This window comes from Pipra filicauda, unplaced genomic scaffold (genome assembly GCF_003945595.2).
Source record: "Pipra filicauda isolate LSUMZ 115617 unplaced genomic scaffold, ASM394559v2 scaffold306_size1276767_pilon, whole genome shotgun sequence".
Taxonomy (NCBI): Eukaryota; Metazoa; Chordata; class Aves; order Passeriformes; family Pipridae; genus Pipra; species Pipra filicauda.
Genome location: NW_024104428.1, coordinates 242,665 through 492,214, shown reverse-complemented (window position 1 = coordinate 492,214; position 249,550 = coordinate 242,665). Strand labels below are relative to the sequence as shown.

General features: G+C 40.5%; 1 protein-coding gene across 1 annotated transcript; it reads right to left on the bottom strand.

Moving 5' to 3' along the window:
- Positions 1 to 18,594: 18,594 nt before the first annotated feature.
- Positions 18,595 to 127,617, bottom strand: HTR1F (5-hydroxytryptamine receptor 1F). The gene is made up of 3 exons (XM_027719196.2): positions 127,347 to 127,617; positions 78,885 to 78,985; positions 18,595 to 22,918 (listed from the first exon to the last, which is right to left on the bottom strand). Exon 3 carries the CDS (start codon positions 22,878 to 22,880, stop codon positions 21,780 to 21,782), a length of 1,101 nt encoding a protein of 366 aa, XP_027574997.1. The 5' UTR covers positions 22,881 to 22,918; positions 78,885 to 78,985; positions 127,347 to 127,617; the 3' UTR covers positions 18,595 to 21,779.
- Between the last annotated feature and the right edge of the window lie 121,933 nt (positions 127,618 to 249,550).

Genomic DNA, 249,550 nt, shown 5'->3' with positions numbered 1-249,550 from the left:
AAAGGCTGGGAGCATGACACTGCTGTTTCAGATTGACTATTTAGTGAAATGCACAGTTGACTGAATGTCACTTGAGCTTTTTAGCACCAGATGTGATTATAGATGAAAATGCTCCTGTTTATTGTGTGGATTTTCACTCACAATGTTCATAGGGCAGTCTTTGTAATAATGATGATGTCTGCTTTCTGATTAATCTAGCAACAATTTATCTTCTGGAAACAGCAGGTGTTGTGATGCCACTGAACAGTTCTTTATTCTCTTTCTCTTCACTGAATATGGAAAAAAAAGGTGACAAATAGTTATGTTTAGAGCCTCATAAATTGGAATGTAACTTCAGAATATGAACAATATTTGTTTAAAATTTCACATTTCAACAGCAGGATTGAAATGAAGAAAGTAAACAATTTTACTACAGACTTTGGAAATGGGGCAAATATCCGGAGGGTATTTTCCAGTTCAGTGAAAGCTCGGTTTCCTAAGTTGGAAATTGTAATTCTTGGTCTACGCTTCTTGACATCAGTTTGTCATAGCTTTTCTTCTCTGATGAGAAGATAATGCTTTCCTTGGTTCTCCTCTAATAGCTGTAACACCTGTGATATCTTTGTGACTTGCTCTTTCTGACTTTGTGAAATCTTTGATGTTGATGATAACTTTCCTCAGCTACTTGACTTGGTATCCACAATCTGTATGTCCCTGTCATGTGCTGGAGGAAGTGAAGAGCTCATGATTTAACCCAGTGGGACTTATATTACATTTCCTATCACTTCTCTGTCATGGAATAGTTCGTGTTTTTACTCTTAATGGTGCTTCTTTAGGCAATATCCATTTTTCTTTTCTATTTTTCCTTAAAAGTTGTCTCCCCAGACCTCTCATGCACTGGTTTTCTCAGTTTATTGATTTTTATCTTCTCCAAGTCTTTTTTTTATCCAGTTCTTTTTCCTTCTCTTTTTGGCATCAAACGCAATTTTATTCTTCATTCAGTTGCCTTATTTCATTGTTTTGGGGTTGGATTTTTTTTGTGTGTGTGTGTGTAACTTCTCCTTAGAAACATATTTATTCCAGGTCTCCTTCACTTTTTTTTTTTTTTTAACCAACAAGTAATGGAAAATTAATCACTCTTTGCTATAAGCCTCTTCTGTGCTTCACAAATCTAAGCTCACCTACAAAATCCAAATGCAAATTATGCAGCATTTTATTTGTTGTTGGGTGACACCCATCTTACAGAACCATGGAATTGTTAAGGTTGAAAAAGACTTCTAAGACCATCAGGTCCAACTGCTAACCCAGCGCTATCGTGTTCACCGTGTCCCCAAGTGCCACATTTACATGGATTATGAGCATATTCAGGGATGGTGATTCCAGCACTTCCCTGGGCAGCCTGTTCCAACGCTTGACCGCCCTCTCAGTGAAGGAATTTTTCCTGAATATCTAATGTAAAACTCCCCTGGTGCAACTTCAGGCCATTGCCTCTTGGTGTTGGCGCTTTGGATATGGGGTGAGAATATTGTAAGGGACTGTAATGCCTTGCAAACAAGATTCAAAATCTCAGGAGTTATCAGCTGAAGTAGCAACTCCTCTGAGAATTCAGTGGCCCTTGGCTTGAACACTGACTTCTCCTTGAGAGGTGCTCTGTCAGTGCTGCACAGAGGGACACACTCCTCTGCTCTGTTCCTGGGTGCCATGGGATGTGCTACAGGACAGGATTAGCAATCAGTGTCTGCAGATTTAGGGTTGTGCAGTACCCTCCGAGTCACAGTCAGGTTATTTCCTTGTAACTGAGCCTTTCTTTCCATGTGTTTTAAGTCACAAAATTGTATAGATACTCCTCGTCCTTGCTTTAGCTGAGTGTGTATCAGTAGCGCCTCAGCTGAGCAGGAATTCCACATTATTTTTGAGAAGACATCAGGATAGGAAGATACCTGGACTTCAAAAATATTTACAACTTTTACCTATTACTGAAACTTTTAGAAAGAAACAAAGCTTAAAAGAATGAGAAAGTGTATTGGGCTTACATGGCAAATTTTGGTAGTGGGAGAGCTGAAGTGGTGGCTTCTGTGAGAAGGACAGCACCCCATGGAAAGGACCCATGCTGGAATGGTTCATGAAGGGCTGCAGCCTGTGAGAAGGCCCCACACTGGAGCAGTTTGTGAAGGACTGTATCCCATGGAAAGGAACTCACTGGAGCAGGAGGGCAGAGTGAAGAAGGAGCAGCAGAGATGAAGTGTTACAAACTGACTCCCGTTCCCCATCTCCCTCACTGCTGGGGGAGCAGGGGTAAATCTGGGAAGAAGAGGGAGTGGGGGCAAGGTTGTTTTTAATTTTGTTTTTATTTCTCACGATCCTACTCTGTTATTAATTGGTAATAAATAAAATCATTTAACCTTGTCAAGTCTGCTTTACCCATTCCACTGACTGGTGAGTGATCACCCCACTTATCTTGACCTGTGAGCTTTTCCATCATATTTTCTCCCCCTGTGCTGCTGAGGAGGGGGAGTGAGAGAGCGTCTGGCTGGGCAGGTGGCTGCCAGCCAAGGTCAACACACCACGCAAGGCTTAGTCACTAGCAGAGCTATAATAGGAAAGAGGATGCTGTAAACATCAGATTCTAAACTATTAAGGCATTTTATGCTGATGTTACATCTCTGGGTCTTCTGGCTTTAATCTTACCACTGCGTACTGAGCTCTGAAAATTTCATTTCCACTCATTCTGTTCTCTCAGCTGTCAATAAGTACTGCTGAGCAAACAAAGGTAAGTGCTTTTTGGATTGATTTTTGTCTCGCTTCTGCCACAGCCCAACAGAGTTTATATCGTCATGGCATAATGTTTGTATCTAGTTGTGCTTATATTTTAGATTTCCATGAGTACATCTGAAAAATAAACCATGGACAACCCCCCTGAGATCCTTTTGGTGTTGGATTTATGATTTCTGAAGAATACAACCCCTTCTTCTGTGCAAAACAAGAGGCCACATGCAGAACAACACCCTTAATACATAAATGTCTTGTTGTACTCCCTTCATCTCTTGTGTGAGAGGAGTGTTGTGTGGAAAAAACAGATGAGTGAGCCAACTACTGAAGAGCTCTGGCCTGGCTCCTTGCCTTTTTCTTCAACTTGCTTGAAATATTCAAATCAGGAAGATTAAAATCAAACACCACCAGTCAGTCTGTTGTTAGGGCTGCCTTCTTAATCAGGCAACTTAGTACCTGCAAAGCTATGATACTTTCAGGAGCTCTGCCTGCTCCCAGGTCTGAATATCTACCAGCTGCACTTAGTATCACATTCTTTATCATTGTCACTCTTGTGTAATCAACAGTGGCTGCCAATTTCATGGTGCTATAGATAGCAAAAATAAAAACGAACACACACACACAAACATCTTGGATGCCTGTGTACATTGCTCTGCGTGTGTGTGAAGCTGTGAATATATACAGGAAAAATTATGTGGGATTTTTGCTTGAGAAATTAATTTCTTAATAATTTCCCATCAACAGAACATCTCATTATATATAAATGTTGTGAAAGACCTTATAAGATAGATAGACACATGAGGGATAAAATGAAAAGTTGCTGTGGAAACCATAACCTGAAATAAATCTTTCTTTTGTGCACTCAAAATCCCAGTCTTTGTCTTCTATTAGAATATTGTTTGCATATCATTTCTCCATTTTAGAAAGAATCTGAATTGCTGATATACAAATGGAAATCCCATCTTGATTGTGACTGTAAAGTGCACCTCAGACTAATGGGATTTTTTTTTTCCTTTCCTGTGAGTATTTTAAGCCTCTCCCTTGTCCTGGTATCAGTCTGGTGTAAGGCAGAAAAACATGTAATCCTCCCTGGTGGTCAGTACTGCCCGTCTAAGACCAGTTGCAGCAGTTTGGACCTGATGGTGTTATTGCCTTCACTGGAGCTAATTTGATGTAGGAAACAGCTTGGGGTAGGGCATAGAGGAGAGAATAAGAAAGACTAAAGAAGATGCTAAGGCACGGAGGGAATGTTTTTCTAAACACAAAGCATTCTTTAGCTCTCAGCTGCAGCTGTCATCATCCCTCTGTAGCACATTCTTAGAAAAACACATTTCAAACAGGGGCTGTCAGATGAGCAAAAAGCGACTCGAGCTCCGTGTGTACCAACCGCTTCGGAACCGAGGGGCTGGATCGCACCGAGGCGTCCGTGTTGTATCCCCGGGACTCCTCTGTGGCTGTTGTTTCCTGCAGTCATCTGTTGGCAGATGCATTCACACCGTGTTAGCCCGGGTCAGGAACGTGCTTTTCAAAAGAAACTCCCCCACGGTCCCTGCTTTCTGTGCTGGGTTCGTACTGCCGAGCAGCCTCGGAGCACACGGCAAACGCTGCAGCTTTTCTTGGGGAGCTGAAGCAGAATATACACCTCAGGGGTTCACCTAATGCTCTCCTAGGCTGCTAACGGGCAGTCAGTTCACAGGATCAGGCTGGAACTACCCTAAAATAAAGTCTCCCCCCAACCCATGCTGTGCTCTGTCGAATCACTCCTGCTGAGCTGCACAGCTGACGAGATAAACTTAGCTTTTGTTAAACAAGCTCTTCCTGCAGTGTGATTTTTTTTTTAATCTGTTTTATATGCAAGAAATAACTTGAGCATCAGCTCCAAGAAGGCGCTGGAAAATGCCAATTTGCAGCGCTCACGTATTGAAGATGTCTCTTAATGATTACACAAAGGGTGTGCATGGAAAAAATGGGGCCAAATATTGAGTGCGCTCCTGTTACGTGATCCTTGGTCCAGCAAAAATCATTAGAGACTGATTCCTCTGGTGACCTGCTAAAACTGGATTGCTTGGCAAGAAAGTACGGGAACTGTGGTTGCATGAGGGCATTATTAGTGACTAAGCCTCATGTTTTCTTCACAAATGCTGAAGCACCACAAGAAAGGATGTAAGATCAATCTGCACAATTATGTGCAAATGCATGAGTCCCATTTCACTTTTTCAGTAGTTATATATATATATTTTATATATATATATATTTATATATATATATATAAAGCTGGCACAGAATTTCTACTGTTATTGCACAACAGCTTGCATTTAAAAAGCCATTGTGCTTAAGTGCAAACTGAGAATTAACATATTTGGAAGGAAAAATAAAAAGGAGGAGGCGTGTGTCAAAAAAACCCCCAGCCAAATCCAAATGCTTATAATACATCTACTAGATGCAGTCCAGGACCTGGAGTTCACCCTCAGAATACATTTAGATACAGACACTACCTGGTGGGCAGGCAATTATTTTCCCCTTCCAGTTCTAGTGCCACCAATGCAGAGTTCAGCCCAGTAGAATTTGATTGAATTTGCTCTGAACTAGCACTTTCATGACTCTGTGCTGTGTTATGCCCCTACCCCTGGCCATGGCAGGGGGGTTGGAACTAGATGATCTTCAAGGTCCCCTTCCAACTTGAAGCATTCTGTGATTTCATGATTTGAATAAGGAGCTGGCTGTGAAATAACCTATCCCAGGCATTGTGAAACCCATCTTTCTTTTAGGAATACAGGGGTGACATCCTGGCAATGGCTTGAGAATGTTTTAACTTTCTGTAATATTTTACAGGATGATTCAGAATGGTAATACTAGACAAGAACATTTTTATTTTGAAGACAAAGATTAGGTGATTATTTACAAGCTTCACCTCAATTTATTTAAGAAGGCTTATGGACTCATTTGATTCATCTCTTAATAGCCACTGATAAACCTGCCCCCCATAACGACTTCAATCTCTGTTAACCACTTTTTTTGTGTGTGTTTTTAATCTCTAAAATTACCTGCAGCGATGAGTTATGTGAAAAAATACTTGTGCTATACGAAGAAACTAAATGGCCTGAAATGAAAACAAAGAAATGAAAAGGCAAACAGGGTGGTTTGGGGGTTCTCCTGCTGTGGCTATTGTTTTCCTACAGGGAGGCCCCAGAATAGAGGACAGTGATTTCAGCAGAGTGAGCGATGGAAGAAATGAAGAGGCTTCCAGAGATATTACAGCCTGGATGCAGAAGGTGTAGGATGCATACTGGAAGCTTTTCATGTATGAAGTGTCTACACCTTGTGGCCAGGCATGTAGACAGGGGCAGTGTGGTAAAATGATAATGGAGAAGGCAATGATGTAGTGGAAAAGAGGACACGTGGATCTTCTTCATCACAGCACCTGGAAGTGAAATGCTGAGAGCAGGAGGCATTACTGTGGTGAAGCTGAAGAAAACAATCAACAAGTAACAAGGGAAGCAGAAGTGGCAAAGATGATCAAAGCACCTCACTCCAAAGGAGAGGCAAAAGTCAAAGGGCTAGTGGTGCAAGGCTTCAAGGGGGAAAAAAGAGCAACATAGAGAATTATTAAATCTTAAAGAAAAAAAGCAAAATAGCAAGCTAGTCAGGTTAGTTGGACAGACAGGGAATACTAGGTCATTTGTTGAGGTTGCCAGTGCCATCACTATCAACAGAGCTGGTGGCAGAGGGCACCCCAAAGCGCTGGGATCTGTCCCAGGGAGATGTGGGGGGTGATGCTGCCCCTTCTACCTGCCTTTCCTTGGCCCCTGACTGCCTTATCAGGATCATGAGAGCAGTAGTGCTTAGCTCACAAAGATCCTTCTGTGTGTGTTGGCTGACAACTAACTGATTTACACTTCACAGTCACGTGTGTGTTCCTCTCTTGCCTGACTAGAGGTGCCCAAACAAACTGACCCAAGGGAGAAGCTGTAACAGCATGTGCCCAGGGTGAAGGAGAGTAGGGAGAAGACCTCACCTGCCCCCAAAAGAGCACATCTAGAAATGTGAACAATGCTGGCTGAGGAAAAATTAGTTAGGTTGTACTAGTGAGTGGGAGGATCATGGACTGCATCTCTGAGGAAGGACTTGGGACAGGGTGTCGAGGCTGAAAAAGTTCCTGAAGGTCATAGGAAGGATCAGCAGTGGATTTTTCACTGTTAAGACAAGTGTCAGTGCCTGAAGTGATACAAAAATAACTGTGAAAGTGATATTCAAGAAAGACTATGTTCAGGTGAGCTTGGTGAAATACTTCCAGTCTTTGAAAGGAAGTGTCAAAGACAGAAAAGTTATTGCAGATCAGTACAGTCAGTACAAGGATTGTGGTTAGAAGGAAAAGCCATGCAAAGGGGACTCATCTGAGGGTGGATAGTGCTGAAGACAGAGCTTCCTAGGATCACATTTAACAAGCTTATGAGATTTAAACTAAGAAATGAGTAAAATGCTTTGGGAGAGTAGTGAAATCCTTACAGCCATTTTTAGAAGAAAAGGAGGAGGGCAAAAAGGGAGCAATACTGCTGCCAACTGTAGTGAAGCGGGCATTATCAAGAGTCAAATTATTTACTCTGGTATGGCTTGAAAGTATGTGATCAATAGGGGACAACAGACATGCCCATGTGTTCATACCAAGCAAGTGAATTGAAGGTGATGTGCAGAGCAAGGAGCTGAATATGACAGTGACTGCACTGAGGTGGAGGAGCAGCAGTGATTATTACATGACAAGAGCAATCATGTTGGAAATGCGCTGCACAGAAATGATAGAATAACAATTTAAAGGTACTGGAGGAGTAGAAACATATTTTAAAGGTGTTAAGAAAAAAAATGTGACGTGGATAACGCAGACTAGTTTTGATCAAAATTGTTCCAGGGAAAGATGTCAAAGGAGGCCCTTCTGGGATAGTCTGGGGAGTTGAATTTGGATATGAATAAAGAATTATTGAATGCTGTTAGAGAGAGAAATACTCCAGAGATTTGTATCACAGGAAATTTTCTTAGTCATTGAGACTGAACACCATTAGCAATCACACACCATGGGTGTTTAAACAGAAGATCTGTTTAACTCCACAGTCAATGAACCAGAGGGGGATATGACTTAAAATTTTGTTTCTGTGACTAACATTAAAATCTTAGAGGAGATAGTTGAAGGAAAAAGCATTGAGGGAGCAAGTGAGGTTGATTTACTTGATATCTGACCTGGAACATGGGTCTGTGACAGATATTCTTAGTTTAAAAAGGGAAAATCATGCACAGCTGAAAGGGACTAAATGATGAAGAATTGGACCAAGAAGCTCAAGGTTTACTTTTAAATGAAGCTGGGAATTTCTTTATGTTAAAGACGTAAAGGCGTTGGAGACTTGTCTTCTAAACCAAAGGAAACAACAGCCCTACAGCTCTGGAATTAAGGGTAGATTCTCTTGAAATGGACCCTCCAAGGATGGGGAAACATGGTTGCCCTGCAAAAAGACCTGCCTTAAGGATCAAGGAGCTCAGGGAGAAAAAGAGAATTGCCAACAGCTGTTCAATAGCACAGCTGGCTTTGCCAAACACCTTTAAATGCTGAGCAGTGAGCTCTCCAGGGTTAGTGTGAGCAGAACAGCTGTGGTGAGAACAGTGCTCTGCTCTAAAGCCCTCATCACATCCCTGTAGTTTGGGAGTTCCTCTGAGGTTGGTGTTTGGAGACATGCACACTCTGTAAGTAGAAAATGTGTGTGTGTGTGTAAGAATCACAACAGAGAAACAAACATTTGGAGGTGGGTTTTTTTGGTTTGTGTTGTTTTCTTTTTTGTTTGTTTGTTGGTTTGGGTTTTTTTTTTTGTTTTGTTTTTAACAATGGGAGAATTGTGGTCCAATTTTGCTTTCAGTACCTGGCAAGGTGGGCTAGAACAGGCTTATGTGTTTGCCCAGGCACCCACATGGCCTGTGGTCTCTGTCTGAAGCAGAAAAGGGTCAGTCTGAGCAGTGAAAAGATTCGAGAAGTAAAGCCATCAAAATCTTTTAGTGCAAAGTCTTAGGAAATTTTAATTATTAGTCTCGTCACTAGCTAAAACAAATTCCCATCAAAGGTGCTTGGACAGAGATGGAAACTAATTAATCTGTTTTGATGCCAGGCAGACATTCAAGATGAGTCCCATAGTCTTTTTTTTTTTTTTGCCTCTTCCTTGGGGATGGAGGGGATAGATGGACACAGCAAAGATGCCTAAGGATGAGGTGTCCCTCCTCAAATCCAGTGGTGGCTGTATCTGGATCAGAAAGCTGCTGACTGTGATAATATGGTAAGGGACAGCTGTCATATATGTGGCTCTGCTTGACCCATGTTTGTGCTGTCACTCAGATGATCGTCTGGTTTATTCCTAGTTTGTTTTTTGTCTTTTTCTTTTTAATCCCTGTTTGCTTGGGAGCACTCTTTAGCCTTTTAGAGACAAGGTAATATTTGTATTTCTTCACTTCACTGGTTTGTGCTCAGAAAAACTCTAGGTGCTTGACTTTGCTCTTTTGACTTTGCTCACTCGCAAATGTGCAAATGGAAAAAAACCCCACAAATTTGTGGGCAGTAACTCTGCAAATAGAAGGTGTGGATCAGATTCTGGCTGCCTTGTGGTCTGTGAAGCCTCTCTGGGTACAGCAGTGGGCCACCTGTGAAGAAGTGGGTTGTATGCACTGATGTGAGAGGAGAGAAGATCATGACGATGGGTTTAGAGCAAGGAAATTACCATGATGTGTGCTACACAGTATGAGAGGAGGAAATAGAAATACACCTCTAAAAGACCACGAGGAAATGGTAGCAGAGATGTTGGTCTTTTGCTGGATTAGTAAAGGATTATTTTGTATCTGCATTTTGGGTAACTTAGCAATGCTTTAAATGTATGTACAGCCAGACCAAAAAATGCATTGCTGAGGGAAGTGGTACCCACCATGCCTCTGCCTGGCAACAAAAGCCAGAGTCATCTGGAGCATATTCATGCTGACCTGCTCTGTGTTGTTTCCACAGCATGATGCCAAGCAAATGGCAAGCTGTACTAATTGGTCAGCAGGGGATTTCCTTGTACAAAAATGGCCCTCAGAAGGCTCAGAAGTGACCATACTTTAATGCAGCTTAATGACAGCAGTCTATACAGCAAGAAATGTTTGTATTTAAGTGGAAGTACTAAAGGGATACAGGCCTGCCAGCTTCCCTGGCTGTATTTGTGGGCTGGCCTTTCCCTGCCCTGTGGGCCAGCACGTTCCTGCATTGTCCTTCTGCAGTTGCAGGCAGAGGGGACATCAGCTCAGTTGAACAGAGAGAAAGAGAGGGTGTTCTCCCTAGGTTCTGGATTGTGGATTTCACTCCTTTTGGTTGTGCTTCAAGCTTGGCTCACCATCAGTCTTCATATCCTCTACCAGGGCCTGGGGAAGTTCCTTTCCTTATCTGTTTTTGGTCATTAATTTTCTTCATTTTATCTTAGGGCGTTTGACAGATACCTTGTGTAAGGTAGTGAAGATAGCTCACTTTGTGACCTCCAGCAATGTTGATGACAACATTTAAACTTCCCTGCTACAGTAACGAAACTCCTGTGGTACCATTCGAGCGGGGAGACCTCCTACACCAGAACATTTGTCTGGAATTGCCACTCAGTGACAGAGAGAAATAGAGACAGGAGATCCAGGGAAGGAGTTTACTTCATCCTTGCTTATTACATGGTGAACTTCTGCAGGCAGAAGTAGTCCCTGTGGTATTTCTGTGTCCAATAGGTGTTGAATATTGTGAGACTACTATCTGGCAAGAAATCCTACCCACGCTTTCCTGGGCAACTGAATAGGAGGATGTGGTTTGCACCACCTTATGACCACGCTAAATGTAGAGTTACTGTTTGTACAGCTCCCTAAACAACCTGAAAATGTGAGATCTCTACTATTTAAAACTAGCTTGTCTTCGGGGTGTCTGAATACTTGCAATTACCAGAGTCCTACATCCTTCATAGCAATATCTTCCACAGCAGATGGGAATGAGATGGGATCATATTGCTACTGTGTATTCCCTTGGAAAAGCAGGATACATAACTCTTAAGTGACCTCACAATTCTTATTGAAGATGTGAATTGATTTTTGATATTTGGTTTGAATTTTTGTTTCTTTTTTCCCTTAGAATTCAAAAACCTTGGAAGGAAATCTCTAGGCCCAGTGATTTTTTTTTCTTTTTCTTTTTTTTTTTTTCCTCTTTATGACAGTGAAAGAAAGCATATAGGATAGCAAAAAAGAAGAGATGTTGACAAGCACAAGAATCAGAAAATCTGTCATAACTTTCCTCTCTGTTTTGCAAAACATCTCAAGTGGTTCCTGTGCTGCCTATATTAAAAAAAAAAAAATAAATCAGGCTGCAAGTGAATTGCACACACAGTTCCAGATTCACTTTTCCACAACAGGAATGACATTGGACAGCTGACAGGGACCAACTGAAGCACTTGGATGTAAATCAATGGTTAGGCAATGCAAGAGAGACAATTTCTTAGCATGAAAAAATGCCAGGGGAATTAGAGTCCTTTCAGCTCCCAAGTGCTTCCCTTGCTCAGAAAAAAAACTGGCATCATGAATCCCTTATATTCGGGTCTGAAAAGGATCATTTGTGACACTTTTGCTCTGTGCTTGTGTACAGGCCTATATGTGTTTCTCTTTCTGCTTGTTCTGGTCTCAGTTAAGACTTCAAAACTCTATTCAGTACCTGGAGTTTGCATTGATGTTACAACCCAATCATACCTCAGATGCTCCCAAAGTTTTTTTTGTTTTTATTGTTATAGCTTTTTTTTTTTTTTTTTTGTTCTTTCAAAGCTGGCTGGGTGACTTCCTACAAGTTCTTGGATTTCTCATATGGGAACTTCTTCAGTCCATTTGTGATCTTGTTACAGGAACATAGCAAAGACATCTATTAATTTTGACTCTTTCTCCTTCTTGCCTCTATGTTCTTACTGTGTTCTAAGCCTTTCTTCATTTCCATCCTTCTCCATCTGCCTCTCCCTGTTGAGACCAGTCATTTGAAGCTGTTGCTGTCTGAGTTTCAGGCAGTTAGATAATATTTATTGATGAGTACACCTGAACTGTAATCATACCTCCACTGCTACAGTCAGCTCTGAACTGGGTGCTCCAAATGCAGTCCAGTAAAGAGGCAAGGCAAGGGTTTGAGTTCCTGGGATGCTGCAAGTGTGTCTGTCTTGCTCACAGCTCTGTGAACCTGGGTGGTTTGTAACCTGCTACCCAGTGTGCAACCAAATCCAGATGTGCCGCCCGTAAAGTTTAACAGAAAATGTATGAAGACAGTAAGACTTAAACTATTCACATTTCAACATAATTTTTCTTTCCTGGAATGAGATTCCAGCCATTGATCAGTCATTTTGGAGCACAGTTCTCCACTGCCCTGTGCCTTGCTTTGTCCTTTACACCAGTGCAGCATGAGAGGGGCTACAGCTTTTGGAAATAAGGGTGTTTTGGCCACTTTACACAGTACTATGCAGTAGCAAAAGGTGGTGAAGAGCAACTGCAAACAAAACCTCTAGTCTGGTAACTGCAAACAAGTCCAGATTAAAAATAGCTATTATAATTAATGTTGTTACTTTAAATAGAGGGTTGAGTGGCTGTTTCCTTAGTGGTTAATATTGCTCATGACTCCTTAGAATTTAATCCTGAAAAAAAAAAAAAACCACACCAAGAAAGAAACATCTTCTCTAGAAACTTTTACCTGTCACTGAGGCCTGTATTATCAGGCATCATTGGCTCCCCTGGTCTGTGGTGATTTATAATTTTTTTCCACCTAACAATGTACACTTTCAAACTGCATAGGTGTCTCTGCACACCATTTTAAATGACAGTCCTTTCTGACCTTTGCGTGGAAAGTTGCACAAACGTTGCTGAACTCTCTGGACTTGTCAACGTTAATTGAAATGCCCTGGAGTCTCATTCAGCTAACAATGGTACCTGAACTACTTCAATCTTGAAGCAACCATGAGGGGCAGCAAATGTCATGTTCCATTCTCCTTTGTAGGAAGCCTCCTCTGCTGCTGGAGGCTGCTTGTCCTAGGAGCCTCATGCTGCAGAACTGATCATTAACCCAAAGGAAAGTTGTACCACAACTCTGTTCCCTTCTCCCACTGACTCAGCCTTCAACCTGCGATGTTCTTGGTGCCTCTCTTGGGTTATCATCCTAGTAATGACCCCTTAACCAACTTCTGACTGAAACTTTCCTGTCACATATGTGGGTCAGAGTGTACCTGTTTCACTGTTTCTAAATCACCGGGCACGGTGGGGCATCAGCCACAGAATCACTGGCTGGTTGAGGAAGGCGATTGTCACACTCTGCTCTGCGCTGGTGCAGCCTGATGTGAGTCCTGTGTGTGGTTTTGGGTGTCACAATATAAATAAGAAGGATATAAAGCTATTAGAGAGTGCCCAAAGGAGAACTTATGAAGATGATGAAGGGTCTAGAGGGGAAGCCATATGAGGAGCAGCTGAGGTAACTTTGTTCAGCCTGGAGGAGACTGAGGAGAGACCTCATTGCAGTCTACAGCTTCCTCATAAAAGAAGCAGAGGGACAACCACTGATCTCTCCCTTGGCGAGTGACTGGACCTAAGGGAATGGGGAGGTTTTTGTTGGATATCAGGAAAAAGTGCTTCACTTGGATGGTGGCTGGGCACTGGGACAGGCTCCCCAGGGCAGTGGTCACAACACCAAGCCTAGCGGAGTTCAAGAAGCGTTTGGACAACGTTCCCGGGCACACGATGTGATGCTCCGAGCTCCCGGAGGCCGCTAGAGGGACCCGCCCGCCCGGGGAACGGCTCCGCTCCCGGCGAGCGGCCGCGACCCAACCCCCGGCCCAAAAAACCCCGACCCCGCAGCGGGTCTGCAGCGGCACGAGTGGCCTGGGACGGCGAGAACAACCCAAAAATCGCCTCCCGTTTCTCCTGTTTGCAACCCGCTGCTTGTGTACTCGCGATTGCTCGCCCGCAGCCCGGGGCTGAGGCGAAGATGCTCTGCCCCGTGAGAGCGCGGCGCTCGCCGACAGCCCGCTCCGCTCCTTCCTCCTTCTCCCCGGCACCCCTTTCATCTGTGCTGTGTTTCTCTCTCTCTCTGTGCCTTAATCAATAATCCGTCACTCCTCTTTTGATTTATCCTCGTGCAGCCAAGGATGAGTGAGCACAGGGCAGGTTGTCATTTCGTAGCCTTCCTCGTTCCCCTGGAGGATCTTTTAACGAGAACTTTTTTTTGCCCGGTTACACGAAATAAGTCAAACTTTCTACTGAAGTAACTCTGATCCTTTGCTCACCGTGTGCAGTGTGGTGTGGGTGAGAACAGTCAGAGTGTGGAGAAGGGTGAGAAGAAGGGGTGGTTCAGAGATTAGATTTATTTTCTGTTAAATCTAGACTGTTTCCTTCTATTTTACGTCTTGTTCACGGGTTTAGAGCTTGGAGGGGGTTTCAGTTGCTTTTTGTTATTCTTCTCCAGTCAAACAGAAGTGAGGAGCAGTGGAGTAAATTGGTTGAGAAGCACTTTCACGCTATGCTCAGTCAGATGGAGAGGCAGGCGAAGGCCAGGCTGGCAGGGGCTGGGGAGGATTGACATCCATCGGGGTATTCAACAAGGAGAAGCAGGAAACATTGTTGTGGTTTGACTGTATAACTTGTATTTGTGAAAAGCAAGCTAAGCATATACCCCTGCCATGTCTAAAGCAGGGGACAAAATCTCCATTCATACTCCATGTACTTAAGGTGGCTTTTGAGAGGGCAAAAGGGCATCATTGGGATATAGATAAGATTTTAAAAGGTGTCCTTTCATACTAGCAATTTTTTTTTCTCTACTGCTTGGAGCCTTTAAAATCTCAGTACTTGCAGTTCCCCAGTCTCACTGGCTGTGTATGCTGGGTGCTGACCAGTATTGTCACACTAATCTTCAAGAAGGATCATGTGTGCTCAGCTACACAGTGCTGTACTGACCCTGTGTGGGATGGAGGTGGCAAAACAACCTCCTCCCCATCTCTCAGCTTCTGGGAGGTGCCAGGCAGCTTCGAAGTGAACTGGCACTTTTGTTAGTTGGATCTGAGCCGTGATGAGTTCAAGCAAGTTTACTTCAAGGCTGCCTGACTCCATAAGGAGAAAACTGCTCAGTCTTTGTCATTCCTTCTTCTCCTTTTCCTTCCCCTTTCCTGATTTTGCCTTGCTCCACAGCTCTAATTGTCACCCCTCAAACTGTAGTGCATGATTCCTTGTGCAGTTCAACAAAGGGATGCTCAAAATCCTGCACCCGGGGAGGAACAACCCCGTGCACTAGTATATGCTGGGGGTTAACAAGCTGAAAAGCAACTTGGCAAGAAAGAACCTGGAGTCAGACTTGTGGGCAGAAAGCTAAACAGGAATCACACCATGAGCTTATGGTAAAGAAGGACACTTGTGTTCTGGCCTGCACAGGGAGGAGTGTGACGAGCAGGTCAAGGGAGGTGAACCTTCCTCTCTGCTCAGCACTGGTGAGGCCACACCTGGAGTGCTGGGTACAATTCTGGTCTCTTTGGTACAGGAGAAACATGGACATACTGGAAAGAGTCCAGGGAGGGGCCACTAATAAATTGAAGGGGATGGAGCAACACCTCTGCGAGGGAAGGCTGAGAGACCTGGCGCTGTTCAGAAGAAGAGAAGGCAAAACTTATCTCTGTGATAAATACCTGAAGCGAGGGTGCAGAGAAGATGTAGGCAGGCTCTGTTCAGTGGAGCCCAGTGACAGGACAAGAGGCAACAGGCCTGAAACATGGGAGGCTCTGTCTGAATGTGAGGAACATTCTTACTGTGAGGGTGGCTGAGTGCTGGCACAGGCTGCTCAGAGTTGGTGGAGTCCTTGCTGGGGGATATCAAAAAGCCACCTGAACATGGCCCTGGACAGTCTTCTCTAGGTGACCCTACTTGAGCAGGGGGATTGGACAAGATGAACTCCAGAGGTTCCTGCCAACCTCAACGTTTTTGTGATTCTGTGATTCCTGCACTAGTTTTGAAAACACCCTTTGTTTTCTTGTTTTGTATGCTGAATGGTACCCCAGGACCTCAGTCTGAGGTGTTGGCTGCCTACTTCCCTGGAGTTTTGGTTTTCTAACTGTAAAAGTGAGATAAGACTTCCTATCTACCTCAGATAATTAGTTGGTTAATATTTCTCCCATACTTCAAAAACAAGAAGAGAGAAATACTTGTCAAAATGCAAAAGGCCATCAACTAATGAGGTTAGAAACACTCAAATGGTAATATAACTTACCTTTATGCGTGTGAAAAATGAAATCATGCTTACCTGTTATAGATACATCTTTCTTGGAAAACTGTTTTGGGTTCAAAACAACAGCAGTTTGTTGGCTGTCAGAGTAGATACGGAAGAAAAATTCACAACATGAAAACCCTTAACTTGAATTTTTATCATCTTAATTTCCATATACCCAAGCTGATTGATCCCCTCAAGCTTCAAGAGATTAACTTTATGAAGACAGGGAATGCAAGCCCTTTACTGACCAGCATAGAGCTGTTGAGGTAGTTGCTAAATATGCTAGAAGCACCGAAAGAGCCCATCTCAGTTAGGACAGACAGTAAGCTGCAGGAGCTGATACTAAGGGAACATGAATATCTGTTTAAACTCCTCTTGGCAGGGAAGAGGGGCCAGATGCTGAACTGCCCCTTGTTTTGTTAGTGGTTAGTACTGACTAAATTTGGTGCTGGTGGCATTTTCTTTGAAGGGATCTCTTTTTGCATCCCCTGGGGGAGCGCTGCTGCTCTGCCTTGAGCCCACCTGGTCATCAGCCAGTTCAGGCTGCCTCCTGGCTACCTCCAAAGTAATAGATGGATGTGCAAGGTTTTGACTATTTTTGCTGTGGATAAAGGCACAGCTTTGCTCCTGCTGATTCTTGGTGTGTGTTTGTGGAGCAACTGCCTTCTAGTGACTGCCAGCCTAGGAACGACTGGAGTGCAAACTGGCTGATTTCTTATTTCATGGCTGTGGACTATTTTATGCAGCTTTGTACTGTGAAATATGGGAAACCAGGCTTAGCCAAGAGTGAGTTGCTTAGCAGACGCTTGCTGTCATACAAATTAGCCACAGCTTTTGCATCCTGGAGTGCTGCCAGCACAGAGATAGCTATTGCATTAGATGTCTGCTACCAGTCATGATCTAAACTGAAAGTGAGATGATTAATCACTCTACCAGCATTATCTTAGCAGGTAGTGCTTTTTGTGGTGTTAAACGTGTTTCTCATCTTTAAACCCAAACCATAAAATACTTCTGAGTTTCAAATCAATGAATGTACAGGAAGAACAGGAAGAGGTTTAATTTAGTGAGGGGAAATATCATGCATGTGTAGGAGGCTATCTTGCTTTAGAATTGAAAGAGAGGCTTATTTTACTAGTGCCACCCATCTAATATGTAGCAATGAATACCTTCAAAACTATATTTTAAATAAATGTGTGCCTGTATCATATATATGATATGTGTTATACCCCTATATTATAAATAAGTGTGGATACAATCGATTTGAGCTACTAGTGGACAAAAAGTAGTAGCATCTGATGAGCAGCATCTTTGACTTTGACACTGCCCCAACCAGGATTTTTAATACACAGTTGTACTAACGTAGTTTGACTAATAAAACACAGTATTTTTTCCTTGCCTAAAAAATATTCCCCTGTGAAATTTTCCTGAGTGGCAGAGTTCTTACTTAAAGAGGTATCAGGAATTTTTGGTAATAAAAATTGGTAATTTTTAGCAGATCAGCTGCTGTTGGTACTGCCCCTGTACTGCAGCAGTGCTTTTTGCAGGAGGAATACAAGACCCACCAGCCGATGCCATTTGCTGCTCACTTGGGTGCTGGAGAGTTGCAGTTCTTGTTTCTAGGTGAGACAAGTGTTACGTTTATGCTTAATCTTCACAGGGCTGCTACAAGGGTTTCCTTTCACTTTCCTGCAGTGATTAGTGATTTAGTGTGCAGAGGTTCAAAAAAGCCCTTTCTTGCAGTGGCTGCAGCGGCGACTTTTCTGTTTCCCTTCTGCAAGGGAATCTGAAATGGGAAAGGCCAAGTAGTAATGTGTACTTGCCTAGAAATAATGTGCTGAGTTTGTAACTACTGGAGAAAATAGTTTGGCACAGAGCTATTTCCGTGTACCTCCCTAGCAGCAAGAACAATTAGGCACCAGCTGAAGACAGTGACTGCCAAAAGCGCATTTGGATGAGGTGGGTGTTCCTGGGTGGTACAGTCATGCGTTAACAAGTGCGACTGCATCACTAAAACAATGTATTTTTGTATCCCCAAGCTCTTTGTAGGGATATGCCATCCTCACGAGGGAAGGGCACCAATAAAGCATCTGGCAGGGAGGGAAGGCGTAGAAATGAGGACAGGATAATGAGGTATATCTAACTGCTTGCTGTTAGCAAAAACCATCCACCTGAACGGGGTATCGTGTTCACAGCCGCTTCAGGAATCATTCTGTCTGAAAGCTGAAGTGGGAGTGGGTCAGCTGCTTCAAATCCAGTTCTCTGGGGGTTGGAAAAAATCTAAAGTGATAGGTGGATGTGTGGGCAGCAAACAGCAGTGGGGAGGGCAGCTGCAGCAGGGATAGGGATCCAGGAAGCTTTGTGCAAACTCTGGAGGAGATGTAAACCCTTTCCCCGAAAAACACACGCAGAGTCTTCTGATAGAGACAGGAAACCAGACATATTTTTTTGCTGTTTGCTGAGACTGAACTCTCCCAGGGCACAAAAAAAAATCTTAGCTCCAGTGCACAAAACCTTGCTCCTTGAATCTTGTGCTAAGGTCCAGGGGATGCCTGTTTACTTCATAGGCAGGGGAAGCAGCATCTTGCAGGAATCTTAACCTTTATGCACTTTGAAAGAGGAACTCGTGTTTTTTTTCTGAACACATCACATGCATGGGTAAATGCTAGAGATGAAATGATACTGTGTGGTGGTGTGTGAGAAAGTGTTTGGCACAGTGGATTCTGTCAGGGAGCGAGTGATGAGTCGCAGTCAGACACCAAGAAATGATGGTCCGCAAGCCGCAAGTGCTTTTAATAAAGTAACTGCCCACTCGTTTCATTGCATTTCTTGTAGTTGCCTCTTCCACCACTGGGTGTTGAAGGGTGAGCAGGTACAGCTCAGTCAAAACCATACAAAAGAAACCACCCTGCATCTTGAGAAATGTTCAGCATCTTAATTAGGTTCAGAGTAGAATACTGTTAACAGTGCATAAATGACAGCTATTTTCTGTTTATCTACATATGGTTCCATTCTTTGAGTTTTATCCATTATTATTTAAATGAGTATTTTAAGTATCTCTTCTCCTAAAAAGCAGCCCTGTGTTTTTTCTTCCAATTTGATTTCACAAGATATTGTCAAACATCTTACGTGTGAGAGGACAAACAATATACTCCATACTCCAGCAGTCACAAAGGGAGAAGCAGGGGAGAGGAATAGATGCCTCCCGATAAAAAATATTATGAGTCAGTACTCAGGAAACATGGGAAACAGATCTTCAATATTAAATGTTGCAGTGGGGTTTTCTTTGCTGCCTCCTGCTAATCTGCTAATCCTTTTAGAAAGCTAGATTTCATGGCTCTTTCTGGAGACAGCAGAGCACAGCTGATGTTTAAAGCAATTTCTTTTCTTTCAGCATAATGCAGCCATTGCTGAGGTCACAGGGGCTGTGCTCTGGCTGCAATGGTAGTGAAGTGCACTAAGCTTGCACTGAGCAGGAGCCAATTCCATTCTGTAGCATCCTAGTATCCTCAAAATTTAGCTGTGCCACTGCTGTGCTAGAGCTACATAATATGACAAATGCGCTTTCCATTAGATTCCTGGCTGCGTTAAAACCAATGCTAAAGCAAATGCACCATTTCTAGTAGTTCTGAATAGCATTTCATTTGGACCCTGATGTGAAAGCAGAATACAGTAAATTGCAAGTGACAGAAACAAATTAGTTCAATATCTCAAGTTTCAAACCTCGTCATCTTGCAAGAAACTCTTCTGACAGTTGTTGTGTCAGCTGGTAGCCAGTGAGCAAAATACAAAAATTATTGAACTCCAGAGTTTGTAATACAAGGAGGGAGAGGGGGAGAGAGAAACAACAGTGATGGCCTTTTTTTTTTTTTCTGGTGTCTGGGTTTTCTTGTTTAATGCAAACCACCGAAAGTCTCCTGGAAGAACAAACTGCAAAGACCAGTAACACCTTTCCCAAACTAAGGGTGAGCATAGTAGTCTCATGTCTCAGTTTTTTTGTGATGTTCCTAAGCTGCTGGCCTAGGTGCCAAATTGTAGTAGGACATTGCTGCTGCTGACAGCCAGGTTTGCAGTTCATGTAAGGAGCCTCAGGTCCCTGTTCCTGTGAGGCAGCACTGAATGTCTGGCAATGAATTTGAAGCCGAACTCTCAGTGACAGAGCCTGAATGTGCTTGTCCTGAAAAGTGCAAAACCTGTCCCTGGGTTCTGATGTGGCTCTTAGTGACTCAGCTGCATGCAGGGGCAAATGCTCCCTGCTCTGTTAGTACCCTTAGCTGTCAGCAAGCCTGCACTGTGGCTTGGCATCTAGAGCATGCCAAGCAGAATTGGCCAAGGTGCCATCTTTGAGGCCTTAGAAGAAATGTATTCATTGATGTTGCCTTTGACTGGACAAGCTGTCCAGGGCTGTGCCTACAAGGCCCTTTTAGCTATTCTGGGACTGGGGATATGGACTAGATGCTCTGGGGGAAAGAGGGGTTTAGAGCTGCCTGCCAGTGTGTGTCCCACAGGATCCTCTGCCCACGTATGCCCTGCATACTGAGGCCACTCCATCTACCCCGGCTGCAGAAATTGATGCACAACCTTTTCCAGAGAGCCTTGGTGCTTTCTCACGTGCTTGGGAAGAGGGTGCACAGCTCTGGTGCTTGAGGCAGTCAAGGAAAGACTTAGGGCACACTCAGCTTCTGAGGATGGAAGGCTGAACTTGCTGTGCCAGAGCTGTCAGCCCCAGTTCTCCATTAGGTGAAGAAGCCACCCTCCAGCAGCAGCAGCAGCGCTCTGAGGGCCCTGGAACGAATGGCGTGTTTGGGTTTGGTGCTGCAAGTCGCAGGTTCTGCGCTTGGCCGGGTGTGCGAGGTAGGGATGAGGACACGAAGAAAGAAGTGTCTCATGCTTCTCTCCCTTCTAATGTCTCCATAAGGAGGACCAGCTGCTCTTTACGAGCTTTTTTTCTCCCCAGTTCCCATGGGAGTGGCGTCTCAGAGCACCGGGCACGATGTGTACCCAGCTCACTGGAGGTGCCCCAGGTATTTGGCTGTTTCCCCTGGGGCTCTGTCCGTGTCTGCTGGGGGTGTGCAGTGGCAGAGGGTTCACAACACTGGTTTGCTGTGAACCTGACAACCCATGGAAGCACACTGCCTGCTGCTGGGGTGCTGTGGGGGCATAACACGGGGAAGACCTTCATCTATGGGAGAAGGCAGGGCTGCAGCTGCACTCAGCTAATCAACAGAGGATGATGCTAGATATATTTAAAGCTACTACCCTTTGCTGGGAATGGCTTGGCTCTATGCTGCAGGCCTGTGACATACTGATAAAATCATGTTGTGATTCCATGGTGTATTTTCTATCCTATATTAGTAGGGTTTAAAAGCTGTGTGTTATTTTTACCTAAAATTTCATTGATGCTTGAGGGTTACTTTTTAAAAAAAATTGTCTACTTCAAGTGTGTATTTCCTTCATATTTAAGGTAATACCTTATGTTTCAAGTTAGGCAGCTGTGCAAATCCCAGCTGGATCAGAGCCACAATATGCTACCTCTTTTCTAGAGCAAAACCGATCCCAGATGATCCATCTCTTTTAAAAGTTGGGCAATTTATGCTCCCAATACTACTTATACAAAAGAAGTCATAATGTAAATGCAGAGTCTTGGTGCTTTTCCTTAAATACAACAACCATCATCTCAGTTATATAAATTTATACAGGTTAAAAAACAATGAGTATGTTCTTCTTATACGAACAAAAGCTCTTAAAAGTATTGCCTACACCGCACAAGCTTCTGGAAGGCTTTCTTGAAATCTTCATTAAAGATTGTGTAGATTAAAGGGTTAATAAGGGAATTTATATATCCCAGCCATGCTAGGAAATTAGACATGTCTTCTGAGATGTGACATCTTTCACAGGTATTAACAACTACTTCTTTTACAAAAAAAGGGAGCCAGCAGATCACAAACGCCCCCAGGATCAGACCCAGCGTAGTTGCTGCCTTTCGCTCCCTTGTGCTAGAGATTCTCTGTTTTTTCCAGGACTTCTCATGCTTAGATTCAGACCTGGGGCTTCGCAGGGTGACATTGATTTTATCAGAGTTCACCAGGGGATCTGATGTCTTCTCTGCCGTGCTGGGCATTGAAGCTGATTTGGTGCTTCTTTCACCCGCGTCCAAAAGGACTTGTCCATTCACCCCTTCCTCCCTCACGATCCGACTGACGCTCCTCCTGTGAAATGTCTTTGCCGCCTTGTATATCTTGTAATAGAGGATCAGAATCAAGGCCAGGGGGATATAGAAGGCGCCAAACGTGGAGTAAATGGTGGAGACTATGTGGTCGTGCTTGATGATGCACTCGTCGTCCCTGCTGGCCGTCTGGTGCCGCCAAAACAAGGGCGGCATGGAGATAAAAATGGATATGATCCACACCACTGCTATCATGATGGCAGCGTGCTTAGGTGTCCTTTTCCGTGCGTATTCCACAGCATCCGTGATCGCTCTGTACCGGTCCAGAGCAATGGCAGAGAGATGCAGGATGGAACACGTGCAGCACGTGATGTCCACGCTCAGCCAAATGTCACACACCACCTGCCCCATGATCCAGGTCTCCTTTACAATGTAGACAATGCTGAAGGGCATCACCAGGACTGCCACAAGGAAATCTGTCACTGCAAGAGAGCAGATTAGATAGTTGGCCGGGTGGTGGAGCTTCCTTGTCACAATTATTGCAGTCATCACGAGAGAATTGATGGCCGTTGTCATCAGAGCAAGCACAGACAGGGTAATGGAAATGAGAATCTTGGATGTCACCCATTTGAACGGTTCTGATGTACTGTTTTGATCAGTTGAGTTTATTAAATCCATGTTCCCTTTTAAAGGTGATCTTTACCCGTAGCTGTTACCTGTTGGAAAAGTAAAAACGTTCAGAAAGTGCATCCTTAATCTGCAAGATCTCTTGAATTTTTTCATCTTAAAAGACTGTTGGCCCCCAACCTTACAAGAATTTCAGACTTATCATTAGAAATTATTCTGTCTCCAAACAGATTTTCCTGGCTAGCACTATGTGGGATGCTCTGCTTTTAGGCTTGTACTGTTCACTCCACTAAGCAATGTAACAACTGTCAAAAACATTAATCCAGCAGGCATAATGCTTATTTTCTCTATGTAAACTTCTTTTTCCCCCTATCAGTACGTGAGTCATTCCTTATGTATAGATAAGCATGGGCTTTCTAAACTGGGTCATAGTTTTCAAGAGAAAACAGAAACGTGAAACGTTGCAGTATGAATAGAAGAAAAAAAAATTGCAGGTCGGAAGTGTCATTTTAGAGTTTCCTCTTCCTCAGCTCTAAAATGAAACAGCTAAACATATTCTAAAGCTTCAGACTGTTAACTCATTGTCTAACTGAAATATTATCCATAGGTTTGTCTTGAGAGCATCTTTACTTTTCCTCAAGTTTTGCTATTCTGTGGCTGCTGCTGAAGAAAACTGCAAAATACTTGGGTGCCAGTTGTTCTCCTAACTATTCTTACTATGGAAACAGCTTAAAGCCTCTTATGGCTCTGCTGGAAGAAAAAAAGCAGGGAAATAGTGATGAAATAAGTTCTTGACTATGTTCTGGGAATGAGCACCCTACTTTCTTACCAAGAAGATTTTCTGAGCACTCTCTGGACAGCAGCTGAATTAGGAGTTTCCACCTTTTACTGTGAGTACAAGCTCCACTCTAAAGAGGATCAGATTTCATCCTCTTGTGAGTTCTGACCTGCAGTTTCTCGAGTGAGTGAGATCTACCTGATGAATCCCTAAGCAAGAGTTTGCTCTGACAGATTTTGGAGTGTAGTGAGTGACTTGCACTTGTGTTGCCTTGGATGCCACACGTATGGAAATACGTGAAATAAGTGAATAATTTTTTTAGGAAGAATGGGTCTCATTAATATGACTAAAACATTTTGATATTGTGCCAGAGTGGCTGGAAAGGCATCTCATATACTGTTTAAAACCTTAGACCCAGCTCACTAATTTGGTTTGATATTCTAACCTGATCAATGCTTAATACACTATTGACCTACTCAAAAAAGTTTTTAGCACTGCTTGTCCAACATTTCATTGAATGGAAGCACAAGGAGAGGAAATGTTATTTCATGTGCTGATGTTCACAAATGCTGAGCAGATTCTTGTCCTGTACATGAACTGATTACAATGTGAGTGCTCTTTCTGTGTTCCTTATTCTGAACTTGAAATATACTTTACACATGTAAAAATAGACCCTTCATCATGTCAGTGTCACCTTAAAACCTGAATCCACAATAATTGCTAGTTTGCAGGTATTTTTGTCTATAGTCAGTTGCCTTCTAGAGGAAGAATAGGTATAGATACAGTATTACCTGGTGAATGTTCCACCTCTGCTAAACAAATCATCTTTTTCGAGCTTGTGTAAACACATGGGAAAAAAAGTTTACTGGAAAAACCAAGACATCTGTTGATATCCAGTAGTTGATCACACAGTTACTCATTACGGTTAATTACCTTATAAATTTCCAACTCTTTGGATATTAGTCCTTAATTGCAAGCAAGAAAAAGCAATTTAGAGATAATGAAAGCTGATTAATGGCTTTTGAAGGATTATTCAGTTTGAGACCGTGGAGTAAGGAAAATAGCATGGGTAGGTTTGTAAAACTGCTGTGTAGGAATAAGTAAGTTTCCTTAGTGCTGCTGTGATTTGGAGGCCCTTTATAAGAACACAGTGACAGAAAAGTGCTTATTTGCCAAGTGCAGTGATTATGCTCCTCTGTGTGGCTTTAAGATTATCAGCTGGTGTGCTCAGCTTTCATTCAGGCTGCTGGCATGGCACAACAGGGGCATTGGAGACTCTCACACCGAGTTTTTCGTGGACTACTGGGAGATGGATAATTATGCTGGGGTCTCCTGTTCATGGGACACAACCTGTTCTTTATGGTATCCGTCCGGACAGAATGTTCTCCTGCTCCTGTGTGGAGAGTTAAGAGCCTCTGCTGTGCCAGCAGGTGTCCAGGGTGGTCCTCATGGGCTGCTGCAAACACCAGAGTGTGGCTCCATCCAAGGGAGACAGCAGTAACCATACTGATCTGCCCTCCATGGAAGTGCCTCCTTTTGAGGTTAAAGGGCCACTCAGTGGGCTGTGCTGCCAGTCACAAAATTTGGTGGCTTTCCCTGTTCAGGTGGGATGGGGATCTTCTAACTGGTGGCAACCCATTAGAAACTCTAGTGTTGGAAACATCCGTGCAAATTTATTGGGTGATCACTAACTAAAAAGATTGTTTTATAAATGTGTGGAGTTGACATGCTGACAGCATTTAAGGACTCCTGCCTCTCTCTCTCTCTCTTTTTATCACATCCAAGATGAACTAATTCTGGATTTTCTCTTGCTCAGTTGAACTCATTTCAGTCAGTTGCCATCACTGGCTTCTGCCCTCAGTAAGCAACTGACCCACTTACTGACTAGGAGTGTGAAGGATAATCCTGTCAACACTGCACTGAATTAGGAGTTAGGAAAGCTGGCTTCTGCCCCGGGGCTGTAGGCTTTCCTTGTCAATTCTGGAGCAAATTCGTTATGGTGCTTCTGTTAATTCTCTGTAAAATAGCTGCAAGAGTACTTCCCTGGTACTCCGTGTATTTGTATTGCTTTCTCTTTTATGCACTTATTGCAGGGAAGATCTAATCTCAGGTCATACCCAAGGTGCTGTGGGCATCCTGGCATAGCTACACACTGTGTTTCCAACTTGGACTTTGCTGTTATTCCTGTGAGACCACCAAGCTCCTGCCTCACAGAGCAGGCACAGTCCCTCTGCCTTGCAGTGTGGTGTCTCCTTATGGCCACACACCTGACATAAGACTTTTTCTAAATAAAGCATGGAAGACTTGGAGCTCTCTTCTCTGAGCATTGAATTTACTTTGGTGAATGAAAACAAACTTGCAGCCATGCTGAACTGGAGAGAAATCTGTATTTCAACAAGTATAGAATGGGTTTAGCAGTGACTATTTTCAGCATGCAACTATTTTCAAAAGAATTATTACAGTCCAGATGTTTTAAAGGCTACTTTTGTGGAACTGGCAACTCAGTGCCCCACTTGAAGGACTAAGCTGAATCTATCTTTGAGTTATCTAAGATAACTCAAATTCCCTGGGAGTTGTTCTTGATGCAGTTGTAAGTGTTGTCTTTTTCTATTACCTTTTCAGTATGCAGCTGTTGTTGGAAAACTTTGGAAAGACTTGAAACTTCAATTGCATTATACTGTCCTGAATTTAAGATTGGTGAAAAAAACATCTTGTACTTTATTTTTGCTATTTATTTATTATTATTTATGGTTGCTGAACAAGAGCTCTGTAAACAAAGGAAGATAGCATGTCTATTCTCTTGGATACATGAACATTATTATTTTTGGGGAATAAGCCACTTCTACAAATCTCCTTTCCTTCCCTTCCAGATATGGCATGTTAGGGTGACCAGAATATAAGTACTTTTTGTCTTTAAATGCACATATATATCATCCTACTGATCTTGTTTAGAAGGCATGGTGCAGCCTTATCACGAAAGTAAACACTGAATTTGTCTGGTGGCCACTCAAAGAAAACGGATGTTGTTGGTCCTCCTCAGTTCTGCCTGAGCATGTGTGTGTGTTATTAAGCCCATAACCACTCATTTGTGTCTGAGATTTACAAAACAGTAATAAGATTACTCCTGTTCAATAGCATTAGTGCGTCCTTTCACCTTTGGAAAACAGTACTACTCTCCCTTTTAGTAAACCTGAAAAACAACGCGAAATGCTGACAGCTGGAAAAACGTGGCTGGGAATGCCTTTGAGAAGGGCATTCATCAGCCTGCTGTTTGGGATTCTGAATTTAGACCGAATTTTGGGGCCTGTTTTTATTTTTTTTGTCTTTGGTTGGTTTGTTTGTTGTTTTGTGGTTTTTTTTGTTTGTTTTTTGTTTTAGTATTGCTTTAAGCATTGGCAGGGGGAAAACTTGCCCATTAGGGTTTAAGTACTGCTTTTGAATAAGTTTTCAGAGTGCACTGCGAGGGGTGGGAGGTGGTGTTTTCTTGCTTTTTTTCATGGGTGTTCATTAGCAAAATCAGTCTTAATTAAAAAACAGTAACAGCACTCAGACAGCAAAATGGGCCACTGATTGAACCAAGGGTATTTAAACTGCTACAGGCAGCAATAACAGCCTTTGTGCATTAAGTAAACACAAAGCTGTGTCAGGGGCACAGACACATCCTGCTCTGCTTGTTTTCAGCCATCCTGTTTTTATCACCTGTTTCTGTATGGGCTAATCAGATCCCCACTGAAGGTAAGACTAAAATAACCATAGAAAGATTAAGTAGCTCTAAGTATCAGTCTTGCCTGGGAGCTGAAATTTCTTCTGAAGCTTTTATAAGCTTGTAAAAATCCTTCCTGATGTGACTGTGTGTCTTTAGATACTAACCATGTGATGTACTAATGACAAGTAGCTTAGTAATGATCCATCATATTAAATATGAGGAGAGGGAAATATTACTCCTTTGGATTAAACAAATCTGTTTAAGAAGGATGAGCTTGTACTTGGATCTGATAGGGGATGCACTTGGGGCTTGAACCCTAGTGCCCCAGCAGATGGAGCAGGAGTAGAGGGACATTTTCACTTGGTTCTTAGAGTCCTGTCCTTAAATTCTTTCCTCCCAATAACTCTTGCTAAGGCTCCTAAAGCTACAGTGCATCCCCCTGGGACAAGGCAGGGATAACTAGAAGGTTTGTGAGAGAAGTTACTTGCCAGCCCAAGGCTGCTGCAGCAAACTTGCCTTTCCTGGAACGCAAAGTAGCTGTCTGTCAGCAGATTGAAGCGCGAAGCAGAAATTACAAGGTTGCCAACTTTCCTTACCCCGTGTGCATTTCTGCATGCTTAAAACCCATTTTTTTCTCCTCGTCTGCCTCCACCCTGTATCTGCAATTTAACTAGGAAGCTGAGTTCTTTCCAGTTCTTAACCTGTCAGCAAATATTTGCGTATGCATTGGATTCCCTGTTTGGGTGGTACTGTCTCAATCCATGGGACTGAGCACCTTCTGGACCTGAAGTGTGTTGGTAGCTGGAAGAATATCTCAAAAACTGTTTAGGTTTTGCCGTATGAGTCTCTACAGTCTGGAGTTATTTATAACCTCCACTTGTAAAAGGTCACAACAGACCCATTTCTGGAAACAGAGACCACAATTATAAAATCATGAATGCATCAGTTGAACTAATACGAACTAAAGATAATGTGGAGTTCTGCCTCCCAGGCACCCCTTGGGAGAAGCACGGGCAAATAAACAAACTTTGCAGCATGCCCTCAGTATCAGTATAACACAGGAAGGAAACAAATCAGAGAGTCCTGGAGAACAGGAACCTCCAGGTCTGAGCACAGGCGCTCTGATTTCATGCAGAATGGCAAAGGCAAGTCTGTTTCTGTGCCTTGAATGCAAGGCACAGAAGTTGCGTAGTAAACCTGTATTTGATGCTTTTCTTAGCTGTGTTACAGTCTTAAAAGTCCTTCTGTTGGTAAAACTATGTGCTGCAGTACATTTTGTGTCAGGCACAACAAAGATTATGCTTTCTTTAATTTTCTGGATGTCTCTTTAAATTGTTTCAGCCAACAGAAATAATCCGAAGTGGCTAAAATGACAAAGCCTGTTAGACTTAGCCCTGAAAGTTACCACCCCATATGTCTGCTCTGTCGTGTTATTGCTCCTGGAACCAAATCAACAGGAGGTAGGTAGTGCTTCCACTGAAACAGCTGAAATGCAAAGTCTGAAGGCTTTCCTGAGCTGCCAGGGAAGGTGAGTGAACTTGCCCTCTGCCACTGGGTGCTGAGAAGAGAGATGCAAGCAGCAACTCCGTCAGGACCAGAATGAAGGCAGAATTCTCTGGCAAAGGGGCAGAGTGAAGCACTGAAATAGCTCTGTCCTCATCTCCCTGGTGTAACTAACTCATCTTCATGCTTCCTACTGTATGAACTGCAACGTGCTGGCTGCGACTGCTCTGACACGTCTCCCTCCAGGAGCCTTTGATCCTTGCTTCTTTACTCCACGAGCATTACCAAGTGCTCTGTGTTCTCCAGTCTGCAAAATACCAGACTCTTCAAGCCCAAACATGACAATCCCACAGAACAGGGATTCCTGTGCCTCTGTCACAGGGGGACAGCTCCTTGACTCTGGGACCTGGATAGGTGGGCCGAGACCAATGGTATGAGGTTCAACAAGACCAAGTGCTGGGTCCTACACTTTGGCCACAACAACCTCATGCAACACTACAGGCTGGGAGCAGAGTGGCTGGAAAGCTGCCTGGTGGAAAAGGACCTGGGGGTGCTAGTTGACAGTAACTGAACATGAGCCAGCATGTGCCAAGTTGGCCAAGAAGGCCAATGGCATCCTGGCCTGGATCAGCAATAGTATGGCCAGCTGGATCAGGGCAGTGATTGTCCCTCTGTACTCAGCACTGGTGAGGCCACACCTCAAGTGCTGTGTCCAGTTCCCTCACTCCAGGAAACACATCAAGGTGCTGGAGCGTGTCCAGAGAAGGGCAGTGGAGCTGGGGAAGGGTCTGGAGCCACAAGTCTGGCGAGGAGCAGCTGAGGGAGCTGGGGATGTTTAGCCTGGAGAAGGGGAGGCTCAGGGGAGACCTCATCACTCTCTACAACTCTTGGAAAGGAGGGTGTAGCCAGGTGGGGGTCGGTCTCTTCTTCCAAGCAACTCGCGATAGGACAACAGGACATAGTACTTAGCTGTGCCAAGAGAGGTTTAGTTGTACATTAGGAAGAATTTCTTCAGAGAAAGGGTGACTAGGTGTTGGAATGGGCTGCCCAGGGAGGTGGTAGAGTCCCAGTCCCTGGAGGTGTCTTAGGAAAGACTGGCCGTGGCACTCAGTGCCATGGTCTGGTTAACCCGGTGGTGTTTGGTCACAGGTTGGATTTGATGATCTCAGAGGTCTTTTCCAACCTAACTGATCCTGTGACTTCAAACATGTCACTGCAGTTCCTGAGGAGGTACCACTTGAGCTGGCTTTAAACTCAGTCAGGTAACCATGAGCAGAGTGCTCAACAAAACCTTCTTGGGAAGCAGGGTTGCTGCATAGGTGGGGTTAGTCTGTGGTGCATTCCTTGATGCCCTTGTCATCTCTACTCGCCTCTGTTGGACTGCAGTGTAGTCACATGCTCTTGCCAAGCCTGCCTGGAGGATACTTCCCCTTCTTATTGTCACCACATCTGTAGCAACCACTGCGTTTGCTTACATGGAAGAATCATGTTCAGAGAGTAATTCTGCATTCCTTGCTGCTTCCGGTGCTGAAGTTAAGGGTTTGGTTTTCTGTCTCCTTTTGAAAAATTAGTCACTTGTCTGCGTTTGCTCTTTATTTCATGTCCCTCTGCCATCTGTTTTAATCTAGCTGAGAGGGATAGGAGGGAGGCAAGCCAGCATCTCAGCCAGCCCTCTGGGAGGGTGGAAGGAGGAAGCTGCAAGAACAGCACAGTGCACGGGATGACAGACTTGCTTATATAGAACAGCAGGCATGCCTCCCAAATTCAGATTCAGTTCCTGTGTGGCCAGAGAGGGAATGTGTTATGATTTGATGATTTTGGCTGGAGAAAGGGAAAACTTCATTTCCCTGTTCACAGTTCTCCTGAGGAGATAGCACTGATTTGTTTCTATAATTCATTAGATAAGAGGATTCAGCTTCCTGTCTTATTTGAGGTCGGTCTGAATCCTTAGTCCAGACAACTCTGGATAACAGTGGCCTGGAGAGTTCCCTCTTATCTTGTATATGCTGTGGAAGAGCCCCAGAGGACCAGGCTCTGGACAACAGAGCCCATGGGAGCTGCTTCCTGCCATCACTTCTATTGCTGGTGTTTGGAGCTGTTCAAAAAAATATCTGCGAGAAGTAAAGCAGTATCTGGGTACCCCATAGCCTAGTATGAGCTCTGCACTGAGCAAAACAGTACCTTCATGATGGCAAGTATTCTATACAGACAGACAAAATCCCATGTAACTGTGGCCAACACCCTGTCCTTGGAGGCACATGTCCCCCTGGATGGGTGCTCGGGGCCTGAATCTGAACCCTCCATATCATAAGTGGGCCACTCACTTCCTATACCTACTCTTTGGCATCTATCCTTTGTTCAGTTTGGATCTAACAGCCTGAAATGTTCCATTCAACCACAAATTTTCTGCATTAGGAAAAGATGTTTAAAATTTTTACTTTTGTTCTGTTGAAGAAAAAGCAAGGTTTTTGTTTGCTTTTATTTGGATTGGCAATGAATCAAAGAAGTGACTGTTCACCCATCTGTGTATATAATCTGCACAAGTAGTTTCACACTATGCAGGAATGGCTTTGCTTTCATGATTATAAACTAAATTTGTATAGGGGGTTAAAAATGCACAATGGTTTTTCTTGCATTTCAAAACACTGCCTTTTCAGGTAAGGGCTTAAAAACAGTGGGAACCAGAGAGCAGTGCTGGAGCAAGGAGGCTGAGAGGCAGTTTTACTTCCTTTTGAACAGTCATAAAATGCAGCCTTGTTTCTCCCACTTCCCCCTCATCCTTATGCTTTGAGGCCATGTGTTTTTTGCCAGGCCTCTGAAAACCTGTGTGTGGAGCTGTAAGTCACAAACCTTTTTCACTGATACACCTACTTCTTAAACTCTCTTGCAAGGGGGAGGTCAACTTCAGTAACAAAACAATTGTTATTTTCAAATATGTGCCTGGAAAAGATCTCTATTTCAATCTACAACATAAGGAAACATAATTTTCAAACTATCACCTTGTCCAGCAACAGGATATTACAGTTTTTTTGCTGTGTGCTTACCAGGGCAGCTTTGAGGGAGAACTGAACTCAGAAGAGTTTGCTGGAAGAGGCGTGAAGGCAACGTTTCACTGCTCCTCCTCTGCAATAGGGGTTCTGTGTGACACAAGAACAAGTCTGTGGCTGATCATTTACAACTTGGAGAGATGGCAAAATTGGCATAATCTGCAATCTCATCTCTGCCTAGTTTTTGGAGACTGATGGTTTTTTAGATAGTATTTATCTTACTGCATACTTCCCAGAGTCTTTCTCTGTATTCTTTTCACTGTGTCATTTGTCTTTATTCTCATCCTCACCTGATCATCCTGTAGACTGAAGAATAACCCTATCAGATGGTAAACTCTGCACTGGGATTGCATTAAACAGCAGTTCTCTAACATTTTCATTTTCAGGATTAACTGAGACAATTCAGGCTATTTCCTCTGAAAAATGTGCAAATAGCCCTGGCCAAGAAGTACTTAAGCAAAACAAACAACACAGTCTTTAAAATTGATGGGTTTGGAAGAGGGATGAACATTAGGAGCATCAGCCTTTTAGAGGAAGTAGAAGTCAAAATGGCTTTTTCCAATCTCCTTGGGAAAGACAGAGAGGAAAGGATCTACATGCCTCCAGAAAAGTAGGAAGAACTTGTAGAAAGCTTTCTTAAAGTAAAGCATCCATGGGAGAGGATTTTGTTGTGAATGAATGTTTGTTTTTTATTTCCTTCAGACAATGCTTTTCTGTCAGAGGATGCCAGGCTGCCTTGCCTTTATGACTTCCACCAGTGAACAATGGTGGCTCCAGGGAGAGTTCTAGAGAGAGATCTTTCCAAAACTCAGATATTGTGCCTTCAGACTTAGTCTATACTAAACAAGACATGTTTTCTGCTGTACTGTTCATGGATTGCCACAGTGCTGGTAGTAGAACACACAGAGCTATTCCTGTATGTACTTTCTCCTGCATGGAGACAGAGCATTAACGTTGGCAGGTAACTGGTCAGACTCTCCACGGGCACCACAGGCTACCTAGGAAGATCTCACTGGCTACTTTCATGTGCTTTTCCACTTGTGTAGTGTCATTTTTGTTTGTTTGTTTGATTGATTTTTATTATTTTTAGGGATTTAAATCCTGGCATTGACACAACTGAATATTTTAGCCAGAAGAGTTATGTTCACTCCGTGAATTGGCTTAAGTGCTAGTGGCAAAAACCCCATTTTCTTCCAGGCCTGTATAAACCATCTGTGTCTTGAGATCTCGGTTGCAGCTATGCTGGCAAAACTTCTCTAGTGCAGATTGGGCTTTAGCTTTCCTCCTTTTCACAGTTTCAGACTGCTCTGCAGCTCTTGAGCATGCCTTTCTCTCTGCTTCAGTTTCTTACTGCATTGCAACATGATCCCCTGTAAAAGTACCAGTATTTGGAATAATACTGGAGAGAATTTGAGGCAGTGGAATGCCTAGGAAGGAAGGATGCTGGAGTACCCCCTGTATTGCACTTGCATGTGTCTATATCCTACAGTGCTGCTGAATATTGTTGAACTTATACAAATACAGCAATTTCTTTGAAGAACCGGGATGCACCAAATAGCACATCTGTGTGGTGTGGTGGGAGTCAGTGTCGTGGGATTTCTGAGTTTTCTGCCATGCTTCCTTGGATCAGTGTGTGCCTGCTGCAGTGGGGATGAGAGGGAGGTGAACCGGAGCAGCTGCCACCAGCCCAGACCAGCAGCTGGTCTGGAAATCACTTGGGCAGAGTTAGGACAGGGAGCCCAGTGAAATCCCTCAAGATCTCAGGGATCTCATTTTGGCAGAGGATGACAGTCTCTGTGGTCTGCTGGCACCACAGCTTGCTGAATAATTCCTGGTAACATTTAGCCTTGGGTATATTTTTAGGGGTACAAAACTTTCAAGAAAGCTGGTAGCAGCAGGACGGTGTGAAAAGTGTCCAAACAGAGAAACAAGGATTTATCTTTCTTAGGAAGCTTCCCAGATCTGTCAGGTCTCCCGTTGCAGAGGCTGTGATTGCTAAATCAGCTCTTAAGCTCTCTTAACGCTTTGTGAACTCATTTTCATTCCTGATAGGAAAATAACAGACTGTCACACACCACGTTTTTCCTTTGCATAATTCCGACGTAGTTGTGACACTTGACACACAGCACAGATGACTGTGAATGGCTTCTTAAAATTTAAACAGATGATTCAGAATTAATTATGAAAAACAACCTTATTGTTGTCCCAGGAATTCGGTACAGAGAGTCATTGTCTAACTAGTTTACCTAGTTTCCGTGGATCCCTAAAACTTCTCATTCATAAAACAGCTAAAGGATCTTGAATGATAATCCTAAGAAACTATTTCCATACAAAATTTCAAAGATTTTTACTGTTGCTGATTTTTTTTTTCCCCTTTGAGAATCTATCAATGTTGGCTTTCTAAGACCTTTTTTTTTAAAACGTAACTTTGTGATTATGAAAGCCTTCAGCACTGTAGAGAGGTTTAGGTACAACTTTATCCCAGGAATTTCTTGTAGGCAGCACTTCAGCTCTTGGTTTCCTGAGTAAGAAAATCATATGCAGTTTCAAAAGAGAATTGAGCATAGCTAACTTTTAGATTTAGATTATAATGCTGATTTCTCCTTAAGCTGTATGCTGAGAAAATAAAATTTGTCTTTTTATATGATAAGGATGTTTCTTTGTCATCTTGGTGCGTACTTGCAACATACTTCAATATATTTCATAATGACTGTTTAAAAAAAGCTGTTTGACAGCACTTGAACGTGGCAACACATAATATTAATTTGGTGGTGAAGAGAAGCATTAAACAGGCTCTGTCTAATTGCCCAAATCTGCAGAAGGCACATTGGTGCTCTGAATGGCTTTTGGAGAGTTTAGAAACCCTGCAGTATATTCTCAGCACTTTCTATGGCCCCTGGAGTTTCTGAGAGAGATAAAGATTATGAGAATGTGCTTTCACATAATAACCCGGTAAAAAGCAAGAGTAAAGGACAGAGGCAAATGGTTAAAGTGCTTTAACCATTAAGATTTTCAGAGACTGGAAGAGGCCTGGAAAAATCAAAGGTGAGCCAATGCTCCTGTATGATCTGGCTTGTTTGGTGTGTATGGGAGCAACGTTGTGCTTAGCACTGATGGAAATGCTGAATTCCTTTCCCTGGATTGCTTACAACCCAACTGTCACACTGGGAAGCTGGAGGATTTCCCTGTGCACTATAGTAGGAGAAGCTATTTTTTTCTACCAGGAGATTGAAGTTATAATTTGGTCTTTTCCAAAGCTGTCTCCTAAAATGCCAATTTTAACCCCTGAAGCTGCTGAAACCTATGGAAAAAGGCTTCTGACATTTAACACCAATATACTCTTGACAAGTAATGAGAACTAGAGCATAGGGTCTCATGTATGCCCTTGTGTAGGTACATGTGTACATATTGCATCATATTTTCCCCCATCATTTCTATATTTTCTATTTGAAGAAGTCATTATTGAAAACTACATTTCCTTAGTGTTCAAAATGCATCTTTGCTCTTTGAAGCTGAAGAATCTTATAATGTTAACTCTTCTGGAAAGCAGCAATGAACAGATTCAGGCATGTCTCTACATCTGTATAATCCCTTGGGTTTCTTTTTTTCATTTCAATTTTCCCCATTTTTAGCCACTGTGTGATGTAATTATACCCTGCGATTCTTTTGGCTCTTTGTTTCTTGATTCACAATATTTAGGATGCAACTAGGTCATATGTATCAAACATCCCCCCTTGGAAGCTCTATCTGTTTGTATGCTTTTAACTCTGGGATTTCAGGTTGAAAAGTTCCAACACCATTAGCTGCAGTTGCCAGGTCTGCTGTTACCTGACCTCTACTGCAACATTATTATCCTTTCTGATAATTCAAATGGATTGTTTTAGACCCAGGCAAGCAATCACAATACTTTCCACTTGCAAAGAATTTATTCCAGTTGCTTTGTGTTCTCTGTTTCTGATAAGGCCACCTAATGAAAAAAACAGAAATCATTAGGAGCTAATTTAGACCATGCAACAAACTTTATCCTAAAATCTTAGAATCTGTTGTGTGGAAAATAACATTGTATTAAGATTGCCTTTCCACTTTTTCTTTTGATTACTCCAGCATGACCTGGTTTGACCACAATATTGACTGTCAGTATTCTCAATTCACTAGAAAGTATGCAGCACTGCATGGAAGAAGACCACAAAGACATAACCATTTATTCATCAACTAACCTAAATCCAAATTGAAATTTTAATTGAAAAAAAAACCAACCCAAAACCTATAACAAACAGCACAGGAGCTTTCAGAAAACTTGTGATTTGAGGTAGTGCTGTAGGAAGGAAAAATGTTCAAATGCACTGAAGTCCTTTCTTCCTTATTATTTTCAGCTAGTACTGGGGAAAATGCTGCAGACCTTTAAATACCACGAAGGTTTCTTATATCTCAGTTGGAGCTAAGATATAATGTGGAAAGCAAGTACAGAAGAACACTGAAGAAACAAGCAAAACAAAACCAATCCTGGCAATAAACCCAACCAAACAAAACCCGACCAAAAACCACCACAACAAAACAACCCCCCCAAAATAAAATTTGACTACTCCTTATAATTGCCAAATATGGCACAGGATCATTAGATTAACCTTTTGTTATGATGAAAAGCATTGTGGCAAGATGCTTTTCAGCTGTATTTAATGGGATCAGTAGGTTTATGCTCCTTATTAGGTTGAAATGGATAAAGATTTTAATTTAGATAAGAGGGTACCTGACATGGTCTGTTGCTGTGGTTTTTTTTCATTTTGTTTTTTTTTTTTTTTTTTTCTAATATAACTGCTGCTTTTATGTTGGCTTCTGACTTCTGTGATGATTAAGAGATAATTACTTTTCCTGCAGTGACAGTGTTGAAGTTGGATGGCAAGAAGGAATTATGCTCCTTGTGTGGATGTTGCTCCTAGAGCAGCAGGAATGATGGAGCTGGTGTTCATGAGGGTAATGCTGGACGAAAGCAGCTGCCTCTGCCCAACACACTGAGCTCAGCTGCGCTTTCTGCTGTTCTGCCTTTGCCTGATTTAGAGAACCATGTCAAAGTGTGACTCTTCAGGCTCATGAAACACATGAATCTGTTTAAATGCTGGAGATGGTTGTTCAGTTAGTTTTGGTTCAAGTATCAACTTCTCTTTTGGGAAGGTCCCTGTTGGATGCCAGAGCAGGGCAATGCAAATCAAGCAAGCGTGTGGGACCTTCACAGCCATTTAATTGCATCAAAGGTTGCTCAGGTGCCGTGGTGCAGAGTGCCAGCAGCGACCCCCAGAAAGTCATGCTGCAGAAGAAGTCAGAAATAACAATGCTCATTGTTTACAGATGTTAGCATGGGCAAATGCTTGCACGTTGCTAGAGGTAGCTTTTTTAAAGACAAGTGATTATTAGAAGTTTGGCTCTCTGAAGCAAGCTTGCAGTGAAAAGCTGAAGCCTCAGGGAACTGCTGTTAGCAGCGCTGTGTTGGGGGACACAGCAGGTCCTTCTTTCTTCTTCTCTCATCCCCTCCTGTTCGGATAATGAAATGCAACGAAAAGGGGGTTTGTTCATCAGACATATCAGATGCTTTGAACACAGCCCTTTATCCCCAGACATTTCCTTACAGCTAGAAAAACAGATGCACTCCAACCAGGGCCCTTGCCCTGTGCCACTGACAGTATCATACAGGTTTTTCTATGCCCGGCTGAACACTTGCCAGATCAAGCTTAGGCTCTGTAAACCTTAACAGGCTTTAAGATAAGAACTGTTTGACTGTTACTTAATAATGTGTTTTTTCCCCACCCTAATGTAATCAAGAATCTTTTACTGCTGTGACAGTTGTTACAGAATATCCAGGAGGAGAATATTGATCAGTCTACAAGAAACTGGTGTCTTAGGGGCTCTTCTTTGGCTCACATGTAAGAGTAGAGAAGAGGTACTCGTGACCTTTTATTCAACTGCTGTGAGTGTTTCCTTGTTTTTGTGTGGGTGAGAAGCATGCCTGAGAAGGAAGCTGGGCTGCATTGTGCTCACAGAAGTCTGCAGTGCAATTGTTGAGAAGAGACATCCCTTTAGGAAACTGGTAGCAGGAGGCTCTTGATTTGCTTGACCCTGTGGTACGACAAAGTTATTTTCCACTCTGAAACTGAAGCGAGTATTTGGATTTTCGACTGCAACTGTGCGTGCTGCTTTCATCTTATAAGAACAATAATAATAACAGCGGTTATTTCTTCAGGCTGCTTCATCTGCTTGTGTTGTTCGTACTGGCTGCATTGCAGGATGCTGAGAAAAATGGTGTTATAGATTGCAATGGCTTATATGTGGGGATAGGTCTTTTTAATATTCTCAGTTTGCCACGGATGGCGATTACTGCACTTGCACTTTGAAAGCAGTTATGTAAAAGCAGCAAAAGGTGTGTCGTAGGAAAGGCAATTGACTTTGAAAAGTTTTCATAAGCTGTGTTATTAAGTATTTATCTGTGAGGTCTCAGAGCAGGTAGTCTAAAAAGTAACTGCCTTTAAGAATGTCACAAATGTTGCTTGGGACCCCTGGGAGAGCGTATTTGGATCATTTATCTATCAAAACAAGAGACTGATGAGCACAGGAACTTTCTTCCGACTAGAGTAAAAATGTCAGTCTGAGCAATTCTTGATGCTTCAAGCTTTTGCTTTTCATTTAGGAGTCTGCTGCCGTTTGACCAGAACATTAAAGGCATGTCCAAATCGTGTGCCCTGTTCAATCAGGACATTTTTCTTCCTATATGTATCCTAATGGACAGATTCTAGAGAATTAATTACCAACTCAGCTAGCAGGGGGTGAGGAATCCACATGCCTTCTTCTGGACCTAGTTTTGTGTGGTTAGAAATTACGTTTTATTGGCTATAAAGAAGCTTTTAGTGCTAATAGTATAATCATAATAGGAGAGTTATTTGAAAAGACAACAACCAAGACTGCCTATATTTATTAGCTTTAGCCAAAAGGCATTGATTCAACTACTTGCTTTTCCTAAAGCTCTGTTTATGATCAGAGAAAAGCTCATAAAGGTCTCCTGTTCTCCATGAAACAGGACAAAGAACCTCATGTGCCAGTTGCTTGAGAAAACTTTTTAACATCTAGGCCACATTCTGCAAATCTTTAAAGAACATTTCATCTTGCTTAAATATTTAAATCACATGAGTCTCAGCCTTAAGAAATAAGTTATTCTTAAGTATCTAAAATTGTACTGATTTAAAAGAATTAAGTATAATTTAATAGTATTTCCTTTATCCTACTATATTGCAAAAAGTGTGTCAGGGACTATATTTATCTGTTCAATTGTATTTTCAATTTTTAGGCTTGAAGGTGCCCCTGTTCCTTTAGGCATTGCTGCAATCTTCCTACCTGTACACATGGAGTTAATGAAATAAACCTTCTCTATAAAGGAGATGTAGACCTTCTTCCAGTACATAAAATTATGAAAGTAATAACGAATGACAAAGGGAAATTTACATACATATAACTTAAATTACCCATTTTATTGCCAACAATACATGACACTTAAATTGGTTGTGGTTTGTTTTTTTTTTTTTTTTTAAGTAACTATTCACATGTTTGGTAATATTGGCAATGGAGTGTCTATGATTAGGGAGAGAAGTTGAATATTTCCTTGTTCCCCATTTTCTTCCTCGTATCTTAGAAGCACAGACACATTGGTGAAATTAAGGATGAGTTTTTTGCCTTTTGCTTTAGCTGCAAAGCAATGTAAGAAATGGATGACTTAGTGCCCCGGGAGTTGGAGAGGAAGTACTTTCCTTTTGCTCTAGTGGCAGAAGTGTCTTGAGGGAAAAGTCAGGCTCAGTTCTCTGTTCCATACAGCTTTTAGAATATTTTTCTGTGCAATTTGACCAAATGCTCCCGTTTGGCTGCCTTTCCCAACCCACACCAGTTGGCAGCAGCCAGGTGGTTGCATTTCCCCTTCCAATCTCTCTGCACAGTCTGCAAGCAGGCTGAGCAATGAGCACTGTCCATTAGTTCTGCAGCAGAGAACCCAGCAGCAAATCGTTCCTGATGCACCTCCTGGGCAGGAGATTTGCTTTTCAGGTCCAGTGCTTCTGATCTGCAAGGTAGAAATCCAGCCCAAGTGCACTGAGAGGTTAGGAGTTAGCTAACCTTGTTTGAACTTCTTAAAGACTTTTTTTTGATGAGGAAAGTAAAATGTGAGCCTTGTGAGTCTAAGGGAGAATACTGAAAACACTAGGTGATTTATTAAGCCCGGAGAACTGTGTGGAAATGTAATGGGCATCTAGGATGCTAAAAAGCTAGTTAATGGTAAGCCAGTTGTCCCAAGAATGACATACTGGTTTTAGTGGTACTTTGCATCTAATATTTTTTTTTTTTTTATCTTGAAGCAATTATGATTTCACCCAAGTGTGGAACTGTAGATGAGTTTTTGAAGGTGCAAGCAAGAGTCAGGGTGCAATTACTTTATGTAATTGCCATCTGTTCTGGCAGTTGGAAAATGCCTGCTCTCCTAAAGCACCGGTGCTTGGGAGCCTTGATGGATGTGCAGGGGTGAGTTGAAATCAAATGCTGGACCTGTTAATCGATCCATTACAATCACCCTGCCGAAAGGTGTTTCCTCCCAGGAGATGCCATCTAAGTGCTTTAAACTTCTAATACCGTGGATTCAGACGTGGCAAATCAAAACCTTCATCGTGACTTGTGTTAGGCTGCAGTAATTTTCTTACTTGCTAGCCAACGAGAGAACAGACTATAAGTAACTTTAAGACAATTTAGCTGGTCAGCAGCTGTAAACTTCTCTGCAAGTAAAGCCAGAGGAAAAATTCTTTGCCTAAGTACTCCTTGATGTGTTTCAGGATGATAAGACAAAAGGAGGTCCTTGGGTTTTCTTGTAGCCAAGGCAGAGGTACAGGTTGAAGGTCTCTTACATAAAAAAGATGTAGATCAAGGATGTATCCATGAAGAATAATTTTTGTAGTATTTCTCTTCGAGTCCTATTTTCTCTAGTAAGAAAATTAATTTTTCCACAAACTAGAGTTTGGCTTAAAAGAACTGTGCTTCAGAAGTCCACACTCTCCTCCCTTTCAAGTGAACTTGGTGCTTAACTTGAAAGTTGATCCCTTTTCCATTTCAGATGGCTGAAGTGTGACACACATTTGATTTCAGTGCTGTTGGCAAGAGGTATTGTTTGAAAGCAGTGGGACCAGAAAAGAGCCTTTCTGCCAAGGATGGCAGGTGACCCAACGCCAGATGAGGCATCACTAGTGTTGTTCTGGGGCAGATTATCATTGGCACATGCTTGCATATGGGCCACAAAGGGAGCTGGCATTATCCTCAGTGCACTTGGCACCTCAGGAAGCAAACTATGCACATGAAGTTCAGGAAGGAGAGTTGGAGCAATCTGTGTGGTTGGTAGGCTGTCTTAAAGCACATTCAATATTGTCATCTTCCTCTCTTAGGCTGAGCTTTATCTCTGTGCTTTACACTGAGTAAGCTTTTCTTTCTTGGCAGAAGCTAGATGAAGGATTAAAAGTAACAGATTTTTTTTTCTGTGGGAGTAAGCTCCTGATAGTGGGGAAAGGTTCAGAGTTAATGTTCATTGTTACACAATGGTACCTTTCTCGAGTGTATGGACAAAATAAAACCTAACTGGGTCTGTCTTTGAACTAATGACACTAGATACAATGGACTTGGGAAGTGGGAAAGTCAGCTGGTTCCCAAAGCAACCTCTCTGTGTTCCCTCTGGGAAACTGCCACTTAAAAAGCTGGAGAGAAATGGCCCCAGCAGACACCCATGTTATAAATCCCAAAGGGGCAAGCTTCAGGTGGCACCCTATCTCCTGGTCTGTACTGGTCAAAAGGATTAAATGTAATCACTCAGGAGGTGGGTGGGAGTGACAGCTGCCTCTTGCACCTCCAGCATGGCTGGAGGTGATGTTTGTCTTCCCATTGCCTCTTCATCTGTCAACTGTGACTCAAAAGCCCCATGGGGAAGCTCTGAGAAGCTTTGCTCACAGGAGGGCCTTCTGCTGTGTTCAAAATTAAAAAAGTACCACGCTGGAGCGTTAGAGAGCAAGCTGGAAGTAAATTAAGACAAATCAATTAGCTACAAGTGCTATTCAGAGAGTGTTTTGGATTGAAATAGGCAACTAAGAGCATGAAGTGTTCTGTCAAATTACTAAACATACGGGTGAAAAATGGAGTAAGTCCATTTTAGTACACATGTTCAGCCATGTTAATTAGAGCAAACCGATGATTCCCTTCAGCTGGGAAATGTTAAGTCTGTACACTCAAAAGAAGAGCAGCTCTTCAGAAGGTAAACTCTCTGGCATGTTATTGTGTACAGGTTCCCCTCATGACTGTGTAAGATTTCACTACCCATGTGTTGTGCTCTGCGTTGGGAGCATTGGGGGAAAATAACATTCTAAAGTACAAATGGTGGAATTTAATTCACTACATGCAGCCATCTAATCCTTAATTGTCCCCCTATGCAGGGAATCATCTCTAGGGCACAGCTATTCTTGTCCTGATGTAGTTGTTTCAGTTGAGTCAGATGAATTTTGCCTGGAGGAGCTTATTTCTCCCCACCGATTATAAAGGGAGCCTAAGAAGACTAACTCAGATATAGAAGTCTGCAGTGTGGACCTTTTGGAGCTAAAGGAAATGAATCCTGCCTGAGATATTTCTAATGAAAAGCTGACAGCTTTCTGAGCAGAACATTTATCATGTCCACAGGGGTGTTACACAGTGGTCCAAAAGCCATGGGAATGTGAGAGCTGCAGTGGTTCATCAGTGAGGATAACCAACATGTAAGGATGCTTGTAGTAATGTCAACATTGAGATCACTTCTCTTGGGGAATTATCTCATAGGGGTTCACCAGCTGTCCTTACATCCTTGTAAAAGGGAACTCGGTGGAGAAGCAGTAGGGAACTTGGGCTTCATCTCATTTTAGCCTGTGTAACTCTTTGCTTATTAGATAGGTGCTTTCCTGTAATAGTTTTGGCACTAAAGCTTTCCTTTTTCCTTCTTTCTTCTCATTGGAAAATATTATATGGTGCCACTCAGATTTTATCCTATGGGTAATCATCAGTTTCTCATACATGAGAATATGGAAACATCAAATGTAGGTAATGGCCCAATTTATGGAACTAAAGAGCTTTTAGTGAGTCTGCAACAATATAATTAAAATCTCAAAGAATTGTTATATTTTTAAAACGTAACATGGATATTGGGATGTGTTCAGGGCCTGTGTTTAACACAGCAGAAGCTGGTGGTTTTCCTATATTAAACTGTAGAAGCATTTCTAACTTCAAGGACATGGAATTGCAAGCTGCTAAATATCTATTTTTTTAAAAACCAATATGTGCCTCACTAAAGACAATGAATTGTGACTGCCATCTCATCTTGTGCAAAGAACAATAAGTCTTAGAAGGCAGAAGCTTTAAAGATTGGTAGCTTAATTAGAAAGTGCCCTAATGAAAAGTCTCAGCATTTTAATAAATTTCCTCCAGGATGAAAGAAGTTTTCTCTCACAGGAAATTGCAGCAGATGTGTGAATATCTGGGATCACTGGGGAGACCTTGGCATTTGAAGGAGAGAACTTTAAATGTGAAGCATTTGCTTGTAGTTTTGAAGTACGTGTCTGTGTGCAAACACTGTATGTGTATATAACATTGTAGAATGTGTATAAACACACGCGTACACACACAAAGAACCCCAAACCAAAGCAGACACCCCAAAAGAAAGGAATAGGCACCTCCCCTGGTAGCACTGGGTGGGAGGGGAAGTGGGGCATAGGGTGGTAGCAGAAGTTGTAGGGGTTTATGAGGAAACGGCGTAGCCTGAAAGGGACACCTGGCGCCAAAGATGGAACTCCTGCTGCCAGGGCTGCATCAAAAATCTCCTACCTCCTGCATTGGCTGGTGGGACTTGTGAGAGTTCAGTGCATACCGTGGGCCCTTGACAAAGCAAAAGCTGGCAGAGATGGAGGGGAGTGATGAATCTCCTCCCAGCAGCTGTTCTGTGGTCCTCTTGGACACCGTGGCTTGGTGTTCCCAGCTCACGTATTCCAGTCTGCCCCGGGCTGGGTGAGGTGCAGCAGGGAGGCACCTGTTCCTCCTGCACTGCAGGCAGCACCCCCTCCTCCCACAATTCCCAGGACAGCGTTTCATGTCGGGAAGTAATAACGAGGCAGGCTCAGAGTTACCCTCACCCTGAGAGTTTTGGTTACCTCACTCTCCCCCTACTGACGCTATTTGGAGTCATTTCCAATAACTCTCACATCCTTCCTCCTAAGTGATTCACGAATTACTTGGAAAAGCTCCTTTGGGCCATTATTTTAAAATGGCAGCTCTGAAGTGATGCCACCATAGGAAGCTGGTACACAGTGTCTTCCACTCTCTTTATGACCTGGCTGATCTAATATGCTGGTGCTGGCAGTAGGCTTCAAGGGATTTTGCTACTAAATCTGTATTTGAAGTCATGTTTGTTGTTAGAAGTTTCTGTAATTGAACAATTATGGAAAGCTACTTTTGGCAATGCATGCTGCTAGACTGGCTTCCCGGTCGTTTCAGATCACTTAAGACCAATTTTCTTAAATCAGTGTAAAATTTATTAAGTCAAACAATGTTTTGCATAAGTTTATCCCTCAGTTCAGCCAGAAATATTTTATAACTTTCTCTGCAGGAAATGTCCAATTGACTTGTTTAAGGCTTCTTGCCAGATTCAAGATTGCATTAACTCTTTTACCAGAGTAGCGGGGGATTGTTGAAGAAACACCTGCTTCAGAAAGGCTTATCAAATTTTTACCCCCCCGTCATCAGATTAGTGTTTTCTTGCTCATTCAGTTGTGCTGCCTGAGAATTTACTGCAGTTTTCTGGCACGTTCCTTTGACCTGGAGACTGGGATTTAAAGGTTACAACTACTGGGCTAATAGGAAGCATTGTTTCCGTAGGAAAGGCATAAATATTTCCTGCATCATAGCAGTTTTGATAAGCCTGGCAAGCAAAAGACTTCTCTCCATTATCAAGTAGTGCAGTGAATGCTTCTATTTGATAAGAGTCCTCAAACTGCTGCTTCAAACATCTTCAAGCCCCTCCGTTGCAATGATGGCACTGAGTATGGGGAAGGAGAACTTTGGGAGTTACTGTGCAGTTATTCTGTGTTTAGAAAGGATGGCTGGCAGGGATGTCTGAGACTTGTGCATCCAGAAACAGAGGAAGTTTCCCATTTTACAGTATCACTGTCCACCCCACTGTACCTGAGGACTGGCCTCCGTTTGGCCTTCCTCAAACTGATTAGTTCATTCAAGATGCTCCCAGAGTTGCCTGCCCTCAGGAGCCAACAATTAAGTGGGTGATCTCAAACAATGTCTGGGTTGTCATGCTAATTCTCCTTAGCTCATATATATATTTATATAAATATATGAGAATATATTTATATATATTTAAAAAAACCCTCGTCATATTAATTTTCTGTGAATTCCCTGCTGATTTTGAAAGTTACAGGATGATGAAGGTCCTCTCCAGACCTTGTTTTCCTTGGAGAACAGTCCAAGTCTTTAGAATCCCATCTGGGATATTACAGTGCAGCAGAGATGAGCAACAATTTCTGCAATAATCATTTCAGTTCTGCAATAATGACATTAGTTCATTAATAGAATATCAATTCTCTCTTTTGAATCATATAAAACTCATTTGTACAAGAAAGCTGATTAGCATAATGCTGGAGCATGAAGCAGTAACAGCACAACAATAAATGTTTTATGCATGTTCTTAATAATGCCTTTTTGTAAAAAATATATACCTATTTTTAGAGCAGCAATTACAAGACTCACTCCTTTAATTTTTGTGGGAAGTGCTAAAATATAAACAATTTCATTGATAAAATGATATAACCTTGCATACAGCTGATGCTAAATGGTTGGGGAAAGGGAGATTATTTGAAAGATCTTGTGTGTGTATATATAAAGTGATCCTTAAGGACAAATAAGGAGAGAAATTTGCTAAGCAAGCATGTTTCACTTGGCTTGATGATTTTATTTAATTTGCTGGACTAATGGTTTAGGCGATCCATTAGGTATCTAATGGAAATGTTTAAAACAACTATTTTTAAATGACATTATCAGTAATAGGCCAAATGAGTCAAGTACAAATACAGTATGCAAAGCTGATAATAGAGTTCATGTGCTAATTGATTATAGGCACATTTTCTGTAGCTGGAGTGCATTTGTTGAAGACTGAGAGTTCCCATCCTGACTGCAGAGAGTTGTAGTAGCAGGATGAGATGTATATGGGCCCACTTGCAATACACAAGTGCTGATTCTGCATCTTGAAAAAGTCAGCGTGCTTAGGGCTGAGAAGAAATTTTACCTGGGAAGGACTATCAATTTCTGCTCAACCTCATTTTGTTCCAGACTCCTCTCACTGATGATTTAGGGTGGCTGGGACAGGGAAGCAAGCGAGGAAAAGCAAATCCCATCCCAGTGAATGTTTATGTTTAGAGCAGGTCAGTGCAGTATTTCTCAATCTGAGCCCACTCACACTATTCAGAACTTGAACAAAAGGAAAGGGAAAAAAGGTAGAACTTGCTCATTCTTTGAAGGATTTGCAGAAGTTCCTTAACAGAAGAAATTACGTATTTTGTGTTTTGAACGAAGCATAAAGAAATGTGGGGGTTGTGACTGACAGGTTTCAGTCTTGAAAAAGTTTGAACATCTTTCAAAAAAGACCTTGAAGGTAAAAATAGTTGAATCATGCTGTTTGCCTGCCTTTTCCATGAGAGCCAGTTTGAGGTGCAGAATGAGTCGTAGCTGTTTATTGTCCTTTTCAAAGGGGAACCACGTATACGCATGTAACACTTTAAACACTTTTCTCTCTCCAGGGATAATAAGGTGGTCATTTTGGGAAGTAAAGAGACTTTTTCAGATCTCTTCCTTCTTCAGAGAACTACTTTACTCATTAAAAATAACCATCAACGTTTCTTCCTCAGAAAATGTGAGCAGCTTTGCTCTGTGTTCAGATCATGGCAGTCTCAGCAAGCAGAGAGGTGCAAATGTGGAAGCCTGAAGGATGAAGGCCAGTCTCCCAGTGGATGCTCCTGTTGTGTATTTCTTCTCCAGCCCCTCTTACTTGTCAGAGTGCAGATCTCATACAGCAGTTTCTTCTATGTTATATGAGATGCATTAAAGAGAAGCGTTTAGAAGATCCGAGCCAACGAGAACGATGCCCTTTCTGCAGGTCTCCGGGGTAAAAGCATGATTCAGAAATGGGCAAACTGCTTATGGCACCACAGAGCAGGCTCAGGTCTCCTCTGAAGCGTGGGAGAAAGTGTGACTAACGCTGCCTTCAGGCTGAAGGGGAGGAACTGAGCTGGACTGGGTAGGCAGAGCACCACTGGGCTGCATCTGTCAGGGCAGGGGCGACACAGCAGCTGTGCTGGGATGAGCCACAGAATTCCTGCCTCCACACAGCTGGCGGTAGCACTTGCCCTGGCCACGGTGACCATGTTGGCTTCTGGCAGAGATAAGCTGGACATCCCTGGCAGCCTGGTGCCCTAGGGAAATGGGAATACTTAAAGTTGTGCCTTGCTGTGGGTGTGTAGGAGAGGGAGGAATAATAACGCAGATCTCTTGGCAGCTTTAGTGACCAGACGGCCAAGCAGCCAACAAAGTCCATGGAGCTCAACTGAGAAGTGTTACCTTCCTATCTTGGCCATAAAGAGTTGGGTGAACGGAAGGATAAGATACTACTGAGGAAATGGAAAATGTAGAAGGTGATGAGTGCCTCTTGTTCATCTATCTTCTGAAATGTGATGAGACAGTTGCCATAGCAATGCTATTCTCTGCTTGATACAATGGGTACCAGTTCCAGGAAGCCACTGACAGTTGTCACAAACACCTTTACATAAATTTAAATATCTCAGAGTAACGTAAGGGAAAGTATGTCCCTGTGTCTTCTTATGGAAGATCAGATCCTTTTACTAGAAGGGGAATACGACTGAGCTCTGCATCAGCTGCTACATATGGTCTTCAAAGTGAATTAAACTGCAGTTTGGTTTAGTTTTCCAGAAAAAAATTAACTTCCATTTAAGACTGTTTTGATAGATCAGATTTTGCAACAGCTATTTTGATTTATACTACCAGACTATAAAGTTGCACAAATAAATTTGTTTCAGAAGACAGTTTTGGCTGTTTGAAACAATGTACCCTCTGAGAATGAAATGCTCAGTAAGAAACAGTTTTCAGCTGTAAATAGTCTAGGATATTCAAACCACCATGAATACATTTAGTAAGTGTACTATGAAAGGTCAGTTAGCAAGAAAAAGGCTTCTTAATTCTTATTGTGGCCAATAGTTCATTATCCCAGTTGTGTGCTCCGGTATGGCAGGAGGTAATAGCAGAATGACTTCTACCAAGCAGCCTATTGAAACAACATTTAAGAAAATGAAGGCTCTGAAAGTATTTTTCAGATGAAAGAGGCAATTCATGGATACATTAGTACCTCATGCTATTTATAAAATTTTGGCAGTCAGGCATTATGCTTATATAAATTTGTTTCTTTTATTCTGAGATGAAAGGATATGAAAATTAAATTATGTGAACAAATCCCTTTATGGAAGACTAGATTCCGCTGCAAATGAAGAATAGGGCCAATATTTTTTTCATTTGTTGGTTTGTTTGCTTGTTTGTTTGTTTTTAATTATTTATTTTGTTTAGTTTAGTTTTGTTTTGTTTTTTTTCCTCAGATCTTTCTAGAATGGAACAGTATCCTTAAACAGCTTTAAAGTCTTTTAAAAACTGGACTGACTTAAAAAAAAAAAAAAAAGTCGAGAGACTTGTTGGTAGTAGTAATTCATTGTGAAATTTATCTGTCCAGGTGAATGCGTTATGTACCCTACAGATGGAGTGCTTACTAAAGAATCGCAGTTGGAGGAGTCTTAATTTGCTTCCTCTGTCCTGCCCTTTTAGTCTAAAAGAACTTTTCTGGCCCATCATGCCTTAAAAATTGAGAGTAGGGTAGCTGCTGGCTAGTATATTAATTAATGGCAAGACTAAGTCTATGTGAGAGCCTAGTTCAGAGATTGTGTTCCCTTTTCCTTTCCATGGAGTGTGCTCAACACTGTAAATTACCAAAATATCCAGTGCTGCTCTGATGGGGAAGAATGAGCTTAACAGCAAGGCAGCACCCAACTCCCCCCTCAGGGCACAGCAATCTAACACTTGACTTGCTCCAAGGCCTCTATGGATCCAGCAGGTGAGCATCACAACCTTTATCTCAGACTCTATGCCTTCTGTGTGTCCTGCCTGGCAGGGTTTCAATTCAGTCCTGCTCTGCTCTACCTGTTTATTAATTCTTATTGTGCAGCAAGGGTGCAAGGAAAATCTGCTCAAGTCCTAAGGGGAGCAAGGAGAATAGTTAATGATTCCTCTGTGCTGGAATTGCCTGAGCAGTTCCCTGTGGGGAAGAGATGCTGTACTGGGAACCCTGAGGATGTGGGGGTCCCAAACCGACTGCCATCAGCCACAGCATGGGACCTGGCAGGATTCGAGGTGCAGATCTGTGGTTGAGGGCTGTGGTCCTGCCCTCTGAAGGGATACCATTGCTCAGCACTTTGTGCCTTGGAGAACTTGCCAAGAAGTTGTTCATTATAGAACAAACTTAATTTGGCACTATTGATTGCCAGAAGCCTAAAGCCACCCTGAGGTTTAAGTACTCTGTTTCTTGCAGTTAGTGAAAACAAATATGTGTTGTCTGCTAAGAGCACCTTGTACTTGTTCAGTATTAGATCTAGCTGGCTTTGTTCTTTAGTGCTTTTATTCATCATTATATAAGAAATTGCAAACCTATTTTCTCAACATCAATACTGATCCTGTCCTTACTTTTCAACCTCTGATTTGCCAAATATGGTTAATCTTGCCAGGACTCAATTGCTTGATAGAACCAGATTGTCTATCCGGAATGGCCTACTGTGAGACTCTTGAATTTGAGGGCTCTTTGAGCTCCAACTTAATTTACATGATGCTGCGAACATCTTGAAAGTATGCATTTCAGTTTGTAAACAGTGTGCTCTGATAGATGGCAATCTATTGTCAGTGACCTTGTACCTTCTTTCTGCTTCTCTGCTTTCACAATGAGAGACAGGACAGATTTTACTCATACTGTGTGTGACAGATGCCTCTTTTCTCTTTAACAACATACATTCTGTTCCATTTTGTTGAAATGGATAAAACTACTACCCCTTGGTGTGTGGATCTGGCAGTAGTACTGCCCACCCATGGACAAAATAAATGCATATTAAAGAATGGCTAACAGTTTTTACTTCCATTTTACTTTCTATTATATTATCTTAAAGCCCTTTTACAACTGTAAATATCAGAGGGTTTCATATTATTATACCTGGTTCTTTTGAAAAAGAAGAGAAAATAAAGGGAGGCTACATGGCTTGTCCTACCTCCCCAGGGGAAAAGGATGGGAAAGAGCACAGAACAAACCTCTAGAACTCTTTTGCCTCAGCTGCACTTTGCTTATCCCCTTATTATCCTCTTTGCTCTCAGTGCTACTGAGCCAAGCACAAAATCCACCTTCGAAAAGAGAGGAGGAGAGCAGGTGGGTATGCTGACATGTTCAATGACTCCAACTGGGGAAACAGTCTTTTCAACTTGTCCCTTTCGCAGTTTGGCCCTTCCCTTTGTCTGGCAGCACTAGCTATGCCTGCTTTTAGTTAGAAGGTAAGGTCTTGTGGCTGTGCAATGTGGCTTTTTATGTGCACACCTGCAGTGTTGAGGAAGGAACAGTGCAACCTCTGTTGGAAGTGTGCCATCCCAGTGTGAGGCTGTCTCATTTGTGTTGCTCCCCTTAGGAACCTTTACAAAAAACAAGGATTTTGCTAAAGAGGTCCTGAAAGCATCTTCCTTCTTCCTGCAATCCACAGCCTGTACTATGGAACTCCATAGGGATCCCTCCCTTCCCATGCTATCCTAAATATTGAAACTTGAACCTGCTGGGACAGATTTTCTCCCATTATGTGCTTGAATCTTTTCCTCTTGTGGTGATTTCTTCCCTCCCTAGAGGGAGCAGCAGTAAATCTGGAGCAGATTTACAACTTTCTGTCAGCCAGGGACAGCCAGATACACCCAAACCACTGTAATCTCCTGTAAAACAGGGCAAGGTAATCTATTGAATCTTGTAAAGAACATATCTGTCTTCTCTTCAAGAAGACAAAATCTTTTGGCCTGTAAAACCTTTGGTAAGGGAGAATAAAAAGCAGTAGAAAACTGCTCAGTCTCTCTGTTTCAAATTTGCTGGTAAGTCTGTCAGATTTTTTTTTTTTTTTTAAATAGATCACTTATCTTAATATCTCTGCCTCTAAGTCACTGGTATTGAAAATATCCTAAACAACACTTACAAAATGTTTTGAGATTTCTTATTCCCAGCTCATTAAATATTATTTTGCTCTCTGACCACCTACATATCCAGTAAGAAACTTCTCTGCTGGGAATACCACAGGTGGTGCAGAGTGCAGGGCACAGTCCCTGTAGCGGATGTGTCTAGCTCTCAATTTGCAGAGACTGATACCCTCAAAAACCTCAGCTGAGAATCAAGTGGAGTATCACTGCAATGTCCTGGTGATGGGTTTGAAAGGCTCTGTTACCAGCCTGGTTACAGCAAGTGCATCACCATTAAAAATTAAATTGCTTGAGTCAAAACTGAAAGCATCAAATAAATATTAGTTCTGCTTCAAGATTACCTGACGAGTGCTGGGGTTTGACATTTTTATTTATTAAAAACCTTAACAAAACAACCAAATCAAATATCTCCCCTTTCCTTCTCAGCCAGTTCCCTGGCTGCTTTTGGTTTTGCTGTAGCTCAAGACCCAAAGCCATGCAGGCTGCAGTGAAAAATGTCACTGATATCACCTGAAGATAATTACTGTTTTCAGTGCTGCTTGGAGCATTTAATTTCATGTTCAATACAAGTGAAACAAACTGCTTTCACAAAATAACTTAGCAGTTTCTTTCCTCTGTGTTTCCATGAAGGAAACCTCCATCTCTTTTTCTGGATTATCTGCTCACTTAAAAGAATACTTTTGCCCTGGCTAGAAGACCCTATGAGGACTGCCCTGACTTAAGGGAATACTGAGTGGGAGACTCTAACAGAAATGAATTAGAGATTCTTTACTTTTAAATATTAGAAGGTAACAGAATGGAGGTTTCTTGAAACTAATCTCTTTTTTAATCTGTGAATCCACAGATGAGGTGTTTTAATGATATTCATTAAATTCGTGATACTCTTGATAATGAGTGATTATTTGTACTTTATCATTAAAGGTACAGCATGGCAACTTGCTGTGTGGATTTATGATCTGCCTTGCTAAAGGACAAGCCCCAAAGGGGCTACATTTCAATGCATTTGAAGAAAAGGAAAGGGACAGCTGGATGTGCAACCTTTCAGTACCTTTTTGTTTCCAAGTGCAGTTCCCTGAGTAATTAGCCATGTGACCCCTGTAGCTGCAGTGATTACTCTTAGCCCAAGTTTACCATCTCCTTATGCTGGGTCAGCAGCGATTGCAGGCATCTAAAGAGGAACTGTGGGGTGCAGTGTCTAGCTCCAGAATATTGTTTCAACCTCAAAATATTCTTTTAAAATGGCAACTTTTGACTCTGTATGGCAGTTCTTGTAAAATTGTAGAGAGTAATGGTAAAGTTGTGACAAAGCCTGAAAGGTAAGAAAGCTGAAGTGATAAGCAGGCATATAACTTAGAAAATTGTCTCCTTTCTCCTTTGGTGTCATAACAACTCTTTCTTCTGGCAGAAAAGAATCACGAGAGACTGGCAGATATGAGTCTTCCAGCTTGCAAAATGTTTCTAGCACCACTTGAGCTTCATCTTCTATCTGCTGCAAGACCTGGAGCCCAGACTATCTGTGGCTCATCCTCATTTCACAGGCAGAGAAGGCACAAGAAGGGAAAAGAGAACTGACCTGAGCTTTGTCATAGGCAGGGTGGGGTAAAGGCTGAATTCTACTTTAGGTTATGACAAGACTGAAGCTGAACTTTTCGTCACTTTAAGATTGTTAGTTTGGGTTCATGGGCAACAGCTGGTCTGACAGTTCAGTGGTTTATTTACCCTGCACTGGTCTCGTGTTGTGTGTGCTCTGCTGACCTATGGCTGGGCTTCTGCTCTTGCACAAAGGGCCATATTTCTGCAAAATTATCATCACACAACACCTACCTGCTGCTCAGGTTTACTGTGCAGTTAGTAAATTCACAGCTACATGGTAGAATTCTATTAACACTTAGGTCTTTGCAATGCCCTCGGTAGTTTATCACCAATAAGCAGAAATATAGCCATGTAATTCCATAAGGGCCAGTTAGGCCTTTCAGAAATAACACCAGTGGCTGTGCTTGTAGATCAAGTGTAGGATCTAGGTCACATTTCTGGATAAAATGGATTGTTGCTTGCCGTAGGGTATAAAAATTCACAGCTGAAGGGATCCTGTTGTGGGAGACTTTGCCTCCCTGGTGGAGTGGGTTGGTTATAGCTAGAATTTCATTATCTGTATTGGCATATGTTTCCTAAGTCAGAAAAACTATTTGCATATAAAACAATCATGCCTCCCACTTGACATTTACAGCAGAGACATTCAGAGAGAAGAAAAGAGAATTCTCCTAATTTTTACTACCAGTTGCTCATGGTGATATCTTTAGCTACAGGCTTGTCTTGTTAATTGATTGAATTATTTAAGGTGTTGATTTATTTACTGAGAGCAAAATTAGTATTTTTGTCTCTGACAGCTTTAGGGCTTGGAAGAATAGTCAAAGTCTTTTTAATTGATTCTTCAGCGTACTAACTAAAAATGTATTTCCTGTGTACTAGGTAAAAACAGATGGAGAAATCTGATTCCTTTCTTCTGAAGTGCTTACTTCATAGTCACTGGATGCTTCTCTAAGCAGCACTTTTTGTTCTTTTTCCCTAAGTAGTCTCCCAATCAAAGATCAGGATTTTACTACAGCTGCAGATGAGTCTCACGAAATGATTCAGAAAGGTGTGTGTTGTTCTGTATGTTGACACACGTAAACCAGAATTCCACTATACACATTTTGTGGACGTTTCCTCACTGTTTACAATGTTTGTCTGCATTTTCGACGTGAGAAACGTCGACGTTGGCTCAGCAGCAAAGCCCTTTAGGCTTCGAGTGCCGCTGCTTCCTGTGCAGTACAGCCCCCTTGCTTGCCTGCCCCAGTAAAACAGAAATGTGTGAGCTGCCTTTCTCACCTGGGAGCCCTTTTCCTCTCCAAAGTGAGCACAACCACGTACTTCTCGATAGCGCGTTGCAGAGGCGCCCGGTCGCTTGTGATTTATCCTTTCTTCCACAAGAAACCTCGCTGCTGAGTCCTTTAACTGGGGGTTAATCTTTCTGTCTTTTACTCCTTGAGTTGCTGCCAATCAACTGTTATTCACAAAACAAGTTCCTGGGTGATGGTGGCAGTCCCATAAGTCGCTGCTCAGTTTCTGCCCTACCTCACAGAGTCTACTGGTGTAAATTCAAGTATGTATGGCCAGTCCTTTCTAATTTGGTCAGTACAGACCAATTTTATTGCTGTATTACTGCCCATACTGGCATATCAAGCAAGCAACCAGTGTTACTTCATTTACCCTGAGCAGCTATACAGGACAGGAGTTACTCTGCTGTGATCTCCTGAGAGGTTATTCAGAACTGTTCTCTACCCTGCAGTGCTTAAAAACAGGAACACTGCTGCTGAGATCCACCCCAGGAGAATGTAATCCTGGGGGAGAGGGGGGCTCTGAATTCCAGAAATGAAGCTTGATCATTTCAAAGATGCTATGAAGCAATGAGCTTTAGCAGTGTTTGTATGGAATGGCCTTTATAACTCATTCCTTTCTGTGCCTCTGAAGCTGTTGCAGTACTGCTGATAAAATCTTCACACCACACTAGTCCCAAGAGAGAGGTAGTAGCAAGGACAGGGATATATATTATTTAATCTGTGGTTTGCATCATGCTTCAGTCAATCTCTTGTTATGACATAGATGGTTAGTGTTGTGTTAGTCACAAAGCAGTTCTGTTCAGATAAACCTTGGCAATTTTGGATATTTAGCACAATGAATACCATGTAAGCTGCTTGAACCTCCAAAACTTTCTGAATAACACGCTCTTTTTGGGACATCAAATATTGTAATTTGTGCTTCAAGCTAAGTCAAATAGCTTGAAATACCTTCTCTTACTGTTTTGCAACATTCCTGGATCTGATGTTATTCAAGAAATGCAGAAATGAAAAAAAAAAACCCACCACAAATGTGGGAGAGGACTGTGCTAAATAAACTTTGGAATACGTGTTAAAAAAAACTCAACCCCCCCCCCCAATTTTTTATTTATTTATTTATTTTTAATTCTGGGCACATATTCAAATTGCTTTACTACTAACTGTGGCATTTTCATCTCCCATAGCGGACAGGCAGCACTGGTTAAAATCTGCTCTCATTTAAATTAGGTACTCCACTACTGAAAATGATTTAAAAAAAAAATACTCTTTGAGACCTACAGTTACCAGTCACATGATGTCTAGGTCTATTTTGCTAACCATCCCCATGCTTAGTTTGCTCCCCAGCCTGCAATAATCAACTAGAAATTTACTGCTGCCATTAACTTGCTTATTGTCTAGAGACTCTTAGTGCAGCTGATGAATACCTGCACTCTGTGCCACATTATTTTCAGAGGCTTTCTTTCTCCCATTGTAAGGTGTGAGGCTGATCCTACAGATGCTTACTTTGAAGCATTGTTTGTGATACTAATGGGTTACGTGAAATAGGAAAGACAACAGCAAACTTTTCTTTCTAACTTACACAACCCATAGAAAAACCAAAGAGATTTGAAGCTTTTTTTTGCTCCTTCAGGTTCAGAAATAGAGGTTCTTTCCTTTCAGGACAAGGTTTGTGAATGTCATCCTTTGTTTTATTGCCTGCCACTCTCAAAAGCAGTTTGCCTCTGTGGTCTTTAACTTCCCTACAAGTAGTTGCATTGTATCATCCCTTCTTTAGTCTGATGGATCATCCATTCCTTGAAGACCAAGTGACTCCTGTTCTTCAGCCTCTCCTCACAGGACATGTGCCCTGGGCCCCGACCATCCCAGCAAATGGACTCTCTTCAGTTTCTCCACATCCATCTTGATCTTATCCTTCATCCCAAAAGTGAATGAAGTACTGCAAGTGTGGCCTCATCAGTGCTGACTAGAGTGGGATAATAACCTCTCAATCTGCTGGACATGCTTATTTTAATGTGGACACTTGCACCGTTTGTGGCAAGAGTGGTTTGTATTAATCTGGCCCCCACGGTAACCTCAGGACCTTTTTGGGAGGACTAACATGAGCCCATTTGGTTTCCAGCCTTTGCAGAGACTCAGGATTATTCTTCCCTGAGTGCATGGATTTGCATTTGTCTGTGTTAACTTCATGATGTTTGTTTGCTCAGTTCTCAGACTCATGGCCAAGTCCCTTTGGATTTAAGCTCTATCTTCTGTCGTGTCAGATTCTTCTAATCTAGTATCCTAGAGGATACAAAAACTCACAGGCAAGTTTCTACTCTGATTTATTCTCCTGGGGGAGATTTCTCTCTCCATTAACTATAGAGGGAACCACAGTAGACTTGTTCCCTAAGTTGTGGTTGGCTTTTGAGTGTCTTCAGCTCTAGTTTTCAGGAGTTAGAACAGTGGGAGATAGAGAGACTACTACTGTGTTTTCATCCTGCTGTGCAGTGCCAAACCTGAAAGGAACAAAAGCTTCTTTTTTGTTTGCTGTGATGTTCTTCTGCTTTGTATCTATTTTGCCTTCCAAATACTGTGTTTCATCTTTGATGGTTATGGAACCCATTAAGTTGAGAACAGTCTTATGACCAAATCAGCTCCACAGACCGTTACTCTCATTATGGAACCTTAACTTAATGTTCAGGCTGTCAGTACATTATTAATTGTTTGGTATAAAATGTTGGCTTGTCTTAGTGCCTTTTTTGTTCTCTAAAAGTTCCAGTATTTGTAAATAGAGCAACTTATGACCAGTTAACCAACAGTGTGGTTTTATCGTTACCCTTCCTGTTAATGTCATATTAACTACAGAAACTTCTCAATTTTTCTCATAGTTTAGTTATACCTCCCACTTCAATATTTTAGACAATAAAATCCCATGTTTTTGCTCATATTCTTTATTTTTGTAGTCTCTCAGTGGTTATCTGTCTTCTGCTATTTAACTTCTGCAGTGGATTTCAGCCTTTTTTTTATCCCCCCCCAGCCAATTTGTAGACTACTAAAAATCTTTTGGTAGAAATGTTGGGTCCCCATGTGATAACTGATGTCCTGTACTAGTAATGTGGTTGGTTTGCTTTTAGCCTCCCTAATTGTTTTGGGTGGACCTCTTAGGAGTTGTTGATATGAAGGCTTACAGACCCCAGGATGAAAACAACCATTTTGTTTTACGGGATGGGAAAACAGAAAAGGAATATTCTTAGGCTGTTGCTTACAGTAGAGAAAGCAGCACAGGGTAAGTATATGGGATACATATGCTGACTATTATTGCCTACAGGATTCACAGCAAAACACGTATTTGACTCCCTTTGTTCGCTGAGGGATGAAGGTCTATTAAGCAAAAAGTGTTTCCGAGAAACCACAAAAATCTTTCACTTTTACAGAGCTCTTCAAGGGAAACTTACAAAATGAAACCAAAATACTTTATTCTGTCCTTTCTCCTGCAAAGTGAACACATCCTATCTTAACCCAGCTTTGGGCTAGGTTAAAGGGACTGTGTTTTGACAGGACAAGAGGTGTCCTACTAAGGACAGCAAGAAGGTACTAGGCTGATGAGTGACTGGCTTGCTCTCTCTCAGCAGTAGTGATTTCTCTTTTAAGCCACTAACCATCCTGGATGCAGCCATATGAAAAGCCCACTGCTGAGGGGGAGTGAGTGTGACATTCTCTTCAGTGGAACTCGGAGCTAAATTAGCACAAGTCCTCCTCCCCCATTTCTTCCTTCATGGATTGCAGTGCTGTGGCTGTGCTAATGAGGCACCAGCCCTGTACAGTACATCTTTCTGGTACCAAAGTTCAACTGAAGTTTGGTAAGGCTGTCTGAAAATGTTTAGTTGTCTGCAATTGTATAACTAAAAAAAAAAATTGTTTCATTCATTCTTTCCCTTCTTGGTGGTAGCATTAAAAAAATTATCCATTTTATGTAAAGGGATGTTAAGGGCTTGCACCTTTGTTGTCTTTCACCCTGTTTGAGCCATGGATGAGTTTACCCACAACAGAGCACATCTCTGGTGGTGTTAGTGGTAACCAGCTTTCATGGATATGGTGGTTTGCTGTATTCACAGCAAGTGAGCTTACAGACAATAACCCTGAAAGTTTCTTGCATTATTCCCCATAGTGAAATGTGTTGTGTGTATAAAAAATGACCAGAACAGTGGTTCACAAAGTGGTCTCTGGAATGGTAGTGGTTGGAGGGCTGGGCAGCACTCTGCTCTTCAGCTAAAATGAGTGTCTGCTTCATGTTGCTTTGCAAAGGAAGCCACCTTTGTTTTTATCAGTGTTTTCTCTTTCAACTCCAAGATCCTGATTTTGACTGGGACTGGGGCTAGTCAATAAGCAGGAAAGTGCAGGAAATTCCTGCATGGACAATTATGAAAAAATATGCCTAGAGAAAGTGCTTGTTCCTAACTGCCATAAGTTGCAGGTTGGTTGATGGTTGAAGGATGAATAATTACATTCCTTTTTAAATGACACACTTTAGAAGTGGTGTGGTTATTCCCTTTTTTAGTCAGTCACATGTCCTGAACCAGCAATGTGTCTTAGTTCTTTTTAAACTTGGATGATACTTTGAAATAAATAAAATTAGCACATGCTTCCACACTGTTCTCAAACAGAACTTCTTTCCAGCGTCCAGGCCCTAATTTTTTTTTTAAAAAGCAGTTATTTCTAGATCATTTCATGCACTCAGAGTTCCTGTATGCATTTAGCCGATGTGCTTCACGGTCCTGGTTAAAACAGCTGGGACCAGTTCATCACTGTATGGGTGTAACCCAAAACTGTGTATTCTATAGCCTTCCATGCCATTTCCCAGAAATTGTTATCAATAGACCATTTACACCATCTGCCCATAGAGCCTGACTCCTCAGGCTATAAACTTGGTGTTTAAGAGGCCTGTGAGATAGGAGGATACTCTTGTCCTCATACCCTTTGTGGAACTCCCCGCCCTGAGGGAAGTACTTGGCATTCCTGCCTGAACTGGAGGATATATAATCTTGGAGTCTTAGGACTTTTTTAACCACTCATGGGATCCAGAGGAAGACTGCAGACCACCACCCTTGACCAGACTGCACCAGCACTCTCACCAACAGGTTTTTCCCTCTCCCTTTCCTTTGGACTCAGGGGGCCCAACGAACACCACTTCATTCATGCCCCAGAGTGCTGGGTTACACATTTGGGTTTTGTGGGTTAAAACCCATTGTTTGTCTGTATAATCATACTTATTGTATTATTTTATTAAATTGTTATTCTGATTTATAATCTCTCTTTTGAGCTGGGTTCATTTCCCCTGCCGGTTTACTTTTAAACCAGCACAGCACATCACCCAAAACTGAGAGTGGCCATGATATGGGTCATGCTGAAACCAATACCTGTGCTCTGAGATGTGTTGCCTCTGCCCCCCAGCCCTGTGCCTTATCCATGATCCAGCCACTGACACCAGAGCGTGCCCAGGGCAGATTAACCACACTGGATTTCAGTGATGAAGCTGATAGAAGAGCAGCAGCAGAGGAGTGCACTGAGGGGAGCAATTTTGAAGTGCTTAATTACAGAGTGCCTGAAGAAGGCTGGGCTCTTCCTGGAGTACAGATCAAGTGCCTCTGGTGGGATTAGGCCACTTTGGCTACTTGTGTCAAGTCCCTTTCAGATGTGCTTGTGCTTTGATTCCTCCCACTCCCCCCCAGGACTGTAATTAAGAAGTTACTGCCTCCCGAGTGTGCAATTATGTTCTCTGAAACCCAATAACAAGCCCTTAGTCTGAAATGTCCCTTTGCATTCTGCATTAGCATTCTTCTGATAGCTAGCTAATACTTCTGCTTTGGTGAACTGCAGAGCATGTCTTGTCCCCAGACAATTTGTTGAATGTGAGGATTGCCAGAGAGAGGATCAAAAAGAAGACATGAAGCAGGTAAAACACAGATAAGCATGTAAGTGTGCTTGATAAGTAATTTTTGAATAAAAGCTTGTCTAAAAGGCTGAGTATTTGTTGAGTTTGCCAGAAATGAGCAATGATAGACTTCCAAGGACTGCAAGTTTGGGTTTTGCAGTTTGCTTATATTTTTTTAACCTCTCTTAAAAATGGTGATTCTAAATAAAAGACGTTGGGGAAAAAAACCCTATCCAAACAGCCAGAGTCTCTGTGCTGTTGACAAAAACAAAATTCAAAGAGTTGTTACCCCTTAAAGCCATTTATTTACACTAGCCAAACAGTTATGTCAGTCCCAATTTTAAGCTTCTGTGAAGGCAAAACTTGCTCTGTGAAAGCTGCATATGCAAGGCAGGAACATAATCTACTTGAAAAGTGGTTCTGAACAGTAATCTTGACTGTCTCACCACGCCAATGCTACTGTTGCATCTGACAAATAGTTATGTTTCTCTTGTTTAAGGCTCTCCAGCAATAGAAATAAACAATTCCTGGGCACCATATCCCAACGCAGTCACAGAATTTTGAGCTAAGCCTTCCTTGTTGCTTTCATGCTGGGCTCTGAGTGGGTATGGAGACCATTTTATTCCCTCCCTCACTGCACCAGCCTCTAGGCTTTCAAATGTGCTTCCTCCCTGCTTCCCTTGTTTAGACTAAAGAAGTTAGTCTGGTTCTAATACTTTGATATTTCTTCTTAGGCTACTTTTTCTAGTTCTTCGAATTTTTTCCTTGTTCTTTCCTGGGTGCTTTTAAACACATTCCTGACCCTCCTAAAGTGCTCAAAAAAGTAGAGTGGTCAGGGTGATGCCTTATTAGTGCCGAGCTGAGCAGAAATATTATTTTTTTAATGCTTTGTTATATCTCTGTTTTATGTATTACAGTATAATATTATCTTTTATTTATTTTTTTTTTCTTCTCCAACAACGTGGCATTGTTGTGACTCATGTCCAGCTTGTGATCCCTGAAATCCTTCTCTGCAGAGTCCCTTGAAGCCCTGCTTTATACAGGGGATTATTCCTAACTAAATGTGGTGGTTTGAAGCTCACTAAGGGCAATGGCCATCTCTTTTTAGATGGGCTATTTCTTCAGTTTGTCACAGATGTCCTTATTTTAGGGACGAGCTGTCAGAGTTGGGCCACAACCCCTAGAACACATTTTACCAGAGAAAGTCAATTGTCTGTGCTTGGACTATTTTTCCAGAAGAGGTCTGGCAGCTCAGGAGATACTAAAATCATAGACCTCCAGGGAAGGTTAAAAATAAAAAGAAAATTAGGAATATTCTAAGGAAAACAGAGAACAGAGAGTATATAGTTTCAAAAGTCAAATTCATTGCCTAATGTCTTTAAGTAGTAACTTTTCTCGGTTCTACAAGTCATGGCAAGTTTCAAATAAGTTGAGTGCAGTTAGGTTGGTTCCACACAAGGATTAGGATTAATGGGGGAAAAAAGCAAAAAGTAAACTATCCAAAAAGTTAAGGAAACACTTAACAAAAGTTTGTTTAGTAGATGATTCTACTAAATTGTGACTTAGCTAATGGACATAAGGTATCAAATGCAGTGCTAGAAAATGTACAATACCATCTTCACCTCCTTCACTTCCAAAATTACTTTCCTAATTGCTGCTGCTCTCTGCCAGCAGCTTAGTACAGGCTGTTGTCCTGTATGAACTCTGAAGTCACTTGTACCAACCAACCTGGAAATATGCAGAAGTACTGCAGTTATTTCAGCTGCTTTGAGCAGGGAAAAGTGATATATGCATAATATTCTACATTACTGTTCCTTCAAAATGTGTTTGTCCGGAGCATTGGTTGGTAAAAGCACTGGGAGCAAGACATGAAAATAACGGCATTATCTGGACTGCAGAGTACTGCCTTCCAAAGGTTGCCTTCCAAACATAAGATGAACGTTAATATTAGCCTACAAACTTTTTTTTGGGGTATCTCTTCAGGTCTGCTACCTGTAGCACCAGTCAACAGCAGTGTTTGAGAGGAACGGATGACCTGTCATTGCAAACAGCATAATTACTTGAGTCTGCTTGTCTCTGAATAGAACAGGGAGCACTAAAATGTTTGTGCCAGTAGTCTGGATATTCCTCAGTTAATTACAAACATTGGGTCAAACTGGCATCCCTATTACTCTACATGCAATAGAATACACTGTTTTCCTTCTGCATCCTGTTAGTTTTCATGGGGATTTCTGTTCCCTACAAAATATTTCTGTTAGTGTTGATAACAGCTCCATTTAACTGCAGTGTCCCTGTATGGACGAAAAAGAATCTAGATTTGTGTAACAGAAGGTAAAAAAAATCTAATTTAGGCAAGTATTTTAAAGTGTTGATGAATATATTGAAAAATCATCCCACACCTAAAATGACAAATGCTTCTATAGGACATATCAGCACTCTGCTGTCATAATGCAATATGTTGTATGACATTATTGAACCTCTAGGTTTGCTAGAGAAGAGTGAAAAGAGAAACAGAATTGCTACTTCATACCTTAGAGATGAATGTAATAATCATGAAATTCATTCAGGTGGTGATGCCTAAAGCCATCCAGGTGGCAATGCCTAAAACTATCCACATATTTTCCAGTGTAAATGTGATTTTTGACTTCCTGTAGCTTTGCAAAAAAAAAAAAATAAAAAAATTGTCATGCTGGTTTTGTGCCTTGGGATGAATTGGCGTGGGTTGTATCTGGGTTGTTTCAGAGAAGGAGGTTAAGGAAAAATGTGTGACTTTGCCACTAATAAAATCCTTACATCGGTTTGACCGCAAAAAACTTCAAAGCTTTGGGGGAAGGCAGGTGGGAAATGACAGTGAGGGGGAAGACTCATAGTCATCTTGCCACAAAGGACCTGCCCTGGGAATGTACTCTGAACAGACCACATTCTGGGAATGTTTCTCTGAACAGAGAAACTGGTGGCGAGGAGACAAGTTGGAAGTGGCTGGTGGTTGGTGCTCACGCTCCAAAGTGGGCAAACAATCCCTGTGGCCACCATATCTGTGTTTTTCTCCTATCAGCCAACACCTGTGACACCCACTGGCCAAAGGGGCACCCATCCTCTGTGAGTGGTCAACCCAGAGAGATTGGAAACTTAAAGCATTTTTCTTTTGCTCTGTTGGCTCAGTGACAGGAGCAGGCGGTAACAATCCAGTGGTGTTGAGCCTGTGGGTCGAGGGAATGACACATGATGGATGTTCCTGGGACTCTCCTTTGTGTTGCTTTTAAAAGGAAGAAGATTTTAAACAATAACCATGCTGAGAGAGAGGAACAGGTGAATGGTTGCTTGTACAACCTTAGGACAGTGCTCAGGATATAAGGCAGAATTTTATAGAGACGAGGGCAGCTGCGTGTCAGACCTCTGCCTGCTTTGTTATAGAACTGAAGTGTAAGTAATGAAAGAGAAAATAAAGACTTCAGGATTAGACATTTACCTCTGGACCTTGAAATGAGTTTTAGCCCTCTTTCTGTCCTAATATCACTTATGAACTTCCTGAAGTCAGTTAAGTAAGGCTCTTGTCCCTCTGTGTAATCTCCAGTGCTTGACTTGAGAACCCATCTCTGATTCTGTGATAAACTGATGTGAGAAGTTGATATCCAGGAGGTGAAGAGTGAAAACAAAAGGCTGTGCATTGCTAAAACCTATGGCAACTAAGGTTACCCTCCTCTTAAGCTGGGAACCTGCAATTAGTAGATACTGGTGAGTGCCTTTTCTCTATCTTCAAAGTGAGAACAATAGTGCAAGCCCACAGGGATTGGGGCGGAGGTCTTCATTGGGTTTTGGAAAAGATCTGTGGTGATGAACGCTGTTGAAAAACACCATGAGCAATTCTACCTTGCCTTCCCAAATAAGCCTAAAAATGTTGCTTGTTTAACCTGTGCATTTTTACAATGTGATCATTTTTTCAGGTACAGCGGCAAAACCCAATTATGCAAAAAACTATTGTCTTGAGATTCAAAAGACTGTGATTCACAGGAAATATTTTCAGTTTCAATGTATTTCCTTCAGAATTTTCACCATGGGTGTTTGCAGTTATTTGTTTTACATTTCTGGGCAAGAGAAACCTTCAGAGAATAAATTAAGTCATCCTTCAGTGTGTCGCTTTTAATCTGGAGATTGCTGGGAAGACATTTTTAATGACTTTGCATCTAGAAATATCAGTCTGATAATTTGTCTAAACTCCTTGATTACCATTTCTTACAGTCACACTTATTTAAGGAAATCCAAAGTTTAAATCATAACTTCACTCTGTGTAAAATGCATTTCTTAAAGGTCTCCCTATTATTTAGACTTAAAATATATTAATATCTCATTTTATGACATTATTGCTGTCTTATTTAGGATCCTGGAAAAAACTGAAAAGAATAATTTGATTCCATAAGAATATATATTATTTTTACTAAGTAGCAGGCTACTATTTTTTTAAATTATATTGAAATTCATCTGAGATACACGATTGTCTCATTTAACTCTGTCTTACTCACAGACCTGGTGGATGGCTGCTTGACTTTGTCACCACTAGCTATGAGATGCAGGGGAGAGGACTTCCTCTAAACTTTGTGTTGCACCTCCAGTTCTTTTCCCAATCTTTCCTGATCCCAACCTGCAATGTAACCTCCATCTTCCCGTTTGTAGGAGAAGTAGAAAAAGCTTTGGGAGATTGGGAACTGTTATGCCTCATGAATCGTTTCCTGTCATGGTTTCACTCAAGCTCTCTTCCCTCTTTCCTTTTTTTGGTCTGGAGGTTGTACTGCCCTCGCACTCTGTGTTGTCTTTTTGCCTCCTGCTTTACTCCAGGGCTCTGATCCTTTTATTATCAACACTGTTCATGCACTAAAATTGGCTCTCTTAGAGAACAAGCCGATTTCGAATGGGGCAAACCCGAATATCAGAGCCTCGAGGTTTTATGCCTGAGCCTGCTGCAAACCAATAGAAATGACACAAGGCAGCACCACATCTGCCCCCCTCCAAGAGCACCCTTTGCATCTTCAAGTTCTGACGCCCTCGTGCCACAGCACAGCCATGTAATACAAGTGTTGTGGTGTGAGAACATCACTCTGCTAAGCTATGATGTGTTTTTTCATGGTTTTAGCTGAGAAAACGTGTGATAAGAATAACATGTAATAACTGTACTTCGGTGCCTGGGGGACAATATCAGGGAGGTGATTACGGGCTCAAATCAAAGATTGCTTCTTTGGCCCTGGGTCATGGCTCCAGATCTTCCTGCTGTAAAAAGCTGGCAGATAAACTGACCCAGCAGGTGCTAACTCTGGCATTGTTCACAGCAGTGCCTGTGGTCACATATGCAGGGGCTCCATGGGAAGCACACTGGAGATTGGCCTGTGGCTCAAACTTGGAGAGCTTTTTGACTTCGCCTCTCGTGCTGATCATAAAACTACGTGTAAAATGAGCTGCTGCCATGAATTGTGCCCTCCTAGAGCATCATCTCCTTCCAGCTACTGTTCTGTAAGCAATTGTCTGTAAGCAACCTTTATTTTATGTCTGGTTTCGGCTCTTACAAATAAAGGGACGATAAGAAATAAGGGGTAGAAAAGTGTGTGAATACAGTGCAGGTGGGACTTCCTACAGGAACCTTCTTACCGTGGTTTCTCCTGACATTTCAGGAACTCCCTGGCCATGCAGCAGTTTTCAAGGAATTTCTTTCCAAATAATCAGCTATTGTCAAATTATGTTTGCTCCAGAGGATGCAGCATGCATATGAAAACATCCACATCAGCTGGTTTGGTGGCTGGGTTTCTTTTGCTGGTGTGCTACACAAAAACATCTTCAATATAGCTCTAAGTGCCTATCCTACAATTTTAATGTTTTCTTTTTCTAAATGAAGATTAAATTCTAGATGTCCTTCTGTGTGGAAAATGACGTATACCTCTGTAGGAATATCTTAGATTGGAATGGTTACCCTTAAGTGGCTTCCAGGTTAATTTGCACCTTGGCCTCAGCTGGGAATTTTTAACCAAGGTACTATGCTTCTTATCCCTTTGGCTTCTTCCATGCTGCTGAGCACTGGCTTGCCATGGCTGCTCCTGTGCTGTTACTGATGCATTTGCTTTTGGAAAGGAGTCACCACAGGGCAAACAAGGTCAAAACAGAATGAAAAACAGAATGTCAAATAAAGGTGGAGGTTAACTTTGTCCTTTGAAAAGCAACACTAACTGTTTTTCAGGAATAAAATTCACCTCTGTAGCTGTAAGAGGTAAGAAAATAATTATCACCAAGTTATTAATAAGAGCACTTCTGAGATGTGCATGCATTTGGACTGAGACGTTTAAAGTGTGCTTCAAGTTTATCTTAATTATGGCTCTAAACTTGTAAATTGGTGAAAAATAGTATTTCTATTTAGTAGGAGTGGGTGGTGTTATCTGTTAACATATGTTTGAAGTCATACAGTAACATTTAAAGTCTATTTATAAGTGAAAGACTAACAAACAGATCAGTGAATATAGGTCATAGAGGGGACTTAAAGAGAATGGGAATAATAACACCTCTGGCTACACGGGCTGGTGAGATATCACTGTTACCAGGGAAAAAGGATCAGAAAAATAGCTTGGTGTCTAAGTAAACTGTGGATTCTTGCAGCAGAACAAAATACCAGACATCTTGACTGTGCTTTACAGCACTGCAGACTGCCTGAGAAGCTTTGTATTTCATCCCAGAGGCAGAAATAGGGTACTTATTATTCAAATACCTACCACTTATCCTGAATAACGCTTTCAAGGCATACCTGACTGAACTGTAAAAAACCCAATCTGGTCAAGTGCTGGTGTAATATGCACAGACACTGGCTTGCAAACCGCCATAGACTGTTTTCATAAACTACAATTTAACAGTCAAGATTTAATCAGGAAACATATCAGAGCCTTTGGAATATACGGGGTTAGTTGGAGTGTTGGACAAGATGGTTGTGGGACATGGCAGGGGCTTAAAAATCTGTGCACTGACTGAGCTGTCTTCCCAAAAGGGAACAGGGACAGGATTGCTTAAAAAAAGCCACCAAACCATCCACCTGACGTATCATGCACGAGGTAGTTTTACATCATTCTCATCACTGTGAGCCACATTGTGTAGTTGGGTTTTGATTGTATTAACCTACATATTGCAGTCTTGAAAACCCAGGGAAAAGGACAGATTTCATAGCTCTATAAAATGATCACTTTTCTGTACACATTTCTGCTACTGTATGAAGATTATTACATTCCCTGAAAATACATAACAGATTTAATCCAAAATAGGATGTGGGTTTTTTTTTTTCCTGTACAAACAAGCTGTCTGGGAGGCAGCAGGAGATAAAGAAAGTGTTTACTATTCAACTGTAGTGATTTAAAGTAATATTTGTATAAATGTGCACATACATAGAAGTATTTAAACCCTCCCCACACAGAGCCACAACAAAAAGAACTACTAAAGCTGACGTGTCAGTTTTAAATAAAGTTTGGAAACAGTGAAGCCTAAAGGACAGCTAGGCATCATTCACAAATACAAACTAATATAAATTAAGAAACGTTTCTGTTGTAAACCTCATGTGTTAAAACTAATCAGTATTTACTGTATTATCTCTGAATAAAATAAGGACAGCACATTATCTGTTTCAGTAATGCAAAGTTAATTTTAGCTGTCAGAAGGTTGGAGTCAAAGACCTACAAAAGAATATATTTCCTGAGTGAAATCTAAAGGGACATTTTAATTTGTTTCTGTTCCATTGCTTCTGAATAAATTGTTTTGAAGCAGACAATGAATTCATGTAAGCACTAGTCTTCTGCTCTGGTCCTAAAATTTCTGAAAGCTTTCTTAGGAAAGCTCTTTTTTTGTTAATTTTAAATTATAACCGAATAGGTGAGGTTTTTTTTTTCAGTATTAAAATGCCTTTGTGAGAGCAGTCCAAGCAAGAGTTTTCAGCACTCAAATTCCCTTAAGTAAGATTTATACAGTTTTGACAGACTTGTTGAAAATCTTAAATATGCATTTTATGTATAATTTTCAGTGCTGTAACTATATTGGCTGTTTTCCCGCATGCTCATCACAGGGGAGACGAATCCTAAACTTGGAGGAAGTTTATGAATTTTAATTTCCACCAGTAAAGTGATTGTTTGAAGGTGAACCATTTGAAGGTAAGTAATTTAGAACTGTTTAGAGACGAAATGTTCAAGCAAAATCCTCTCCTGCATTTTTCCCACTCGATATAATGCATAATAAGTTTACCAGGCCCAAAGTTACAAATTTGTTCCTTGATTGTGCAAGATAAATTACAGAGAAATTTCACTGGAAGCAGTGAATGTATCTGCAAGCATGTTTCTAACAACAAGGCACATGCCCTGTTATCGAATTCACAAGATCCTGGCTATGGAGTTATTAAAACTGCAGCATTCATTGCCACAGGATGCTGAAACAGTCAAAACCAAAACCAGACTGAAAACGGATCACATCAGATTCGTGAATGAAGATCAAGATTTGAACATGATGACTCTCAGTAACCTTCATCTCAGGAATTTCTAAGCCGTTTGGAGCGGGACCATTCAGGTGTGACCACGTTTGGAAGGCTTCATGAAGGTCCTACCCTGTATCAGCATGGGGTTTTTGCCTCACTAAAAAACGCCTGTGTAGTGACATGGAAGATCTTACTTCTGTTGGTTCATAGCACGAAATATAAAGAACTTAACAGGGACAATGTTCTCTTTAGTGTTGTGGGATTCTTGCACGCAAGCTGGAAAGCTTTTGCCACATGGTTGATCGACTGAAAGAATGCTTCTAGCCCCTGAGAACCAGGCTGAAAAGTTCCCTTTTTTTCTCATTGATTTGTTTTGCAACAGACAAATGGTGTGGCTTGGCACAGCGAGAGGCTGAACCCAGCAGAATCGTCTTAATTGGGAAAATGAACAGTATAGTTGCAGTTGAGAACTGAAAAGTATCACCTGCAAGTTGTAATCGCACAACTGTGACAAAGTAGCAGCTTCCCATTTAGTGCTGGATTTGAGCTAAGAGGCCTCAGTCATTTCCATCCATCCACACAATCGTTTGTTCCACTTGCTTCTGCTTTGAGCTTTGCCTTTCTTTAGTTGAGAATAAATTAGAGCTGTGCTGCCTCAGAGCTTGTGCCACACTGAGGTATAAAAGCTGTCACTTAAAGTAAGTCATTTTATGTGTGTGTCATAAGCAAATAACTAAATAAGAGGAGAATACAACAGTCAGCAAGTTAGCCCAGCACTTCAAAGTATAAAAAGGCTCCGGGTAGTTTGACTTCCATATGTTTTCTTCTATGTGCCTTGTTTTTTCCTAGTTAGATCCTAAGCAAACTCAGGAACATGGATACTTCCCTATTTTCCACAATATCATGGTTTTCCTTTCTGTAGCATAACCTTGAATTTCACCACTAGCTTTTTCTACCAATGAACTACCTAAAAATACCAAGAAGCGTTCTTTGACTAATTTGCAGATTTGAAGACTGATTAGAAGACTGATAGAGATGACTGCCCTCTGTGCTCCTGCTAGGCCATGCACCTTTGTGTTTGCAGCCTAAGTGACTATAATCCAGCCACCCAGGACTGGCAACAGCAACAAGGCACCAAACCCTCAAACACAAACTCTAACTTGGCCTTGCTCTCTTCTTGCAGAGATTGTTAAGCAAATGTGAAAAGTACAGGGTTCCTTCAAATCCACACAAAGTTCTTCTTTTTTTTTTTTTTTTCCCTTTTCTCTCTCTCTGCTTTCCAGTAAGGACAGAGGCTGTTAAAAGTGCAAAGCTGCCATTCTTGGTGGAAAAGTCATTAAAAGCTGAAACCACAGTCTGCTGTCAGCAGAGAGGGCTCTTTTCAGAGCCTGCTTTTCAGAGCCAAGTAAGGTTGTGCACAGTCATGTTGTTTTTGAAGGGTTGCAAGCCACACTATTTAACCTGCTTCAAGTCAATATGTATGACCCAAGGACAGCTGGATACAGGAACACACACATGTTATGTGTAGAATAAAACAACTCCTTGCGGAAATATTGTTAAGGCTGCAAGTTTACTACTGAAGATGCATTTGATGGACAGCAGATGTAAATCCCTGCCTCTGTGGATTTCAATTGCCTGGCATAACTTCAGCTTCTGAAGAACTTCAGTTAAACTGCTACAATTTTTCTAGCTAAGAAGGACCACAATCATTTTCAAAACCAGTTTTCCCCAAGCCTTCATTTTGCGTATTTATACTGAAAGCCCTTTAGCAGATGGACCACTTACTACCGTATTTTTTGTTCATTACAAGATGGGTTTCTAGGCACTACTGCAGCAGTACAATTAGGAACAAATAACCACTCCAGGATAATTCTATACAGACCTTCATATTCATGTTTTTGTACCTCAGACACCATCACAGCTAACGCAGCGCACCAATTAATTAAGCTACTGGTTACAGCCACTGAGTTACAGGGACATGGTGAGGGGCTGAGCCCATTTATGACATATGTCTGTAGCCTCCAAATCATACAACTGCTTTATGTTTTTGAAACATAAATTGCAAGTGTCAAATGTTGGTGTTTATGTGTCGTAAAAGCAGTGAGGGAGAAAGTAAAGATTAAAGTCCAGAAACAGCAACATATCCACGCTGGCAAGCAAGAGCAGCAAAACTGTCAATTTTCTGTCATTTCTTTTTTGGGTCAGTCAAAACCCATCTTCCTGAGCAGCATCTCAGCATCTGGCCATCAACTTTGTTGCCAAATGGTTGATTTCTTTTATTTTAAATACCTGCCTGAATCCACACTGGGTTTTTCCGCTCTTTCTTGGTTTTATGTAACTGATCAGTGGAGTAACTGCTAATTAATAAACTCTGCAGGCAATGACCAAGATAACTGAGGACATGAAGTTTAAATATGGGTTTAATGTCTCCTCCTGGTCAAACATTACATTTTTGATGTTTTAGGGTTGCCTATTTGTAAGTTATAATAACAAAAATTAAACTCTTTACTGATGCAATCTGCCTTAACACTAATCATATTTAAGCAGGCAATTCCTGATTCTGGTTTTCTTTTTTTTTTACCATCCTGCTGCTACTGTTTTAGATACAGTTAAAGGGATAACGGGTGTGTTTGTCCAGCTTAGCAGTATACATATTTGTAATTTAAAAACAAATCCTGTTTCAAAGTAAGGGAAATACTATTCTCATAACTGACCTCGGAGACCTGGACATTTGTTTGCCTGGTCAAGTAAATATCAACTCACTGAATGAGTACAGAACTAAATCTAAATTTCCAGCTTGGTGTAGGGTCAGGCAGAGATCTGATTAACACTGCCTGAAAATTTCCATCCCAAAGCCCTGTTTCTATACTGTTCCCTACTCTCTAAGCTAACCTTAAACAGCTCCTTGATATTTCAGTCTGCCCTGGGTTATTTTTTTTAAGCATAGAAAAAGAAAGAAGAAACATTTCGAGGAAATATATGCTAGAAAATTTTCCAGCAGACATGTTTCCAGAGGCAGACATAAAAAAGTGAAGTTGTCTTGCAAATGTAAAATGTCTGTAAATGTTTTTCTTGACTGAGAGATTCTAGCAGACTTTTATGACCTTGACATTTGACGTGGGATGACCTTGCTGGTGAAGCACGTGGCCTTGAACCCCTTTGTGGAAGCTCAATAAATCTGAGTTACCAAAATACAAAATATCTTAATGTGTACGGGCTTTACAGATTTTTGACAACGGAATTCTGCCAAGAATACCAATGTTAGGTTTTGTTTACTCATAGGAAAAGTACAAGGCATTGTGTTTCCATTCCATTTCCAGACCATTGGCAGTCTCTTAAGTGCTCCATCATGTCTGACATGTCAGCAGTGTGATTTCAAAGTATCCTGCTCTGTCAAATAACTCTTTGTTAGCAGATTAATCTTTGCAAGCTACTGCGGGTTAGAGGCATATCAAGAAATCCAGTATTTAGAATAAGTAGTATTTTCAATTGTCTGCCTTTCATAGAGGTATTGATCTTTCTTTCCAAGGACCTGAAAGACCCCAGGGGAAAAATTTCTAATGATAGGCTCAAATAAAACCCAACACACTCCTTCAGGACAACATTTACATGCAAGCTTTGATTTTTATGGATTATAGCCCTCAGCTGTCATAAGAGACAGGACTTACAACAGCACAGACCTTTTCAAAAACTCTGCAGCAAGGACTCTCAAAGCATGGAACAGCTATCATGCAGAGGAACCCACGGGGGGATTTGCTATCTACTAAAGTAAAGTTGACCAGTTTTTCTCGAACAGATCGTGCTACCTGTTCCCCTGCACCAGGGACACTGCAAAAGGTATTTACACATGTTAATCTACTCTATGAATTTAAGTGGGTTTTTTTTTCCTTTTTCTTCCCTATGTTTCTGGTAAACTACTGAAGTCTTCTTCTGAAGTTCTGGTTCTTCTTGAAGTCACCAAGTGCTACTAAGTGAGAAACTTTCATGCACCTGTTGTCTAAGTTTTTAAAATTGCCTAAATTTTGTAGCTTTGTTTGGTGGAATTAATCTCACCTTCTTTTATAAGTCTGTCTAATCTAAAAGCAATCTGTGTACCCTTTGGCACCTTAGGCACTAATATGGGAAAGGAGTAAAGTGACTACTGGGGTGAGATTGTGCTGATTTATTTAGTGTAGATGCCTTACACCTCATGAGTGGTTGCTTCTCTCCATTACTGCAAAAGGAAACTTGGGAGTGAGTGGTTTAGGTACAGTTGTTTACCTCTGGTCAGATGAATCCTACCCTAAATTTGCAGGTTGTAAGTGTTTAATCTTCGTCTGAGAAGAGCAAGGGATGTGTGACAATTTTCTGCTGGGAAGTTTTTATTAGGTGTTATTAGGTGTTATTATTATTATTATTAAGACAGTCAGCAGAAATAGATTCCAATAAATTCTAATTGATTCTAATACAGAATTGTCCTGATATTTGGTATCCTAAGAATCCCACATTTGAAAAAGAAATAGATGTTTCTTCCCTGAAGCAGACTGAAGTGCAACAGAAAAAAAAATTATTACTCTATCTTAAGTCCTGCATAAAATCCCAGATTTGAGCATTTTTCTCATTTGTCTGCTGAGCCTTTCAATAGCAAATCTGCTGATCTTTGCTGTACCAACCCTGTCTGCAATAACACAGCTTAGTTTAATTGAGCTAAACATGTTCAGGTGATGACAGTACCGTGTTCAGAACAGGACACAAACTTACCACACATATTGTAGTTATTGTTTTTAGAAACACATTTTAAAATCTGGACGTTTCCCCCCCAATTATCGTATTTTACTGACATTGCAGTAACCTGCCTTCCCTTATCTGCAGTGTAAATGACCCTATTCATTTGTAGCTAAAATTGTCCTCCCTAGAGTGCACTGGCTTCAGGAGAATTACAACTTGCATGATTTCAGCTGATGGAGCCTGCTGCAGATATATAAACTGAAGAAGTAACATATTTCTGGCAATACATGATAAAAGAAGCACTTGGCAAAGGTCAGCTTTTCAGATGTCTGGTGGAAATCTCATTAAGCACAATCTTCTGATAGGTCCTCTTCTTCTGCCTCAGTGTTTGTACCAATTGTCCTGAATTTCTGATTGAAGTGCAACATCTCTGTGACTTTGTTAACTTCAAGTTCGAAGGTCCCAGTATAATTAACATAACCTCAAAGTCAAATTTAGCAGGTAAGAATTTTGATAAAACTCTTTGAATGAACTCTATTGTATGAAAGTAAAACAATTTTTAAATTATCAGTCTTTCTGAATGTAGCTAAGGCTGGTAAGATTTGACTGAATGTCAGGCAAATTCCTAAATATTTGAACAGAAAAAGCCCTGCTAAAGCTATTATTCTGTAATAATGGAAGCAAATATTATGCCAAAATGAAACCCTTCTGCAAGCAGGGCCTATCTTAATTTCAGTTTTCCATTTTAAATCCTAACTTTTGCCTACCCTGATGATTACTTGTTAAGCTGCTGTCAAAAGAGTGTAGGTACAGAGATCAGAAATAAAAACAAACCGTCCAAAAGCTGTAATGAACTGTAGTTCAGTGCTGAGGCAAAACTTATGACTACCAGCATTTTTGCTGCCTACAAACTCCTGTTGCATAGTTGAGCCATCTACAAATAGCTAATATTTATGAGGTGATATTTTGTGTGGACACCATGTAATGAGTTTTCAGCTGACAGGCTGATATAAAACGAAAAGATGGAGACAGCAGTAAAAAAAAAAATAATTTTGTATATTAGATATTACACAGTGAGATGACAAGCTCATGTCTCTGTCCTGGTGAAGGTGCTTCTACAGGAAAACAAAGTTCTTCATGGCCTTGAGGTTTCTTCCAGAGCATATTTTGTTCTCCTTACATGAGCAGCCATGTGTGAGCTTGATAGGCTGGCTCTAAAAATCTGCATTATATTCCCCTTTGGGAAAGACCTAAGGTCTTCATTTAAATTTTAGAAGATTCTGTGTGTCTACCTGATTTTCTGACCTTGTACTTGTTCAGGATGCTTTATCCCAGATCCCTGCCTTACAGAGCTCACTGAACCCTCTGGGGCAGCGCAAAGGTCTCTGGATTGAGGCGACTGCCAGGAGAGTGGGCAGTAAAGAACATGCCAGCTCCAAAATGCTGAGGGTTGAGTCACACAGAGTACTGCAGGATTTAAACTCTGTGGCACGTGGAGCTGCTGTACAGAAGAACTTGTGTTGTTTGTTGATCAGCATGAGCCTGGACAACGCTCCAACCACAACTCGGTAAACTCCAGTCAGTTGTGCTGTATCGAACCGAGAGGAAAAAAAAAAGCCCTGCAAGATTGAAACCTAGAAATAAAACTAAATATAATTTGGGCAGCTGAATGCCTGATATGTGTCCCAATGGAGGAATTATCCAGCATGCATTCTTCTGGACCACCCTTGGCCTAAGTCATAGTGAGTATCTCCGAAGATCACGAAGAAAAAAAAGTTTGGAGCACGTTCAAAGGCAAATAGTTGGTAAATATTTACGTGGATTACCAAAGACAAAGTAGCCCACCAGATGTCGAAAGATGCAAGTACTTAATGCATTGGGAAAAAAAATATGCAAGAATATCTTGTACTTTTGGAATGCTGCTGTGGCAATGTATTTCAAGGACAGAGACTTCACAAGCAAACTGCTGTCCATTGAATCAGCTTCAGTCTCGGCCTTATTGAGGTATATGAAATATATGAATAGTCTACCAGTGTGCCAGTAATTTAAGTGATAAATGCTGATAAGAACTTTCCTCCTTCCTGCCTAAGCTTTACTCAAAGTCTTCCATTAAAATATATAATTGAGTACCTAGACAGTTGCATTTTGATTTGCATCTATTGCCAACACAATATATCTTTCAGATAAGCCTTTCATGCATTACTTTCAATAATAATGTTTTAAATTAAAAGACTGCTTCCATCAGCATAATGGAACAAGACAGCCAAGAAAATAGCTGTGTGTCTGAGCACAGAAATTCATTAAAGCAGGAAAAAAAAAAATCCATGAAACAGCAATGATAATGGGAAAAATACTGAGCCTCAAAGATAACAATACTGAAAGAAGAGCCTGCATTTAGGGCTTACTTCATGGGAGGGGCTGTTTTCTCTTTCTAGAGGTTTGTTTTTTTTTTAATTCTGAGAAATCAAATAAAATTTTGGCAACTCAGTCACTTTTAAGCTGCCATAGGCACATGGGATTTTACTAGCACAAAACCTGTTGCTGATAGTGACATATGGAATAGTCCATTATGCTGCTTATGTAAGTATTAGTATTAAGGATTTCTGTTCTTCCAATACTAAGAAACATACAATTTAATAATGACAAATATCCCTGCTCAAAGAAGGCAATTTAATGTAATCAAGATGATATGCTTTCTAATTGCCCTCCTGGTCTCTATTTAAGATGCAGACTGTAGATGTGTTACCGATATTTATCTTAGAAATAAGTTGTCCTTATAAAGTCATTTTCTAAAAGAAGTATTTGAAAAGAGGCTGTTCTCCTCATTAAATGCTTTTACCTTCCCCAGAGTATAAAGTACTTTCATAGTGAGTGCTAATGAGACACATACTCGCCTCTCAGTTGCATTCTCTCTTCCTCCTCTACGTTATTTCTTTTCTTCAGCAAGTCAAGGCAGTGTTAAGCGAGAAAACTCATACCTGTCTGCTTGTTCTCTGCACCCCTGCCTGTCTGCTGAGCTGTGCTGCTGCTTTTGACAGGCTGTGGGAAGTCAGGAACACTGAGAGGGTTTACAGGAGAAGCTGACACCCTGCATACATCCAACCTCAGACGAGTTTTATGAATCTGATAGCTGGCTCCACTGACTATGCAAAGACAAAAGGTTCTGCCTGGGACAGAACAACCCGTTGCCGCTGGAGCACAGATGGTATGAAAAGTGCTTTATATGACACAAGGTGCTAGAAAATGTTTGGCTCTCTACAGTGTGCTGTCAAGGCCTGTTTTCTTTAAGCTACCAGTCTGTCATTGTCTTTTGGAAACTAGCATGCAGCCAGCAAACCCATTTCCATCAGAACCAGTAAAAGTTTCCTTGTTTATACTTCACTTTCATTTTCTCCCACCAGGTAATTTCTCTCTATAATGTCACCGCAGGTATTATAGCAGAATTAATGAATAATCAAAATTTCTCTCGTACTAGGTACAAAACAATAAATAGTAAGGGAGGAAGTAGGTTTTAAAAACGCTAAGAGAAAAGGAAAGAGAAGCTTTCAAACCAAACATTCCCCACACCTGAATCTGCGGAACTTTCCAGATACAGCGTAAAACTCCTCCTTTTCCCTGTTTTGGGTACAGATGTGCTGAGAGGTACTAGCCCCCTACCCGCCCTTGGTTCAGGTGCTGCTAACTTTGATAGCTGAATTCAGTGTGGGCCAGAGCACACGTTTCATGCAGCCCGGCACACAGCTTGTGGGCTAAGACTTGGTTAGAGAGGAAGAGCATCAGCGACCTTGCTGTCTTCTGAAGTCTTGACAGTTCTTCTGCCTTGCCCACGTGAATCCTGTTACGGATATGAAATGAATCTCTCCTGGTTTATGATGCATCCTTTAGCCCCCTTTTTGAAAACTAAATTAGGCAGCACTGGGGTGAGGCCACAGGCCAGAAGAGCTCCCATTTAGCTGCTACCTCCAGTATCTGGTTCATTCATAGTCTAGTTTGGCAGTTGGAGGAAGGTAAAGGCCAAGGTAAAATCCAGCATGGAAGTATACATATAAAACAATTTTGGGAACTTTGTCTTTCTGTATGCCTTCTCCATGGCAGCAGGAAGGCGTTGTAAAGGTTCAAACTGGCCAATATTCTGATCTACTTTTCACTAAAATCTTTATGTTTCATTAACATTACCATGAAACAATTAGATGACTTCAGTTCAGTCGATTTTACAGTTACCCAGTGACCCTTTTTAATTATTCTATCATTACAAGCACTGTAACCTTGTCTTTGTCCCTCTCATTGTAAGACTTTTAAAGTGCAACGTGCCATGTCTTTCATACACCCAGAGTGTGGATGCAATCCTGAGGAGGAGGGCTCTGAACTTGTGTAGATGTAGGTGAGCATGAGGAGTGCTGAACATGGGAAAGCATCAGTGTTGAGGATCTTTTTCTTCCTCTAGCTAAAAAGTAATGAGATTAAATACCTCAGGAAGACTCTCTGAATGTCAAATGGTGGCACATGGCTCTACTCCTGTCTCAACATGTACAATTTTCAGGTCCACTTATGAGCAATCATACCTCATGTGCCTTTGCTCAGGCAACTAATTGACTGCTGAAGATTTTAATTTGTTTCTTGTTACACTATTATCCAGATGTCTCAATATTAAATGACAATTTTATCTCCTGATACTGTTGCAGGAAGTTTTACCCTTCTTTTTGAAAATATTTTTGTATTCAAACCAATTGTAAGTGCTTTCTGAAACGTTATCGTTAAGCTGTTGTACTTGAATGACTATGGGAAACAAGGACTTTGGAATTTCATCTTTGTTGTTAAAAATCTACAATTAGGTGCTATGAAAAAGTCACCTCTTTTTGCAGAACTGCATGTGGCAAACCCAGAAATAAAATCAAGCACACAGTGGCATGAAATGGCTACAGGCCAACACAGAAATTGAGAAAAGTCTCACAAAATATCTGTGATGAGCTGACATCAAAAGAATTTAGGTTCAGCTTGGCACTAAGAAATTTGGTTAAGCGAGGTAATGAGCACTGCTGTGCTTTTGATCTTCAAAATGTCTTACAAAGGTTAAGTCTTTAAAATATATCCGTGAAATGAAGCGTTATATTGGCACCATTGTTCTTTTCCCCCTCAGTTAAAGTAGATGTTGAGTGTTTAAATGTCCATGGCTGTGGAGAAGGTCAGATCTAGTACTGCAGACTAAGCTTCTTCTGCAGTGCCTGAATTTCTCAGACTGGGCTGGACATTCTTCATTTATTCAGTCATCCCTGGTTGGCCACTGCTCTCCTTTTCTTGAACTGATTGTCCTCTCTGACATCTTTTTCCTGGCTAGTCTGGAGCTTTCCACTGCACCACATGCACTCAGATTGCCCAGGTAAGCCTGCAATCACTCTGCAGGTCAACCTTCACCAGGCTGCCTTTCCCTGCCCTATTACTTTGGAGTTTTTGCAGTGCAGACTTTTCTCTCCTTCTGCACTACCCTAAGGAAAGGTCACTCTCACAGAGCTCAGTAAAACCCTCTATTCAACACACTTTGCAGAATCCCTATGGAAGACCCAGCTGAATGAGTTTGTTCTTTAAAGCAGGTACATCGCAAACACGTGTGTAGAGTCTCCATGTATGAGGGTAGAAAGCAACTCACCATCTCCTGTGTTTAGAAGCACCTTGGAAAAGCTGTGTCTGGGAACTGGACTGGAAGTAGGAATTAAATCACCCTTAGCAACACTGGATACTGCCAAAAACCTGTGAGAAAGCAAAAAAATCATAATATCGACTCTGTAAATGACAACAAATGACGTCTACTTCAGAAGAAGGAAAAAAATGTTCAGAAGCCCTAAACTAATATTCAGGATCTCTTCAAATAACAGGGAATCATTCTTTAAAGGCTTAGAGGCCAGTGTCAGGAAACCACCGGGGAGTCCACAGAAGAGCATTGCTGGCGATGTCTGAAATTCCCTGTAATGAGCTAATGAACAACTGGCAAGTACCTTGCAGGATTTGACACTCCAGAAAGTGGAAGGCAAGAAATCGAAAAACCTGCCCTGTTCTTTTCTGAAGATAAATGATCAGTTAGAGGAGAAGGAGGAGGAAGCCTGTGCTGTTTAGCCAAGCCAGCAGTTCCAGGGTATCTCATGCTCTCAGCACCCGAGTGCATCTGTCAGGTGCTAATTGTCGACTCCCACTGACTGCAGTAGGAGCCCAGGGCACTTGGCATTTTGCAGTATTAAGCTGCTGTTATTAAGCTAAAGACAGAAACACACCAGTGTGTGCAGTTTGAACTGCAAGGCATTGTTTCTTGGATTCTCAAAATAATACGTTTTTTTTTCCTTTTTTTTTCCCCTCCAGTTAGCAGTGTCTCAGAGTAAGCAACTGCCTAAAGAAGAAATATAATGCAAAAGGATATGCACTGTGAAGTCTGCACTGTGAAAAGCAGAAATACATCATTCTACCAAGAGTAGGCTGATTTAATTTTAAATACAAAATCTTTAAATGGCTAATGTGCTTAAAATGTAGAAAATCAGATAACAAAAGCAGTTCTTGTTTCAAAGTGGAAGAGCAGTCACTGAGAAAAATGAATAAGAAGGCAAAGTGACAAATAAGGAACTAGCACTGATTTTCGGGGGGGGGGGAAGGATTAAAAACTAATAATTTTTCACACATTGTCAAATAATATGGTAATTTATCCAGAATATAATTATACTACTATTTGGCTGTGACCTGCTATCAGATGAGTTCTTACAGCTTGAAGTGCTCTGGGCAGGTTTTGAGGATGGTTATAGACCTGTTTTTTGTACCACTTGGCATTGTGGCCACAATCCCTGGAGGTGTTCAAGAAACAGCTGGGCATGGCCCTTGGTACTGTGGTTTAGTTGACAAGGTGGTGTTTGGTCAAAGGTTGGACTCGATGATCTTGGAGGTCTTTTCCAACCTTTATGATTCTATGGGCTAGGCTGGGATAGCAAGTGTTTTGGTTTCTTGAGGTTGTCAGTGCAACTTTGGGAAGCCCAGGTTTCTATTGCTAAAGGAAGGGCAAGAGCCTTCCTGCCAGGGAGGCACCCTGCAAATCATGAGTTATAAATCAGTGTTGTATGTGTTGGAAAAACTGAAAAAGTATAAGCTCTCAGTACTTTTGTACCCATGCCTCTGCTAGACATAAGACTTATATTTTCCAGAAGTTAGTCTCCTGCTCAGTACAGAGCATTAACCTTCAAAATGTAACGTATTGGCAGCGATAATAGAGTTTAAAAAGTAAAACGAGTGTCTGTGCTCCCTCTTTCCCTGCTCTCCTTTGTAATTCAGATTTCTCTCTCTCTAGGCAAGGTCAGGAAGGACAGAAGGTAGAGAGGCCATCGTGACCTACTATGGGAATATGCAGCACTCAAGACATAATGATGTACTTTGCTGTGTCTTGTTAAGCATCCAACATATGATCATCAATAACTGATCAAGGTAGAGGCAGAGTAACCCTTTTCTCTGGTTTTCCTTGGAAATTGTTATTTTAATCATTGTCTCCATTCTTTTATCTCAACACGCTCCATCAGATGTGACAAAACCATGTTCTGTGTGAGAATGCACAGGAGCTGGGATAATTTCAGGGTGATCTTAAAAAGATTTCCATCTTAAGGGGTGAGAGGAGGGTAAGCTGGCTTGAGACATTGCATGTTACGTCTCATTCCCAGATAAGAAATTATAGGTATCAGAATGTCTAGGTAGCACCTACACACCTCTGAGATTTTGGTTGGCCTCTCTAGACAAAAAAGAAGTCTCTGTTTCTTTGCAAACTTGAGGTTCTTTTGGTACATGCCTTACCCCTACAGTCTATCCTTTGCCCATCCTCCTTACCCTCCAGCTTCTGCACCTTTGCATTTTCATCTTCATCTCAAACGTGTTTGCAAGCTCCTGGCTCTTTGCACTCAGGCCATTCCTAGTTGCATTCCCTTTTTCTCTCCTGGTCCTCTAATGTAAAAAGGAATATTCCTGAAATGTATGTGTTTATTTAGTCAAGGATTTCATTGTTGGCACTGCCACCCAATGACTTCACTTTTGTCTGAATGGGGAATGAGTGTCCTCTGAAGGGGATCTGGAGGCCACCTGGGTTCTTAGATCACCATTTGCTTCTTGTTATCTAGCTTGGAGTGCTGCCAGGCATTCCTGTGCAGACAGATTTGCAAGCTGCCTACAAGCTCTTGAGAAGACCTTGTCTGCATGGGAAGGGAGGATGGATGTGGGAGTCTTTGTTGATGAAACAGCAGCGTGGATGTAGCTGTTGTACCTCATCATCTGTAATTATCATTTCATTATCATTACCTTATCATTTTTTGTTTAATTAAAATGTATGTGTGCCGGACCTAAGGGTTCAGCAGAGGAACTGAACAGACATCTCCAAGGTGAATCCTACACAGCTGGCAAGTAAGGTTCCTATGGAATTAGGCTTTCTTTAAACTTTCCAAGAACATTCAAAAATATTAGTAACGCTCAATGAGCGACTGAGATTGATTTTAGAACAGTGATTCCTATAAACTGAGGACAGAGAGCAAGACATTACGAAACCACAGAAATAAGGACTTTTTGAACTGTTGATAAGCTAGTTACAATAAGAGTAATTTTTGTTATGACAGAACATCCCCACGAAAAGGGAAAAATTAGACAACTGCCCCAAATCCTATGGACTCACTGTTTTGTTTAATAAACATAAGCCAAGCTTTTAACAGATTAGCAGTGTTTTGTACATATGAGAACTTAATATTTCTAAATATAAACAAACTTCTTTTTAACCAACATAAAATCATTTCCCATCTGCTCAAAGTCCTAGTAATCTCATTTTATGCATGGCAGCAACGTCCTTTAGGAAGGTAGTCCAGCCAGAAGTAATTCTGGACCTGCCTTCATCTCTGTAGCACATTTACTGCTTCCATCACTTCTCAAGCCTCAGGGTACTCCTGCTTCAAGCTTCAATATTTATTACGTCAGTTTGAAGTCTGCCAGTAACCAAAAAAGCAGAACTACCAGTTGCAGCCCTCCTTTCCTAGCAAAGACACTGATATTATGAGAGCTTTGGTCTTCTGAAACATGGTGGGAAAAGCCTTATGAGAGGGGTGGAGTACAAAGGCAAGCTTTTTTTTGTGGTTAAAAGTAGCATCTGCGATAATTCCAAGACTAAAAGTGACTTTCTTACCGTGTGGAGGATGCTAAATATGACTTTTTAAAATGGTATCTTGCACTAAGGTAATTATGGGAGACAAGCAGCTTTGCATGAATCAAACAGCTGTTTTAAAAGCTCAGCTGGCAGCATCATTTGCTGTCAGGCAGACGACCTGTGTTCAGAATCACACACAAATGTTTGTCTCCTCAAAAGCCAGCAGGAAGTGTAGGTGGCATAAAGAAAATGACAACCCTACTGCAAAGGCAAACAGAAATCTCTCTGTGGTCTTGAGCTGAGTTTGTGTTTCCTGTGTAAAAGCTGCAAGGAGTTAGAAGCAGATAATACTCCCTCGAGTTGTCTTGACGTCCACAGCTGGATGAGAACTCTCTTTTTCTTTAAATTTACAGTGGCTGCATTGGATATTCTGGAAAATGGTGGATCAGTACAGTCCTATAAATCCCAAACACATACGTGGTATAGCTTTTCAGAAATAACTTACAAAACACCCTTCCATAGGAGGAAAAGTCCACAATAATGATAGCACACTGACAGTGCAGTAAAGAGGAATTCATTATTCTGACTGCAGGGGTTGACAACGACCAGAGGGCAAATGCATAAAATAAGAAGGAAGAGCCTATGCTCAAATGACAAAAACTCCCTGCCACAAATGAAAAAAGAAAAAGAAATATGCTCAAGATGTACTTACTCTGTGTAGGAATGATGATGATAACATTTATCTGAGCATAATAAATATTTCTGAGCTTGAAGCTGAGGATGAAGTGTTATACAATATCATTTGTGTATAAATAAATTATTCCTTTCCAGTGATCATTGCCATGAAATGAAAAGAACTCTTTGCCATCTCATGGTGAAGAGGCTGGCAGCAAAGGGTTAAATATGTAGGATGGTTGGTTTTGTGAGCAATTCTTGCACACAATTTTTAAGCTACTGTTCAATTCTAGAAACAAATCTGATTGTTATAATTATTTCTTTTATTACCTAAAGAGGATAATATCTACTCACAAGTGCATCTACTTCAGTATGAAATTTTGCAGGCATAAATTGCACCCTCAAATAAGATCTTAATCCCACAAAGGAACAGCATTAAGCTGTTTTTCTGGAGTTATTTAGTTCTAAACAAACTTCATAAGCAGTCTGTCTGTTTTTTATTTTTAGTTCTTCCTTCTTTGTTATTGAATGCTTTTGTAAGAAGGAAGGATTTTTGTTCTGTATTTTCCTTCCCCTGACGTTTCCCATATGAAGTTACAATCCTCTCATAGCTTGTATGAAGAGGATTAGTACATGTCATCACCAATTGTAGATGAGGATTTAAAACCGGGATGGGCAGGAGGAGCAGAAGGATGAGACTGCCCGGCCTGTCCTGATTCAGACTGTGTGGATGCTTTGTGCCAACCTCTGCTGCTCCAGGAAGTTAAGTCTGCCTTCCACACCTGTCCTCATCCTCTGGCAAGGGAAAATTGTTTGTTGTCGAAGAGGATGAAAGACTGATTTCTCTATTGCACATTGTTCCTAAAGATCCATTTCTACACAAAGGTAGTTGGCTCATAAAAGCACAAGGGAAGGTGCAGTTGGCAAGAGAAATCACTTCTAAACTCCATAAAAAATGTCAGATTACAGTTGTGGGATTGTTTCTTCCTTCTCAACAATTTTTTGTTGTTGTTTGTATTAGTCTGTAAACTTGTGTCATTGTATCCTCATATACACCATAAAAGTGCTTCCACTGAGGTTGGAAGTAATGGTAATGAATATAAGCCCTAACCATCTGTGAAGATTACCATTATTTAATGTCAACAACGGGTATCAATTTAACTAGTAAGGGTAAGGAATTACATAAATTAAGTATCAATGCAACAAAATTATGTCAGCATGCATTTCCCCCTCTTCTGCTTCAGGATGAATCAATTATGAAACATAGATCAAAGCAATGGGTACAATATTTATAACAATGTAAGCTTCCAGTCGTTGATTAACCATGACTGAGAGAACTTTCTCTCATGAAGGTGAATGTTTTATCATAAAGGACATGAAAATTCCCAGGTAAGGCCATGAACTACTTGGAAGGACACTTTACACCAGCCCCAGTATTCTTTGATGGGTTGAAGTCCAAGGAGATAAGATTTGCAATAAGCAAGGCCAAGAAGTCAGAGTTGCTTTACACTTTTCTGTATGGATTGCTCCTCAGTGAATTGCATAAGTAGAAGAAGGGATTAAACATAAATGCCCCTCCCTCTGCTTTAAAAACCTATTCTTTTCTTTCAAAGCCTACCGTCTTCAGGCCCTGCAACAAGATCAAAAGTGACCTGAAAGTTCCAAAAAAGGTAAAGATGAGCCAGAGTGAGTTTAATTATCTTCAGACATCTAATGGAAACCACAGAGTCTTGTCACAATTTTCATGACTTGTTTGTCAGACCTTGACAGATCAGGAAACTGAAAGGGATGATTTCTTGATTAGGACTGAGAAAAAAGCTTGAACTTCATTTTCAAGGAGAAAGGATGTTTTTTAATTAATAAAGATAAGGAAATACATAGTAGAACTGCCTCCTTGTTTACCAACAAAGTTGTAACCAGAATTCCAGATCTTTGTCTGTCTCTCCCACGCCAAAATTTGAGTTTTCATTTTAGGGATGAAAATATTTTTTTCAAAGTCATTTGAAAAACAATCTGTTACTTAGTTAAGGAAATAATTAAATGCCTCAGTCTTCTCCGAATTTAAGGAAAATAGAATTTTTAGTTGTGTTAATAGACTTGTTGCTGTAACATGCTGATTCTTGGTCACCTAAGTTTGTGATGAACACCAGTATTTCTCTAAGAAAGCTCTGTTACTAAAACAGCTTGGGTTTTTTGTCATTTAATCACTCAATCAGAGCATTTCTAGCGAGGAAAAGCAGGGATTAACAGGTAAAGGAAAGGGGCCTGGGATTAAAAATCTTAGATATCATTTCTTGACTGGCATAACAGGTAGACTAAGTGTGTTGTCTCTCTCACAGAACAATGTCTTACCCATGTCTCTAGAGCAGGCAGAATTTTAGTCCTATATAATACTCTTTTACCAAAGCTATCATACAGCTCAAACTTTCCTGAAATGGTCTCTCTCCTTTAATGCATAGATACTGATGATGCAGAGTTTAATACAGATAAAGTTCTTGGAATAAGAAAGGAAATCTTGCCATAAACTTTTATCAGTGGCTTGGCAACTGACTGGGAGACAGGCAACTTTTCTGTTAGTTCATCTTTACCCTCAGAGTTTGGGATTCTGGACATCACATTTGCCCACAGAAACCTGTTGAGATTATTTAACTCCTTTCTCCCTGATGGAGGTGCTGCTGCTGAAAGAATTTTTTGGGAAGAATTCTTGTGTGGAATGTAGAAATGGTGATGGATATAGCTGGGACCTGCTAAAGATACTGATTATATTTTTCTTCCAGGGAAGGCCTGGTGAATAGAACTCCATAGGATGTTTTTTTGGAGGTGTTTAATGGCGATGTGCAGTCAAAGAAGTGCTCTCTGTTCTGCTAAATTACATTTTATTTAGGGACTCCAATAATGAAGCCATACCCAAAAGCTGCATCAGTTTAGGAAAACTTGCCAGAAGCCTGGTTGATCTTACATCGTAAGCATATAATTTTTATATGCACTGATAAATCAGTTCTAACTTTCTACACAAAGGGCATTTTTTTATTGATGTGTTTGAGGACATGGTGGGATGGTTTGCTATTAAACGAGGAAAAAGTAGCTTTTATGAAGAAATCAATTTTTAATGCTAAAGAAATCAGGGAATTTTGAAAATACTATGCATTGGTTATTTTTGCTTTGTACCTGAAAGTTGCATGAAAGTAATTGCATTTCTCTTTAAAAGACAGTGGAGGGACAAATAACCAGCTTTCTTTTACACTGAGGATAGAAAAATTATCAAATGGAAGGGCTACAGATTTAGGTAAAGATGTCTAGATTTTGTCTGAAGTAAAATGTTTTCAGGGACAAGCTTTTCAAAGTCTTTCACCAAATCATGCAATAAACCATATCTTTCTATCCATTAAAAGTGCCTGTGCTCCACAGTATGGTTTAGTTTAAAAATGATGTGTTGGAGCTCAAAAAACACACCGTTCACTTTCTAGTGCCAAATGTAGAAAATGCCCTTCTCTTCCTTGTCCTTTTCCAGCTCAGGGTGGCCAGCTTAGTGTTCTGCCTGCTTTTGATTAAAGATGAGGTACAAATCTGATCCAGCATAGTAATTACCATATTCCAGTGTAAGTCACACACCATTGCTGCTATTATTTATCCTCAGACAAAAACATTCGCTTCCCCCACCTCCAACCACAGGCTGTAAATTCTCGATGGCTAGACTTTTGCTGTGAGTAAAACCATGTTATTTCTCATTTGCTCCAGTTGCTGAGGTAGCTGCACTATCTGAAACGCAGATGCACTGTACATTCTCTGTGGAAAGCTTTGAATTTTTCCAGTGCTCCCTTTCGCTATGGATCAGAAACATGAGATAAATTTTTAATGTTAAGAATGGTCTCTTGCACTTTATCTAGTTTCTCTCTGCTTAAATAAAAGCACATGTAAGTCAGGTCTGTCTCTCTACAGAAATTTTCTTTTTTCCTTCTTAGGGTTGGTGGGGGTATCTGCGCACACTTGAGCCTCTCTTGGCAAGTTCCAACAAAAAATGGACGGCAGACTGAGAAGTCTATAAAATATCTTTTCTGAAGATTATCCCCACTGCGAAGGAGGCTGCACTTACTTCCTTTTATACAAAAGCAGAGGCTAATAAAGAATGGAAGTCTACACATAAGCAAAAACCCCAAACCAGCCCCAAGCCCCTCAATTTTTTCTCCTAGAACTGTTCAATGTAGGAGAAAGTTGACTGCACAGAGCTGCTCCATCGCGAACTGGTGAGTCACCGCCTTCAATCTGCACTTTTTTGGTTCAGGCTGACGTATCTGCAGCTGAGCTTTTTAGGCTTGCCAGTTCTCTGGAGAAGATGTATATTACAGAAAAGTTGGGAGTTTTAAGATAGATCTCATCGATTTACCACGTATAACACATCTGAGAAACTGAACATCCAACAACAAGGAAAGAGAAGAGAGAGGGGGAGATACTGATCTGACTGCAAGACCTGCAGAAGTGCTTTCAGCTTGTTAGAAACTTTTAGGACCTAAAATTTTTTAGTATTTAAGTACCTGCCTTGAATAAGCTATAACTAGTGACAATGGGTTAAAGTCCTTTTTTAAAGTGAGTAAATCTGTTGGTTTATTAATGGAAGAATCCACACAATCCATCAAAAAGTGATAGATCTTCTTCAAAGTAGACAGATACAACACTAATGACATGACATTTCTTGCCACATCTTACTAATGAATAAGATGTAGTAGAGTCATAGAATGGCTTGGAATGGACCTTAAAGATGACCTTGCCATGGGCAAGGAGAGAGTAAGTAAGGAGAGGTCAAAGAAGGACAAGAAACTCAAATGAGACACACAGTGGAAGGGATGAAGGTAGGCTAACCTACATAACTGTAACTACACCTAATTGAAACAGGGTTTTTCACTCCTTTCCAGCACACAGAAAACCGATTTTTCATTGGCATCAGCATCCCTTTACATTGCAAATGACAGGAATGTACGGGTAGAAGGAAAATCAGTCTTCAAAATCTGAACATTTCAAAATGGAAAAATGCAATTGATTTTAAGCACACAGTTTGTGCCGAAAATTAGGTAATCAATTTTATACTTAAGTGTCCATAGAACATTTTTTGGGGGAGAACAAGAATATTTTCTTTTATATTTTTGTAAGAATTCTATTGTGCTCGCTCCACCATAAACTTTCCACTATTGTTTATAGACAGTTCAAGAATTTGAAGCCAAGACTTGATGCTGCAAAACTTCAGATAAAAGCTGTGAGGTAAGAGGGCAATGTGCAGAACATCTCAGAGGTTCCTATTCAGATTCCCACAGAGAAAAAGCATCTTTAAGAAAACTGGTTGTATAATGAAAAGGCAGATAAGTGTTTCATTTCATTATTTTCCTCGGGCTCATATCCTCCCCCTTGGCTTCTGAAGACACAACTGCTTTTTTGTCAATCATGAGTAACACTTCCCTTTCTCAAAAATCTTTCTCCTGCCTCTTAAAATAGTTTCCAATGTTGGAGTGTGGTAAAACTTCAGCTATAAGTATGAGATCTAACCAAATGTCTCATTACCCTGACTGGAGAGTTAGGGAAGAACTGCAAGCCTGGCTAGTCAGGAGGAAAACAGAAGTCTTACAATATCAAACCTCCTAAGCAAGGAAATTTAAACAGGAATGATCTTAGGGTTTTAAAACCGACCCTGTTGTTTGAAGCCTCTCTCAGCCAACGTGGCACCTGTCAAGGCCTGAACACCTTGTTGTGTTTACAAAGATGTGAGACCTGATAGTTGCTGTTGTTGTGCACCACCTCATGTGAGGAGGAGGAGGTCTGACACTGGCCCCAGGGTGATTCATGTGGAGGCTGTGACTGCTCCGAGACTGCTCTGAGACTGCTCCTAGCAACTGTCATCTCCATCTCCCACAGCACCTGATCTGCTTGTGGGGACTGTAAAAAAAAAAATGCACTCGTGGCTTGTCTTACTTTCCTGGGAAAGAGTAATGTGAGCCAAGATCCTCTCCTATCCTGCTGGGCTTGTTCTTCCCGAGCTGCTTTGCCAGGGCAAGAGACACAGCAAAGAGGGCACAGTAATTCAGGGTTGGACGGGGGAGGGAAGTTCTGCTGGACCTCAGTTGAACCATAACCTTCAGATTAGGGAGGATTCTGCAGAAGAGGAGTTTGGATGAGGAATGCTGGAGACAAGGCAAATGGCTCATAACTAGCCATGGACTGCTGTGATGTTGCCGAGGATATGGTTAATGCTGGTATTGGGTTTATGATTTGCGCTCAAAGAGCCCGAGGAATTAGATTTATTCCTAAATAGCACAGGACCCACATGGCTAGCTGAAGGCTACTGCCAGAATCATAGAATCAGCTGGGTTGGAAGGGACCTCCGAGATCATCAAGTACAACCTTTGATCCAACACCGCTGTGGTTACCAGATCATGGCACTGATGCCACATCCAGTCTCTTTTTAAAAATCTCCAGGGATGGAGAATCCCCCACTTCCCTGGGCAGCCCATTCCAATGCCTGATTAACCTCTCTGTAAAGAATTTCTTCCTAATATTTAACCGAAACCTCCCCTGGCACAGCTTAAGACCATGCCCTCTTGTCTTGCTGAGAGTTGCCTGGGAGAAGAGACCAACCCCCACCTGGCTACAACCTCCTGTCAGGGAGTTGCAGGGAGTCATGAGGTCTCCCCTGAGCCTCCTCTTCTCCAGGCTGAACAGCCCCAGCTCCCTCAGCCTCTCCTCACAGGACTTGTGCTCCAGACCCTTCACCAGCCTCGTTGCTCTTCTCTGGACCTGCTCCAGCACCTCCATGTCCTTCCTGAACTGAGGGGTCCAGAACTGGACATAGCACTCCAGAGGTGGCCTCACCAGTGCTGACCTCTTGGCCACACTGTTCCTGATCCAGGCCAGTATGCCAGAGAGGAATTCTGCTGTGTGAAAGGTCTCTGAAGTGACCAGTGCCTTGTACAGTACTGGAGACAGTAACAGCTCAGACAGAATGTGCTCAAGGTGTGTTACCGGTGGACACAAATTTGAAATCTTTGCACCCAAGGATGATGGTCTAGTCTGGCTGAGGTATGGGAGGGAGAGTGAGAGGGAAGGATAGTGGTGGAACAGGGAGGAAGGAGGGGTGGGGAGAGCCACATTTACTGCTCTGGCTGTTGCATGGGAAATAGCAGGGAGGACAGTGACTCCATAGACATCATGACTGCACTGCTGGGGCAGCCAAATAGAATTTACAGGGCTCCAGTGCTGGTAGACTTGGAAGCTGAGCCTATGACTTGTAATGCCAACTTAGTGAATGCCTAGAGATCGTGTTGATCTGAAGACCAAGATTTATTGCTGGTTGGTGCAGGACCTTTAGGACTTCTGACAAAACCTATTAGCATATGGGTGCTTTTGCAGGAAGAAGATGTCACTGTACTCTGGTGTAGGCTGTGTTTCAGGCAAAGATTCCAGTTAAGGATCTTGGCAGCAGGATTTCAATAATTATTTTTGCCTCCGAAAGTGTTTGCTTGGCAAAGGAAACACACCTTGGCAAAGGAAAGGGTCGATGGTAAAACAGAACAGATGTGTTCCAACAGGCTCCAGATGTGCAAGAAGGACTGGAAGGAGAGTAGGTGCAAGCAGGGGTGAATGCTGGATGCAGAATGGTGGACGCTGGTGAATGCAGTAGGAGCAGAGTTTCAAGGGAGGCTACTAGGAGTGAGGAAAACAAACATGAGTGAAAGAAGGAAAGGTGAGGGAGAAACCATTGGAGGAGAGACAGAAGCCAAAGGCAATTTCCCCAGGCTTCTCTCTTTACCCCTGTCCCCCTTCATGTTTTCTGGGTACACCCTGACTTAATGCATGTCCTCCCAAAAACTGAGCACACTACAAGCTACAGCTTTCTCTTATGTTTACAGTAAACGATCTGATGCATGATTTAGTGACCTGGCTACCTTTAGCATCCTGAGACCAGAGCAGCCTCTTTGTCTCTTTTTCTCCTGCAATTTTTAGCAGAAGACACAGATGACTTTTTTTTTCTTTTTTTTTTTTTTTTTTTTTTTTTTTTTNTTTTCTTTTTTTTTTTCTCTTTTTTTTTTTCTTTTTTTTAGGTGTCTTTTGTTCTGAGTATTTTCAGTAAATAGTTTTATATTTCGTGTCTTCAAATTTCTGGATATTTGTCCTCATCATTCACAAGAACAGGAATAGTGTGTTAAAGAAGTATCCAGCTACTGCAGATCATGAAGAAAATGTGCAATGGGCTATTATATATCTGTATCTGTGCATATATTTGTATATAAGTGAAGGACTGAAACACCAAGAGCAGCCAGCTCTCAATAAAAGCAAAACTGCTTCTTGGTTGAATAAAAGGAGAAGTAAAATACTGACTGTGAGGGTGACATAATATTGTAACCTGAAAACTAATTAAAGAAAGAAGAGAATTTAAATAACATTTGGATGCAACAGCAGGAAACACAAGGAACAGGTGGTTAACAAGATTTCTTTTGACTGTTTAACCTCTTCATTAATGCCAAAAAAACAAACTCTGTCAAACTCTGGCTTTGCCTAGTTTCAGTGGTTGTACTTTTGGCTATTTCGTGACTCAGAGTATTTCTTCTGCTGTTTGTTACTCTCTAGGGATCTGTGTCTTTGCTGCTAAATGCTTTTGATCTCCACTGTTTGTGGCATTTCCCTTCAGGAAGCAATAGGATTACATGGCTGTGAATAAGGCCCAGTGTTTGTTACTCTGCTCTGCACGTTCACTACAGCATCTGCTGGAGTGATCTCCTTACAAAACTGGATGAAATTTGTTGCCTATGACCTAGAAACCAGGGAAGGCTTTTCTTTGTGATCACTGTAAAATACAAAACAATAAATAAGTGTTTTTCAGTGTATTGGTATAGCCTGGAGGGATATCTTTTAATAGAATAGGTCTCTCACTGCTGACATCCTGCTGAGTGACTGGGACTACATTAATACTGAAGTGGCTTCACAGCTTCAGAGAAGTTCCTTGTTTAAATGACCTTCTAGCAAAGGGTTCTTTCTCTCTAGCATTTTATATTGTTTCACACTATTTCTTGAATTTAGCAAGTGAAAATAGTCTAAAGTGATACCTGCTTAAACAGTCACCTTTTAATGATATAAGTGTTTACTTCTCTTCTGATTTTAAAAAGTTTCTTCCTGAATTTCTTTGGTTCACTGTTTGAAGTGATGGCATTATTATAAGAGTAGCTCTGTAAAAGTATGCTTTCTTTAGGATGGGGTTTCAACAACTTTAGGCAGCAGACAGAATCAATACCTGATGTCAGATTCTGCCTACATGAACTCCCACTCCCATTATCCTCCTACACCCATTTGGACCTCTACATGGCAGGGACGTGCACCTCTAACTTCTCAGGTTTGTTTTCACAGAATTTATTCCATTAGCTGCTGCTTCTTTTTGTTATTATTTTCCCCTTTTCTCTTCCTTATTGCTTTCCACACAGCATGCAGTCCAACCTGCTAGCTGATGTTCTTCTTCCAAATTAGTGGTTTTGACACTAGAATCTCCTCCAAATAAACTGATTCATCTTCTCACCCCCGTTCCAGTAGATGCATATATGAGAACTGTCTTTTTCCTGTACCTTGTCTCCCCTTCCTGACCTGCAATCCACAGAAGGGTTGGACTCCCTGTCAGGACATGGAATGCATCAGCATCCTCTGTCACCTCTGGCTTTGAGGGGTTTGTCTGGCTGGGCTCAGGGCTGTGACATTTGTTGTCAGCTTTTTGTTACTTACTGGATGTTATCTCCAGGGCTGGTAGTGGATCGATTTCCCCTAACAAAGACTTTGCCTAATCTCCTCCCCTGTTGTTATCATAGATTATGATCTGTAGATCTTCCAGTTTCATTTTCCAATTCCCTCTTTTTCTTTCTTTCTTTTTCTTTTTTTCCCCTTCCCCCCTCCTCCCTTTTTTTTTTTTTTTCCCACCAAGAACACACTTGCAGTGTACAGGGACCATCCTGATCTCCAGGACATGACTGCTGAAAGGGGAAAGAATATATATATATATACACACTTATATGTATACTTAGTTCACAACTTCCTTCAGATTCCCCATCATTTTTTGATCTTGAAGTTAAAAGAAACCAGTAACACTTGGAAACAGGAGATCCACTGCGTGACATGGTCCAAATCTGGCATATCTGAAAACAGTGTTTTGGGTTCCATTGCTAAACTCCTGGGAAGTAGGAAAAGAACCAGGCTGAGTGTATCTGCAGCGAATCTGTGTGCATGTGTGGATCCTGAGAGCTTCCTACCTAGCAGAGTAGTTTTGAGTGCTTAGATGTGAATCAACCCATTAAGCAGACAGATGCTTTATAGACCTCATGTTACACCATTTCTCACCCTAGAGAGTTGCTTTCTATACGATACTTCATCTTTTATGATCTTAATTAATACTGATTGGTATATGATTGCCTCTAAATACACTATTCTACAGGGAAAACTAATCTCTGATGTTACAGTGAGTGGTATTTAGGAGAAATCATAATGTACTACAGCCCTACATAAATGATTAAATAGATCATCTTTTTTGATTTGTGTGTATCTCTCTATCTCTATATTGTCTTTCTTTGATAGCTTATATTGTAACTCCCACACCTGGAACTTCTACCCCGTGTTTTAAACCATATCAAAAGTAATGTGTGGCTAGAGGAGATCACAGTTTTGAAAACTGTAATGAAAACCCATTATTAAATAAGAAATATAGCTTTTTATTTTTTTCCCCCCAGTTTGCTTTCAATCAGCATACTGTTTCTGCTTTCATATAGAATTCACTCCTGTATTTATTTTGGCTGGGTGATTTCATTTTTGGTCCATTCCTATTTTGAGAAGGAATCCTCCTGCACACATCCCAAAGATTCCCTTTCTCTTTCAGCAAATATTGTGATTGTAGTAAATTAAAAGCAGGGATCTCAGTAAACAAAACCAGAGGACGAATTAATCTTTATAGCTGGCTATGACACTGAACTTAAAATTCACATGTTATTTTTGTCAGCAGCATGTCCAAACTGCCAAGGCCATTCTTGAACACCACAGCTGTGATATCTACAATAGCTGAACTACAGGAAAGCTGCAGTTAGGTCATACTGCACATGAATAGCACGAACGATAATAGTTCGCGTTACTGCCTACTCGTTTTGCCGCATATTTTGTTCAGTAAAAACAATTCTAATTATTCACAGCATGATAAAATAGTGTGCTGAATGCCACCTCTCCTGCTCTACATGCTTAGCTTGGGAATAGAGTGTGATGGTGTAGATCAGCCCCAGCTGAATCAAACTGGGCCCCGTGGGCGAGTGCAGAGAAAGGTCCTAGAACGGGCTGTGAGGGCAGGTCAAGGGACTGGCTGGGCCAGGTGGTTTTTGGAGGTCAGCAGGGGAAGTTTTTAAAATGAAGCAGGGGAGAGGCTAAGGCCAGCAAGCAGCTTTCAATGGAGAGGAAGGAACCGTCTGGGCCCTCTGTGCAGTAAGTAATTGAGTTCATTCTCATAAGTAGGGAGAGGCTGGCTCAGGAGCTTATTGTTGGCCAGAGCTTGAGGTGGTCAAGGGGGAGGTGTTAAAACCAGATACTGAGCTGGAAGGGTATTAGGAAGTTGATGTGGGCATTTTACTGTGTTTTAGCAACCTAATGCTCGGAGTAAGTTTTATAGGGCTCGCTGCCAATTATTTCAGAGCTTGAAAAATGCTCCTGCCTGAGGTGAATACTATCAACTTCAAAAGAGCTCAACTGCTGTTTTGGAGCACTTACATAAACATACGTTCCAAATCTGCAGTGATTTGTTTTACAGGATTAAATTTCTTTTAAATGCTATTAACAGCTTGGAAGACTCATGCCAGCCTCCTGCATGCACAGGCTGTTTGACCACAGGTGTCTGGTTTAGAAGGTCTGCAAAACATCTACTTTGCACGTTTGCAACCAGTCCAGGAACAAATTGCTTGATAATGGTGTTACAAAGACAGGCCATATGTGGTAAAAAAACAAAAGCCATGAACAAATAAGAGTATTGTAAAAGTCCAAGTGCTTGCAGTGGTAGGTAATACGACACAAGAATTGTTCAGAGGTCCAAAAAACTTTGTCTCATGTTAAAGGTGATGGACTGCCTTTTTTTTTTTTTTTTTTGGCTCAGCTTTTTGCTTTTCTCTTTGGCTTAGCCCGAGGGAAGTGGAGAGGAGCTGCTACCCTAGACCTGGGAATTGAATTTTGGCAAGCAAGCTGGCACATGCTACTTGTTTCTAGCTGCAGACAGTCAATGGGGCCAACTTTGGGGCAATAAAGCTGAATGCTGAAAGGCACTCTAGACCTAATCTCACAGGATTCAGAGGAAGAAGCAGAAAAACTCGGAAAACAAATGATGTGTCATGTGAAAAGAACTTTCCTGCTCTTGGCAGGTAACCAAAAGAAATTCTGATGCAGGGGTCTAAAGCAGTCTAGGTGTAAATTTTTTATAATGGTAAATTTTTTGGCTGTACCACTGCACTAACAATTCAAGAATCTGTAGCACAGACTTGGTTTTCTGTCTGCAGCAGTTTTTGAGTATATAAATCCCCTCTTAAAGTGGTCCAACTTGATTGTTTTAAAACAGTGTGAGTTCCTTGTCCCAGCTGCTTCATCTGGAAGGTTGAATCAGAGTTTCATGCTGATAACATGAAAGTGATTTTTTTTTTTTCCTTTCCCAACATTCAGTTTTAGTTGATTCATTACCAGTTTGTATTCACTTGAATTTTTACTGATGTTATCTTTGAAATAGTTCTTCTCTTATCTTACTGTTTGCCCACTCTCGACTTCAGCACAACAAAACTGTCCAGGCTCTTGTAACTTCTCTATTGAATAATCCATTCCTTCAATCATCTTTTTGTTCTCCCTCTGTACCCTTTCTAGCTTACATCATTTTTTCCAGAGTGTAAATGACCAGAAAAGCAGTCCAAATACTGTCTCAGGGAAGTCTTTCATAAGCACAGTCTTTCTCTCTTCCAACATTATCTCACCTAAAGCATTTTCAGATGTCAGTAGCTTTTTCCACACCTGCATCACAGTAAGAGCTCAGAGCCACATGGTGATTGACCAGTGCATCCTGATTTTCCATCTCCATGGCAATAGGAAGAATTCTTGTTACTGATCCCTAAACAAACAGTGATTAGAGATCAAACAATTCCATCTCCTAAACTGTATAATACCTTCTCATTTTTTTTTTTTTGAGGGTGTTACTGCCTACTGGCATGGATACCCCTTACTGGGCAACATTCTGCAAGGTCATATCTAAGGATAAACACATACATCTCTTTCACTGATCAAACAAAACCTCCAAACTTCCCTGAGCCACATTTAAAGCCTAAAATGTGGCCCAGAATAAGAAAGTCGTCCATGCAAGTAGATGATCTTGGTTACAACAACCTGGCAAGGCCTGACACGGGTTTGGTTGCCAAATTTGCTATTTTGGATTAAAGTCATAAATAAAAAGGCAGAACTAACATAATTAAAACTGGACACAATACTCAGACTTATGAAACTTTTATGTGTTGGAAATGTGTAAAAGTCAAAACAGACATAAATTTGAATATAGTAGAAATGCTGCAAAATAAAGTGAGTGGATTCTGATCATACAGACATAACTTCATCACTGATGTTTGAGTGGATGCTTTCAAAAATGAGATCCTTGTTAAAAGCACCACTCCAGGTTGCCATATTAGAGGATGATCTTGAAGTTTTCCTGTAGCTTTGTAGTCAAATATTCCAGAATTTGCTCTGATATCCTGTCTATAACTAGACTATTTATCAGGTAATCTTTAAGTTATGGGGAAGAAGAAGGTAAATGTACAAATGACACAATCAAACAAAATGCGTTCAATTGCAAAAACTTGAAATTATTCACAGTGTTTAAAAGTGGACTATTTCTAAATGAAAAAAAGTCACTGTTCTTTTCCCTAATAGTGACAGATTACAAAAAATTACATTCCACACCTCCCACAAGTCTACATCTGATAAGCTTGCAGGGACCAAACACAAATCTCTTCTCGGGGAACATTGAGCTGTGAGTGATGCTGAAGAGATTGTGGAATGGAGGAGGGAAGGAAGGGTAGATGATGTTCTCTCCCTGATGAGGCATATAAAAGCCAAGCAGCCCAGACCTACACCAACATATTTTCAATACCTACATATTTTAAAAATGCTTTAGAAAAGGATTGTTACTCCATCTGATGTATGTCACCAAAGCAGAGCTTGGCAAGGAAAGAAGAGGTTCTAACAGAGTCTGAATATAGAGAGATGTGTGTTCTAACCTTGGAAGCTTTATGCCATCTACCTTCCTCCGTATTTCTGCAGGGAAAGGCACTAATGATACTCCAAAATCCATGCTGCTTCTATAGACAAAGTTTGCAAGGTGTTTTGATGATTGAAAATAGCACCAAGTAAATAACATTGTTGCTGCCACTGGGGCATGTGCTTGTAGATGCACTGATAATAGGAGGGGGTGGGTAGCCGTGTGTACCAGGCAAACAGAGCCTCGTGAAGAAAAGTTTGTGTGAAAATTTGAGAGTTTTACCAAAGCATTACAAGTTCAGATGCACAGAAAGCTAGAGAATAAATCGCTGCACAGAAAGTTAGTATCTGAAGCGCTGAAATAAATGGCTTATAGAGAAAAGAAATGCTGTGCAAGAATTGTTTGGTGCGTCAAGAATTTCTTGTAGGAGTTATGGAAGAAGTAATGTAAGTAAAAACTATTTGTTCAGTTACAGGGAAGCTAAGCAATCAAGAGATGAGATCCAACAAATATCAAGTATCAGGAACTTATTTAAAAGCCATAATAGTAGCAATATCATCTTGCTTGCTGTACGTCATATATGCACCTTGGCTGATGAACAGTTAATTAATCCTGTAATGCTAGACTCTTAAAAATCACAGACAGTGGCATGGGAGAGGTATCTTTATATCTAGAAGGGAATTCATGGTAAAATTAAAAGTTCTCCACAGCCAGCCAGACATCCTTTATGCTCATTGTAGTGTTCACTTCTCATATTATGTTTCCCTGAAATCATCTTTTGGTTTGATTTTTTATTTTTTTAATTTTATTCAGGATGAATAAATGTTCTATGAATCAGTTATAAAGATCTCCACTCTGTTTTAAGTGTCCCAAGCCACCTCAATCTGTGACTGAGGATATTTTTGCTGTAAGAGAGTCCCTTTACTCTGGGCACTTATCACAGCATTTCAGTGACACAATTCTGAGAGGAGCGTGATTTTTATACACTTTTAACTCACCCATTTAAAAGAAGAGATGTAGGTTTTCTGCTTCTAATGATACTAAATTCTGCAGAAGACTGAAAACTTCCAGGGAATAGATATATTTGGTTACATGTAGATGTGTTCATCATGTGTAGATAATTCTTCAGGTCGGAAAAGATCTGTAAGATTTGAGCCCAACCATTAACTCACCACTGCCAAGTCCATCACTAAACCTGCCTGGACAGGTTTCTAAATTACATATGAAAATCTTGTCTCAATGGCACCAACTGACATAAATTCATTCAAAAAATAGATTTATAGAAAATACATGGTTGATGAATTACTATCTTTTGTATGAATATCTGTCTGGGCTGAAAATAGGGTGTGATAAATCCAGTGTGCTTTAAAGTGGATCAGCAATCCCACTCAGCAGATCTTCCCTACTAAGCTGGGGTTTGGGTTTTTTTTCTACTGAGAAAGTGGGGAGAAGGATTCCTTCATATTTAAGCATATGGTCCAGAACCTACCCAGCAGAGGAGATGCTGGGTGACTCATATTTTTTGCATGTCCTTACCCTGAAACTTCCTGCAGGAGTCAAGTAGCTGAGGTTCTCCCTTGGGGTCAGTTAGACCTTCACAGCTCTGTCCAGAGAGTAAAGACCTGTGCTAAGCTGCAGCCCTTCATGACAGTCAGAGGCCACTGTAAACTAAGTCTTTTAGGGGTCCTTTAACTGTTCCAAAAGTCTGCAGTTGCTGTAACTTGCTGCAGTTTTCACAGTCCTGGAAAACATCCATTCCCTAATAGTACACCTTTTTTGAAAGTGTGTGTTAAACCAGAATACAGATTATATATTATTTAATTATGTCTCAAGGGACAGCTTTGAAAACAGGATATAGACCTTTCCTTATCTGTGCACAGTACACAAAGGACTGTGCCAAATCTGAAATTACCATGACTAAACCACTATGGGTTTATCATCTTGCAAATTTAATACTAAAGTGAGAACAAGAGAACTTCAACTCAGCTTTCAGGTCTCGGAGGGCTTTTTTCTTCTTTTTGTTCCCTATTCTTTCTTTTCCCTGTTCATCTACTGAAGAGTGTAAAAAGCACCAGAACAGTAGATTTCATTTGGATATTAGTCCAATATTTTAACACTTCTACCATTGCCATTAGAGCTACTGTGAAATATTTTTCTTAAATTTCTCCATCTGGACGACTGGATTTTCTGACTTCACATTCTTCCTTGAGTGGTAGAGACTACTTTTGTTTGTACAATTTTAAAACAAATAAACAAAAAACCCCCCACATACCGCCTCTCCCCCCAAAAAAAACCCTACAAACCCAAAAAACAAGAAGTGACTAACAGTACCAATCCCCCCACCCCATCCCCCGTGGTAAACCAAAAGTGAATGAACATTGCTTTCCCCTTACAAGAACCTTATAGTTTGTGTTTCCAGGCGTAGCAGTGGAAATAGTGCACAGGTTAAATGATGTAACAGCTAATAAAACAGTAACAATAGAAATAAAAGGTTAGACCAAGTTCTCACTGAGGTTTTTTTACACATACATCCAAAATGTCGACATTTGCAATAAGAATTTGTGTAGGGAAGACGTAGTATTTAAAATGCCAGTGGTAGTTCAAAGATTCTATTCTGCACCTGTGCTAAAATCCATGCTTTAGGCAATGCCTTGAGAGAAACATAAGCTACCAGAGTATATCAAAATGAAAACTTTAGAACTTTTATTTATGCACACTGATGCACCACAAGAATGTGTTATGTGCATCTAAAACCAAAAAACTGCTTTATCTCCTCTTTGAATGCATGAGGCCAAGAGGAACAGAGAAGGCCCTGCCACAGGGAGAAGGAGAGTTCCCTCATGGTTTTGTGGGGTTAGACATAAAGGATGAGGCTGGCTCAGGGTCTGGCCCCTATCCTTGGGGCAGTCCTAGCACCGCCCCAGACACCCCTGTGTCTTTGTGCCACCCCTCAGCATAGCACCCTAAATGCCAAGCTGGTATGATTCTGGCATTCTCAACTGCAGAAAAGTCATGCCCTGATGTGCCATAGGGAAGGGCAAGGTAATTCCCTGTATCTCCTCCTTTATTTGTACTTTGGATTCTTGTCCCTAGGCTGTAGGGAACTGGGAATCAGGGGGTAATGCTTTTTCATCAGCCTAACACTTCAAATCCAGTCCAAGCTAACAATGGCTGTGTCAGTGTATGTAAAATTATTTCCCACAGGTTTCAGTGGATCATGGGCTGTACCTCAGAAAATAATTATGGAGTTCAGAAGCTTCAGTCTACACACCTGTTTGAGAGGGGAAAAAACCAGCTCATATTCAGGCATATTCACCAAGTAAATGACCTGTACACAAACACTGTTAAACTCATCATTAAAGGCTTGCAAAACAGTATAGTCTGCTGCCCAAATATGAACTACCTGATTAGTGGTTCCCTGAAAGGCTGAGAACACTGCAATTGTATTTTACTGATTGCTTCTGGCTTTATAGGAAAACTTAGCACTTCCTTTAGTTTTAAGCAATAAAGCTGTGTCCAGCTCTACATGCCATGGTGTTTCTGCCTCACCAGTCCAGACATTCTGCTAAAATCTTTTGTTAGAGTGATTTTACATTTCTTAGAGAACATTGCAAAAGAATGGAAGAAAACAGTAGAGACATGTAGGGTCTAAAGAAATACGGAGATAACACAGAATCAAAACAACACCACTTCAATGCTCCTTCTTTAAAAGTCTCATTACTGACCATTTATCTGAGAGCCAGACACACAGATGGCACTAATTCCTCCCCACACTGCGTAGTGCAGCAGAAATGTCATGTTGAAATAACGCACTACAGTAAATAACACACAAGTTTCCCACAAAGTTCAGTCACTTTGTACGAAAACTGATGTATTAAGTTATTAATATTTAATGTTTCTACTGTGTGAGCTCCAGTAATAGTTTTCTGTTTTATTTATGGGCACATGTAATTGTAGTCGACAACATGAACATGAAAATACTTGCAGGTAAATTTTACTCAAAAAATAAAAATCTCAGCAATTTAAAACTATTTGCAGGATGTTGAGGAGTATATTTTAAATGTTAACTAAAGAACAGTTAAACATTTTTCAAACTGTCCCATCTGGCACAGCTGTAAATAACAATCCGTCTGGTTTAACCGTCCTCTGTTGACTATGTTAGCAAATGTTAGGATTATTTGCTATTAACTGACAATTTCATCTTTGAGTATATTTATAAAGTTCTGCAGTGTTGACACTAGGACATATATCATTTCTTGCAGATCAGTATAATGCTGAAAGAATCTTTGTACAAACATATTTAAAGATCTTCATCTTTATGTCTGAAGATGCCATTATGGATGGGGTTAGGGAGATTTATCATCATCTTTACTTTGATCCCCTTTTCTGCAAAAAAGCAATAAGCTGAAAAATTCATGCATCTGGAGAAGCAGAGAAGACAGTTTCATCTGCCACTGAAAGCAATCATTTAGGCATAAAGGACTCGCTGACTTCTGGATGTGAGCGGGTACAACATAAATGTCTCACAGATATTACGTGTGCCATAGTGGTCTTTCATTCAAAGCAGAATTTATGCGTGTTTCCTAGCTACTAGATGAGTGGTGTGTAATATGATTCCATAAATTATTGTGAAAAGCAGACAGCAGCACAATAAAAGTAAATATCAATTGCAGGAACAAGTGTATGTTACTCTGTATAAACAAAGAAAGGGATGGGGAGATCAGCTCACTCCTGTTGATGAGGGCGTGAATATTGACATGAGACTGGCAGGGATTCCTGGCCTGTGTTTCAAATGAAAATCAACGTTTGCTTGGTCCACTGGTTTGGATATGGTGGAGTGGGTTTTATAAAATACATCTTTCATTCTTTAAGTATCAGTTATCAGTTTGTTGCCTTCAATTTAAAATAAGTGCTTATTGTATCGGATAGAGAAGCTCCTACCCGGGTTCTGCTGTGCTATTACCTATGCACAATGCATATAAAACTTATCAACTTTCTAATGCCAAAAGTGGATGAAAGTAAAAGTGAGACACTTAGGCACTAAAATATACACTGTTTCTTAAATAACAAAACTAAACTAATTGTCAAATCATCACTTCCCAAGCCTAGAAAAGTTACTTGTCCTGGAAATTTTTTCCATGGGTTAGGTAAAGGGAAGGTGCTAAGAGTGTAAAGCAAAGGGCAGAACGAAATAAATGTGAAAAGGCAGCAGCACTCAGTCCCAGGTATTTCAAAAGCTGTGCTGGGAAGAGATTTTATCTAACATCTCCCATTCTGATGTAGAATTACCGCCTACTCAGTATGTTATTTGTGTGTATTCAAAGGCACAGCTACTAGCTTGCCTTTTAAACTGATGTTTTAACTATTATCTTTGGTGTGCAAGCCCAGCAGAGGAGTTGTGCTGACAGTAAACCAGGTTCAACATTTTCTTGTATATCATCAGCATTGTTTGTTAGGTTCAGGTTCCTACAAAAAGTGCTGACAGGAAACAATGCTCAAGTGTCATTGAACTAGCTGGGCCAGAGGATTCTTCGTTAAAGCTAATTATGCATGAGAAGAACTTTGCTTGACTGTCAGTTTGAGCTGATAGAACTGACAGATTGGGGAAACCAACCCCAATTTAACTTGCAAATAATGTATACTTCACATGGATATAACTGACAGACAACAACGTAAAAAAGTTCCTGCCTGCTGCTTTTGTGGCCACTTTGTAGGCAGAGCTATCATTTAAATGGAAGTAGAAAGCACTACCACCCTCTCCTGAAGGTTTCATCATGATCAAGCTAAATCTGTTTAAAATGGAACAGTCGGGTCCAGAACCCTTCAAAGGAAACATAAAAACACCTGTTGATAAAGAGCCTGTCCAGTCTGTGAAACAGAACTGCAGAAACAAACAGCTTCAATAGAAGGGTCTGTGAAGTTCAGTGTCTGTGGAGTAGCCAGATTTAAGATAGACTGGCTTTTGTTTGCTTGTTTGTTTTGTTTTAAAGCAGATAAATCTAAGAATTTTCTTCTTATTGTTGAATCTTTTGAAAGACCTGGGCTTGTATAAGCAGGAAGAACTTCAGATGAAGACTGCAAACCCCAAAAGCTGGTCCTCAAACCCTCCTCCACGTGTGATGTAGGGGTAACGATGTCCCAGCATCCCTCCAGACCCCTTCCATGCTTCAGCTGGGTTAGAAGGGGAGCAGATTCTCTGGACCTTCCCAGAATCCCCAGTTCTCTTGTTCCTCTCTTTAACTTTGGTTTCTGGCAGTGTTTCAGATACCTCAAACTGATCTTTTGAGGATGAGAAAAAAGATACCAGCTAATTTCATTTCCGGCTTTGGAAAAAAGTCTGTCATTTAACTGAATTGCATAACTTCACATCAATTATTATAAAGGCAAAACACATGAAGAAGATTCAATAGAAAAAGGAATTGGATTTAGGAATAAATAAACAAAGACAGGTTAGCTATGAAATGTCTTTGTTCACTGAGTGGGATAGGGAGTGCAGTTGAAAAACTTTATTTACAGATTTTTTTTTGAGCTTTCACAAATGACAGATATTAGAGTTGACTAAAAGGAGAAATTACAGAAGTGAAATTTATGGTATATATATTTGCAATTATTACTTAATAAGATGCATTCAGAAGTAGAGAAGATGTAATATGCACTGAAAATGGTAGACATGGAAGAAAATTGCATCATGAAAATGAATTAAATTGGATTTCAAGCCATCCATTACACAGTGGAAATGAACTTATAAGAAGAAGATATGGTTTGACATGCAAAATAATTATTCTAAATGGGTATATGCATTAAAAGGTTGTGTCAACATGCACACACAATTCCAGTGACCTTGCCTGGTAGGGGATGGGGAATTTTGCCTTCAGACTGCTGCAGGCTAATTGGCACTACACTCACTTTCCAAAAATAGTTAATGTTATTCTTTATTTGCAGAACCCTTTTTCTCTTAGACTATTACAAAGCTTTTTAATGAGAAACCTTAAAGTGCATTTGTGAAATGAGTCAGATATTTTAACTGGGTACGTTGAAGCAAATGTAAAAAGACATTTATCAAGGTGATGTGTCAATGGCAAAAAGCTGGCTGAAGAGTTCACACACAAAACATACTTAAGTTTGGTTAAACTCTTGGATGGAATATTCTATATACTTGAAACTTGAAAAGCATAAAGGTAAATTATCTGAAGAGACTTGTGCCTTCCTTTCTATTCTCATGTTTCAACACTGTCAATAGTTTGCTTCAGCTTTCACAAACTTTGAATAAACTCTGTTGCAAGTTTCCAAGTAATTGATTGAGGAAAAATACTTGGTTTCTTTTCCTTAAGCGTGTCTCTCATCTGGGCATGGATTTCAAGCCCTGTGACAGCAGGTGGGGCTTGACTTTTCCATTTCCTCCCTCAGTTCCAAGAACAACTGGTAGAACTCAAGTCTGGGCCATGTCAACACATTCAATGCAAAACTTTGCCTTGTGACAGAATAGGTGCAGCCTCTTTGTTGCTGGAGTGAGAGGTAAGCAAGGAGGATGATAGATAAGCTGACTCAAGCAGTAACAAGTCAAAGTATTATTACTGAATGCTGGAATATTATCTAGTCAAATGTCTAGGAAACCATGAAGGAATCTCAGAAACTTGATTGATTGTAAAGAAACAAAAAAGGACTAGAAATGGTCTCTCTTCTACCTGCCTCAGACAAATTTATCATTAAATCACTTTTCCAAACCAATCAATCTCCATTTCTAAATATTTCTGTGACAGTTACCCTCTGAAGATTGTTCCCCAGCCTCACTGCATTGAGGCTTAGATATGTTTTTCTAACTTCATGATGTGTTTGCTCTCATGTCAACCTTAACCTTTAGCTACAATATTATTTTCCCCTTTCTGGTTTTTGCTTTGATTATATGTTTGTAGATAGAACCCTTATCCTCATCTCAGCTGTTACTTTGGCAAGGTCAGTCTTTCAGCAAGCTCTTTGCAATTGTATGGTCATTTAAGAATGGATTGACCCAGCAGAATTATTGAAAAGACTAGTTGCTCTACCTGCTATTTTGAATCCTGTCCTTTCAGAATTCTGCTGTGGCGATTATTTGGTCTCAAAAGACCAAATAAGCTCCTTAGCAACTTCCCTAACCTGATTCCCTTTAGCCATTCTGCCTTTTGTTCCATGTTCAACATCATCTCCTCTGATTGAAACAAGGTACAGAGAATTTACTTAGTTTTGGGGCTGTACCTAGATTATCTTTAATCTCTGTCCCATTCTTCCTGCAAAAGTAACTCAATTTCCTCCATTTGCTTTAATATCCTTTGCAAAGTCTGTTTTTTCACTGTAAGTCTGCATTTCTTGACTTCCAACACTCAGCTTGCTTTTGCTGCTCAGTACTTTCTTGCTGGTTTTGCATACCCAGCATCTGTTTTTGTTGCCACTGTTCATCCGTCTGGGCAGGTCTATTTACACATTTAAGATGGCAGTTAAGGATTCAAATGATGAAAACACATTTCCTAAATATAACAGTGGTACTGCACTGTGTTTCACAACTTCCAGGTCAGGTTATTTTAGCATCTTGTTTTTGTTGTCCTAAAGGAAAACTCTCATTAGACAGATGCAACCTTCCTTTTGCTTACTTATTGTTGCTCGGTTTGTACTATTTTGCTCTTATATGTGGCTTTCAAGTTATATTCTGGGTGAAAGACCAGTTTGTGTTCTACAAAGATTTATGTAGCTTTATGTAGCTTCTGCATTTGCTCCTAAATGGTGATCAAATGAAACTTCTGTTTACTCCATGGATGACATTTATGGACTGAGCAAAAAGGGGTGTGAAGTACTCTGGTAATTCAGAAGAAAAACACAACAGTAGTATCAGTTTCCTCATGGTAGACATAATTTTTGATATGGTGGTGTAAAATGAACACTAACCAGAATTTTAGCAATAAATAAACTTTTATAATAATGACAATAAAGTAAGCTTATATATATTTATGCTATGGCACAAGTTTTCAAATCTGCTTTGTATCTGTGTTTTGCTAATTTCATTCCTCATATTCTCTACCTACCTACTCCCACACACCTAATAACTCCTTATTTAATGTTGCCTTTTGTTGTCTCCCATCATGTTTCTCTTTCATACGTTGAAGTGCCTCTTTTTTTCCTATAACTGTTTTCAGCTCCTGCTTTCAAAGCAATTTCTTGCTTCAACTGACCACCTTCATAAAACTAAGTTGATTTTGCCTTGAATATTTTGTAACAGGCAACTTTGAGCACTGAAAAGTCTCTTGCCACCTCGATGTGAGGGGAGGGGAAGCTGTCCTTAGCAGCATCTGTTGCCTAGCAATCTGTTTCTCAGGTGCCTTTAGCTGTACAGCATTGTGATCAAAGCTGAAAAGGCAAGCCTAAGGGAAAGTGAAAATGGGCTCGAAAAACACTGCAATCAAAGCACAGCATTTGGTGCAACATTTATGGTTTTTACACCACAGAGAAGAGACCCCAGCCATACTTTTACGCCTTTCTCCTCAGGAAGAGAGAAAGCATTTGTCCAGCAGCTCTCTGCTGGACAGTGTGGCACCAGTCTGCCTGTTCAAGATTCAAACTAATATCGCTCAGCCTTGACTTCTGTTTTTTTTTCCTTTTTTGGGGTTTTTTTTGGCATCACCTTAGACCTTTTCACTCTCCATCAGGTGCCATTTGTACCAGAGGCACAGGAAGTGCACGTTTCCTTTAGGATAAATTGCTAGAGGTGGGATGGAGTACCCTGAGGAGCTCTACTGCTTGTCATTCAGGTATCATTCAGTGTCAAAGACCCAGGTGTGGCTTTGCATGTACCAGACCCTCACTGGGGCCAGTTTGAGCCATTCCACGACACAGCAACTACTCCATGCTGGCCCCCACTAAAGATGGGAGTGTTCCCTCTACCTGAACATTAACCCTATTGTGTTAAGGCTTAAAAAAGGCATAAAATAAACCTTGTGTAAGAAGGATTTGCTTACATGGATAATGTACAGATTCTTGAGATGTTGGGCTAAGTTTTATTTGCTGCATGACACTAATACCAACACTGAATAAAATTAGACAGAGTGATTAGTACTGTTCATGTTGTTACAGGGATAATGAAATCAATAATCCTTCCAAAACCAATCCTCTCTCAGTGACATCTGGATGTGAATATCTAGATTAAGATGGTATGACCCCAGCCTAACACAGCATTTTCCAAAACTGTCTTTGTAGTTTGGGTATTTGGGTTATTTCAGTGTGACTGAGAATTAATTTAGGCATTCATACAAGTGCTTTATCTATGAAGTGACCCCTGAATAGAAACATGAGCCTGTTCTCTGTTATTAAAAAATTGCATTCTATGTGTGGTACATAAAAACACAGTGATAAAGGTATGTAAATCATCCTAAAGGCAAATCTTCTCAGAAATCAAGAGAAGTTATGGTAGAGCAGCTAAAAACGATCTCTTGGTAATCTCATCTGTCTTTAAGGTTCACAAAGTAAAGGGTTTCATCACCCCATCTTCCAAAAGCTTAACAGGAAAATGTAGAAACACAGATGATTTCAAATTGCACTTAAAGTTTCAGCACCACTAGAGATTTAAACAGATAAGTATCTTCCCTAAGTAAGCAGCTACCGAGCGAGTCTCTTGAGTGTGGTTTTGGAACTCCACAGTGACATTTTCATATACCATGCTTTTGGCACTTGAGCAAAATCCAAACCCCACTGCTTCTCCCTTTCCTGATATTTTCTCAATTAGGAGATGATAGTTATTTGTCATAATTTTATGCATTATATTTCTTAAAAAGAAATGAGATTTTCATGGAAAGGGGTAACTAGTATATATACTAGTTATACAGTATATATATGTATAAATATATAGTGAGTATATATACTCACCCTTCCCCAGGATTCCCATATTTTCAGACTTTAGTCATTCTATAGTGCATCTGAGTTTCAAGTTTAAACTGATTATTTGTTAATAAGATAACCTTTTAATAATAACCATATATAAGAAGAGAGATGCTGTAAAAAAAAATTGTAGTTCTTCACCAGACAGCAGGGAAATTAATCTTCAGAAATAAGAGAGACAGGAATTTTAATCTAAAGGTATTTATGGTCTAAAGGTGTTTTCTTTTGCAAGGCTGGAGGAGGGAAGTGAAATAGAAATGAGATGGTAACTGTGGAATTACAGTTGGACTGAGCATCCTACTGAACCTTATTCCAGTTTCGGACTTCCTCAAGCTTCCACATAATCTTTTTTATAGATCAGTAAATGAGTGAAGCCTTTCTCTCCTCTTTAAAATCTGGAAGGGAACACATTCATTTTCCTGCTTTTGAAGGCTTGTCTACAAGGTCAAGTTATGAGAATGTATGGTTTTATTTGAAAGTTTTTGCACAGCGACCAACAGCCGAGATTGGTCATTTCTAATTACCCTTTTAAATCTGTGCAGCAATGTATCTTTGACATCACAGCATCCCACCAAAGATTAGTCTCATGATGCTCTCTCTCTCCTTGTGGGGCTGGTGGCCATTTGCTGTGGGCTTTTCTTTCCCTCACAGAGGTTAGAAGTTGTCCTATAAGAAGTTCTGGGAATGCTGAGACTGGAGAGCAGTACAGACTCAAAAGTCTGCTGTATCATTCACATGTCTTTTGCAAACTATGCCCATTTTCAAGTTGTTGGCAGCCAGCAGGGAAGGATGCAGTGAGATCCCATCATTACCATGGGGGTGCTGCTGTCTGCATGTGCCATCACATGGACAGGCGGCAGGAACAGGTAGCTGCCCATGTCATTTTGGACAAAGGAGGATAAATTCTAGGGGTAGTTTTTGTGAGCTCTGCCTGCACCAAATGGACTTCCAACAGCTCAGTTTCTGGGCTCAGATAATCAGTATTCATTTTTAGGAATGGATGTGATGCGGGATGAGGGTATATAACAATGGCATAAGAGTGAATAGCCCCCAGCCATGTTTTAGGTCCTTTTTGCAGCCCCCTTTCCCCCTGGTTGGAGCCCTGTGGCTAGGTAGAGCCAGACATTCTGCTGCTTTCCTGGGAAACATATTCTATCCTCTGCTTATTGACTGGTTTGTGATGTTTTTTTGCTAGCTGGGCAAAATAAAAGTTCTCTTGGCGAGTGCAGAGGAATACGTTTTTGGAAGATTGAAAGACCAAAAGTTGTGCTTGTGGCAGGGCCAGAGGTAGTGGAGCAAGATTTGTTCACTGTACAGTGGCTGTGGCAGCAAGAGACAGCTTTTTCCCTGAATGAAAGGGACGTTCAGAGGCACTTTATACAGCTGGTGATGCTGCCTCTAGCACCTGTGTGTAAGTGTGAAGCCTGGTGGATCATAAGTGCCTTGTCTTCCTAATTTTCACATACAAGTTGTCCAGTGCTTCTGCAGAAGGGGAAGACACTACATTCACAGTATGGGTGGCTATTGAACTCAGATCAACAATAAATTGCACATAAGCACTGCAGCTTTAGGGCCTGAAACACAAACCCTGTCAGAAATGGCACAACCATCTAATTGAGTGTAGCTGTGTCTTGTGAAAAACTACTTAAAACTGTCAAATCAGTTCTAACTTTTGCTCTTCCTCTCAGAAGAAAGTGTGGTGTTCCATTTACTTCCTAGAAGCTTCACTTTTTCCTCTTGGTGCTGAAGAAAAGCAAGAGACTTTTGCATGCAGGAGGGAAGATGATGGTCTCAGCATTCACTGCTGAGTGGTACACAACCTGTGCATCAGCCTCTGAGAGGCAGAGCTTCATTAAGGAAGGCAACAGGGTAACCATATGGTATCAAAATATTTTCCAATTTCTGTGCCATCTTCAAAAACTGGTTTTCCATGTCCCTGCCTATTACAACCCTCTTTTTTTCCTTTTCTTTTTTTTTTTCCCCTTCAAATTTGTTTTATCCTCTCCTCTTTCTACAAGGCCTTCCCTCATTTTATTCTCCTCCTTTTCTGGTCCCTGGCCAGACTTCAGGTTCTTATATGTTCTGCCATTCCTTTTCCAGTTCCTGGCCTAGAAATCTGTCAGGTGTGCTGGAATGTTGGTGGAACAGAACTGGAGCAGTGGTGGAGTAGGGGAAGGAGTTAAAACTGAAGACTGGGAAGCTTTGAAATAGAACACAATAGTTATTGTGCTAATTTTTATCTCCATAGCAACTGTAATGCGATGCAGTTTCCCTTAGTCCTGGAATTCCCCTCCTATGGTCTCTTCCTGGGCTGAGCTGACCTCCGGCTCAGCCTGGAGACCAGCACTGGCACAGGGACTTGGAGAGTGTCTGTATGGCTTGGAATTGGTGGAAGGGCTGTTGGGAAATTGAGGAGAGTTGGAGAAATGAGCAGTAACCCTGTGCATCTCTGTGGGCTTCCCTTACTGGTGTGGGACAGATTAAATCAGGAGGTTTGCCACCCAGGCACAAAAATGTTAAAATGGCAGCTGGTGCACTAGGCAGCAAATATTCTGTTGGAAGGCTTCTTGCAGAGGTTCTGTGAGGATGAGAGGTCAGTGTTACTTCTATAAGTGAGCCCTCAGAGAGACACTCTTGCCTTTGAATGTATTATCCTATTATCCTTGAAATCTGATTTTAGGTCATCTGAAGGTCTGCACAAATTGCATAGCAAAAACCAGACTTTTGCACTATCATTTCTGAAATCACTAATAGTGTGAGACCATGATTAATGCAAATTGAATATCTTAAAATCCATATGCATCTTTAAATATCTTACTTTGGGTAATTATATCTTAAAAAGGTAAAGATAGCTGAAAGCTCAGAGCATCCTTCAAACAGTAAAACAAACTACTATCTCAATTGCTTTTTCTCCTATACCTGATATCTTGGTAACCACACTTGCATTATAATAAGCTTGGGTTTTTTTTAACCCTCGTGGTACCATCATACTGAGTGAGAAAATGTGGTTAGCTGGGAGGAAGGAGGTTTTTTGATATTCCACAAATGCAAGTGTCCCAAGCTGTATATTTCACTGCTTAACACTGTTGTGCCACGTGGAGAATGCCAGAGGGTAAACTTTGAAAAGAAGCACCAAGAGAGAGAAGAAAATGTTAGCAAATGCTGTTGTGACAGATGGTGAGATGGTAGGCTGTTCTCAGATGGAAACATGTTGAAGAGCTTTACTTCTCCAGTCTGGACAGCTTCTTGAGAACAGGTTGGGGGCAAAAACATCCATAAAAGCCTCAGAATGGCTTTAATCTGTGAACTGTAACTGCCAGCAGAAAAAAGTCAGCTCTCAGCTCTCTAGGCAGCTGTAGTAGCTGAAAGTGTTCAGTGAGCAGTGCTGGATGTCCATGAAGATCTGTCCGGAGTCCTGGCTGGAATTCATTGTGCCTTGGCTCAGAAACACTAATGCTATCCACAAAACACAGGAATGCAGTGATGATCTTCCTGGCAAACCACCAGCAGGGTCTGGCGCCAAACCAGCACCTACTGGGAGCTTTTTCTGTCAAGGGGCCTTGACTTAGCTTACAGTGGTGGGGTATCCAGATGCTCCCTTCTCAGCTACTGGCACTGCTGGATGTTACTGCCAGGTCTGAACTACTCTGGCAGTTAGAGCTGAGCACGGAGCTGTTCCTTTGAGTAGGTCTCTGCCAGGATTCCTCAGGTTTTGACTCAGATGAGGTCTTGAGAAAGGCGTGTAGTTCTGCCGCTGGAACACGCCCAGTGACGCATTTAAAGCTGGAGTGACACACAGGCACATCAGGGGAACAGTGAGCTTCCAGGTAAACTGAGGGTGCAGCGAAGGAAAGCTGCAGGAAAGTTAACTGACAACACAGAACTGCTTTCCCTGCCAGCTGACTCTGAAGATAAAGTGATGGCATTTTCAAGCAAGCGTTCCACTTCACCAAAAGTATATACTTACATAGCTTACAGGCACTTCAATTTAAAAAAAAATAAAATATTAAAAAAAGGAGTAACTCTAAGCATTTCTGACTTCCTCCACTTCCTTCTGTCCATCCCTTCTCCCATCTTTCATAGCCTTAAACCCAAATTAGAGACCTTCCTTTCCCCACATATTCAGAGCCTATTGCCTACATGTGAATTTGCAGAGCACTGAGTGGGCTTAATGTACCATCAGGCTGGAACGTGTGAGGAGCTAATTCTGGGATGCACGAGTACAGGAATTGTCATGGGAACACAGCCTATAATCAAGAAGGATAAAAATTCCAGTAGGAAACCAGGCTATGGTAGGCTTCCGTCACGTTGCTCAAAACAACCTCATGATAATGATTTTGCAATTATCTCAAAGGAGACACCACACTGTGGAAATCCCTGACAAAGCAAATCACCAGTAATTAATAAAAGGGGGCACTTCAAAAGAGTAATTTCTTACAGTTGCACAAAGGCATAAAACTGTCTTTTTTCTAGACCATTAATGAGGAAAAAAAAGTAATTTGGGCAGTTTCCCTCTGCCTGAAACTCTGCTAATCTACATTGTTATAACTCTGCTAATATACATAGTTAAAAATACATTTTCTCACTTCTTTTTTTTCTTTTAAGTGGCAAAAAGGGTGGTTTCAACCAGCCTACCACATAGCCAGATACTACTATTTTAATCCAATTTTCTTGGGAAGAAACAGCTACAAGGTGGTGTTGTCTGTCAGTCCCCATGAGTTCCTGTTGAACTCCTTGCCCAGTTTCAAACAACCTGCAGAGAGATCAAGACACATTTGATGAAAACGTGCTGCCAAGTAGACACAAGGCAAGCCCCCGTTAGCGGAAAAGCCACAGCATGTGTTCGACTTATTATTAGACATTAGAGAATCTGTATGAGGGAACAGAAGGACTGAAAACTTTTTTTAAGAAAAAAAAACTACAGAAAGCAAGCTTCAGAAGTTTTTCCCTGCTCAGATAACTTGTTGGGAGTTGCTATACTAAGCTCTATGATATAAGACCTCTTAATTTCTTTTAATTCCAATCTGTGCAGGGCCTCCTGATAATTGAAGTGTCAACGTTTCAGTGATGAAAAGCCACACTGAAAATAATCAATGTTCAGTTGACACTGCTGCTTGCAGGGGATGTGGAAAGGTCCTGTGAAGGTCTGCAGAACCAGCTGTGAAAGCCTTCTGTCAGCTCGGTGGGAGGGGAGAGCTGTAAGACTGAACCGCCGCTTGCAGTTCTTGTCCTTTAAACTCATGGATGGCTGCAGATAAAATCAGAGGCACGTCTCTTATGTGGAGGCCTCCAGAACTCCATGTCCTGCTTAAAACTCATTTGCAGATATATTGCCTGTTTCCATACCAAGAGAACAGACTACGTATTATAAACTTGCTTACAAAAATGGCTTGCTGTCTTCCCTTACAGCATTCATAAACCATGTCCATAAATACTCCAAAGTAGCTGCTAATAACCTAGATTGTGATTCTGACTGCATAACAGATAAGTAATTTCAAATTATGAAAATTAGCTACTTACATAATTCGATTTATTCTGTTATAGTCTCTGTGAGGGTTTAATCATGGTGCCTTATCCCCAGCTCTGCTGCTGCTGAACTGACAGTATATTGTCTGATTCAGAACAGTCTAGTGAGAGTGCTGGGGTGGTATGAGGGAAAAACAGGTAGATGATATAACAGGAGTTATGTTTCAGTCTCTCACTTGTAATTATTCCATCTCTTTCTCATTATCTGTGTTTATCCTATTGCATTTTGATTTAGCAGTCTCCTTAAGCTCATGTGTAATGTGCGTATTTACATTTTAAATACAACTTTTACTGGAATGCCTAGTTCAGACTTGATCTTTTGCAATCCATTAATGAGTCCTCTGCCTCAGAAATTACTTTTCTGTTTCCCCAGTCCAGACAAGCAGGCACTATCCCAGAGTCCAGACCAGCCACTGCCCCTTGCTAAGGAAGATGCACTCACTTGCAGACGCTGGCATGGAGCACGTTCTGCAGGGTAAGATGGGCCCTGTGGCAATCAGTTAGAGGAACCAGGCAAGGGAGGAAGCTCCAGAACCAGCCTATGTGAGGCTGGAGGGTAGCAGCAGCTTTCCTACCTCCATCAGTTTGGTTTCCTCAAACCAAGCACAGTGCAAGGAGGAGAGGCTTCTCAGACAGTGTGGTCCAGACCTTGTTCTCCAAAACAAGCACTCCTGCCTTCAAAACTTCCTGACAACAAGCATAAAGGGATGGTAGTGGCTCATGTGTGTGCCTGGGAGGAGGCAAGTTCACAGTAGGGCCACTCTGTTCAAATAAGGATTTGCTGTTTTTCACGGGACACACAGCCCCATGTCACAGGGGTGGGGTACAGCCTCCCTCTTATCAGAGAGAATCTCAATCTGAGAAGCAGAGACTGCCCTAGGAGTATTTTTTATCTTCTTAATTTATTTGTTAATGTGCTTCCTTAGTTTCTGATGAGGACTCTTCCTGACCTCCCACTGGCTCCTGCAGTCACATAGATAAAACAGGGTAAAAAACAGACAAGCATTTGCACACAAAAACATTTTGTCTGGGCAAGGGGTACTTAGAGGTAACTTGGAATCTAAATTGCAAAAAAACTTAAGGGATAAGAGTAGCTAGCTGGATAACCTTCCAGAAGGCAGAGACATCTTTTGAATTGCCTCTTTAGCTCCTTCCTTTACCTCATTATCATCTCTTTGATCTAAATTGAATTGACTCCAAGCCAGTTTATTGCAATGTATGAGCTGCTCCCCTGTAGATGCTGGAGATGAGGCTCTTGCCTGAAAGCTCACTGTTCACTCTCAAAGGCACAGAAACAGAGGTGAGAACAGATTCTTGTAGTTCCCTCCACTACTGAGAGGGCAGAAAAACTGATTCTCACTTTTAGGATAAGTTTTAGAAGTAGGTGACAATGGCAAAGAAAGGAAGAAAGGTATTTTTCTCCCCTTCTTTTCCCCTCTCCACCCTTGATCCAAACTACCTTCTCTTCACTGGCTGGGAGGTAGCTGTGTCTGAGAAGGAGAACAGTTCTGCCCAAAGGGTCCCTCCACCCCTCCAGGATATTTCCTTGCTGCAACTCAGCTCTTCCTGAGATGGCAGAGTAAGAAGAAAAGATTCTGGAGAAAAGAGACAGGGTGACAAAGTCTTTCTTATGGAAAGCAAGAGCAATACTTCTTGATCCTTACTCTCCTTGATTCCTACAACTCTTTAAAGGGCAGGACATCCAGCAATAGCATTTGACAGGTGTTGATCCAAAAGATTTGTAACAGGAAACATGAGGGGTATGATCTGTTCTCATTATCACAGAATGAAGCTTTCTGTTTCAGTCAGAATGAACAAGCCTTTTATTTCCTGCCTTCTTTTATTACTTCGCCAATTTATTAAAATCTTTATTTTTATATTCTTAATATCCCTGCAATACTTTAACTTCTTATGTCAGTGACTCATACCTACAGCTGAACGAGAGCAAACCTCTTCATACAAATGGCTTAATTTTCAGGCTGACCATGTAATTTTATCATTCTTCAAATGATCTGTGCTTCTCTAGATTAAATGAATGAGTTTCCAGAAAGTAAATGTGTTTGGGCTCAACAAACAAAGCTTTATGTCAGGTTACTGCCAAAGAAGTCTGCACAATATTGTATCAATAAAAAAATGAGAAAGTAAGAATAATATAGCCACAGGTGTACTGCACATTAGATATGCAGAAAAGGCATCCATAAATTGTGTCGTTGCATAAGCAGTTCTCCCAATAACAGTTAAGGGAACAAAGAAGTTGGCCACACCTGGGAAAAGTGCTGCTTTTATGAGAAGAATTGGCAGTAAAAGGGTCGGAATCACATTTCTAAGTGAAGTCCTGAAGTTTCCAGTGCTCCTTCCTGTGTGAACGGTGCTTCATCCTATATGTACTTTTGACACATCTCTCTGTCAGCCTACCTTTAACTTAGACTCTGTGCTGCTGCAATGAATTTCAATCCAGATTTCTGTGCCACTTCCACCAAGGTACCTCACAGATTTATGAGAGAAGTAAAGATATATGTAGTGTTCCCTCGCTTTTTTCACTACATATATCTTTGATTTCAGCAGACAGATGCATCCAGGTCAGAAAAATAGTTGCTTTGTCACCTCTCTGCATTGAAAGTCCTTTTTGATTCTGTTTTTTCCACAGAAAAAATTCTGGCCGAATCTGGTTCTCTAGTATTTCATAAAGAGCTTTTTTCTTATGACTTTTTGGATGGATCAGAGATGAGCAATTTCTAAAAAACGAGGTGGAGCTCCTTTTGACTGTTCAAGCTGATTAGGTGTGTTGCAATGGTCCTGGTAACTGTGCAGACAGTCCCCAGTTTATCCTGACCACACACATCTGAGCAGTCAGTCAGCATCATTGCTGTGTTACTTGGGAAAGTGAGAGGCGAACTCCCTGACCCAGTTACATCATCCCTGGCTTTGTCCATAGGCAGAGGTCTGCCTCTCTCTCTCTCTGAGTCAATAAAATGAATGGAATAGCCACATTTCCACCTTACAGACTGTATGGGGACATGCAGTAAAATCCAGGTGATACTGCAGTAGTGGAGACCACGTGAGACTTTAAAGGAAGAGAAGCATCTCTGTAGGTCTGCAGTGGAAAGCATTTTCCAAAGAGAATCAGGAATCATCCTGCTCTTTATCCATCCTTGCCTCAGAATATGTCCAAATACAGCAGATACAACCCATTCTTGCAAGAGATTTACATGGATGCAAAACAGACCCTGTGCTCCTAGTGTACTGTTTTTCCCATTTATCATGTGTTGCATCAACTAGTCTTCACAAATACGTCCTGAGAAAGAAGAATTTAATGGGATTTTCTTTATGTGGATATAAATCAAATCCCTTGATTTTCTTTCTATACACTCTTATTCCAGCAGAGGTCAGCTCTGCCTGTGCTGGGGAAAAGTAAAGCAGTTCTAAGTGTGGGGTATCTGTGCACAGAGCAACACAAAGTGCTGCTCTCTTCCTACTGTCCCCTCACAGCACCAATCAAAGCCCATTTCAGGCCTTCCTCTCAAATGGAGAAAAGAAGTGCTTTGAGCCAGGCCATCTGTATCTTCAGGATTGCCATAAGAGCTGGTTAGGGAGCTGTTCTTGCTGCTGCTCTGTGGCTCCAAGCCTGTAACGTGCAGGGGAGCCAGAGAGTGTGGTCCTTTGTGAGGTTAAAACTGCTGCACGATGAGAAACCCCCAAAGAGCAAGAAGTTGTGTCTGGATTGTGTTCCAATTACTGAACTATTAGGGAAACAGAAATACTGCTGTCCCGTTGCAACTATCTTCATTTACTGCTGTATCAAAACTGTTAAAAAAAAAAAAAAAAAAGAAAAAAAGAAAGGTCTCTGTGCTTAATAATGTTTGGTCAAAGTTTGTTTGGGCAAAACTGTCTGGATGTGTTCATAAACAATTTTACTGCTTTAAATGGTATAATTCTGGGGGGGTGTGTATGGGCCACTGCAAGTTTCCTCAGCTCCATCAATTACAGTTGTTCTTTAACATTAGCTCTTCAGAACATAAGAAACATTTTGGTGCCAAAGGCAAAATGTTTTGAGAAAACTCTGTAGTTCTACTCTTTGGTTTAGTGCCCCTCAGTTAACGTTTTTTATTTTCCATTTTTCAGTGTCAACATGTGTTTCACATTTTGCTCCTAAACAAAATTCTCTTACTGAGTCACTGTCGTTAGAGGGCTGCTCTTTTGAGTGACAGATCCTCCCACTCTTCTTTCTTCCCCTCCTCTTTGGTTTCACAGCCTAGCCTTTGCCTTATGCATTTCCCTTTTCTCACCAGCACCCAAGGAGGAAACAGTGTTTAAATATTCAGAGGTTCATGGCAGAATGCTGTATTATACAGCACTGAAAACGTGCAAGACACATTTATTCTCTTGTATTTTTAGAGATTAAATTATTGCTACATTCAGAATTTTTGTTAATTGTCATTAATGATTGACACACTTTACAGACTTTTGAAGCTAGAAATTAATGACTGCTTTTCTGAAATTAAATGTCATGCCTTAGACAGAAATCTTTCATGTAACCAGTGATGTGTGCCATTGAGACAGCAGCTGCTTCTGAAGGATAATGTCTAAAAAATCCCAAAGAGCCTCACTGTAAAACTAATGCCAGGTTTTGCTAATTAATATTTTTCACCCTTTCCTGGTACCTTTTTTGAATTTAGCTTCTTAATACTAAAAAAACCAGGTGACGTTTCAGTCCATCTATGAACCCCCTTTTCTTTGTCCTATTAGGGAAATTTAATAGTTTGAAATGGTTGAACTGAGTAAATGTGGTTTGCCTATTTCTTATGTGTAGCTATATACAACAAGAAATGAGTGCCATTTGTTTAACAAACTACCAGGAGAGCCAGTAAGTAATTTCAGTGCAAGATCAAGGATAGGGCTAATGAGCAGCAGGCTTGAGAATAACTGAGAACTGAGAGAATACCTGAGAACTGAGAAAAGAAACACAAACGCACCAGAAAGAGGTAATTAAGGTGTACCATCATAGTGATTATCTGTGTGCAGTTGTGCTGCCCAGCTGCAGCCTTTTGGAGTGTCAGATGAATGTCAGTGAAAGCAAGTAGGGCTATTTTTCATCTTAGTGCTTGTTTCTCCTGATGGCATTATCTGTTACAGGTCAAGCAGCTACAGATGACAGCTTAATAGGTCATCTTAAAAGCAAGATATGCACCCAGAGCTGTTGCTGCTGATTAAAGATCACATATCTAAGTGCAGAGATGACACTCTTGGCTTTTGGGTGACTGCAGTGGATTTAGAATTCCAGTGTTAATATCAGATTGTGTCACAATACCACACACACACAGCTCAGAATGGCGTTCACTGGAGACCCTGCAACGACTTCACCAAAGAGCAAGTAATTTTCTGGAAAACTGTCAGCATTTGGGAGGCTCCCAATCTTTACCCAACATATACAGGGGCTGGTTGCCACTACAGACAGTTGTGAGCAGGTCCCACGCTTGCACCCTCTTTACTTGTCTTTCTTCAGTAGCTGTACCCAAATATAGGGGTTTTTTCTAGGTCAAATTTGTCTTTACAGACAGTTCAAATCACCACCACTGACTTTTGTGCCAAAAACTAATGGAGCTGCTCATCTTGTAACAGCAATTGCATCATTTTATCATCTGTCTAGAGGTAGCTGGCTTGCCTTGGGCTGAGGGGAACCTTACCTGTTTTCCCCAAGAAGAAAACTTGCTAGGCCATTGTCAAAATCTGAAATGCAAACAAAAATCCTGAACCAAGAATATCTGAAGCAAACAGAAAAGAAGCCTCTGTTGCTGAGAGATCCCTGCTCCCTAGCTGAAGTGTGGCTGGTGCCCACAATATTCCATTTAGAGCGGTGTGAAAGGACAGCTGGGCCCACACTGCATGGCATTTAGCACAGATCCATGTGTCTGAGAGATATCACTACTATTTTTTAGAGGTTTTATGGTTCAAAGTACCTAAACTGACATGAGGGCTGAGCCAGTGGCATGGTAGTTTGATAGTCTAATACCAAAGGGGAGATAACTTACGTGTCCTTGGACATGGCGTGAAGGTTTGTGAGACCTTAGGGGCAGAAGATCTGCTGAAAGTGTGCTGGAAAACACTATGCAGGACAGAAAGATCCCAACCTGGATATGATCGTGGTTTATTTGAAATGGTCTTCTCAACAAGTCATCTCTAAATCCACACCTGACCTTTGTCTTGGAGGACTCTGAGGGGTTTGCTCCATAACAGGGTCCGAACAAACTGAAAATGATACAGTTTGGATGATCAGGAGACAGGGGGGTAACAGCAAATCAAAGTGATAGTGTAGGCACAGATGCTCATTATTAATAGAAAATGATTGTTTGTTCTAGATATAAACATCCTAAAATATTAATTGAAAAAGAAAAAAAAAGCCAAACCCCTGTAATCACACAAGGCTTTTGGTCTAGATGAAAAGAAACATATTTTGTCTTTTCCAAAACAGCAGGGGCCCTTTTTGCCACTGGCAACTGTCAAGTCTTCAGGTAATTTCATAATAAGACCTGCAGTACAGTCTTTGAGAAAAGTGAGGCTTGGCTGGAAGAAAAAAATTAAAAGCCTTCAGTAAAAGGTAGAGCGTGAATGAGCTTGATTTATGACCCTCATGTAAGAAATCTTTGTGCAAAAGAGACGGTAATGATGCCATTATGCTGGGCAAGCCCAATGCAGGAGATTGTTTATGTAGATACAAGCATTAGAAAAGACAGGATGGAAGTCATTTCCCCAGGAAAGAAATCAACAGCCTCATATGCATCTTTTACAGAGACCAAAATGCTATCAGACTTTCAAAGTTTGGCTTCCCTGTTTTCTTGAGCAGATAATTTTATTATTTGCTTGTTTTCTGTGGTACCTTTGAATTTTTTTCTGTGTGGTTTTTCGCTCCTGGCTGCTCCCTTGGGTGGCCCCTGGCCTTGGTTCATCCCCCTCACTGTGCTGGGGCTGTCACTGGGTCCCATTACTGGCCCTTGGCTCTGCCTGCCCATGCTTGGCTGTGTCCCCTCAATGAGACAGTGCCTGCACTGGGGTCACCTCGGCTCCCATCACATCCCCCCTTGCAGGAGGCTCTCTCTGTTCCCCACACACCCAGGTTCAGGATGTGGATGGCCGTGGAGCAGTTTTTCAAGAAGGATCCAAAGGTTACATCATCTGGACATGGATCAGCTCTGTGAGATGGCTGATGTACCCTGGGAAGTGCATCTCTGCCTGGTCAGTCATTTCCACTGTTCTATTTGCACTCTTGATTGCTCCTGCCCGAGTGCCCTTGATACTCATTCTATTTATCTGCGCCTCTTAAAACAACTTTTAATTCCAACCCAGTTGTTCCACCCATTTGCATTCCTCCTTGACTTTTTATCACCTGCACGTTTGCAAAGTGTACAGGTTATTCCCTCAGCTCAGCTGTTAATGAATAATTAAACACTAATTTGTATCAAACTATTAATTAAAACATGATACCTGGGAGCACCTCCTGAACAGTCACAAGTGGTGTAAGCTTTGTAACTTGACAATAGTTGTTATAATGAGCTGTTAAGACCTATTTTCTGATTAAAGTTTTCCAGACAGTGATACATACTCCTCCTAGTATTTTCACCCAAGACACATTTATTGCTTTGTGTCTGTGGCAATGCTAGAAGCTTGTGCTGTATTTACCAGGATTTATTATAACACCAATTGGAGGAAGATGCTGTAATAGCTGACTGAGCTGCCTCTGTAAGCAACACAGATGTGACCCAAATTTGCCAACATCCTCTAGTGGTTGAGTTACCAATAAACCACAGGCTGATATCTCTCCCAAAGATCATCTTTTGATCATAGGCCTCTCTGTTTCAGTTTTCTCTTTCGGTTTTAGAGCACCCCCTTCTCGTCAGTGACTCAGTGAACCACAGTCATCGCAGTGAGATAACAAACTTGTACTCCGTGGGCTCCATCCCTACCTACTGCAGTGGTTTCTCCAAGCCAGGCTGATCTTTTATAATCTGGCACAAAGCTAAGGATAAGAAAATGAGTATTGATAGCTACTTTTTTCCCCCCCATATTGAATTTAGAGACAATCTTACGCTTAGTATACGTAAACTGAATGGATTTAATGCTATCGAATCAACAGTGCTAGGTAATGGAATGTTTCTTTTCTCCCAGAGGAAGGATCACTCTTCTTCAGCAAATGATCCAATTATGGCCCACATGTATGCATCTAGAGACTAACAAATGTAGTTATAACACAAAGAAATCATCTGCATTACAATTTGAAAATGCTTGTTTTTCATATATTACAGCAGCCCTACATTAACTGTCATGCACACTGGCTTCTGGATTGAGGGAAAAACAACAGCCACAATGATTATTGCTGCCCACACAGGAAGTTTTCCAGTCAGGGCAGTGTCAGTGTTTCCATGTGAGTGCAACCAGTAGCAATCCAGGAAGTCAAAACCCAGGAAACTCAAGCAGCAGGGGATGAGGAAAGATCGACTGCCTGAAAAGCAGCTGCTGTGAGGCAAGGAGAACAGTGGGACTGGGAGAAAGAGGAAGGAGAGAAGGTGCAAGGTGATGCTGAAGTCATGTTTTGCTGCTGACCATAGGAGTGATTCACTGAACACCATGTCCTCTGTCAGAGGTAGGAAGCAATAAGAAGAGAACATTTGGCATTCCTGTCCATGAAAAGATCCAAGCCAACTGTTCTACTCATTCAGTTGCTGCAGAAATCAGCTACAGAAAGCTTTAGGAAGAAAGCGGGAACAAGGAATGAAACTTGATTAAAGTGAACTTTTACTTCCACTACTGTGAAAAAGGGGCAAGAGGAATCTGACTGTTGTCTTTTTGACCATAATTGTTATTGCAGACAGGACTATGCAGTTAACAGGTATAGTAATTCAAAGCTCTCAAATTCTATTTTGAAGGTCAAAAGTTTCTAAAATTGTCACATTTTTGATTGTGACTTATGGCAGCAGAGTTCAGAAGTTCTCCTCAAATCAGGAGAAGCTGCCAAATACAACCACGCTTCAATAGGTACAAAGTACCCTTTGGAAGAATTCCATCAAATTATAATCACCTCTCATTACTGCATAAGCAGTGGCTCTTGTGGGTGAGGTAGCCAGTTCCAGCCCTTCTCACCTAGTCTGTCAAAAATCTACATAGTGGATCAGACATTTTTGTGATTCTTGGTTTTTGTTTCTGCTTTTCTCTCCTCTTTCTCCACCAAGTCATACTCCCAATGTTCCTTCATGGTTCATTGCAATGTTTTGTTTGTTCACATGGGGTTTGTATTGGCTTCCATGAAATCAGTATCTGTATATACAAGTAGGTAGCAAGATCACCTTAGCCTCTCTGTGCACATTGTAGACAACTTATTAGCAGGATTGTCACCATTAAGTCCAATATTCCCCGTGGTGGAGAATGACTCTTTAAAAGTTTAGCACTTAAGGCATAAAGGCTGTGTTTGTACATGAGCCAGCTCAATGGATGACTCTTTTTGGATGTTCTTGCCATCAAACCATTCTATTTTCCACCATCAACAAAAATCAAGTTCAGTCAAAGCCTAAAAAAGTTACGCCTTCATTTAACGTAGCACAGCAATGGTTTCTTACAAAATACAACTAATTAGGCACATAATTCTAGGAAAAATAAGGAAAAAATTGATTTAGGCAGCCATTTTATCACTTTGATAAGCCTTATCTTAAATTTGGGGGTGCTTGCCACTCAAAACTTTCAAAACTCAGCTTGCATTTTGACAAGAAGACACAATGCTTAAACACAGTCAGCGAGGCTACTTGCTCATATGCTGATGGACTTTTTCGAATCCTCTCATCTTTTGCAGAAGCCAGTGATGAGGGAGTCCTTAGGTTGGGCTTTTTGTGGTGCTGAGCAGCTGATGCTTCATGGTGGACTATTTAAAACCAGAGATCCTGCCTTTAGTTTTGTGCTTTCTACCTCCCCCCTGCAGAAAACCTGCAACCCCCCACACACGGATGCACAGCTGTAAGAGTCAAACCCAGTTTCATAGCTCTTCTCCTTCCAAGTAAGCCTCCCAAATTACCATGTGATACACTCCTAGTGTAGGCAAGGGAAACTCAGAAGTGTTTAATCACTTCTAAGGATGCCTAGGTCTGCATATTTTACTGTGCTCCCATGTGCTTTTCTTCCTCCAGGAACTGCAGGAGAACTGATGACATAAAGAGAGAGCGGAGGAAATGACCATCAATTCCATTCTCTTTTCTCCATTACTAATTTGTAAGATGAACCATCAAGAAAATAACACTTGAAATTCAATATATATAATATACATTCCCAGCATTTTCTGAAATGTGCCCTGGTTTTAATTAAAATGTGAAGTATATGCGCTGAAGGACTTGTTTCTCTGCCAGGGGCAACTTTCCCACCATAGACATCAAATGCCAACTGAAAAAATACTTTGTTTAGTTCTTGGATTGAATATTCTCCAACTCTATTACATTTGGAAATATAGCATAGTAGCAGAGGGCAACATTATAACTGACATATATAATTAGTTTATAAAAAAGTATAACCAGGGGACATGGTTTGATAGAATAACTTTTTCACACAAGAGTTGCAGAATAATGGATCACACTGATCCTTTTTCTAAATGGTATGACAAAGTAAATGAGCATTTGTATAAAAATGCCACAACAGTTGAAGCTTGAATGAGAGAGTCAGCAACCTTTGTTTGTGCTCATAAATTACCTTGTAGATGAAAATGTAACATTAATAAAAACCAAAAGGCATCCAAAGCCAAGAGACACAACCCATCAAATACTGAAATGCATTAGATTGTGCACCTCACGTTAATCACTAGAGATCCTAAAGTACAAATTGCCTCCAGCAGTTTCTAAAGTTATATCACAGGTTAAATGGACACCCACAGATAGAGATTAGTCATTTAAAAGACAAAGGTATAAAAACTGATTTCAACTACTAAAGCTGTCTTACAAATCATTTTTTTCTTGCAGTTTTGAAGCTATGCCTTTTTTTCCCCCCTGTTTCTGGGTGAGGGGCTATTACTAGGGCAAGCTACTGAATCTGGCAGTATGTAAGGCTTTTTCCAATTAATACTTTAAAGGAAATCATGCAAAAAGGTGTTACCCTTTCAGATCCAATAAATTCAGTTGTCACCTCTAACAGCCGTGCATTAGTAAGTTATTAAAGATATCTGAATTTCAATCACTTATGCCCTCTCAAACACTAAAACAGTGGTATGTCATCTTCAGGTGTGGAATTAGCACAAAATGCCACGAGCCCCTGAGAGATGTCCTGTTCAGCATGAGCCCTTTTTGTCTGTAACCCCAGCTCAAAAGGGCTCTTGGTACTGAAAAGTCAGATACTACAAGCAGTGAGTGACTCCTGCCTGACTGTATTCTGATAGCCCTTTTATTTGCTGCCTGGATGAAAAGCCAGGTAATTTGGAGCTCACAAAGGGGAAGGAAGGAAGAAGGAGGAAATATGTAAGGAAACTTGCTTATTTGCAGGTTTCACTGAAGGCTGTAAGAGCTGTAGAGTACAAAACTTCTGGGAAAAATACCCCCCCACCACCACCATCAGAGGCTTGATTAATACCTTCTTAAGAGAGCAGGATTTCTGACTTACCTCAAAGTCTGTTTTATTTATTGCATTAACATTTCACAGTGGCTTGGAGCTAATTTACCTGGACACTCCAAGTACTTCAATCTCCACAAGCAGAAAGAAGAAACTTTGAGATTATGACAGGCTTGGTGGAATTCTGGACTTGGCAGAAATCACACCAAAGAGAGAAGGTGGGAATGGCAATTCTGAAGAGGCAGAGGTACCAAGAGCAGCCTACTTACAGTACCTAAAACCAACTTGATGCAATTGTCAACTTTTTTGCAGTGTTCACAAAGTAATATTCCTTGGAGTGACTAATGCTTTGAAGCAGCGCTGCTGACCAGTCACTTAACCCTTCGTGTCCCACACGCAAGGAAAACAACCCCCCTACTTTTATATTCCTGTTTCATGCAACACTGCAAAAAGTGAAGTGCGCAGTGTCAGCACACAGCAGCTTTTATGATCACGAGCCAAGATCATATTTTTTTTTTAGCCCCTAAGCAAAATACTTGTCTCTCGGGTCAACAGATCTTAGTAGTTAAGAGATTGAAAATAACAAACAAATACACACTTTTTATACCGTTTTCAACACTAACAAGACAGATAATGGATGAACATAAGTTTTTCAAAGATTAATTCAGAGATGTAATCACAGCAAGCAGCAGTTCAGAGCAGAGGCACATGCCAGGCGCCTTGAAGAGCACGTGGGGTTCTGTCACTCTGCTTTGACTCCTGAGACCAGTTTCCAAGTCCCTAAATTATGCGCCCAACAGTCAATGTTGCAAATCTCTCCTCCTTTTTTTTCCTTTCCCCTGCATTCTTCGTAGTCCCCTGTGGCTCAAAAACTCAAATCACAAGTCCTGTGCTTGAAAAATATCAGGTTGGCTTGTGTGCCTGTGCAGGTGCATATGCACATGCATGTGTGGGTAGGTAGCTCAGTACATGATTTCTTTCCCGAGAAGTCAAAAAATCAGTGAAGAGCAACAAAGTCTACACTGACCTGAGTTTTTCCTGAGTCAGACTTGGCAGTTTAACTCATATTTTACAGCAAAGTTCTGGTCAGTAATTTTTACCAACCATGCATACTCTCATTTTTTCTTGTTTTATGAGAATAAGACAGTCTTTTCTCCACGCATACTGACATCTCAGTGAGATATTTTTCTTAGATAAATATCTGCTGTATCAATACTCAATAAGAAGAACAGTAGAGAACAGAAATCTCTGTGAAATTATAATATCTAACAAAGCAAAGACATGTGATCTCCTAAAGTTGGTTTTCATAATGTGCAGAAAGCCTGGAGTTGCCCAGTCTCATAAAGCATCCAACTAGTACAGTAACTGTATAAAATTAATAACCTTGCAAACAAAAGCTCTCTGGATTATGAACCTGTACAAATTGAATGAAATGCACAAATCACAGCATGCTTCCATCACTGAAAAAGAAACTAAATATTTACAGAGCTAAGAAATACCACTTGATTTGGTTTGGGTGACTTTCTTTTGCAGAATCCTCAAGTTGAATTAGGATGAAAACAGAAGACAGTTCACTTGTTAACACCATAAAGAGATTCAAAGCCTGCTTGGAATTTCAGATGGGAATGCCAGCATACAAAATCAATCGGTGTATGGGATTGCATGCGTGGAGCATACACACGTCTTTGCTGTATTAGACAGCATCGGCAAAAATTAAACTAAGGAAAAGCAAACTCAAGGGAATGCTGCCACAGGAAATCTCGTCTACGTTCAGGTTGATAAAACAAACGAACATTGTTTGCAAGGCTGGTATGAACTAGGAAGGTTTTCATTCCTCAGTCCAACTTTAGGCAAAAGCAGAAACAGAGTCCTCCTCTGCTCCAAACCGTATTTCAAGTTCTCCGGCAGCACAAGATAAAGCTAATTAACGAAAACCAAAGGATGACGAAATGAAGCCAGATAAGCCATAAATATCTACATGTATAAGCACACAGCAAGCAAGATAATGAAAAGTTAGCCAGATTTACCGTTTTAATTGTCCAAGTGGGTGGTTTGTTTGGGTTTGGGGGTTTTTTTGGTGGTTTTTTTGTGGGTGGGGGGGAAACGTCGGGAGCTGCTTTCACGAGGACTCCTCCATACGCATCCACACCGCGGCGGGCGCCGGCTCCGGCGCGGAGAGCGAAGCGTTTCCCTCCGCAGCCGCCCAAAATAAGACAAGAAAAACACGGCGAAGGGGGCGGGGAGGCGGCAGCCGGGTGGGCAAACCCGGGCGCCTCCCCGAGCGCTGCCCTGTCCTGCCCTGCCCTGCCCGGCGGAGCAGCCCCGCCACTTGCGGGAGCCGTCGGGGCGGGGCAGGGGCGGGCACCGGGATGATGCCCGGGATGATGCCCGGCGCTGCTCCGCCCGCGCTGCCCGCGGCTCTCCCGGGAGATGCCCGGAGATGCGCGGACCTGCCGCTCCGGCGCGATGTGCGGGCGGCGGCAGCGGTGCCGTGCGGGGGCTGCCCCGCGCTTGTGTCACCTCCTCCCCGGCTCCCCCGAGCCGGACGCGGGCTGGGAGGAGCCCTGCGAGAGTCCTCCGGGGTGGTGGGGGGAGCCCTGGTTTATCCTAAATTGGGTGGGAAGGCGGCTGCTGCTGCTGCTGCTGCTGCCTAGTCGTTGTCTTCTCAGTCTCTGCCTGGTGAGGGGGGTGAAGGGGAAAGTCTGTTTCAAGCACCGGGCTTATGTGGGATTTTGGAGCTTCACAGGTGTGCGCTAGTTAGCGGGTGAAGCTGTCAGCCTCCTCCAAAACGTTACGACCGGGCTGTGAGGGAGAGGTGCCAGGGCGCATGTAAAGTAGTGCAGAGGTGGAAAAGCGTGTGCTCAGTTCTTCTGCAGAGAAAAGGTGCAGCTGCCAGAGGCATGCATTTGGACCAGCAGAATCTGAAGTGGGCGATACCTTGCTGAGGAGCTTAGACATGCCTGGGGGGTAACTGAGCTGCTGTCCCTAGGGTGAACCCCAGGTTCTTCTGAACCCAACAGTAGCAGACCTACTCAGTGCCTTTTTCCTCCCTCTTCTCGACACTCAGCCCTGGGCCTCCACACTCAACAGGTCTCAGTAGTTGCTTTTAGCCCATCATCTGAGAAGGCTGAGTACCACCCAGATAAACTATCTGCAAGCAATGCTTTGAGCTCTTCTATTTATACAAGTATTCGTCTTTGAAGCAAACCAAAATGTGTTTCAGTGAAACAAGCCCATACATACCATTGCAAAACTTTTATTCCACAAAAGGTTAAAAGAGCTGAAAGTACTGGAGGTTAATTTATAACATTGTTTATTAAAAAAGGCAAAGGAAAGCCTTTGTAGATAGAAGGTCTAACCTGCAGTACACAGCCATGTTGTTGTCTCATCAGTCTAATTAGATGCAATATTCCTGGGTCATTTGGTGCCTGCCAGGTTTTGAAGTGGCTACTTAGGACTTGTCTTCTGCAGGCTTTTTAAGTTCCAGTTTTATATGAGCTGAATAATCTTATTTCTTTTGCAGGTTTTGGCACTGGTGAATGCAGTCTCCTTCCTCAGCTACCAATTATATATATCACCTGCTATTGTTTGAATTAATGAATTACAACACAAGTGACCTTAGAAATAGCAGAAATAATAGCAAAACAGTTCTACTCTACCAACTGTTTATGATTAACCTGTGTTTGCACTGTAGTCTGCATCTGGCTTTAGATTGATACCATTGCACTCAGTCTAACAGGAATGTGAAAATGCCTCTCCATAAACTGACAGTTTACTATGTTATTCTTCTGCAGTGTCTATAAACCTTTGAAAATATTTTCTCTTAGGTGCAACTGCTTGAGTGACATTGATGCTGGCAGAAACTATCTAGTGGTTCCCAAAACAGAGGGCAAGGGCACTGGATGTCACAGTGTAAGTAAGTAGTCTTTCATCTCCATCTTCAAATATCTCCTTAGGACGTCGTGCTTCCTGTGGTGTTTGCTTTGGGTTTGCTCATTGCTATTTTGTTTTTGTTTTAGTTTCAAACTGTGGCTCATCCTCTTAGACTGTGCCCTGCTCAGTGTAGTGTCATCTTGTTCAGCTGCTGTGCCTCACAGAAATGGATCTGACAGTAGCAAGAAGGGGATTTTCTGTTTTGATTATAACAGGTAGCAATTTAAAGCTTGTTTTTCAGAGTAATTTTTTTTTTTTTTGCTGTGTTCTTTTACATAAGAAGAGTTCATACTGGGTCAGGCAGAAGTTCTTTCCAAGTCCATTGTTTTCTGTCTGAGGAGAGCTGGCAGCGGGTACCCAGGAATAGAGTGAGACCTAAGCAAATATGGAGAGATCCTTGTCCTGGAACACCCTCTCCTCTTGCTCAAGCTTAGGCAAGGCAAGTTTGAAACACTAGCTGTGCCTTTGTATCTAATCGCCTCCGGGGATCTTTTTTTATAAGAGTTTCTACAGGTAATTTTTGAACACATTTATTTTTTTGTTATTCACTCCGTCACTCCAGCAAGTTGTTCTACAGCACACCTAGCCATTGTGCTTATGGAAAAGTATTTCTTTACTGTTTTAAACTTCTGTTTCATAAACGAAGGCAAGCAATGGTGGGAAAGTTTTACTTAGCTTAAGTGATGTTTACATTAGTTTAGATAAAGCTACTTAATCCCTTGCATTAAATTAAAAATAAAAATAAAAAAAAGGAAGAAAGAAATAAGTCAGTGAACTCCTAATAGCTGCATACAGGGTTTATTCAAGGAGGAATGCCCACACTTCTTATATACTTAGTTCTCAAGTTTTTCGAGACAGTCTTTTTGCCCTGGGTTTGCACAACACCTGCCTCATTAAAGGCTTGATCCTGGACTCAGGCTCCAAGCCAAAATGACGCCAAAATTATAATAATGTGTTGTTCGAATGATAAAGAAAAATTTAAAAAATGGCATGGTGGCTGCTGTGTGGATGCAGAAAACCATTGATTTTCGTGACATACATTTCAATCCCTTTCCAAGAGACCTGTTGTGAAGTCTTAGATAAGCAATAAAATAATTGAGTTTCTTGAATTCAAGATTACGTTCCCTATCTGTTGTTTCCTGGCGGTGTTAGTGCCTAGTGCTGATGCTACTCCCAGCTTCTCCCTTGAGCTGACAGACTTAGCACCAGCATTTCAGAAATTTGTTTAGAGACAATTCTCCAGGTATGTTTGTGGCCAGGAGATCCCCAAGAGATTCTTCTAACTGTTTTACTATAAACTCTCCACAAACTAAGTCAGAAAATCTGATCTGAAGACATCAATAAGGCTGTGGAAGACTGTAATGAGTTATAGTCACCCTGCACTCCAAAGGACAGCTTTTCCCAGCAGTATTTATCACCTTGGGGGGGGTATCAAAAAAAGCAGCACTGCTCTGCAGCACATTCAGAGCCTCAAGAAGAGGAGTGACTTATGGAGTAACTTATTCCCTCAGTGTGCCAGCTAGTGGCCTCTGCCATCCCAGCTCTCCTTCCCCAGGGATCAGGAGGTAGATGACAATGAGCTCGTTTGTAAAGCTGATGTTGGAGAAGAGTGAGTCAAGGAACACTCAGTTTGGCATGTTGTTTGAAATTCCAGCATCCAGCCATGAAGTCCAGGTTGCTTTCCTCTCTCTCTTTCTGCAAACTGTCTCACATCAGTATGGAGTGAAAGAAGGACTGAAGTTTGCTTATAAACCACCATCATTTGTAAACTTTTCTCCCTTCTCAACAGTATAGACTTGATACTGAAACTTTTGGGATTATGATCACATTTAACTCCTCCTTGTGCAATAAATCAGGTGGATAATTTGTATTTCCTGTATGGCATTCCTTTGTTTGCAGGCTCTATTTCTTTCTGAGATGTTTCTTTCCAGGGATGTTAAGAAGCTTTTGTTGTTCCCTCGTGCTTCATCCTTTCCCATTCACTAATGTAGATCTGGTGGCTGAGATTTGTTGACAGACGCCTTTCCTTTCTCCCTGGATTGTATCCACAGGTCTAGAGATTAATCAGATTGGGATGCTGGAGGTTTTTTCCCCATATGGCTCCTCCTTTCCAGGCATGAGTTTGAGAAAATAAAGCCTTCTCTTCTGGAAAAGCTTAATAGCATGCTGGTGAAGAGAGCACTAGCCAAGGGCTGTTTGTCTTGGGCACTGTAGTTACAGCAGACTGGGGTGGGGTGGGTTTAAATTTAGCTGTATATAGATGCTCTCAGTGGCTTCTTTAATATATTTTAGCCATGAGGATCTCAGCAGAATATTTAGTAGCATGGAGTGGGAGCAGTACAGGTTGTTCATTAACAAGATAATGATAAGACAGGAGTGTTTAGTTATGGAGCAGAAAGCAACAACACACAAAAAAGGACATTAAATTTTGAAAGACATTTGTAGCCTTTTTCCTACTTGCATCTTGTCACGCTCAGCCTAAGTGGCCACATTCCCATCCTCTGTGACCTTGGGGGAAGCCAGTAAAATCCCCAGTGAAGGGCTAAGGTGCTGGTGCCTGAAAATACGGGAGCTCTGTGAACTGTTTTACCCTGCTGACCACCCCCTCCACCCCACAAGGAAACCCCACTGTGAAAACTAAGTGTAGTAGCAATCTGTCTGTATTTGCTGCTTCTGTTGTTCCCTGATACCTCCTTGTTCCCTTACCTCTACTGTGTTATTCTGCTGCTGCCTGTCAGCTGTGAGACAGAGGGGCAAAGGAGAGTTTCAGTGAGGGTTTTACAGTTGTGATGGGGATGGACACCACTGTACCCTCCATCAGAGCCACCCCTGGACGCAACACATTTGCTTTCTGGGAGAGTGAAGAAGAGGCCCTGGCCATATTTGAGTGAATATAACCAAAGACACCAAGCACAAGACAAAGTAGCTTGAACTGATGTAAGAAATTAATGTGGCAGATAGTGCTGCCAGAAGATTTCCTCCCACTGGCTTTATGAAAGGTAAGTATAAAAGTTGCTGTTTAGTCTCTAGGGCCACACTGTCTTGTGGAAGAAGCTCCTCCTTGCAGTGACATTTATCAGGGTGATAAAACACACATACCTTTTTGATTTTTACTGCTCTGCTCTTAGAAGAGCTCTAGCTGACCACCTTCCCCCCTTTTTAAATCCCTCTACTCTTTTGTGCTCCTGTCTGGGCATATCTGTCTGTTGTACATATCTTGACTGGCTTGTATGGGGTGCAGGGAGGCTGAATCAATGTGACAGGGATTTGGAGCAGACTCATCTCAAGGACAAAACCCCCTCAGAGCAGTGTGAGGGGGCTCAGTGGATGGTTTCACGGGCAGGAGAGGTGGGAAGGAGGTTGCTGAACCTGCAGTGCAGCTGCCGGTGTTTGGCGTCAGAGCCACCTTTAGGAGCCGTAGCTGAGTTCCAGGATGACCCAGGGACTGATGCCTCACAGTTCTTGCATTTTCCACTTTCCTATAAATATCTACACGTTTGGGATGAAATATGATATGCAGATGCCAGGCTAGCTTCGGTTAGGTGGCAGGGGTTATTATTTACATTGTGATGTCTAGAGAGCCAGGAGCGTTGCCCTGTTGACTCTGCCTTGCACAGCCATCACAGTGATGTGCTGTGGTGTGCCCTTAATGAGGGCCAGAGGAGCAGGTCAGAGGGGGCAGTGACAGACCATCTGCAGTTTGCAATGCCAGGTGCTCGGCATCTCTCAGAATAATCAGACTATCCGTTTGCGTCGTCTAATTAAAACACCCTTTAGTTCACTTAAAGTCTGATTATTAAGTGCTAATGAAGATTGCTGCTTAGCAAAACAGGCGATAGTTTTTGCCTAATGAAGTGTGTGTATCTCATTGCTGTCTGTCTAGAGAGGGAAAATGTGGAAATGTTTGTCCCCTGTAAATAGGGGGGGATGTAAATAATACTTACACTCCACTTATTCAAACCTGTTCTCATCACAAAGGCCGTCACATTAAGCTCAAGGGAGCCCTCCAGTAGTACATTTATCATGGGATACAGGGCAGGGCATGGTGTGTTACTGTTCTTGAACTCTTCTTCAACTGCCTCTTGGAAAAGGGAAATGCCACAGCTTCTAAGTCAGAGGGTGGGAAAGGCAATGTACAGCAGCTGGAAACGGAAGAAGAAGGCTGGAACTTGAAAAATGCTTTCCAAGAACGGACAGAAAAAGAGGAATGCAATGGGAAATCACTCAGAGCAAAAACACAAGTCTTTCTGTTACCAGAAAAACTCATTACAGCTTTCAGAATGTTGGACACTGAACAGGACACGCAGCTGAGAGGACAAAAGTGCTGTATCCTGGCTTACAACTAGATTATGTCAGCAAGAAGTTTAATATCTCTTTCTTAGGATTAGTAACTTCCATTCCAGTCGTCCAGCGGGACTTTGGTGGCTTTCTTTGTGACAGCATGATTCACATACTGGAAAGAATTACACAAGTTGGCAAACCCCCTGTGCTTTCCTCCTTCCTTCAAAGGTGAGGATGTTCTCCATATTTCATGTATTTCTGAAGTTCAGATTCCATGAAATACAATTATTTATGGGAAGTGATAACTGCCTAAGAGATTAGATGGATTTGTCAGCCCTTAGCTGATCTGGTGGTGTTGGGTCAAAGATTGGACTTGATGACCTTGGAGGTCTTTTCTAAGGATTCTATGATTATATGAAATCTATTTTTAATTATTACAAAGAATGTAAGAGTCTGAGAGACCCTTTAGATGAGATCCACTAGAGAAATCTTGATAATTTTCACTACTAAATTACTGGGTAACTACATTTAACAGATGACTTATTTAGACAGATTGTTGTCCCTGGGAATGCATGTTTTTATTTTCTGGAAATTGTATTTTCCACTTGGCTGGGTGCTGCTGTTCTGTCAGCTGCTGTGATCACGTTTGTACACATGCACACATACATACACAAACACACAGAGCCTGGAATCAGGGCAATATGCAATTGCAAAAGGATGAGTTTGACTACCAAAAAGAAAAAATGCTAATTACAGAGTAAAATGGTGTACAGCATGCTGATAACTACAAGTAATAGTGCCCTTATAGCACATCACTAAGTCCCTTAAAATATATCTGATACCTGAAGCTAAAAGGCTCTCTGTAGCATGTAAATCAGTAACATAAACAACTTCAGATCTCAGCTTAGTCACGAAAAAAAAATGACTATACCTTCTTCCCCCAAGAGGAATGCTTTGCATCAATACTGATCATGAGAACTATTGATGTCAGCAGTGCTTCTGGAAATGTGTCAATGCTGATAAAAATCTCGGTGGCACGGGGATGACTCCTGAAAATGACCAAAAAAACCCCAAAACATTGTGTCTGCTTAAATACATTCCAAAGTGCCAGTAACAGAATTCATCTCCGAAGAGGGAAAGCCAACATTCAGTTGAGAGAAAATACATTTAGTTCCACTTCAAGACAATCTGAGGCAGTTTTAGTTCAAGAAAAGGGTATGGACTAGTGTCTGCTGTTTTCCATTTATTATGCTTTCTCCTAATTTCTGCACTCATTGCCTTTTCTTTAATTTATTGTTCTTCTGTTTATTTGGTGGTTTTTCCCTGCCATGTTGTGTAATTTCTGTATTTCTTTGTCTCTGTCCCTTTTCTACATAATCTGGTGGGTTTTTTGTTTGTTTTTTTGTTTGTTTGTTGTTTTGTTTCTATTTCTACCTTTTTTTTTTTTGTTAGAATGTTTTCTATTAAAGTTGTGTTTGGAAGCCTTGATCAAAGATGGAGTGTACACTGTCCAAGGACTGCAGATACTATTGTAAGAGAACAATCTCTTCTTATCTAGAAAACAGCAAAAGGGCATAAAAGAGAAACAAAAACACTGGCAAATGAGGTAACTCCATGGTTTCCTTGAAGATCACACATATTTACCTTCATTTGCCTACTCTTTTAACAGAGGGAAGGTTCCAAGCCGTGGAATAACAATAGAATTAAAATGTATATAATGTACCATATCAGCTGCAAACAAGAAAGCTGTAGAGAATAGAGGAGAGGAAATTCCCACCTACCTAAAATGAAGAAGAACTTAAATTTCATGTTATCAGTACTAACAAGCTGTGCCTTCGCTCTCTCAAATTCACATGCAGGCACTTCAGAATCCTTGGGAATGAGTACATGGAAGCAATGCTAACTGTAAGAGGTTGCCCAGAGAAGCTGTGGGTGCCCCATCCCTGGAAGTTCAGGCCAGGCTGGGTGGGACTTTGAGCAACCTGTTCTAGTGGAAGGTGTCCCTGCCCAAAGCTGGGGGGTTGGACCTGGATGATATTTAAGGTCCCTTCTAACACAAACCATTCTGTGACTCTATGAAGAGGTAAATTATGTCCCATAACACATTCTACTGTTAAAACACTCCTTCTCTTCAGATAGTTTAAGAGCATTTCGTTCAGTCAGACTCCTGTCTAGAAAACCCAGAGCTCCATTCCCTCCAATAACCTACCAGAATTATTTTGACAAGAAGCAACTCTGGTCTCTGCCCTAAGGTGTTGACTCATTAATTGTGTTGATTTTGTTCTGATTCAGATTTGTTGAAGATTTACTAAAGTCTGTGGGGCTCAGTCATTTTCACTGAGAACAAGAATCTTTGTCATATTCAAGGTATTTTCAAAACTAGTGAGAACTTGAAGTGAACAACTGCCTCTCGCCGATGTAAAAAAAAAAAAAGCAGGTCTAACAGTCCCAATCTAATGAATACTTAGGCCTGTTTTCTTCAGGAAAGAAAGAATCATTAACATCAGTCATCAGGAAGGACAGAGGTGGTATCTACATAACCTTATTCAAAATGAACTTGGGATCCATGCTGGAGAAGGATCAGAAAAACAGAGACAAACAGTAGAGGAGCAATAAAGCAGGTCTTCCAAGGTGGCCAAATGTTGTGTATGCCTTTGTCTCAGTGCTGTCAAGTGCATCATCCCTTGCTCTAAGTTTTCTTCACACATCATGGACTTTTGGCATGATTTTGACTGAATGAAACCAATATGACCTTTTCCACTGCTTGCTTCAACCAAGTGCTGACTGGCCAAAAAACCTGCAGGACTCCTTCTTAAAAAAAAAAAAAAAAATCCTTCTTCCCTTCCCTTATCCTTTTTAATTCAGTGCATTGAGTTCGCAGAACAAGGTTTGGGTAGAGGGGGTCTACAAAGGTGGCTTCTGTGCCAAGCTGCCAAAAGCTGCCTCCGTGTCTGACAGAGCCAGGGCCAGCTGGCTCCAAGACAGACTCACCACTGGCCAAGGCCGAGCCCATCGGGGATGGTGGATGCACCTCTGGGAGAAGGTGTTTAGAAAGGGGGAGGAAAACCTGCACAACAACGTGCAGTTGGAGAGAGGAGTGAGGACATGTGAGAGGAACAGCTCTGCAGACCCCAAGGTCAGTGCAGAAGGAGGGACAGGAGGTGCTCTGGGCACCCGAGCAGAGATTCCCCTGCAGTCTGTTCCTGAAGGATTGCACCCTGCATCTCTGAGTCTTTCTGTTTTCTGCTGCTTTGATTCACGTTTTGAAAATTCCATGGGAAAATAAATAGCCCAGGGACTATATTTATTACAAGGGTTTTGAATTTTCCTTTATTAAACAACTTGACTGATTGCACTGTTCTTAAACAGACTGAGCTCAGGTGAGGAGACGGAAGAATAGATGAGACAAATATTCTAATGGCTTCTAAATAAATGCATCTTTTCATAACAGAGTTTGCTTTTAAGGATCCCACTGAAATAGTTTCTTGCATTATTAGTGAGTAGTGTATAGCTGGCTGATTGTTCATTTTCTTTTGTGCAAGAGCTTGGTGGATTTGCTTTGAATACAGACTATGGAATGAATGTGTTCAAGATTTTAAGACTCCCTGTTTTCTAAAAAGAAGTTTTGTCACCGAGTTTCAGCTCTGGAAATGTCTAAGATTCTCTTTTTTTTTTTTTTTCTTCAGTTTCTTGACTTGTAAAAATTTAAAACATGTTTTAGGATTCCCACCAATCTATATGTATGTTTTCCTTTGTCCGTGAAAAACATACTATTTCAAAGTTCAGCTGAATTTGAAACTGCAAAAGTCCTGCTGGAAGAATATAGCTAAAGTTTCTTTGTGTTGTCTTTTAATTAAATCACTAGATTATCCCATTATTTTTCAAGAGATATTTAAAAGTAACTTTGCAAGTGATGGTGAGATTGTCATGGGGAAGTACTAGTAGATAGTGTGTTTTCCAAAAAAAAAAATCACTTCCCAACAGGAAACCACCTTTGCCAAGTTTTCTGCTTTGCATTACTCACTCCTGTGCCTCTCTTGGTTTTGGTTTTGGTTTTTTTTTTTTGAGAGATGCTGGGCTCTCTCTGTCACCATGGAGGTTTGAAGGTTTTTCTTTTGTACATTTCCCAGAAACATCCACATTCTACATATGTTTTCTCTCCCATTTGTGTTTTTCTGTTTCTTCTACATTGCAAACCCCTGCATGCATCCAAAACTATTAGACCTTCACCTGCTCCCTCAATAGTTAAAGATGCCTCCTGAGGCATGTTCTTCCCTGTAATTCCTGTGCTCTTCATGCTTTTTGCTTTTTCAGTCTTCATTCCACTCCCCCACCTCTAACAAAACCTTTGGTCTTAACATTTAGTGGGGACAATCTTTCAAAATCATTTTCATACACCTAAGGGTAGCTCTTGCTTCTCGGTCCTGTTTTGTCTTAGAATGGCCTAGAATATTTATAAGGAATAGTAAAATATCATTAGGCCATCTGTCACATCCAGAATCTTAAGGTTTATTTGATATAGGAGTGACCAGTGGCTCATTAGTTTGTTCTTGGCACCATCTTTGTGAAGCTCAGCTACTGCTCTCTTTGATCTTTAACCCTTGTCTGCTTGCTATGACTTTTATGAAACTATTGAAAGTGCCTTTGCAAAGAATAAAGGAAGTCTTTTGTGAAAACCAAGATTCCTCCTGAGTGTATTTCCTAGACTTTTATATGCACATGTATAAATAAGGAGCATGGAAACTTCATTCACCACCCTCTTGGAAGGTGCTTATGAAGGAAAGCATTTGCAATTAATAATAAAACACATTCAAACATATAAATACATTATTTTGAGTTTATAAATGTAACCTGCTTTGCAGACTAGATGGAACTTGAAGGGATCCAGCTGACTTTGTATGCAATCAGATCCAGCTGGGAAGTAGACAGGTGACTTCTATAAAGCAGTAGAAACCAGGGGGTGGGTTTGCTTGTTTGAAGAAGGTATGTGTGTGGGGGGGGGATGTACATATATTAGTCTAAATCAATTCCTGTGGAGGAAGTGGAAATAGGAATAGTTTTGACTTTTTCAAGACTTTTTTTTTTAAGTGAAATAATAAAATACAGTGTAATGGACTTTGGTTAGGCACGATAGAGGTTGGACAAGAGTGGCTGGTTCCTTCTCTGTGTAGTCACCTGTAATGAATGAAAGTTTACAGAAAGTCTTTGAATACTGCTGAAAATGCAAACCCCACAGTGTCAACCTATTTCCACTCTTATTTTCCTAAGCAGAACTGTCCCTTTGTGATAGCTGTTTCCAATATGAGCTTGGAAAGAAACAAAAGATTGATCAGAATGGCACCTGTGGTATTACTGAGAGATTGTTCCTGAGATGCTGCTGTATTCTAATAAAATCTTCTTAGAGTCCATCTGACTCTTTTTGCTCTCCTGCTCTTTAAAGCTGACTTTCCTTTATGCTTTCTTGGAGAACTTGCATATACCGACCTTTATGATGTGCTGTTTATTGATGTTTAAGTAAAGAATAACATTTATATTTTTTGGTGAATACTAAGCTGAAACACTGCAAGATTTGCAGAAATGACCACAAGATGTGTTTGTACATTAATTATTTGATGTAAAACTCATTCAGTAGAAAATAGTGGGACTACTTCTTTCTATCCAAAGCTGTATATCTGTGGTTTCTGGACAATGTATGTCATTATTTCTGAAGGGCATTTGTAGGAATCTGTGAAATATCTTCAGAATTTGTTACTTTGACTTTGCAGGTTCATATAGCGAACTCCAGTGCCTATTTTATATTTTCTCATACCCCAATGACTTCGTTCAAAAATCTTTGCGGTGTGGATGAAAAAAATCACGCCTTGTGCTGGTTTTGGCTTAGGTGATTTTCTTCACAGTAGCAGTGTAGGGCTGTGCTTTGAATTTGTGCTGGAAACAGCACTGATAACTCAGAGATGTTTCCTAATGCTGAGCAATCCTTACACAGAGCCTGTTCTGCTTCTCATCCCACCTGCAAGTGAGCTGGGAGGGAACACAGCCAGGACAGGAGAGCCCAGCTGACCCCAGGGATATCCTATACCACAGGACACCGTGCTCAGCATATAAAACTGGGGGGAGAAGGAGGGAACCTTCAGAGTTATGGTGCTTGTTTTCCCAAGTCACCCTTATATGTGATGGATACCTGCTCTCCTGGGGGTGGCTGAACCCCTGCCTGCCCACGGGAACTGGGGAATGAATTCCTTGGTTTTTTTGCGCTGCTTTAGTGCAAGGCTTTTTCCTTCCCTAATAAACTGCCTTTATCTGAACCCATGAGTTTTCTCACTTTTACCCTTCTGATTCTCTCCCCCACCCCGCTGTGGGGGAGTGAGTGAGCGGGGAGTGTGTGGGGCTTGGCTGCCAGCTGGGCTTAAACCGTGTGCCCCTGAAGTACAATTAGAAATAAAAAATCATTGGGTTAAAAGGTCATAAGAGAATGTTTAGAGATGACCAGAAATATGCTTGTTTACAAGTTCATTACTATCATGCTACCTTTTTAGTAAACCCCCTTTCTTGAAGGGTGGGAAGTGAAGAAGAACATCGGGTGCTCTGTTCTGTCTAGATTTAAGTGAGTCACCTGTTTGATGCCTGTACAGCAATAGTATAACTGCCTGATAATAGTTTGTAATTTTTTTTTTTCCTTGACTCACCCAGGAGGAAAACTACTTTGCAGGAGTAAAACATGCTACAGTGGTGGCAGAAATTTTAATCTTCAAGAGTGGTTTAATTTCAAGGTAGCTATAGGTAAATGGAATGCTACATGCAATTAATGTACTTATAATTCAATATCTAATTCTGATGCATTAGAGAATGTTGCCTTTTTCTTTTTTTTTTTTTTTTTCCCAAAAGCTTGCCCTGAAGTCTGGAAATAGCAAAGCAACATTTTCAGTACAACATAAGGTAGAACATACTAACTGTACCTCCATGAAATTTTGGCAGTGGCTTGTTTTTAAAGCCCAATAAAATAGAATGCATTTTTTTCAATTTGTTCTGCTTGCATTGTTGCAAATGACTCCTACTTTTTTACCCCCTCAAAAGTGAAAAACAATTCCTTGTAAATGCTTTTCACTGAGCAAATGGTTAGATATAAGTTACAACACTTGCTTTAAGCACTTGTTCAAGAATATGCACTGCTAATAGCTTTTTTCTAACAAGAGTTAATCAATAAACATTAACTGGGGAATTGGAGAATGCAAGTTATTTGTTTTATTGTGTATCATTAAATAACATTTTTAAGTTTGATCAGCCTACCTTCTGAATTTCAAAGTCTGAGAAGCCAGATTTATTATTGTTTTTCTTCCTCAAAGTAGTTCATATCACCATCAGGGTGGGTTTTTTTGCTACTGTACTGATATAGCAGATAATAAATTTTATCCAAACTTCCAGGACTTGGTCAATATATGCAAATGTCTTATTTGTATGCAGCAGAATTTGCACACTCACTTTTGTGAATGTAAAAACCAAATGATGCTATTAGAGTTTTGCTCAAGGCTGCAACGCTACAGAAGAAACTTTGGAGACTAAACACTTTGCCAAGCTTTTTTTCCCCCTAATATCTGTAAATCTTGATGTAGAGCATGTCTACATCCAACTCTGTGCAATATTGATTGTACTGTTACCATGTGCCTTCATATCAACATCTGTCTGTACGTAAATTGGTTGGTGATTTTTTTTTTTTTTTTTTTTTTTTTTTTTTTTTTTTTTTTTTTTTTTTTGTTTTAGAAGAGTCAACATGCATTTGCTTCAAATGCAGCACTATCATTCCTCCAAGTTCAGGCCAAGGTGAGAGTTAGGAACTGCACTGGGAGTGTTTTGGGGGTTGAGGTGTTGTCAAAAACGGGAGTGAAAAGTGTCAAGGCTGTTTTGTAGCCCAGGGCTTCTTTGGGGGGAGAGTCTCTGGGAGGCTGCAGTGCCTGACTTCATAGATCCTTCCCCAACACCACTACATGTGTCCAAGAACCTTGGCATGACCCAGCAGCTTTTTGAAGTGTTTCTTACATAGTTGTTTCTTGCACTAACCTCTGAAATGCTTCTTGTTCCTGTCAGCAGCCAACTTGCTGCCTTTTTTTACTTTTTCCGGCCTCTGCAAAATGTGCTCCAGTCAAGACCCCTGATCCTGCACAAGGAGTAGGGATTTTACTAATCTGGGTGCCTAGTGACAGAATTGTCTGTATACCTTACAGGGAGGTAGCCCAGCTCTTCAGAGTGGCTGTTCTCCTCTTCTAGAAGGATTCCTGTAATAGCCAGAGATCACTCACTGAATACTAATGCTTCCATTAAGATCAACTACCCTGATTTTGCTTTGCCTATGGAAAAGTTGGAAATAATTTGATTTCTGGGGAGGTGCCACACAACCCCCTAGTAGCTGATCAGGTGGAGGAATTCACTGTGTGATGTGACCTAGAGTACATGTGAAATGATCAGCTGAACTTTCCTGATATGCAGAGGAAAAAGGATTTTTTGCTTCAGAAAGGCTTATTATAGATGTGGAGATACTGACAGTTTGGGTAGGGATGGCAGTTCTGGTTTATGCAGCTGATCTTTACCCTAATGTTCTCCTGACATCCTTGTCCAGAGTAATAATCAGTAAATACAGCTTGTGGTGTTGTGTTGTTTTTTTTTTTCCCTCCATGGTGTGTATAATTTTACTTTGAGTTCAGTGACCTTGTTACTGACCTGCAAGTCTGAAGTCACTAACAGACAGCTTTAGGGGAAGGTAAATAAACCACTAGGCATAATGCAACTTTTGGACAACAGTTATGATAGATTTGAAGTACTATGAAAGCTTTTTGGTGTTGCAAATTCAATTTTTTTTTTTTTTTTACTTACTGAAGAAACACAATTTTCCTGTATGTTGCTATCTTGTTAACTATTTCAATTGCTTAGTAGTTAATGCTGTGTAAACCGAAGCTAATATCTAGCTTGAAAAATATGTTCCTGGGGATGTGTAACCAAAATGAAGGAACTTTATACAAAACTTGGGGCTCATGCCTGCGGACTGGAGGCATCTCTTCCTTTAATACAGCTCCTCCCTGGCGTTGCCTACTATTGTTACCTTTCATCTCACTGACCTGTGTGACACTGTGTGTGCCTTAAAATGGCTTAAGTGGCCTTTAAGAGACATGCAACAATGTTTTGGCCATAACTTGATAGTAAACAGCAGTAGCTGCAAGATGCCAGATTTCAACATCTGAAATAATGTTTTTAGAATTAAGTCTTGACTTCTGATTTTTGGACTTGAAAGAGTTATCGAAAACAGCAAAAACCCCCCACCTTTAAACCATGTTGATGGCTGCTACATGTAATATTTCCATTCTCTATTACAGTAGTCTAAATGAAAATTTGTGGGGTTTTGCCTGTTCTTGTAAGAGTAAGACATTAATAAACAAGGAATGTTCTCTTAGTTTTGCAGATGATATGGTTAATACAGCTATTAATCAGAGAAATCGTGGGAACCATTGTCCCAGATTGCAAGTATCTTTTCTACAATAGTAGAAATGGGACAAACAAATCACCTTTAGAAGATTAGAGGTAAAAGAAAATTTCTTTTTTGGGGAAAAAACACTTTGGTGAAATTCCTGGTTAATTCTTGAATAAACAGCAGTTTGAGATATTTGATAATAATTGTAGCCTCCAATTACTTTGCACAGTGAAGGGACAAGCTATACCAGGGAAACAGCTTTTCTGAACACTGCAGTGTCTAGACCTGCCTAGGAGTGTGGTTAGGATCAGGGAAAATGGATTATCAACCTGATGCTGCATTTTTTTGCTTGGTTGAATAAATACATGAGGAATTCTTTACACCTGTTTTTTCCTATTTTTTTCTTTCAATTAGATTAGGAGGCTTGGCTTAAACAACAATATCCCTTGTGAAGTGAAGTGCATGATTTGGCTGTACAGCTCAAGGTACAAAAGCAGGGTTTGGTGCTGCGATGCAGGACCAGTTAAACCAGTCATTCTTAAGAGGCAGGATTACTTTGATTTTGGTGGTTGAGTGATTAAGAGCTTGCAGGTCAAGGAAAAGGCATTTTTGGGTTTTTTTTAATCATAATTGAGCTGTGTTGCCTAAGACAAAAACCTCAGGGAATCTCAAGCTGTGGTTTAGCATGCTGTGTGCTGAGGAGAGGGATTAAAGGATGCTTCGGGCTCGGCAGGGGCAATGCCTCAGGAAGACTGTTAGCAGGAAAGATTCCCTTGCCTTAGTGGTTCTCCTGGCAAAACCAAGGTGTTCTTGGCTGTCTTGTAGCTGTCATTGGAGACATGATTTTTTTCCTCCCCCGTGTGCTCAAATGTGAGACCTCAGTATTTGGGCAATAAAATGTTGATTCAACCTTTGCTCCTTAACTATGTGTGTGGTTCTTCTGGAAACTATCTGGAATTCTGTGATGTAAGGGGTGGTATCAGCGGAAATAGCACGCTGCTAAAATGCAATCAACCCCTATGCAACCAAAATCCTCTCAAATACAAATGCACACCGCCCTTTTAACTCTTTTTTTTTTTTTTTTTTTTTGCTACTTGCATGTCCAAATTTAATTAGCGACAATGAAATGCGTTTTAGCTTCCAGCTGCCTTCTGCAGCATCCATTTAAAACAAATAGTTGCCACTCCTGTTTTTCATCCAGCATCATTTGTTTTTCAGTAAAACAGTCCCTGTACTCAGCTTCGCAGCACGGTAGGCAAGGATATCACAGAGGTATCTCAGCATCATGCACTTTCAATCTGCCTCTTTTATTACTGAAAAGATACTTTATTTGGGTTAGCAGTTAAAGGAAAACAACAATTGAAAATGTATGAAAGAGCATGAAAGGATGGAGAGGCTCATAGTAGTTAAGGACACGTTTATGATTTTAATAATATTTTATGGTGTGCTCCTGAATATGCATCAACAGGTCGTAAATAATACAGAGAGGGGATTTGCACAGGCTCTGAAATGCTTCCAGTGTCCCAGTCCAATTTCGAGCTGTGACAAAGAAGCATAAATACTGCAAGCAGCATTTTGCTCATCTCTCTAGCATTCAATCACTTATAAAATAGACTTAGAAGAAACAATGCTGTGGAACGTGACTTAACTGACCACTGGAAAGAATGAAAAATAGGGAAAAATATCATTTTGATAGATATTGTAAAATTCTCTGGAATGCTTGATGGAGAATACTTTTTTTTTTTTTTGGTACAAGGGTCATTTATTGCACAATTCTAAATGTATGGAAAATATCAGTTATGGAAATAATAGCCCATTTTCCACCCATCCGAAAAAACTTTGTAAGATCAGTAATTTCACCGTGACCCCTTTCTCTTACTGAGGTCTGCTGGCTGTGTGAGGATGTTTCAAAATAATTGACCATGAATTTACCTTAGAAAGGTGCCCGTTCAGACAGGACTTAACTAGGAAATAAAACTCTCTTGAGTCCTGGATAAAATTTCTAGTCATGATTAGGAATAGAGGAATTTCCACCTGTAATTGGAAATAGTCAGTCCCTTTTGTGCTAAGGCTTTGGCAGGGTCAGTTAAGACTGAGCACAAATATTCTGACTGCATCATGTAATGAAGGGATTTGACTGTGGTTTTTGTAACCAGTGGAAAAGCTCTGGCTACTGGTCACACTGGTCAAGTACTTGTGTTAATGGACTTTTCTAGAGGGTTTTGTCATAATCTGGGAGTTACTGTAGTGACAGTTCTAGATCTCTTTGAAAGACCCCCAAATCAGCTGAGATCTTTACCGGTGGACAAAGGCAAAGATTCTTCAGTGGTCAGTTCTGACACTCAGAAAGTTTTGGAAGCTGGAACCTCCTAAATATTTTCAGATTTGTGATCCAAATGAAAGGTGTTTATTAAATAAGTTCATTGATACTTTTAGATAAATAACGTAAATATACTGGTGCACATACAATACCTGAATACTTTATATTATGGTGTTGAAAGCTGCAATTCCAGAATGACATAGTAGGTTGCTGAGCATCCTTCTTGCTGATGACTATGTCAGTCAGGTTTGTGCTGTTAAGAAGCTTCAAATCTTCGGGTTTTTTATTTTAAGATAATTAATTACTGGTCGGTCACTGAAAACTTGAAGCAGGCGGTTTCTGGGAGACACCACTACAGTGGGCTGTGTGAGTGCTTATGCCTGCTTACAAGGGTGATGAATGACTGACATCCAGCTTCCCTGGAGCTCTGTAAGAAACCAGGAAGGAGGAGAGAGGGGTCAGTGCAAGGGCCAAGGTAATCGATGCTTAAGGAGAGAGAGCACTCTATAAATGTGGTTTAAACAAGTCCATAGTATGTGCCAGCAGACAGAGCATTTAACAACCATGAAACACCTAACCATACAAACCTTTTTCGTCATTAAATGGCTGAATTCACCATACTGGTTTTCGTGCTGAACCTCATCACTAGATGTTGTAGTAACGGGCTGATACTTCTGTGTGCTCTTCGTTTGCATGTTCCTGACCACATCTGGTGTACCAACCTGGTTCTGAAGTGTCTGTAGAAACTTGAACAGACCAGAGGAGGCTTTCACTTTGTTTCTCTTAGAGTGGGCTCTGCACACAGGAAGGTGCTTTCTGTGAGCTCCACGAACTCCTTGCAACTTGTGTGGATGTGCATGCACACACTTGCACGAGCACACGCGCTCAGCCATGGACTTAATAAGAACCTGGGGTTTTTTTAGTTGTGAAAAACCTGATCTGTCCAATGTCTTGGATGTCTGGATGTGGAATCTATCATACAGGAAAGTATCTGCTTCGATGCCAGGAACTAAATCACACTGCCTTCATAAAATCACAGCGGAGAGAAGTTTGATGGAGTGCAATCCATTTTTCAAATCAGGGCACGGTCACTTGGCTACAGTCGGTGTCTGAAAGAGCAGCTGCTGCTGCATTGTGTGTCAGCTGTGAAAGGGTCTGGCATCATTAATTCTGTAACCAAATAAATGCAGATGTTTGCAAGAGCTTTTGTGGGTTTCTCCTTAGAAAATCCAAAGGTCACACAACTTCTTGAAGGTTGGCTGCTAGCAATGTTTCTTATTCATTTAAGGAACAAGTTTCATCCCTTGCAGGCAGTGCCCATACTGAAGATGGGGAAAACCCTGGTATGAAATTGTTTGTTCTTGTTGTGTTATGAAATGCTGATGTCTGTGCTGGGTCATTCAAGAAGCACTGGTATGTCTTGCCATCGTGTAACAGCCATTTCAACCACTGTGTGTTGATTTTTCTTTTAATTATTTTTTTTTCTTCTTGGGCACAAGCAGGTTTTTAGGAGGACAAATGGAGACAGATGGTTTTCTAAGTTTGCTTCAACTCCATATTTTCAGCAAAATATGACTTTGTAAACTTGTGGAAATATAGGCAGAAGAATAAGCAGCCGTGTAAAATGGAGGAAGATGGGAGTTAACTGTGCTTGAAGGTGTTGATTGAAAAATAAAACAAGCCAAAGCAATTCAAGGTCAACAAACAACTCTTTACTTCCTCTTTTCTTTTCTTCTCTTCTTTTTTTTTTTTTTTTTAACTGATGAGTTTTTTCTTTCTAACCTTAAATCTTCGGCTCTCAGCTTCCTCAAATTCCGATTGTGACTTAAGCTGTTGAACAGTATGGTTCATATTTATTTCTTGTGCTGATATGGAGTCAGGCTATTTGTTACTCTTTGTGAGAAAGGTTGAGCAGCAGTTTTATGAATATGGTTAATGCTGGCTTAGATCAGTATTTTGGGAGTTGTCATTTACAGGGTAGGCCCTCGTGAAATGACAGAGTAACCCCAGATTTGTTATGTTTGTTGTAACTCTAATTAAGTTATAGGATTTATAGTTATCCAGGAAAGTACAACAGATGTTTTCATATATATGGATGGTTAGGTTTGCTCAAAATTTTGCTGTTCATCGATTTTTATGCACCATATAATAGCTTTAATGGGTTTTAGGTTGAATTACAATGGCAGAGGTATTTTTGGTGCAAACTAAAGAAGATGCCTGTAGAACACTAATACTGTTGCGTGGATATAACCCATGCTGAAATATCATTTATGAATAAGTGAAGCCAGACCTTTAAAACTTTATGGTTCTTCCCTTGATACTGCAAGATCCTAAACATGGGGAATTCAATGCCTCAACTTTTTGGAGATCACTTGCTGAAGGTATTTAAACTTTCAAATTCAATATAAATATAGAAATTTTTAGTTGTTTTCTGCCTTCTGATCTGATAAGGTGTCTTTTGAAAGCTTCTTAAAGCATTTATTTCTCCACTGGACCCATGTGTGCATATGAAATGATGGCACTGGAGAGTGTCTGGCTCTACTAGCTCAGATTTAAAGCACTTATCTACTTAGCAGAAGGTTTTTCCATGAGCAGAAGTGAGCCGGGCACAATACCTAAAAATTTTGGTTTAACTCTACAGTGAGCAGCAATTTGTATGGGTATAAGTTGCTTTGGATACAAGGAATAATGAACAGCAGCTTCTAACCTTGAGCACAAGGTAACTCTCACACAAAGGTATGAAATGTTGCATATTCTTGTTTAGCTTGCTTTCTTATGCCAGTTCCCTTCTCCTTCTTGTCCCCCAAATTCCCTTATTCCTTTGGATTTTCCTTTTGATTCTTTCTTCCCTTTTAGCCTCTGGTGCTCCAGTGAAAATGCACAGCCCTTTCTTAGAAGGCTGCTGAGACAGAGAAAGGTTTGCAATCACAAAGACCACGATATTCATTATGAATGATAGTATACTTACCAGGAAATGTGATTTATTATAGAAAATGGACTGGTTACCAAACTTGTTGGCATAAGTTGCACCCTCTTCATGAGAAGGACCAAAATGTAAATTTGTGGCAAGGCAACAGTGGTCACCCACTTTGACTTGGCATTTGCACCAAAATGGTTTGGTTTCCACCTAAGCCAACTCTGGAACTAAGAGAAACCAAGTTCTTTGAGGATGAAAGAGTAACGCTGTAAAACAAGAGAAAGCTATGCCAAAAAATTTCATCTTTTATATATTTGAACCTCCATAAAGTGTTTTAAAAATGCTGCACTCTCATCTTTTTGGTTTTTCATGTTTGACTTGCACTAAGCAATGGTGCAACACTATCATTACAAAAAACTTTTACCTCACGAAAAAACACAAGATGTTCTTCTCCTCTATTTTATTATTACAAAGCTCCAGTTATAAACTATCTGAATTCTGCACTTTGGGAGAATTTGACCCCTTTTGTGTGGAGAGGAAGAAATTTTATTTTTGAGATCTTGCCAAGAACCCCCACTCTTACAATATTTGCCAAAAGTTTTCAAGTCTCGCTTTGATATATTGACTACAGTTCTGAGATGGTCAAAAAAGCTCAGCCTGTAAGTAATTAGTGAGGCCACCACTGCCTTGCTCTTTCCCATCTGTTGATTGTTCTCCAAGAGTCACCTGTACAATATGCACTGACTCTGACATGTTTAATTTGCTTTGTGAATTATGTGTGACAAGATACATCTTGCTCGCTGCACAGCAAAGAGCCTGTGGTGCTTGTCTGCTGCATGTGGTGTTAATCTCAGCCAACAGATACCCCTGGAAATCTGAGTGGGACTAAATGGAAAAAAAAAAAAAGGAAGAATACAAACTGGGGGAAAAATATACCTGTATAATGAAATGGTTTTGGAGAAGCTTTCACAACACAGAAAGCAAGATGAAGTGGTATTTTGTTTTGGTGTATTCAGTTGCTGGATTTTATTTGTGAAAGCCCCTGTCTGATACCTCTGCTGCCTGTGAGGCACCAATAAATTATGAGCAGAGCTCCCCATTGATTCTGGATACAGTGAAAAACTTAGAGAGCATTGTTTAACTCAAACATCACAGATCAGGAGTGTGTCTTCAGATCTCTTTTGTGGGCTTTTTGTATCTCTAGAATAGGTGAGAGCCCTGGTGTTCCTCCTCTACCTGGCTGGGGACTTTTGAAGAGTGTGTGTGTGTGTGTGAAATTATGTTTTTGGAGATGCTAATGTAAATGAGTGGACAGTAAAATGGTGTCAGATTGACATTTGAGCCAAGTGGTCCCTCCTCTATCTGGTATGGTGACACACTGCTTGTGAGGATATGAACCTAAGGGGGTTTGGATGGAAACCATTTATCTCTTCAAAGATAAATGTTTGTGTGCTGGTTCTCTTCAGCATCACTGTCTGGTTAGACATGTTCAGTCTCCCCTCACTGTGAGTAGAAATCCACCTACCTTTTCAGTTTGACTACATACCCTTTTTCTTGTAAGAAGATGTACAGATGTCTGTTCAACGTTTTCAGTGTAAAACATGATAAAAAAAGCCTTTCTGAGGGGATTAAAAAGGTTTGGTGTTGGTTTAGTATATTAATTTCACAATTTCATTGATTAATCGCATTCCAAGGATAGAAAGAATAGCTATTTTATTTATCAAAATATATTTATGAAGGTCGAATAGCAACATGAATTGTAAGATTGAAGATCAATTTATACCTCTGTTGTAGTGTTTGGTTTATAATTACTTCCCTGGAAGATCTGAAAGAATTATGGGGTAACATGCAGCAAGGACTAAGTTGATGGATGAACTAAACTTATATGAAATGTTCTGAGATGAAGAACTAGAACCTTGCACTTGAAGCAGAAGGTTTAAAGGCTTTTGTCTTAAATGAGGTTAAGCAGTATCATTTAAATGAAGTTGGTGTGTTTGCAGCATTTGGATAATGGCTGCAAAACCAACTTGATCTTGGTGGTCTTTTCCTTACAAATTTGTCATGCGGTTACATTTTTCTTTTTGAGAGGGAATGATGGTTTAAAATTTGTTTAGGGAGACAATGCAATTGGCATTTCTACATCTGAAACTTTTTAAAAAAACCAAAACCTTGATATTGTCAAAGGACTTGGACAGAAGATATTTAAGCTTTGGACTTAAAGTGACTGCCAATTTGAGCTAGTTAGCAATAAAATAATAAACAAAATATTTGCTTCAGTGAATTTTACTTCAAAACAGTAGAGTTGCCTCCTTTAGCGATTTTTTTTTTTCCAAGGTAACTTACTACATGTCTAAATCAAGAAATTATTTTCTTGAAGGTAGTTTATTGTGCCACTTTTGAACTTTTTATTTTTAACTTTTTTTTTAACTTGTAGAAGTCTTCTAGTCCCATGTTCACTGGTTTTCTTGTATGCAAATTAATTCAGTTCCATCTCAGTGAAAAAAGTGAAAAAATTCCCTCTCCAATTAACCATTTGGAAATTTTTCTAGTTTTTGCTTTTCAAAATAAGAAAAAATATGGTACATCTAATTAAAATTCATTTTTTTAACATGGCATTGTATATGCAATATTTTGCTTGAATCTGTCATATTTTTCTACTTTTGTTAGCAGCACATTTGTACTTTGTACTTTTGTAGTTTGTACTTTTCAGTCTCAAGTTGTCAAATTAATTAGCTTGATTACACTGTATGTCATCAGACTAATAATGCACATCCTTGTCTATATCTGGATTCCACTGAAGAGAATATAGCTATCAATTTCAGGGAAAATAGTTTCATATTTTACATCAGGGAAAATATTTTGCTAATGATTGGAACTTATGCTAATGATTGGGAAAATATGAAGATTTAACTCATGGATAAAGAATCCAAAAGTTGGTATGTTCATCCCGACATCTGCAATCTGGAAAACTGTGTCTGCAAATATCATTTCTTGAAATAGTAGAAATCCCAGTTGGGGAGCCATAAGAAGCCTTTCCTCTTACCCTTTTTTTTGTCACTGTTCTCTAGATTCAGTTGTAAAACAAGAGAGCAGCATAGTTGTGAAGTTGTAAAAGAAGAAAAAATAATAAAAGCAACTGAGGCTTGAACTGCCAAAATCAAAATTTAGGGTTTTTTAATTGAGCTTATTTTTTTTATACTATGTCTTGCCTGAGAGATGATTTTTAGTCAAGAGATGTTAATACTTGAGCCTCTACACTGGAATTTATTGATCCAGATTATGATCAATGATCAGGAATAAAATATACCGGAATGCACAAATAACGGTCGTTTATTTTGCAAAGTTCAGCTACCCGTTGGAAATACCAAAGTACCTTTCAAGACAAACATTTTCATGTTTTAAAGTATAAAGAATGCAACTCAAGTGTGCAGCAGAATCAGTCTTGCAGTATGACACTGCCCTGCTCTGAGGCCAGGGCCTTGTCTGTGATACAGCACGTGTCCATCCATGGGGATATTTTACAGAGGGGAGTGGGAAAAGATGACTGTCAGCAACCCAGGGAAAAGGACAAGCGAGTCTAGTGAAGTCTCTCCAGTACCAGCCTCCTCTGCTGAAGAAAGTGTGAGGCTGGGGGGTTTCTGAGCTGGTTTTCAAACACTCTTGACTGAGGTTGAGAACTCACCACCTCCAGACCTCAGGTGTGAATGGATGCCCTTGCTAAGTGACAGGGGATACAATCCTGGGTAGAGAGTGTGTTGTCCAGTGTCATACTGAAACCTAAGTTTAAGCAGAGAAAATGGTGTCCAAAAAATCAGATTCTGCTCTAGTCCTTGCCATTAGTGACTGAATGGACTGACAGGCTTCTCCCTGAGGAGGGAAGAGGTTTGCTCTTACATCTTACGGCTCGGGATGCTCTTGCCTCTTTTCCCTGGGCATGTGGGAGACTTCAGCAAAGTACTCATTGCTTCTGTGTAGATCTTTTGAGTTGTCATGGCAAGCCTTGCAGTTAGACTGCAAAGAGAAAAAGCTCTTCAGCAAATGAAAATCCCAGGGATATGAGCAAAAGGAAAAATACTGGAAGTATTAGAAGATAGGTCTTGAAAGTTTTTTTTTTTTTTTTTTTTTTTTTTTTACAGCAGCATTTTAACCCTGTCTAACTGGCTATGCACTTGGCTCTGGGGCCCAGGTTTGGGCAGGCACCCTTTTTATTAAAGAACTCTGTATAACTTAATCTTTACAGCTCTAACTGCAGTCTCTGAGTAAGATTCTCATGGAGAATCCCAGTAGTGACTGGTCTTTTGGAAGGAAACATTAACACCTTTTGGAAGGGTGTTAATTTGCTTTGTCCCACTATTGGCATCACAGGCTGGGAGAGTGTAACTGTATCCCAAGACATCCAACAGGGCTGTTCTAGTGCTTTCATGGCATTGGTGGTGGTGCTTTCTGGTACAAGGAGCTGTTACTTGTTCAGTTTCTTTTGTACTGCTCACAAACAAAGGGAACATGGGCTTTTTATTACAAAAGGAGCTGTTACTAGACATGGAAAACTTCCCCTGTATTTCAAATATTTGGAGCCGCTGTGATACTTGAAGAATGAGAAGAGGTAGATGTGTCTTATCCACAGTAATTATTCAAAGCAAGTGCCTATGGGAATTCAAGTGAACAAGTATCCATTTGGGAAGAGCTGGCACAAACTTGTGAACTATCAATCTATTAGGAGAGACATGGACCTCAACAGACTCTTACATGCCCCTTGCTCTTATTTCTAATGGTGTGCTCTCTGCATAGACTTACCATGCTTTCAGGAAAGGAGAAAAACAAAATCTGAAAATGGTACTGACCAGAAATTGTACAATCACAGAAATGTGGTGTTAGCTGCTGCAAGCTGTTGCTCTGACGCAGATGTTGTGAGAGGAGATGGTATCATCTTCCCTTTTGCTTAAGCAACCACGGGAACTGTTTTGCAGATAAGAAGGCTGGATTTTTTAAATTTTTTTAATCACTTTCAAAATCAGCCACCCTTCAAAGCATGGGCAATTAGAGGGGATTTTCATGATAATTATTATCTTGCCTTTCATATGCTATCTAAGAAACTATCTGGTCACTTAGGGACCTATGTTTGCTGATTAAAGTGGTGATATAAGAGGCTTCTGATAGTAGCTCCTCTTTAATTGGTGAGATACTTTGGTCTGGATGGTTTGCTAAGCCAAATGCAGTTGACTCTTCTGGGGAAAAAGCAGAGGATCAGGTGTGTGGATTTCCTCCCCCCACCCATCCAAAGCCCCCCTAGTGTTAGTATTTCTGGTCACAGATCTGGGACACATTTGTGTTAAAAGACTAAGAAAAGTGAGCAGCAATACCTGTGAATGTTTTCAAAGAGCAGTGTGGAAATATTACTGCACTTGCTGGCCTGTGCATCTTTCACATACATGTCATGACTGAAGCTGGGCTTTCACCAGTACAGTAGTGTGTGCCAGTCTGACACTGAATGCAGCAGGAATGTGGTGGCTTGTTCACCATAACAGTTGACATTGTGAAAGCTTTCATGGTGGAGGGGTGAACTACTGCAATTTTGCAGCAGTTGGCCTGGCCCCTGAAGACACACACACTGTGGGGCAACAAGTGATCCTTTTAATGGGACAATATATTCATCACGTGCATTAATATCTGTGAGACATGTCTATATGCAGTGTAATGGGCATGTTTCCTGTAAACTGGATCTGGTAGCTGAAGCCCTGTCTTTGGTGGCTGACTCAGCCATCCCTGTGGGGTAGAACTTGCCCACCAGGGCGGGCTCTACCCCATCTGCAATCCACTGGCTCGTGAGAGTGTATTTCTGGGCATAATACATATTAAATTATGACCTGCTGCTCCTATTAGGTATGTCTACAAGCATGGAAAGTATAGCCTAGTAGAGGTAGTTCTGCCAGTATGGACAATACTGCCTGACGGTGTTTTGGCTCTGGTCAACCACCAGCTGCTAGAAGAGCTGGTTGGAGAACTCTGTGTGAAGCACCACTGAGCACGGTGCTGCTGAGCCAGCAGCTGTTTCTCTTTCCTGCTCTTGTCACTACTGGTACAGCTGAAAGCAAGCCAGGGCTCCCTCTCCAGTGGTTTCCCCCACAAGACTGCTGAGCAGGCTCTTGCAGAAGACAAATGGCTCTCTCCTTACTGCAGTCAGCCTGGTGTATGGAGATAGAGGTTAGTCCTTTTTATCTCCCCTCAGAGAAGCTGTTCCTGAGATCTGAGTGCTCCGTCAGCAAACCTGTCCCCTAACACAGCACGCAGAGCTGGTTAGCTCTAGGCTGTCTGTCCTGGGATTTGCTGCTGCCACAGTTTACCCAACTTTCTACAAGCATTGGTTTGCCTCTATATTAGTCTAAACTCTTTTTAGTGCTGCAGACAGCTGGTCATCTTCTAAATAATCATTCACACTGCCCTGAGAGAAGTGAGATGGGAAATGCCTGAGGGAGTAAGACCTGTCTTCCCCCAGTGAACCCTCTGGCAGGTCCTGTCCTGCACAACTGGCTTTGCCAGAGTCCCAAGGTAATCCCTGCTCCTGCCTTCCCTTGCCTGGTGGTTGGTTTGCATGGGACTTCTGTGTTTTATTTAATGGCATTTGGTTTGTGTTTGCCTCTCTTAAGCCAGAGGCTTATGTGACACATCCCAGGCTCCTCTTTTGGCACAGGGCATACTGGCTATTGTGTGTGATTTATCCAGTATGTGGGAGACTTATCACAGTGATAGCAGACTTGAAAACATGACAAAATACATCTTGCTTCTTAGTAACAGTTAAAAGACTTCCAGGAGAAAGGCAAGTTAAGTGTTTTAGTTGAGCAAGAAGACACTAGTTTTCGTATCTTAACATCTTAACACTATCTTATCAGAGTTTTCATACCTTAACACCACCCCTCCCTCCCTCCAAACCACAATCTGGGGATTTGTTAATCCTGTAAATAAATCTATGATTAATATTTTTAAGTTCTAAAGCAAGCTTCATATCCTGCTCATAAGTCAAAACCAGCCCTTTGCTGGGGTAGATGCTTTGCAGAAAGACATGCTCTGGGAAATAACTCACTGAGAGGAGGCAAAGCTATGGTATACACTGTGTCCTTGTTCTTTAGTGACTGGATTGTGCTGTAACTAAATCTCCTGTAATGCCCAACTCAGGTGCTACCGTGGGGCTCAGCTCAAAATTACAGGGTGACAGAGAAAATGGGTTATCTAAGGAGCCTGTGCAGGGAGAAGAATGAAAGAACCAACCTCAACTACGGTTCTGAGGGCACCATTGTCAGCCACCTATATGGAAGGAATTGCTTTTGAGTTGCTCTTTTCCGGATTATGTTTCTTGTTGCTGGCCTACACTTTTCCCCCCAGATACATTTCATTTTTGTTTTAGTTTACTCCCCCTCAAATCCGAAAATTCTTGATGTTGCAAAGCACTTGAGGAAATAGTATAGTAAAAAAACTTTGATGTAATGTAGGGTACCTGCTGAAATAGAGCAATCTTGATTTATGATGCTTTTATGAACCTCAACTATTGCAATTTTAAAGAAAATAGAAAGTTTCTCTCATTGAAGATGAACCAGAACTTCCAAACTTTAAGTCTACCTGCATAAGGAAAATCTCATCCTTGAGTTCATCTTCTGTTTTTAGCACTCATCAGTTTTAGTAACGGTTGTCCTTGTATATGTTGCCATGGACAGATGCTGTATTGTCACTTGTGTGATCTTTTTTGAGTTACTTGGTGTAGCAATGTATTGCTAGGTCTATGCTTAATCTCATGGTGTAACATCATAGTCATTATAGAAAGACACAGCTACAAATAAGGCTTTCTTTTCACCTGTGTAACTGGTGAGAAGGACATTACATAAAGATTTCTCCTGGAATGAACCTCTCGTCAACAGAAGTACTGCAAGCTACTTGGAAGACATGCTTTTAAACTGTGAATTTGAAAAGATTGTGAGGATTAATATAGCTGAACTTGAAAATAATGACACATCATTGCTGTTAGGATAAGATATTTTAAAAGTCTGAATCTGTCTTTGTAAGGCGTACATGTTCATTTATTTTTTCATTAACATAACAGACTAAATATCAATCTTTCCATTATAGCTGTGTTTTGTAGAGCTTTGTCAGACAGTTAATTTAAAGCCATCGTCTTTCAACCCTTATTTGATGGATGCATAAGGGGCTGGAAAACTGCAAGCAGTTTGATTTGTGCTTTTGCAGCATTTGTACTATCTTGCAATGTTACTATTTTTTGCCTTTTCTAAAGACTTATGCTTGTGAAATTGAGATAAATATTGGTTCATTATATAGAGCAGGGCTATTATAAAATATAAAATATTTATTCCTAGCAAGTCTCTGCACCTTCACTTTACTGTGATATTGAGTCACGTTCACTTTCAGCGTCTCTATATCAACAAATTACTCTGCTCATAAGGTTGGTCAGATTGTCTTCTCCTGAAGGAAGGGGTAAGAGAGCTCCCTCTGTCCTCACTCTTCCCTTCTTCCACCTCCCACCCTGAGAGAAAAGGGAGCTTGCCTATAATAGTTAAAATACTGTATTAAGAAGCACAGAACCTGAGTTTCTGATTACCACCTTGCTGTGTGAAAGACAGGCCAGCTAAAAGAGAGACTGTTTCAACATGTTGACATAAGTAGATTAAATGTAGGTGAGAATGTGAAAAAAACCTGCCTTTTAGAAACCTGTGACTGTCTTTTTAAAAATTATGAATAACGCCTGGGGTGTTTATGGGGGGTTGTTGAGAGGATCAGGAAAATGCCTTCCAGCAACGGCAGGTTATGCTGAGAGTCTTGGGTGTGAAGAAAGTCAGTACATATTTCAATATCAGCTTTCATGGGAACAAAACACCACACCTTGGGGCTTCATTGCCCTTTCCAGTGTAGGTCCTCTGCTGTCTGTTGGCTTGGACTTCTGGAGCAGCCTCTGGAGAGACCTTAAGTGAACTTCTTGTTAATTTTTGGCAAATTCTGCTCTGTTATTACTGTGTTCATCTTTATTACACTGAAACTGAGCGTGTGCGAGTTTTAAAAGATTTTATTATTAAAAAAAAAGCATGGGGAAAATGTAACAATATGTGATAAGTAGGTATGGTTTTGGTTCACATTCCAATGTGGTGTTTGCAATTTCATTATATGAAGTAAGGCAAGAAGAGAAAGAGTGAAATTGTCCCATGTGAGGGGCACTATGGAAGAAGAAAAACCTTTTTATGGTGCAGGGAAAAGAGAGGATGACAGAGCTGTAGTCAGAGTGATACTGGTCAGAGATATGATCTTTCAAGATAAAAATTAATAAATGAAATTCTGCTTTCTGAAGTATTAGGACTGAGTCACACAAAAAGTATCTAAATCTTTTCAGTGATTGAAGATAACCACGTAAGCTTGCTGAAAATAGCAAAATAGTGATAGAGCAGTGTAATAAGATGGTTGTAACAAAAAAAAAAAAAAAAGATGAGTTTGAAAGGGAGAGGAGAGCTTTAAGCAATTAAAGTTTTAGTTGATCCTTAAGCTGAAAAGCTGTTACCACTGAAATGGTGATTCTTCAGCTGCCAGAGCACACATGCTGTAATTTTTACTCTGCTACAGTGAATGTTGTTGTCATGCAGGAAAATATTTGACTCATCATGTCTTTGGGGAGGTTAATGATTTGGGCTATAATAAGACTTGTTTCCAGAAACAAGGTCTGTAATTCTTCAGTGTTGCTTGCAGTATTTCCAAATCAGTGAATAAACACATCCAGAACATACTGTAATTGATGCAGTACTTACAAGTTAGTGCTGCCTGTTCTTGTAAAACTCCTGCTACAAAACAAGGCTTTACTTCTACCAAAGGGAGCTGAGGGGAACAGGTAAAACATTCCAGGCTGAAGTGTATAATAATTTTGCTGGCTGAAGTACAAAGATTCAATATTTCTAGTATATCTTACCGTATTTTCCTGACATCCAGGTTGCAGTTTCCTGAAAGCCATACTATTGCTTTGAGTATCAGAGCTGAGAGCCTGAACTTTTATTCTATCACTTCAGGTTGCCATCGGCGCATTTATTTTTGAGAGCTGAATTTTAATCTTAGAGGATTAACTTCCCCCCAGATAGATGTGTACTTTTCTCCTCTGACTGACTACAGAGGGAGTCTAGCTTGGCCATCCAGGAGCTGTGCATCCGATGTGAGGTTTAGATAAGGATCTTGCTGTTAATGGAACCATTAAAACACTGATACCAAGCAGGAGAGGTCTAAGGCTTATGGAAAGACCAGATTACCATGCTGTAAATAATTTATTTTTAGGTAAATGTTAGCTAATTATTTTTAATATGGCTATGACTTGAGCTCTTGCTGGCTGAGAGGCATCTTGTAGAGTCTTTTGGAGATGATAAATGCAGGTAGTTTTTTCCTTCCAGACAAAGCCTTGTCTGCATTTATTTTTTGCTTTTGGCTGCAACAGTGTAAATTGTTCAGGACCTTGTCTTTGGGGTTTTGTTCATAAACAGGTGTTAATCGTGGGAGTAGTCATTAGGTACAAAATCCAACTCGCAGTAGAAGTATGAAGTGCCATCAGGGACAGTGTTGAAGTGGTGTTTATTTTTTTGCAAAAGCTAAGAACAGGTCGACAGCAATGCAGCTGAAAGTTGACATTACTTTCTCATAATTGCTGTTAGTAGCTGGTAATGGTTCAAATTAACCCATCTGCCAAACAGGCTTGCTACTGATTCTGTTCTTCTCTCTTTCAACCTGGAGAACAGGAGACTAAAGGGGAGACCTCGTATCAGTCCATGGTTTCCTCACAAGGGGGAGCAGAGAGGCAGGTCTTGATTTTTGCTCTGTAGTGACCAGCGACAGGACTTGAGGGAACAGCCTGAAGCTGTGTCTGGGAAGGTTTAGGTTGGATATTAGGAAAAGGCTCTTCACCCAGAGGGTGAACAGGCTCCCCAGGTCACAACACCCAGAGTTCAAGAAGCACCTGGACAACGCTCTCAGGAACAAACTGTGATTGTTGGTATGGTCCTGTTGGACTTCAGTGTCCCTGTAGGTCCTTTTCAACTCAGGATATTCTATAATTCTTCTTACTTTGGGTTTTTTTCTTGGATTTTTTTACCTATTTTAACGGTAGTATTTTTCTGGCTTGACTGGGAGAGAAAGGCATGCTGTTGTAGAGAGAGAATGTCCTAGACAAATTAATTTTAAATCGGAGCAACTTATGAAGGGCATGGAGCTGCATTTTTGGGGGGCGTATAAGCAGATAGTTAATCTCTTTTCTCTTTAAAGATTTGTACAGATGATTCGGTCTAAGGAGATTTTCAACCCCGTGAGTGGGGACATTAGAGGCTGTTGGAAGAATAGCCATCCTGTTCCACAGGTCCTTCCTTGTTCATCTACTGCACCTGTAGCATGTCCTCTTTGAGATTTTCTTCTGACTTTTCCCTCTGCTTTGTAACTGAGTGCATAGTCTTACACACCTGCATTTACCTCTTCGTTTTGCAAAAGATACTGTTGTGATGCAGTCTTAGTTCTAGTCTTAAAGATCTTAGTAGTCTTGGTTGTTTGCAATTCTTGAGAAACACAGGTGTTGAACGTTATAATATGGTTCAATTTATGGTTTCCTCTCTAGTTTGACACCGTTTCTAGAAAAACTGAGACAGTAAGTGAGCAAAGAAATGATTTCCAAGGTTTTGTTTTATTTGATCAAGCATAAAAGACAAATGCTGATGTTAATGCATTGAACTGATCATTATCTTGTGTGGTTGAACTGTGGTTTGGTTTCTGCATGCTACAGTAAGAAGATACTCAACTGAAATCTCTGCTTACAGTTCAACAAATCAGGATTTAAACAGTTAACTCACTTACTTCAAGAGATGTGCCCATTGTGCTGTTTCTCAAGCTTTCCCTGTAGCTTAATACAGTGTCAGCTGAAACACCAGAGACCTGTGCTTTTGCAGGCAGATGCAAACAGCTCTGGTGTAGAAATCCATTTAAGAGACAAGTTTGCAGTACTTTACCAGCTAATGCGTGCTGGGTTGCTCCCAAGAGGAGGAAATCTGTTCTGACATAGCCAAACAGGTTTAATTTTGTTCGACTGCTTCCCAGAAGCTTGGTTTACTGTCTTCCTCTCACTTTCTGTTGGAGTTTCGTTTTTAATGTGCGTGACCAGGATAGTCAGACTGAAGCTCACTCAGGAATCTGGACCTGTGTGTTCCTCTCCAGCAATTTTGAGTGTTACTTATCTTTCTGTATATGGTGTCTGTCATGGCATCATTTCTGATGTTCCCTCACAGATGTGTAATATTTCAGCCTGTTATGTGGCTTTATTGTTTGTTTTTCTTTGCACTCTATGAATTGCCTTCCAAACTGAAGCTGTTTGGGGAGAGCGGCGAGTGTTTTACGTGTCCCTGGTGCACTTTCAGAGATGCTCTTGAAGGCTTCTGTCGTGCAGAAAGAAGAATGAATGTTTTTGCGATGAAACAGCTTTCTTGTAAAAGAAAGGCCTTGGATTTCCCTCCTCATAGGCATGTTACTAAACCACTTGTTGTTTTTGAGAAAGGGAAATAGCACAGGCAAACACAGAAAATTAACAGCCTGCATGTCTTTGTGCACTGTGCTTCCAAATCTTGTGCAGCAGGCATCTCCAAGTCTCTGTGCTTTCTGTGCTGCTTTATATAAATAAATATTCCCTAGCCAAATTCCCTTATAGATTTTTCTGTAGTGTTCATGGATTTCTCTTTGCTGGTTTGAACCCTAATTCTTTAAGAGCAAGTGTATATTCTGTCTGAAGTGTCCAAGGCTCCAGGTTTATCATCATCTGGGATTTACACTCTCTCTCTCTCTGTTTTTCAGCTTCTCCTCTGGAATAAGAGTAGCTGTAGGAAAAAACAACTGAATCTATCCTGTCTCCTTGAATTTACCAAGCAACTGGATTTCAGTGAAGCCTCAGGGAGAGATTCCACAGCTACAGAACAGATGCTTTGTGTGTTCACAACCTGGGATTTTATTTCTTCCTTAGACATTTGATCTGGCTGCTTATCCTGAAGTGTCTGCTTGTTTCTTCTGTTATAAGAGCGAAGAGGACTTGATCCTTTCTGAAACTGAGAGAAAAAGTTCTTCAGCAGTGGTCACAAACGTCAATTTGAGATATTGTGGATGCAAAAAGCTAGGTGGAAGTGTCAGTATAGACGCTAAACTAGATTAAGTGATGGCTGAAAACATGTGAAATTCTGATTTTCATCTGAATGATAGTTGTTACCGTGGGGAAACATTACTTTGCAAAAACATTTCTCTTGATGTAGCCCAAAGAAATAAAGTAACCACAAGCTGTGTAGAGTTGATTTATATTTTTTCTTCCTGTATCTTCAACATAAAGGAGAGAGGAGGGGAAAAGAAACCCATTTTCTGGGGCAGAATCAACTATCTACAACACAAATGAACCCTGGGTTTTATTCTTTCTCTGAAATACAAATACCAGTGATGCTTTTATAAGAAGGCTCAAGAATTATTGGAGAAGGAAATCAATGATATATTTGACTGCACTTCCCAGAACTCTTTATGCTGGTAGCAGTCTAGTGGTGTTTGCAATGGTGTGAGGTGAAATACTGAACGTGGTGATGTTTATATGAAGTCTTTCTCAGAGCTGCCACAGGATTTGTTGGTTGTAGCTATACCAGGCAGATTGATGGCAATCTTCCTGTAAGGTAACTCCAGCCTTGCATTCTCTGTGCTTTTAATAACCCAGCTGTCTCTGCAGCACATGTGGAGTTCAAATACGAGTTTACTTTAGTAGGGTCTTAAAATTTCAACAAGGTTTTTGTGTTCTTCCTGAAGCTTCTAGTTCTAAATTACTTGTATGTCTCTGAATTCTAGATTTCCCACCTAGTGATAGTCATACTCAAAGGCTATCTTTTCCTTTTTTCAACACCTTAATATCAAAAAAGGTTTTCAAACATTTTATGGATCTTTCTATTTCTGAGGCATTTTAAACCTCAACTATTTTAAGAAATTGTCCTGGACTTTTTCATTGCCTTTGGAGGCTTTTTTTCCTTTCAGAAGCTTTCTTCCCATGCTCCTTTCACTCCCCACTCTGTGTTTTCAAATGACCTTCAGTAGAACTGGAAATATATTTGGCTTCTGCAATCTCCTAGTTGTACAAGAAAGGCATACACAAAATGCCTCTAAAATAAAACTCATTTTTATCTCTGCTTGTTTCTTCCTGGCTGTTGCTTCTAATTGTTTCTTTTTTGGTAACTACAATATTTTACAGCTCCTCCACTCTTGCCCTTTTATGTTCCTTTTAAAGCATTTTCATGCAAATGTTTAAATTCCTGAGTCATCTTGTGGAAGTGTTTTCTTGCCTTAGTTCCCATTTTGCTTCTTGCAACACCCTCACTGTGTTGCTCTTTTACATAAATTCGTGCAGAATGTGCTCACACACTGTTATTGCTAGGTAGGTGAAATATGTTAGCCTGAGAAATAAATTTTCTTGGAGAGATCTATCTTGGATTTAGCTGGGTGGACTTCTCACTGCTGCTTCTGATCACACTGCCAAGTAGTAAAACATTGAGATTACTATAAAGAGCATCCAATGTCCAATTTTGGGCCACCTTGACTCACATCAAATAGCAGTCTCTTTCACAGAGAGCTTCCAATGGTGCTGTCATCCACTGGCTACCTATTTCTGCAATTGGATGCCATTTGGAGATGGGATAAACTAATGGTTGTATTGGAACTTCTTTCTTGGAGGAGCAGTCCTAGGCTGAACTACATCCAGACACTGAGTTTGCTGCTGTTAAGTAGCAGGAGAGGGACTTCGAGCTTTGGGAAAGAGGAATAAATATCCTTGGATCTGCCTTCAAACTGAGCTGAGGAGCTCTGAAATACTTTAGGCTAGAGGGTGCCTCCGCATGCTCCTGGAGGGGTGAACGTGGCGTTAGTCACAGAACTTGAGTCCTCCTGTTCAATTTTACTTTGTGCCTGCCTTCTGGTCACAATCCTCTGAAAAGTGCCAGAGAAATATGCCAGGGGAACTGAGAGAGGACAGGTCCTGAAGGAGTGTGGTAGGTTATGAGAGCAAGATGACTGTTTCAGACACATTAAAGGTCCAATTTCAGACAGTGCATGTTCCAGCTAAGTTTCTTCAGCCCTGGGGCACCTTCTTTGCTGCTTAACACTAGGTATGCGCTGTACTAAGGAGCTTTGCAAGGACTTGGCAAAACAAGGCAACTGTGTAGTGTGGGGTAGGTCAAACTGATAGTTGATGTGTGCGAGTTAATGTCCAGGAGGAATAATGTGTGCTGTTTGCATTCTTCTTTACTAGATTCACAACTAACTGTAGCCCACAAATAACAAATGGTTTGGTATCATGAAGAAACGTGATTGCCAGCAGGTTGTGGAAAGAACAGGGGAAATAAGACTAAAAGACAGTCAACCTCACTGTGGTGTGCAGCCACCTGGAAAGCAGTGTTTGCTTCTTAGCCTGCTGCTGACAAGAGTGTAGAGATGGAGGTGGAAGAAGCAAAAATAATTAGTGGTATGGAAAAAATTCTGCTAAGAGGAGGCGTGCAAAGACTGGGAGCATTCTCCTGGAGACAAAAATGACTAAAAGAACCCCTGAAGAAAGCTTCAAAATGGATTAAGTGGTGTACAAGTTGAATTGCTGGGCCAGAGAAGTTTTAATGCTCTTCTCTCCCACGCTTTCTCATGACTGCAGAGATCAAGAAGTGCTACAGGCAGACATAAGAACCGTGGACAATAGATGAAGACAGTTGGAGGGGAAACAATTCTAGTGAAAAACTGTGACACATCTGAGAGGTGTGCCTGATACCTGCACTTCTGTTGTGTAAACCCTACAACATCTATGCTCTGCAGTTTCTCCTGAAGTACCTCCAGGAACCATCTGGCTGAGAAGCCTCTCACTTCTTGGCTCTTCTGACCTGGAGGGGACTCAGGGAGCTGCTCAACCCAGGTTGAAAGCTGCAGGCATTCTGTAACTTTCTTTTTCCCTGTTTAACACGTAATTCAAAGTTCCGTATGTGGCTAACAACACTATAATCTGATGAGGCTTTTTCACAGAAAAAGATGGTTCTAAATTGCCATTTAGTAAAGTAATTTTCCGTTTTGAAACATGAGGGTGTGTGGTTTCAAAAATGGTTCTGTGAGAGTTGTTGTTCAGCATGGTCAATGTTGTTACAAAATGATGAAGGATGTTTCTACAGGTATGAGAGAAGTTATGAGAAATGTTAGCCCTGAGGTACTTACAGAATTGCTGACTTTGCTCACTGTTAGCTTGGTTTAAAGGCAGAGAAGACGTATATCTTAATTTTTGAATGAATTTATGATTTTTTTTTCTTGTTGAACGATATGAGTGATTTTAGGCAGGTGTACTTTTATTAGCTTTCCACAATAAAGTAAATATCTTATGCCAGAGAATATAAGGCATCTTGGAAACTTCTGAATATTGCAACTGCAGTTACAGCATGGTGGTTTTTTTGCTTAATTTTCTGCATATGTAAGAATGATGTTAGTTTACACAACTCTTGCATAACAAAGCCTGTTTTCCTTGTTTCTGACGCTGTTTAACAAGATTAGTAATGGAATTTGTCTTTTGGTTTCTAACAGCTTTGTTTCCGGTGCACAAAAGAGTTAATCAGCTGAATTACTTATTAGCACATGAACACTCCTGTGGCATAACAACAGCCAAATGAAGTATCTAATTCTATTAAAGCTTCTCTTCATGTTCACACAGAAGAAATAACTTTTAATGTTTTATTTCATGATTCATAACTGCTTAGGAACTGGTGCTCTTGGCAGTGTGGTGTCTTCAGTAACACAGCTGTCTGCTGCTCTGCTGTGTACGTAATATGCACTTGGTATTGTGGACTTTGCTCTGGAGTACTGAGAAAATGAGATAAGGGTACGCTGTCTGGTGGTAAAGTTAACTACCCCTATATTAATAAGTACCTTGTCAGGGCTGTTGCATAAATCCATTTGACCTACTTCTCCCAATAAAACCACAATGACAGTCTGTAATGCTGCTACATAAACACACCAGCTTCTCGTGATGAACTGCTCTTAACAAAGACATTTCTTTAGCATAAGCTGTATTTATATACTGCAGCTGAAAGCTGCTTAAGACTAAACATCTGTTTACTATTGCTTATGTTTTATTACTGCCTAGTGGAGGGCACTGTGAAAGATACTTGAGCACATGTCTGGCTTGCAGAGTCTTCATGAGTTTTGTTTTTGGAGGCTGAGTGCAGCTTAACCCTCTGACAGCAAGACTTGGCCAACAGTGACCAGCTTTAGCCACAGGGCTAAATTTGCTTATTGGTTCATCTGCTTGCTCTGAGGGAGGCTGGGTGACCATTAAGTGCTAGCAGGAGTGGTGTTTCTGACTCATAGCCTCCTCCAGGGAAAGCAGGATCACTACAAAATATGGGAGAGTATGTGTTTTTTACACCTCAAAATTTATAGAAACCTTTTTAACCCAGTCAAAAGCAGGCTTTCAGTAGAGTAATGTTGTTGGGTTTTTCTAAGAGTAATGTTGTTGGGTTTTTCTAAGCCATGGTAGAACTGTCTCAGAGAAGCATGGAAGGTATTTCCATATGTCATTTATTCCATAAAATGGGTAAGGTGTAACGTAACTCTCAGATCTGATGCATGTTCTGGCTCGAGTGAGTTGAAATAATTTAGTTCTGTTGCCTGTAATAGATGGTTGCCTGTAATAGATGCCTGTAATAGATGGAATTAGTTTAGTTATGTTGCCTGTAATAGACATGTGATGCTTTCCCTGTGAAGTGCCTGAGTGCTTGACTAAGATGCCAAGATTCCTCATAGGAATATAAACATCACCAAACACTTGTTTGCTTATTTTAGCACCTCCATCTCTCCCTCAATAAGCACAAAAAAAAAAAAAAAAGAACTTTTCACTTTATTTTTTAAGCCTAAAGCAGAAGAGTTGTCACTGGTCAATACTTGAATTATCAGGATGAAAATAGCAATACCACAAAACCAAGGAAGCTAAATCATAGCTGACATGGTGTTTCCTCTGGATTGAGTGGAGAGGAGGGCTAGAGCAGCCCTTCACCCTGGTGTTGCTGAGTGGTGGGTGCTGCTGTTGTGTATGATGTGGCTCTTTCATAGGTAATGCCATTGTTTGCTGTGCTACACAGATCTGGTCTTGCCTCAGGTGACGAGATTTGGGCTGAGGTTGTTGGGGAGGTTGAATCCAGGAGATCGAGGTTGGAGGTCAAAAGGGAGACAACGTGGAATTTTGTGCTCTGAACACTTTTATAAGACCCAGAGTTGCTGTAGCAGCAGAGTGAGCACATGTGCCTTCGAGAACTGTGTAACAGATATTATTCTTACTGTGTAAATTCAGAGCATAGCATCAGTATAAAAGAGGACTTCAGAAAGGGCTTTTCATCTGAAAGCATAATCTGACTTTTGAGAAACATTGAAAACCCTCAAGTCCTTCTCAGAATAATGCAGGCAAAGAAGGTGCCTGAGTGGCACTGTGGACAGTTGCCCACTGAGCTGTGTGACTCCTTGCCATGCTATAGAAACTAAAAGCTGAAGGAATTAACAGTGGTGAGGTAAACACTGCCAAGGATTATATGATGCAAAAAAACCCACCATCACTTCTTCAGAAGGTGTTTATACCAAACACCAGCAGTACCTGTACTGTAGAAGCATTGCCACAGCCATGCCCTGGCTTGGTACTCTTCCCTAAGCACTGATAATGGAACAGGCAGTGAGGCCAGGGACCCATTACACTTGATCTGACTTTGTGTGCATCTCTCCCCTTAAAAAAAAGCTTAAAATGCTTTCACAATATCTTGTTCAGCTGATAGCAGTCAGTTCTCCAGATCTTTGAGTGACTCTTTCATGATTACAAAGAATTGATATTGAGATCGCATCATTGTACTGGTGCACAGCTTTCAAGAAAGATAGGCTCAGTTAACTATTTAACCTCTACTGGTTGCTGGCTCTTCTCACTTCTTGCATTATAAAAAATGATCTTCATTTGTGCAAACTGAGAATACTAAGTTTGTAAATAGTTCCTATTGCTTCTTCTGTTACTTGACATCAGCTGGCAGAATTGCACATTCATAAGGCACTGCTTCAGTTTTACCTGACCCCAGTGGCTGTGGGGCTGGTTTTTTTTTTTTGTTTTTGTTTTTGTTTTCTTTTTTTTATGGCAAGAATAAAAACATTTCTTAATTTAACAAACCCAAAATGTTTAACAAATCACTGTACCTAAGATACTGATGGCTGATCTGCTTTGTGGCCCATTAAAAGACACTCTGAACGCTTTCCTCCAAGCTCTCTATAAGTGTTTGGAAAGTTGTGGGCCTGACTGACAAAGGAGTTTGTCTTAGGACAGCTGTTTGGAGATGGTGAATGCTGTATAATGTGGCAATGTATACGATGAGGGTTGTCTCCAGTAATTGTGCTGCATATTGAAATGATCCAGCACTGGGTCTATGAGAGTCTGGGAAATGTCTTGCTACAATAGGAGCTATTTAGAGTGTTATTTTATTTCTTCTTTTCTCAGCTCTCACTTTCCAGGACAGACTGTGCTATACTGCTGTATTTCTAGGTAGCTGAGCTTGAATCTCTCCTCTTCAAACAGTACACGTTTTTTACCTTTACTGTGACAACCAAAACTGAGCAAGGCTCAGTTATGGGAGGCCAGACTGGATTCATGTATAGCTACTGGATTTAGGCAGCTTAGGAAAAAAAAAGCAACAGTAGGAAAAGAAGGAAAGGGAGGAAAGCATGAATGGCTCCAGGGACACTAGGGCTGGAAAAATCCTGACAAGTAGAGAATGGCATGGCACCAACACTGCTGCCTCTACACTTTACTAATCTGAGCCACCCAGGGAGATGAGGACCTCAGCCTCTGCATCAAGCTTCCTTTACTGTTAGTGTTAGCACTCAGAGAGCTCCAGGAACACCGGGGTCTGGAAAAGTCATGCCAAGGGAAACACAGCAGGGCACTACATTACTCCCTCTACTCCTTTTTAATCTGGGTCAGCCATGTGCTGGAGACCTCAGCAGTGTCATAGAATCATAGAATCGATTGAGTTGGAAGGGACCTCCGAGATCATCAAATCCAAACCTTGATCCAACCCTGCTGTGGTTACCAGACCATGGCACTAAGTGCCACATCCAATCTCATCTTAAAAACCTCCAGGGATGGAGAATCCACCACCTCCCTGGGCAGCCCATTCCAATGCCTGATTACCCTCTCTGTAAAGAATTTCTTCCTAATATCCAACCTAAACCTCCCCTGGCACAGCTTGAGACCATACCCTCTTGTCCTACTGCTGGTTACCTGGGAGAAGAAAGCCCTACCTGGCTACAACCTCCTCTCAGGGAGTTGCAGAGAGTGATGAGGTCTCCCCACTGCTTCCCCTCATGCATAGGACCCTGAACATCCTGCCTAACTCACCCTGTGGCAATGTCTTTTTCCCCCTGGTTTCACTTTCAATGCTAGCACATCCCACTTCTGATCCATCCTGTTTCCTGACAAGGTCCTTCAGTCTTTATCTGCCAGCTGAGTTTTGATCCTGTTTCTTTGCTGTCTCCTCCCCAGGTATTAATTTTGCCCAGGTGTTCATTTCTTTCTCCTGCAGAGATCTCTCCCGTTCTTCTCCTCCAATCTTATTCCAGAACTGTGTCTTTCCTTCTCTTCTCCCCAGGCGGCTTTGTCCAGCCTTCCTCACTGTTTTTCTTATATATATAGGACTGACTTTGTACCTGCTCCCAAGCAAATGTCTGCATGTTTGTGCATTGAGGTGCGCCGGGAGCTTGAGAAAGCTGAAAGAATGGTCATGTAGCTGTTTTGGGAACATTTGTTTCAATATGTGACATAAAACTACATCAGTCTGTCAGAGCAAGATGGAACAGCAAGCAGAATTCTATCCACTTGGTGAAAGTTTGAGCAAAAGAGAAAGGTTCTGTTTTATTTTCAGATGCTTAATAGGCTTTGGTTTTCTTTTGTTCTGTAGCGTTTGAACGGAGTGTTCATTGTAACTTTTCAGTATCCTGTCACCTTAGTTTACCTGAAATGCTGTGCAGTTCCTTGTCTTTGTGCATTTACACAGGAATCTGATTACTTCAACCTGTAGTCTCCTGGTAAAATACTGTGGGTTTTCAGACCTGAGAGTTGTTTGTAACACACGTGACAGGGAGAAAAACTGTCAAAATTCATAGTGTGATCCTATCACTACCATCTTTTGGGGTAAGTAACCACTGATGGTCTCATCCTGGCTCTTAAAAAAGCAGCCTTCAGGACCTTCTGGCTCAACTTCAGTAGCAGGTGGGTCCCCCGGTCTCTTAGACAACACTGTTTCAACTTGGAATACAAAATGGCATCAAAGGAGGAAACTTGCCTCCTGTCACAATCTCACTTGTGCTGATTTCGCGGGATTTTACCCCAAGTGGAAGCAAAACAAAATGGATATTTTGTGTGTGTGTGAGGAAGACGAGCTCAGAGGAAGCAGTAACCGAGCTCTGGAGCTCTGTAGCTGGTGGCTTTCTGCAGGATGCAGCACCGCCTCGTTTGCCTCTTGCTGGCAGGCTGCCAAACCACACAGGCGGTTATTTCCATCTTTGAAAGAGAAAAATCATTGTTTGCTACTGCCCAGATAACTAGAGCACATGAGATTAGCTTACTTACATAGTCCCTCAGCTGAAGGCCCAGATAAATTGTGTTTATGGCCCTGCTCTTTTTAGAAGGCCTTTGCAGGTTATCAGTTTTAATAAGGATGTTGGGAGCAGAGGTGGGGAACCCTCAAGCTTTCGCTTTTTTCTAAGTTCCAGGGAAAATTATTTCCCTCTTGCACAAAATGTCTCATGTCAGGGTTCCATGTTGGTAGGCTGGTTGTTTCCCCCCTCCTCTCCCCTTTCTAAGGAAAATCTACAGCTTTATTCCACGTAGGACTGATTTTTGCACCACTATAGATCCCTCAAGTGAAGTTAGCTGTCATATATTAGTGGAAAAAGCTGTACCTTCAAGGCAATGAATATTCTGAAAAATCATGTTTTAGTGTTGTTCTGTGGTGTAGAGGGAATCTCTAATAAGACTGCATGTACACTGCAAAAAATATACAAGTAGGAGGGTTTCTATATGCATTGGAAGTGCATTGTTCTGGTAGAGGGGTTTGCTGGCCTTACTGCACTATCTTTATGACAGAAAAAGGCAGGGGAACTAACAGAAAGTCCTTCTTAAAGTTAACTTTCCGGATGCTTTGAAACATGCCTGGCATGGCCACAGTTATAGTTATAGATATGACTTCCACTAGCAGTGGAAGCAATAAAAGGGTTTGAAAATTCAATGACTGAAGTCTGAATTTGACCAGGATACTTAGACTAACTTTGAGTTTCTAAAATATCATGACAAGGACATCTGTAACCATTGCTTATTCTTAGTAAGGAAAAACGTAGTGAGGGAAAGAGTAATTCTTTTTAGATGAAAGCAACATCCTCTGATATTTCGTCATGGAATGGTTTGGGTTGGGAGAGACCTAAAAAGATCATCAAGTTAAAATCTTTCCACTAGATCAGATTCTTCAAAGCCCCATCCAACCTGGTCTTGAGTGCTTTTAAAGTGGGGAGTTCTGCAGCTTCTCTGGGTAACCTGTTCCAGTGCCTCACCACCCCTCGCAGTGAAGAATTTCTTCCTTGTGTCTAATACAAACCTTCTCTTTCTCAGTTTGAAGCCATTCCTCTTGTCCTGCCCTTGTAAAAAGTCCTTCTCCAGGTCTCTTGTAGGCCCTCTTTAGGTACTGGGAGGCTGCTAGAAGGGCAGTTCTAGTTGCAATTACAAAGCTAATTCAAATGTATGGAAGCTGAAGAAGTGCAGATTATATTTAACCATAACATGAATTTCAATGTTGTTCTAATATGCCTTATAATCTTCAAAGACTGTGCTTAGAGCTGATGTGAAGATTAAGTTGGTATTGTGAATAGTCTTACTGCAAAGACTTTAATGCAGGTGCCCTGGATCATTTAACTTAGTGCATGATCAACCCCTCGTCTTACTCATCTAAATAATTTCAGAACAGCTGAAATGTTACTAAAAACTGTTCTAAATTAAGGCTAATATTTCTCTAGTTCTTAAAATGACCTTTCAATTTAAGTAATAAATCAGAATTCAAGTTCCCTTTCACACTTGATCCTTAGTACAGTACCCTAACCTTGTTCATAAACACTAATCTGTCTTATTTAATGTATCCTTTGCGTTAAGTGTGTCCTCCCCAGATGGTGTATTCAGCTTTCTTTTGTGTTATGAGGTTTCTTTTGCAAAATATGAAGTTAAAATCGGGCAATAAAGTAACTCCTATTTTTTCTCCACAGTGATTTTTACTTGCCATAGCCACCAAGTAAGTTTTTATTGCAGCATCATTAACATTTTTGTAAGGTGTCAAAAATCAATGAAAATTTAAAGAATCTTTTTTCAGCAACGTGAAGGTGTTGATATGTTAAAACCTATTTTTCAACTGTAGAATATTAATCTTTGTTTTGTCATCCTCTTAAAAACAGATAAGCTTTCTGATTCAAGAAACTTCCTAGGTTGGTACCATTGTTAATTTTTTTATTTAAAAAAAAGAAATTACCTCAAATTTTTGTAAGCATTAGTCTGGACCATGCATAGAGAGCAGGTTCTTCTGTTAAGGATTATTTTGGCTATGTGCAAACCACACTTTTCTTCTTTTAAAGAATAATGAGTGCCTTCTAAATATTTTATATACCATGAAATATGCCCTGCATCCACATAGAACCAATACTGTGTCATACCAAATAGGAAAATACTATGAAGTTAATAAAGAATTACTTCTTTAAACAAACCTGTAGGCCTTGGATTTATTCTTGATGATTTCCTAGTAAAAGTTCTATTGTTTTTTGGTTTAGAATGGAAATATCACAATCAGGGTAAACATCTTTATGAATGTTTCATCTCCATAACTAAAGTTTTGTTTTTATCTGACATCCTAAATATCATAACTATTAAAATACCCTGGAGTGCTGGAGTGAAATGAGTAACCTGAATGCTCAAATTGCTTTCTGTGGCATCAAGTCAGCTGAACTTTGTTGAGTCTCAGGCCGAGAGAATTCATATGAAATGATTTACCAGGGCAAGTTTTGTCCTTAAGCACAAAATTACCTTTCACTCATATAAGTTTCCTTTTTCCATTTTAGCTCATCCCCCTTGCCTCTGTTTCGAGCCCTTATCCAAGTGTTTTTGTCAGCAAATGGACAGAATTGTGTATATGCTGGGTTCAGCCAATGATTTGGATTCAACTCCGGAAAAAACTACCCTTAATGTAACATTGCTCAGAAAATGCACACGTACAGTCTGCCACATTAGCCATGGTGTCACAGGCTGAAGGAAGGGCCTCCAGAGAGTAATGATGAGAGCAGATATATTTTCTGACCTTAAATTGCCCTGGCTGTCATATTTTCTGGGAACATAGGATATGGGTTCACTAAAGGAAGACAGGAAGGTCGGTATTAATCTAATTAGTGTTTTAAAAAAATATACAGCTGTGCTCAGATTAATTTCCTGTGAAAATACTGCATGCTCAGTTTAATTTACCATCCTTACTTGAGTAAATTTTATTCCACTAGCTGAAGTTAAAACCCAAGACATTCAGCTATTACGAAAGCAGAAAGTTGATATTTTGGAAAGCATCAGTTGAGGTTAGGTTGATACATTGCAGAGGGAGGGAAATGTCACTGATTGGTAAAAGCACTATTTTCTCTTCAGATGCCATTTCACACTTCTAATGCCAGGGAAATACTCTTGATTCATGGAAAATAGAAATATCAGAAGTCAGGTTTCATAGTATGTCAGTGCACAGTACAAAGCAATGCTTTTCAGCAGCACATCTGCTCCTTCAGAGGGAAGCCTCTTTGTTTATATATATTTTCTTCTTCAAATCAATTTAAAGATGTGTTCTCTATCAAGACTCTTCCAGCTCTACCCAAACCATATGCTCAGGACAGTCAGTGGCTTTCTGAGCCTCGGTGGCAACCTGCTGGCAGGTATGGGAGGACTGGAGAGAAATGCTTTGGTTCTGTGAAGCCACTGATCCGTTTCTCAGGGAGATCTGTGCACTGCATTTTCAATTTTACAGAGGTTTTCGCAGAGCAATTTCTCCGTGTTCCATTCTTTCCGGGCTGTTTTGCTGCTCTGGGCATGGCATTTCTGCATCCCGCAGAAGAGGCATACAACTCCTGAAAATATCACTCCTCAGCTCTGATTATAATGGCATTTGGGGCAGAGGATATTCGGTAGAGCAATTATTCTTTTCTAGGTTAAAATTGCCAAGTAATTGCTGCTGTAATATTGGAGCTTAAAATTCTGCTCTAAGGATGAGTTTGTCGCAGTTGATGTCCATGTGAGAGTCACATTGCAAATAAAATTTCCTGTGTGAGATACATAGAACATCTTTGAACAAACTACTTTAAGAATTTTTCTCTTAAAAAAAAATTCTTAAATACGTTAGGGAAAAAAAAGAAAGGGAAAACTGTTACAGAGACATCTTTCCCTTTTATTGTCACAAGAAAGTGTTTGAAGACTGTAGTCTTTGTTCAGAAAACAAGTTTATGGGGCGTTTGCTTCAGCAAAGTAAAAAATTGTCAAGGGTGGATGTCTGTGTTTAAGTGGTTCACATTGTGTTCATGTTTTCTGATTCCTGATTCATTTAAAGGGCTCACTGGTTGCCTCCGATATTTCCTTAAGTCATTATGCCATTGAAAAGGTGAATACTAAAGCAAGAAATCTGAATTTAACTCAGTGGGAGGCTTTAACCATAGGTATGTTTAAACTAAACACTCTGAAAACTCCTCTTCCCACTTCCTCTGCTCTTCATTACAATTCTCACTTATTTAAATTATTTCCAAGTGGAACCTCATGTGTGTGTTTCATTACCAGCATACCCTGGGACCATGAACAGAGGAAAATTTTGCACAACAGGATGGCAATAAAATACAGAGATGGTAGGATGTCTTGCTGTGTGACTGAAGTAAAAGCCTGAAGTAAACACACTTGTGTTCAGAACCGTGCTCAGCAGCAGAGGAAGTTGACCTTGATACGGTGTTTGGTCACGTACCTTCACTTTAATGAGGAGTAACTCCTGGGTGGTTTGGGTTTAGTGGGTTGGAAAAGTCCTGGATTTGCAAGCTTTTGCTGCTGGGTTCCCCAGCAGAGTGTGTGGGTGAAAGGGTATTGCCCGTCTTCCTTCCCTTGACCCAAAGACTGCATTTGTTCTGATTTTATTTCTCTGTTAGTGCAGTTTGGTGAAGGAGGGAATCTTCTTCACAGTAACAGAGACAACGACAACCTCTGGCATCACGTCTGAGACAAAAATTTATCTCAAATGTGTTTGCAGTGCCCAAATGGCTATTCATTTTATTGAATATTTATGCTCTCTCTTAGACTGAGGCACACATGCAAATTTAGTTAAAATCTCTCTCAGTTTTGTTGTCCTTGTTCCTGAGGCAGTGGATCTAGATGTTAATAGGTGTCCATGTCATGCTGCTTTCTACTTCTTGCCATTCCCGTGAAGGACTGTGATTACATCTTCAGGACATGCGCTGAAAAAAACCTAAATTTGCACTTCACAAGTCTTGCTGGAGTAGGAAGAAATCCATATTGTTCTTGACATCTGTGGAGAATGTCAGTTTTCTCAGGAAAAAAACCAAAACACAAACAACCTAATAGCTCTGTACCTTTCTGCTGTTTTTCCAATGAGTGTTTTGTCACCCAGTAGGGATAAAAATGCATGCTCAGGCATGTGGCTGACTCTGGAGGAGTTGGGCAAGCAGGTGTAGGGATGGATGACACAGCTTATGTGTTCACTGCATCCTATTTAAGAATGACGTGTTCCTGAGTTTTTAGCATAACACTAAGAAAGCAGCAGTGCTCTCCCCACAAAAAAAAAAAACCCAAAACCAAAAAAACCCTTTTGTAATTGTAATAGCAGTTCCAGCAATGACATTATGTTTGCATTTTACCTCAAAACGTTGATGACACTTCTTAATGTTTCAGGACATGCTACTTTCTTGGTCTTCTCAGGCTGTGGATGGGGTAGAGCTTTTTTCCAGCAAGCATGTCTTGCCAGTAGAAATTTGGGAAGATTGGGTAACTTCCCATAACTTCTTAATGGCTTCCAGTTGAGATCCTGGCTGCTGGTGCCCAAAGAGGACTCAGGGCAAGAGAGGGCAAGCTGGGGGGTCACCTGGATCAGGCAGAGACTTGGAGAGGTGATGGGGAATAGTGATTTGACAAAATCTCTGAGTGACTCAGACCTCTTCAGGGAGAAGAGGAGACTGGGCAGGACTTGAAAATGGTCTGAGGGGACAAAACCAGGCTGGAAGCAGGGGTCAGCTTGGAAGAGCACAGCAGTCAGGGGGAGAATTCCACAGAAATTCTGTTCTATCTGATACTGTCACTGTGCTCTCTATGCTAAAAAATAATAAAAATCAAGGCTTTTTTATTTTTCTCACCAAAACACCTCTAACTTTCTTTGACTTTCCTGCTATTTAGAGATCCTTCTCTGAGGAGGAGGTAGAGACTCACCCATCTCAAGATTTTGGGATCATCATAAACACCCTGGTGTATGTCCTGGAATTTTACATAAGAGTAGATATATTATTGGAAGTCCTGGAGAATGAAAAGCAAAGTAAGTGTGAAAATGTAATAAAGTGATGAGGGTAGAAATGAAAAAAAAAAAAAAATTAAGAAGGAAATTCTGTAGGTAAAACTAGGTTGGGAGAGTGCTTCCAGGAAGGTAAGTGGTTTAAATATAAATACTGCAATTACCCCTGGAAACATTTATTACTTTCATGGAGAGTTAAACTTATTGTTCAGTAAGCAAATACAATCCAGTAAGGCTGTGTTGTCCTAAGTAATGGCTAATCACGGGCACTCAAACTGCTGTCAGTAATAAACTGTTTCTCTTTACTTCCTTCTTCCCAAGAAGAGAGAGAGGAAAAAAGTGATACCCTTTGTTCTGTGATCCCTGACCACGTGGGATGCAAGTGCCAAATCTTATTTCTGCTTTTGGGGTACCTAATATCAGAACCTGGATTAACCTGAACCTCAGAACTCCATGGGAAGGGGTAGTAGAAAATCACTTTAACAAATCAACGATTCAGAAATAACATATGGTAGTACATGGTAGAATTGACCCCAGAATGGTTTTGGCAATGTATGTCTCAAGAGCTAGAAGATGATTTTCCTCTTGAGGGCTTTGTGCTGAGACAAATAAGATTTTGAATCTTCTTGTTTAGCTGAATATGGTAAAGCACCGCATATGCTTTAGGCTCAGTGTTGCCTTCCCTGGGGGAGGAGGGAGTTTGGAGCTCTTTTAGGGGGACAATTAGATCCTTGCTCAGTGTTTTGGATTCAGCCCTTTCTTTCAGAGAAGGGTTTAATACTTTGACAGATCTGTTTCTTTCTACTGACCACCTGAGGATTCGTGGATTTCCTCCTGGAAAGAGTATCAATGATCTTTGAATGTCAGCTTACTCTTAAAATACATTTCCTCCAAGAAAAAAATGTCATTCCTCTGAACACAGAAGCCGTTTCTAAAATCTGTAATGTTTTGAGTAACTAGATATTTTCTTTTTGTTTGCTTAAACAAACCATAACCTCCTTTCCTGGGTCCCTTCTAGATCTATCCATCATGTTAAGAATTGCATCTCAAACCTAGCAAGTTTAAGAACCAGTCTGAGTTTTTCCCCACTCCGAATTCCAGGTCTGATTCATTGTGGATCCTCATCTTTTTACAGCATAGAGCCTGCTAAACCTTTAATGTTCACCTTCAGCAGTAAAAACTTCATTTTTTATACAACTCTGGGGCTATGAAATGCACAGAGTCAGCTTTATAATCTATTAGAAAATAAATCTCCTTTTTTAACATAGTAAATCAAAGATTCCTCATCCTGTGCAAGCAGAAAGACGTGAATAAAGTTGGGTCACTGCAGATTTTTGCACACTTCTTCCCATTTAATTGATATGGAGACCTGTTCAGGATGCTTGGTGGTGAGATACACTTTCACCACAGACAGCAAGGAGGTACAGATATGCATTTCTCTGGTGAAGTTGGTTCAGATTGTGATGTGGAAACTCTTACTCATACCTTGACTCAGGACTTCAGAGAATTAAGGTTTTTATGATTATGGTGATATGGGATGTATGCTTGACTTAGTACAGCTATGTAATTTACAAAACTCAGTTAATTAACCTCAGTTAATCTTACTGATGTAGTTCTGCCACTTGGGCCACCCACTTTAGCTTGGACAGCACTGCACTTCAAGTCATCTGTGAAATGATAGTTGAAATAAATGTGCTTTACCCTTTTTAAGGATTCTGAAGTTATCGACTGCACTATGTCTTGTTTTACCTTTGCAGAGCAGAGATTGCTGAACTTGTATATCCCCAAACTACCTCTGTCCTTGAAATCTGAGGGTTGTTTACAATCTCTGGTACTTAAATGCTTGTTTTCCTGCTGCTTCTGCTGAGAAGAGAAGGGTGGGGATGTTGGGGTATGGGGGGTTTTGTCTTGTTTTATTCTTCCCTTCGATGTGCTAATGCAAACTGTTGAACTGGCTCCTTGTAGCCTCCAGGGAAAATGCAGTGGGTTTGCTTCATGTGTTCTACTCAATTCAGAAAGAACTTGTGCAGGGTGGAGATTATCCCAAAATGCTGGGTGGCTGCATCTTGCCCCGTGAGTCTTGGGAAATTCTTGTGCTTGAGGCAAATCAAGCCACTTATGTTCAACATTATGTACTTGTGGACTTTATGTCTGCCAGGTGTGTCCTCCAAAACCAGAATGCTTTTGTGGGCTGGATGGTGAGTCAGCAGCTCTGAAGGTGTATTCCACCTATATCTGACTTAATAATGCTTTGTCCTTATGTAAGATTTTATTTTTCTGTTGCCTTTCAATTTTCTCTCCTTTTCTCCTCCACAACTAGGCTGGTACTGAGTCTTGTCAGCAGTACAAAATACAAGCATGTTACTGCTTTTTGACATCTTGAGTTCAGATCTTCAGATCCACAGCTTTCTCAGTGCTATCTTATTGTTAAAAGCAGCCACCTTCTAATTCTTCAGTTTTCCTTTTTTTTCCCTTTTTTTTTCCCCCCCAGGATCAGACATCATATGTGTTGTGGTGTGTTGCTAATGTAATACTTCATACAACAATTGCTGGGCAAAGTCAGGTGGTTTCTTCTCAGTTAACTTTTTTTACAAAGTCCAAGTTGGATTTTACCAGAAAGCTTCTATTGAAGTAGCAAGAAGGCAGATGTTAAGGGACTCATCTGGTATTTTTGCAGAGAACTCACTGTGGGGAAAACATATCTTGCAGCTTTCAGAACCAAAATGCCAACTGTTTTTTGACAGTCTGATTATGGAAGTCCAGTAGGCATTGACACAGATGCTCTAATTGGCACTGTGTGATTGAATGGTGATTTTCGTTGAAACAAGTTAAAAAACAAAACCAGCTTGGTGCTGAGTCATCTGGGGTTAGAAAGAATTACAGACTGTTCCTGTGGGGTAAAGTATGCATGTTCCTTTAATGGGATATGAAGTAAGTTGGGATAGTCCAGTCCTTGGTGAGGGAAGGCTGTGCTTCCAGTGATACCTCAGAGGTGAGGATCTGGGCATTACCAGAGAAGCTGCTGTTCTCTAAACTAAATTCCTGGCTTTCTTCCATGGTTAACTTTAATGGTGTCTTTAATTTAACATAACTAAATACAGAGCTGTAACCTTTGACAGAAATGTTTTTGGTGAAATTTCAATGTCCTTTGGCTGCCATACCTTGAGAGTGTAGTCTTTGGGGTAAGAGTTTGAAAGAGATTGAAGTTAATCTCATCTTTGAAGATCGGAAAGAATATTGCTGCATAGAGATGCTTTGAGCAGTCACAAGGCTAGGTGATACCTACTTTTAAATTAAAGGTGAGGATTAAAACACCTGGCCTCTTGTTTCATGCTGATGTCTTTATAGCTTTTTTTCTTTTTTATTAAGTGTAGATATTTTGAAAAAAAGAACCACAATCACCATTCTGCCTTGACTAAACTGTAGAGACTTGTCAGGTGGGCTCCTGCAATAGGTTCATCTTCTACAGGATGTCTTGTGTTAGCTTAAAATTGTTACAGAGTGAAAGCTCTACCCTAAGCCAGACATTTCTAACTAATTATCTTTGCTTTCTAAAGTAAGCACGTTCATTGTAATATTAAATTGTTGCCTGTAGCTTCTAGATTTTGGAAAGTAGATTAAAAGCCCTTTATTGCCAGAATTCTTTCCTTCAGGTAGACAGTCCATGCAACCCAATCTACTGCCTTCATCCATCTTTAGCCTAAACTATATAGATTGAGCTTTATTCTATACCTATTGTCATTTTGCTAATTCATTGTGTGGTGAAATGAAGCATCTTTCTATTTGAATTCCAAGGAATAGGCATAAGAGTTCAGTTAGTTTCATTACAGGGGACTTTTGTTCATGTTCATGTTCATGTTTATGTTCATGTTCTTTTGCATTTTTGGGTGACATTTCTACGAGGGTATAAAACCAGGATGAAATGCTACAAATGCTCTGACAACTAAAAAGGGGTGATATAATTGAAATGCCCTTAATAATTTTTTTTTCTTTCTGTGTTGTGGTATTGGGATGTTCCTCGATGCGTGGAAAAAGTAATTTGGTGTCATGCTAAGTTGATAGGTGAGATATGATGCAGGTGGCAGGTAGAAGCTGCTGTTATGTAAATAAAGTCAGATAAGTCTGGCATTTGGGAAGTGAGTACAGCTTGTCCAAAAACTTTCCCAGTTATAACAACATAAGTTAAAATGGTCTTAGACCATTTTTCCAAACATGGAAAAATCAAAGGACATGCACTGCTTAATTATGGGAAGAGGGGTGTGGCAAAAGCATTTAACTAAAGATGGGAGATGAGGATTTTCTGAGCTTAAAGACGTGATGTCCCTGTGCTCATGGGGTGGAAGGCAGCCTTGCAGTAAAGAAATAAATGTCTTACTGACCTCAATTAACATTCATCCTGTTTGTGCCAGGACTGAGTCTTGTTCTTCAAGCCTCCGAGGTGCATATTAGGTGAACAGCAGACAAATGTAAATGACTTCATTTTATCACTTGGATGGCATGAATACCTCAGAGTCCACCTTTAGCTAAATTAGAAGCCTGGAATGAAGAGCTATAGCTCTGTGTGTGGTCCACAGAGAGAGCTGAGCTCTTGTGCTGTCCTGGATTGCTCTCTGCATGCTTCACTGATCACACAGGAACATGGAGTCATAGCTCAGCCCAATGTTAGTGTAACTTGCTGTTCATATATGATGCATCTGACCCTCATATGCCCGCCACTGAATTTGTGTGTCTCTTAAAAGTGGTTTTTTTAAAATATTTCTAGTGTTCTCTTACAGGAGAGATTGTTTTACTGTGAGATAACAACAAAAAACATTACAGAAATCACAAACAGGGTGTCACTTTGTCTCTAATTCACAAGGAGATACTGTGCCTATAAATCACAAAAATATAATAGCTGCAACTGCAGCCAAATAAAACACCTGTGTCAGCTTGTAACCTAAATCTACAATTTGTGTTGTCTAAAATTCAGGTTAAATACTGTGCCTCTTCACCATTATACAAATAGACTGGCTCTGACAATATGACAAATTAATGCAAGTGCAGAGAAGGTCTTGAATCAATTCTCAGTCTACTTTTGTCTTGGTAATGCCTCTAACTGAAATATGAAGTGTTTAAATGTCTTGCTGAAGAGTAGGCCATCTCTGAAAATTATCCGGTGGTAACTTTGCTTTCTCTCATTTAGCTTCCACATATTTGGAAGAGATATGCTTTTCTTTGCATATAAACAGTTAATTTGGGTTGCACAATATTTAAATGTGAAAGGGAAACAGGCAAAACTATTTGTCTATTTGTTCCACTGTGGGGATGCTGCGGCTATTCAAATAACTTTGATGTACTATCACACTGTATTTCTGAACTATTTTCAACCCTCAGCCATAGTTACATATGCTTTATTCTGTTATTTATTTAATATGCCATTGAACAGGTGAAGTAATGACAACAAGATTTCCTTCAACATCAACCTCATCAAGCATCAGAATTTTTAGCTAGACACCTCTGCTGGTATGTGAAATCCCTGATAATCATGGATTTAGAAGTCCATGAACTTTCATAATTTTATTACTATACAGATCATGAAGGGCAGACAGGAGTCAGCAATGAGCATCTTGATTTGTCTTCCAAAACACTTCCTTGCTTCCTTTGCCACTTAAGCTCACAGCAGTCCCTGGCTTCCATTAAACCACTCTCTGGCACCCTTTAATTTTACCCAAGATTCACACTTTGTTATTTGCATTATGGCAAACTTTATTTCACTTACACTTAATTTGATCCATCCAGATGGATTTATTTTCTTTACGGGCTGTGGGAAAGGACAACAAGAGATGCTTTCTGAGTCCCTAATCGTGGAGGTCCCAGTTTTGCATCCACATTTTTATGGGATATGCAGAATATGTAGAAGCTGTGGGAGGGATGAGGAAAGTGGGCAGAGAAGGAAGGGATCTTTAAACCCATCTCTGAAGTAGTTACACTAGGGTAGGACTGTCACCTGCTTCCAAACTGCTTCGTATAAAAAGGCTCATTGGGCAGGAAGTCTTGGTTCCTTTTTTATTTCAGGGACTTCTGCAACACATGAAATGAAGTTGGATGAAAGCATGACATCTCTTTGAGCATGTTTCAGGTGGTTAGGTTTGTTTTCTTCGTGAAATTTTGCTAAAAATGTGGTCTGATTACGTACGTGGAGAAAAACTGTTGATGGTTGGGATTTGTTTAGTTTTGTCGTGGTTTGTTTGTGGTTTTGTTTCTTTTTTTGTTGTTTTTGTTTTTCTAACTTAAAAGTAAGTCCTCTAGGGCTAAAACAGTTTCCTGCTAATGTGAAGTGTTTTGACTTTACTGGGCTTTCCAAGGTACTATGTGGAAAGTAAAACCAAAGCACAGACCCCTTAGCCCAAGGTGTAGAGCTGGTGCTTAAGGTGTGTGGGGGCCTCAGCTGGCTGGGTCCCCTGGTCACCCATATCCTGGAAGTCATGTCATGCCAAAAAAGGACTGTGGCAGGTTGTCCTTGGTTGGATGCCAGGTGGCCACAAAGCAACTCCATCACTACCCTTCCCAGCTGGACAGGGGAGAGAAAATGAGATGGAAAACCACTTTTGGGTTGAGATAAGGCAGTTCACTAAAGCAAAAGTGAAAGTTTGCATGCACACAAGAAAAGAGGAAAAAGAAATAGGTTTATTATCTGCTTCTCATCAGCAAGTGATGTTCAGCCACTTCCTGGGAAGCACAAACAGTACGGGCCACTTATCCAGCAATCTTTAGGGCTAGTTGGTTGGCTTTCTCTTCTGCAAATTGGCTTGACTCACCTTCTCCTGCAAAAATCTCAACTTGCCATGGGGGACTTCACACAGCAGCTTTCCAGCCCCAATGGTTTCATCATGTCATGTTTCTTTTCTGCTTAGTTTTTTTTGTTTGGGTTTTTAGTCCATATAAAAAATGGATTGAGGTTAAGCAAAGATACAAGGTTGTTTACCTCTCTCTATGGAAAACTACATTCAGAACACCTATAATGACCTTGGCATTCTGCTTAATGAGTAAATGGACTATTCGGCCATATCTGATAATGAAAATGAGGCATGCTTAATTAACTTAGCACCCAGCTAATCAGCAGTTAATGCAGCCCTGAAAATTGATAAGTTATTTCATGTTGGAGGGTCAGAGTGTGCGTGCAGAGAAGGGACAAAGCAGGCCTTTATGCCTTAACCATGGAGCAAATATAAATGGCAAACAGAAATTGGTGTGACTAGAGGTTTTGGTCAGTAACATGGCCTTGATTCGTGCTCTCTTCAGCCACCTGCAAAGTGTTTGTAGCTCTAGAAGGGAACTTTGCCTACAGGATGTCAACTAACAATTGCACTGGATGATCTGTTAGATTATGAGCAAAACAACTCTGCCATAAACGGGACCAGCAAGTTAGATCGGATTCACTTTAAAAAAAACAAACATCCAAAAGTGTGGCTTTCGGTTGTCACTGTGTGAATATCCCACAATAGCCTTCTGGGATGTTATTCAAAGTAAATATTGGGTTAGAGTGCCTGACTGGGCACCAGCAAATATCTCTGCCCTGATTTTACTTGGCCACAGAGAGTGATACAGAACTGAACGAGATCCTTTCTTCCAAAATCTTTCCTTCTCAGCAGGAATTCTTCTACTGGTCACAGGAACGACTTAGTATTCGGACCCCAAGCAGTGATGTTTGAGGAAGAGGCCATCAGTTTAGTTTCCTGTACCACAAGAGATAATCAATGGAAATCTTGCTTTCACTGTTCATGTTCAGAAATCACAGATCAACAAAAGACTTAGTGCAGCAGGAATCCTCATGTTCCACTCTTTCCATTTTCTGAGAGCTGTTCTTTTCGACAGCTTTTTTTCCTTAATTTTAAAATATTAAATGGTTTTCACACAACATCTTGATCAGCAAGCGGCAACGGAGGATTTTTTTTTTTCTTAGGATTTTTGCATTTATTAGAAGAGCGGAGAGTTAAATGTGCTAAATGATACAGTATCTGCGTGCCCTGAATCAACAGGGATAGGAGCAGTGTCTGGATGTTGGTTTCACAGCCTGCGAGTTGCTGCCTTGTCCTTGATTTTAGCAGCAGGTGTCTTTAGAGGCCGCAGGATCCACAGTACTTTTCACCGCAGGAAAGCAGTCCTGGGCGTTGCAGGGATTCCAGTGAAAAGGATGGGAGTGGGGAAGATGAGTCCTCAGCCTCCATGTCAGGCTTGCAATTCTTTGCAGACTTATCTGTCATTTAAACCCCTGCAGATGCAACTCCTGTTTTCCTCTTGTTACAAGACTGGACATTCTACACACAACCTTGAAAAATGAGGGAGCAAGTGTTCAAATGCGGAGGGAGTCTATATCCAACTGTTTCTCCTTTGTCTCTGTTTATCTGCTTGATAGTGCTGTCTGTCTTTAAAAATCATCACAGATATAAAACAATGGGAAAGTGATTTCATTTTTTTTATTGTGTATGTGCTGGAATACTCCTTTCAGCTTTTTACTTATTTCAGTGTCAGGCTTCAGACACGATGTTTTGTGAATGGGGGCTTTGCAGACCCACCCTAAATATACTCTCAATATATTGCTCAAAATACAAATCCTTCATCTGTCACGAACAAACTTCATTTAAACTGATTTTTTAACCTGATCACTCTACCTTGTCTGGTGCATCACCTGTGAGGGGACCCGTGTATCAGTTGTGAATCTTCACAAAGTTTAGGAGCTTTGGAATTTGCCCGTGGGACAAAAGGGGAGCTTTGCCAAGCCCCTGCTGCAAAGCATCCCATAGCCTTTCAAATGACAGATTGTACTTGGCAATGCTGGATTTCTGTGCAGTTAAGAATGTACCACAGAGGTATTGACAAAACATCCTGTCCTCTGAGGTGAATGTTTATAGTGATGTCTGAGGAGATTTCAGCTTTTTTGTCACACCGATCCTGCAAAGTATTCATAGACAGTGACTGAGCTGTTAGCAAAGAATGCTTATAGGGTTGTTAGAGCAGTGGTGATCTAAGAACAAAAGCAAGTTAAAGATTGCACGGAGAAAGAGTATTTTTAGACTTACTGATAACTAACTATGTTCTGGGAAGTTTCCAGAGTAAGGGATTTCTGTTATTAAAAATATTTGGACCCCAGATTAGAGATTCTGTGCACACATCTGTAAATACAAAAGTTGCTTTTGGACAGCCTTTGGAAGGAGTCCAGATGTGGCCTTTGTGTTTCAGTTGCTGTTCTGGAGGGTTTGCTAAGCATGTTTTTAACAGAGTCTGTTGACACGTGGAGAGTAAATGCTGGCACTTCATTCTCTGTGTGATGTTGCACTGGGGTAGATAATGTGTTTTGTGAGAAAGGCATCAAGAAAAACACTGAATGGCGTGTTTTTCTTAGATATTTCTAAGTTTTCTGTTTCTTAGTATTCTACAGTGAACACAGTATCTGTCAGCCTGCTCAGGGTGTCAATGGCCTCTTACCCAACTGTGATGCTGGTGCTTGCTGACCTCATGGCTGGCACTGAGTGTGCTTCACCAGGCTCTGATCGACCCTCAATAGGCATTAATGTTTATCCTTATCGTTGAAATGGATTATAGAGGGGGAATCTGTGTGTTGCCTTCGGTTATTTATCTCTTTGCCCAGTCTGAAAATCACGTTGATTTCGTATGATGTTTGATGATTGGATTGCAGTGCTGATGAAAACAGAAGTGCTACAGAGGCTGTTACTGAAAAGAACAAGAAAGGGGGGCAGCACCTCCCTCTTCACTGCCATTGACATCCAGCTTTGACACAACAGAGCTGTATCCTTCTGGAACTGCCATGGGACAGGAGCAGTGCATTGGACTGGGCTGGGCTTGGGTGCCAAGCTGCTCTTGGACACCCTTGGCAAGGCAACCAGACTTAGCCTATATCAGACTTTAGTTTCTTTGCCTTCCTGAGCCATGCTTTAATCCAAACTCCGAGCTGCAGGAGAGCAAAGTAGCGTGTCAAGGGAGCTGTGCCTCCTACAGAGACTACAATAAAGAAATCAAAATCTCTTGGGTGCCTTTAGCGTGCTGTGGTCTTCTGCAACAGCAGCTGATTTGAGATCAGAAGTCATCTTTTTTTCACAGATGGACTGATAGTGACATGAGAATGGTTGTTCTTATCTCTAGGAGGACTTCCTTTTTCTGTGACTGCGGGAAAAACCCAAATATGCAGCAACTACAAGATAGGCAGGAGGGATCATGGTTCTTTTTGCACCAGTAAGACAGCAAACCTCAAGTGAACACCCATTCCTGAAGTGACTTAGCTCAAGGATTACAGAGATCTGATAGAGATTGAGTTATAGTATATAGTATATAACCCTTGAGTGTCCTGTGTTGGATTTGAATGCATGTATTCTATCTGTGTTCCATATTTTTTGCTCCCAGTATGTGTTCTTCTTTCCATGTTTACTTGACTTAGGTACATGAGCAAAAGTCTTACTCTTTCCATGCAAAAAAGAACCACCTGAACTCCTTAGAGGCAACCCAATTACAGAGAGAGAACAGTTATTTTCTGTAGACACAAAATCTCATTTAGAAAATGTACACCCAATATAATTGGTTTAGAATAATACACAAACATATATTTATGTGTATAAACATACTTATGAGTGTGTATATAGATACAGTGTCTGTGTATCATGGCTCCTGAACTCACACGTTGTCATAACCCCACTTCCTTAGTAAAAGGCTGCTTCCTATGTGCCCGCACCTTTCTGGATTAATTAAAACTAAACATCAGTGACTAAAGGTTGTAATGGTAGAGATGAGATCTCACCAGTCCTTAACATCACGGTAAGCAGTCCTTGTGATTGCCTCCTATTTCAGAGACGTGCTGTTCCTAGGGCTGGTCACAGCTACCCTGTGGTTGTACCCCTATTCCAAACCTATTCAGTCACTCTTTCAGCTGGTAAAGTCCCAAATTGCTGGCTGAAGGCTTACTATTAGTTTAAAAATATTGAAGTTGTGACTTTGTGTGAGGTTTAAGTGGCATTTAGTTGATTGAAGGGGTAAGGCAGGGAGGAAGCTCTTTTTCTGTTTAATATTTCTCATCAGCTTGTTGCTCGAAACAAAGGTTTTTAGCATAAGATGCAGGAATTTGCCTACACACAATTTCCTATTAATTTAGAGGAACTAAATATGGAAAAGACTCCCACTTCCATTGTCTCTTTTATTCTGTTCCTTGTATGCCCCAGTTGGACTTCTAATGAAGTATTTCCTCCAACTGTCAAGAAAGTTTACACTATGATCCTAACTTTCTGTTTCCTAGCAACTCTTCATCCTTCTGCTCATAAAGGAGGGTGGCTTATACTTTTAATTAACGTAATTCTAAGCCATGGCCAATGAAAAGTAAATGCTGCTGAAGAATAAATGTCATCCATACTTTAAACAGAAAGCAAGAAGTTCACACCATAGCTGCTTGTATGCTTTAGCATTGCATTTAATTTTGATGAGATGAGTTTTTCATATCTCCTTGCATTTAAAATTTAGTTTTTCAGTTGTGGATGGCAATGTGGTTGTGGCCACCCTCAACCTTTGGGACTAAGAATCACTGCTTGTAGAACTTCTGGTTAGCAACTTGTCTTTGAACGTCACCGATGTGGTACTTGGAAGGTATTTGACTTCCTATTTATTTTATTATTTTGTTTGGCTGCTCTGCTTTTAATCCCAGTCTCTTTACCTGGATGGTGGGTCAGGAGCTTGCTGAACTGGATTATGGTGTGATGGATTACAAGCCCTACATTAAAAGATTTCAGATGGACTGCATCCCTGCTCTGCAATGCTCATGTAAATCAAGTGACTGAAATACTTGCACCAGTCCCTTTATTGTGATATTTTCTTAACATTTCTCATGTATAAAATATCAGGTGTTGAAGTATGTTCTCCTGTTCTCTCTTACTTCATTGTCATTAAGGTGTTGTGAAAGTGGAAGCTGAAATCAAAGTACCTTTTAGCTGTATTACAGGTAACACATGGATGAGAGCTGTGTGGGAACTATGCTTCCTCTAGAAATTTAGGAAGAGTTAAAAATATGACTTGTATCTAGATTTCTGAAGTGACTAATGAGATAACATGGAAGCAAAGTTAAAGCTAATTAAGGATTTATTTTCAGTGATAGATTATCCACATTCAGAAATATCAGTGTCTCTTTGAAGATACTGATAAATCAAAGATCTTTCTCATATTGTAACAAACTATATTTTCTGTTAAAAAAGTCAAAACTTTTCAGTGTTTACTTTCTCAACTCTGAAGTGGCCAGAAAGCTTCCATTGCTTTTTTTTTTTCTTTTGAAAATAGATTCTCTGAAAGAGCAAACTTTCAGAGAAAGAGGAGTGGCCAATACCCCAGAGTGCTGGGCAGACTTCCAGAAGGACCTCAACAAGTTGCAGAGATGGGCAGAGAAGGAACCCTCTGAAATTCAACAAAGGCAAATGCAGGGTCCTGCAGCTGGGGAGGAACAACCCCATGCACCAGTACAGCTGAGAGAAGAGAATATCTGAAGGAAAGGGTGTCAAGAGGATGGAAATGGCTCATAGTAGTAATATATTTAGTGATCTTGTCTTCAATAGAGACATGGAGATGATAAGAGAGGGGAAATGCCTTTTTTTTTTTGGATTTCAACACCATAGGAAAAAAATACATCTAGAAAATCCTTCCCTCTTTATATCTTCTGTTACTGTAGTAATGTCTTTATTCTTATTTATTTTGAACAAGTCCTCTCAATTTTTTTCTCAGTTTCTTAATGCAATGTTTGTATTTCATCTTGCTCTTTAAATGCCAACTTACATAAGCTCCCTCATGTGTACATTACAATGGTTCTTAATTACCAGGTCATATATTTCTCCCATGGATACTTATCTCATAAAATTTGTAAGGTGGATGAAATTAAAAGCAAGTTAATATTAGTTTAAGATTTTATGTTTTAAGGTGGCCTGGTGTGTTGTCCACATAGTATCATCCAAATCCCAATCTGGATACAAGATCTTTATTATAACAATGGTTTTCTGTAGCACTTTTCACTGTGGTAACTTACCAACTTTGTTAATGTTAATGCATCCTTTTTCAGAGTGAAGTGATGTCTCCCCATTTTACATATTGGGAATGGAGAGGCAGAAATACCAGGATAAAAGAAAAATACTAATTTGAAATGCTTAAATGAAGACACAAAAAACTTCATCTTTCTGTGCCTACAACACAGAGAACCATGTACCTTTTAAAGTACCTTTAAACCAAGTTCAAAGCTTAAAGGAAACCTTTAGCTGCACCTGCTGCAGAGCTCCTGCACAAAAGCCTTTTGCTATGACTGCTTCATCCCTGAGTGGCCTCACCCTGTCCAATGGCTCATCCATCAAAAAAATGTGAAGGTTTAACAGAAATTCTGCTGATCTCAGTGTGAAGTCATCTTCAGTATGAAGGAATAAAGCTGTCCCTTAGCAGCTAAAGGCTTTCACTGAGTGAGCAGATCCTCCATTAATTAGGGGGGACATGCACCTTGCCAGAGAGGTTGAGCAGTATTTGCTGGTGAGGGAGGAATGGTGCAACGTGCAGCCTCACCTCGAGTGTATGGTGTGCAGTTCTGGGCACCACAACACAAAAAAGACATTAAGCTATTAGAGAGCATCAAAGAGGGGCAACAAAGGTAGTAAAAGACCTTGAGGGGAAGGTGTATTAGGAATGGCTGAGGGCACTTGGTCTGTTCAGCCTGCAGGAGAGGAATCTGAGGGGAGACCTCATTGCGGTTACGACTTCCTCGGGAGGGGAAGAGGAGGGGCAGGCACTGATCTCTTCTTCTCTGTGGTGACCAGTGATGGGACCCGAGGGAATGGTCTGGAATTGTGTCAGGGGAGGCTTAGGTTGGATATTAGAAAAAGGTTCTTCGCCTGGAGGGTGGTTGTGCCCTGGAATAGGGCAGTGGTCACGGCACCAAGCCTGAGGGAGTTCAAGAAGTGTTTGGACAATGCTCTCAGATAATGGTGTGAATCTTGGGCTGTCCTGTGTAGAGCCAAGAGTTGGACTTGGGTCCCTTCCCATCAGGATCAGCATATTTTGTGATTCTATGAGTGTAGAAACTGTGAGCTGCAGTTAATGCTGTGAGGAGAAGCATAGGCTTCCTACAGCACAGCTTTTTTTACCTTGGAGGTAAAAGCTGAACCACTCTTGATAAACACATTTATCCAACCAACACCCAGATAAAACAAATAGTTGCTGTTCTTTCAGCTGTGCAGGTATGGATGTGAGACAGAGAATTGAAGCTGTGTTAGAAATCTGTGATAAGACAAGTGCTATGAGCTCTGGAATAGTACCTCAGTTGTAATTACTTGTGTCTCTTTGTTTCTAGTAGCCTTGGCTTTTCCTTGAAGCCTTGTCACCATCCGTTCCTCTGTCCCACCATCTCAGTCTCCCCACCCTGTGTTCTGGGTCCCAGAGTGCTCTGCTCCTTTGCCTCCCTCCTCCAAATTGCAGCGCACTCAGCCTACCCAGATGCTGCAGTTCCCTGGATTTAACTCTTTATTTTGGTGTATACTATAGTTCCAGCCTTTTGTTTTCTTTAGCGTGTTTCTGATGTGCAGTAGCACTTTTGCTCACCATTAAAGGGCTTTTACCTTAGAATTGTTTCCTGAAGAGGCAGCACTATTGCAAGGGGAACTTGGTCTTATGTCTACTATCATTTTGCCCTCTGTACTATGGCAGTTTTATGGCCAGGACAGAGCCATAGAGGGAACCTCTCCTTTTGCAGCAACTTATGTGCAGTACTTACAGCACCACCAAGACATCTACTTGTTGAAACTGTTTTACGCTATAACTTTTGAAGTCAAGGATTAAAATTTGTCTCCTTAACGCCTCTGACTGTTTTGCTTCAATCTTCTTTTTCCCCCCTCCTTTCACTGAGTGAAGTTTTAAAACATGACTGCTCATAGGAACGTGTAACAAGGTAATATTTGTAGGGAAATGAAGAGGGATAATACTTCTGCAAGTGCTGTGCTTAATGTGATGGAAGACAAGTCTTTTTAAACTCTTTAAATAGGTATTCTGTAGTCATTTCTCCTGTCACTTTTATTCTGCTGTGTGGAAAGTCTTAGGTACACAGGATTATGGAGTTGGAGAAAATCCTGAGTTGGAAGGGACCCACAAGGATCATTGAGTCCAACTCTTAAATGAATGGCCCACTTGGGGATCAAACCCATGACCTTGGTGTTATTAGCACCACACTCTAACTAACTGATACAAATCCCCACCTCTTCTTTTTTTTTAAACTTGCAGTAGTTGCTGAAATACAGGGGTAAAAGAACATGTCAGTCTCTGCAGCTTTATACAGTGGGAAATTTATAGGATATCAACTTTACTAATATCTCAATGTTCCTATTCACACAGTCTTTTACTGACAGGAAAAGAAAATAACCTCTTCCAGACAAAATTACAGCATGTTTGTAATTGCTTTCTGTCTCAAATGGTGTGTACAGCTTCTGCACTGACCAGAAATAAGGTGGCATGTTTCAAAAAGGGCTTTGAAAGCGCCCTCAAAAGTCTTTTTCAGAAGCTGGAAGGCAGATAGCATTGACTCAAAGACAAAATGTTCTGCACAAATGCTCCATCTCCATCATCATCTCATCTCAATTTCAGTTGCTGACCTAGAAGTTCACAGACAGATGGGTACATGCCCTTTTGCTTCTTTTTGCAGTGACAGAACATCCCAAGTACCTTTGTTACATCTGTGCTGTATTTGCTCAGCTGAGCAGCCAGAACTTTCAAATTACTACCCATTTTCTGGTCCTTCCATGACTAGTAAATCAAAGGAACTTTTTTGGGACTGCTGCTTTTTTTTGCCAAAACCATGCATGTCCTGTATTCTCCCATCCTTAAAGTCAAGCTGCAGTTTCAGATGCTTAGAAGCTGCAAAACCTCACTGATGGTTTCTGGTGTAAGAACAAACTGTGCTTCATTACAGGAATTCTGGCAATTTCCTTCATGGCACAGTGTTGCATCCTCTGACAGAAGCTTTATACCCATGCCTGTGAGCTATTAACAAAGTAATTGCTGTTACAATCCCATTAGTCCACTCTGAAATATCTTAAAGCCAGGTATTTGATCACTTAAGCTGGCACAACACTTCACCACTGCAAAAACTTGCAACTGGACATCAAATAGGATTAATTAACTTTGAAATACCTAATGCCTGAAATTACTGATTCTGTGATTTCTTGATTTAAGCTAGAGTTGAAGAAACACTCTGCTGAATGCAGTCAGGAGGAGTTGATGGAGGGGAGAGGAAACTTGCCTAGCTTTGATTTCAGCATGACTTACTGTACAGAGTGGGATCTATTCAATTCTACTCGCAGTGAAGTATGTACGTGAGTAGCAGGCAAAAGACACTTTCCTTAAGAGTTTTAAAAAACTTATGGGCTTGTAAAAATAGGTCCCATCAACTCTTCGGATCTCAGAGATCTGGAAAATGAGACTGCAGCACCCAGTGCTAATATTGATTCTTTAGAAGTGCTATTATTTATTCTTCTTTTGAGAGAGCTTTGTGGTTTTCTTGTTTCCTGGGTTTTTTAAGATATGTGCGGCTATTGTGGAAGAGTGCAAGTAGGTTATCTTTAAAGAACTGTAATATTGAGCACTCAGATGAAGTCCTGACTGCTGTGGATGATTTTTGAGTCAGTCTGGCAGGGAAGTCCCAATGCTTGAAGTGAAAGAGCTGCCATCCTGCAGCTTCAGACGGAGGTGGTCTGACTGTGGTGTGTGCTCGTATTGTATTACATACAGGGAAAAAAGCATGGGGTTAAAACGCTCAATTTAAACAGGGAACATCCCCAGGTACGACTCGATTGTACACTTATGGGTGGAAAGTTCATTTCTTTGCAGTTTGTCAACATAAAAAAAGAAAATCACTGAACCTTCTCCTCCCAACCCCCCAGATCCTCCCCCAAAAAGGTTTATAAAATATGTAAAACATTTCAGTGATCAGATGATGGCGTAACACACCCAGAATATTTATTCCTGTCCCCCAGCCCCTATAGTGTTTGGAATATACTCTCTTTTCGTTCTCTCTTCCCTTTCTATTGTTCCAACCTTTTCTACATGTGTGCTTCTGAAGGGTAGTCTAGGACCTGGGATGGGATTTTCCCACTTTGCTAGTACAGGAAGTCTTTTCCCAGTAGGTTATTTAACATTTGTTGTAACAATCTAAATGCAGTTTTTCTTTTTCAGCTTCTCAGTGGTGTTAATCATGCGGACTGAGATACCTGCACCAAAAGATGAATAGTGCAGAGAGAGCTTTGTGTGAAGAACACTGGGGTAACTGTTATAGCCTGTGCTGTGCTCCAGTCACACCGGGTAGGACTCACATCACCCACCATTATGTTGGCACAGCACTGATGCCTTTGTTTGAGCTGCAGCCAGTTGAGACACTTAATAGCGAGGGAAGAGGCACCAGTGCTTTTAGGTCTTGATTTGTCTGACCTGTTTCAGATCTAATTGATGCCAGGATGAGATGACTCATGTCCTGTGAATGCCCATTTTTCTCCACAGACTGTGAAGAGAACTGAAGGTGATTCCTGCAGATTGAGGCATTGGTATTTGCTGTGATCCTTCCGAATCCATTTAGGCTAGCCATTTGGAACTTAGCAGTATTTTCCTTCAAAAAATGAAGCATCAAATATCAGGGAATGAAATGAGATGTATTTTGCATCTTCATGAAAGTACAGGCTTAGATTTAGTTGGTAGTTTTAGCATTCATAGTAAAAGTATTTAAAGGGGGAATAAAACATTGTAATGAACTAAGAAACGTGTAACAGTTTTCAGCTCTTCGTTTCCCGCCTCACTTGACATCCTTGCAGTGTCTTTCTGCTCATACCAGAAACGAGACTGCTCTGTATTTTTTTTACTGCATGCTAGGGATGTGTTTGCTTTAGCCAAAAGTAATTTGAAAAATTCACTAAGCCCTTTCACATCCCTCTTTTAGCAGTGGAATTCAGTGGATCAAGTAAAATGGGTATTCATGGGAGAGAGAGAGAGAGAGAGAGTGTACAGATTATTTTGGAAATGTATCTCTTATCCTGTTTTATTTTTTTGTCCATTTACTGGGTACTGAGGAAAATACTTTGATCCTAGTGAGAAATCTGTTATTGTAGGTGGTATGTGATGAATCAGTGGCTGAAGAGTTGGGTTTTTTTCCCTTCTCCTGGGAATAAAAGGATAATATCAGAGAAGGGAGAAATTTTAACAATTCCCAAGTAAAATGGGTATGCCAAGAGGGTTAATGAAGGCAAAGGGGTTTATTCTTAATGGATTTAAGTCAAGAAATAGTGTTTGTCATTAAAAAAAATTGTTGATGAACCTGAAAGGAAACTACTCTATGTGGAAGGGAATGATTTGTTGTGAAACTGTTTGTCAATGAAGGATCAAATGTTTTTACAAAAAAATTCTTACCTGCTACTTAGCCACTCTAATAACATCACCTGTCAGCTGTTAACCTTGCTCTCACTTCAGGTATCAAGTTGAACAAAGATTTTGAAGTTAATTGCTTAATGTAGATTCATCTGTGGTTTCCAGATGTTCCACTGACGTTTAAGAAATAGAAAACTTCTGCTCCTCAGAGTCTTTGTGCTGTAAACTGTGATTGTTCTTTGTATATCTAAAACTCAAGGTCCCTTGCCAAGGCTGCTGATCACTTCTGCCAGAATTTCTCTAATGTGGACTAGAAATCTAGAGGGTGATGTTGGGTCAAGTCCCACTGTCAGTAGGAAAAAAATGCTTAAAATTGTAGTATGATCAAACTTTATCATACTACTCTGAAAAATCTGAGTAACATTTCCTCTTGACATGTTATTTTCCATGTAAATACATATAAGCATACAATATACACAAATGAAGGTGTTACTAATAGCACTTGTACTGAGCTGTGATGCAGAAAGAAGGAAGAGAACCAGAACTGTACTAAAATACTCTGCTAACAGCAAGAGAGGAAACAAAATGCTCATTTCCTGGGTACTAAGCTCTTCTCTTGCATATATTTTACTGTTGACTCTTGTTTGTTAGTTCAGTGCAAGCATCAGATAATGTGGCATATCAGGTTTGTGGAAATGGGTATGTTCTTAAATGTATTGTACAACATGAAAAGAGGAGATTATGAAGAGTGAACATATGGATACTGAAAATGAGTCCTTGATTAGAGGTCATAAATAAGATGTTAATGTCAGTAATGATTGCCTTGATTCATTTCCTATCGAGATGTGATGAGCATCTAGTTGAAAAGTTGCTGTAATTTCTGGTAAGATTACAAATCCTTTTGCCTGTTTGGTGGACATGTGTTGTTGACAAAGTCAGGCTAGGTGGACATCCTAGCTACTTTTTGATAAAATAACTGCGAATTGAATTAATTAAGGTTTTTCATCTTAACTCTGACAGTAATGTGGACTGGTAGAGAGTACTTCTAGGTTTACACCACTGCTTCAGAACAGACAGATTTTCTAGCTTGTGATTCTTGTGCTCTTGCCCTTGAGGAAACTTTTCTTATTCGGGTATTTTAAGTTAATCAAAATATTGTTCAAGCGAGGCATTCAGAAGATCATTTTTTAATTCAAATTGTAAACTGATTTTTTGCATTTATAGGTATCAAATTATTTCCAAGGAACCTGAAACTGAAGGAAGGGCTCTATGAGGAGTATTAATTTTATTAAGGAATGGCTTTGTATTTATGCACAGTATCTTCCAATCTGACACTACTGATGCACAACCACTGAGTTCTCAAATGCTCTGGCCACTCTGCAGCAGCCCATTGTATGCCAGTAATGGGCTAACAAGATGATTTTTAAAACAGTAGGTAATTTTAGATGCTGTTTAGCACTGCAACATGGTTTTCCCTTTAGCTAAGAAGCAGCAAGTACTGAGTGATGTCCAAGCACACGGCTTTGCTGTTGGATGGAATGGATGGTTGCTATTGCTGACTGGATGAGGGAGAAGGGCATGAAATGAATCCTGTGCCCCTTCTGGAGTAGGATGGAGCTTTGCCCTTTACTACCATGTTCACATTTTCTCCCAGCAGTGCCAGGAACAGCAAACCCTCCTGCTTGCAAATCTTTCCTGTTCTTCTCCCCTGAGCTGTGCTGACTGCATCAGGTCTCCTCTGCTCTTCCCACTTGTGCTGCTGCCTGTGTAGGACAGGGGGTGAGCATGCATCAGGTGTGGGAGATGGGAGTTTGGGTTCCATCCGATGTTTCACCAAATTGGCAGCATGCAGATATGTAAGGGATACTGTTCTGGAACTGTGGAAATACAAAAAACATATTGGGAAACAAAAAAACAAACTTGGTTGAGGGGAATTATTTTTACTTTTGGTTGTATGGGTTAGGGAAAAATCAATTATAACAGCGGTACCTAGAAGGTTTTGTGAAAATGTGTTCCAGGCAGAGGGTTGGTGGGGACACTTCTGTCCTCTTGAAAAGGCTGCGTGGCCTACTCTGCACAAAAGGCTGAATAACCTTTAAATAGTAAAGCCTGTAAAAATTGTAGCTCATGTTTAAGAGTGTTTTGCCTGGGTTAGAAATGTTTAAGGTTTGAAGCTGATCTCAGTTTTGATCTTGAGAATCTGCAACTGGAGCCTTCTGTTGGTTTCTCTTCAAAGTTTTTTTTTCCAGTGGAAACACAAGCTCTTTCCCAATAGACTTGTTACAAATGTTGTGACAGTGTGAACCTGCATACTCCTGAATCCAAATGCTTTTAACCAATACTTTGTATTGTTTGTGAAGACCATGTATTCTCTTATAGTCTCTTATAATTATGGGGTATACATATTTGCATTGGCATTGCTGCTGTTGTGCTTTCTGCTTATTTAAATGAGCATTTAGCAGGAAAAAAAAAAAGGTAAGGATTTAGTGCACACTGCAGGCAAAAGATGCCCATCTACTGACAGTGGAACTCGAGCTACTTCTATTTTTATGCTAAATAAGTGTGACTGGTTGATCCCAGCTAGCAACCAAGCTCACACCCAGTAGCCCCACATAAGGATAGGGAAAAAAATTAGAAGAGCAACAGAGAGGAAAACTTGTGGTTCAAGGTAAAGACAGTTTAATAACTGAAACAAAGCTTGATGCAAGCAAATCAAAGCAAAGAATTTTTTCGTTGCTTCCCATCAACAGGTAGGTGTTCAGGCCCTTGCTGGTAAGCAGTGCCTCAGCACATGAAATGACTGCTTGAGAAGACAAATATCATAACCAAAAATATTTCTTCCCCCTTCCTTTCCCAGAGCTTTAATTGCTGAGCACAATGACATGTGGCATAGGATATCCCTTTGGTCAGTTCAGGTCAGCTCTCCTGGTTGTGTTCTCTTCCAGCTTCTTGCACCACTGGGGGCAGAGTGGAAGCGAAAAACCTAACCTAAAAAAACCCCACTCCAAAACCCCTTCATGCTGTGCATGCACTGCTCAGCAATAGCCAGGACATTGGTGTGTATCCAGGCTGGTTTAGACATAAATCCAAAGCACATCATGATGGAGGCTGCTATGAACAAAGTCAGCTTTGGCCTGGTCAGACTCAGTATAATTAAGTAGTCTAATTGTGCAGTTGTTTTACTGTCTGTTCATTACAGCTGTGCCTTGTAATTTGGCTTTCCTGCATTTCTGTGGCATTCAAAACTCTATTATTGTTCTTGGTTTTCTGTCTCCTTGAAAATTACTTCTCTGTCTTCTTGGAATCTGTCACTTAAACAACCCGAAGCTCTCCCTGCCAGTTGCTGCTTGTCTGATCAAGCTGCGCCCACTTAGAAAAGAGAGGATGTGTCTGATAATTCCAGACAGATGGGGTGGTCTTGTCACAGAGGCTACAGAGGGTGGCAACTAAACAGATTAAACTTGATGAAGTCATTGACAGACTTGCACAATTAACATACTGATGCATATCTTTCTTGCTTCCATCTGTCAGCATGCCTAATTCATTTCATTACTCTCAAATTCACTTGACATCCCAGGCTGATTTTGTACCATAATTCACCTGCTGTCCTACTTGTGCTCTTCTTGAAACAAACCCTTTGAAGTAAAGCTATTTTAAGTACTATGCCATGATTCCTTTCATCCTTAGAAGAGGTTTTACACATCTTAAAATTGCAACATCAACGAGCTTAGAATTACAGTATCCAGTGACTTAAAGGTGTTTAAAGTCCTGTCGAGTGTTCATCTTTATAAACGTGAATAATCAGTTTTAATGGTTTTAAGATTTTGCTATTAGTTTTGAAACCAAGCAAGTAATACCACTATGAGGGGCTGACCTTGCCCGTGGAGCATTAGCTGGTTGTTTACCTGCTGCAAGGATCTTGTGACCAGGGTATTTTGAACACCAAATTATAAGATAATCCTGTAACAACTTGTTTTTCATATACAAGGTAAATCAGGCTCGCTGTTGCTTAGAAGAGTAGTTGTTGTAATGAAAGAATATTTTCAGCTACTAGCTGTGATGCTTTGGGGAATGGAAATGTTTGGGGATTACCAGTCCTCATTCCTGTTCTGATGTTATTAACTAATAGAACATGGACATGTGTGGAATCATCTGGGAAGTTGTCAGCACTGTTGATTTGTTTTGCTTGGACCACAAGCAAACCATGACACTGGCTGAAGCTGCTCTGTTGACAATGTCTTTATGTCTCCACCGCAGGAGAAACACATTTTATTTGCAAGAGGCAATCTGATATTCTCTAAAGGTGAGTCAGAGAATCCAAGGTGTTCATGTCAGCCTTCAAATATCACAGAGGCTGTATGTGCTGTGAGACTTACAGAACCATAACACAGTGTGTGATTAGCTCCAGGACTCAAAAAACTTAGGAAAGATGGGTCAGATGCTGCTGCCAACGCTTATGTTAGTGTGGATGGGTTAAGTTTCACTGATCCACTGAGATCCTTAATTGCTATGTTATCTTTAAGTGATAGTTTTGATTAATAAGAAACACTGAGTAATAAAAGATGCTGATCAAGAAATCCTGGCTTGTTTGGGAAACACTTTCTCATATCACTGCTTGGTAACTCCTCAGGGAGCAGTGCAACCAGTGATGAAGTCTCCGCAGGAATTGGCTTTCACATGAATTAACTGAGAGTCTGCAGAGAAAAAGGTCTTTGCAGTGTCTTTATCTCTCTTTTGAGCTGAGCTGAGGGAATATCTGTTTCCTTATTTCAGGTATTATTTTGGTTTTTAAATTAATCCCCTCTAGTACTCTTTTCATTCATTCATAGCTCCAATTTGCACAAGTGGCGAGAGTGGCTTTAGGGATGGGCCAGTCTATTGCTGTGCTGTTCGAGGTCCTTGCTGGTGGGCTAAGGACCTCATAGAGCAGGGAAAGAAGCCTTTTCCTTGGCTAATGTTTGCCTGCAGGTGTGTTATGTAACTGCCTGTTTTAGTGAGCTGTTCTGCAGCCCTGGGACAGCAGGTGTGCTGTGTCTCTCTTGTCCCTTTCTCTCCTGCACTGCTGCAGGACTTTCCCTTGTTAAGCACAAGTTTCAGGACAGGCTGGCTTTCATGGCCAGGCAGATGCTGGGAGAAGCCTGGGGCCATAGTACACTTAGAATCATATAACCATAGAATATTCTCAGTTGGAAGGGAAGCACACAAGGATCGTTAAAAGTCCAACTTCTTGCCCCATATGGGACACCCCAAGAGTCACATCTGGTGCCTGAGAGCACTGTCCAAATCTTCTTGAACCCAGGCAGGCTTGGTGCTGTGACCACTTCCCTGCTCTGTGAGTTCAGACAAAGGTTTCAGCCACCCTATGTGACCAGATACTGCCTTACAGATAATGCTTGTGACTCACCTGGGGCTTCTATTCCTACAGGTGCAAGTGGCACTGAGCGAATTGATCCGACTCTCGCTGCAGCACTGGTGTCAGGATTGACAGGATTCCTTTGTGGTGGCACTGTGTGCATTAACACGCAGTGGGAGTTAGGGGTTAAAGATGACACAGGAATGAAAGGTGTCAAGGGCAAATTTCTCACACAGCTGGCCTAACCTTTTCTTGCATGCAACTAAATAAATGAAAGTCAGGACATATTTTTGCATCTTTATGCAGCTGGCAAATAGCTTCTCATTTTTATATGGAAATTGCTTCCATGATTATGATTAGAACATGAAAGCAACCTTGTTTTGCATCAGGTGAATAGTTCTGATATTTGCCTTTTTTTCCTTTTTTTTCTTTTTTTTTTTTTTTTTTTTTTTTTTTTTTTTTTTTTTTTTTTTTTTTTTTTTTTTTTTTTTTTTTTTTTTTTTTTTTTTCTTTTTATGTTTATAGTGTATTTTTATTAGTTTTTTCATTTAAAGGTATGAACTCTCTGGAGACTATTGTTGTGTCTAAACATGGCAAAGTGAGAAATCAACTACTGAGTCTTCTACAGCCGAGGAGAACTTTGCACTCCATACCCGTGTCTATCCTGAAGTTAGACCTGACTTCTGATTTTTGAGGCTAGAGGTTCTTAAAAATTTCACTGAAGTGTCCATGAAAATTCATACCTTCCCATGCGGGTGGTTTTTGAATGAAAAGATACTACCTTGAACATATCGGAGCAGATCCAGTTAAAATGTTACAGTGAAGTAGAAGCACGTGAATAAAACCTTGTTCAAGGAGTCAGTCTTTGTGCTTGAGAAAGCTGGAGATATGGCCAGCTTTGAACTGCCTAGTCTTGCTATAACATGCTAGAACTCTTCTGCCCCTCCTTCTTTTGCCCCTCAGTGATGCCTTTACTATTACATTATCTCAGAAATATAATTTTATAGAACTTGGGCAAGAAAAAAAAAGTCTGGAGGAGAAAAATAATGCCAGTATGAATAATTTTTAGAGGTTTTCACTTTCTAGGGTCCAGACAGAGCAGCTAAATATCTGGCTATGTTGTTACTCAACATTCCAAGCCTTACAGAAGCTAAATAAAGCTTTATATAGTAAGGGGAAAAGGCCAGGAGATTTGGCACAGATGGTGGATTAATTTGAGTAGTTATCCCAAGACAACAGTATTATGGCTTCCATAGTCTTCGTTTCTTTTATGTTTTATCTTTTGATTCATAATTAGGAAACATTCAAGCCAGCCCATGTGTTAGATGCATCTCTAATGAGATGGAAGGGGAAGCATTCGGAGGCTATTGAAGCAATTAGCATTTCACTTTTTCTCTTATCTGCTATCTTATTCCCACAGGAACTCTGGCTGCTTGCTTTCTACTATGCAAGAGAGTTCTTAGTTGATTGGCAGGACTCAAAACTTACATTTGTAAATCCATTAGAAATAACCAGATAACTTCTGGCTGGTTAAGTCCTTCCTGATCTATATCACAACTAACAGACTGCTTTTTACTTTGGTTTTCAAGCTCATAAACATTCTTGCAGATGTGTGCAGATGTGTGGAGCGAGATGCTGGTTTGATCTCTGTTCTCACCAAGAGTCTCCTGCAGAAAGCCAAGTGCTGACCTTCCCCTCCCCACACGTGGAGACAGATGGAGAATGCTTGTGCAGTGGCTACAAACTAGACTTGATGAAAGAAATTTTGTGAGGTGATTAGTGGCTAGAACTGCTTCAGTTCAGTTCAGCTTCCTAAATTTGAGGAAAGAACAAAACTTCATAGACGGATCATGGCAGACACTTAGTTGCCAAGCTTTTGGGAGTTCTAATGTTGATCCAAATCATGAGATTAAGTCTTCCTCTTTTATTAGCATTTCGGGGTGGACTGTATAAGTAAAAGCAAACAAGGAATAAGATGGAATTAAAATTCAGCCTCATTCTCCCCTTCTCTGTTTCAGTTTTGGATTGCCTTACCTATCTTGAGTCCAGCTGAGCCACTAACATGCCCATATTTCTTAGAGGGCCGTGCCTCTGAAGAGGAGAGGCACAGATTACGGGAGGGATTCAGATTACCTGAATGTGTTTTATAGATTCTGAATTGGTTCCTCTACAACAAGCTGCTTTGTTTTTTGTAACTCTTCAGTCACTGGTCTCTGTCTGACACAAAAAGCAAAACTTTGGGCCCAAATCCCATGTTTTCTGCTCCTCAATCACAAAACACAGGGGAGGGAGAAAAAGGAAGTATGAATGGAATAAGACAACTAGTGACCTGACAGTTTTATTTTTGATCAGTGTGACAAATGTATGTTGCTCTGGTTCCTATGTCTTCAGCTGGATTTTGCAGTTTAGATGGATAACACCAATACTGCTTGAAATCCTGTTAAGTAGGAGGATTCTCCTCTTCTATGTCTAGTGGCAAAAGCCACAAGAGCAGACAAGGGGTAGGTTGTGTAGGTACAGTGAACTGAAACCTTGGTTTGAATAATTTCTCACAATTCACATTTTCATGTGATTTAAAAAGTAAAAGTGAAATTAAAAAAAGGAAATAACAGCCTTTTCTAGAAATATCTTTGGGATATTTAATTTTTAAAAAAATGCTTTAGTCCTATGTAAAACAGTCAATTATCTGTCAGCACGAGAAAAACTGGATGATGTCCATAATCAGATGATATTTTTGTAATATTAAGGCATTCTGCAGCTAATGTAAGAGGCAAAATCTAGAAATTAGCTCAGCCAATATTACAAAGTGAATACTTTAGAAAATATTTCTAAACACACAAAGCCATATTTTATCTATGAACACTTATTCAAAACGAAGAAAATTTGAGTTAAGACAGTGATACCTTAGAAGCTTTACTGTCTTCAAATTGGAAGATAAACAGATATCATGTGTTGTGTTTTATTAGATTAGTCTCTGAGAAAGTCGTCTTCGTAGAATGAAGGCAAAACACAGCTGCTAACATTATTGCAAATTTCATTCATCAAATGCTTTTTTGTGTCCTGATTTTAATGCTGCTTACGAGGTGAATTACTCCTGCTGTATCATCTGTCTCCGTTCTGGATTAAATGTTAAAAAACATTCTAATTTAGCAATATTGTTATAGCTGTTTATCCAAACCTAAAAAAACAAACTCTTGGTAATATTTCCAAGAACATAGGTGAATGAGGCCTTCCTATTTTGAGAGAGGCTTAGGCTGGGGTTCCTACATGCAGTCTTTTTTTCTTTTTTTTGGCTTTCTAATAGTCATTTAACTTGCAATGTTTACCAGTTGTTTAAACAGGACGAGGCATAATAGTTCTATAAATATCATGGATCATGTCTTGAATCCTACAGAACAGCTGTTCATGGCTGTATGAATAATTTACTGCTTAATTACACATATTTCTTTAAACTCCTAATTCATAGCAGTCTGTTGTAAAGCCTGGAGTGTAATACCGCATGACACTGACTCAAAGATCACAGGGCTTTCTAAAACATTGGGATTGTTTTTCTCGCTGGTGTCTTTATTTAGGAAAAAGTAATCCAGGGTTTAATTTAATCTTTCAAGAAGCCAAGACACCTGACTATGTGACTTGTTACCTACCAACTGTGACCTACTAAAAATGTTGTAGCCTAATCAAAACAAGATGAGACCTAACTTCTGGCAGCTACAGTGGATTTTTTTTATTTTTGTAATTTATCCAAGTGGAATTATTCTAGCTATACAAATTTAAGAAATAGAACTGTCTGGTTAACAAGGAGAAAAAGTTCTATTTTAATCACTGCCAGTCTCAGTTTAAATTGAGTGAACAGTGTACATAAGTCTTCTCATCCCCATAACAAATGCACATAGATTTCAGTCCACTGATTGCAGTATTCTAAGACTTTTCTATAACTAGGTTGTTTTCTCAGACTTCCACTGCCTTCTTCCTGCCTCCCACGCCCTCCACTTCCTCTCAGGTGAACAACTCAACAGGGGAAAATTCTTTTCTTTGGGAAGGTTCAGTCAAAGCCAAGAGTCAAATTATGTGTCAGTTGAGAGTAGGTAGTTGTCATGTTACTCTGGCACATAATATTAAAATCTGGAGGACCTTTCTAAAACGGGAAGAAACTGACTTGTGTGGAGGTTTGTTGAACTGAAAACAGGTTTGCTCATGTCTATTATTACATGACTATTTGTGCCAAGAAAATGATTGTGAAGGAGCACTTCCCATGAAGAACACAAAAGCCCGAGAAATCATCTGTGTGTGTAACTATCTTTCCAATGGTCCATTTGCATCTCGGTGACACTGGTGTGTGGGAAATAACATTAGTTTGTGCTCTTACAGAAAACCTCCAAAAAGAAAAGCGAAATTAGAAAAGATGCCTGCAATGCTTTCAGTGCCACAGTATGGGACTGCCCCCTTCTTACTGTGGTATTCCCATCCGGTGTGAGGGAATAGGTTTTATTAGAATGTGTTATTATGTTCACAGTTGCTGTTGATGTCGTGATTTATAATAGAAGCTAGGTCACAAAACTGGTGGTTGTTTCCTGGGTTTTGGCTTTGAAATCATGATCTTGAAATGAGATGCAAAACAACTTCATCTGCTGTTGGAAATAAGCTGAAGCTTTCCCAGGTGCTCAGATTTTCAGCTCAAAGCCCATGGGGTCTCACTGCTGTGCCAACTGGTGATACCTCCAGTTAATTAAGGAATAATAGAGCTCCTACAGGTGCACGAGGAAATTAGTAGTTTCGTTAAATGAATAAATAATAAAATATTGTGGGCTATAGCATTCTTGGACTGTCTTGAATCTGTATGTGTATCTCTTCCCAGCTTGCTTCCACCTACTCCTGGCCAATAGTTGTCAGATCTTGCCTGAAGGCTGTACCAACAGTCTTTAGAGAATTGCTTGATGTGCCTGTTTAATTTGCTATAATCAAAGTCATAAACCCTCTTCAGATTCTTCTTCTGCTTTGTGACCCTGTTACATGCTGGTTTTGTTTCCACAGGGCACATATTTTGGAGCTGTTTTTTATCTCAACCCAGGGGACCAAAAAAAAAAAAAAAGAGCAGCATTCACAATGCTTTATAAGCACTGGATCTGTTCTGCAGCAGCTTATTTATTAAAGTCTTTTGTACAGTGTGTCTCGTCGTTTATGGCATAGTGAATTAAAAGCCCTGGGCTTTGTTTTGGCTGAAAGTTTCAGTATTTCAAGTCCTTTCATTCTCAAATTTGAACTAAAATTTTGACCTTGACTAAGTAGAAACACAAATGGTTTTCTTCTCGCTGAAAAGCCAGGGAAGTCCAGTTTGCTGAATTCAAATTAAAACGCTTTAGATATGGTTTTATTTGATCTTACTTTGCATTCAGCTTCCTAGTACCTCATGTGCATTGCAGATACTGCATCCCCACTCCTGTTTTATTGTCTCTGTCTTATTCTGCATCATTAGCTACACTGAATTTCCACTGCTTTGGTGCTATATTTATCCACACACACTGTAATCAGCTCAAAGGGATACTAAGTAAGAATGACCATTTTGTGGAAAATTGCAATTTCTGTGGAGTTCCTGGTTGCCCCTGTTGACTGCCAGTAAGTACCATTGGTTTCAGATGACTTAACACAAGCTTTGTCTTGGAGGTGTGTCGAAGACATGTGATTTATCTGAGTAGACAGCTGTAGAACAGCTCACAATTACTCACAATTACCACTTAGTGGTGGATACAGCATTTTTGACTCATTAAGAATTTAGGACAAATGCAGTCAGAGAGACTTTGAAGCCCCCAGACTGCCTTCTCTGGAGACACAGCAGAAATGGGAGAAGGTCTCAACCTCAGTTCTTTCTTACAGCCCATGTCTTCCCAAGTTACTGATTCAGCACAGTTTAGATCAAATCACAGAATACTTGTCACCAAATGTCTAATTTGTTACTAAGTTCTCTCATGTAATTTCAGCTGAATTCGAATCCACATCTTTCTCACTGGCTCTTTCAGATAAACCCAAAAGAAGAGCCTCTTACTAAACTGGAACTTAAGAACTGCACTTTCTGTCTGCCACAGGAGATGGCAATGTTTATCCTGGTTATACACTGCGAAATATAAACACATTAGAGGGGTATTTAAATAAGTAGCACTTTCCAAAGTGAGCAGAAGTAGGTTATGGTGTGATAATACACACACCTGGCTGAGGGCTGCACAGACCATGTGGAGCTGTGCTCTCTTCTGCTCTGCAGGATGTTGAGATTGCAATTCAAGGTGGACAGGTGGGTGAGAAAGGAGGAGGTGAAGGAAGAGCAGGGGATGATGGGGCAGAGGAAGGAGAAGGTGAGAGTAAGCAAGGTTAGGGGATCTAGGCAGCACAGTGAGCAGTCAATTATCCCCTGCAGTGCTAGAAGGCTCAGAGGAGAGGTACAAGTGTGATGTGCTCAGGGAGCAAAAAACCCCAAACAAACAAAACGCCGAACCAATCAATCAACCAAAAAACAACAACAACAACAACAAAAAAAACCCAGCCAACCAAACAAAGCAACCCAACCCACCCTGAACTTACCTCAAAAGAAAGGGGACCAGAGGGCGGCCTTTTAAATTAACCAGCTGTATCATTTGAGAGTGGTTCAATTGATTGTGCAAATGTTTTTGCCCTAATTGATTGAAAGAGCCATCCAGACCAGCACGGAGGAAGATCAATAATAGTGTATAAAAACTAAGTAACTAACAAAGAAAAGAAGTCCAGTGTCATGATGATGAGCATACAAAGACTGGTAAGGGGAACTGATTTGTATTGTCATTGAACTGTATGTTGTAATTGCTATACTGTGCCTGTGTTGTGATTTCAATATGTTGCTGCATCATTCTAAATCAAAATACCGTGTAACATCAAATATCTACAAATAAATATGCTTGGTGCTAAACTTTAAACCCTCCTTGTGCAGAAAATTTAAAGAAACCTAGTCAGGGTATTGGACTTGGGCAGACAGGGAGGCTGTTTCGTGCACAGAGGAAGATAATTGCTGTTCAACTTTTCTGTAACCACATGTTCCTACAAACCACTTGTGTCTTTTCCAAGATTGTCAGCTCATTGATCAGATTCACTCCATTTGCTTTTATATTACCTTAAATTATATTGATTTTTACTTATTTCTCATCCAGATCAATTCCAAAACACTTTTTATGTTCATGGAGAGGTTTTCTAAAATCTGATGCTGAGCTGGGCTAGGCCACAGGTTTATCCTTCTGACACACACTAAGCACTAGTGAAACACCAATGGAAAAAAAATAAACTAAACTTACCAAGTCTGGCCAATCTTTAGGAATTCCTGATTTTTTTATATAAATGAAGGAACTCCTGTTTCTTTTTAAATCCATTAAACAGAGTAAATAAGTGTTAACTTTGCATCGGACTGTTTTATTCAGCATCTTGCATTCCCTACATGCTTCCTATGCTCTTGGTTTTCATTTCAAAGCTCATCAAGGTTTCTCAGAGTCCCAGAGCACTAACCTGTCTCTGCCAGCAGCAGTGATAATTAATGACACTGCTCACAGTTCACATGTATGATGTGTGGATACCAGTCTTGTGAGATCACCAAAGTTCAGGGCTCGTTGTTGGCTGAAGAGACAGGAAATAACATAGAATTTGGTTACTTCTAGTCATTTTCAAATGGAAAAAGTAATAAACATTAGGTCTTAAAATGCATTGTTTTTAACCTGGAGTTACTAATGGATAATATTATTGTGAGATTTTTATTTTTTTGCTAACCCTTGTTTTGTCGTGTTCTTGGGACTCTGGTGTTACTGATTAACTGGTAAGGGACAAGTTTGGAAAGTGAGAAATCTTCAAAACATGCTTGAAATTATAACGATGTACCTTTGAATGTTTGTTCAAGTGAATGCAAGAATGCCAGAGTGGTATCTCTTCTTTGCACCATGGCGATTTTATAAAAAGAAAAGAAATATTAAGTATTTCTGAATAATTAAAAGTGTGGATGTAAGCTAAACTTGTGAGTGATGTAATTGTAAAAGGTATTGTTTAATGCCTTCTGCCCATGGACAAGTCATAAAATAAACTTCCCTGGGATATCTGATGTTATTTGGATGGTGTAGGACTTCAACTGCATGACTTTCAAGACCCTTCACGTGATGATCACCCAGCTGCTTTCAACTTACAGCTTTAAACTCTTGCCATATTTTTGCAATATGCTCTAAGAGGGTGTGTTATGAAAAGGGATGAAATGAAGAACCGGTTGTCTAAAAGATGATGTCGCTTTCTTATTGATAAAATCGCTGAAACCATTACCCCAGCCATTGGACACTGGCATTGTAATATTTGAAATGTCAGCTGAAGTACAGCAGCAAGGGGTTTTTTGAGATCTAAGTTGAGCCGTCTCACTGAGGTGGTGGAAGGATTTTATAATTTGAGCTGGGAATTGGGTTAAAGCCTGTTCATGCACCTGAGAATGGCTGCTCACCCAAGACTGATATTGATTTTAGCCTGTTTTTCAAAGTCTCTGAAAGGGCTGTGCTGAATTTCTGTGAGGACTCTGTTTCCTCCTCTTTCATGAAAAACAGTTAATACTCAATTATTCTAACTTCTTTTATTTGCTTGCAGTTCTTTGAAGTGACCCTTCATTGATTCTTGAAGTTCTGGATAAAAACATCAGCGTACATGAGTGCCAGAATAGAACTACACCTTCTCAAATGGTAATTAACTTGGACAGCAGAGTCTTATTTTGAGGCAGTGGAATAGTGGTGTGAACAATTAAAAGGTCCTGAGAACATATCATACAGGTGGTTGCTTCTCTTCTCATCATTAGATGCCCTTTTTGACCAACCTACACTTATCTCCTGTTTTTAAACTAGGATAGCATTCTCCAGATATTGCTCCAGATGAATAAGAGGGGAAGAAAGGTTATGCCTGCATGTCAAATGCCACTGAGGTTCACTCACCAGGCCACAGCTATTAAAAAAAGTGGCAGGCTGAAAATAAAAATATTGATTCTTAGCTTCCTCAAGGTGTTACCTGTATTCTTTTCCTGTTTTGACTCACCTTTTCCATTTTGTGAATAGCAGAGCAATCTTGTATCATAATGGCACAACAGAGTTTTGTGATGAGCCAAGATGCATCATAAAGCTGTACCCACTCTCTAGAGAACAGCATCAAGGTCTGACTGAGGTCATTTGGACAAGGAGGTAACACAGCTAAATCTCTTTTTCTAAAAGGCTTAGCATAATGAAGCTTTCTGGATCTTCTGAGAGTCTGTTTTCACTGGCAGAACAGAAAGATTTTTTTTTCACTAAGTTTCTGGAGCAAAGTTATTTTGGGTCTTGAGCTTCAAAATCTGAAGCACGGAGTACTGTCTCAGAAATCAGTGACATTTTACTGTGTAAAGGGGAGAGAGTGTGCTGCTAGATTTCATAAGATGTTGTAGTTTTACTGCTTAAGTGTGACTAGACTGAAAATTTAGAGAGCATCAGACTTTTTTGTGGTGTTGGCTGCTGGTGTGTGTGTGTTTAATGTGGCAAAGCATAGGATAAAGGCCTTCTACTCTCTATAAGGGCTTAAATCTGAGGATCACACAAGTCATGGAATAAATAAACAGCAAGAGAAAGAGACTGAAAACAAAAGAGGAAGGAAAAAAATCCAGAAACTTTCTTGTGGGACTATGCACCCATTATCAGCATAATGGGACATTGCAGGGCTGTTCCATGGCAAGCTGAGATGAGGAAGCAAAAAGCATCAAATAACTCAAGTGCTGGGATATGAGACTAAGTAGGCCTGTGCTCCATTGCCATCTTCAGGAGCCTGCTTGCCTTGATGATTAATAATTATGAAGAAATTATATGGGCAAGCATGTAGGCTGCAGATTAACTGAATGTAACTCAGGTTGTACTGGTTTGTTCTGGAAACGTATTCATCGGAAAGAGAAACTTCACTGGTTTTGTATGTTAGAGTTGTCTTATATTGTTTTGAGTATGTGAATAGATACAAGGCAAGAGCCTTGGAGAAGTGGATGTTATGTTTCTCAGCTGTCACCAAGATGCAAATAAAGGAGTTGTCCTAAAGACACTAATTGCTTTTTCTTAAGACAGGATCAGGATCAGGAAGCAGCCAGGAGGGCTTTGAGGAGTGTTCATGTGTGGAACACAATTTCTGCATCTAATCTAGGGGAAATGCTGGAATCTTCTGCAAAACTTAAATGCATGCAGACCTTGGGAAAGGGAATGGGACTTCTTGGAGGTTGCTGTTTCTACTGACACCTGAATATCTGTTCTCTGTTCACTGAGCCATTTCTGCCCTATCTCAGTGTCTGAAGCCCTGGAATATGAATGTTATGCTATTCCTCTTTCCTCAGTGTGTAAAGAGGATACTTAATATCATGTTTGATCTTGTCAGCTGACAGCACATCAGAACTGGCTGTTCTGAAAATGTGGTCTTTTCTGCACTGAGAACAAAGCACTGGTTATGTTTAACTGGAGAGTAACAATTATGCCATATTTTAAAGCATACCAAAATTAGAGTGCATTCTCAAACTTTCTTGGGACATCAGAAGTTGGGACTTCATACCCAAATAATAGCCCTTAGCTTCTTATATTGTGTGAAACACTCTGTGCTATTGGTCCTAATGCAGCATTAGGAATAATGGATGGGATTTTCCCTGCAGCTAGTAAGCACTTCAGCCTCTGAATGCAAAATTCTGTTTCATCCATGTTAATTACTTTGGCTTGCCCAATCTTTGAAAACGTATTAGTATAAAATCTCTCTTTGTGTGTGGATTTCAATTTAAAACACAAACCTGCGGGCAGGATCCATCTGTGTTGACAAATTGGAATTGCTTTTAGCCAAGACTGGCTTGGCCCGGCACGAGGAAGGAGGGTGTTGTTGAAGTCCTGGGGAAGCTCCACAGAACGCTGTGGCAACTCAACAGACATCTAGTTTTTGCTCTAGGTTATTTTAGGGTGAATGAAGCACGTCTTATGCTTACTGAGAAGCCATTTCTCACGGGGGCTGTAAAACTGAGGCCTCTGGCACCTGCAGTTTATCAAAGCTGCCTTAACGCCATCAACAAAAGTCAGATTTTTCTTTAATACAATGTCTCTGTGGTTTGAACAGCCACTTTCCACCCATCTGTGGTTCCTGTTTGGAAATGTTTTAGGTATTTCTATTTCTTGAGCTAAATGTTTGTTGTAATGGTGTTGGTACACTAGGTGACTTGCAATAAGCTCATTATGCCATTAATTATTAGTGCTTCATTGCAATCAAAGCACTTCTCAGAACAGACCCTAATTTTTCTCTCTTTTTCTTCCCCCTACGCAAAATAACAGACAGCCCACAGGATAAGCAAAGAAACAAAAGCTGCAGAAAATAGATAAATAATTTTGAAATAACTGCAGTTAGAGACTCCAGGATTAATTTAGTGTATGTATGTAGACAAAGCTTTTTTATCTAATAGTTATCCTATCTATTAAATTAAGGTTCATTTCTCTTGCTGTATCTGATTTTTATAAACATTTCAGTAGTGGATTTTTTTTTTCTTTATAGAAGGGTTTGCTCCTTTAAAACACTCTAAAACCAAAATTCTGAGTTTTCAGGGCATATTCTAATAAAACTGTGGTATGATTGCTCTGAAGTCAATAGAAATAAAAAGGGCCATGTATTCACCCTGGAGTTTCTTGGGTCATGCAAATATAAGGAGTTTTGTACTTAGTGCAATAACATATTTGGTCCCACAGTGAAAAGATGCAGTGGAACTTCTGTCCCTTAAAACTGGTTTTGGTATCTCTGTTATTGAGTGTAATTTGAAATCATATTTGAAACAATTTCTGATGAAGGCTCAATAGCTTACCATGTTACCCAAGAGATACAACAGTGAACTTTCTAAGGCCAGCAAGAAAGAAATAAGAGAGCCATGAGAAGATAACTTTTCAAAAAAGCACAACAAAACAATTATTAGTGAGAAAAACACGGGAGTATAAATAGCTGCTGTAGGACTAAGGTTCATTCCTCATTTTCCTCTTCTAAAACTTTTAAAATAAACGTCATTTTCTGGAATCTCATTTTTATCTGATGTATGAAGTCTCCCTTTGTATATAGCTTTAGATTATTTGATTGCTGTTTGAACCTGTGCTCCGTGGGAATAATCCCAACGAGGTATTATAACCGTGCTCAGGTTTTGGACTGCTGCTGCAGGGTGTCAGAGCCTGATTTTGCAAGTGATTTGACAAAGTTGTCCTTTCTCTGGGGAATCCTTAATCTGAAAACAAAATATTGCTTGTGTTCCATTCTCATTAACTTCAAAGCTACCACCTGCTTTCTATTGAATTAGTAATGTAATTGCAGGTAGATAATGTCTTTATAGAAGGAGGTGATGGAGGATGGTTCAGAGCATCACTATGCTGCTGCAGTAACGAGGGGAATAGAGGTGTGCAGTGGGAGATACCAATTGTTAGTGCTCAGACAGTGTGTCAGTATTCTGCCTCTCTTAACAAGTACAAGTCTGAGCTCCAGAAATAAGGAGGGACGTAATTGCAGACTCTGAATGATAGTCCTTGGGGAGGTATTTCTTTCACTGGGATTCTCTGGTGATTTTTAACATCCTAGCTCATATAACAACTTTTTCTCTCAGTAGGGGAAGGGCTGCTCAGGGTCTGCAGCCACCATTTGACTGGTCACTTCATGAAACTTGAATTACTCTTGCTACCCCTGCATTTCTCTTGGGACCAGTGGAGATAAATCTGGCAAGAACAAAAACAGCCAGAGATAAATGTTTAAAGGCAACACTGATCCTATGTAATAAAACTGCCTGCAAACAGAGCATTTAATGAGACATTCTTGTCACTGATTCCTTTGCATTACTTGTATTTATTTCTTTTCTCTATCATGCTGCTGTATGTTCTGCTGGGAGGAGGAAGGGATATGCTTTAGAATTTCACATACATATCCATTGGAAGGAACCATCTCTGCCCTCTCATCCATGCTCCTGCTGTTCCCAGGTAGGCAGCAAGCCCACGAGGCAGAACACGAACAGGATGTGTTCACACATCTCAGTGGTGCCTGTGTGTTCCTCTGTGCTCTTGCTTCTGGACAGTCTGCACCTAGGTAGCAGTGTCTCAAAGTGAAGTGGAAATGTAGGGGCTCATCTTGGTTTCTCTCTGAGGCAACAAGCCAATAAAATCCTTCTCTGACTGGTAGGCTGGATTTGCATTGATTCAGGTGTCCGTACAGGTCCTGGAGGGAATCTGTGCTGCTCCAAGTGTTTGAGAAATGCTGAAAAGTTTCCACAAGTCACTTAGTGCAAGACAAGCAGCGCCCTGGGATATATTTAATTCTGATCAAAATAGATTAGTCTCTGAATTCTTTTGTTACCAGGGTCCCACTGTTAACCCTACCATGAATTATTGAAGTCCCTCAATGACAGTTACACTTTAAAGTTAGAATTAACTACTGTAAACTAGGGTGGAAGCAGCTGCCTTTTTGGAAGTTTCACAACCTCTTTTCCTCATGTTGTGTGTGTTTTAATTTATAATAAAACCTGTAGACAGACGTCTTCATTACTCTGCTAATATGAAAAATATAAAAGCTGTAATAAGCTTTTTAATGGAAAACCAACTTGTGGTGTACTTATTACAAATACTGAACTATAAATATAATCCAATAGCATTTGTAATACCTTTGCACGCTTGCTAGTCTTGGCACTTTTCTGATATTCTCTATAATTGTTTTCTACTTTGCCACTGTCACTCTCTGGGTAATGGTATTGAAATGGTATTGAAACTTGGTTTTTCATGTGGCTCAAACAGCTTAATTCTCTTCGTACCAGAGGGAAGTAATTTTGTTACACAGCACTTGTTTTTGAAGACATTAAAACCTGTGTTGTTCAGAAGGTCTTATTGGGCAGGATAATTATTTCCTGCCTCCTATTTAAATTGAAAGTGATCATTCAGGACATTGCCCCTGCCCGGATTACAGTCTGCCCAAAGGGAAAATCAGTTTGAGGGGCCAGGTTGGTAAGGCTGCAATCTAATGGGGGTTTTTGTTCTGTAGGATAAGCTAATATATAACTATTCCTCACCAGTGCTAGCTGTGTGAAATTATATGTTATAACAGAGTCATCTGATGTGCAGTTTCTCTGAGCCCATGGATTCCCTTTGCTATGCCACCAGAATATCTTCTGGGATCTGGAAACTCAAAGTAGATTTGTTTCAGCTGTTTTCCTTATGTCTAGATGTTCTTACAGTATATCCCTTATGCCTTACATTCTAATAGGGTCAAGACCTTGACCTGATGGTTGTGGAGTTTGAATATATTTTTTTTAAGTCTTCAAATATTCAAGTCAGCCTGTGGGAGGAATCTAAACTCAAACACACCTTCCTTCTTAACGTATGAATGTCTAATTTATCTCTGAGCTGCAGATTTGGCACTGGCTGATTTGAGGCTCTTATCTTTTTTTTTGTAAAATACCACTACTGCTTTTAACTATGCAGGCTTTGTATATTGAAAATGATGAAAGATTGCCAGCAAACAGCCCAGCTGAGAATACAATATGAACCAATATTTGCAGTAATTAGCAGTAGTTCCAAACCCATCCACGGCCAATCATATCCACCTGAGAAGGTAATAGTTCTACTCATATCTACTTAGCTTTGAATGGCTTCCCAACTTTTTTATCTTGGCATTTGTCCCATTGGCTGCACAAAGGCCCTGTGTAACACCACAGAAATTACATAATGGTTAACCCAGAACTGATGCTGGAAGCCAGGACTTGCTTTGTGGATAGCTTTGGGAACTTCCTACAGTTTCTAAAGTGGAAAAGTTTAACAACATTTTCTTGCACCTTCTTTATTCCTGAATTGGTTACTACAGACAATACTAATTTTGGAAACTTAAATACCAGAATAAGTAGTAGAACCTATAGGAGTGAAACATCATCTGCTATCTTGATGTAACAATTACTATGCAAGCACTTCATGAACATTACTTTAAATTCAGAAATAGAATAATCCATTTTGTCAAGAGTATTGGCATTTGTAAATGTATGCAGAAGCACTTTATATTCTGTCGGTATTTACTTTGTCTCTCTTGCCAAGAGTTAATGAACATCATGTTTGTGATATCTTAAAATATTGCTACACACATGAATCTCTGCTGTTTTGTCCACAGAAAAATTCGAGGGCAATGTCATTCTACTCTAATGTCATCAACCTAAATATACCAGATTAAGTCCATAAACAGGAAAAGTTTCAGTCCTTTATCCTATTCCCTGTGGTATACACATGCATACTTTATGCACAGACATCTAATCTCTCAAAAGGAGGTCCCAGACAATTGCTGGAAAAGTCCTTAAAGGCATTTGGAGCAGTGTATATTATATCAGAAAGCTACTGAATTTCAGAAGCTGAGAGTAGGGAATACTTTTTTTTTTGCTGGTAACTCTCTTGAATAACCCAGTCCCTGAAAACACCAATTAAATTTACTATTCTGAATTTTCAGTCTGTCTTTTCAATTAGAAAAGTGGTGAGTATGACTGGAATTATAGAGACCTGTCCACCTTTACCTGTGCCAAACCTAGAAGTATGTAATGAGGTATCTGATTTCAGGAAGAAAGGAGAGGGTTACTAGACCTAGTTCACTGCTACAAAGAGAGGCACAGACCTTATAAATAGAAAAGTGAAGCTGTTGCCTAGTATCATTACTTAGCTTGAATTTATATTCCTGAATGATTACCCTGACGAAAGCAAAACAGTCTTGTTAGTTTTACATTATTTTATGTGTTTCAAATTAACCAGTAAAACCAGAGGTTCCCCAAGTCAGTTGCTTTGAAAATTTTCAGTATTGAAACAAAAAAATACATCTATAAGGATATTTTTGTGTTTCCTACTAGATTTTCCCTTCATGTACTTGGGTAGTAGGTTTGATTTCTGAGACCTGTGACTAAAATGACTTTATATTCAATCACCAAACTAAGTAAACTGGCAGCCTTTAATGATGACCAGTGAAAAATGGTTACCACAGAAGTGTAAGTTTACTAAAAGCCATTGTATTGCATACAGGAGTTTGTGGCCAAGTTAACAGTAAGTGCATAAGTTGTCCTGATTTCTTTGTACTACTTTTCCTTAGCAGAAGTACAGAAGCAGATTTGGAACTAATTTGTCCATGTTAAGTCTTTCAGTGTTTTAATGAGGGTGTTTTCCGTGAACTAACAAGGAAACAAGCCAGATCTGTAAGAAAAATATTTTTATTTGTTGGAGATGAATTAAAGATACTTTAATACTACATAGCCTTTTTGTGGTTTTGTGTTGTGAAACATGGCAGAGCTCAAATAACTGCCTTCTTTTAAATGTAATGCTTATGTTTTCGGTCAATTATGTTTGGCATGACTATATGTGAAGGAGGCAGCAAACTTGATTGTTAGTGGAAAGAATGCAAGCTTTGTTTAGTTTTTGGGCATTTGAGTGTCTCATGTAATCTCCATTTGTGGAAAGTGACATGATACAAAAAAAAATAAGAAAACATTAATTGTGTATACAACAGCATTTCAACTAAATTGTTTCATGAATTAATGCATGTAACTTATCAGAGAATAAACCTAATCATGGCATTGATTTTAGTGCCTTAAAAATCCCCCAAGTGCATTACTATAAGCTTTCTGAAAAAGCATTTTTAGTAACATCACTAATTGTCACTAAATGGTGTAATATTTCAGGAAAGAGATGGAAAGCAATTCCCTCTCTATCACCTTCCAGAATAGAATATCTCTTTCAGTTATTCATGGAACTTCTTGTTAAAAAGAAGAAATAGCCTTCTTGGATTTTGTAGCTCCTGTTAGTATCTTACTAATGTGTGATCCCTGTGATCCCATGTCCCTCCCCTGTTTGTTAGTCTCTTGTTCTGCCTTAAAGTTCTGTCCTAATTGGGTGTATTCCTCCTCCTGACATTTCCCTTTGTTAAATTGCCTCCAGGTATGTCATGAGGGGAATATAAATACACTGACAGACTGCCTGTTATTTGATAAATGGGCACTTTGGAACATATGTCTCCAGGAGCACATTATTCTACTCAAATCATTGAGATGAAATACGGCTTGGGCATGAGGTTATCCAAATATCCCAAGGCTACAGGATGTCTATTATGTTTCCACACAAGACAAATGTTAAATTCAGTTCTCATCCACCTGTAACCTGCAATGCATTTTTTTTAATGCGTGTGTATAATGTCCATATTCAGGCACTTGTACGAAGATTAATTTGTGTTTGTGCTCGTACTTTGTTAGGAACTGCCTGAAACATACATCTGTTTTTAAAATATGGTATTACCTGACCTAACAATTATGTATTTTTCTATAAGTTTTCAAAATATTTACTATTAAAAAAAATTCATATGGTAACCTGTAATGGGGACTACAGACTGTGCTAAAAAATATAGATTTTTTTGTTCCAGCTTTATGTTAGAACACTTCTTTATGTTCATTAATAACAAATAAGCCAGTCTTTTTATTTTCTTAAATAATAGCATCAAAAGGCTTAAAGGTATAAGAGGGGAAAAAAAGACAAGCCAAAATGCAGAATCACTTCAAACTGACTCTGTGGCTGCACATGTCCTATTTCTCAGAGATGTGTTTGAAGTCAGAGAAGTTAAGGCTGAGCTTATCTTTGTCTGTCTTCTTCAATTTATACTTGCTATTCTGGCATTTAAAGTTCATTACCTCCTGAATTATATTTTTATTACATTACCTGGGTCCCATTTTTAATCACTTAAGCATTGTCTGACTACCGTTTTGAATGTTAGGACTTTGATTTGGTGGAAGCAGTGAGTGTAGCTGGCACTTTTGGAGTCACAGGCTTTTTTCTATCAAGGCAGCTTAGTTTTGTTTTGCTGAGATAATAAAGAGCTTTTTCTTGCTGAAAATAGTATTTACTGCATAAAGGATACTGTGCAAACACAACATAAACACATGAAGGGAAGAAGGAATGTAATTTCATGTAACTTCTACGTATGCCTTTTCAGTTAAATTTACTTGGGTGTTTAAAGAGTTTTTGTTCAAATGTGTGATTTTATCCATTACACAGGTATGTTTTACAGTAAAATTTGAGCTATTTTATACTGCTGGTGACCATGGAGCCTTTTTTCTGATTCAAAATGACAGATGATTAACAGAATATAGTTTTTATGTGAGTCCTTGCAAGTTATATGATTAGCAGGGCAAGTATGTGAGCATGACGATGTAAAATACTATGACTGGGGGCAGAAGCTGTTACAGCTTCTATTATCAGCTGTTTATTCCTTGATGTTACAAATGATCCCACTGCTAGACAGCTCAGGCTATGGCTCAAAAGCACCATTTCACTTGAAATTAGTTAACATTTACAAAGTAAGTACAAATACTTACAAAGTAAGATGAAATGTGTATTAACTAACAAGGATTCCTAACTGTTCTTCAAAGAAATAAGTGTTTTATACGTGTCAGCAAACAGATTTTTCCCTCTGGCTCTCTTCCTTATCCGTTCTGCAGCTTCTGGTACTGAAGTAACAAGCCAAACACATTTGGTTCCCTGTGGTAAAAGTTGCTTAAACTGAATGCACAGAAAATTGGAATTTAAAAGCTTCAAGTCTCTAACAAAAAAGTGTTTTTTCTGCATTATCTACATTTCAGTTCCTGGTAACCATGCAAGAATTACTCTGAAAAGCCCTTGAGCTTTTGTAGTAAAAGCTGTGAGCATTCCATTAATATACATGCACACAAAATACTTTAACACTTGTCTAGAAAATAATCCCTTAAACTATTGAAGCCAGAGAACTGTTCACACTCTTTCCCCAGAAGTCCTATGAGGAGGATTTACTATTTTGGAATGAAGAGGTCTTTAAGCTACTCTAAATTGGGCCAAAATATTGAACATGTGACATAAACAGAAAAAAATGTGCAGTAGATTCAGAGGGGGAGAGCTTTCAACAAGTTGATTTTTTTTTTACAATTCTATGAAGCAAGAAGCCAGAGATGAAGCTTCAGAGTGAGGTTGTTGCCTGTGGTGCAAATGTTGGTTATTTCAGGACGTTATTTGTTATTACAGTTGAGAGTGTATGCCAAAACAGGCCCTGCAATAGAAAATAGAGGAAAAGATTGCAGATGGGAGAGTGCAGTACTTTGAAGTATGGGTTGAGTCAGCACTTGGCTTATTTCTCTACTTCAAACTTTCTCTGCAGTGCAGAACTAATCCGTTGGTGTTTGACGTTAGGACTAGAGCTGCTTCCCTGGAAACTTATGGGGACAGCTGATAAACATTTCACCTCTTTTATTTTCTCCTCTTACCAAAAAAGGCAACAAACAAACCCTTCTTACCCTCATTTCATAGCGGAAATTTGCTTTGTGTGAATTTCCTAAGGAAAGTTCCTTTCAAGTTGTATGTGTGTGTGATGATTGAGTTTTCCCCTAAAGTAGAAATGAACCTGTTTTTTTGCTTTCCCATGCCAGTGGTACTTGGTGTAGGACTGACCTCCTGAGGCAGGTATGGTCACAGCTGCCAAGCAGGTGTTCCTGCAGCTGACTGTGGCTTGTTTCCTTATAACTAGTTGCCAGCCCAACTAATTAACTCACCCTGCATAATTTGAAATGAGATCCTTAGCATCATTTTAATGGAGCCCCCTGTCAGCCCAGTAGGGTTTGTAACATCATTTTACTCGAGAAATCCATGCAGCCCAGGAGCGAAAAAACCCCCTCTGACTCCTCTTTCAGTGCAGCAATAGCAAGCAAACAGGGAGAGACTGGGTTATAATTAAATAAATGACTTTTTTTCTTTTTCATTTGAACACAATGTCATAGGTTTAATGAACCGAGACCTCATGCTTTAAATCCATTTCGGAACATCAAATTCCCGTGAGGACAAAAAGCCTCAGTGCATTATTACAATGTAGAACAGATGACCTTCTAATTTTCCTTGTTTATAGCAGAAGGTAGGATTGGTCTGTATATCTGCCACTGAGGGACATAAATAATACTGTTGCCATTTACCTTGTATTCAGTTATCTCTTGGGAGAAGGAGACAGGAGGAGAAAATAAAGAACGTTCACAAGCACGTACAATTGAATCTGAGTGTGGTTTAAACACCTAACAGTGGAGTAAAATTTGTAGATTTAAACCTCAGGTAAAATATACTGTGCTGACTCAGGAGAAAAGTGTGTTTATAAGTTCCCCTCGTTGGAATCTGTCTTTCCTTCATTCTGTGATATGATGATGGAGAGAGGGGCTGAGTGTAAATACAACAGGAGTCTGGCAGGTAAATTGGGGCTGCCTTTATTCCTGGAGCATGTCAAGACATTCAGAATGTTCCTACAACGTGTAATCTGCAGGCTTGATGTCTGTGCCTAGACACAATTAGATTGGAAGGGGGAAGGAAACAGTTTACAGGACATCTGCTAATCCATGACACGTTCTGTTTGGAGGTCAAGATATTTTACAGAGCAGTTGGATTATAGATGGAGCATCTTTGATGAGCAGGGTTCTCTGTTCTATGGTTTCTTTATTTTCCCTTCTTCCATGTTTTTTTATTTTGTTTTGTTTTTTTTTACTTGGGAGGGGGTTATTTTTGGTGGTCTTTTTTTAAAAAAAAAAAAAAGTCTGTGCTCACACAGACTCTTCTGTGGCAGCAGCATGAGGAAAAGCAGCTTGAGTGACCAAAAGTGTTAGAGAAGCAGCACATGGCACCAGCAGGTGTGCTGCTGCTGGCCAGGCTTCCAGTCTCCCCAAAAGGTCACTCACCAAAACCTTCCTTGAAGGCCACATCTTATTGGACTCTCTTCTTTTTCCCAGAGTAGGATCCCCAGCTCTGGTGTTGAATTCCTGACAGGCTTTTACCTCCTTAAATCTACGTGGCTTATCCTGAACCCGACATAGTTCTCTATGCTCCAGTGGAAAAAAAATCCTTGATGTGACTGAATTCCCAAATCAGCTTTTGCAGTGTGTACAGCTGGGAAGGTGCAGGAGGAGGTTAGTCCAGAGAAGGTCATGTTGCCTCCACCTTGTGTGATGTCAGTAACTCTCATTCCAGGTTTCTCCGTTACTGCCACAGGTAAATTTCTTCCCTGTTGTGGGAAGTAACACTAAAATACATGGAATCCAGAAAACATCCAGCCATTTAAGTGTGCTAACACCTGAATGCCTGACAGGTTCACCTCCAATAGCAAGGGTGTCACCTGCCACAGCTTGGTGTTCCATATCAACCCAAGAGGGTTTTCCTGAGTTATTGATGCCTTTTTCTTTTCTTTTCTTTTTTCTTTTTAACTGAGACAGGACAAAAGAAAGTGACTCTTCCATCTAGTCCCACATTCCAGCCTGCAACTTGAGGTTTTCATGTTATTTGTCCCTAGTCTAAAGCAAGCTGATGAGGGATTTTAGGCCAGATCCCTCCTGCCCCACCTGTTTATGGAGACACTGGCTGTTCTTCAATTAGTCTCATAGGTGCCTGTCATGGAAATATATAAATCCCATGAAACAGCTTTGGTGTGGGGTTTTTTATTATTTTTTTTCAAAAAGAAAGAACACCTCATTCCTCAAAAATTGTCAAGCCCTTTGACTAGTTTTCAGAAAAGTGTCTGTTTTCATCCATTTATATTAGTCAGTCTCCTGACTCAAATCTGACTGTGTTTGCTCCTGTCAGTTACTAATCTAATTCACAACAACGAGAGCTGATGTTTTATATAATTTAATTGGACTAAGGTGACTTTGACAGGTAAGAATTTGCTCATTGGAGCTTGGTACAAGATGGAAGTGACAGGACAGACTGCAATTTTGTTGAGCGTCTAAATTTAAAACCAAACCAAAGCTGAACCAGGACCGTGTGTCTGGGAACACTGGAGCTCCTGGTCCTGTGGTGCAAGGAGGGCCAGGAGCAGGGGCTCCACTTGAGAGGGGGCTGCTCTGAGCTGTGCTTGTTCCATGGATCCTGAGCCCCCACGGGCAAACACCCGTGAGGGGGGAACACTAGAGGCCCTTGTGCCTGGGAATTAAATGCTGGTGTTGACTTAACTGGAGTTTTGGGAGTGAGCACTTCCATAAATGTAGTTTCTGTGACTTTACAGCCTGTCATGCTGTGACATGGCCTTATGCAGCGTTGTTGTCTTTACATTTGAAATAATGGAACTTGCTTTTTCATTAAAGGTCTGAGGTCAATGTATAAATAACCTACACCGTTGTATAGGCTTTACAAATGTATACATTTGTCCATACAATGTATAAAGTTACAAATAACCTATGCCATTAGATGGCTTAGGTCGGCCCGTTGCTTTAAACAAGGGGAAAAAAAAAAGGATGAAAATGAACACAATCTGGTATTTGAAACCAAGATTTAAATATATCACCTACCAGCTGTGTGTTGCTACTTTACTTGAGTAGCTGAGACAGACACTGTGGTCCTTGTCAACAGAAATACCTTCTCAGACACATAGAGTGTTGTTTTCCTTGGGGAAATTTGTGCTGGTAGTTATTGTTTAACCAGCAGAGTTTTGTGCTGTCTGTGAACGATGAGGCTGAGCACCTGGAAAGGTGCAATAACAACAATATTGTGTTTATTCCTCCTTGAATGTGGTTTAGATTGTAATCCCACATCAAGCAGCGTATGACTTCAGCTCTGGCAGCAGTGGTCTTGCTGCTTTGGGGTCATCAAGCAGCAGGCCCAGGGATTCTCCTTCAGTGATGGCAAGAACATCAATCTATTCCACTTTATTTTCTGCCTCCTGACCTCCAAAAATGGCAGAGCTGACACACAGAAATGTTTTTTTCGTGGTGGGGAAAGAGGCAGAGTGAAGTGCCAAACACTGTAGTTTAAAATGAAAAGAGGGAAGTAGGAAATTATTGGATGCATTTTAATCCAATTATTAGATCAACACCTGAAGAAAAAATTTAAGAGCTAGGGGGAAAAAAAAGCAAAGGATAACAAATCTGAGTGAAAAGTTTGGTTTTTTCAGAGAAAAAGTTAGAAATTTTTTAATGTTCCAAAACTTTGAAGCAAGAGTAGCCCCACTCTGCACACAGAGGCATGAATGAAGAGCAGAACATATTGCAGTTGGAAATGTCTTAGTGTTGCTGGTTTCATGGTCTCAGTATTATTTTTAAAACAATTTTTGTATAGACCTCTTAGAGGTGAATTGCAGCAAACCTACTCCTTAATTGAGTCAGTTAAAAATAACAAATATTTCTTAACTCTGTCACTATCTCGGGCATTTAATTACCCTGATGTTTCCATCAGGTCTGTTCTCTAAACAGCATCAGTTGACAGCAGGGCTGACACTGACAAGTGACATTTTATTCATTTTTTTTGTCCTATAATTTGTCAGCTTTTATTCAGCTCATTCTGTATATGTCTCGTGACAATAATGACTTTGAATTTTAATTTAGGGTCACCTTGAGGCTCTAATGAAGGCAAAGTATTGTAAATTACACACTGGATGCCCTCAAACTCAAGTGAAAAACTAAAGTTTCATCAAACAAGATCCTTACAAGAAGGTGATGAAAACATAGGGAAGCAACAGTCACCTTTGTGAAATGCAAAATGGACTGGCTGGCATCAGATATACCTGACATCTTCTGGAGGGAAAACATGCTCTCTCGTCTAGGGAGGTAAACTATGCAAGGACAATAAACAAACACACTGATCAAATGGGATCTGAATGTGGTAGTCAATTATGAGCCATTCATAACATTAAGAAGGTAAATACTAAATAAAAAAAATTAACTTTTGTCTCTCTCGCTGTAAAGTTACAGTGTCAGATAAACTACGAAGGTCTGGGTGGCTAATTATTTTGTGAGTAATATTTTAGAAACTAAATGAAATCTTGGGACTGTAGCTTTTTTTCCATTGAGGGACTGTTCCATTACTTCAGCTTTTACAGTGATTTAGTATGGGGTAGAGGTTATAGCATTTTGAAGTATTCCTCAGCCGGAACAGCTAGATGAACTGCATTACTGAAAATATAACCCACCACTGCATTTTCAAACTGAAAAATACCCATCACAAACTATGTATTTCTTGGCATCAGGCAGACTAGATATCACTGAGAAAATTTCCTTGCTGGGGCTGATCCTAGAAACAAAACAATGTCTTTGATGCTTTGTTTAGTTTTTTATTTTTAAGGTTTTTTTCCCCAAGATTGGTTCTGCTCTGTGATACCGTTAAAGAAAGTTGCAGGAGGTGTCCAAGATGCAGAGGTAATATTCTTTCTTGTTAACAGTTAAAGTTATACTTAAAATATGAAGGAGGTAACAAAATAAGATTCTAATGTGTATTTTTTTTTTTTTTGGTAGAATAAGGTGACTTTATTACCATATATATGTACAATTTTCAGCATATATGTTATGCTTTATTTGGGGTGTCTTTCCATTATTAAACTAAATAGTTCACCTGTCATATTGGCCACATTTCTAGGATCAGAAGTTCCTCAAATCTTCTATTAAACTCCCTAATATTTGGCAGCCTCCCAGTTAGCCTTCTGAAGGGGGCCTTCAAGGAAACCAGAGAGGGAAGTCTTCATCAGGAATTGTAGTGATTGGACGAGGAGCAATAGGTTTAAACTGAAAGAGGGGAAATTTAGGTTAGATATACAGAAGAAATTCTTTACTGTGAGGGTGGTGAAGCACTGGAACAGGTTTCCCAGAGAAATTGTGAATGCCTGGTGCTTGGAAGTGTTCAAGGCCAGGCTGGATGAAGATCAAAGCAACCTGGTCTGGTGAAAAACCTGTCCCTGCCCATGGCAGGGGGGTTAGAACAATATGATTTTTAATGTATCTTCCAACCTAATCTATTCTGTGATAAGATGGCCAAGATGTTCTTTTGAGAACATTCAGATTTGGTGTCATTTGCTAGCAGGTCTGCTTCTGGGAAGGGGCTCCTGGAGTTTGTGCAGCACAATCCGTGAATACACAAGGAGTACTGACATGAATGATTCCTATTTGATGTTAGTGAAGCACAGTTTCAGGCCATGGCTCAGCTGGCAGGCTGTTTCACTGGACATTGCCCAGACCTTTCCTCCATTCTGCAGCTATTTAAGGAAAATGGAATGAAGATGTATGGGAGAAAAGAAATGAGCTATTTCCTTTACATGAGGTCTGATCCAATTTTGCATGAAAATATTAGTGTGAGCTTTCTGGAGGATTCAGTGAGAAATACAGTCAAGGGCAACTCATGAATTAGTCTGTGAAGACCTAAGAATCCTTTAAGGATAGCCTTGGATATAGTGGAAGAATGCACAAACATAACAGATGTAAAAACTTGGAACTGGCTGTTGTGTTCTCGTGAAAAGGGGCAGAGAGGTAATGTAAGAAAAAAAAAATACAAGTAGGCCAAATAATGCCCTGGTATAAGTAGGTTGCAGGTCCACTACCTTTCCTTGCTTTGTACCAATCTAAAGTTTGACCTCTGGAGCTATGGTTTATCTAAAGAGTAAGCAACCCAAAGTTCTATGTATCGGCAATTCAAATTATCTCAACTACTCTTAAAGATTTCTTTGGTGGTGAAATAAATCCCTAAAATTATGTTGTGTATTGCAATTTTCTTCTGCTTTCAGTGGCTGTCTTCTCTGAAGAATTCTCTAGGTAAGATGAGTTGTTCCCCTTTATTTCCCAAGCAATTGCAGTAGTACATGCAAATCTCATCCAAGACTTGCAATGAAAAGTAAAGTCTGCTGTTCCAGCAGTTGCTTCGTCTCAGCTGGTTAGGGATTGGTTTTGTTCTACAAGAGAGGATAATTGTAGTCAGTATAGTGGCTACATTTGCTTTTTAATGGGGCAAGCATTTGTATATGGGGCTCACCCACATATTAGCCCCTAATGCAGGCACCATGTGTGTACAATATGTTTGCACAAGAGTCTCACTAGTTGCCAGTAAGAGACGAGACTGAACAGAAGTGTCTGTCACTAAATTTCACAGTAACAGTTTTTTGAAGGTTCCACCTCTAGAGTAAGTGTGGCTGGGCCAGATTCTGCTTGGGTTTCACTTGTGCTGTCTGAAGGTTTTCCCCTCTGGACCTCCAAATATTTAATTATTTGAGCACATGAAGCAAGGGAGACTGGTCTTGCTCATTTTGTAGGAAGGACATCCTGCAATGTGATGAGAGATTCCATTTCCCATCTCTGCTCTCAGTCAGGCAGAGATCTAAACCCTGAGCAGCTATGCTTTGTGGGGAGTTCTTTAAAATATCTTAACCAGGTTCTTTTTGTCTCAGTCTGTGTAACAAACTTCCACTTAAATTGCTTCTCCTGCAGAGTCAGAAACAGTTTTATCTTCTTTTGCTCCCTGTTCCTCAGGTCCCCAAGAAAAAAAAAAAAAAAAGAGAATATTGCAAAAAACTGTGGCAGTTACCTCTTCTACTTCATAAAACAGGTACAAGATGAAGTGAAGTTGTAATACCAGAAAAATACTGTTATTAAATAGCTGGGAGTAGAAACTGAGCTTTAATTTTTCAGCCTTGTGCTCAGAATATTTCCATGTTCATTTTCATACTCTGCAATTCCAGGAGCCATAAGAGTTTTGTGCTGAAATATATTTTTCTTCCTCTTCTTTTCTGTCACACTTGCTCATAAATTTCTCAGTGGACAGAAGGCTTTGGATACATTAAGGAATAATCCCTCTTCATCAAATTCAGTGCATAGTTTCTATGACCTCTTCTGTATGCTTTTCACGGTAACTTAAATGTAACATTTTATGAGCAGATCATAAACCCTGAATTTACTGAAGTATAAAATCCTCTTTCTTTCCTAGGTCATCTCTTAGCTCCAATATCATAGGAACAAGGGAAAACACTGTTCAGTCAGCTTGGAATGGTACTGATGCAGCATGCATCTGCCCTGGGAAACTTCCACGGAAGAAAATTGATTTCTGGCAGGTCGAGTTGCCAGAATAGTTTATAGGTCCAAGGAACAAACAGCGGCACGTGCATATAGGGTGCTGTGATGTGCTTCTCCGTGCTCAGCATAAAACTGAGCACAGTTCAAAAAGAAAGTGTTGATCTGAAAGCAAACAAGTCAAACTCAGTCCTGGTTTGCTATGTGTTTGCACTCTTGTAAGTGAGGGGAGTATTTATTTGGATGTCAGCTGAGGTTTCTGCAGTCTTTTGAAAGGTCTGCAGGGTGAACATTACCACCTAGTGGTTGACAATAGTGCAGAGGAGATAAGGATTGCACACTACCTGTAGGCCAGGTATTTGCTTTTAAAGGTCTGCCCACCATACGTGGAAGTTTAAATATCTGAAAACAGAGACCTGTTGGGTTTCTGTTCAGCTTAGTGCCCAAGTACTGCGTCACACTCAGTAATATCTTCAAAGTGAAAACACAGAACAAAGGGAGTGTAAACCTGCAGCTGTGATCAGAAATCCACCTGCTTCAGATTTACTACAGCAGCAAAACTACTACTGCTGTCCAGCAGATGTGTAGTGCTGCTGAGCAGGCTCTGCACTAAAGGGGGAACAGCCTCAACCAGTGCTCTGCCTGCTGAGAACAGACAACACCTCTGCCGAGGGGCTGGCTGAGCCTCTCTGCTCAGAGAAATACAGGAACAGAACTTGTCTCATTTGTCCTTTGCCAAAACCTTGGTTAAAAACAGCAGTTGGTTTTTGACTTATTCAAATTTTAACGTGTGTTTTTCTATAATCGAAAAAAATCAAGCCTTTAAGAAGTTTCATTTCTCTCGTGCTGACAGTCCAATTCTGTTACTTGTTTCTATGCTGTATCGTGTATTGGCTCATCAAAAATGCAAGAAATTGGATGAGCTTTGAGTATCTAAAATAGTTTGACTAAGGCTGGTTTGAGTAGGCAGCAGTTCAGAGAGTAAATTGTATTCTTTTTCTTCTTTTGGTCTTTGAAGACAAGCATTGCCTATTTAACTTTGTTCCCTGCTGCTGCCACCAGGTTTTGCCTACATCCCTGGAGAGTCTGAAGTCACTGGGAGTCCAGTAAGTAATCTAGTAAAGGCAGCTAGTAAGTGCAGGCAATTCTGTCCAGAGGACCAAGCTAGAAGCTGAAGTGGAAAAGCTTTCTTTTGACAGAAGTGTGATAAATGTGTCAGAAACTGGGGTAAAAATACCTGTATCCAGTCTTATATCTCACTGTTTGTGCTTAAACCAAGAAGAGTAATGCTGAGATTGCAATTGAATCAAGGCAGGGAAATGAGGCAAAATATTCATTATGAATACTGAAAACGATTTTACTTATGAATTTATGTATTTCCATGCTTGGTAGTGTAGTCTTCAGAATATATTATTGTCAGCTGGTGGGTTTTATGCTCTCATGGACCAGTTTTAAATCTATTGCATACTGCAAATGCTCTAAACTGCAAATGCAACTCTTCTGTTCTACAGTAAAATATAACTATTTCCTCTTGAGAACAGCATAGATCTTCCCAAACATCTTCAGGTACACGCACGAGGAAAAATATCTGGAGTTTTGACAAATGACATTCAAAGCAATTGTATTTCTATGGTAAAATGAAACTTAAAGTGACTAGAAACACCCAAGGGAGTTGATAACTATATAAAAGGGGAGGAGGGAATAGCTGTTAAGCAATCAGGAAGTTGCTTTATCAGAAGAGCTGATATCACATTGTCTTAGTTCTGGGAGATTTAACTTTTTTAGCTCAAATGTGGTGAAAAGGACTTTGAAAATGAAATTCAGCAGCTTGCAAACACCTGATGACTGGGGTTGTCTTTCAGGTGTTAATAGCTGTTGAACATTTCACTTGCAAAGAAAGATTGACTTCAAACTCCGGAGATCACTGTTCTTTATGAAACAGGGGAGGTGAAATTGTTTCATCCTGAGAGCAGCATCCCAGTGGTGGAGAATAAAATGGGACAAAATCAACAATTATTTTTTAAGCTAAAATATGTGGTGTTCAAACCACAATTTTCTTCTGTTCCACACACCCTCATGTTGTCCACTTCCCCCACCCTCCAACAGAGAGGACCTGTAAGAGCAGATTGGAAACTCAAGATACTTTTCCTTCTATATTCGAGTGAGACTGTTTAAAGTCAAAAGGCCAGCAGCATGCTGCTGTAAGCTAATAGTCTTTAGAAAACTTAGGTGTTTTTGGAAAACAATCATTTGTAGAGACAAATACCACGAAAAATAATTATACGGCAGTATATTGATTACTGCACAAAATATGGTCAAGGAGTCTAGAAGCTAATTTTCTATCTATATTGGAGAGAAGGCTGAGAAAAAAATGTTCGAAGAGCAAGTGATTTTAGTCTAAGATTAAATGAAACTCTAAAGAACCCACCATTCACTCAGACATTGACAATATAGTTCTGACTAGCCATTTAATGTAATCCTCTCTTCAAAAAGTAACTGCCAAGGCTTTATTATTTTAACATTTCTCAGAGGCCAAGGAAAGTAGTTCCCGTAACTGCTGAAGGGACAGGTAGAAACCTGTGAATAAGGAGAGGCTTCTTGAATGTATGAGTCTATAAACTGTTAATCAAAGAAGTCATTTGTTCTTCCTGATGGCAAATTCTTTATATAAATGGCAAGTGCAAACAGCAGCAGCGGCTGCAGAAAAATCCAGTGTTTAAAGACTTTAAGGTGATGGATGGTCCAGTAGTACAAGGCTACCTGTATTGAAATTGGAAATGTGTATTAAGTAATTTCTTAGTATTAGCTGAATAATTAACTATCGGTGATGGAAAATCATCTTTCTTCAGCAAAGAGAAGAGTGACTGGGAAGGTGACTTTTTATACTTAAGAAAACAATGAAACTGTTTCTGATATAGCTCTACCCTCGTTAAGTTCACCAGAAGGTACTCAGTTTATGGTTTGTTGACTCCCATAGGACTTGGGCACATCCTAAATCGTAAGTGGCTACCGGTTGCTGAATTGAATTTCTGCTAGTGACAGACTGTTCATAAAATCATCTTTGTGGCTTCATCTATAATAATTATGATAGTCCACTCCTTTCCACTGTGAGGTCTCAGTGGGGTGTAGTGATTAGCGGTTCCCAGTCATGTTATCACAGAACGATTTGAGTTGGAAGAGCATCCAATGTTGAAATCTCTATGGTGTCTAGTCTCACAAAACTTAGGAATTACCAATAACCTTATTAATTGGAATGAATATAGAATATGCTGAGTTAGGAGGGACCCACAGGGATCACGGAGTCCAACCCTTAGCCCTGCACAGGACCATCCCCTACAGTCACACCATGTGTCTGAGAGTGTTGTCCAAACACTTCCTGAGCTCTATCAGGCTTGGTGCTGTGACCACTGCCCTGGGGAGCCTGTTCCAGTGCCCAGCCGCCCGCTGGGTGAAGAACTTTTTTCTAATATCCAACCTAAACCTCCCCTGACAGAGTTTTATGCCACTCCCATAGATCCTATCACTGGTCACCACAGAGCAGAGATCAGTTCCTGCCTCTCCTCTTCCCCTCCCGAGGAAGTTGTAACTGCAGTGAGGTCTCCCCTCTGTCTCCTCTTCTCCAGGATGATCACACCAAGTGCCCTCAGCTGCTCCTCACACAGCTTCCCCCCCAGACCCTTCCCCACCCTTATTGCCCTCCTTGGACCCTCTCCAATAGCTTAATATCTTTCTTATATTGTGATGCCCCAGACTTCTACAATATTCCAGGTGAGGCCACCCCAGGGCAGAGCAGAGTGGGACAATCCCCTCCCTGGCCTGGCTGGCGATGCCAGGGCCCCCCTAGACATGGTTGTCCCTCCTGGCTGCCAGGGCACTGCTGACTCAGGGCCAACTGGCCACCCACCAGCACCCCCAGGGCCCTTTCCCAGCTCTGCTTTCCAGCATCTCATTCCCCAGTCTGTCCATACATCTGTGGTTTCCCCATCACAGGTGCAGAATCCAGCACTTTCCCTTGTTGAACTTGCCATGGTTGGTGACTCCCCAGTCCTCTGATTTGACCAGCTTGCTCAGTATCCCCTCTAGTCTTCTGTCATTAAAAAAAGAAAAAAAGGTATATTGGCAGGAAATGTTCATTAGGTTGTTGCTTTCATTCTGTAATACCTTTATGGTCTTGTACTTTAAAGAGATTATACAAGTGAATAGTTAAATATTTTCTTTTATGTTTTTTTCCACAAAATTCTTACAGACCAGTGCTATTAAATTCTCTTACTCTGTTAACAAACAGTCCCTTTATTGCAACAACTGATTCACAGGGTTACTCTTGTGACTAATGTGATTACTCTGTTCATCATCAAACTTTGGTGGCTTCACTAATCTAGAAGTTAGTTGTTACCAAGTATTACAGAGGCCAAAGATATGATTTCTTTGCATCTGCTCAACATGCAAGAACCTAATCTTTGTACCTGTGTTTTCTTGAAGTCAAATCAGATTTCATCTATGCAAATACACACACAATTGCATTCATGCACATACACTTTTCACTGAAAAGTAGTATGATGCAGGCATGGAAATAGGAAGTATATGAATACTGCAGAGTTAAAAAGATCAGTAAGCTAAACTTTGTATTTATTACTTACTTGAATGTCTTTTTCTGAACCGAAATTTTCAGTGCAAGGCTGTTTGCTTCTTTTGTGAAATTAAAGTCAGTTTTGCAAATGAAGGGAAAAGCATGACAGATTACTATTTTAGGGTGCAAAATTACACTTATGGTGCCATTCGGTTGAAATTCTTTGCAAAAATGTTTATGCTTTTTGGGAGCCTTTTATAATTTATGGCTGAAGGCTGCTGTATTTTATAACGGGACTCTGAGGAAATGCATTAAACAAACAGTTCTGATGGTTGCTCCAGTATTCATTGATGCAACAGAAGTACTGTTGTTGTCAGTGATGAGACTGAAAACTGAGGCAGGTGCATGTCTTACCTGTATGTCTTATGGCTGATTAACATCCTCTGGTCTTGGTTAAGTAACTCCACAAATTCTATTAGGTATTATCTGCTGGAGGGTGAAGCAAGCAGGATCTAACTGCTATTGATCTGTGGATCTGTACCTTGGACTTTTGCCAGTTATATTTAATTGAAAGGAAGGCCGAGATAAAATTATAGCCTTTTGAATGCCAATGTGTGCTTGCAGCTTTGTTAACCCACTTGTTTTGAATCTCAATGAAGATTTCTTGCGTAACACACTATTGTGAAATAAATGATGCACAAGATGCATTTTATGAAACTAAATAAGGGATAACAAATTAGACTATATTAATGGTCATATATGGCTTAGCTATCTGAAGTTCCAAAATGAAAAAGTAATGTATCTGAGAAAGTTCCTTGCCAGGAAGAGCATTAATAGAAAGATTGCAGATGAAACAGAAAAACTTGTCTGCATAGTTTACGTTCTCGAACACTCAAAACAGAACATGATAATTGAATATTAAGCCAAATCCTGACCATCTTTTTTTTGGGAGAATTTGTCTTGAACAACTGGCAGCTTTGATACCAAGAAGCCTGTCATGGGATAGATCCTTTATGGTATATTACCTGAATATCAGCTCATTACTAGTCTCTTGAAGGACAATCTCAGCTATTCCATTCCTTTACTTAATAATAAGGCCACCAGATGGCCCTAGCAGAAATAATTAGTTTGGCATAAATACATAAAGAGAAGGGAAGAGAGGAGGGAATGCAGAGAATGGAATATTCTTCCTCCTATTAATTTTTAGGCCTATTTCAGTTCTTGAGGACAGGGAGTGTCAGATCCATTTGATTTTAATGGGACAGATAAATGCTATCTTACAGATTTAGTGTAGCCATTGAACAAGTCTGGCACCTGATATGAATCTAATGCCTTTGGCATTAGAGGAGCCAATCCAGCTTTGTAAAAATGGTATTTCCTTGTATATCACATGGCCTGGAAGAGCATCTCCCTGGTACCAACCCAGAGTATTGGCACAAAGGCACAACATACAGCTGTGCTTGTGAAGATGGGTTTTCTTGTCCGAATTTCTTGCTTAATTAAAAGGTAAACTAGATGTGTACCACACGTGTTGTTGTTTTTAGCTACACCAAGTAGAGAACATTGAAGGCCCTTGAAGAGATTGTTTGAGTCTTTGCATATAAAAACGTAAATTTTATGGATATTTCAATATTAGCAAAACTGAAATTACTGTATATATAGCAGTTTCAGACAATCGTCATGATTTATGTTAACACATAAACAAAAAAACCTTCAGCCTTTGAGACTTTAAGCTGCTCATCAAAATCTGAGTTGTAAAATAAAGAAAAAAAGTAGATGTGGAAGATAAAATAAATGATAGCATTTTTGTAAAACCTACAATCTTTGATCTGTGCTGTTACAAACTCCAATAAAGTTTTTTGTCATATACATGGGAAGTCTAAAAATTAGTTTCCATGAAAGTAAGCAGAACCTGACCAATGTTAAAGAAAACAAATATGTAGGCCTAGGGCAGATGGAAAATCTACCTTTAAGTACATGCAGTAGATTTTGTTTCTAATGATCTTTATAATGAGACCCTTCCATGAATCCTCAAGACTATTGGCAATTAGTCAGGTTGCACAGAGATGTGCAGTTGGTTCATGTCCTAATTGCAGCCCATAAATTAAAGAAATATTGCAGAGTAAGTTGCTTAGTTATGCTGTACAATAATTGCAGCACACTGGATAATGTGGATGAACTTCAGGTCTTGGAGAACAATGTATTTAGCATTTTAAAACCAGTTTGACTCTATTTAAGTCTATGACAGTGAGAGAACCCTTGAAGAAGTGAATGTACAATGTGTAGAATAATTGCTTAATGGAGAATGTAGTGTGCTTGATAGAGACTTCTATTGATTAGTGGGGAGGAAAATTGCACTTTTATGAAACTCATGTGCTAAATGAACTCAATGAGATCTCTCATTTCTTGTTCACCGTAATTGGCACCTCTTCCCCACACACCTGTCCTTGCCCTCTGAAAGTGTGTAAAATGGTCTAAATGTCTAATAGGGATATGCAGCATTGCAGGTGTGACTGAGAAGAGACCAGATTAATTGACTGGATATGCATTTTTCATTTTTAGAGGAATTGTTGACAATAATGCATATCAAGAAACAGAACACTAAGTTGTTCAGATTATCAACGAATAGACCCCAAAAAAGGAGAAGGAGAGAGAGGGACTGAAAATTTGTTAAGAAGAAAAAGTATTTTCCCATACATTTTATGAACTTCATTAATATACTTGTTTACTATTTCCCCACACACACAGGGATCTTTTCTTAAACACTGTTCAGACTAAAGTGCATTTATTTAATGAAGGCTACTCCTATCTGAAAAACAGCTCAGTGACTTCTTTATCACAGCCTGTTTCAATCTCTGTTTGGAAACTTCCCCTGAAATTTACTGGTTACAAATTTACTGTCCCCAGATCACGGACAAAGCAGTTCCACCTCTCTGAAGGAGATGAAGTACTGCTGCTCTCTCATCTTAGAGAAAAGGGCCTGAAACAGAAAAAGATTTACATCAAAAGTGTACATCAAAATTTGAGTGCCTGATGAAGATGACTTTTGGTGTGATACTATTGCTAAATAACATGTTTTATGTTCACGTGGTAGCTGTTACTGATTTCAATGCCCTGGAAAAAAAAAATCTCTCAAACAGGCCTGGTACTACCACCATAACCTTCCAGTTCTTGTGGTCTGCTGCTGTGTCAGAATCTTAATTTTAACTCTTAGCTCTCTACCTCTTCTCCACAATAGGCTCAAGAAGCACTACATAACTCAGTGTAGGCATTTACAACGGGGCCAATCCCATCTGAGCTAGCACTGATGTCCTTTGGGCAGCCAAATGAAATAAATGACCGGGATGCAACTGATCTCTCACAGATGGCATCTCTAATATAACAAGGGAATTGCATTCTAGCAGCTCCCTCTGAAAGAGGGGTGACTTAATCCACAGATGGACATCTAAAACTAGGTGAAATTAATCCCACATTCTGTGTCTGGCCCAGCTGGCTCCTCACTCGTCCACCTGTGCCATGCTTGGTCTCCTTGGCCAGCCAGAGCTGGCTTTGGCACCAACACGGCCCATGTTCTTTTTCTCCGTCTGTCTGCTTTGCCATCCACATCTTGCCTTTTACTAACATGAGGCATCCTCTTTTCCTGTGCCTTGTGGGAATCCAGAAGTGGCAGACTAGTGTTCCTGCGTGTTCCTGCACCTTTGTGTTCCTGCACCTCTTTCCAAGTCTGTGAGGGTTGCAGAGAGAATCCTGCCCACCCCTTGCAGCGCTGCTCACTGCACTGCAGGACAGCAGTGGGTGTAAAACCATCACCCTTCAGCTTCTCCGGAGAGCTGGAGCTTGTCTAATGCTGTTGATGGCTTCTGAAAATGGGTTGCTTTTTTTCACGTTGTCTGCTGACTGTATATGACCTTGAAGTTTTGAAAGTCATTTAACTTGCCAAATTCGAACAGATAAAATTATGTGTTTTCAACATCATGGGCACACTCTTTCTGCTACCCATCCTTCAGCTGACTTTAAACTAGACATGAGAGGTTTTCAAATTAGAGAATATTTTATCCTTCCTAAAAGAATTGGAACCCTTTTCTTCCGGTTTTTCTTTCTGAAATGGCTGACTCCTTTAAAAAATAACCCCTGCCTTTCCCAAGGGGAGGAAAACAAAAGCACTTGCCCCAAAAAATTCAGCTTTGGGAAGTAGTATGATACAGACAGCACCAGCCTCAATGATTTGATCCGTTAGATATAAAAGAAAGAGAAGAAACAACCTGACAAAATCCTATGATAAAAACAGGTAAGATCTCTCTAGATTTGAATTTTGTGTGTGTGTGTGTGTTTATGTTTATAAATGCTGTAGTTCGAGGCTGAAACTTTTTCAGCTAATGGTCTTATCAGTAGAGAATCACGGGCTTTAGGTAGCACAAAACTGCCCATTAATTTAGGATTATGCTTATCAAGTAGTTTTAATTAGGAAAGAAGTCTTCATCAGAAGATCAAGTTTTATGACATACTCAATAAAGGAGACTGAGGAATACTGAAGTTCAGTGCCCTCTTCTATAAGCAGGTTTGAACTGTTGTTTTCCAACTCCAATGAAAACTCCCTAATCTCTTTTATATCAGATACTCTGGTATCAGTTGTTCTGACACTTCTAATTCAAACCACTTCACTTTCTCCAAATTCAGCATCTTTTTTTATTCAGCATGAGAAGGGGAAGCTGCTGCTGCCTTATCGCTTTATTTCTTGGCTTCATTTTGTTCCAGGTGGCTGAAGATGAAATGCTTTGATTCAAGTCAGGCAAAAATACATATTAAGGAGAATACCCTTTCATTTGAAACAGTCTGTAGTATTAAGTGATATTAAGATAGTGGAAGTGCATCTTCCATTAATTTTTTAGAAGGTTTGAATGACAGATGTTCTCCTGCAAACACGGATGCTTGGAAGTTCTCTTTTGTCTTAAGAATATTATTTATTGTATTCCAGAATAGGCATGCATATCTCTAAGTAAACTGAACTGTGAAAAATGTCTAATTATCACCTTTGGATGGTAACAATTAACCTTTGTGCAATCTTCTGCTAATAAGATGTATTTGCAAAATAATTATCTGTATTAAAAACTTCTGTTAAATCTTTTAATTCCAACTGCCCCCTACAAATTTCTATTTGCATTGAAATTGTGGAACACAATTTATTCCAAAAAATTTAATCAATTCTTCTGTTTAATGAGAAGCTAAAATATAGCCCAGAGGAATCTTCTGTTTTTCTTGTGCCAACTTTTTCTAGTTCCCTTTTTTGTGATTTATTTGCCAGGATTAGAATGATGTTTGGTTTTGTCATGCATATGGTTGTTCACTATTCCAGAGGATAAAAACAAGAATATCCTTTTCCAAAGAGCAGAATGCTTTTAATTGCTTCAATGGGGCTTTTGGACAAATGTATCCATTTGGGAATGGTGTTTTTTTAACACTCATTTCAAAGGGTAGGTGTTCCAAGGTCCTACATAATCACTTGGAAAGTGGGACTTACTTACCCTTTGCCAGTTACCATTAGCCTTGTATAGAAATACATTAATAGGTATGATTTTATTTAGTCAACAATGTATGCCAACAATTCTATAGTAATCTTGGCAGATTCAGAAGCTTATTACACAAAATTAGTGACTGTGGAGTGTGTTATACCTACCTTATACACCATTCTTCTGCAGGTCAAGAATAAAGAATTAATTTGCAATTATTTATCTTCTTGTGGGATGCTCTTTTTAAATTACATACTGCTGCATATATTTGTATTGTTCAGTTGTCATGCCTGTGGGACAAAAGACAATTTGCTTGTAGAGAAACAAAGAAGAGGAAAAAAAGCAATGAAAAATACTTCATCAACCCTTCAAGATAAGGAGGTTCCCCGTGGATCGCATATAGAAGGTTGTGGGAGAGTAGGTGGAACAGCTTCTAACAAACTGTTAATTCAGCCAGGAATTAAGTTGTAGAAGTATGGAGTGAGACAATGATCCTTAAAGCCTGACCAGAAAGCCTTCCACCATGGCCACATGCCTGGCAAATAGTAGCTCTCTTGGTCAATTCTGCAGACCTCAAACGTTTAAATCAGAGATGAGCTCTGTCCCTGGGCACCAGGAGGCACTTTCTAGGGTCCACTAGAAAATGCCTCAGCTGCCCCTACAAATTCTGAGGTAAACATTTTTATTACTCTGTCATATAACAGGAGCATAAGGTATGCATCTTTTTTCCTGCAGCCTCTGTCACCTCTGGCTTCAAGAGCACAGCATGCTGCTTACAAGTCTTGACTCCTAATAATGACCGTACTTTCACTTCTAATGCTGGAAAATTATCATGCAGTAATTTTCTTATGATAACACCTCTATCACATGGTAGGAAAGCAATTTACAGTAAGGAAAGTTATCTTGAATTGTTTCTTTAAATTTTTGCGTAGACGAATAAGTTGTTTTGGACTGTTACTGATCACTGATTGCTTGTGAGAATTCTCTTAGCTTAGCAATAGAGTAAGAGAAAATTTCAGTTGCTTTTTTTTAAGTAGGCCATTTATTTATTTATTTATTTATTTTAATCTGAAAATGTCAGCACGGTGGAAGAAAATATATGAATTTAATGTTTTGATGTAAACTGTTTGGAAAAGCTTTTCAAGACCAGAGCATGCACACATGTGAGACACTTTTCCTGTGACAATCACCAGTGACAATCACCAGCTATAACTGTAGTATTTGCTACAGTGTGCTTTTGAGGCTGGTCTAGGAAGCAAGCCTGGAGACCCCTACAATGGTACTAAAGTGGGGACTAATGGCCTCTGTCAGAGCTAAAATGGGCTTTTTGGGTCTATGGGCTGGGGCAGGACAGTAAGGCCTGGCAGTGCCCTCAGGGGCCTGAGGCTGGATTTCTCTGCCTTAGAGAAGAAAGGATTCAGAGAGTTTCTAATTGCTGTCCTCAAGTATCTGAAGGGTATCAGAGAGATGGTGCTGTCAGGCTCCCCTTGGCAGTGCACAGTGAGAGGGCAAGAAAAGCAACAGTCATAAGCTGTGAAAAGGCAAATTCCAGTGGAAAATAAGAACAGAAGTTGGGGATGGGTTGGGAAGGGGGAGGCATAGTCACTGTTAAAGAAGCTTAATACTGCAGCAGATGCCCAGGGAGGCTGTTGAACCTCCATTCCTGGAGGTATTGAAAACTCAGCTAGACGAAGCTCTCAGCAACTTGGTTTGACTCTGAAGCTTGTCTTGCTTTGAGCAGAAGGTGGGACTGGATGATAGCCAGAGACCTTTCCACCATAGTCATCTGTGGTTCTGAAAGAGGGTAACTCTTATCTCAAATACCTGGACAGGTGGTCGAGTTTCCTGATATGGAGGCAGAGGGTTTATAAACCAACATGTTCTTTCTTTGAAAGTTTAAGGGGAAAAAGAAAAGACGGAATGGTTAAAGGTCTCGCTTTGTTCTCATGTGAAGTAAAAGTGTGCTTGAAACCAGACTTATAGGTTGAGAAAACTGTTTCCTACTGTACTATAGCAGCAAAAGAAACTACTGAAATCTCAGCTTGCTTCTCTCCACCAAAAGCAAGCAGACTTCTGCCTTACCCTTTCAGTGATTGGTGCCATTCAGAATAGCCACACGAACAAAGGAATTGCTTAGATCTTCAGTTTTAACTCATTTTTCAATGTCCCTATTCAGCCATCATCTTCAGTACTGGTTATTCTATTTCTTCCCAAATCCCTTAGCAAAACCAAAAAGAAAATAATTCTCCCCAGTATGGCTCATTGCCACCCACCGTTATCCCTGGGACTAATAGCATTTGTGATAACTGCAATAAATTGGACCATTTCATGTTACCATGGCAGCCAAGTTGAAAGTGGCAATTTTTTTCCCCAGGTTGGCTGCAGATACCGTTGCAGGTAGAAGATAGAAACTAATATTGATTAATAATTTTCGTCTGTGTTATACCAAAATACCTCTTTCTAAATTTCTCATTCTCTGTGATAACTACCTAGGGTGTAGGAGTATCTCATTAAAGAATTACTGGAGATAGAAGAACTTCCTGTTTGAATGTATCAGTGATTAAATGAATTTGACATTTTGTCTTGAATGAAGGTGAATTTAAAGTACTACTGTGAAGAACTCTTATAAAACATATAATTGGAGATTGCCTAAGAAAGCTTCATTATATTGTTCTTTAAAAAAAATCAGGTTAAGTTCTAAATTAAAGCAAAACAAAAAGAAAAAAAATCAACCAAAAGACAGAATTTGTAATTAAAAGACAGCTGCCTTTTCTTTATAGGCAGAAAAAAACCTGAAAAGTGTTAAAATAAATCTCATATGATCTTGTACAGATGATTATAATCTGCCTGTTCTATGCAGTCTCTAGTCCTCTGTCGCAATTTCCACAGAAGTCTCTCTTAGCTCATGCTGTAGTAGCCACCTTCATTTATAAGAGACTCTAAAAGTTTGCCATTTCTGCAAACAAACGTGTTAAGTACTTTCCCTGTGCATTCAACAGAACTAAAAAAAGTTATCTGCTTATAAAGAGAATTTTTTAGGGTAATCTATTGGAAGTATGAAAGAAAGAGTAGTAAAAGAACATAATAAAATATTAAGGTAATGACTTGATAATTGGGGTATTTCTGTCATTTTTAATAACTTAGGTAGAGTCTGAACCTAAGGCCTCCAAGTTTGGAAACATTGAGAAGCCAGAAATGCTTATGATTTTACTTAAGTGTGCTATATCAGTATGATAGATTTGGCACTTGTATGTGCTAAAGAAATTAAATCAACCCCTGCAGTGGGTGAAATGGTTCAATGTTTTGTAGACATTCAGCACCAGCAAAGCAAAAACTTCTGAAGTACACAAGTTATGGGCAAATTTGGCTTTCTCAGGAGTGCAGCAGAGGGGTTTCTGTGTTATTTTTGCTAATCCCTTTCAGTTTGGCTGTGGGGGTTCCCTTCTCATAATGGTTTTTAGACTGAGTGTAAAGCTGTGTGACTTCTCAACCTACATGCTCTCTGAGGTAGGTGCTTGGCAGCTCGGACTACAAGGTGTCCTGTCATGAGGGTGTCAAGGCCCAGTCCCACTCTGAAGATCTGCCTTTAGAACAGAGTCAAGTGCTTGTTGTTTATTATGTAATATTTGTCACAATGCACAAGATACACATGTGAAATCGTGTTTCCTTGTCCACCACTGTCTGCTCCTTGGCATTCTGCATTCTCCTAATCTCAAGTAAAGATGTGGTTTTCAATTGACCTGTATATGTAGGTCTGTGTGTCTGGCTCCATATAAATTAAGCTCCATCTTTACATATATATATATAGACTATATATACATATAAACTATATATATATAAAATTTTATCCATATATTTTTTGCTCCCTACTTCCTACCCAAAAAATTGTTTGTGAGTCTCATTATTCAGATCAATGGAAAATAAGTTTTAATTTCTGATCTAAACTTGATCTCACCAAATCCATGCCTCTACTTCTTAAGTCTTCTGCCATAGACATTGCTGTTTTTTCTCTGTTTTATTTGATGGTTGTGAGGTTAGCCACTCTCACTTATGTTGACTAGTCAGAGAATCATTGCAGTGGAAAGGCATCTCTGGAGACTACTTGACCTAACTCTTTGCTCAAAGCAGGATTAATTAGTACAAGTTATGCAGGACCACTCAGGTTGTAAGTATACTCTTTCAGAGCTCCTTCACTTGGGTGACTCAGAGCCTGTTGGATCAGTCAGTAGACTCAGGTCCTTTTCCTTGATTGTTTTCAGACAGTAAAATCCCATTTCAGGTGAGATATTTTCTTCAATCCCTGGATGTCCGTATTTGAGAATCTGTAGGACCCAGTTTCATTGTGCTTTTCTTCCTCTAATCCACCCTCACAGTAGAGTTTGTCCTGAAACAGAATTCTTCTTTCTGAAGAAAAATCAAGGTTCTTTTTCTTGGAGGAATACAAGGAGATGAGTGTGATGATGGGACTGAAAATAGGGGAAGCTGGGAAATGGATGTGGAAGAGGTAGGAGAAGAGGTGCCTGTAGGTAAGATGGATGTTAACTGTGGCTTCTATTTCTACGATGAATTCTTAATGGTCTGTCTGCCCTTTAGAGTTATGCACTTCTGATCAAGCCTTTGATATCTGAAGATGGGTATCTGGTGTTAACAGTACCACCTAGGTCTGTGTATAATCCCAAACACCTTTTTTATCTGTGCCAAAGTTACTGGTGTAAACAAGTAGGATCCTGCTGGCTGGCCCTGGATGAACAACATCAATGGTCCTCATCATACCCGAAAGCTTGGCTTTCAATGCTGCTCTAATCACAAACAGTGGTGGAAGGAGGTTCTCATGCTTGCCTGAGCTCTGCTGCAGTCATAGCAGTGACATTTTTTCCGTTGTCACAACCGTTTTTAAAAATAACCACAAAATCTTTGCTTGGTATTGAGTCAGTTTGACCTGATTATATTTGCATGCAATGATTATATCTCCATCTTTCATCATCTATTCTGTGGTGTTACGTCACTGGAGCTCAAGATGTTTTGGCTGGTTTGAACAGAAGACAAAAATATACAAAAGTGGATTAATAGGGTAAAAAAGATACCTTCTTCCCCCTCACCTGTCTCATGTTATTATGTAAAGACCGTTGGTTGTTCTTGACAGCCCTTTGGTCTTGAATTCATCATTTCCTCCTCTAGTTGTTTCCATCAGTATTTTTTTTTCCTCTTCTCCTTCACTATCGGCATTTTGAACATTTGCCCGTGTGTTTGTATGGGGATGCTGGGAAACACTCAAATAGTTTAAGATCCTCTGGGAACTTTTTAACATAAAATGTACTTCTTTTTCAAGGCTTAGCTGAAATCTTCCTGTCTGAGCTGCAGCTTCCTCGTACAGCTGTGTTTTTTCCCAGGTTGTCTGGCAAGTGCTGTCCAGCAAATGCATGTTGCCTGCCACGATGCCAATTTACTTTCCTGCTTGTCTTACTAGTAAATATTTTTCTCAGAGGGTGACAGTTGTTAGGGTAGAGAAAGTTTCCTGTATTTTGAACACATTTTGATTAAGTCTCTTAATAGTTTTGGTGTTCCTTTGTTTAAGTCAAAGAAATTCCTCTGCATTGGGTTTGGATGGCAAATCTTGCCTGGAAACGGTTGCTAGGTGAAGCTTGCTTTTGTTGATGAATAATTTTGGTGGGAGCATCTATCAGCAAGAAAATGTGAAGCAGAGTTGTAGGTGTGGAGGCAAGCAAGATGGGAACAGTAGGCTGTGAGTAGTGTGGACTTATGTAAAGAACCAATTCTATTTATGGAGCATGCTTAAGGCTAACTTTATCATAAGGCTGCCTAGGCTCATCATTGATTTCTTCTTTTTTTAGGGAGTGGCTCCACTGGCTGTTGGCAGCCTTTGCTCTTATGTGGCATTTTTAGGTGTGGGCTTTTGTTGTCGGTTTTGTTATGTTTTGTCATTTATTTATTTTTTTAGGAATCTTTTCTTACTTGTTGTCTCAACTGAGCTCAAGTTTCTTTACTTCACAAAGAAAACGTCCTGATAATTTGGCAGGAAAGTGACAGCCACGTGTGTCCATGGATTTGTGAATAAAAGGCATATACATTTGGCATAAAGAGCTGTCATAATGTAACAGGGCAGAAGAATCTTAGGCACATATGGTGTGGAAGTGTAATACAAAGATATCATCTCTAGGTGATTCTGTCAGCAAACAAGAGAAAGACAGCATGCGGTGAAAAAAGAAGCATTTGTTAATAGGCCAGCTCTGAAAAAGACTTTTTCTGACTGCCAAGGACAGAAAATCCCACAAATAGCTCAAAGTAGCAGTGAACAACTGAACTGTAAGTGACTTGCTGTAGAGGGTCAGCTTTTAGGAGCTTCTGAGGTGACAGCCGTGACAATACTCGATACTGGAACTTTCTCATCTGTAGCCTTTGCTATGTGGAAACTGAACCTAATTAGCTTTCATGCCAGTGCATGCCAGTTCTTCTTGCCTAACTTCAAAGTTATCCTGAAGACTGCCAGGTGAGAAAGTATGTAATTGCCTTCCCTCAAGAGGTAGCAGCTCTTCAAGCGCAAAGAATTTACACACACAAATTCTTGAACTCTCAAGGGACGTCTCCCAAGCATGTCCTCTCCTTCTCTGTGCCAGCTGCACGGTGGTTACAGCAGGTCTGGGATTGTGGTGCCTCAGGATGGGAGTGAGAGGAAAACTTCAGAATGGATTGCAAAGCCATCATGGCCTCCTTCTCAGAAGGAGGGAAAGCAGAGTCCGTCTTCCCACTCTGCCATGGTTGTCTAATCTGTAACCTACCTGCCTTTTCCCAGCCCGCCTTCTCCTTTATGGCTGGTTCTCAGATATTTGAAGATGAAGTGCCACTGGGACCAATGTTTGTTTCCAGTGGAGGTATATGAGCCTGGGGATTCAGTGATACTGTTCTGTTTGTTTTTCAACTTATGGAGGTAATAATTTGGCCATTTGAAGACCAGTTCTCTTCAGAATAACTATTTTTTAATATCATCTATGTCTGAGAAGGTTAATTCTTGCTCAGATTTCTAAGCAGCCTAACTTATTGAGACTTTGGGTGTGAATGGAGGTGATCAGGATCTGGACCATGCAGAAGCATCAGAACCGTGCTAGTGATTTTCTTCAAAATAGGAAAGATCATAATTACATAATAATGACTCTCTCCTCCTGAGCTAATATAATGTGCAATTCCTTAATCTGTGACAGAAGGTAGCTCATAATATTTATAAGTTTTTGGTCTTTTGGGGATCCTTCTGAGAGAATGTTTTTTCACTCAAGATGTTAGAAATATTTAAGTAGGTTCTGCGTCACTAAAGGTGGCAGGTTTTATTTGTGTATTTCTCTTCAAAGCAAATCAGTGGTGCAGTGCTGTTGGTTTTATGTAGGAGGACCACAGAGTTAAATAGGGACAACTTTCACTGGCTTGGTGCTCTACAAGGCTTTTGAACAACAAGAGAGATTTCTTCATACACCCCAGGTAGTGTTACTTTTCTGTGCACTGGCATCAGTGGTAGAAGTTGACTTCTTGTTCCAATCATTTCTTAAAAACAGGTGATGACTCCCTGTGCTGTCTATATGTGCCTTTTGACCTTTAAGCATCTTTTGGAAATTGGGTTGTAGACTTTTAAATATAGCTCAGATCACCCATTTACAACTTTTAGGACTTCCATGTATCTCCTTATATGAGACAGAGAGGGCAAGCTCATCAGGATAACATTTATGTGTACAGCGTGAAGCCTATGCAGACTGATATGGTGATATGGTCACGTTTCTAGCATGTGGAAAAAAGTACTGAACTCATAGATTTGGTTTTTAAGGTGTTGATAGGAACAGGCAGAAGACAGCCTATTGTTTGGGGTTTCTTTCCTAGCAAAACTAGAGCTTCAAGTGCAGAGTCCTCTGCGTGCGCATGTTGGGGAAATGGAGCCTCTCCTGTGTGAGCCGTTGAAATAGGCTAAAATCTCTTAATCTTTCAGGGATGCAACACAGTGCTAGCTATTCCACCCTTCTTTCTTCTGCTGTCTGTTCCTCATTTTCTCCAATGGTCCCCCAGACACATTGCATGTTTGCAGTCCTTTCTTTTTCCTGACTTTTTGGGATGTCCTAGAGGCCTGACAAATCAAAAAGGAAACAGGCTTTTCATTGCAGGCCGCTCTGTCCTTGCTTATGAGCATATTTCCCATGGAGGTAGAAGAGCAATGTTTTAACTCTACAGACAGTAGAAGCCTATGCAGCAGTAAAAGGCACAGGAGCACGGCGTGTCTCACAAACCTATGTGTGAGTAAAAGGCTCAGCAGCGTTTCTTATGAGTCTAAAAAGTCCTTAGTTATAGCACACAGCAGCCTGCCAAGCTGCACAGCATAACTATTTTCCTCCTTATCAGTCTTCCCCTCCCTCATCCCAGCACACGATATGTTGTATTTGACACTTAGGAGGGAGAAGATAGCAAAATCTCACGTTTTTTCTGTTTAGAGTATTTATATCTTGAGCAAAATTCTTTGGAACATTCTTATTAAAAGAGAATATTATTTAAGTGCAGAGAAGCCTGCAACATATCCAGTTTAGTGTCTTAGAATGTATGTTTTAAAGCCTCTGTGTAGTAAAAAAAAAAAAGAAACCGAGAAGTTGACAGAGCTGTTATAGTCTATAGTACAAATCAGTAAGAATAATTCTTAACACATATGTATGTGAGAACAATGTTTAGATGTCATTCAGCCTACTTAGGATGTTTGCCATGGTATTTGAAGCAAAAAAAATGCCTAGCCAAACAATTACATAATAGTTTCATAATCTGTATATAAAGAGCCCACCATTAATATCAGACTGGACTGATACAGGAATCCTGATGCAAGAGAACCCAAAACATTTAAGAATCTAAGGGTGTAACACTAGGGAACATGTTCTCACTCAGAAGACTTTGCAGTAAATAAGGTAAGGGAAGACATGCGAGAAGACCAAAATTTTCGGTGTGTTTTGTACAAAACCAATTTGTAACCTGTTCACTGCCAGGAGGAGAGACCTTGTGGAAAACCAGGACGTAGGTGTTTAATGGAAGGTGATCCAGTAATATCCAGAGTTCAGCTTGCATTGTGTTTTCTTGTATTCTAGCACTGAATGACCTGTGTGTCTGACTTTGTGACCAAACCAAACTGTTATTGTGATTGTGCTGGGGTGTTTTTTCTCCCCCCCAATGGAAGTGGAGTGCTCTGGGAAGCACAAACTGCCCTTTTTGCCTAAGGATAAACAGAATAAGGGTCTTGACCAGTCATGCAACTATTGGTGGTGCAGCTGAGCAGGTAACTGTGTAAGGCCCAGCTCCTTATGCTCGTTGGTCCTTTGCTCTGCCATCACCTCTAAGAGAGCTAAATCACGTGCCAAGGAGTCCAGAGCAGCCTGACAGGGCAGCACTTCAGCTTTTCCACTTGTTCATGCTCGAGTAATGTCACTCTTTGAAATCTTTCTCTGCTAAAATGTGTGAGTCGACATTAAAAATTAGTTGGTTCAGACTGATCCTGATTTGGGGGATCTTATTTCGCTGATGAACTCACTTAAGATATTGACTAAATATTAGTATACCACTTACAATTGTGTTTCAGTGCTGATGGTGGAAGCATATTTCAGCAGTGGGGTAATACTGAAATTGTTAATTGATATTTGCATACAATGAACTCACTGGCAGTAGTGCACTAAAGAAGAATATTTGTTAGAGAAGGTGAAAAAAATTGGATGCCTGCAGAACAACTAATTGAGCAGAAACTGTTGTTAGCAAGACCAAGAGTGTCTTTTTCAAGAATTAGAGTTGTCCTGGAAACAGGTGGACGTTTTGGTTTTGTTTTCAGTCGTTTGAATTGTGTCTTCAGTGATGTGTATCTCATGTGAAATTCAGAGTTCCAAGGTTACTGTGCAGGGCTTTACACGGTATTACAATATAAACTTTCAGCATGACACTGCCTTTTATTCTTGAGAATACCTGGGCTTAGAAAATACTACCAATTTGAGAAAATTCTTTGCAATGGTGCCTGTTTCAACTACTGCCTATATAGTGAGAGGAATACAATGCATATGAATTATTTATTGCTAGAATCTGAGTTAATTTGCAATCATTTCAGAATTCAAGGCAGACAGGTAGTTGGTAGGGATTTTTTTGTGCCCTTTTTTTTTTTTCCCTAGTCTGAATACACAAATATGTTTGTAGCTTGTATGGTTGAATTTGAGCTGAAAAAAAAAAAAAGGATATAGCCTGTACAAGTGCCAATTCTGAGTTTTTTAATCTGTTATGCAATTAATAATTTTCACTGTTGGTGGTTTGCAGCACAAATAGCAGTAATTAAATCAAAATAGTAATGACCAGAATATTGTGCAATCTATCAAGGAAATCAAATGTAAGCTCTATTTTTTTCTCTTATGTGATAGGGGGTTGAAATCTTTGCAGAAGCATACATTTTGAAAGTTTTATATTTCCCTAGTAAATGAACAGACGTAAAACAAGAAATATTCTAAGAAATTACCTGTTCTTTTGATTGTGTGTTGCTGTTTTAGGCATTCTATAATTGTGTAGATCAAAGTACATTAAGAGAAGAGCGAGATTTTTCTGACAATTCCAAGGAGAAATTCTGTAAGAGGTTTGACTTCTCATGCTATGAAATGATCCACACCAATCAACTATTAATTAAACATATATTTTTATACAGAATCTGAACCTACATTCCAGGAGGGACAGTTTGGCTTTAAAAAAATAATCTGCTTAATGTTAGATGGATAGATCTGATCTATTCTCCTATGATGTGTGGGAACCATAGTATGGGAGACATGGAGTTCCATATGGTCCACAGAATCACATCATTCAGGCAAACTTCCTCTCTCAACGGGATAAAATTCTGACTTCTAGTGCTACCCTAAAAAAAATTTAAAAATCCAATAAAAATACATTTCCAGTGTTCATCTGGGTTTCCCACGGAATGGATAAGTAATGGTACATAATTCTACACCAGTAGCAAGTGATTCTGTGGCATTCTGTGTTGTGTTATGTTATATTTACTGCTCAGAAGTAAAAGAAAATTGTCACATTTCAAAATCAGTGTGTTTCTAGTAACGATTTCAAGAAATGTGGGAAGAATATCCACTTAGGAGATATGCATTACCTACCTGGGTGTGTCATTTACATACCCAGCAGAGTATGGATTAACTGGCTAATAATTGCTAGGAATTTGGGTAGTTTAAAGCAGTGTTTTAATACCTCGTGGAGGAATATATTAGCATCTTCCTTTAGGATTACATCTGATATTCCCACCTTTGATTTAGCTTAACAATGAACAGCTGAATGCAATTGCACCAGGAAAGCAGGGCGGGAAGCAATAACGTGGATGACCTTGCAAATGTGATGAACAGAATGGTTATGAGGTTGATCCCTGCCTGCTGCTGCTGTTATTTACAGGAATGTCCAGAAGAGACAGAAGCTGTTATTTGTGCCTTATTTTACAGAGCATTTTATAGACCTACAGTCTAGGTATGCAGTTAAGGAAAGTGTTAGCAGACATGAAAACAACGTGTTTGGTTTGTTATTTCTCTAAAACCACTGCTGTCTAAGTATAAATGATTTTGAAGCCTTCAGTCAACTTCAATTCTCATTTCCATGACAAAAGCTCATTTAGTTTAAGCTGTCCTCTCTACAGAAATAACCTGCTTATTCAAGAACATGGTTATTTTACCAGTTAAATAGGAATCTGTAGATGTCTTCCCATTCTGGCCTTGGCCATGACAACTGACACTTACTTGGTGAAATATCAGTGAGCTAATGAATGTTATGATCTGCTTCCCACAGCTAGAAATTTTTACTCTCTCAGTTTCTGACAGTCTCCATTTTGTCTACAGAGTTGGGAGATGTCCTAAGGACCATGGAAAGAGTTGAGACAATGATATCAATGCTACTTGACCTATCAACCTTTTTTTTGCGTCTGTTTGTCCAGTCAGGAATTTTAAAAATAGCACTTTCTAGTTGAGTCTGCTGTTACCAGTATAACCACAATGGCACTGATTAGTAACTGGTTGTCCTATGAGCTCTGATATATAAAGGCCATAACATTTCTGTCCCATCACTGTTGCAGCTTCTTAGTCACAAACAGCTCTCAAGTGAAATGTTTTGTCCAGCCTCATAGAAAATGTCTTGATATGGGTTAAGGAGAACATGTGCTGCCATTTCAAGGTAGGTAACAAACCTGCTTCAGTGCAGGTGCTGAGACCAAGTCAAGGAAGGTAAAGGAAAAGTTTCTGCTTTGTCATGCTTCCATCCTGTGTGTTTATCACTTACACAAGTGCCATGCCATGAACAGAAGACAGCCACAGCTTATCCAGACACAAAGAGCTCATTGGAGACAGAAAACCATCGTGTGTTTGGCTGCTAGGAGGCAAGTGAAATAGTGTAGGAGATGTCTACAAAAAGTAATAGCCACAAAGTGGACAAAGTTCTTTCTGTCCAAGCACATGAATATTGACAGCCTGGGAAGTAGGTATCACTCGTCATACATTGACTAATGCAATCACTTCACTATGTTTGCTGCAGTTTGGATTCCAGGTTTCAGCAGGGCGTGATGGTCCTTTTTTGATGTGTTATCTGTTGCATAAAAATGAGAAGCAGAGGCTTTGACAAGTACATTTGCAAAAGAGAGGATATACCTTTTTTGGGGGGCTAGAAAGGAAAGTGGTTAGATATACCTCGATTGAAGCAGTTGAAATTTGAGGCTTATTCAACTTCTATTTTTTTTCCCCCTTTTGCATAGCGTGGAGATGACTTGACTATTTGAAAGGTAATACTCTTCAGTACAAAAGGATAAGTACTCTTCAACAAAGCCTGTAGTAATTTTGTACTGTTCAGTGCTACAGCAAAAACAGATGTGATTTTGGTGTGGGTGTTGTGTTTGGATTTGTGGTGTTGCCTTTTTTTTTTTTTATGGGAACACCTACATAGTTTTTC

What these genes read in the sequence shown, in the direction of transcription:
- HTR1F (XM_027719196.2), bottom strand. Translation starts at nt 22,880, where the DNA reads ATGGATTTAATAAACTCAACTGATCAAAACAGTACATCAGAACCGTTC.